General features: G+C 37.2%; 1 non-coding gene across 1 annotated transcript; it reads right to left on the bottom strand.

The window, feature by feature from the left end:
* On the bottom strand, positions 284,156-284,227 carry TRNAS-GGA. Its single transcript has one exon. It is a non-coding gene; the product is annotated as a tRNA-Ser (tRNA).

Genomic DNA, 288,358 nt, shown 5'->3' with positions numbered 1-288,358 from the left:
CTCAGCAATCAGTGCAAAGAAATAGAGGAAAACAATAGAATCTGAAAGACTAGAGATACCTTCAAGAAAATTAGAGATACCAAGGGAATATTTCATGCAAAGTGAAAGTGAAGTCGCTCAGTCGTGTCCAACTCTTTGTGACCCCATAGACTGTAGCCTATCAGGCTCCTCCGTCCATGGGATTTTCCAGGCAAGAGTGCTGGAGTGGATTGCCATTTCTTTCTCCAGGGTATCTTCCTGACCCAGGAATTGAACCTGGGTCTCCTGCATTACAGGCAGATGCTTTACCGTCTGAGCCACCAGGGAAGCCCATTTCATGCAAAAATGGGCTCAATAAAGGACAGAAATGGTAGAGACCTAACAGAAGCAGAAGATATTAAGAAAAGGTGGCAAGAATACATGGAAGAACTGTACAAAAGAGATCTTCACAAAACAGGTAATCATGATGATGTCATCACTCACCTAGAGCCAGACATCCTGGAATGTGAAGTCAAGTGGACCTTAGGAAGCATCACTATGAACAAAGCTAGTTCAGGTGATGGAATCACAGTTGAGCTATTTCAAATCCTGAAAGATGACACTGTGAAGGTTCTGCACTCAATATGCCAGCAAATTTGGAAATCTGAGCAGTGGCCACAAGACTGGAAAAGGTCAGTTTTCATTCCAGTCCCAAAGAAAGACAATGCCAAAGAATGCTAAAACTACTGCACAATTGAACTCATCTCACACACTAGTAAAGTAATGCTTAAAATTCTCCAAGCCAGGCTTCAACAATGCATGAACTGTGAACTTTCAGATAGATGCTCAAGCTGGCTTTAGAAAAGGCAGAGGAACCACTGATCAAATTGCCAACATCCACTGGATCATCGAAAAAGCAAGAAAGTTCCATAAAAACATCTATTTCTGCTTTATTGACTATGCCAAAGCCTTTGACTGTGTGGATCACAACAAACTGTGGAAAATTCTGAAAAAAATGAGAATACCAGACACCTGAGCTGCCTCTTGAGAAACTTATATGAAGATCAGGAAACAACAGTTAGACCTGGACATAGAACAACAGACTGGTTCTAAATTGGGAAAGGAGCACGTCAAGGCTGTGTATTGTCACCCTGCTTATTTAACTTATATTCAGAGTGTATCATGAAAAACCCTGGGCTAGAAGAAGCACAAGCTGGAATCAAGATTGCTGGGAGAAATATCAGTAACCTCAGGTATGCAGATGACACCGCCCTTGTGGCAGAAAGTGAAGAAGTACTAAACAGCCTGTTGATGAAAGTGAAAGAGGGGAGTGAAAAAGTTGGCTTAAAGCTCAACATCAGAAAACTAAGATCATGGCATCTGGTCCCATCACTTCATGGCAGATAGATGGGGAAACAGTGGAAACAGTGGCTGACTTTATTTTTCTGGGCTCAAAAATCACTGCAGATGGTGTTTGCAGCCATGTAATTAAAAGACACTTACTCCTCAGAAAGAAAGTTATGACCAACCCAGACAAAATATTAAAAAGCAGAGACATTACTTTGCTAACAAATGTCCATCTAGTCAAGGTTATGGTTTTTCCAGTGGTCAGGTATGGATGTGAGAGTTGGACTATAAAGAAAGCTGAGCACTGAAGAATTGATGCTTTTGAACTGTGGTATTGGAGAAGACTCTCAAGAGTCTTTGAACTGCAAGAGATCCAATCAATCCATCCTAAAGGAGATCAGTCCTGGGTGTTCATTGGAAGGACTGATGTTGAAGCTGAAACTCCAATACTTTAGCCACCTGATGCGAAGAGCTGACTCATTTGAAAAGAATGTGATGCTGGGAAGGACTAGGGGCAGGAGGAGAAGGGGATGACAGAGAATGAGATGGTTGGATGGCATCCCTGACTCGATGGACATGGGTTTGAGTAGATTCCAGAAGTTGGTGATGGACAGGGAGCCTGGCGTGCTGCAGTTCATGGTGTCGCAAAGAGTAGGAGACAACTGAGCGACTGAACTGAACTGACTTATGTCATAGCAATATGGTTTGCTAATACCTCTCAAGTAAGTTTTTAATAAGCCATGGGAAAAGGTTTATGCCTTACTGTGATAAAGTATGTCTACAGAAACTAGGAGGATGTCCATCAAAATAAAGCATGATACTATAATCATTGCAGAAACTAGAAAAGTCAAAAGAACCAATTAGAAAATTAGAATTGATTAAATATGTAACATCCAGAGAAATAACTATGAAAATCTTTAAATCTTTAGACATAGCATACTCATGACTACAAAGAAAATAATATAAAAATATTTATCTTTAAAATTATAGTTTTATATTTCTTACAATTCCTAATTATAAAAACAGGTACACAATTCCTAATTATAAAGGTACAAAATAATTTTAATTATGTTTAGAACTAGGAGGGATTGGAGGCAGGAGGAGAAGGGAACAAGAGAGGATGAAATGGCTGGATGGCATCACTGACTCGGTGGACGTGAGTCTGAGTGAACTCCGGGAGTTGGTGATGGACAGGGAGGCCTGGTGTGCTGCGATTCATGGGGTTGCAAAGAGTCGGACACGACTGAGCAACTGAACTGAACTGAACTGAAGAAGGATATTATGGGAAGATTAATTTAGATTTGGACACATTCAAGTTGTGTCATCACTGCAACTATAAGTGCAATGACATAATTTACATATGGGTTTTTCCACGTGTAAAATTGTTTTATTAAGCCACAGAAAATATGAAGCACAGATTTTTAAATAAATCAGATAGCTCTTTGATGTATTTATGATACATAAATATATAGCAATCTCGGTTTATACATATATTTAAAATCTGCTTATATATAAATGGATATAAATTGATATCAGTTCAGTTCAGTTCAGTTCAGTTCAGTCGCTCACTCGTGTCGGACTCTTTGCAATCCCATGAATCGCAGCACGCCAGGCCTCCCTGTCCATCACCAACTCCCGGAGTTCACTCAGATTCACTTCCATTGAGTCAGTGATGCCATTCAGCCATCTCATCCTCTGTCGTCCCCTTCTTCTCCTGCCCCCAATCCCTCCCAGCATCAGAGTCTTTTCCAATGAGTCAACTCTTCGCCTGAGGTGGCCAAAGTACTGGAGTTTCAGCTTTAGCATCATTCCTTCCAAAGAAATCCCAGGGCTGATCTCCTTCAGAATGGACTGGTTGAATCTCCTTGCAGTCCAAGGGACTCTCAAGAGTCTTCTCCAACACCACAGTTCAAAAGCATCAATTCTTCGGCACTCAGCCTTCTTCACAGTCCAACTCTCACATCCATACATGACTACTGGAAAAACCATAGCCTTGACTAGACGGACCTTAGTCGACAAAGTAATGTCTCTGCTTTTGAATATACTTTCTAGGTTGCTCATAACTTTTCTTCCAAGGAGTAAATGTCTTTTAATTACATGGCTGCAATCACCATCTGCAGTGATTTTGTGGATATAAATTATTTTTTACAAATTATCATATGTAACCATAGAATAAAAATAAAACTTAAAATAAAAATGATTACTAAAAAACTAAAAAGTTTATCAGATTCAGTTCTTACTTACTCCTGAATGCTAGTTATGTGAATACAAAATTATTTCCTCTTGCACAATGTCAAAAATTATAAGTATTTTTATATGTAAATATTAAATGTGATTTCTTAGACAAAACTTCTATGTTTACAAATAAAGAAAACAATTTAGTTAATTGATAATTTTGCATTATTGCAAATATAGTTGATTTCCAATATAATAAATAGACATTAGGTGGTGGCTGAAATTTCTCTTCTTTGATTAATTGTTTTATTTTGATTGTATCCTGTTATGAGTAAACACACATAGATTATGAGGGGTCACAACACTATTTTAAAAAGAAAAATCATTTAAAATGATCATTTTAACTAAAAATGTAATATTCAATGAATAATTTTATCAAATGTAGCAAATGTTACTGAAAAGAATATCTACATTTTGTTGCAAGATTTTATCTTGACAGATATATTTCTAATATATTCATGATTCAGATTTATTTTTCAAAATTCTACCTGACAGCATCATTCTCATGACTTTAAATAAAAGGAAATTATGGACCTACTAAAGGGACTTATTTGTATTTATAAAGCTGTCAATATTATCCTCTTTATTTAAATGGTTTGCTTGAGTGCTTCAGCTTTTAAAAGTGTATGCTTCATCTGAAGTCACTTCTGGTCATGGATCCTGTCATCTAAATCTTTATATCGAAGAGTATTCAGAAAGGGCCCTGAACAACAAGAAATAAAGCTACTTTTTAGTCAGATAAACACTAGCTTCAAGAGAGCTTTTTTGGGGGCGGGGGAGAGGAGGGTAAGATTAAACAGTGGCAAAATGAGATGCATTGAATAGTTACTGAATCATTGTCTCCCTAGGTAATCACTCCCAGAGGGCTTTATTAAGTTGAATTGAGGGGCTGAAAAAGACTCAGCCTCATTTTTTATATCTTCATAATCCCCAGCTTCCTTTCTCCTAGCAAATATTTCTCTAAACACATGTCCATTATTTTATAGATGGAAATTAGAGACATTAAACAGGTATTCAGGGCTTCACTCCCAGTTCAGTCAATAAAGAACCCACCTGCAGTGCAGGAGATCTAGGTTCGATTCCTGGGTCCAAAAGATCCCCTGGAAGAGGAAATGGCAACCCACTTGAGTATTCTAAAATGGAAAATCCCATCAACAGAGAAGCCTGGCAGGCTACAATCCATGGGGTCACAAGAGGTGGGAACGACTTAGCGACCAAACCACCAAACAGATATTCCGCAGTAAAAAATAATAACACCTAAGTTTAATGATAATAAAATTGAGTGAAACTATGAATGAGTTTCTCACTGGTCACTAAATAACTTTTAATAAACTTGTAATCTATGTGTGGTGTGAAACTATCAAAGTTCTTGAGATGAAATATCCCTTTGCTCTTCCAATTGATTTGCTCTGCACAACTCTTTGTAAATATAGTATATCTTCCGTGGTGGATTCATGTTGATGTATGGCAAAACCAATACAATATTGCAAAGTAATTAACCTCCAATTAAGATAAATGGATTTATACTAAAGAAAGAAAATATTAAAAAAATAAATAAATATAGCATATCTTTCAATAAGTGATTTGTAACTATTTCTGTTTTAAAAGTAAAGCTAAAAGGCAAAGAATGCTGTATTGTAACTTGAAATGAATGCATGGTGTGAAGTTATGATCAGTTCAGTTCAGTTTGGTCACTCAGTCATGTCCGACTCTGCAACACCATGAACTGCATGCAGCACGCCAGGCCTCCCTGTCCATCACCAACTCCTGGAGTCTACTCAAACCCATGTCCTTTGAGTCTGTGGTACCATCCAACCATCTTATCCTCTGTCGTCCCCTTCTCCTCCTGCCCTCAATCTTTCCCAACATTAGAGTCTTTTCCAGTGAGTCAGCTCTTTGCTTCAGGTGGCCAGAGTATTGGAGTTTCAGCTTCAACATCAGTCCTTCCAATGAACACCCAGGACTGATCTCCTTTAGGATGGACTGGTTGGATCTCCTTGCAGTCCAGAAATTTTTCAAGAGTCTTCTCCAACACCACAGTTCAAAAGCATCAATTCTTCAGTGCTCAGCTTTCTTTATAGTCCAACTCTCACATCCATACCTGACCACTAGAAAAACGACAGCCGTGATTAGACACATGGCAAAGGAATGTCTCTGCTTTTTAATATTCTGTCTAGGTTGGTCATAACTTTCCTTCCAAGGAGTGCCTTTTAATTACATGTCTGCAATCACAATCTGTAGTGATTTTTGAGCCCAGAAACATAAAGTCAACCACTGTTTCCACTATTTCCCCATTTATTTGCCATGAAGTGATGGGACCAGATGCCATGATCTTAGTTTTCTTTTTTTTTTTTTTTCATTTTATTTTATTTTATTTTTTTTAAGAACGTTGAGCTTTAAGCCAACTTTTTCACTCCCCTCTTTCACTTTCATCAACAGGCTGTTTAGTACTTCTTCACTTTCTGGCATAAGGGTGGTGTCATCTCATATCTGAGGTTATTGATATTTTTTCCCAGTAATCTTGATTCCAACGTGTGCTTCCTCCAGCCCAGCATGAACTCTGCATATAAGTTAAATAAGCAGGGTGACAATATACAGCCTTGACGTACTCCTTTTCCTATTTGGAACCAGCCTGTTGTTCCATGTCCAGTTCTAACTGTTGCTTCCTGACCTGCATATAGGTTTTTCCAGAGGCAGGTCAGGTGGTCTGGTATTCCCATCTCTTTCAGAATTTTCCACAGTTTATTGTGATCCACACAGTCAAAGGCTTTGGCATAGTCAATAAAGCAGAAAAAGATGTTTTCTGGAACTCTCTTGCTTTTTCCATGATCCAGCAGATGTTGGCAATTTGATCTCTGGTTCCTCTACTTTTTCTAAAACCAGCTTGAACATCTATCTGGAAGTTCACAGTTCATGCATTGTTGAAGCCTGGCTTGGAGAACCATAAACATTACTTTTCTAGCATGTGAGATGAGTGCAATTGTGCAGTAGTTTGAGCATTCTTTGGCATTGCTTTTCTTTGGGACTGGAATGAAAACTGACCTTTTCCAGTCCTGTGGCCACCGCTGAGTTTTCCAAATTTGCTGGCATATTGAGTGCAGCACCATCACAGTGTCATCTTTCTGGATTTGAATTAGCTCAACTGGTATTCCATCACCTCCACTAGCTTTGTTCGTAGTGATGTTTCCTAAGGCCCACTTGACTTCACATTCGAGGATGTCTGGCTCTAGGTGAGTGATCACACCATCATGATTATCTGTTTTGTGAAGATCTTTTTTGTACAGTTCTTCTGTGTATTCTTGCCACCTCTTCTTAATATCTTCTGCTTCTGTTAGGTCCCTACCATTTCTGTCCTTTATTGTGCCCATCTTTGTATGAAATGTTCCCATGGTATCTCTAATTTTCTTGAAAAGAACATTTGTCTTTCTCATTCTATTGTTTTCCTCTATTTCTTTGCACTGATCGCTGAGGAAGGCTTTCTTATCTCTCCTTTCTATTCTTTGGAACTCTGCATTCAAATGGGTTTATCTTTCCTTTTCTCCTTTGATTTTCACTTCTTTTCACAGCTATTTGTAAGGCCTCCTTAGACAGCCATTTTCATTTTTGCATTTCTTTTTCTTGTGGATGGTCTTGATTCCTGTCTCCTATACAATGTCACAAACCTCCATCCATAGTTCATCAGGTACTCTATCAGATCTAGTCTTTAAATCTATTTCTCACTTTCACTGTATATTCATGAGGGATTAGATTTAGGTCATACCTGAATGGTCTAACAGTTTTTTCCACTTTCTTCAATTTCAGTCTGAATTTGGCATTAAGGAGTTCATGATCTGAGCCATAGTCTCCCAGTCTTATTTTTTCTGACTGTATAGAGCTTCTCCTTCTTTGGCTGCAAAGAATATAATCAGTCTGATTTCAGTGCTGACCATCTGGTGATGTCCATGTGTAGAGTTTTCTCTTGTGTTGTTGGAAGAGGGTGTTTGCTATGACCAGTGCACTCTCTTGGCAGAACTCTATTAGCCTTTGCCCTGCTTCATTCTGTATTCCAAGGCCAAGTTTGCCTGTTACTCCAGGTGTTTCTTGTCTTCCTACTTTTGCATTCCAGTCCCCTATAATGAAAAGGGCATCTTTTTTGGGTGTTAGTTTTAGAAGGTCTTGTAGGTCTTCATAGAACTATTCAACTTCAGCTTCTTCAGTGTTACTGGTCAGGTCATAGACTTGGATTACAGTGATATTGAATGGTTTATCTTGGAAATGAACAGAGTTCACTCTGCCGTTTTTGAGTTTGTATCCAAGTACTGCATTTTGGACTCTTTTGTTGACTATGATGGCTACTCCATTTCTTCTATGGGATTCCTGCCCACAGTAGTAGATATAATGGTCATCTGAGTTAAATTCACCCATTCCAGTCCATCTTAGTTCACTGATTCCTAGAATGTTGATATTCACTCTTGTCATCTCCTTTTGACCACTTCATGATGGACATGGTGAGCCTGCCACCAGGCAGCTGGTTAGTTATGCCAGAGGTTGGTTCCATATGAGGTCTTGTCACTGTTCTTTGATGCTCTCAGGCTGATTGACGTTTGTGAACTCAAGTCCATGCTGTTGAGCTCATGAGTAACCTACCTCCCTGCTGTCAGGGCCACCTTGTTCAGGAGCTCTGGAAAATGACAAGGGAGACTGGGGGAAGTAACTGCTATTACAGAACTGGCCAACTGGCCAATATATTTTGATGTATTTGATCATCAAAATCTTCCTCTTCTTAGGTCACCCACGGAGAGGCCTGTATACGGAATACAAATATCTTCACTTTTTTGCCAGTCAGAGATGTCAAATACATACTTTTTCCCTAAATATTTCTGTCACCAATTTTTCAATCATGTTCCTTTTAAATCCCTGATAGTTCAGCCATCCCATGGGCCACAGCCCATAAATCAGTGGACAGTCACATTTCTGGCCATTTCTCCTGCAGAGCAAAGTGGCTAATCAAATGCACTGCTTTGAGAAGATTTCCCTTCACCAAGTCCTTCAGGGATGTTCCAAAATGGGGCTGTGGTGCTACAGATGTCAGCTTCATTTCTACAGAACCATCTGCAAACCATCTGCAAATCCTGGTGTCTCTTCTGCTCTGTTAACTGATCTTAGTTACTGCCTATGAAGCCATAACTGCAAGCTGGCAGGGAGAAGACGGTGCAGCAGGAGTAGAGATCATGGGTATTTGGGCCACTCTTGATGTAACATACTCATACCTTCAGGGCCTTTTCAGGCTCTGTTACATATACACCACTTCAATTTGATGATGGAATGTTGCTATGCACGTGCAACTTTATGACTTGGTAAGTCAGATAATGCCCAGTTCCTATGAGAGGACCAGGTCACATGGAAACCTAGTGGCCCATCAATCAGCATTCAGTCTCTGAGGCTCAATTACAGGTCAAGAGCTGTTTCTCAAAAGGAGGATACATATCTGCAGAGAATGGCAAGGGTTTGCAGTAAAATCCTAAGGTTTGCATTACTCTACAGCTGAGGGGCCAAGATAGAACCCACACATTATTTCTATGTTCTGCTGACACCACTGAGTCTGCTGAGCCATTATCCTGATGTGGTGAGCAACTTGCACAGCAGCTTGGACCTGCTACAGAGTCCTCTCTTGTTCTAGAAGCTTTTCTGTTCACTTGGTGAAAGGGCTGGAATAAGATAACCAGCTAGACTCCATTGCCTCCAAAGACCCAGAGGCCCACTAGGCACTGTGCCTCATTTTTGGCTGTTGGGTGGCCCAGATGCCACAACTTCTAGGAACACTAGCATTTCCAATCTTTCTAAGTCTTTGAATTCCTTCCTCTACATTAAACCAAGATGGGTTGGGCATTTCCAACTCTCTCACTGTGGGACACCTTGTTTCATCCACACAACTAAACAAACTGTTAGAGCCCTTCCTGACTTCTTGAGCTGAAACACTGAACATAGAATCTCTGTGTAGTGAGCCTGTGTTATTCATTATATCCCACCTTGTATTTCTAACATTAGTGTCCCGTACCCTAATTATCCATTCACACATACGGTCTTTGATTTTTGTCTGTGTAAGTTAGAAGCCAAGTAGTTCTTTGAAGTGTAACATGTCTACTCATAAGTCTTATAGTGTACCTCAACTTTAGGGAACTGCAGTGACTTGTGTCCAGCTATTGGTCTTGAGGCAAAGTGGGATGCTGACCATGAGTTCTGAGAAGAATCAACAGTGTCTTGCATGGCAACTGTCCCAGAGGCCAGTAGAGTCTGTTCCCTTGCCCCTCAGATAGAAATGGAAAGAAATATATGACTGTGGATAAAGAGGTCAGTACCACTGGGGGTAGGTAACCCACTTCTGTAGATGGGGAAACTACTACTGCTGGGGATGAAGGACCTTCTTCCACTGACAGAGAAAATTCACGAGAATTCAAAGGTCATTGTGCCCAGTTTCACCAGGGTCCTCCCGTTTAGTTCTATGTCAACATACAAGATTCCATGCTAAGAACTGCTTTTCCATTTCTACCCCAATTTATGTGGCTACTGGATATTTCTTTAATTAATTTCTACATGAATCAGCAGAAGTCACCTTTTATTTCTTACAAGTAATATGTATCTGATATCTTGTTTTATTTCTATATTTGATATAGATTGATATAGATATATCAATACCAGGCTCATATATTCTAAACTGTTCTATAAGTGGAAATGTTACAAAATTCATCATGTAAATAGACCACAGTTTCTTATTTATACATTATTTTTCTTTTTCTAATTAAGAAGTAGTATGTGTCTGGAACATTGGCTTAAATTTAATCAGTAGCCATTTGTTTTTTGACAATTCTGAACAAATCAGATCTCAAACAAATCAGATCTCTAAGAGCTACAACCATGTATACCCTGCAGTAATAAATTTCTCCACATAGTTAATACTGTGTAGGCAGCCACAGAACTCCTAATATGCAATGGAAAATTGTGTGTGTCTTGAAAACACATGCTCAGCATAATTAAAGACATTGGTAAAATATTTGAATATTCGTGATTTTTTAACATCAGTACCAATGATACAGATGCTACCTCATAATTTACTTTGGCCATATTGTGGATTATGTAGAAAGGGAAAACTTATATTTAAGTCAAATGTGCAAAATGATTTGCAAAACACAGGTATTGATAGTTACAAAGCCTTAACCATATGTTTTATTTTTTTCATATTTTATTTTTTATTATTATTATTTTTTAACTTTACAATATTGTATTGGTTTTGCCCTACATCAACATGAATCCGCCACGGGTGTACACGTGTTCCCCATCCTGAACCCCCCTCCCTCCTCTCTCCCCATACCATCTCTCTGGGTCATCCCAGTGCACCAGCCCCAAGCATCCTGCATCCTGCATCGAACCTAGACTGGCGATTCATTTCTTATATAATATTACACATGTTTCAATGCCATTCTCCCAAATCATCCCACCCTCTCCCTCTCCCACAGAGTCCAAAAGACTGTTCCATACATCTGTGTCTCTTTTGCTGTCTCACATACAGGGTTATCGTTACCATCTTTCTAAATTCCGTATATATGCGTTAGTATACTATATTGGTGTTTTTCTTTCTGGCTTACTTTACTCTGTGTAATTGGCTCCAGTTTCTAGAAGAGCAACTTCCCCAGATGCCAAACTGTAAACTACCGTGAATTCATTTCTTCAAAAATCACTGGGTGAGTGACTATTATGTGCCAAGCACCATGCTATCCATTGGAAATACAGCAGTGAACAAAAGAGGTACAATCTGTCATGCAACTCATATTCTAGTAAGGTGTGACAGATAGTATAAAACAAATTTCATAATAGATAAGAGTGGTGATTATGAATATATACAATAGTTAGCCTATCTATTGGCCTATCTATGATAAAACATGAATATCAGTAAAGTTGTTCCTGTAAAGGTGAGATTAAAGGAGATAGATAAATAAAATCAGAAACTGAGCCATATGGAGATCTGGGAAAAGAGCATTATGTAGACATAGAATGTATGATATTTTGAATCAGGAAAAAAATAATGTATATAAGGAAAGATATTACTGTGACTAAAATACAGTAAATTAAGAAAAATGTAATAGGAGATGAAAGTAGTCAAATGGGGATTCATATGCTTCAAGTGTAGTGGGCCATGGATGGAACTTGGATTTTATTTTGATTACTGCATGCTCAGTTGCTCAGTTGTGTCCTATTCTTTGTGAACCTTTTGACTGTAGCCTGCAAGGGTCCTCTGTCCATAGGATTTTTTAAAGCAAGAATACTGGAGTGGGTTGCCATTTCCTTCTTCAGGAGATCTTTCCTACCCAGGGATTGAACCTGTGTCTCTTGCATCTCCTGAATTGCCAGTAGATTCTTTACCTGCTGAGCCATCAGAGAAGTCGATGATTGCTGAGCAAGTCATTAATTGAATTTATGACTTATGTTCTATAGTGCTCATCATGAAGGAATAGATTTCTAGTCCTCTGAATTTCTTTCTTAATGGCCACTATGTTGCCCTTTATCTTATTGGCCTATTTACTAATTTATTACTTTTCCTTAAATCCCACTAAGAATATATGAGGATGTTGGTTATCCCTCATTCTCTATAATATTTAATGTTTCAACCTTTGTTAATTTTAGTCATTCTTTGATGGGAATAATTGTATATTATTATAATTTTAATTCATATTTCCTTGTTGACTAGGGGGGCTGAGAAAGTTTTTGTGTGTTTTTTGGCTATTTGTGTATCTTTATTGTGAAGTATATATCCAAGGTTTTTTTTTCCCCATTCTTATATTTATTATTATTGATTGTTACTGCTATTCAGTTGCTAAGTTGTATCCAACTCTTTGCCACCACGTAAAGTGCAGCACACCAGGCTTCCCTGTCCCTCACTATCTCCCTGAGTTTGCTCAAACTCATGTCCTCAAACTGAGTCAGTGATGCCATCCAGTTATCTCATCCTCTGCTGCCCCCTCCTCCTCTTGCTCGCAATGTTTCCCAATATCACAGTCTTTTCCAATGGGTTGGCTCTTCACATCAAGTGGCCAAAGTATTGACTGGAAGGGTTAATTACATATTTTAGATACATATCTCTAATATCTGTATTCATCTAATCTATCATATTATACATATGTTAATATGTGGGAATTCTGCTAGATTTCAATGTATCATATTTAATTATTTATGTTTAATACTTTAGTGTTTCTTCATAAAGTCTTTGCCTACATTCAGGTTGCAAAGATATATTTTCTTTTAGAAATCTTATATTTTAAGCTTTATGTTGATGCATATCTTGAATTAATTTCTGTGACTGGTATAATGTAGAGACTGCCGTGCATTTATTTTTCTAAAGTTATCTAGCTTTTTCAGCTCCATTAGTTGCAAAGACTTTTAATTCTCCATTGAATAGGTTTCCTATGTCTGTTAAATTTAATACTAAGTGTTTTTGGTGCTTTTGTAAATGGAATTGTTGGTACCTTTTAAACTGAAAATCAATAGCTTACTTGAAATTCCAGAGCTGTGGACATCTATTTCCACTTAACTGGGAAAAGTATGTCATGCACAGCTACCCACAAAGACAGGAGAGCTTCAACATGCACTTTTTGTTTTTTTTCAGAAATGCTCACTCTGAATCAAATTGTGATTTTTACTTTAAAGAATATGAGATTAGCGTGTAGTAGATAGATGACTGTCAAGATGTGGCACCATCTCTCAAAGTCACCTTCGATTCCTGTTTTCTTCCCAAGACCATTCAATTGGAGTAATTTTCCACCATTCCTCCCTCTCCTATGGCACAACAACACCAAAATGCCTTTCTTGAAGAAATGCTTTGCTAGTTCTCTTTAAAGGAAAAGCATCTTGCTGTAATAAATATCCTAAATCACACAATATCTACGGTAACTTAAACATATTTTTAAACACAGAATTGAATTAGTTTGTTGTGTACATTAATGTTAGTATCTTTATAATTATTTTGATCGTATGCTAAAGTAATTATTCTTCATTACTTGCATCAGAGCTATTATTTCTTAATCACGATAGTATCTTCATGTGTTTCATGTCCTGTACTTTTAATTTACAAGTGGATTTTTAACCAAACTATCATAATTTTATTTATCTATCCTCTTTGATTATGCCTTCATGTATTGACCATGAGCTTAGACATGTGACTTGCTTTGGCCGGTGGGACAAAACAAATATAATTCAGGTAGCATCTTCAAAAAAGCACTTGCATACTTTAATTTCTTCACTTGCTCCTCTGCCTTTGCTATGAAAATATACTCAGGCTAGCCTGGTGATGAAATACCAGAAATGTTAGTAGAGCCAAGTTTCCCCAGTTGAAGCCATGTCATCACAGCCAAACAAGAATAAATTCTTCAGCTGATTGCAGATGTGTAAGCAAACTCAGATAAGATTAAACAAACCTGGATCTTATCATCAGAAATGTTTAAATGTCTGGTTGTTGTCTGAAGCACAACATTGACCACACAATTTTTGAGGCAGAAAAAAAAGAAAAGCCTGATTGACTTTTCTCAGAAGGCAAATGAAGTCGTTATTCAAATACCCCAAAATCCGTTAATATTCACTTATGAACATAGGTGTAAAATGTAAAAAAATATCTATGTAAAAGTTGAATTCAGCAGTCAAGTAATTCAAGGATGGCTTGCTATAACACATTAAGAGAAAACTGAAGGAAATCACATGACTGATTCAATACATGCCAATGAAAATGTTTATTTGAACTGAATTTTCAATCATGAAAACAAATACCACTTAGAAATATGTGAAGCCTACTGAAAGCATATTAATTAACACCCCCAATGAAGTCAAGAAGAAAAACAAAAGTGTTCCCTAGAATTGTTCTCATTAAATGTCATATTAGGGATTGTAGCTAATCCATTCAGATGAAAATGATTGCACAGTGGAATAAGTGACATATGAATCAATAAAGAAAGTAAAAATGTCCTTATTTGAAAATATAAAATTTTGTCACAAAAATCTAACTCTTTACGACCCCATGGACTGTAGTTTGGCAGGTTCTTCTGTTCCTGGGATTCTCCAAGCAAGAATAATGGAGTGGGTAGCCATTTCATTCCCTAGGGGATCTTTCTGACCCAGGGATCACATCAGCTCTCCTGCATTGCAGGCAGATTCTTTACCCCCTGAGGTACCAAGGAAGCCCCACAAAAATGTGAATGAATAAAGTTTAGTAATTAATAAAATAAAATTTCATCTGTTAGCTGCTTAAAAATCATCATGAAATAATCTATGATGCTATGATACATCCTTAACACTCAAAGATTATTCACAACAGAAGGAATAATCATAACAACCTTAACATTCTAATTCAACATTGACTCATCACAATGACATCAGCTAAGCCACTTTAGTGTTTTGTTTTGTCCACTTAGCATGTGGACACATTTTGTGAAAAAACAGGCGTTTAGAGATTGAAAAGCAAAGTGAAGTGAAAGTCGCTCAGTCATGTCTGACTCTTTGCGACCCCATGAACTATATCCTGCCAGGCTCCTCTATCCATGGAATTCTCCAGGCCAGAATACTGGAATGGGTAGCCATTCCCTGGGGGCTCAGATGGTAAAGGATCCTTCTGCAATGTGGTAGACCTGGGTTCAAACCCTGGGTTGGGAAGATCCCTCGAGAAGGGAACAGCTAACCACTATGGTATTCTGGCCTAGAGAATTTTATGGACAGAGGAGCCTGGCAGGCTGTAATAGTCCATGGGGTAGCAAAGAGTTGAACATGACTGAGTGACTTTCACTTCATTTCACTTTCTGTTTGGAGGTTGAAGTGGTGGTATTTACAAGTTCACCAGAGAAGATTATTTTCAACCATTTGACAAGTAGTCAACCGATTTTTGTTTTAAAGCTAGTACAAATGTATCAGTTCCTACCATCTGAATGTCAACATTGAGGTATAATAGTTAATAATTGTTGAGTGTAATGATATTCTAAGCATTTTATAATTATTACCTCATTTAATTATTATAATAAGCTTATGAGTAGACATTTTATTTCTATTTTATAAAGAAGCAATCAGTTTTTCAGTGATTCTTTTTTCCAAGGTTAAACATAAAGTAAGGATTTGGACAGACATATTCTGGATGAACTCAGTTTCTTTACTCTTGACTTTGACATTTATATAAACTTAAAATTTAAAGTTGAAACGTCTATGAGGAAAATTATATTACTTTACCCAAATATTTTTAGAGGCACAAAAATATGTTGTTATTATGGGATAAACTTGTTAGTATTTTAAAGACTTTAGTTATATATAAAGACAAATCTAGGGAGCATATTAAAAAGCAGAGACATCATTTTGCTGACAAAGGATGGAATAGTCAAAGCTATGGTTTTTCCATGGTCATGTCTGGATGTGAGAGCAGACCAAAAAGAATGCTGAGCACTGAAGAATTGATGCTTTCAAATTATGATGCTGGAGAAGACTACTGAGAGCCCCTTGGACAGTAAGGAGATCAAACCAGTCAATCCTCTAGGTAATCAGTCCTGAATATTCACTGGAAGAACTGATGCTGAAGCTCCAATACTTTGGGCAACTGATTTGAAGAGCTGACTCACTGAGAAAGGACTTCTTGCAGGAAAAGACTGAGGGAAAGAGGAGGAGGGGGCAACAGAGGATGAAATGTTTGGATGGCATCACTGACTCAATGGACATGAATGGGAGCAAATTCTGGGATATATTAACGGACAAGGAAGGCTGGTGTACTCCATAGCAGTCCATGGAGTCACAAAGAGTCGGACATGGCTTAGTGACTGAAAAGCAATAACAAAAACAAATTAAATGGACTCTTACAAAACTTTTACAAGCTACCTGAATGAATAATGATAAAAAATATAGCCAGGATAACTTTTGAGATGGAGGAGAAAATGATAGAATTTGATCCATTGAAGAATACAATAAAGTTATAACATTTAAATCTAGTAATACTAACATAGGGATACATACTCCAACTAGTGACATTTGATTCATTTTTAAAGCAGCATTACAAATCAGTAGGTTATTTGGGACTATTCCTTAAATCACTAAGTTTTGCTGAAAGAACTATTTGCCTATATTAAAAAAAAATAAGCTAGTTTCCTACTTCATACCAAACCTTACTAAACATTGCAGTTATATTGAAGAAACACTAAAATTACAGAAAAATAATATGGGCATATCTTCTGACTATGACATAAGCAAGGATTTCTTAGATATATCACAATCCCCCCAGACTTCCAAATTTTATATAGTCATAATAATAATTATTCAGCATGGCAAAAGGTACTATAAAGAAAATTAAAGAACAAGACACAGTTCAGAGTAACTGCTTTTAATGTCTATCACCAATAAAGGAATATCCAGAATACTAAGGCCTCTTAAAATGATCAAAGCAAGCATTCCCTCTAGGATAGAAACAAGACAAAGATACTACTTTTTCCACTTTTATTCAACATAGTTTTGGAAATCATAGCCCTATCAATCAAAGAAGCGAGAGAAATAAATCCAAATTAGAAAGGAAGACATGAAATTGTCGCTATTTGCACACGACATGACACTATGCTTAGAAAATCCTAAGACATTACCAGGAAGCTACTGGGGTTCATCAATGAATTCAGGACACAAAAAAGTTTCAGGATACAAAATTAATATACAGAAATCAGTTGCATTTGCATACCCTAACAGCAAAATATTGGAAAGAGAAATTAAGGAAATAATCCCATATACTATTGCATCAAAAAGAATAACATATCCAGGAATAAGTCTAGGAACAAGGCAAAGGAGCTGTACTCTGAAAACTAAACAGTGCTGATTAAAGAAATTGAGAATGACACAAAACAGATGCTAAGATATACCATGTTCTTCAATTGGAAGAATGAATATTGTTAAAATGACCACATTACCAGGTAACCTGCATATTCAGTGCAATACCTGTCAAGTTACTAGTGGCATTTATCACAGAACTAAACCAATTGTTTTTTCTTAATGTGTATAGAAATACAAAAGGCCCTGAAGAGCCAGAGCAGTCTTGATAAAGGAGAATGGAGCTGGAAGAATGAGCCTCTCTGACTTCAGGCTATACTAACAAAGCTATAGTAATTAAAACACTATAGTACTGGCACAAAACTAGACATTAGGAAGCTAAGAAATAGACCCACACACCTATGGTCAGTTAATCTACAATAAAGGAAGCAAGAGTATACAGTGGAGAAAAGACAGTTTTGTCAGTATGTGGTGCTGGGAAAACTGGACAGTTAAGTGTAAAAGAATTAAATGAATGAACTCAGGTAACAACATATACAAAAATCAACTCAAAATGGATTAAAGACCTAAAGGTAAGACCAGATGCTATAAAACCCCCAGAAAAAAACACAGAACAGTCTTTGACATATATTGGAACAGTATTTTTTTGGATTTATTTTGTGAGTACTGGAAGCAAAAATAAACAAATTGAACTTAGTCAGATTTAAAAGCTTTTATACAGCAAATGAAACCATAACACAACAAAAAGACAACCTATGGAATGGGAGAAAATATTTGTAAATGATGTGACTGACAATGGATTAATATTCAAAATGTAAAATCGTTCATAAAATTCAATATCTAAAAAGCAAACAACCCAATCAAAAAATGGGCAGTAGACCTAAATATACATTTTTTCAAAGAAGGCATACAGTTCAAAGTCAAATCTACAATGAGTTTTCACCTCACTCTGATCAGAATGACTATCATCAGAAAGTCTATAAACAGCATGCTGGGGAGGGTGTGGATAAAAAGAACTCTCCTATCCTTCTGGTGGGAATGCAAATTGTTGCAATCACTAGGCACCATGGTATGGAGGTTCCTTAAAAACTAAAAATACTGTCACCATATGATCTTACTCCTGGGCAAGTATTTGGAGAAACCTATAATTCAAAAAGATACATTTACCCCAATGTTCACAGCAGTACTATTTACAATAGCCAAGACATGGAAGAAACTTAAATGTCCATTGAAAGATGAATGGATAAGAACATGATACAAACATACAGATGAGGATGTACTCACAAAATGGAATTTTACTCAGTTATAAAAAAATGCAATAACAATTTTCAGCAACATGGATGGACCTAGAGATTATCATACTAAGTGAAGTAAGTCAGAGTCAAATATCATATATCACTTAAATGTGGAATCTAAAAATGATACAAATAAGCTTACTTAAAAATAGAGGAAGTAAGCCAGAAAGAAAAACACCAATACAGTATACTAACACATATATATGGAATTTAGGAAGAGGGCAATGATGACCCTGTATGCAAGACAGGAAAAAAGACACAGATGTGTATAACGGACTTTTGGACTCAGAGGGAGAGGGAGAGGGTGGGATGATTTGGGAGAATGGGAATTCTAACATGTATACTGTCATGTAAGAATTGAATCGCCAGTCTATGTCTGACGCAGGATACAGCATACTTGGGGCTGGTGCATGGGGATGACCCAGAGAGATGTTATGGGGAGGGAGGTGGGAGGGGGGTTCATGTTTGGGAACGCATGTAAGAATTAAAGATTTTAAAATTTAAAAAATAAAAAACTAAAAAAAATTAAAAAAAATAGAGGAATAAAATACAGAAATAGACCCATAGACATAGAAATAGAAAACAGACATTGTTATCAAAGGGGAACAGGGGAGAGAGATAAATTGAATTTGGGCCTAACAGATATACACCACGATATACAAAACGCATAAACAACAAAAGACCTACTCTGTAACACAGGGAGCTGTATTCACTATCTTTTAATAACTTACAACAGAGAAAGAGAATACAAATATATGTTTGTGTGTGTGTTTGTGTGTGCATAACTGATACGCTTTGCTATACATCTGAAGCTAACAAAAAACTGTAAATCAACTATGGTGGTGGTTTAGTTGCTAAGTCGTGTCTGACTCTTGCAACCCCCATGGACTGTAGCCCACTAGGCTCCTCTGTCCATGGGATTTTCCTGGCAAGAATACTGGAGTGGGTTGCCATTTCCTTCTCTAGGGGATCTTGCCCACCCAGGAATTGAACCTGGGTCTCCTGTACTGCAGGAAGATTCTTTACCAACTGAGCTATGAGGGAAGCCCCCATAGCTCAACTATACTTCAATTTTAAGAAAAGATCAGCATATAGCTGATTTAGAATTATATCTTACAAAAAATGTAATATAAGTTAAATAATAACATAAAGATTCACCTCACTTAGTAATCAGAGAAATGTAAACTTAAGAAGCAAAAATTGCCATTTTACAACTCATACAGGCAATATTAAAATCCAATTATAAGATGAGGAACAAAAGAAACTGATAGTGCTATGAACGAGTACAACCGTTTTCAAAAATAATCTGATAAAGTCTAAAACTCTTTAAGGGAGAATGCAATTACGAGGAAGAAAACAAAGACATGGGCCACATGTGTCTCTCTATAACATCGAAACCATGCAAGAGGGGTCTACTCATTGCATGGGTGCAGAAATATGTATTAAACTCATAAACACATACACAGAAGGACAAACATAAACTTAACGTTGGTGCCTTACACTGAGGAAGCTGGAGGTAAATGCCAGTGGACACCAACAGCCTAACACCATCTATAATACTGATAAGAAAATCTAATAATATGATGGCTATGCATACATTTGTTATCTTCATCTTTAAACACATATTCATGGTAAAATCTTTAAATATAATCACATGTTGTTTTAAATAGCCATTACATTTTTGACTGAACAAAAATAATTGAGCCCCTCATTTGTCTCAGTTAGACTTTCAGTTCACTTTGCCCAAAGGGTAGTGTGTATGGTTCAGCCAGTAGGGAAGATGGGTGGAGAAGGGTAAGAAGATAAGCTGTAAAAACATAAAAACATATGTTAGGTGCTAAGTGGAAAAATGTATAAAACAGAGATAAGGAGCCAGAGCTTAATAAAGAATATTGTCTGTTCGGAGAGAACCTTTGCGGTAAAAATTTCATTTTTATAAATGAAGAAGTGTGTGAGGGGAAAGTTTTGGGGAGATGGTTTGGATAAAGAGAACAGCAAGCACAAGGGTTCTGAAGAGGAAATGCTTGTCATTTTCAAGAAACAGGACTCTGAAAAAGGCCAATGTGGCAGAAATGATTACATGCCACCTCTTAGAGATCGTTTCCAAAATTTAAAATTGTCATTAATAATGAAAAACAGACCACATTTAAAGTTCTTTAAAAAATAATAATAGAAACATAAAATATGCGGCTTATTGTAACCACAGGAATTTCATTTTGTGAAACAATTTGGTATTTTATTTTCCCCTAAACAAATAAGAAGGATCTTACTATGTTTTCACTGTATTTTTATGTGATATATAAGAAAAAGACTTTACCAAAAATTTACTGTTTAAAGTCAGTATGTTAGCTGTCCATTCAAATTTGTTGTAAAAATACAACTAGTAGGTGTTAAAAAAGCACTAATGAAAATTCACCCCAAATCAGTTTGTATGCATGTATTTTAATGAAATTAAGTGGGAATTAATTAATTTTGCTTCTCTTTTCCATGTAAATATATTCAAATTCATATTTGTGCTGCAGAATTTGAAGTGTGCTTCAAGTACATTCAGAAGTGTCAAGAATGACGTATGGGAGAGATAACATTGAGATGTAAACAAACAGAACTCTTTTGATCTCTTAGGGATTTGGAGAGCTGCACATTTTGATGCAAGTCAAAACTATAATTTGAACACTGAGAAACAAAGATGGGATGGAATAAAACAGAAGATTTAAAACCTAAAGGAACAACAGCGGGACATCAAAGTAGCTTACAGACAAACTAAATTAGCATGAGGCCAAGGCAGAAAACTTCTTTCCCTGAAATATTTCTTCTCTATTAAAAAAAAAAAAAAGAATAACTAGGAACTCTTTATCAGAAACAACAATGTTTCTTAAAATTATATATTATATAGACATTATAATACATACAAAATATAAATTCCATCTAGTCATTTTATATATATATATATATGTATATATATATATATATATATATAAAACGAATTATCCTGCAATGTGGGAGAACTGGATTTGGTCCCTGGGTTAGGAAGATCCCCTGGAGAATGAAATGGCTACCCACTCCAGTATTCTTGCCTGGAGAATGCCATGCACAGAGGAGTGTGGAAGGCTACAGGCCATGGGATTGCCGAGAGGCAGATACGACACCACAACTTTCACTTTGTGTATTATATGTATACAAATGTACAGATAGATCATGGTATATAAATAGAGATGAATATGATAATGATAGAGACAGAGAGAAAGAGGAAGGAAGAAAGGAAGAGAAAAAGAAAGGAAGGAAAAAAAAGAAACTTTTAAACACTATTCGGCCCTGTTGTCTGTATTCTGTATCTTTCGACTGATGAATTTTGGAGCACAGTCCTTGGTGTTAGATAGACCTGTGTTTGATTCTTGACTCTGTATTAATTAGAAATGATTTATTTGTATTGTATTCTTGTTCCAGCCAACAAATTAGCAGACATTTTGAAACAGAAATCTAGTGTCTCAGATTTCTGAAGGACAGACATCTGAAGACAGTATCACTAGGCCACAGTCAAGGTGTCTGCAGGTGTCCACGTTCTCTCCAAAGGCCCTAGGGGACCATCCAACCCCTGCATCTTGCAGGTTCTGTTGGCTGCATGCAATCTGGCTTCTGGGTGTATCATTTTCATCTCTTTGTCTCTGTTTTTCACTTTACTTTCTCTTCTAGCAAATTTCTTCTGCCTGTCATAGGACATTGTGATTGCATTTAGGACCTGCCTGGATAATCTAAAATAACCTTTCCATCTCAAGATCCTTGATTTAATCATATTTTCAAAGCTCTTTTTCCTTGTGATGTATTTATAGGTACCAGAAATTGGGACCAGCTATCTTTATGGGGCCATTATTCTGACAAAATTGTAAAACAAGACCAAAAAAGGCACAATACATTTCAAACAAAAATTAAGAAAGGAAACTTTGAATCTCCTATGAATACAAAGGAAGGCTGGCTCCTGACTAAGGGATTTAGAGGCCAGTGGTGTCATTAGAGTGGCAGCTTTGTGTAGAGGTGATTCTTCCATTCTGCTTTGCCAGATAAGAGAACTCTATCCTCAGGTTTCCTTCCTCATTAAATAAATAAATAATTAAGTAAAAATAAAAACAGTAAGTTTGCTGCAACAGTTACCAACTATATAGCATAGCCATGTCATTCAACTCCAATCTCTTTGGCTTAAACCAGGAAATACACCCAGATCAGAATAAAACATTATGATCAATGGAAACTTGGTTTAAGTCACTAGGATTTCACCTGTGATCAGAGCTACCATTTAATTAATCATACCTAAATCACAGCACAAATAGGACAGATTAATTTGGCTCAAAGTAAAAGTGGCCCAGATGATAAAGAATCTGTCTGCAAAGCAGGAGACCTGGGTTGGATCCCTGGGTCTGGAAGATCCACTGGAGAAGGGAATGGTTACCTACCCTAGTGCTCTAGCTGGGAAATCCTGTGGACAGAGGAGCAGCCATGGGCTACAGTCCACGGAGTTGCAAACAGTTGGACAGAACTGAGCAACTAATATACACACGCATGGAAATCCTTTGTGTTTTCAGTTGGAGAAGGGAAAGAATGATGCTAGGATGTAATCATTAGAGTAGGGTTCCCCAATTCCTGGGCCACTGACTGCTACCAGTCCATGGCCTGTTAGGAACCAGGCTGCACAGCAGGAGGTGAGTGCAGGCCAGTGAGCAAAGCTTCATCTGAATTTACAGTCAACCCCCAAGCCTTGCATCACCACCTGAGCTCTGCCACCTGTCAAATCAGTGGCAGCTTAATAAATATAATGTGTTTTAATGATCATAAAGCCACCCCTACCCCACCACCCTGGTCCATGGAAAAATTGTCTGCCATGAAACTGGTCCCTGGCGCCAAAAGGTTGGGGACTGCTGGATTAGACTAACTGAGTAATCTAATCATTTAACCACTAAGCCTTACTTTCCTCTTCCACAGAGTGCTGTGTTAAGTCATTGACCCATGTGTGTGTGCCGCCTTGCTCAGTTCTGTCCAACTCTTTGTGACCTCATGAACTGTGGCTTGCCAAGTTCCTCTGTCCAGGGAATTTTCAAGGCAGGAATATTAGAGTGGCTAGTCATTTCCTCCTTCAGGGGATCGTTCCAGCCAGGGATGGAACCCATGTCTCTTGTGTCTCCTGCACTGGCGGGCAGATTCCTTATGACTGACCCTTAACCAGTCATTGACCCATCCTCAGCGGTAATTAATCTGTCAGCTATAGCATTATTGCTGTCTTACATGAGAACAACTGTTCCTAGAAATAATTGACAAAGGTTCCTCAACAAACTGATAAGAAACATGCTTTATATACAGTTACAATAAGCAACATTTTGTATTAAATGTTACTGTTCAATATTAATAAATATCTGAAATTAAATGCACTTTTCTGACTCAAAAAGAACTGAAGTCTTTTCCAGCTGACCAGTCGACTTGGAATGGCTTGTGACTACCTTTCCAGGTAGCTTTTGGAAATGTATGTTTAATTCAGTAAACTGAGTTTCTAGAGATATCTTCAGGCTAGAAATAAAAATATAATTTTCCTGCTTGGTTTCAGAAGCAATATCAATAAGCCTTGTGCTTTTCGTATCTGTGCTACAGAATCTGAAGTGCGCTCAAGCCATTCCTGAGGCATAGACAAACTGATATACCAATCTCTATAGACATAGACATAAACAAAGACTGGACTCTTTTTGTCAGTTAGGACAATGAGTAATGATAATTAAACTTTATTTTTAAAAAGCATTTCTTTTACTAGTTCCACAATTTTTCATAAATATAAAATAAAAAATATAATTGCAAAATTTTAAATATTATAATCTTTATTTTTAAAAGTGTTGAATGCCTACTGTGTGCTACACAATACCCTTGCTGCTACTGTAGCTAAGTCGCTTCAGTCGCGTCATTTCCTTCTCCAGTCCATGAAAGTGAAAAGTGAAAGTGAAGTAGCTCTTAGTGCCAGAGAAAGAGAAGGTTTTCTGATTAGGGGATAGATAAACAATTTAGCTCAAATGGTTCGCTCTCTCCCCCAAATGCTACTAAAAATAAATAACAATATAAAATTACAGGGGTCAATATTCATTGGACTTGGAAATGAGGATTTTGACACATTTATATTATACCAACACTAGGAAGGCAATGGCAATCCACTCCAGTACTCTTGCCCTGAAAATCCCATGGATGGAGGACCCTGCATGGATGGTAGGCTGCAGTCCATGGGGTTGCTAAGAGTTGGATGCAACTGAGCGACTTCACTTTCACTTTTCACTTTCATGCATTGGAGAAGTAAATGGAAACACACTCCAGTGTTCTTGCCTGGAGAATCCCAGGGATGACAGAGCCTGGTGGGCTGCCGTCTATGGGGTCGCACAGAGTCGGACACGACTGAAGCGACTTAGCAATAGCAGTAGCAGTAGCAACACTAGGAAAATGTTAACAAATTAGATGAAAGCAGCAAGGATGAGTTCATTTTTCCCCTTTCTCAAACATTATAATTTGATGAAAAGTAACAGTAATAACTTTTGCCGGTTACATTTTAAATACTTAAACATTAACTGATACAACAGGCTCTATGGCTGTAATATTGTCATCCCTACCTTCTCAATGCAAAAATTGGGGTCCAGAGAGGCTGAAGAACTAGTCTATGGTCAGGATCAGGAAGAGGCTGAGCTTCAAATACAAACTCAAAAAGCTGAATCTTAGTCTTCACTCAGTCTGCGGTATATGCTTTCCTGTGGAAGTCAGAGTTTGAGCAAGGAAGCGGGATGATGAAGAGTGATACAGAAGAAGAGACTTAATGTAAGAAGTGATTACACTTCAGGTGACTGTGAAAGCCGTTAAAATGAACAAATGCTCTATTGAAGATTTTAACATCTGGGCCTGATGCTGGGCCTAGTGTCTCTACAGGTCAGTAGAAGTCATTAGATGAAATGAAAATTTGGATGTGAAGAAGAGTATGATGAGCCCTTGAGAACACAATGGAATCCATATCATTGTCCCTCTGCCTCCAACCTTGACTATGAGAGGGCCAGCAGAAGGAGCTGGCACCCTTTACTGTGGAGCTCCTCGTGTTTCTGGCTTAAGACTCAATGCAGCTGAAGCAGGAGATCCACAGAGTTGAGGGGCCAGCAGCTTCCCCAAGCCTGCAAGACAAGTCTGCTGTTTCATGACAATGTGTGCAAGTCACAGCTTTGCCTGGCATCCAACATCAATCTTGAAAATATAACTGTTGCTACTTCACCTACTTCTCTTAAATTTCATGCAAATATCCTTGTGGCCCATGCTAACCTAGAACTATGCAAAAAAGGGAACTTACGAGAAATGTAGTCCAATCTTAGCTAAGCGATAACGGTACAAAGTCATCATACCACATATAAGACAGAGAGATTCTGTCACAAACCCAATAATAAGACTTAATTTGAAGAAATATGCATAAACTTACAGGTAATGTTTGGAGCATTTCCTTTGGAATCCTTTCACCAAAGCAGCATGTTAGACTTTGAAATCTACTACCTTGGGAGGTTACAGGCAAGAGCAACCTACTACCCTTGGGAAGAAAATAGTGATAGAGTGACTCAATCCCCCCACTCCATCTGGAAGGGTTCTTTTATTGTTTGCCAAGGTCTTGGAATAAGACCAGAAGAAAACCATGTGGTCATATCCAAATTTGGAAGTTAGTCAAAATGAAAATTTCATTAAGAAAAATGACCCAACATTGAGTAGCTTTACTAAAGAGATAATATTGTGAGGGAAATGTTCCATAGCACTGAGAGTTGAGATCACAGAACTGGTAGCTGATTGGCCAGACTTCAATTTTAAATATGAAAGGAACAGACTAACATTAACAAGGACATTTAGGAAAGTAAAAATTACTATCAGTTTTGAAGCAAATTAAATTTTCTTTGTTTTAACCAGTTTTAAATAAGTCAATTTTAAAATAAATCATTCGAGAAATGCAAGAGACACAAGGACAGAAGATTTGAAAAGCTAGTTTATGGTTAGCAACTTTCAAGGAGCATTGGAAGGGTCTTACAAATATGGAGTATTATTTTAAAATTGTCACTTTTTCCTGAACCTCCAGAAACATTTATCACACTGTGTTTCCAGTTTTCTCCAAACCCACCCACTGCCTTCTATCCTGTGCTTGTTGCCAAGCTGCAAAGTCAAAGTCAGGTTTTTTTTATGGCAACATACCTGTTCTATGTGGTAATTTGTATGTCAGTTACATATTGGTGAATATCAAACCACCACAACACTTAGTGGCTTAAAACAATGATTTGCTATTTTCCATATTTCTTTGTGTTAGCTGGTCTCAACTGGGCAGTTTTTCTGCTGCACGTGATACTGGCTGGGGTCATTCACATGTTTATATTCATCTGGAAGATCACCTATATTGACTATTAGCTGAAACATCTGGCTTCTACTCCAAATGGCCTCATAACAGAATAATCAAGAATTCTTTGTGTGTCCAAAATCTAAAAGGTAAAAGCAAAAACTGTCGGTCTTTCTTAATGCCCACTGTCAAACCGTCACTTTCACCATATTTTACTAGTTAATGAAATTCACAATAAAATTCCTACAAAGTTGAAATCGACTGATCTTGAAAGGAAAAAAGCAGTACATACCTACAAAGATGGGAAGTGCAATTGGCAAGCATTTCTATAGGCTAGAGTCAACAATGCTTTTCCTAAAGGACCAGATGGTAAACATTTTAGGTTTGCAGACATCTGGTTTCTATCACTCAACTATTTAATGCTGTTTTCATGATGCAAAAGCAGTCATAGATAATACATAGATGAATGGATGTGGCTGTGTCCCAGTAAAACTTTGTTCACAGAAACAGGTGGTGTGCCTCTGACTGTGGATACCTACCATGATACTCTCCATGAAAGGAAGAGTTCTCATATTTAAGTAGTTTATCTTCAAGAAATATGGATATATAGAAATGTTTACCTGTTTGTTTATAGGAATGAGAAAACAGAATAATCCTAACTATTTATGAACAAATGCAACTTATGTAAAATCATACAATGTTATATATTTAGATTTTTAAGTAAATATTCTTCCCACCCCTACTCTGTGGTCAGAATACAAGTCCACACCCAACTGATGCTGGACATGGATATAATAAACATTTGAATTGAAGGAATGAATTTGAGAGTGACACTGTGTCCAATTTGAGCAGAGATTTAAAAGACAACTCATATTTTTCTTTCCTTTTTTGAGTAGCTTTGAACTACAAGGGAAACCTAAAAGGTAGTGGTTTCCCTGACTGTGTTCTACAGTGAGGAGACATGAGGAACAGAATGTACCAGAACTGACCTACAGCCTAGGGCTGAGCCTAGCCAAGCGCAGATGGTCCACAAACCTCAGCACCCAAAAGAAATGTTTGTGCCTATAAGCTACTGAATTTTTAGAAGTCTTTTAGACAAAGTTATTAGAAAAGATCTTATAAATATGCAAGGGGCCTATTAAAATTTCTGTTTTGGATTATATATTGATTGAAAGCAAATTATGACTGAAAATTAGATTTGAAAAGCTATTTTGTGATTAAATGTATAAATAATCTTTGTATTATGATGGCCATCATGGCTGTCACTGGTTAGGAGAGATAATATGTGCTTCATATAATTTTTTGAGAATTTTCTTTCTAGATTATTCTAAATTAAGCATTGCTTCATTGATTAAAAAATGATTTCAATACCTCTTCTTTTCCTTTCTAATTCTCACTTTAAAATTTACCCAAGAAAGGTAAGGAAGATAATGAAACTATAGTAGAAGCATCAATGCATAACAGAATGAAAATCCTCTCTATAATAACACTGATGAATATTATAATTATATGAATATTATACCACATGGAAGTTCAATAAATCACCTTAAAATATCAAATAATAATATTCTATTTGGAGTCTTCTAATAAATTGAAGGAATACTGTCTGAAAAGCATATGCTTTGCTATTAAAGTCCTAATTTGTACTGTTTCTATAGAAAGCACCATATTATTTTGGACAAAAATCTTTATCAGAGCTAAATCAAGTTTATACCATTGTAGTCTTACAAATTAAAAGTCTGACAGACATCTATGACATGATACAGCTTTGGTTTCCTTACTGTTGTATATATCCATATATGCTAACATTGCCATCCCACCATAAGGAACTGATGTAACCTTAAGACATAACTTCAAGCTTCTGAGTATGTAATAATGTTCAGATACTAATAAGCATCATCCCTAATATGCATAAAACCTTGACATATTTGCATCATTCTCCATAATTGATACAAAATTAATGGTTTCAAAGATGAGCTACTCTGTCCAAATAAATCCAAGTAGAGATTCAAAACCAGCTATGAATTAAAGATTTTAAAATTTAAAAAAAAATAAAAAAATTAAAAAAAAAACAAAAAAAAAATCCAGCTATGTCTGATTCTGTAGTTCATGCTTCTAGTAATATAATACTTAATTCCTAAAATATTACTTAATTGTACAAGGTAAAACATATAATAAAGTTTTTTGACTTGTTTAAAGCAAAAACTAATGGAAAATTTGACATGCATTATGAATATTCTGTTAAAGTGTGTGCTTTGATGGTTCTAATTAATAGTTTCTCTGTTTCCACATCCCTTGTCTGACAACTTTGAAGTCTCTACACACTCTAATTCTGGAATGAACTTGGAATTTATTTTGGCCAATAGAATGCTATGGAAATGATGCTGCGATATTTCTGAGTCTAGACCTCAAGATATTCTGTTTTTCTGCTTGAAGTAGCTCTCTCTGTCATGGTCAACTTGCCTCTCCCATGATAACCTTGCCTCTGCCATCCTTGCCCTCAGATGCTTGGGCTACCTTGTTGAGATGAGTCAACATGTGGAGGAGAGCCAAAACTTCCCTCAAAATAGCCAGCTAACCTTGAATAGCATAGTTACCTACCCCCATCTCTTCAGGAAAAGGGGAAACATCATTGGTGCATTCTGCCCAAAGATGGGCACAGAAAAGAATAAAAATGGTAGAGACCTAGTAGACACTGGAGAGATCAAGAAGAGATAGAAATAAGATGAGGAAGAACTGTATAATATAGATCTTAATGAGCCAGATTACTATGACGGTGTCACCCAGAGCCAGACATCTCAAAGTGCAGTCAAGTGGAGCTTAAGAAGCACCGTTGTTAATAAAGCTAGTGGATGTGACGGAATTCCAGCAGAACTATTCAAATCCCTAAAGGATGATGCCATCAAGTTTTGTATTCATTATGTCAGCAAATCTGGAAGACCCAGCAGTGGCCATGGAACTGGAAAAGATCAATCCTCATCCCAATCCCCAAGAAGGGTAGCACCAAAGAATACGCTAACCATTGGACAATTGCACTCATTTCCTATGCTAATAAGGTCATGCTTAAAAACTTGTATGCTAGGCTTCAGCATTATGGGAACCAAAAACTTCCAGATGTCTAAGCTAGGTTTAGAAAAGGAAGAGGAACTAGATATCAAATTGCCAACATCCACTGGATTATAGAGAAAGCAAGAGAATTTCAGAAAAAAAAATCTATGTCTGTTTCATCAACTACACTAAAGTCTTTGACTGTTTGATCATGACAAACTGTGGAAAGCTCTTAGAGAGATGGGAACATCATACCATCTTACCTGTTTCCTGAGAAACCTGTATGCAGGTCAAGAAGCTATAGTTAGAACCCTGTATGGAACAACTGATTGGTTCAAGATCTAGAAAAGAATATGTCAGGGCTGTCTGCTGTCACCCTGTTTATCTATACACTGAGCACATCATAAGAAATATCTGCCTGAATGAGTTGCAATCTGGAATCAGGATAGGTGGGAGAAACATCAACAACCTCAGATGTGTGGATAATACTACTCTAATGGCAGAAAGCGAAGAGGAACTGAAGAACCTCTTGATGAGGGTGAAGGAGGAGAGTGAAAGAGCCTGCTTATGACTAAATATTAAAAAACAAAAACAAAATTATGGCATCCGGACCCATTACTGCATGGCAAATAGAAGGGTAAAGGGTGGAAGTTGTGACAGTTTTCCTCTTCTTGGGCTCCCAAATCACTGCGGATGGTGACTATAGCCATGAAATAAGAAGAGGATTACTTCTTGATGGGAAAGCAATGACAAAACTAGACAGTGTGTTGAAAAGCAGAGACATTACTCTGCTGACAAAAATCCATAGTCAAAGCTATGGTCTTCCCAGTGGTCATGTTTAGTTGTGAGAGCTGGACCATAAAGAAGGAAGAGTGCCAAAGAATTGATGCCTTTGTATTGTGGTGCCAAGAAGACTCCTGAAAGTCCCTTGGACAGCAAGGAGATAAAACCAGTCACTCTTAAGGGAGATTAACTGGAAGGACTGATGCTGAAGCTGAAGCTCCAGTATTTTGGTCATCTGATGTGGATGAATAACTCACTGGAAAAGTCTCTGATGCTGTGGAAGACTGTAGGCAGAAAGAGGAGAGGGCATCAGAGGATGAGATGGCTGGACAGCATCACTGATGCAATGAACATGAACTTGAGCAAACTCCAGGAGATAGTGAGGGACAGGGAGGCCTGGCAAGCTGCAGTCCATGGGGTCGTGAAGAGTCAGACATGGCTGGATGACTCAACAACAACAACAACAACAACAACAATCTACCCCCACCCCCCACAGCTGTGGGAGCAGAGTGTCAAAACCAAATGATCTCTAATTGGAATTTCTATCATAATTGGTGATGTTGAACATCCTTTCTTATGCCTGTTAGTCATCTGTATATCTTTATACAAGAAGCTATAGGATAGTCTTTTTTTTTTTTTTTCCTTAAGGTTGTTTTGGCAATTTGGGGTCTTTTGTGGCTTATTTTTGGATTATTTGCTCTAATTCTGTGGAAAATGCCATGTGCTTTTTTTTTTTTTTTAAGTAGGGGTTTGCATTACATCTGTAGATTGCTTTGGGAAATATGGCTATTTTAGCTATATTAATTCTTCTAATCTGAAAGCATCAGATATCTTTCCATTTACTTGTATGAACAATGAGATAGCACCTCACATCTGTCAGAATGGCCACCATCAAAATGTGGCCAAATAACAAATGTTGAAGAAGATGTATAGAAAAGGGAACCCTTGTACACTGTCAGTGGGAATATAAATTGGTGCAGCCACTGTGGAAAACTGTATGGAGACTCCTCAAAAAAAAAAAAAAAACTGAAAACATAATTATCATGCGTGTGTGCTAAGTTGCTTCAGTTGTGTCCAATTCTGTGAAATCCTATGGACTATAGCCTTCCAGCCTCCTTTATCCATGGGATTCTCCAGGCAAGAATACTGGAGTGGGTTGTCATGCCCTCCTCCAGAGGATCTTCCTGACCCAGGGACTGAAATTCGTCTCTTATATCTCCAGCCTTGGCAGACGGGTTCTTCACCACTAGCGCCAGCTGGATCCAGTAATTCCACTTCTGGGTAAACACCCAGAAAATATGAGGGCACTATCCATGCTTAAGGATATTTGCAATAGCCAAGACATGGAAGCAACCCAAGTGCCCATCCACAGATGATTGTATTAAGATGTTACAAACACCAGAATATCACTCAGCCAGAGAAAGAATAAAGTTCTACCATTTGCAGCAACGTGGATGGATGGACCTAAAAAATATTATGCTTAATGAAATGTCAGAGGAAGGCAAAGTTGTATGATATCACTTATATATGGAATCTGAATTCTCTCTCTCTCTTTATATATATATATATATATATATATATATTAATATGTATATGTAATGGATATATATGTAAAGCAGAAAGACTCACAAATATAGATAGAAAAAGCATGTGGTTACCAGAGAGGAGAGGGAAGGAAGGAGGGATAAATTTGGGGTATGGGATTAACATATATAAATTACAATGTATAAAATATTATGTGACAAGGATATGCTGAATAACACAAGGAATTATAGCTATTATCCTATAATAACTTAAAATGAAGTATAATATACAAAAATACTGAGTCACTACAGTTCAATTCAGTCCCTCAGCTGTGTCCAACTCTTTGCGACCCCATGAACTGCAGCATGCCAGGCCTCCTTGTCCATCACCAGCTCCTGGAATTTACCCAAACTCATGTCCATTGAGTTGGTGATGCCATCCAACCATCTCATCCTTTGTTGTCCCCTTATCCTCCTGCCCTCAATCTTTCCCAGCATCAGGGGCTTTTCAAATGAGTCACTACACTCCATAGCTAAAGCTTATACAATATTGAAAATCAACTGTATTTCAATGAAAAAATAATCAGATGAATTGTCCTGCCAAGTCCATTCTAAATGCAAACCTGCTAGCACTGGTATGACAAGATCAAGATGGCAAAGTAGTTGTTCCTGACTTTTAGTTCCCTTCACCAAAAGATCAGCTATCAAATATCCATAGCCAAAACATCAATATGAAAATCCTGGAACACAGGAGTAAAGCTGAGGCACCCCCTTGATCCAGAGACTGACATAGGCAAGAAGAATGTCATTAGAAGCACAAGAGACAGGCACAGTGCCAACCAAGGATTTCTCCAGTAGGAAATAGAGAGCCCAAGGTTGATGTTCAGCATTCCAGCACTGTGGGTCACTTCCTAGGAGGCCCACTCAGGTCTTGCCCTATGGGAATAGAGGGTGGATTTGAGAGACTTGACCACTGGAGATCAGATTGAGATCAGATTGATGATCTCAGCAGGTTGCCTTTCTCTGTTCAGCTGCTCCAGAATGGACATCCCAGGCAGTAGTCTGCAGGATTGTAGAGCTGAGCTGATGAATCAATCTGGCCAAGCATCTCGAGATACAGTTATGCTTGATTTGCATCCGCAACCAAAGAACCATAGATGCCCTAGAGCCTTTTCTATCACCTTGCCTGGGCAAGATAGCAAATTTGCAGTCTTTCCTACTGCTGAATATAGTCTTAAGTTTTATCCAATCAGCAGCCTAACCAAAGGACCTGAGAAGTGGCCTAGCTCATCCAACAACCATGGTTAAAATGGCACCAGAGCAGAGAGCCCAACCAGTGGATCTATCAATGTGCAGAGCCAAGATGGTGGCCCTGTCTGGCCAGAGAGACCAATGAGAAGATTTGCCTGATTCAAGCCTCAACCAACAAGCCAAACCAGCCTTGGAGCCAGTCCTGCAGCCCCAACAGGACAGAGGAGCAAATTCAAAGTCCAGTCACTGGGTGATGTATGACCCTCAGTACAGTCTGGCTTGGAGACTTGCTGGAGCAACTGGAAGCACCATGTTCCATCCTCCAGCCCCATTTAGGCAGTGTCAGAGCAGTTCTGCTTGTTTTGGGTCCCCAGCCAATCAGCCAAACCAATTTAGAACCTGTTCCACCCAATCAGGCAAAGTTTGTAGCCCAGCCTTGTCTTGAGTATTGCTTTTAGTATCATTCAACCAGGAATGATGACTAGAGCATATGGGAGGCTTGCTGCAGTGCCCAAGCAGAGAGCCCTGTTAGCAGTTCTGCTCCTCTGCAGAGCCCAGCTGATGGTCCTAGCTGGCCAAGGAGTTCAGTGGGCAGATATGCCTGATTTGGGTCCACATCCAACAAGCCCTGCAAGCTATGATGCCTAATTACCTAGCCCATGATTGCAATCAAATTCAAAGGCCCATCTAAGGCTAAATATACCTTCCAGCCCTGTCTATCAAGGAGGCCTAACCACAGCATCTAGAAAGCTGTGAATTTTTTTTTCTATATCTCTCCCAACAATGGCACACCCAAGTGGAAAATTCTATCCATCTACATTGGACATGGCTGGCCCAAGAGCTTCATGGAAATTCTGCCTGATTTGGATCCCAAGATATTCAGAAGTAATAGTCATGGAGCCTCTTCTATAGCCCCACTCAGGTAGGAAAGCAAATTCACAGCCTTGTTCAACTACTGAGGGTAGCATCTAGTCTCATCCAACTAGGAAGCCTGAGTAGAGAATCCACACATTTACAGAGACTATCATAGCCACTCTTGAGCAGGAAACCCAGCCAGCAGTCCTATCCAAGAGCTGTTAGCAAGGAGCATGCACCCAAACTCATAGTTCAGGCTGTGATGTCACCAAATAGAGATCCCAATAGCAAGTTGTACCTGCTCAAAGATGCTACCAGCAGACTAATCCAAAACTGCAAGCTGAATTGACTGGTCAAGGACTGTCTCTGTTGAAAGCAAACTGTAAAGTGTGGAAGAGGAGACTGCTTACCCAAATGCATACATACCAAGTCAAGGAATCATGAGTCATGAAAGATTGGGTAAATATGACACCACAGAAGAAAAATAAGTTCTAATAACTGACCCTAAAGAAATGAAGATTTATGAACTTCTTTGTCAGAGACAAAGAATTTAGAATAATCCTCTTAAATAAACTGTAAGCTAAACAAGGACAAACAAACAAAATTAAGAAAACAATGCATTGTCAAAATGAGAAGTTAAATAAAGTAACAGAAACCATTAAAAAAGAAACCCTAGAGTTTAAGAAGTCAATAATTAAACTGAAGAAGTCGACAGAGAGCAACTCAACCAAGAAAAACCAGTGAACTCAAAAATAAGTCATTTGAAATTGTTAAGTTAGAGAAGTAAACAAACAAACAAAAGATCAAGAAAAGAAAAAAGAAAAATGTGAAGTTTACTGAATTTATGGGACACAAATAAAGGGAACAACATACAAAGCTTGGGAATCTCAAAAGGGAAAGAGCTAAAGAGATGGACAGAAAGTATATTTAAAGCAATAATAGCTGAAAACTTCCCAAATCTAGGGAGAGAAATGGACACTGAGATTCATGAAGCTCCAAAGACTCCAACTAGGTTAAACCAAAGGAGCTACACCAAGATACATTAAAATTAAATTGTCAAGAGTCACAGGAAAAGAGAGGGCATCACGCTAAGTAAAATAAATCAGACAAAGACTTACACTGCATGATCACATTTATATGTAGAATCTGAAAAACAAAACAAAAACATAATAAAGGGAACAAACTTCATCAATCAGTTTGGTGATCACCAGAAGTGAGAGACAGGGGATGGGGTAAATGGATAAAGGAGAGCAGATTCCCAGCTACAAGATCAATACATTCTGAAAATATAATGTGTAGTATGGTGAACTATGTATATAATGTATGTGTGTACTAAGTAACTTCAGTCATTGCTTCATTCTGACTCTTTGCAACCCCATGGACTGTAGGCCACCAGGCCCCTCTATCCATGGGATTCTCCAGGCAAGAATACTAGAGTGGGTTGCTGTGCCCTCCTCCAGGGGACCTGGAGGTTCAATCCCAACCCAGGGATTGAACTTGCATCTCTTACGTCTCTTGCATTGGTAGAGGGGATCGTTATGACTAGTGCCACCTCAGAAGCCCTATGTAGTGTATAGTATGATGAACTCCAGGAGATAGTGAAGGACAAGGACACCCGGCGTGCTGCAGTCTATGGGACTGCAAAGAGTCAGACATGACTTAGGAACTTAACAACAAAATGGTAAACTAGAGTTAGCAACACTGCACTGTATGTTTGAAAGTTGCCAACAGAGTGGACCTTAAAAGTTATCACCACAAGAAACAAGAATTTTAAGTATGTGAGGTGATGGATATTAACATTGCAGCAATCAATTTCCAACATACACATATATCAAATCATTATGTTATACACTAAATTATATCTAAGTATAACCAGAAAAAAATCCTCATGAATCATGAGCTTGGTAAACAATTGTTTGAAGTCACTTTTTGGGGGAAGGATATTAATGAAAAAGATGTGTTGAAGAGGAAAATTCTGGAAATGTATTTTCCTACTAACAAATAATGAAAATTATTCTTTTAAGAAATGGTCACAAATTCAAAGTATATTTACAAAGCTGTTTTTATTCTGATAATATTTTGTACTATTTTTTGAAGTCAAATAAGATCTATCAAAGGACATAAAAATCCTGAGACTGCTACAGAATGTATGTATATGTCTGCGTGTTTTGAGAATGCACAAATTATTAAAGAAAGAAAGATGAAAAAAATTTTTAATTAAGTATAGCCATGAAATAGAATTAAAAATAAAACATAAAACCTTCTGAAGTCTTCTGGGAATTTCAAATAATGTAATTTTTATTTATTTTCCAAAAGCTATATATTAAAGAAAAGAGCAACTCTTGTATATATATACATATATATATATATATACACACATACATATATACACACACACACACACAAATTTTAAGTAATACTATTTTTATTAAAAAGAGTTTCACATATTTCAATTACTTAGGTCTGGCGTATACATAAGTATGCAATAAAATGTATATTGCTTTGCATTCTGACTTTAGCTTTTATTCTTTCTTTACTTGTTATTTTCTTGGTCAGACTTGCTGCTTTTTTACTTTGGGCGAATCCCATACTGTAAGGAAAGCTACTGGTTTCAAATGGCACCACCAAGCATCCCTTAGATACAATACAGCTGAGATCAGCTAAGTATAGGCAGGATTGCCTGACTTCAAACACAGAATCTATGATCCTATGATAGTAATTTTTAAAATATTTTTAAGCCACTAAGTTTAATGTTTTTGTTTTTCTTTTAAAAATCAATAGCTACTTGATGAAAAATTTTTTAGACTTACCAACTAAAATTTTTGGTAAAGATTTAATTACAAGTAAATAAGTTTCGCTCTTTAAAATTATTTTTACAGTTTTCACACTCTCAGTTAATGTTACCATCATCCACTAAGACTTCTTGAATTTACTGGTACTTACCCTTGCAGCTCTCCTCTATCATAACTACAAACCCTATTTGCTCTATACTTGGTATACGTGACACACAATTTTACCTCTCAGGATCTGAAATGCTGCCACATGCCATATCTAATCTCTTAGAAATCCATTTTTTCTTCAAAATATATGCATAGTCTTATTACTGTTCATCACCCCCCATACTGTTAAACTCTTCAAGGGACTGTCATCTCCTGCCTGCATTGTTGATGTAGATTGGCAATGGTTTTCCATGCTTCTACAACTGATACTCAGTATTCTACTCATAGGAAAGTTGCAAAAATAATATTTTATACCATAAGTCAGAGTATGTCTGTTTCTCAAAATGCTCCTTGGCTTCCCACATCATGTTATTGGTAACAGAAGCATATTCATCACACACATACACAGAGGAATTATGTCTCTGTAATTAATAAACTAAGGCTAAACTATGTTTATAACCAGGCATACGGTTGTGGATTATACTACTATATACTATATATTCTACTCGAATATACTACTAGTTGGAATATATATTTCAAACTCATACCCAGTTGGTATGCATCTGCGTTTATATGTTTTTATTCACTGTATAGTCTTCCTTTTATATGGAAATGCTATATGTAAATCAGATCAAAATGGATTTATTCTGGTTGATAGGAGGGGAATGTGATGGAATGGAATAAAATTCTCCTTCCTCTCATCCACCAGAAACTTCTGATATAATTCTATTGAGCCCTTAGTCTTTGCCTTCTGAGAAACACCTTAGAGATCCACTAATTTAAAGAACAATAAATAAATATACTATGTGATGAATACATCTGATAGAGAATAAAATTATAGCATCTAACGTGCAAAAGACATAATTCTAAGGTGCCTTAAAAGTCATAGTACCAGCTTTTGCATTACCCCATCATCACTGCAGTGGAGAACAAACCAGAATCCTTATGAATTTGCTTTTTAAAATATTCTCAAATACAGAATCGCTTCACAAGTTTATTCTATCTTTATAAATACACTGGGCTGTGGAGGCTGAAGATAATGGCCTGCAAAGGAGTGCATCCTTGGCTTCTATCTTTCTAAAGAATAGCTCTAGTTCTTAACTTTTTATACTAGCGAATCATTGGAAATATTTTAATAGCTGCATTTTTACAGTCTCTTCCATACCACTTTGCAAATACAGTCTCTTAGTATTAGGTTGAAAGAAGTAGAATGTAACAAGGGCAGGAAGATGCCTGAATTAGCCCTGTGGTGACTGTTCTCTGATCATTTACAAATCTTGGCCCAGGGAGTTAAAAATTTAACGAGTAGTAAATATAGATGATTGCTTTGAAAAATGAAATCCCTGTAGAGCAGGGTTTGTAAGAATCTGAAGGAGATTTACATTTCAACACATTGTTCATTTCTACTTCCTATGGAGGACTCTCACAGAACAATTGCACTTTTCAGAGTTCTTTTCAGAGTTGTTTGAGTCAATGGCAAAAGTCCTGCTGCTAAGCCACTTTATCAGAACATTTTGAAGGGACATTCACATAGTCCAAAGTCATTTTGTTAAATAACACCCTTTATAAATTGGTGCTGTGAGAAAAAATTAAAAACTCCGGATTTTGTTAATCATGGTTCAATACCCTCAAAGGATTTCAGCTTTTATTTACGTAATTTATAAGATCATTTAGGGACATTGTTTTTTTCTTTCCTTAATACGGAAAACTGATAAATGATCTCTTTATATGCGCTTCATCAGTTGTATGCTAAAATTCTGTGAGGAATTGTATATATGCAGATGGTCTGTGAAACTTGCAAAAGGTAGTCTTCAAGGTTAAAATTTTGTCAATCTCTAAAAATTAGACTACCATATTCACTGAAGTAGAGTATCAATTATCATTCCATGCCATTTCCTTACAGGAAAAAGATACCTGAACATTGTAAAGAGTTATTCTCTGTGTAAAATCTTATGCATATTAATTTGTATGTAGCAGTCATTATGTTCAGTGATGTAGTATAAATTTCTCTTGGTATGTTTAACATTCAGTTGTATTCTTTAACTATTTTCATGTCTCCCTTTACTTGCCAATAAAACTTATAATTTGCATTAGAGCAATTACCTGTTTCAAAATTCCAAGTGAGAGTATTAAATCTACTAAATGTACCATAGCATAGTCTTACCACTTTAGAATATTAGAATTGGAAGAATAAAGAAATGGTAACTAGACTACTTCCATAAAAGTGGAATTATCTTCCAACATTTCAGATATTTATTCAGCTTCTATTTGAATCTTTTCAATGATGCATAAATATCTGGATGATGATATATTTTATTACTTTTTGGAATAACTGTGGTTATATCCAAAAATCTTTATATATATATTAGAGTGAAAACTTCTTGTGCTTTTCACTATTGCTCCTAGATGTCTCTGCTGCTGCTGCTAAGTCGCTTCAGTTGTGTCCGACTCTGTGCCACCCCATAGATGGCAGCCCACTAGGTTCCTCTGTCCCTGGGATTCTCCAGGCAAGAATACTGGAGTGGGTTGCCATTTCCTTCTCCAATGCATGCATGCATGCTAAGTCACTTCAGTCGTGTCCGACTCTGTGCAGCCCCATGGATAGCAGCCCACCAGGCTCCTTTGTCCACAGAATTCTCTAGGCAAGAATACTGGAGTGGGTTGCCACGTCCTTCTCGTCCTAGATGTCTCTAGAATCATGTAATTCTTCAAATGTGATAAAAATCTGTGTCTTCAAAGAGCATTATACAAAATATTTGTGACATCTTAATTCATAATAGATAAACTCTGCTGCTGCTGCTAAGTCGCGTCAGTCGTGTCTGACTCTGTGCGACCCCATGGACTGCAGCCGACCAGGCTCCCCCATCCATGGGATTTTCCAGGCAAGAGAACTAGAGTGGGCTGCCATTGCCTCCTCTGAGATAAACTCTAGAAACAGCCTAAATGCCCACAACAAATAAATGGATGAATGATATATGCATTATTTATATAATGAGAAACAAATAATCAGCAATAAAATAAATGAATTACTCATACAAAGAATGATATAAATGATTTCAAATACATTGTGTTGAATAATAGAAACAGGATACAGAAGTACATAATATAAAGTACCTTGGGTATGAAATATAAAAACTTCATATCCTTATGCTGATAGAAGTAAGAAAATGATTGCCTCAGGGACTGTGGAGAAAAATGCCTAGAAAGGACACACATAAAAACTTTCTAGAAATCTATTTGTTTCAGGTCAACAATAATCTGTGTGAGGTATTAAAAAAAATCATCAGTGATTTCAGTAAAACATAATGAGCAGTGAATGTTTAACAATGTCTCAAAAGTCATGAATCTTTAAGGAAATATGCTGCAGTTGGAAGTTGGCAATATTTCATCACACTTGATTCTCAGTCTAAACTACCTCATTTATGCACACAAACAACAACAAAAAAACTTGGATGAAAGATTAACTTTCAGCACGACGCTTAAAATAATCAAATGCAACGTGGTGACTCATTTCTCACAATCTGAATCTGAGAGTAATAGCTTTGTACCAACATTAAAATTAAAAGTAGTCCAATATTAACTCATATACCTCCAAAAGGAATATATTTTCGCCTTAACTCAGCTATTCTTAAAATGACACAAAAAGATTAGATTCTAATCCAATTTAGTGTTTTATTTTTGTGAAATGTCTCATTTAAGCACCAGGCAAACACAATATTATTTGGAATTATTTGTAAATAGATGCTTTATGCCATCTGTTAAATACAACATTCTATATTTGGAAGGAAAGATCTGGGGGCATAGCTGCTTTTTCCCGTGGAAGTTTGATTATCAAACTTTGGTATCAAAGTTTGATTATCAATGTTTGATAACCAAAACTTAATTTTCTAGAAGGAGCAATTTAAAATTTATGAAAATAAACCCCCAAAATATATTATGAGACCTCTTGTCCTTCATGAAGTGGTTTTCATCTTTGGGCAAGAAAGGCTTGCGCTTGCAACTGCAGTATTTAAGATGTTTTAATGCAAATATGTTGTCAAGATACTTTTTATTTCATGATTGTGACATTTGATTTTAAAGCTATAGGTTTGTGTGTGCACATTTTTGTTTAGTTTTTCTGAGATTAGTATTCATTTAAATATACAATATCTATTTCTACTTCAATGAATTTTCTTATTTTTTTTAATAAAACAAGTCCCAGTACATTTATTTATTGTTTTAAAATATAAATTTATTTATTTTAATTGGAGGTTAATTACTTTACAATATTGTATTGGTTTTGCCATACATCAATATGTATCTGCCACAGATATACACATGTTCCCCATCTTGAACCCCCCTCCCTCCTCCCTGCCCATAACATCCCTCTGGGGTGTCCCAGTACACCAGCCCCAAGCATCCAGTATCATGGTCAAACTTGGACTGGTGATTCGTTTCATAGATGATAGTATACATGTCTCAATGCCATTCTCCCAAATCATCCCAACCTCTCCCTCTCCCACGGAGTCCAGAAGACTGTTCTGTACATCTGTGTCTCTTTTGCTGTCTCACATACAGGGTTATTATTACCATCTTTCTAAATTCCATATATATGCATTAGAATACTGTATTGGTCTTTTTCTTTCTGTCTTACTTCACGCTGTATAATAGGCTCCAGTTTCATCCACCTCATTAGAACTGATTCAAATGTATTATTTTTAATGGCTGAGTAATACTTCATTGTGTATATGTACAAAGCTTTCTTATCCATTCATCTGCTGATGGACATCTAGGTTGCTTCCATGTCCTGGCTATTAGAAACAGTGCTGAGATGAACATTGGGGTACACGTGCCTCTTTCATTTCTGGTTTTCTCAGTGTGTATACCCAGCAGTGGGATTGCTCGGTCATAAGGCAGCTCTATTTGCAGTTTTTTAAGGAATCTCCACACTGTTCTCCATAGTGGCTGCACTAGTTGCATTCCCACCAACAGTGTAAGAGGGTTGCCTTTTCTCCACACCCTCTCCAGCATTTATTGCTTATAGACTTTCAGATCGCAGCCATTCTGACTGGCGGGAAATGGTACCTCATTGTGTTTTTGATTTGCATTTTTCTGATAATGAGTGATATTGAGCATCTTTTCACATGTCTGTTAGCCATCTGTATGTCTTCTTTGAAGAAATATCTATTTAGTTCTTTGGCCCATTTTTTTGATTAGGTCATTTATTTTTCTGGAATTGAGCTGAAGGAGTTGTTTGCATATTTTTGAGATTAGTTGTTTGTCAGTTGCTTCAATTGCTATTGTTTTCTCCCATTCTGAAGGCTGTCTTTTCACCTTCCTTATAGTTTTCTTTGTTGTGGAGAAGCTTTTAATTTTAATTAGGTCCCATTTATTTATTTTTGCTTTTATTTCCAATATTCTGGGAGGTGTGTCATAGAGGATCCTGCTGTGATTTATGTCGGAGAGTGTTTTGCCTATGTTCTCCTCTAGGAGTTTTATAGTTTCTGGTCTTACGTTTAGATCTTTAATCCATTTTGAGTTTATTTTTGTGTAGATATACTTTTGTATGAAGTCTGTGAATTAAAGGGTGATTTTAAGCCATTCATATAGTGTGTATATCTTTATTATTAATAGTTCAAGAGGATCAATTAGAATTGGTAGGACTGACTTTCAGGTATTAACGGAAAACATTTCTAAATTATTTTCACTGTGTGACAGTGGTTCAAGTTAAGACTTTAGACACAGTTTTAAAAGTTTTTATTTAAAAAGAGGAAAAAGACTGTTCCATACATTTGTGTCTCTTTTGCTGTCTCCCATACAGGGTTATTGTCACCATCTTTCTGAATTCCATATATATATATATATATAATAGTCTTTTGGACTCTGTGGGAGAGGGCGAGGGTGGGATGATTCAGGAGAATGGCATTGAAATATGTATATTATTATATGTGAAACAAATCGCCAGTCCAGGTTTGATGCATGAGACAGGGTGCTCGGGGCTGGTGCACTGTGATGACCCAGAGGGATGGTATGGGGAGGGAGGTGGGAAGGGGGTTCAAGATGGGGAACACATGTACACCCATGGCATATTCATGTCAATGTATGGCAAAACCAATACAATATTGTAAAGCAATTAGCTTCCAATTAAAATAAATAAATTTACATTCAAAAAAGAGCAAAATGAAAAAGAAATACTGTCCAGTGAACCAATCAACTGATGACTTTCAAAAACTCATATAGTATTGAAACAGTGGCCCACATATGCACTGATTGTTATCATATTTGTAATATTTTAACTTACCTTTTTCAAATTCTAAAATAATACCATGGTATGACTCTGAAATTTCTATGATAATTGAAACATTACAGAGATCATTATTCTAAATATCATCATATTTTTCACATCAGCCATAAGAGAAGGTCAATAGGAGAACTTGATATGTGGCCATATAAAGGAACACATTAATATTGTGCACACTGGACCCATCAGAAATTTTCTTGATGTAAAGGTGGATCCTACGCATAGTCTTTCAATCTAGATTTGCCCTGCTTATAGTTCAGTAGCTAAGTCATATCTGACTCTTGTGATCCCATGCTCTTCTGTCCATATAGTTCTCCAGGCAAGAATACTGCAGTGGGTTGCCATTCCCTTCTCCAGGGGATCTTCCAGACCCAGGGATTGAACTTGAATTTCTGGCATGCAGACAGTGTCTGAGCCACCAATAAAAGATGAAATTTATTTTTTAAAAGTTTTCAGAGAAATTATTGTAAAATTATGTATCTAACTTGAACAAGTTAAGTGTTTCTCTTTAAAAATCTTTTTGTCCTTTTGCAAGAAAGTTACATGTACTAATCTTTTGAAATGTACTAACTTTTTAGGCTTCTGTGTATTTATACTTCTTGTGTACTTATGGAAGAATCATTTAAAGATTTGTTATTAGTTTTAGTATAAATAAGTTGTTTATATTGAGAAAATATAACCAAATTAGGTCACCTTTGCATAAAACATGAAGAAATGAGATATGTTATAATTATTAATACGGTAAAACTAACCAAATTCTATGATACTTTACTAAATAATTGTTTTCTATCTAAATCTTTACTATCACCAAGGCCAACTCCACTAATCATTAAAGATACATTTTTATCTCAGAGTTACTTATGATGGTATAACTAGGATGGAATATTACAAGTAAATTTTGAGAAGCTTTAGCAATTTCTTGGGCTACTTTATACATACATCATGCTCCTGAAATATAAACATAATTCAGCCTACTGAAGTTGTTGCCTATGATCATATTTTGCAATATAAAACTTGTTCTGGGTTTTTATGATAATATTATTGAATTACTGTTATTGACCAAGGGACGCTTACACAGAAAATTAAAATTACGAAATCTTATATGTATGTCAGCAAAACTAATTTGAAATTACATACAGAAAATTATAGGGTATAAACCATAGATATCAAACAAAAATAAGAGAACTTAGAACATTTGAAAACACATAAATAATAAAAAAACCACATAAATTTAAAAGAAACATATCCACAGTGTTTTATAGAGAATATAAGGCTAAATATCTGTGGCAAGAAGTAAAATTTAAAAGAAAAGAATTTGAACACTCTATCTTAATTGTTTGTATCACAAATGTGTACAGGAGATCAATATTATTAGATTGCATTTAAAATGCTATTATTCACACTGCATGAGAGATAAAGATAAAATCATGCCTTTATAACAAATGATATCATCAATTTGTTGGTGCCTTTCAGATCTTCTGATGTGAGATTCTGATGAACATAATAGGAAACCTTCTAAACCACACTTGTGCCTGCCATCCTTCATTACAAAAGTACTAACTAGGCAAATCTCAATTTCTGCACTGTCCTTCAAAGAACTAATCACACACACAAAATCTGGCACACTGTGTCTTTCAGAAAATGGTATCTATTTGTTCCCAAAGGGTAGACTTGAGTACTAAATGTTTTGTCAACTCAGGAAACATTCTGTTGCACTCAAGAGTTTTTATGTACAAAATTGAATATATGCATGCAACATTAAAAATATCATTTTATCATTTTGGACATTTTTATTAGTAATGTCAGAAATATTCTTATTAAATCTAAGATTAAGAACTCTTTAAAATGTTTCGGGTTTCTGCAACATGCTTATGTTCTACTTTACATATTGAAAATTAAGTTGTGTTTTTAGGTACACATTAGGATCCAATGAGGTGTGAATGTGTCAGTCACTCAGTCCTTTCAGACTCTTTGCAACCCCATAGACTGTAGCTCTTGAGGATCCCCTGTCCATGGAATTTTCCAGGCAAGAATACTGGAGGGGGTAACCATTCCCTTCTCCAAGGGCTTTTCCCAACCCAGGGATCCAACCCAGGTCTCCTGCCTTGCAGACAGTTTCTTTACCATCTGCACCACCAGGGAAGCCCAGTTATATCTAAGTTCACAGCAATTAGTAATAACAAATAAGTATGTAGCCATGATTCTGAGAGCATGTACCATTATCCTTATTTTTAAGGATTGCTATTTGGTGTGAAAGATTAGCTTTAGATATTAGTTTACTATTTATATGCTTGAATATGACACAAGAGGTGCTAGAGAAAGAATGGAAGTCTGAAATTTCACAAATCATTGAGTAGTAGCAAAATTGAATAAAATGTTAAATAAATCAATTTGTGACTTACTAGTGGTTATCTGACAGTGTAAATTGATGTGAATATCAGGATTAGATAACTTATATCACCATATAGATATAATTTGCATTTTTATAACTGATATAGAGGCTGGCTCCTTGGAAGAAAATCTGTGACAAACCTAGACAGTGTATTAAAAAGCAGAGACATTACTTTGCCAACAAAGGTATGTATAGTCAAAGCTATGACTTTTCAGTCGTCGTATATGGATGTGAGAGTTGGACCATAAAGAAGGCTGAGTGCCAAAGAATTGATTGTTTCAAACTGTGGTGTTGGAGAAGACTCTTGAGAGTCCCTTGTACATCAAGGAAATTAAACCAGTCAAGCTTAAAGGAAATCAAACCTGAATATTCATTGGAAGGAAGGACTGATGTGGAGCTGTAGCCTTAATAATTTGGCCACCTGTTGCAAAGAATCAACTCATTGGAATAGACTGTGATTTTGGGAAAGACTGTGGGAAGAAGAAGAGGACAGCAGAGGATAAGATGTTTAAATAAGATAATTGACTCAACAGACAGGAGTTTGAGCAAACTCAGGGAGATAGTTTTAAAGACAGGGAAGCCTGGTGTGCTGCAGTCTGGGGGATTGCAAAACTTGACATAACTTAATGACTCAACAATAACCAAAAGAGTTTTGTAAGATCTATTAATAGAGTTTTTAAAGTCATTTTGCACCTTAAAAATTAGAAAAAAATATACAGTTGACAAATACATCCTATATTTCAGTCACTCAAAAAAAAAGTTTCAACCCTATAGTTGAAAAGTTATTTTTATATATGATAATATGCTAAAAGTGTTACTAGAATATAGTGTATATTGATGCTGCAAATGTCAGGATAAGTGGGGTCACCTTAGAGAAGACCAACATATAACCTACCTAATGATTTTATAAGTTTTTTGACTATGTTATATGTAAATAAATACTTCAAAATTTTTTACATGTAAAGTGAGGAATATATTTCTAACACAAACATATATCTCTATATGCATGAACATATATATAATAAAAGAACTTTAATATTATCATATTATATAATATGGAAAGTATAATTTGTCCTTTATTGTATATTATATACCATATATCATATTTCAAATGGTGTATGTCATAAATTATACAATCTCATTACATATTTACATATATCCTTTGTCTATACATTGTACTGATGTTAGCAAGCATTTGAATTTCATGTGAATAACATTCAATTAAAATCAAATTAGCTTTCAATAACTAAATAAAGAACAGATAATCAGAGGCTGATTGAACATGGAATACACAGAGACAAACGTACAAATTTATCCAAACACTAGCCAGGTCAGAGTGAGTCTTAGCCAATGACTGATTATGTAGTCCCATTAGCAATTAACATTCCTAACACTGTGATAAAGATGAGTATAGCATAGTTTAGCCTGATGCAGTTCAACATTCAAATATTGTAATGATCCCACACTCATCAAGTCAACTATGCTTATTATTCAACTCCCTACAGTTTTTTACTTTAAAAGAGTATGCTAATTATCCTGCTTAGTTTTCTGGTCTGTCAAACAAATACAGTTCTTAAAACAAAGAAATAAATTGATATGGGAATTTTATACATCAGTATTCTGAGCCTGCATGAAGTGAGAACCCTTGTGAGAAACAGGTCCTCTTTTATCCTAAATCATATTGAGAATTAGAGATGGTATAATCAAAGAGTAACTGAAGTAATTTTCCTGCAAAAACTCTTCAGACATGATCTGTTAAACTTTTCACAGTACCAGCTCTCTGCATTAGTGATCCTGCCTTGCCCTGTATTTAGCACTTCAGTATAGTGTTATAAACAGAATAATATAAAAGTATCTGTGCAAAAATAAACAAAAAGCCTCAATTATATAGAGTTCAGGAAACAAGAGGAAGTCTCACGCCTTGGGGCAATAGCAGAGCCCAATAGAAAGATGAGATTCTCTTCTTCCGTGACAAAGACTCAGCCAATAAAAAACCATGGACTCTGTTCACATAGTCTTCTCAACTTCTTTTTCTTCTCCAAGTGGTGGAACCTCAATTTACATTTTCTGCTAATCCTCAAGAAAACCATCTTTGCTAGAGAGATATCTGGGAGTCTCTTTGTTTAGGTCAACATTGTGGTATGTTCTACAGGGGCCAAAGAGGATCTCTGAAGGCTCTGGTCCTGCTGGACACTCAGGTGTAGTACCTACACTGAGTGCATTGTCACTCACTGCTTTCTCACTATCCTGGAGTTGATATGTCCCTGAATTTCTTCCTCCTGGAACAAAGCTCAGTTTTGGAGCTCTCCAGGCATTATTCAGTATCTATTTTAAGGTTGTTCCTTTCTGGTTAAGGCCTTGTTCTCCATGTGAGAACTCATTGGACATTTCAGTTTGATTTTGAGAGCAGACTGTTTCAACTGAAGCTGGCTGTGAAGCCATCGGCCCATTTCTCTGGCAACAGGGGCTACTTCACCGAAACTGTGCCAGTTCAGCCATTGGCCCATTCCTTTGGACTAGGGTGTGCTTACTGAAAGCAGAATAAAAAGACCTTTGGCCTAGATCCTCTAGGACTGAGCTTTTTTTTTTTTTTTTTAACTGGCTGGTTTTACCTTGTGAGCTATTTGAATTGAGCTGTTTGTGCTATAAGCTAACTACCTTGTTTGAAAATTATTTTCCTTTCTAGAGGAAAATCTCAGAAATGGTATACAAATTATCTAAATATTTTGAAGGTGATCCCCTTACAGAGGCTCTAGTTGGTTTTATATTTAAAAATCATAACCCTTCCTCATGTGTTATTCTCACTGGCTCAACCAAAGAAAATTTAGAGTACCAGTTGCCATTAAAGGAAACTTTCAAAATGCCCAAACTGAATTTTCTTAATAGCAAGTAGGACTACAGTAGCTCAAAAATTTCCAGAACTGAAGTGTATGCCTTTTTGGATTAGAGTTTTGAGGTTCCCAAATATTATCAGGAGCCTAAAAGTACCTCTCTGCAAGATAAGATTTTAGGATTAAATCAAACAAACCAATGACTGATAAAAGAAAATGACTCCTGGATCCTGAAGCTCTTCTTCCTTAGCTTCTCTGTGTCAGGCTTTGTCTCTGTTGCCATCTTATCTCACTTCCTCAGCTCCTGTGGTCAGACTCCATATGCAGCACCATAGCCCTCCTTCCCTTCTATGCCTCCTCTGCTCTCTCAGCTCCCCTATGCAGGCAGACCCCATAGATTGCAGGTTGGATGCAAATCACCACAATTATGCAAATCTTGCAATAAAGTGTGTCACATGAGTTTTTGGCTTCTCAGTGCATATAAAACTTACGTTTACAATATACTATGTCTATTAAGTGTGCAATAGCATTATATCTAGAAAGAACCATATATAGAGACCTTAATTAGAAATACAAAAGAAAATTAAACAATTACAGTATAACATCAAAGATCACTGATTACAGGCCACAAATTAAACATGATAATAATGTTTGAAATATTATGAAAATTACCAAAATATGGGAGACACGAAGTGAGCAAATGTTATTAGCAAAATGATGCTGATAGAGCTGCTCACTGCAGGGTTGCCACAAAGCTTCAACTTGGGGGAAAAAATGCAATATCTGTAAAGCATTAATAAAGTGAAGCACAATAAAATATATTCATATATTGATATATTATTTTCTCCAAAATCCTGTCTTTTCTCTCACTGTCTCTGAATAGAGTGAGGTAGACACACACACATGCATATACATATAAGAAGAGAGAGAGGGAAAGAAGATGATCTAGAGATCAAGAGAACCAAATATGTCCCTTATGTTAGCTTTGATCTTATCAGTCAGAATCAAATTTGCTGCTCATATGCTTAGACAACAAATTTGAATAATACTGTCAGATTCAATTTGCTCTGCTAGCTGATCAAGAACCTAGCTAGTGGTCACCTTAGGTTATTATTATTATTTAATTAACTGATATGGTAGTGCTTTCAACTCATTATCTTTGAAACTTAGATGAATGCCCTGAATGTATCATATAGTTTACTTTAAAGATTTTAACCTTCTTGTATAATATCTTCCCCAAAGACAAATATATTTTGATAATATATTCAATATCAAAATGTCATTTTCCTCATAGAAATCAAGAAGTCTTTGAAATATTTACAATTCCTAAAGACTTCAAAGAACAATCAAGAGTTATAGAATATGATCCATTAATGCAGATAAAGCTGAGAAATCTGAATTTTTCTCACTGTAGTGGAGAAGATACTCTACTCCCCAAATTGGTAATAATATTGAATTGCCATTTTTCATGTATTTCTAGGTATCCTAATGTGAAAATCTTCCTGGAAATGTCTCTCTGGTACAACACATTTGCACTCCATACTAATCTATAATTCCATTTATTTTTAAGATACAATTTGCTTGTTTACTAGCGTAAAGTATGGATTTCATTCTGACCCTCTAAACAATGCAGAATACTCTCCTATTTTCTGTGAATGCATAAGGTACTAGGGAGCTATTTCAATCAGGTTGACTTTTTTTTGAAGTAACATTTTCCATTCTGCTAAAGTTCAACCGACATTGACTTCACTGAATGGCTGTTGGAAAATTGCCCTCGGAGCTTTATTTGGCACGGCTACCATCTTCTTAATGGAATGTTGTATTGTGAAAGTCACGCTCAGAGTGTTGATTCTGCTCCTAAGTGGCAGTTGGAGCATAACACACATTTAGTTACCTACCTGACAAGTTGTCTATTTAACAGAGAAAAAATGATCTGACTATGATTGATGGCACAGCTGCCCTTTCTCAGTGATGGGTAAAATCAGCTGAGTCAAACCAGATCTGGCTACAGCGGAATGCCTGTCTGCGACCCTGTTCCCTCATTTCTCTTCATTTGGATAAGAAGGCTTTCCTTTGAGTGCAAATTCCCACAGTCTCCAATCTACCAACCGCTGTGCTTATTGCTTTCTTCTTTCCACTTTGAAATTACTTTAGAGACATTATTTGCTCTGCTCCGCATTAGAGCAAAGCTTTTCATACATTTTTAGCTTCTTGCTCTTTAGGTCAAGGACAACAGTGCTGAAAATTAGAGTCCTTGGTCAAAAGTATTTAGTAAATTATTTACTTTTTGGCCATAAGTTTCCTCTGCTGACACTCTGACTTGAGGTTTTCTTCCTGCGTCGCTGAAGTAAGTTGCCTTTAGATACCGACTTGATAATTGTTGTGATTTACAGTAAAATTGAAATCAAGATCCAATGAGTAATCTGTTGCTCTCTTTTGCCTCCCTTTATTTATTTATTTTTTCATTTGGGGTTGATAGTTCAGCATGTCCAGTGGCAGAGACTGAAATGAAAAGACATATTGCAAAAATCAAAGCCAGTCATTGAAGTTTATACTCATTCCTCACAAGGACAATGTTCAGGGTCTAAGTGTCACTGCAGCAATGCAAACAACTGATTTGTAGGGATTAGAAACATATAATCCAAACAGCCACACTGGGTATAAATACTGGATATTAAAATAGGCACTCCTTGGTGAAAGAGGAAAATTTATACTGAAAAGTCATATATATCACAGCTCTGTTTCCTTTTTACTTCAATTCATTTAAATTCAAGTGCAATAATCAGAAGACTTGGAATTTATATCAGACTCCAGGGAAGTATACATTGTATTCAAGCACACACACATAAAACTAGGCTGTGATGAGTCTGGAAAAGTAAGATGCAAGTGATAACAACATGCATGGAGTTTAAAATCAATTTTGGAAATGATATATAGTAATACCAAATAAAAAAATCAGAAAAAACCCATAAACTAAGATATGATGATACCGATTCTTACATGGAATCCTCAGCTTAGCTATACCAGGGGAGCATCCATGAAGGAATACTTACCAAAACATCCATATTTGCAAAAATCACAATGTCTTTTTGTGAACCTCACTAAAGTAGAATCTTTAAACATATTTCTAAACTGTGGTTTTAATTAGATTGTTTTTTTACAAATGAGAGATAATCAGACTACAATTCCTTATGTTTTCTTGCATAACTGATGCAGAAAACCTAGCCAGAATAGCAGTCTCTGTAAACCAAAAACAGGATTAATAAGGGAGGAAGTGGAATTTATTGCTTTTGATTTGTAAAAATGTCCCAAGCAATATTGCCATAGAGGGAAATTTATTTTTTCATTCAAAATGGAAAATGGAAATGCTTTTTTCTTTCTATGTATCCTAGAATAAACAAAAATGTAGGTGCATGGGGATGACCCAGAGAGATGTTATGGGGAGGGAGGTGGAAGGGGGGTTCATGTTTGGGAACGCATGTAAGAATTAAAGATTTTAAAATTTAAAAAATAAATTAAAAAAAAATAAAATAAAATGAACAAAAAAAAAGCATTACAGTGAAAAAATATAATATAAAAAAGACTATTAAAATATATTAATGTTGTTAATGTATAATTTGTTGTATTTTAGTTGCTAAGTTGTGTTCAACTCTTTTGTGATCCTGTGGACTTGTATGTAACCCACTGGGCTCCTCTGTCCATGTGATTCTCCAGGCAAGAATACTGGAGTGGATAGTGTTGCAATGGACACTGGGATACATGTGTCTTTTAGAATTGTGGGTTTCTCAAGGTATATGTCCAATAGTGTGGAAAGACAGAGTGGGATGAGTGGAGAAGGTAGCGTCAACATGTATACACTATCATGTGTGAAATAGATAACTGGTAAGAAGTTGTTATATAATACAAGGAGCCAAGCCTGGTGCTGTGTGATGACCTGGATGAGTGGGATGGTGGGTGGGGGGAGTCTCAAGAGAGAGAGGTATATGTATAATTATGGCTGATTTGTGTTGCTGTATGGCAGAAACCAATACACTATCATATTAATCAAGCAATTTTCCTCAAATTAAAAAATAAATTCCAACAAAAGAAAAATACTGGAATGGGTTGCCATTTCCTTCTCCAGGGGATCTTCCCATCAGGAACTGAACCTCTGTCTCCTACATTGACAGGCAGATTCTGTACCATTGATCCACCTGGGAAGCCCAGATTTCCTTGGACCACTTAGAAAACTGAGGTGGTTGGGAAAGCTGCCAATCTAAACTCTGGAGACTTAGGTGTATACACAGAGTCACGATCAAGATATTCTTAACTGGAGCAAAACCCATAAATAGGTAGGAAGACTCAAGCAACAATGTGGACAGACTTCCAGAGGCTGAACGTATACTAGCATGAGGATAAGAACCCCCTAAGTGATACAGTCTGAGGCAAAGGCAACACATTAGCAGACATTATCTCTAGGACCACACCGTGTATCCTTAGTGATGATCTGAAGGTGACCCTCTCATGTCTCTGATAGGAGAGGAGAAGTAGTAATCATTTTGAATCATATTAAGTGATTCCCTCACAGCAAAAGTCTGCTTTCCTAGAAAAGTCTATGATAAGTCTTATTCAGTTGGAGGAAGGACATGCCTCCCACTAAAACACCCCTAGCCATTCTGTATCACCTAACAAGAGGAGAATAATCAACAAGTATTAGGGCTTCAAGGAAACATGTCAAGAGTGTGGCAGCTACAAGAGGGTGAGAGGGTTGGTAACAAAAAAAGCCATATCACCGGAGAAATACCTGAAGATCTCAGTACCAAGGCACAGATCCACTAATAGATGGCTTTTTGTTTGAAGATTACAGAATATACCCATTACTTCATTTCTGTCACATGAACCAGCTCCAATATAATAACAAGGATCAAAGCTGAAAGAGTGGCTATATAATAATACTACCTTCTTTGCGGAGGAAAACTTAGGGAAACTCAAAGTCAAGAGGGGAAGCAAAAACAATGATAGTAGAGGAATCTGATGCTTCTGACACATAAAGTTATAGGAAACATTAAACATAGACTAACTCATAACCAACATAGTTGAATAGTAATGGTGAGAGTTAGTACCCTTGTCTTATTTCTGATTTTAGAGGAAATGCTTTCAATGTTTCACCCTTGAGGATAATTTTTGCTGTGGGTTTGCCATATATGGCTTTATTATGTTGAGGTATGTTCCTTCTATGCCTACTTTCTGGAGAGTTCTTATCATAAACGGGTGTTTAATTTTGTCAAAGGCTTTCTCTACATCTACTGAAATAATCATATGACTTTTATGTTTTAATTTTTTAATATGGTGTATCACATTGACCAATTTGTGAATATTAAAGAATTCTTGCATCCCTGAAATAAAACTTACTTGATTATGTTAATCCATGATCATTATGCTGATATATGATCTTCTTAATATGTTCTTGGATTTTGTTTACTAGAATTTTGTTGAGGATTTTTGCATCTATGTTCATCAATGATATTGGCCTGTAATTGACTTTTCTGTGTGTATGGCATCTTTTTCTGGTTTCTGTATCAGGGTGATGGTGGCCTTGTAGAATGAGTTTGGGAGTTTTCTTTCCTCTGAAGTTTTCTGGAAAAGTTTGAGTAAAATGGGTGTTAGGTCTTCTCTAACTTTTTTGTAGAATTCACCTGTGAAGCCATCTATTCCTGGGCTTTTGTTTATTGGAAGATTTTTGATTACAGTTTCTATTTCCAAGCTTGTGATTGTACTCAGTGGGAGAAGGCAAGGGTGGGGTGATTTGAGAGAATAGTATTGAAACAAATACATTACCATATGTAAAATAGATGGCCAGTGCAAGTTTAATGCATGAAGCAAGGCACCCAAAGCCAGTGCTCTGGGAAAACTGAGAGGGGTAGGGTGATGAGGGAAGTGGGATGGGGCTTCAGGATAGGGGGGCACATATATGCTACTGCTGCTAAGTCAATTCAGTTGTGTCTGACTCTGTGTGACACCATAGACGGCAGCCCACCAGGCTCCCTCCCCTGTCCCTGGGATTCTCCAGGCAAGAACACTGGAGTGGGTTGCCATTTCCTTCTCCAATGCATGAAAGTGAAAAGTGAAAGTGAAGTCGGTCAGTCGTTTCAGACTCCTAGTCACCCCATGGATTGCAGCCTACCAGGCTCCTCGTCCATGGGATTTTCCAGGCGAGAGTACTGGAGTGGGTTGCCATTGCCTTCTCCGGGACATATATATACCTGTGGCCAATTCATGTTGATGTATGGGAAAAACCATCACAATATTGTAAATTATCCTCCAATTAAAATAAATAAAATAATGTTTACATCTTCACAAAAGGGCCTATTTTATTTTCAATTCCTATTAATAGATACATGTACAATTTTCAGCAAGAACTTATAAGGCACACCAAAAGGCAAGTAAAACTAGTGTGTAACACATTTTGGAATATCATAAAGGAAATTTAAAGTAACTATGATAAATATATGAGTTCTAATGGAAGAAGTAGACAGCATGCAAAAACAAATATGTAATGTAAGCAGAGAGATAGAAACACTAAGAAGAAATCAAAAGGATATGTATGCAATTAAAAGCTATGAGAAGTAAAAATATACTTGAAAGCCCACCAGTAGACTCAGCACAAATGAGGAAAGATCAATGTGCTTGAAGACAGGCACTTTTTAAAATAAAATGCAAGCAATATCAATAATAGAACATCCAAACATTGGAGCCAATTCTAACACATGCAGTTAAGAAACAACAGACATAGGAAGCTCAGAGAACTAAAAGAATAATCAGTAAGCAAAGCAAAGAAATAAGGAAATAAAACAGGTAAACTCCCAAATAAAGCTAAGCAAATGTGTTAACTTGATAAAGTTACCATTACGAAGTACTAACATGGGATGGTGTGAATACCAGATTTATTTTTCTCACATTCATCAGGAAAAGCATGAGGTAAAGAGATGGTGCATATAGACCCATAGAAGGCTGCTTCCTTCTTGTGTCTTCATCTCACCTTCCCTTTATGATGTCTGTGACCAAATCCCCTCACTCTTATTAGGACACCATTCTTATTGAATTTGGATCAATCCTCATGACTTCACTTGAACTTGATTAGCTCTATAAAAATTCTCCAAAGAAGATCACAACCTGAATACTAAGGGTAGGACTTCAGCATGTGAATTGTGGGGAAGGGAGTTGCAGTTTCAGTTCAGTTCAGTTCAGCCGCTAAGTCGTGTCTGACTCTTTGCAACCCCGTGGACTGAAGCATGCCAGGCCTTGCTGTCCATCACCAGCTCCCAGAGTTTACTCAAATTCATGTCCATTGAGTCGGTGATGACATCCAGCTGTCTCATCCTCTCTTTTCGCCTTCTCCTCCTGCCATCAACCTTTCCCAGCATCAGGGTATTTTCCAAAGAGTCAGTTCTTCACATTAGGTGGCCAAAGTTGTGGAGTTTCAGTTTCAACGTCAGTTCTTCCAATGAATATTCAGGACTGATTTCCTTTAGGATGGACTGGTGGGATTTCCTTGCAGTCCAAAGGACTCTCAAGAGTCTTCTCCAAAACCACAGTTCAAAAGCATCATTTCTTCAGTGCTCAGATTTCTTTATAGTCTAAATCTCACATCCATGCATGACTGCTGGAAAAATCATACCCTTGACTAGGCTTGACTATTTTGTTGGCAAAATAATGTCTCTGCTTTTTAATATGCTACCTAGGTTGGTCATAACTTTTCTTTCAAGCAGCAAGTATCTTTTAATTTCATGGCTACAGTCACCATCTGCAGTGATTTTGAAGCCCCCCAAAATAAAGTCTGTCACTGTTTCCATTGTTTCTGCATCTATTTGCCATGATATTCATTTTCTAAATGTTGAGTTTTAAGCCAACTTTTTCACTCTCCTCTTTCACTTTCACCAAGAGGCTCTTTAGTTCTTCTTCACTTTCTGCCATGAGGGTGGTGTCATCTGCATATCTGAGGTGATTGATATTTCTCCTGTCAACGTTGATTCCAGCTTTTGCTTCATCCAGCCCAGCGTTTCTCATGATGTACTCTGCATAGAAGTTAAATAAGCAGGTTGACAATATACAGCCTTGATGTATTCCTTTCCCTATTTGAAACCAGTCTGTTGTTCCATGTCCAGTTGTAACTGTTCCTTCCTGACCTGAATACAGATTTCTCAAGAGGCAGGTCAGGTGGTTTGGTATTCCCATCCCTTTCAGAATTTTCCAGTTTGTTGTGATCCACACAGTCAAAGATTTTGGCATAGTCAATAAAGTAGAAACAGATGTTTTTCTGGAACTCTCTTGCTTTTTCAATGATCCACCAGATGCTGGCAATTTGATCTCTGGTTCCTCTGCCTTTTCTAAATCCAGCTTGAACATCTGAGAGTTCACCATTCATGTACTATTGAAGCCTGGCTTGGAGAATTTTGAGCATTACTTTGCTTGCCTGTGAGATGAGTGCAATTGTGCAGTAGTTTCAGCATGTTCCTCCAGGGACAGAGAGACAGAGTGCAGTTTAACTCATTGCAATATACCACATTCAAGTTGCAGAAAACCAAAGGCAAAGACAAAATATGGGGACAAGGCACATGGGGTTAAGGGAATATCTTTCTATAGGAGAACAAGAATTTCAGTAGAAGTCTTATAAGAAACTATGCAGATATGAATATAATGGAATAAAATAATGAATGATTTGAAAATATATGAAACCAACCTAGAATTCTCTCTCTCCAGCAACATTACTCTTTGAAAACGAAGGGATATAAAGACTTTCTTAGACAAACAAAAAGTGAGGGACTTCACCATCAGCAGATCTGCCACACACACACACAAATGTTTTAACAATTCTTAAGCCAAAAGAAAATAAGATAGACCTGAAACTAGAAACTACATAGAGAAAGGTAGAGGTAAAGAGAAGGAAAAAATGAAGGTCAAATAATAGTTTTCTTGTTCTTAATTCTGGTTGCTGTTTGTTAAAACAATAATAGAAACATTTTGGATGATTCTAGCAAAGGATGCATGAAATAAATGACAACAATTGTATAAGGGACAGGAAGAAGGACCTGGAGAACACTTAGTCATATCTGTATTACTTGTGATGTACTACAGTATTATTTGAAGATGGACCTAAGTTACTTAAAACCTATTTATTACAAACTTTAGGTCAACCAATAAAATACATTTTTTAATAAATCATGATTTGTTATCTAAGAGAGAAGTGCATTCACGTAAAATAATTAAAATCCACAGAAGCAAAAAACATAATGAGAGAAAATAAGAAAGAAAGAACAAAAGCAATTAATGGTAAAAAGTCACAAACACTGCAATTATTAATCCAACTTTGTCAAATATCACTTTAAGTGTGAACAGTCTATCAGTTAAATGATAGATTGTCATGCATTTTTTAAAAAAAGCCCAAATATAAGTTGATTAAAATAAATCAGCTTTAAACACAAATATTCAGAGAGGTTAGAGTAAAAAGATAGAAGAAGATATACCATGTTAACACTAATGAAAAGAATGTGAGGACGGGCATATTAATTTCAAAAAACAAGAGGGGCATTCATAATGATAAAATATTCAGTTATCCAGTAAGAGATAACAATTCTGACACTATATACGTATAACTGCTGCTGCTGCTACTAAGTCGCGTCAGTAGTGTTCGACTCTGTGCGACCCCATAGATGGCAGCCCACCAGGCTCCTCTGTCCCTGGGATTCTCCAGGCAAGAATACTTGAGTGGGTTGCCATTTCCTTCTCCAGTGCATGAAAGTGAAAAGTGAAAGTGAAGTCGCCTAGTCGTGTCCGACTCTTTGCAACCCCCATGGACTGTAGCCCACCAGGCTCCTCCGTCCATGGGATTTCCCAGGCAAGAGTCCTGGAGTGGGTTGCCATTGCGTTCTCCTATATACATATAACAACAGAACATAAAAATACATGAGACAAAAACTACTAGACTTGAAAGAAGAGGTATCTAGTCATTGTTAGAGACATCAGTGCTTCTTTCTCGGTAATTGATAGATCAAGCAGGTGGAATTTTCTTAAAGATATTCTTTCCACATAAATGCAAGTTTCAGAAATAAAACATCCTTCAAAAAAGTATTATTCAAGAATCCTAATCCAAGAGGTTTTTCTCATTTAAATCCAAACAGTTCAGTGTAGTCACTCAGTTGTGTCCGACTGTTTGCAACCCCATGGACTGCAGCAGGCCAGGCCTCCCTGTTGATCACCAACTCCCAGAGCTTACTCAAACTCATGTCCATTGAGTCAGTGATGCCATCCAACCATCTCATCTTCTGTCGTCCCCTTCTCCTCCCACCTTTAATCTTTTTCAGCATCAGGGTCTTTTCAAAGGAGTCAGTTTTTCTCATCAGGTAGTCAAAGTATTGGAGTTTCAGCTTCAACATCAGTCCTTCCAGTGAATATTCAGGACTGATTTCCTTTAGGATGGGCAAATCCAAACAAATATACCATAATTATACAGCAATATCTATTTATTACATGCTTAAACTATGTATCTTTGTTCATCTGCTTTAAATCACTTTGATAACACTGATTTACCTACTTGTTTTTTAATCATCTGGTCATGTACAACTCTTTTGCCACCTCATGAACTGCAGCTGGCCAGGCTCCTCTGTTCATGGGATTTCCCAGGCAAGAATACTGGAATGAGTTGCCACTTCTTTCCCCGGGGGATCTTCCCAAACCAGGTATTGAACCCTCATCTCCTGCCTTGCAGGCAGATTCTTTACTACTGAGTCACCAGGGAGCCCCTTAAAAACTTAGGTACTATAAATATTAGAAAGAAAAGACACAAAAATATGTCAATATTAAATATTAATGGGAAATTTTAACAAATTAAATAGTAAAGAAAATAAAATAAACTATATCATACTGGAGGAAAAGAGCAGTTTATGAAATGAATTTACACATATAAAATTAAGAGAATTTACTAGGAAAAATTAGATGTTAAAAGGAAATATGATAGAAAAACAGACAAAAATATTTTTATGCATGCTATTACATGGATCTCAAAGCAGAAATAAGGAAATATAACACACTGACATTGACAATGGAAATATCACATATCCAAAAATAAATGTAACAAAGAATTTTCAAGGATCATATGATAATTTTTTTGGACTTAAAATAACACCTAAAATAGAAGATGTACTACATTCTTGTTTGTACTTCCAGAGGAAAATTTATTACCATAAAATAACTATTTTTGCAAAATTATTTTTTCTTTTAATTAATTAAATTGGAAGCTAATTTTCTTGTTAGAGAAAAGCTGACTTTAAATCAAAAAGAATTAATGAGACTAGAAAAAATGATTTTCTATAAAATCATTTTATCTGTCATTGATATATGCACATTGACCAGGGAAAAATGAAAGTGTAAGTTGCTCAGTTACATCCAACTGTGACCCCATGGACTAGTCCATGGAATTCTCCAAGCCAGAATACTGGCCTTTCCCTTCTCCAGGGGATCTTCCCAACCCAGGAATCAAATCCAGATCTCCCACATTACAGGTGAATTCTTTACCAGCTGAGCCACAAGGGAAGCCCATTAATTAACCAGTAGAATAGAGTAAAAGAGCACAAAAATTAATATTGGTAAACATAAGGATTTTGTATATACTAAGATAGTTACTTAAACTTAGCACAATCATCCATATAAATGGTGCTTGCAAAATCTAATTGCAATCTTCAGGGAAAAAAAAAATTGGATTCCTACTTCACACCATATGGAAATACCTAAAAAATATTAGAATAAAAATAAAACAGGAATATACAGGTTTGGAGTGGATATTTTCATGGTGATATATTCCTAAAAGCTTATGGGGGAAAAATATGTATTTAATATATGAAGATTAAAATCTTTTTAAACAAGTCTACTATGCATATATTATAAATGAAAAAGTACCCTAGGATAAGGAAATTGATGTCTCATTATAAAAATCATAGGAAATCTAAACTTTCTGAAATTTCAAGAAGATAAATTATAGGAAAAAGAACCAAAAATATTAGCTTGTTTAGAGGAAAAATATGTAGAAATCTGGTTTTAATATGAAAAAAACAGTCTCAAATATAAATATAAATAAACAGTCTCAAATTCCAGAAAAAGGCAATGTCATTGTTTAGTCACTAAGTCATGTCCAACTCTTTGAGATTAATGGACTGTAGCCCATCAGGCTCCTTTGTCCATGGTATTCTCTAGACAAGAAGACTGGAGTGGATTGCCATTCCCTTCTCCAGGGGATTTTCCCAACCTAGGGAGCAAACCCATATCTCCTGCTTAGAGGGTGGATTCTTTACAACTGAGTCACCAGGGAATCTCAAATTGATGTGTATCTATAAAGTTAACAAAATATAAAAAGAAATAATATGCATTGCTAAACATTTTGTGGAGAAAAGGAGATTGTCATAAATTAATGATAGATATATAATTTTCAAGGCCTCTTTAGAAGGCAGTCTGGTAATATTTAATTAAACACACCTACAGTTTCAACAATATCTATCAATGTCATTCCTCAAAATCATTTCCACAAAGTAAATGCAGCTGAAAGTGAAAGTGTTAGTCAGTCAGTCATGTCCAACTCTTTGGGACCCCATGGACTGGAGCCTGGCAGGCTCCTTTGTCCATTCCATTCTCCAGGCAAGAATGCTGGTGTGGGTTGACATTCCCTTCTCTAGGGGATCTTTCTGACCAGGAAATTAACCTGAATCTCCTGCATTGTAGGCAGATTCTTGACTGTCTGAGCTACCAGGGAAGCAATAATTACTTAAATGTATTGTAGTAAAGATAATCATTGAACCTAGACAGCATATTTTTTAAAAAATCATTGAACCTGGGCAGCATATTAAAAAGCAGAGATGTTACTTTACCAACAAAGATCTGTCTAGTTAAAGCTTTGGTTTTTCCAGTAGTCATGTATGGATTTGAGAGTTGGACTATAAAGAAAGCTGAGTGCTGAAGAATTGATGCTTTTGAACTGTGGTGTTGGAGAAGACTCTTGTTCACTTGGACTGCAAGGAGATCAAACCATTCAATCCTAAAGGAAATCAGTCCTGAATATTCTTTGGAAGGACTGATGCTGAAGATGAAACTAATAGTTTGGCCACCTGATATGAAGAACTGACTCATTGGAAAAGACCCTGATGCTGGGAAAGACTGAAAGCCAAAGAAGGAGATGACAGGATGAGATGACTGGATGGATCACCAATTCAATGGACATGAGTTTGAGCAAGCTATGATAGTTGGTAATGGAGAGGGAAGCCTGGCATGCTGCAGTCCATGGGGTCGCAAAGCATTGAACATGAGTAACTGAAATGAACTGAACTGAATCATTGAGCCAGTACATATAGTGGCAAAAGGGTGGCTGCAAAATGAATGTTCATCCACAAGTGATTGAATAAATTATGCTTCCTACATACTCTTTTACATGGCCGTTGGATGAATAGCGGCTTTGAGATGCATTATCATTCAGTTTTGAACAAAATAAGATTCAGAGAAGTACATATAAAGAAATAAGGTAAACAACCATATATTATCAAACTGTAATTTATTTCTAAACAGCATAACAATTCAAATCAGTTAATCCTAAAGGAAATTAACCACGAATATTCATTGAAAGAACTGATGCTGAAGCTGAAACTCCAGTACTTTTACCACCTGATTCACATCAATGGAAAAAAAGTAACCAAGAAATTTTAGAGTCAACTCATTGGAAAAGACCCTGATACTGGGAAAGATTGAGGGCAGGAACAGAATAGGGTGACAGAGGATGAGATGGTTCGATGGCATCCCTGGCTCAATGAACATGAGTTTGAGCAAACTCCAGGGCCTAGTGAAGGATAAGGAAGCCTGGCTTGCTACAGTCCATGGGGTTGCAAACAGTCAGATAGAACCGACTGAGTAACAGCAAAAATAATTTATTTCTAAACAACATAACAATTTTATAAAAAGTTAATGTGCCTAGATTTTACAAATTTACTTGAGTATTAATATTAAAACTTTACTTTCTATTTAATATGAACATTTCAATGATTTTTAACTGTTTAACTTACATAATTCATTTCATGTGTTAGGTCATTTTTACATCTATGTGTTTTTCAATGGCTGAATCAGAAATGGCCCAGTAATTAAAATTATTTTCCCCAATGCATTAGTTTCATTTACAAATGATGGTATATTATGAATGAGCATCAAAAGGGAAAGCTGAGAAAATATTAAATTCAGGTACCTGTACTCTATGTCAAAGAACTTATTTTTCTTTGATACGGCTTCAAAAGTCTTTCATCCTCATGCTTCACTGACACTTAAAACAGTGTCATGGTGGGAGTAGAAATATAAGCGACAGGTCTAATAAATTAGCAATATCCTGCTCACTACACTCCCCCTCATTATTGCTTGAAATTTCACTTCTTATTAAAATTTGTATTCTTCAAAGTTGAATGGGAGTTCTCTGAGTTTTATCTGCTTTAAAGATGAGCTAGGCTCAAAATCCTATGGCTGAAAAATGTCATTGGTCTTTCTCTTGGAGTAGCATAGAGCTTTCAATATTTCCAGGAGGCTGGGTAAAGTCTCTAATGGTTAAATAAATTGCCTTTCAAATGCCACTGTTACCACAGTCTGGACTATTGTATGATTGATAGTCTTCCCTACAAATATTAAGGCATTTGTACTTCCTGTTTTCTTAAATATGAACATATTAGAATATACATTTTAAAATAATCATAATTGACACTAGAGGCAGTGATGGCAGTGATGTTTCAATAACTAGACCTCTTGATCAATGGTTCTAGATTATTGCTTTTTTTAAACTGGTTCCTGTGAATCTGTTTGGTGTGCCTCAACCAGCATTAGAAAATGAAAAATAAAAACTGATAGAAAAGAACTGCATGTAATAGAATAAAATTTAAACAGTGTGTTCACATGTATTAGTACCTCTTAAAAACTCTGTTTATACATGCACACATATTTATAATGCTGTATATACTCTGTGTCCTGATGCTTCCCTTGTGGTTCAGTGGGCAAATAATCCACCTGCAATACAGGAGATGCAGGTTTGATTTCTGCGCCATTAAAATCCCATGCCGGAGGCCGTGGAACCCACTCCAATATTCTTGCCTGGAGAATTCTATGGACCGAGGAGCCTGGCAGGCTATACTGCATAGGATTGCAAAGGGTTGGCCATGACTAAAGAGACCAACCACTCATGCAAACTCTCTGTACTAATGCAGAACCATGTTCTGATCATGAATTGTATGAACTGTACAAGAAAAAAAAAAAGTCATTGCTTTATGTATTGTGCTATAATTAGAACCTTTGTCCATCCATTAGGCTTAAAACAAATCAGAAAGAGCACTCTGCATCAGATTAGATATATTAAAACAATATATCAGTTCATTTCAGTTCAGTTGCTCAGTCGTGTCCGATTCTTTGCAACCCCATTAATGGTAGCAAGCCAGGACTCCCTGTCCATCACCAACTCCCAGAGTTCACTCAAACTCACATCCATCGAGTCCGTGATGCCATCCAGCCATCTCATCCTCTGTCGTCCCCTTCTCCTCCTGCCCCCAATCCCTCCCAGCATCAGAGTCTTTTCCAATGAGTCAACTCTTCACATGAGGTGGCTAAAGTACTGGAGTTTCGGCTTTAGCGTCATTCCTTCCAAAGAACACCCAGGACTGACCTCCTTTAGAATGGACTGGTTGTATATCCTTGTAGTCCAAGGGACTCTCAAGAATCTTCTCCAACATCACAGTTCAAAAGCATCAATTCTTCGGCGCTCAGCTTTCTTCATAGTCCAGCTTGCACATCCACCATGACTACTGGAAAAACCATAGCCTTTACTAGACAGAACTTTGATGGCAAAGTAATGTCTCTGCTTTTGAATATGCTATCTAGGTTGGTCATAACTTTCCTTCCAAGGAGTAAGCATCTTCTAATTTCATGGCTGCAATCACCATCTGCAGTGATTTTGGAGCCCCCAAAAATAAAGTCTGACACTGTCTCCACTGTTTCCCCATCTATTTCCCATGAAGTGATGGTACCAGATGCCATGACCTTCGTTTTCTGAATGTTGAGCTTTAAGCCAACTTTTTCACTCTCCTCTTTCACTTTCACCAAGAGGCTCTTCAGTTTTTCTTCACTTTCTGTCATAAGGGTGGTATCATCTGCATATCTGAGGTTATTGATATTTCTCCCGGCAATCTTGGTTCCAGTTTGTGCTTCCTCCAGCCCAGCATTTCTCCTGATGTACTCTGCATATAAGTGAAATAAGCAGGGTGACAATATACAGCCTTGACGCACTCCTTTTCCTATTTGGAATCAGTCTATTGTTCCATGTCCAGTTCTAACTGTTGCTTCCTGACCTGCATATAGGTTTCTCAAGAGCAGGTCAGGTGGTCTGGTATTTCCATCTCTTTCAGAATTTTCCACGTTTATTGTGATCCACACATTCAAAGGCTTTGGCATAGTTAATAAAGCAGAAATAGATGTTTTTCTGGAACTCTCTTGCTTTTTCCGTGATCCAGCGGATGTTGGCCATTTGATCTCTCGTTCCTCTGCCTTTTCTAAAACCAGCTTGAACATGTGGAAGTTCATGGTTCACATATTGCTGAAGCCTGGCTTGGAGAATTTTGAGTATTACTTTACTAGCATGTGAGATGAATGCAATTGTACAAGTCCCAATTTCTTCATCAAGTTTGTTTTCTGAGAACTCCTTCTGTTTACTATAGTGAGAGAAAAAAATTAAAATGATAATACCCAAGGTTTAAAAACACTTGCATGAATAGCACAAAGTATAAAAAATAAAGTTTTTTCATTTGTATAATGTCCCATGAAAGTATACTTATCTGTCTGAATTAGAAAGTATAAAACTGCCTAGGGAACTATGTCTCCTCTTGCTTGCTGCATAAGAAATTCTTTAGATATTTAAAATAACAATATTGAATCACACTACATAAAAATTTTAAATATATATATTTCATTACATTTGTATATGTGTGTATGCACAATTTATTAAGAGTAAGCATCATGATGGTTATGTTGTAAACATCTTTTGGTACACACCTCCTTAATAGGTAATCGTGCTATCCAGAAAGGCAGATAATTCCTCCACAGTGCTCACACATCTTTCTGTCAAAATAAGTCAAACTCCAATCTGTCCCTGGAATGAAGTTTGGTAAGGGAAGTGTTAAACTCACAGGAATGAAACTGACAGAATTGCATGCAGTTCCAGAATTGAAATAAATCATTCAAGCTAATGTAAATATAAGAAAGAGATTAATTTGATTCTAAAAGTGAAAAAAATAACTTTGGAATAGTAACAAAATCAAGGTTAAATACACTTGGTTTGCAAACTAGATGCTTAATTTAAATTTTATAACATTTTCTTAATTTGTCATGCTATGCATGCAAAGTTTCAAAAAAGCATGATTTTAGGAGGACTTTCAACTGTTATCCATACTGGATATCAATTTTAATATTATTCAGAACTTTACAGTGTTGCCCATTCATTTTGAATTAAATTAGACTGAGGAAACAAAAATGTCAAACTAAATCCATTAGTCTTCTCTTCACATATCCAATAATAATTTTTATTATACTATTGCATGTGGAAATTAAAGTCTGGCCTCTAATCACTTTTAACAGAATATTTATATTTTGAGAAACTGTGTATTATAATAATATTACATAAATATTTTAGAAACCAATGCTTATCATAAGTAACTTCAAATATGTATTTGATGGATTTTCATTCTTCCTAGTTTTCATCCTGTGAGGTAGATTAGTAGGGATGGAAGCAGGCTATTATTTTCATACAATGCCATTTAAAGCGGTGTGACCTCATTCAAGCTACTGAACTTAACTAACTCTGATGATTCTTCTGGGTAAAATGCTGGTTACAATATTATTTACCACATAAGATTGGAAGATTAGATAAGATAATGCAAGAGAAGAATTTGAAACAAAATACTTGTTTGTTTGTTTTTTTCCCTTCCACCTCCCTCCCCACAACATCTCTCTGGGTCATCCCCATGCACCAGCCCCAAGCTAGCTGCACCCTACGTCAGACATGGACTGGCGATTCAATTCTTACATGACAGTATACATGTTATAATTCCCATTCTCCCAAATCATCCCACCCTCTCCCTCTCCCTCTGAGTCCAAAAGTCTGGTATACACATCTGTGTCTTTTTTCCTGTCTTGCATACAGGGTCGTCATTGAATAATACTTTACAAAATACAAAATGAGACTAATACGTATTATATACCATTACTATTTCTGCCATGATTATTTTTTGTAGTTACTCATAGATTAAAAAAAAAAAAAGTGTGCTTCTGCTTTGACCAAGTGTACTTTGGTTATAATCTTGTCTGCTCAATTTTATGAAAGAAAAAGTGTTCAAGTTATTTCAAAAATAATCTAATATCTTTATCATATCTATTACTTTTACATATATGTTGTTTCTGACATTACATTCATTGTTACCTTAGTATACTGGAATGCCTCCTTCCATATGAACAGTGATATGTCAGATAGGAAAGTTAAGGCCAGCCATGTTTCTGCAAAATGACCACCTTCCTTAAACATGGTTTTCAGGAGGCAACTTGACTAAATTTGGCCCAATCAATAACGTTCTCAGGATTTAGGATTGGGACAAAGAATCAATCTACATTTCAAGTTTGACCAGTAATGCAAGATTTTAGGAGCTTGATACAGAAGTACAGGTTTATGTGGGGTGTGGAACATGGGGTAAGTGTCTATAGATGTAAGAAACATCTATGTTTACTGAAGAAGCAGAAGAGTCTTTTCTAAATAGAGAAAAAGAAATGGAAGAGATGAGAAGGGAGTTAGAAATATAAAGTATTAAAATGGCTGTTTAAGCTGAGATCCCAGTGCTTTTTTGAAGTACAACTCCATTTTTATTTTATGAATCATCCTTGTACCCTTATAATGTATTCTCATTTTAGCTTGGTGAAATTTGATTCTGTTTTTGTTTTTTTCTCAAACCAAAGGGAAAGTGCGAGAGGAACAGTCGTCTCTATATGCCGAAGTAAGAGTCAACACACTTTTCAAATAAATGGGGAAGTAAACAATTAGAATTTGCAGGCAGAGATTCTCTATCACAACTACACGGCCTTGCCATTGGAACACAAACATAGCCATTGATTATAACTGGAAGATATATGTGGCTGTGTTTCAATGAAACTTAATTTGTGGGTATTGGCATATGAATTTAAAATTGTACCTGTCATAAAACATTATTCTTTCAGTTTTTAGAGGGAGGGAATATATGTACACCTATGGCTGATTTATGCTGATGTTTGACAGAAAGCAACAAAATTCTGTAAAGCAATTATGCTTCAATTAAAAAATAGATAAATTAGAAAAGTGTAAAATATTAAGAAAAAACATTGTAATATGTGGACCATACAAAAATAGGTGACAGGATACACAGCAAGTCTAATAAGCTGGGGAATCACTCTGAAATTTGTAACAAAGTTTAAATGTGTCCTAACCAGTTTCTTTTGCAAAACACATCTCAAATTCTTTCTTCTTTTTAGGAACCACACTACTGGTTATCCACTCTACTATACTCTTCTGTTCTACATTCCTCTCTACCATAAGTAAATATTTCTGGTTATGGCAAGATAATTTATATTTTTAAATTTCTTTACTCAAGATAATTTTAGTTTATAAATGAAATCATACAACTTATTTCTTTCTAAAATTTCATTATTTGAATTTTGTAAAAGTAACTGGAAATGATAGAAACATAAAAACATAGAATCAATAGCAGATCACATTAAAAGCATTTGAAAACAAAAGGTAACTCTTCAAATCAACAAAGCTGCTTATTGGTGCATAACAATTATATGTACAAAGATGGAAAACATTTAATGTGGGTTTCATTATCAATTAAATTAAAAATTATCCTAGAATGAGACTATAAATGCTATTAGACTACTACCAAAAGAAAGAAAAGTTATATTGCACACCTCAATATATACCATTTCCAATTAGATGGAGATAAATATTCTTTTCAATATAGTTCTTTGGTGTCACAAAAATAAGACTGTCAAATATGTTTGATAAAATAAATAGCTTATCAAAAATAGTGTAGCAGGGACTAATGGTGTCAAGATAAACTTGTTAGGAAGTATGGCAGGATTTGAAGTCAATGTATTTTAAATTCACTTTAGTGCAGCAGGCTTTTTAGGGAGTCTAGAAAGATATTAGGCCAATTTTGCATGCCAAGTACATAAATGTCAATAGCAGTTTAGAACAAGAGTGCATGTGAGAATGTTTCCAGTTCAATATTTTGCTCTAAAGGCAAATAATCAGTATGAGTTTTTGCAACAGAAATCTAACAGAAAATACACTGAGGAGAAGAACAAATAAGCATACTAAACAGAGATGTTTTGGAATAATGAGATTCCACTGGTTATTTGATTCACAAACAGTTCCCATAGGGCTTTTTATGAATGTTATGTTTTCCTAGAAGGTCACAAATTTGAGACTTTCCCCCATGTCCTCAACAATGGCATTCAGAACACCTTTTCAGTGTTCTGCTGTGCTCACAATGCATTATGGTATTTATTTTGAAACTTGAGCAGAACTTTTATTGGGTAGTGCTCTACAAGTGACCACTATTTCCTGAGTATGGAATTTCCAATCCAATTTCACACAGAATTTCAAAGGCCAAGTTTTCAATGGAAGGTACCAACATCAATGTTTTTCCAAAACCTACCAGAAGACTTGACAAACACATAATTAGTATCCAGTTAATATCTATTGGATGAATACTGTTATACCTAATGCTATTTACTTGTGTTGCAAAGGTATTTGAAAATCTAGTTTGAAGAGTTATGGTATTAATAAATAAAGTATGAAAATACCTCCTCTGTGAAACTGTCATTATATCAGAATGTGTAATGTAGGTAACTATAGATTTTTTATAATAAGAGTCCCTGATTTCAGACTATACTACAATGCTACAGTAATCACATCAATATGACACCGGCATAAAAAACGATACATAGATTAATGGAACAGGATACAGAATCCAGAGATAAATCCATATCCTTATGGTCAATTAATCTACAACAAAGGAGGCAAAAATATATGACTGAAAAGACAGTCTCTTCAATAAGTGGTGCTGGAAAATCTGGACAACTACATGTAAAAGACTGAAATTACAACATTCTCTAACACCATATACAGAAGTAAACTCAAGACAGATAAAGACCTAAATGTAAGACTAGATACTGTAAAATTTCTAGAGGAAAACAGAGGAAGCTCTGACATAAGCTGCAGCAATATCTTTTCACATCCATTTCCTAAAGTAAGAAAATAAAAGCAAAAATAAAGAAAAAGGATCTAATTAAACTAAAAGTTTTGGCACAGCAAAGAAAATCATTAACAAATGAAAAGAAAATTTCTCCTACTGAATGGGAGAAGATAGTTTCTAATGATGTGATCAATAGGGATTAATATACAACATATATAAATAGCCTATACAACTCCACATCAAGAAAATAAACCACCTGATTGAAAGTGGAAAGAAAAACCGAACAGACATTTTTCCAAAGGGGAAATGCAGATGGCCAAGGTTCTCAACACTGCTAATCATTAGGGAAAAGCAAATCAAAACCACAATGAGATATCAATTCACACCTATCAGAGAATCGCCAGTCCATGTCTGACATAGGGTGCAGCTTGCTTGGGGCTGGTGCATGGGGATGACCCAGAGAGATGTTGTGGGGAGGGAGGTGGGAGGGGGGTTCATGTTTGGGAACGCATGTAAGAATTAAAGATTTTAAAATTAAAAAAAAATAAAAAATTAAAATAAAAAAAAAAAGAACACAAATAACAAATGTTGGTGTGAATGTGGAGAAAGGGAGCATTTGTACACTGTTGGTGGGAATGTAGATAAGCGTAACCACTGAGGAAAACAGTATGAAGTTTCTTAAAAAATTAAAACTAGAACTACCATATGACATGGCAATTCCACTACTGGCTGTATATATGGAAAAGAATTAAAACGCCAATTCAAAAAGCTATGCTCCAGTGTTCATAGCAGCATTGTTTACAATTGTGAAGACATGGGAGCAACTTAAAAGTCCATCAATAGATGAATGGATAGAGAATACTTGTTCAGTCACTAACTCTGATATTTGTGATCCCATAAACTACAGCACACCAGGCTTTCCTATTCTTCACTAACTCCCTAAGTTTGCTCAGACTCATGTCCATTGAGTCAGGGATGCCATCCAATCATCTCATCCTCTGTCCTCCCCTCTTCCTCTTGTTCTCAATCTTTCCCAGCATCACGGTCTTTTAAATGAATCAACTCTTCACATCAGGTGGCCAAAGTATTGGAGTTTCAGCTTCAGCACGAGTCCTTCCAATGAATAATCAGGGTTAGGATTTGATTGGCTTGATTTCCTTTGTCCAAGGGACTCCCAGGAGTCTTCTCTAGCACCACAGTTTGAAAGCATTAACTGTTCAGGACTCAGCCTTCCTTATGGTCTAACTCTCACATTTGTACATGACTACTGAAAAACCCATAGCTTTGACTATAAGTACGTTTGTCAGCAAAGTGATGTCTCTGCTTTTTAACACACTGTCTAGGTTTGTTGTAGCTTTTTTGCCAGTGAGCAAGCATTTTTTAATTTCATGGATGCACTCACCATCTGCATTGAATTTGAAGCCCAAGAAAAATGAAATTTGTCACTGTTTCCTTTGTTTCTCCATCTATTTCCTATGGAGTGATAGGGCCAGGTGCCATGATCTTCATTTTCTGAATGTTGAGTTTTAAGCCAGCTTTTTCACTCTCCTCTTTCAACTTCATCAAGAGGCTCATTTATCTCCACTTGCTGCCTTTAGGATTGTATCATCTGCATATCTGAGGTTGCTGACAATTCTCTTGGCAGTCTTGATCCCAACTTGTGAGTCATCTGCTCAGCATTTTGTATGATGTACTCTGCATATAGGTTAAATAAGCAGGGGGACAATATATAGCTTAGGCATACTTCTTCTCCGATTTTGAAGTATTCTCTTATTCCGTGTCCAATTCCACCTGTTGCTTCTTGACCTGCATACAGATTTCTCCGGAGGAGGTAATGTTGTATTATTCTAACCTCTTCAAGAATATTCCCGTGGTGGATTCATGTCAATGTATGACAAAACCAATACAGTATTGTAAAGTAAAATTTTAAAAAAAATTAAAAATTAAAAAAAAAGAATATTCCGAAATTTGCTGATATTCACACTGTCAAGGGCTTTAGTATAGTAAATGAAGCAAATTCTTTATTGGATTCCCCTTGCTTTTTCTATGATCCAGCATATGTTTGCAATTTGATCTCTGGTTTCTCTGCCTTTTCTAAATCCTCTTTCTACATCCGGAAGTTCTCGGTTCATGTACTGCTGATGCCTAGTTTGAAGGATTTTGAGTATAAGCTTGCTAGATGTGAATGGCTGCAATTGTAGGGTAATTTGAACATTCTTTGGCATTGCCTTTTTTTGGGATTGGAATGAAAACTGAACTTTTCTAGCCCTATGAGCACTTTTGTGTTTTCAAAATTTGCTGGGATAATGAATGTAGCACTTTAACAGCATCATCTTTTTAAGATGTGAAAAGCTCAGCTGGAATTCCATTCCCTCCATTAGCTTTGTTCATAATAATGCTTCCTAAGGCCCAGTTTGACTACACACTCCAGGATGTTTGGCTCTTGGTGAGTGACCATACCATTGTGATTATCCTGGTCATGAAGACCTTTTTTTGTACAGTTTCTCTGTGTATATTTGCCACCTCTACTTAATACCTTGTGCTTCTTTTAGGTCCTTGCTCTTTTTGTCCTTTATAGTGCCTATCTTTGCATGAAATGCTCCCTTGGTATCTCTAATTTTCTTAAAGTGATCTCTATTCTTTCACATTCTGTTGTTTTCTCTATTTCTTTGCATTGTTCACATAAGAAGGCATTCATGTCTCTCCTTGCTATTCTCTGAAACTCTGCATTCGGTTGGCTATATCTTACCCTTTCTTCCTTGCCTTTTGCTTCTCTTCTTTTCTCAGTTGTGTGAGGCCTCCTCAGGCAACCACTTTGCCTTCTTGCATTTCTTTTTCTTGGGGATGGTTTTGTTCATCACCTCCTGTACAATGTTATGAACCTCTGTTCATAGTTTTCAAGCACTCTATTTACCAGATGTAGTCTCTTGAATCTATTTGCCACTTCCACTGTATAATAAGGGATTTGATCTAGATCATACCTGAATGGCCTAGTGGTTTTTCCCTACTTTCTTCAATTTAAGCATGAATTTTGCAATAAAGAGCTGATAATGTGGGCCATAGTCAGCTTCAGCTATTGTTTTTGCTGACTGTATAGAGCTTCTCCATCTTTGGCTGCAAAGAATAAAATCAGTCTGATTTTAGTACGGATCATCTAGTGATTTCCATATGTAGAGTTATCTCTTGTGTTGTTGGAAGAGGGTATTTGTTATGACAGTGTGTTCTCTTGGCAAAACTCTGTTAGCCTTTGCCCTGTTTCATTTTGTACTCCAACGCCAAACTTATCTATTACTCCAGGTATCTCTTAACTTCCTACTTTTGCATTCCAGCCCCCTATGATGAAAATGAAATACTTTTTCCTTTTGGTTTTAGTTCTAAGAGGTCTTGCTGGTCTTCATAGAATTGTTCAACTTCAGCTTCTTCAGCAGTACTGGCTGGGGCATAGACTTGGATTACTATGATGTTGAATGGCTTGACTTGGAAATGAACCAAGGTCATTCTGTCATTTTTGAGATTGCAACCAAGTGCTGCATTTTAGGCTCTTGTTGAATATGAAGGCTATTCCACTCCTTCTAAATGATTCTGTCCAGAGAAGTAGATATAATGGTCATCTGAATACTACTCAGCTATAAAAATAAAATGAAAATTTCCTATTTCCAACAACATGGATGGACTTCTAGGGTATTATACTAAGTGAAATATATCAGACAAAAGTGAATACTTTATGATATCACTTATATATAGCATATAAAAAATACAACAAACTATATAACAAAGAATATAAGCAGACCAAGAGATAAAGAGAACAAACTTGTGGTTACCAATGGCACCCCACTCCAGTACTCTTGCCTGGAAAATTCCATGGCAATGTGGGATCTCAAAGAGTCAGGCACGACTGAGCGACTTCATTTTCACTTTTCACTTTCATGCATTGTAGAAGGAAATAGCAACCCACTCCAGTGTTCTTGCCTGGAGAATACCAGGGACAGGGGAGCCTGGTAGGATGCCATCTCTAGGGTCGCACAGAGTCAGACACGACTGAAGCGACTTAGCAGTAGCAGCAGCAGCAGTGGTTACCAGTGTGTAGAGTGATATTATGGGGGTGGGGGGATGAAAGGCACAAATAATTGGGTGTGAGATAGGCTATAAGGATGCAATATGAGATATATAGTCAATGAAATGCGACTTTTAAAATTTCTTTAATATTTAAAAAAATAATAACTAAAAAAGCACATACACAAAAAATGAAACACATAGGCCTAATAAAATATTCCCATTTCCAATCATTTTTTAAGTTATTATAGGCAGAAGCTAAATCTGTTCATATCTGTTGAAAAGTAGAAAAAAAGCAATGCAATTTTCAGATGTTACTTACATGACATGTAAATATTTCTATATGAATGTTTTCTATGCATGTGTGCTAAGTCACTTCAAACATGTCCGACTCTTTGCGACCCTATGGACTATATCCTGCCAGGCTCTTCTGTCCATGGGATTCTCGAGGCAAGGATACTGGAATGAGTTGCCATGACCTCCTCCAAGGGATCTTCCCAACCCAGGGATTGGACCAAAGTATATAGTGTTCATCTAATGTGAATAAACACAGTGTAAGAATCTGGTATAAGAATTAAGAGAATTCAAACAAACTGACACTTATTTTTCAGTATTTTGCGTTTAGGTAAACATATTTCTATTTACTTTTAGGTCAACTCTGAATGTGACTTACTCTCTGTTTTTATAAGTGAATTCTTCTTCAGGATAAAGTTTCTCAAAATAGCTCATTCATAAAATACATAGAATGCTTTTCCTCAAACAGAACACATATAAATTAGTGCAAACCATATCAGGTTTTGAAAAAATAAATCTCATGGATGTAGCTATCCTGGATTACATAGGACAATATTCATGTGGATTTCTGAATCACTGTTGTTCAGTTATTCAGCCCTGTCTGACTCTATGTGACCCCATGGATTGGTTATTGCATCAGTGAAGTCATCCAGCCATCTCATCCTCTGACTCCCTCTTCTCCTTCTGCCCTCAATCCTTACCAGCATCAGGATCTTTTCCAATGTGAATCACTCAGTTCAGTTCAGTTCAGTTCAGTCACTCAGTCATGTTTGCCTTTTTGTGACTCCATGAATCGCAGCACGCCAGGCCTCCCTGTCCATCACCAACTCACGGAGTTCACTCAAACTCACGTCCATCGAGTCAGTGATGCCATCCAGCCATCTCATCCTCTGTCAACCCCTTCTCCTCCTGCCCCCAATCCTTCCCAGCATCAGGGTCTTTTCCAATGAGTCAACTCTTCACATCAGGTGGCCAAAGCATTAGGGTTTCAGTTTCAACATCAGTCCTTCCAATGAACACCCAGGACTGATCTCCTTTAGGATGGACTGGTTGGATCTCCTTGCAGTCCAAAGGACTCTCAAGAGTCTTCTCCAACACCACAGTTCAAAAGCATCAGTTCTTCGGCACTCAGCTTTCTTCACAGTCCAACTCTCACATCCATACATGACCACTGGAAAAAACATAGCCTTGACTAGACGGACCTTGGTTGGCAAAGTAATGTCTCTGCTTTTGAATATGCTGTTTAGGTTGGTCATAACTTTCCCTCCAAGGAGTAAGCGTCTTTTAATTTCATGGCTGCAATCACCATCTGCAGTGATTTTGGAGCCCCCCAAAATAAAGTCTGACACTGTTTCCCTATCTGTCTGCCATGAAGTGATGGGACAAGATGCCATGATCTTAATTTTCTGAAGGCTGAGCTTTAAGCCAACTCTTTCACTCTCCTCTTTCACTTTCATCAAGAGGCTTTTTAGTTCCCCTTCACTTTCTGCCATAAGGGTGGTGTTATCTGCATATCTGGGGTTATTGATATTTCTCCCTGCAATCTTGATTCCAGCTTGTGCTTCTTCCAGCCCACTAGACAATCATTTTGGGGGCTACTCTGGTAAATCAGTGGCAAAGAATCCACCTGCCAAAGTAGGAGTTGAGGGCTTGATCCCTGGATTGAGAAGATCCCCTGAAGGAAATGACAACCCATTCCAGTATTCTTGCTTAGAAAATCCCATGGACAGAGGAGACTGCCAGGCTACAGTTCATGGGCTTGCAAAAGAGTTGGACATGACTGAGTGACTAAACAGCAACAACAAAGACAGCTCTTTACAAAAAATTACAATAAAGTGGTCTCGGACTTGGCGTATGTGGAACTACAGACTGTGTATTCTGGTCTACTTATCGCTGAGACATTGAAAGAAGCACTGGATACTGGCTTTATCTACTTGTTGACATCTTACTGAAGAAAAGGCAGCAACAACATTTTTTAGCGAACACAATCCCATCACAAAGGACAGGGATGTTGATTCTGCTTTCATGGTTTCCAAGTATACGAAGAGAAATATGCAAGATATATGCTAATTTTCATGGAAAAGGGTCTCAATTTTGAGGCTGGAATATTATGTAGGTAGAGGTCCTGTCCTGCAAGAAAAGAAGATTTGGAGAGGCATAAACTTAAGACCCCTGTTCCTCCAAAAGGTCTGTGGTGAATCACAAAAATTGTCCTTCAAGTCCTCAAAGTCAGAGATAAAACTCCCTTTCTAAAATGTGTTAACTTGCTTCCTTCATTACTCCTCTCACCAACAAGTGTTGCTTTTGAGAAAAAAAAAATGAATGTTTAGAATACACATTTTACTTTAATGTAGATATTATTATTATTGCAGATGTTTTCTGTCTCCATTTTTACATTTGTAAGTATGAAAACATTTTCTGTTATTCTTTATAAAATATATAGTTTAATACCAAACTAAGCCCTATACTTTATATGCAAATCATTAAGATTTTCTAATACAAAATATACTGAATTATTTGCATAATCCTTAAAAGAACTTTGATTTTTTCATCCTTACTCATGAAAATCCATTAATGGAAAATCTTTTTCAGCTTCTACTGTTAAAAGTATTGGGCTCTGAATGCAATCTAGGTATAAAATATGAAAAAAATGGATATATGAATATTACAAGTGTGTATTATGCTAAAATAACCATCTGAATACCTAAATTTGGATGATATATAATATGCACTGAAAAGCAACAGAAAGTACAATTTTTGTCAAAAAAACAGGCACTCATGACAGTGTACATTCATTTTTATTGAAATACTAAAGGATGTCTAAGCCAAGCCCTGTGAAAGTACGAGGTGCACAGAGTGTAAAGAACTGTCATAGTTTGCAATTATCAAGAATATAAGAAGATTAAATGGCTCAGTTCCTTTTTTCTTATAAATTCTTATAAACTGAGTTTATCGCCTTGCACAGAATTGCCACAGAACAGTGTGGACAAACTACAAAGACAAATGTAACTAGGTTTTGAAGTTTTTCTTTTGAGCATTATGTTACAAATTAACATGATGATTGTCCCTGCCAAACAGAGTATAAAAATTCAGGAAATAGTTCAATTCAAAGACTTGAATTAAAGATATATCAGCATGTCATTAACCGTGTGATTATTAAAAGTATATTTTGAAGAAATGATAAAGCTATTTATAATTTGGAAAAGTAAATAAGTTCAGTTGATATCAGACACTAAATATTACTGAAAGGAGTAATCTTTGTCTCTGCATGTGTCAGAACAACTGTTCTTGCTTCCTACTTGGTCTCAGTTCAGTTCAGTTCAGTCGCTCAGTCATGTCCGACTCTTTGCGACCCCATGAATCACAGCACGCCAGGCCTCCCTGTCCATCACCAACTCCAAGAGTTCACTCAGACTTGCGTCCATTGAGTCAGTGATGCCATCCAGCCATCTCATCCTCTGTCATCCCCTTCTCCTCCTGCCCCCAATCCTTCCCACCATCAGAGTCTTTTCCAAAGAGTCAACTCTTCGCATGAGGTGGTCATAAGTACTGGAGTTTCAGCTTTAGCATCATTCCTTCCAAAGAAATCCCAGGGCTGATCTCCTTTAGAATGGACTGGTTGGATCTCCTTGCAGTCCAAAGGACTCTCAAGAGTCTTCTCCAACACCACAGTTCAAAAGCATCAATTCTTCAGCACTCAGCCTCCTTCACAGTCCAACTCTCACATCCATACATGACCACTGAGAAAACCATAGCCTGGACTAGACGGACCTTGGTTGGCAAAGTAATGTCTCTGCTTTTGAATATGCTGTCTAGGTTGGTCGTAACTTTAATTCCAAGGAGTAAACATCTTTTCATTTCAAGGATGCAGTCTCCATCTACAGCGATTTTGGAGCCCCAAAAAATAAAGTCTGACACTGTTTCCACTGTTTCCCCATCTATTTGCCATGAAGTGATGGCACCAGATGCCATGATCTTAGTTTTCTGAACGTTGAGCTTTAAGCCAACTTTTTCATTCTCCTCTTTCACTTTCATCAAGAGGCTTTTTAGTTCCTCTTCACTTTCTGCCATAACGGTGGTGTCATCTGCATATCTGAGGTTATTGATATTTCTCCCTGTAATCTTGGTTCCAGCTTGTGCTTCTTCCAGCCCAGCATTTCTCATGATGAACTCTGCATATAAGTTAAATAAGCAAGGTGACAATATACAGCCTTGACGTACTCCTTTTCCTATTTGGAACCAGTCTGTTCCATGTCCAGTTCTAACGATTGCTTCCTGACCTGCATATAGGTTTCTTAGGAGGCAGGTTAGGTGGTCTGGTATTCCCATCTCTTTCAGAATTTTCCACAGTTTATTGTGGTCCACAATAAAGGTCCACAAGTTAAAGGCTTTGGCATAGTCAATAAAGCAGAAATAGATGTTTTTTCTGGAACTCTTTTGCTTTTTCCATGATCCAGCGGATGTTGGCAATTTGATCTCTGGCCTCTGCCTTTTCTAAAACCAGCTTGAACATCTGGAAGTTCATGGTTCATGTACTATTGAAGCCTGGCTTGCAGAATTTTGAGCATTACTTTACTAGTGTGTGAAATGAGTGCAATTGTGTGGTAGTTTGAGCATTCTTTGGCATTGTCTTTCTTTGGGATTGGAATGAAAACTGACGTTTTCCAGTCCTGTGGCCACTGCTGAGTTTTCCAAATTTCCTGGCATATTGAGTGTAGCACTTTCACAACATCATCTTTCAGGATTTGAAACAGCTCAACTGGAATTCTATCACTTCCACTAGCTTTGTTTGAGGTGATGCTTTCTCACCAGCATCTATTTCCCATTTTATTTATGTTTTCAAATGATTTTTAAGTATATTTATTATTTCATCTCTGTGGTCAAAATGATTTCCCTAAATAACTGTAGGGTGATATTTTTAAATAACTGCACTGATTATGTCATTTTTCTGGTCAGGTACTTTAATGCATTCCCAAAAGCCTATAAGGAAAAGCTTAAATTCACGTGCAAGATCCTACTGTTCTACCCCGCTATGGCGTCATTCTACTTTGGTTCTTTATATGGAAGAATAATGCATCATATGTTTCCCCGGTGGCACATTGGTAAAGAATCTGCCTGCCATTGTAGGAGATGCAAAAGATGCAGGTTCGACCCCTGGGTTGGGAAGATCTTCTGAAGAAGGAAATGGTAATCTGCTTCAGTATTATTGCCTGGGAAATCCCATGAACGGGGAGCTTGGCAGGCTATGGTCAATGGGATCACAAAGAGTCAGACATGACTGAGCACATAAGCAGGCACACAAGCTTTTATTTTGCTACACAAAGTAGATCCTTTGACCCTTGGTGTTTTATAATGTTTTTCATGATTTTTAAAAACCAAGAGAATTCTTTAAGATTAATAGCAAATCTTATTTATTTTTAATGACAATATTTTAAATTCTTGAATTTTCAGTTAATTCAATCAACTTGCCAAGACTTATATTCCAATCATTTTCAAATTTAGCTATAAAGTATAATACTGCATTTATTATTTCTGTATATATATTCATCTAAAATATCATTATTTTAAAAACTATTGCCTAATTGTTTTTAGATTGAGTCCTAACACTTTACTTTCTCATTAACCATGTAGATCCATTTTTTTCTACCCTTATTATCACCAAATATCATCTCCTTCTTTGTTTCTCCATGTCTGATAGTCAAAAACAACATTTTAATCCTTTGTATTTCTTAAGAAATAGTAGGATAAAATATTTATTCCCGGACTAGTATTTGTTTTTTTTTTTTTTTCTTCTGTGTTTCATTTATATATCTTTTACACATTTGTTTATTTGTAATTTATTGCTTTCAATTTCTAGAGATGAGAGATACTGAATGCTAAAATGAACAACTGGACTATTGTAGTGTGCTTAAATATATTTCAGAGTTCACTTCTGAGCACTACCTCTTACTAACTGTGGCTGTGGGCTGGTTCCTCAATTATACAATTACAGTAAAATTAGTAACTATCCCAGGTGTGTCTCATTAGCATTGAATACAGAATAAGTTTTAAAACGTTCAGAACTTTCCTCAGTTCAGTTCAGTAGCTCAGATGTGTCTAACTCTTTGTGACTCCATGAACCGCAGTACGGCAGGCCTCCCTGTCCATCACCAACTCACGGAGTCCACCTAAACCCATGTCCATTGAGTCCGTGATGCCATCCAACCATCTCATCCTCCATCATCCCCTTCTCCTCTTGCCTTCAATCCTTCACAGCATCAGGGTCTTTTCAAATGAGTCAGCTCTTCGCATCAGGTAGCCAAAGTATTGGAGTTGCAGCTTCAACATCAGTCCTACCAATGAACATCCAGGACTAATCTCCTTTAGGATGGACTTGTTAGATCTCCTTGCAGTCCAAGGGAAATCTCAAGAGTCTTCTCCAACACCACAGTTCAAAAGCATCAATTCTTTGGTGCTCAGCTTTCTTTATAGTCCAACTCTTACATTCATATATGACCACTGGAAAAACCATAGCCTTGACTAGATGGACCTTTGTGGACAATGTCTCTGCTTTTGAATATGCTGTATAGGTTGGTCATAACTTTCCTTCCAAGGAGTAAGCATCTTTTAATTTCATGGATGCAATTACCATCTGCAGTGATTTTTGGAGCCCTGAAAAATAAAGGCAGCCACTGTTTCCCCATCCATTTGCTGTGAGTGATGGGACTAGATGTCATGATCTTGGGTTTTGAATGTTGAATTTTAAGCCAGCTTTTCCACTCTCCCCTTTCACTTTCATCAAGAGGCTCTTTAGTTCCTTTCTTCTTCACTTTCTGCCATAAGGGTGGTGTCATCTGCATATCTGAGGTTATTGCTATTTCTCCCAGCAATCTTGATTCCAGCTTGTGCTTCCTCCAGCCCAGCATTTGTCATGATGTACTCTGCATGTAAGTTAAATAAGCAGGATGACAATATAGAGCCTTGATGCACTTCTTTTCCTATTTGAACCAGTCTGTTGTTCCATGTCATTTCTGACTGTTGCATCCTGACCTGCGTACAGGTTTCTCAAGAGGCAGGTCACGTGGTCTGGTATTCCCATCTCTTTCAGAATTTTCCATGGTTTATTGTGACCCACACAGTTAGAACTTTCCTAGACACAGTATTATTAACAGTTGTTATTGTTGTTTGATTTTCTGTCATATGTCTTGTAAATACTTTTCCCCAATCTCTCTTATTAAACGTGTGTGTTTATGTGTGCTTCTGTCTAAAAACACAAACACATGAACACTCACATTATTTTCAAAATACTTTTATCATTCAGTTTTTATTGTAACTTTTTATATACAAATTCACATCTTTTTACTCTGGTTCCAAATTGGGAAAGGAGTACATCAAGGCTCTATATTGTCACCCTGCTTATTTAACTTCTATACAGGGTACATCATGAAAAATGAAGGGCTGGATGAAGCATAAACTGGAATCAAGACTGCAGGGAGAAATATCAATAAACTCAGATATGCAGATGAAACCACCCTTATGGCAGAAAGCAAAGAGGAAAGGAACTAAAGAGCCTCTTGATGAAAGTGAAAGAGGAGAGTGGAAAAGCTGGCTTCAAACTCAACATTCAAAAAACTAACATAATGGCATCTAGTCCCATAACTCCATAGCAAACAAATGGAGAAACAACGGAAACAGTGACATTTTATTTTCTTGGGCTTCAAAATCAGCACAGATAATAACTGCAGCCATTAAATTAAAAGACGGTTGCCCCTTGAAAGAAAAGCTATGACCAATGTAGACAGCATATTAAAAAGCAGAGACATTACTTTGCCAACAAAGGTCCATGTAGTCAAAACTATGGTTTTTCCAATAGGCATGTATGGATGTGAGAGTTGGACTATAAAGAAAGCTGAGCAACAAAGAATTGTTTTTGAACTGCAGTGCTGGAGAAGACTCTTGGGAGTCCCTTGGACTGCAAGGAGATCAAACCATTCAATCTTAAAGGATATCACTCCTGAATATTCGGTGGAAGGACTGATGTTGAAGCTAAAACTCCAATAGTTTGGCCACCTGATGTGAAGAACTGACTCATTGGAAAAGACCCTGATGCTGGGAAAGGTTGAAGGTGGGAGGAGAAGGGGATGACAGAGGATGAGATGGTTGGATGTCATCACCAACTCAATGGACCTGAGTTGAGAAAACTCTGGGAGCTGGTGATGGATGGGGAAGCCTGGCATTCTGCAATCAATAGGGTCGCAAATAGTTGGACACGACTGAGTGACTGAACTGAACTGAACCGAAGTTACTCTTATTAGCTCCTCATTCCCCAATATATATATTTATTATCATTAATGTAGTTATTATTGTACTTTGAATGTAAAATTGTATTACTATGATATATCTATATGTATGCACATAATCTCAAAAATAAAAAGATTGATGTCTTGTTTAACTGGCTCTCCACTACTTCTTGACAATGCCCTTAAACAACTTTGGATAGTTTTCTTTCTCTAATGTCAGAACAACTTTTGCAAATCTTCAAATTTTATAAAGTGCTCCATGATCTTACCCCTGGTCTTTCATAGAAAATACTGAGACTATCAGTCACTTTTTTGCAAAGTTATATTGGTTCTATGATAACTCATATTTTTCTGTACTATACATACACCTTTTCTTCACTTTTATTTTTTGTTATTTTTCTTTTTTCTTCTATGAGATAGGTACTCTTTTATTTTATTTTTTTATTGAAGTTTAGTTAATTTACAATGTTTCAGGTACACAGCAAAGTGATTCAGTTTATATATATATATATATATGATTTTTCAGAATCTTTTCTATTATCCATTCAGTTCAGTTGCTCAGTTGTGTCTGACTTTGTGGCCCCATGGACTCCAACATGCCAGGCTTCCTTGTCCATCAACAAATCACAAAGCCTGCTGAAACTCATGTCCATTGAGTTGGTGATGACATCCAACCATCTCATCCTCCATTATCCGCTTCTCCTCCTGCCTAGACTCTTTCCCAGCATCAGGGTCTTTTCCAGTGAGTCAGCTCTTCACATCAGGTGGCCAAAGGATTGGAGTTTTAGCTTTAGCATCAGTCCTTCCAATGAATATTCAGGACTGATTTCCTTTAGGACTGACTGGTTTGATCTTGCAGTCCTAGGGACTCTCAAGAGTATTCTCCAACACCACAGTTCAAAAGCATCAATTCTTTGGTGCTTAGGTTTCTTTATTATAGTTCAACGCTCACATCTGTACATGACTACTGGGAAAACTATAGCTTTGACTAGACAGACCTATGTTGGCAAAGTAATGTCTCTGCTTTTTAATATGCTCTCTATGTTGGTTTTAGCTTTTCTACCAAGGAGCAAGCATCTTTTAACTTCATGGCTGCTGTCACCATCTGCAGTGACTTTGGAGCCAAATAAAATAAAATAAATAAAGTCTATTACTGCTTCCACTGTTTCTTCATCTATCTGTCATGAAGTGATGGGACCAGATGCCATGATCTTAGTTTTCTGAATGTTGAGTTTTAAGCCAACTTTTCACTCTCCTCTTTCACTTTGATTAAGAGGCTCTTTAGTTCTTCGCTTTCTGCCATAAGGGTGGTGTCATCTGCGTATCTGACGTTATTGATATTTCTCCTGGCAATCTTGATTCCAGCTTGTGCTTAATCCAGCACGGGATTTTTCATGATGTACTCTACATATAAATTAAATAAGAAGGGTGACAATATAAAGCCTCGACATACTCCTTTCCCCATTTGGAACCAATCTGTTGTTCCATGTCCAGTTCTAACTGTTGCTTCCTGACCTGCATACAGATTTCTCAGGAAGCAGGTCAGGTAGTCTGGTATTCCCATCTCTTTCAGAATTTTTCACGGTTTGCTGTGATCCATACAGTCAAACGCTTTGATGTAGTCAATAATGCAGTAGATCTTTGTCTTGGAACTCTTGCTTTTTCCATGATCCAGCGGATGTTGGCAATTTGATCTCTGGCCTCTGCCTTTTCTAAAACCAGCTTGAACATCTGGAATTTCACAGTTCATGTACTGTTGAAGCCAAGCTTGGAGAATTTTGAGCATTACTTTACTAGTGTGTGAGATGAGTGCAATTGTGTGATAGTTTGAACATTCTTTGGCATTTCCTTTCTTTGGGATTGGAATGAAAACTGATCTTTTCTAGTCCTGTGACCACTGCTGAGTTTTCCAAATTTGGTGGCATATTGAGTGCAGCACTTTAACAGCCTCATCTTTTAAGATTTGAAATAGTTCAACTGGAATTGCATCACCTCCACTAGCTTTGTACGTTGTGATGCTTCCTAAGGCCCATTGACTTCACATTCCAGGATGTCTGGCTCTAGGTGAGTGATCACACCACCATGTTTATCTGGGTCATGAAAATCTTTTTTGTATAGTTCTTCTGTCTATTCTTGCCACCTCTTCTTACTATCTTCTGCTTCTGTTAGGTCCATACCATTTCTGTCCTTTATTGTACCCATTTAGGTTATTACATTTTGCATTATAGTTTATTACAAATTGAAACACATTTCAACTGTCCTCTAAAAGATCTGTTTTCTAAGGAAAAATATATATGTTATATATATTATCTCATGTGGGTCGTCTTTGCTTAGTAACTCAGTTGTGTCAACTCTTTGAGACCCCATGGAAAGGTTGCCATGCCCTCTTCCAGGGGATCTTTCCAACCCAGGGATTGAACCCAGGTTTCCCTCATTGAAGGCAACTCTTCAGGCAAACCCAAGAATATTGGAGTGGATAGCCTGTCCCTTCTTCAGAGGATCTTCCCAACCCAGGTTTAGAACTAGGATCTCCTGCTTTGTAGGTGGATATTATCTTGTACTGCTTTATAAATTTTGGTGTTCACTGGTGGCTCAGCAATAAAGAATCAGCCTGTGAGGCAGGAGACAAGGGTTCAATCCCCCTGGAAGAGGGCATGGCAACCCACTCCAGTATTCTTGCCTGGAAGATCTCATGCACAGAGGAACCTGGCGGGCTACTGTCTATGGGGTTGCAAAGAGTGGGACACAACTGAAGCAACAGCATACACATGATTTACATATTCTCTTAAGACTTTGTTTCAACAATGAATCACGTTTCATCTTATCTCTAATCACCTTCCCTTCTCTCATTTTATATTTATGTTCAAGTTTTTCCAGTATTAAAAGTAATAGAAAATTTCACATAAAATTTTAATCACTTTCTAACTCTCATTTTATTCACTTCCTGATTGAACACAATGAATAAGGAATCTGAATTTACTGCTCTAACTAAGTATTTTTGTTTTGCATCTATTTATACATCATTTTTGTTTTTCACTCAAGTGACATCTTTTGTTAAGGCTAAAAATATCCCTTTAAATTAATTCATAAACTCCCTGAGATCAATAAGTTTTCCCTACTATCTTCTTACTCCAAACAACCCGTGTTGAAGTATTCCTCTGCCAATGTAGGAGACGCAGGAGACATGAGTTCATACACTGAATTGGGAAGATACCCTGGAGGAGTACATGGCAACCCACTCCAGTATTCTTGTCAGGATAATTCCATGGACAGAAGAGATTAACATCTATAGTCCATGGGGTCTCACAAAGTTGGACACAACTGAGCAGCTGAGCAGCAACAGCAAGTATGTGACAGTGTTAGCCACTCAGATATGTCCGACTGTTTGCAAGCCCATGACTGTAACCCATCAGGCAACTCTGTCCATGAAGTTCTCCAGGCAAGAATACTGGAGTGGGTTGCCATGCCCTTCTCCAGTGGATCTTCCCAATCCAAGGATCAAATCTGTGTTTCCTGAATTGCAGACAGATTGTTTAGCATCTTAGCCACCAGGGGATCTTCCTGACCCAGGGATCAAACCTGGGTCTCCCACATTGGAGGCAGACGCTTTAACCTCTGAGCCACCAGGGAAGATAGGGAAGGCCTATATACATACATACATACATACATACATACATATATATATATAACTTGTGCTACCACAGAAATATTGGACATAAATAATTTCACATTTCCTTTATATGTTGGTTATTCAAATTCATTCAGCTATTTTTACAATTCAACTATTTCAAAAGACAATGTTTTCAGATAGGTAAGTAGATTTATTTTTAATTGTAGAAGAAATGTTAAAAGTACTGATATCTTAAATGATCCAGTTAGTAGAACACAGAACATTATTTTCTCGAATAAAACTCCTCCAGCTCCTTCAATTTACTGTTTTTTTCCTATCAGTCCCACACTTAGGCCTGATATGGGAACAAATTGAGATCAAAATCTGAAGGCAGTGAATTTGACCAGAAACTTTTGATCTCTATTTCTCTTGCTATGTCTCAGAATTTTTCTCAATTGGATTTTCCAGCTAGCCATAATGGATTGATCAAAATAAACCCTAACCCTAACACAGACAGTAATTTCCTTGACAGTGGTCTCAGTGATGTTTTATGGATCTCATTCCAAAAACAAGGACAAGAAAAGAAAAATAAGCACATTGGACTTCATCCCACTAAAAATCGTATGCACAGCACCTCCCCCCGCCCAAAAAAAAAATCAATAAAAGTTAACCTACTGAATAGGAGAAGATGCTTCCAAACCACATATCCCATTAAAAGCTATATTAATATAAAGTACTCATACAGCTTAAGGGCAAAAAAAAAAAAAAACACAAATTTAAAAATGGGCAGAGGATATGAATAGACATATTTCCAATGAAGATATTCATATGATCATTAGGTATAGTAAATGATCACAACATCATAATCACCAAGGATACACCAACCAAAACCACAAGGGCATTATATCACAGCTGACAGAACTGCTGTTCAGTCACTCAGTCCCATGTCTTAGTGTTTGTGACCCCATAGATGCTGACAAGAATCGCTAGTATCAAGAAGACATGAAACAAAAACAAAAACAAAAAAGACATGAAACAGCAGATGTTGTTTAGGATGTAGAGAAAAGGAAACACTCATGCTCTGTTGGTGGGAATATAAACCTCCATACTCTGAAAAAAAAAAAAAACGAGATTTATATGATCTAGCAACTCTACCTGTAGATATCTATGTGAGGAAAAGTAAAACATGTTTTGAAGAAGATATATGTACCCCTCATGGCCATTACAGTATTATTTTTACAATAGACAAGATATGGAAAAAATGGTGTGCCGGGGTCCAGCCCCGGTGGATCCAGGGTGATTTGAAGGTGGGGACGGAGTCGGCGTCCTGGAAAAAACTTATTTAATTACAGACATATAGAGAGATTAGAAACGGATAGTGTAGTAGGAGAATTAGTGGAGAAAAGAGGCTGAATAACTGGTTTACGTGGAATCCCAATCACCACCTATGTAGGCCACAGGCGTCTTTCCATTCTCCCAAAGGAGAGGAGGCACTGAGGCCTCCCCGGTCCGACCTCAGATGCCCAGGCAGAATTAGCAGGTTTGGTGAGTACCCACATTTCAGATGGGAATTCAGCCAGGAAAACGGGTAGCGAGAAAGAAACGACACGGGGGAATCAGTCTTTCCAGAAACTGATCCGATTTCTTTATTTTTCAGGTTTATATACCTTTTTGCTATACATAGGGATGAATACAGAGTCACGCGGGGGTCAGCAGACCTGACCCTTGTCACAATCAGGTGCTTCATATAAAATTATACAAAGGTCTTGTGAGTTATATCATCTTTTAGCCATGAGGTCTGCTGACATTTTATGGCCCTTTCTGATACTGGTCAGTTAACCAGAAAACTTATTTTTCCAGGGGTGATTTTTTTCTTAAATCAGGCGCCACCCTCCAAATAAAGTTGCATTCCTATAGGGTGAGGGTGTAGTGAGTTACAATCAAGAAAGGAATTTACTTTATCTAAGGTTTAACATGATTAATCTTAAAGGTTAATACTTATTTCTCCTATATGCTAGTTATATTCATTATAAGGGCAGGAATATGGAGATTTAGCAGCAAATATTGGTTCAACAAATGTAAACCTTTCACCAATGTTCCCCTTAAGATCTATTTTGTCTTAAGATAGTGATAAAGTTACATTTTTACATAGCATAGTGATTTATAACAAAGTACAGCGGTCTATAATAAAAGAGAGAATTCATTAACTCAAAAAGTCTAGTATTGCTAACATCAAAAACTACTATATTTCCTTTTCGATATTCCAAATACATTGATTAATATATTCCCAGGTGACTAAGGATATGGAGGCCTGATGGCAATCATTGATTCATCAATGAAAAAAGCCCTATGCTAATACTCCAAACTCTCTGTGCTGTTTATGGTTGAGAGGTTGTCACACACACAAGCTAGTCTGTCAGCAGAGAGGTTTGACCTGAGACATCCTTGTCACACCCAGGGCAGGGAGTTAGCAGTAATTATTGGCAGGACAAATGAAAAACACCCTTCACCAATATAATTCCTAATCAACCTACTAATGCTATACTAATAATCTTCTAACTTCTCAAAAAAGTCTGTATTTAGAAAGTTTTAAAACATCCTGTGCCTCTCACAGTTGGGAGGCTGTAAACAATCACATGCGACCGGACGAGCCTGATCAGGCAGGCCAGAGAACCTCCAGAGTTCGTAAGTTGAAACACTCTTGTCAAGCCCAGGAATTTTTATTAACTGAAGCTGCAAGTTAACTCCTTCTCTGAGAGAAATGGTTATGGGGGAGAGCTCCCCGTAAAGTACTCTGGTTTTGGGGGTAGATGCTCAGGAACAGGGGGTTTCCAGAGGCTTGATCACGCCTTTGCGTATGCCAAGCTTCCTTCCTCATGACTTTTGCCATGGGCAGAGTTCCTCACGCTGGCTCCCAAAAATGGTGCCTATTGATGAATGAACAAAGAAAATGTGGTGTATACAAATACAATGAAATACTACTCAGACCATTAAAAAGAGACAAATCTTACTATTTGCAGAAACATGGATGGACCTTGAGAGTATTATGCTAAGTAAAATAAGTCAGACAGAGAAAGACAATTACTACATGATTTTACTTGTATGCGGAATCTAAAAAGTAAAACAAAATAAAACTCATACTCATAGTAGAGTGCAAGGTGATCGTTGGGTCAGGGGGCAAAATGTGTGAATGAGATCAAGAGGAACAAAGTTCTAGTTATAAATTAAATAAGCCATGGGACATAATGTACAGCATGGGTTAGTAGTCAGTAATACATTAACTTTGTATGGTGACATATGGTAACTAAACTTATTGTAGTGATCATTTCATAATGTATATAATTTTGAATCACTATGTTGTACATATAAAACTAATATAAATTGAGGTAAATATACTCCATATAATATATAAAAGGAACATGCTCTACTATTTTAGACATCTTGCCTTATTACTGATGCTTTATGGGTTTCAACTCTAAAACTTTGAAAAACAGAAAAGCTTGCCAACCATCTCATAGTAATTCCATGATTAATTTCCACTACACATTTATTAAAAGTCTTATCAGTGCCCAAGTACTCTTTTCTTACAGATTCTTTTTGTGTAATACTAATTTTAAAGTACTCTATATTCTGTCACACAGGTCATTATTATTTTTTTTCTTTTTTCAAATTAATCACACATAGGTAGCATATGTTTCATTAGGCTACTTTCTTTCTTTAGATAGATGTGAATTGTGTTTTGGTAAGAAAAGTTTTTAAGATTGTTCATTTAGAATGAAATCACATAAAAACCTGCATTCTTCCTGTGTTTCTAATAGCATTCAGGGCTTTCAGGTACAAAGATTAGCTTTTTCTCTCTTGAATGAGACCACCTATTCTTTAAGGTTAATTACTTACTGACAAAAAGTACTGTACTCTTTACAAGAGTACTTTTAAGAGCTGTAAAATTGAAAAATGAGTCAGAGAATCATTCAGTTCATCAGTCTGATAAGGATGTAGTCTTTCATATATGTCATCTCTTACTGACTTTGCTAGTACCTTTGATTTAGAGCTTCCAAAAGTAATAATCACATCTTTGAAAGGATTAATCTGTAAGCCTCTTTGCCTGATATGTACTGTGTTAAAAATCACAAATCTCTGACTTTTCTCTCACTTGACCCATTTTTTTAAGAGTATACACTTTATACTCCACTCTATTTAATCAGATACAGTACAAATCTTCCACAAGAATTAAGGCACTTTGCCATTAATGGGAAAAGAATACATATGTACACAAAATCGTATTTAAATATTTTTGAGTACGTTTTTTATTTAGCATTTAGCTGAATATGCATAATAATATTTTGCTATGTTTGAAACCTTTATATTTTCCTATAAAATAGAGGAAAAATACTTGAGTATCAGTCTTCCAAATAACTAAAATTTCCCCTTAATTCCTTATGAATATTTAGCTAAGAAACATGATTCAAACATGATTTAAATGTGCAAACACAAACTTGATTGACTCAATATCAATGAATTATTTCAATAAAGAAAACCTTTTAATAGTCATGTATGTTTCTAAGTTATTTAAAAAGAAAGCTATAGACCATGTTGGGAAAATATGCATTCAGCATTATTAGAATATTCATCTTTTAATAAATAGCAGATCATTGAAACAAATTTGTTACTCTTTGTATGACTATCTATATGAAATACAACAAAAGTTCTCTGCACAATTTCCACTACTGAAGGGAGAAAATCAGGTATAATATAATCTAAATGCATTCCATGTAAACATTAGCAAATAATGTTTTATCATGTATTAGATTAATTGGTGACATTTATGAATACACAAATCTTCTCCAAAATGCTTCAATTTCTATAAAATTATTTCTATTGAAATGTAAATGAAATTTAGCACAATACTTTCATTCTGTTTACAGATTCTAAACTATAACATATATGTCTACCCATAGATGCTTTCACTTGGATAAAATTTTAAATTATTAAGAAAATGAAATCAACTTTGAGTCTTTTTTCTAGGAAAGTCAACTATTAAGTTATTTTAATGCACAATCAAGATTCATGTACTTTTCAGTAGAAAGTTTATATCAGCATATTGGAAGAAAGGTAAATATTGGGTTTCCAAAGGGTGTTTCCGTAACATCTTACAGAAAAATCAAACAAACCTTAGGCTAACCCAATACTTTTCAAAGGCAACTGTGTTGATTCACTATAAGATCTGTATTTTTTATTTAAACATAATTGAAAATGAAGAAGATATATTATTCATGATAATGTATAATCCTAGATTAGATAGGACTCTTCTACTCTGCTGCTGCTGCTGCTAAGTCGCTTCAGTCGTGTCCGACTCTGTGCGATCCCATAGACGGCAGCCCACCAGGCTCCCCCATCCCTGGGATTCTCCAGGCGAGAATACTGGAGTGGGTTGCCATTTCCCTTTCCAATGCAGGAAAGTGAAAAGTGAAAGTGAAGTCACTCATTTGTGTCTGACTCTTAGCGACCCCATGGACTGCAGCCTACCAGGCTCCTCCGTCCATGGGATTTTCCAGGCAAGAGTACTGGAGTGGGTTGCCATTGCCTTCTCCTTCTACTCTAAATTGCAGAAAAACAACTAAAATTAAATTAGCCAAAATAAAATAAATTGATTGGTTGGTAAAACTGTAAAATCATGCCATGCATTCTTTTTGGAAAAGAGTATATTTACATAATAAACCTTGATGGTCTGGACTGAATCGAGTAATCAATACTGAGTCAGTGATTTTACCTAGGGAAGTGGAATGTTCTGGTTGGCCAGAGCTAAGTTAGGAAGAAGTAACTAGGATACCATAGGATGAGAGTTAGAGAGAAGTAATTTCCTTTTTTTAAAACTTTATTTTATTTGGAGGTTAATTACTTTAAAATATTGTATTGGTTTTGCCATACATCAACATGAATCCACCACAGGTATACACATGTTCCTCCCCGTCCCTCCTTCCACCCCATACCATCCTTCTGGGTCGTCTCAGTGCACCAGCCCCAAGCATCCAGTATCATGCATCAAACCTGGCCTGGCGATTCATTGATATGATAGTATACATGTTTCAATGCCATTCTCCCAAATCATCCCACCCTCTCCCTCTCCCTCTCCCTCAGAGTCCAAAAGACTGTTCTATACATCTGTGTCTCTTTGCTGCCTTGCATACAGGGTTATAGTTACCATCTTTCAAAATTCCATATATATGCGTTAGTATACTGTATTGGTGTTTTTCTTTCTGGGTTGCTTCACTCTGTATAATAGGCTCCACTTTCATCCACCTCATTAGAACTGATTCAACTGTATTCTTTTAATGGCTGAGTAATACTCCATTGTGTATATGTACCAAGTTTTCTTATCCATTCATCTGCTGATGGATATCTAGGTTGCTTCCATGTCCTGGCTATTATAAAAACTGCTGTGATGAACATTGGGGTATACGTGTCTCTTTCAATTCTGGTTTCCTCGGTGTGTATGCCCAGCAGTGGGATTTCTAGGTCATAAGTCAGTTCTATTTCCAGTTTTTTAAGGAATCTCCACACTGCTCTCCATAGTGGCTGTACTAGTTTGCATTCCCACCAACAGTGTAAGAAGGGTTCCCTTTTCTCCACACCCTCTCCAGCATTTATCGCTTGCAGACTTTTGGATTGCAGCCATTCTAACTGGCGTGAAATGGTACCTCATTGTGGTTTTGATTTGCATTTCTCTGATAATGAGTGATGTTGAGGATCTTTTCATGTGTTTGTTAGCCATCTGTATGTCTTCTTTGGAGAAATGTGTATTTAGTTCTTTGGCCCATTTTTTGATTGGGTCGTTTATTTTTCTGGAATTGAGCTGCAGGAGTTGTTTGTATATTTTTGAGATTAGTTGTTTGTCAGCAAAGAGGACACTAACAGATGGAGAAATATGCCATGTTCATAGATCAAAAGAATCAATATAGTGAAAATGAGTATACTACCCAAAGCAATCTACAGATTCAATGCAATCCCTACCAAGCTACCAGCGGTATTTTTCACAGAGCTAGAACAAATAATTTCACAATTTGTATGGAAATACCAAAAAAGTCAAATTTCTAAAGCAATCTTGAGAAAGAAGAATGGAACTGGAGGAATCAACCTGCCCGATTTCAGCCTCTACTACAAAGCCACAGTCATCAAGACAGTATGGTACTGGCACAAAGACAGACATATAGATCAATGGAACAAAATAGAAGGCCCAGAGATAAATCCATGCACCTATGGACACCTTATCTTTGACAAAGGAGGCAAGAATATACAATGGAGTAAAGACAATTTCTTTAACAAGCGGTGCTGGGAAAACTGGTCAACCACTTGTAAAAGAATGAAACTAGAACACTTTCTAACACCATACACAAAAATAAACTCAAAATGGATTAAAGATCTAAATGTAAGAACAGAAACTATAAAACTCCTAGAGGAGAACATAGGCAAAACATTCTCCGACATACATCACAGCAGGATCCTCTATGATCCACCTCCCAGAATATTGGAAACAAAACCAAAAATAAACAAATGGGACCTAATTAAACTTATAAGCTTCTGCACAACAAAAGAAACTATAAGCAAGGTGAAAAGACAGCCTTCAGAATGGGAAAAAATAATAGCAAATGAAGCAACTGAGAAGTAATTTCTAAAGGGAAAATTATCATTCTAGAAAAATTGAAAAGAACAGATGCCCTCTATATCTATTATGATTTAGGGACCCTGGGGGAAAAAATTAATGAAGCATTATCCCTGTCTTTCATGGTTTCATATTAGAAAGACAGCAGAGTAAATGCACAACTAAAACTTAGTAATTATTGTATGTCTTATGAAATATTATCATGAGTGAAGTCACTCAGTCGTGTCCCACTCTTTGAGACACCATGGACTGTAACCTACTAGGCTCCTCTGTCCATGGGATTCTCCAGGCAAGAATACTGGAATGGGTTGCCATTTCCTTCTCCAGGGGATCTTCCCAACCCAGGGATTGAACCCGGGTCTCCCACCTTGCAGGCAGATGCTTTAACCTCTGAGCCACCAGGAGCATTATCATAGATTCACTTGAAAATAAGTGTCTAGGATTTTGGATGACGGAAATTTAAAATAGAGTTGAAATAGCATGGTATTATGAAGAAATCTTTTTTAGAGTGATTAATTCATCCTCCAAAAGGAGATTATAATTTGTTTCTATATATACATTCAGCAATAAACAATGATCAGGATCTAAGGAACACAACTAGGCTAGAAAAAAAAATAGAGTTAAACACAAAGAAGAAAGTTTTTTTTTTTTTAATTGTTATCATGCTAAATATAAACAGTAAGACATTTTACAGGATGACATTTTCCAGTAAAGTCACACAAAATGAAGTCTGAGCAATTTCAAATACAAATACCTACTAAAATAAGGTACTTAAACATACATTTCTCAAAATATGGCAAATAGGGGAAAGGATACTGCAGGATAAGAGAAGGATCAGCAGAAGAAAGAACACAGAAGGAAGAGTGAAGACTGCTTGAACGGTCAGGAGCCATACATTCAACAACCCAAGCAGAGGACATAATACTGCTAGTTTAACAGTCATAACACAGTGTTTTAATTCCTCTTGTCTAAATACCTTGGAATGGAACTGCTCGTCTAGGTTACTGATTCACTACAAGGATCAAATGATAGACCAGAGTCAAATAAACCAGATTTCATACCTAATATCGTGACACTAATAATTTCATAAACACAAATAAATCAGGAAGAAGGGGTCTGAAACATCAGTGGCAACTCCACCAAGCCCTTCCTTTCTAAACAGGCACCCCTGTCCCCCAAAAACAGATGCAGACACAAAGTGATTTTTATGTAGGCTTTGCAGGAGAGATTTTAACCTCGAAACATCTCCATTTTATACTTCAGTTCACATGAAATCTTTCAGTTCAGTTCAGTCGCTCAGTCATGTCCAACTCTTTGCAACCCCATGAATCAGAGCACGCCAGGCCACCCTGTCCATCACCAACTCCTGGAGTTCACTCAAACTCACGTCCATCTAGTCTGTGATGCCATCCAGCCATCTCATCCTCTGCCATCCCCTTCTCCTCCTGCCCCCAATCCCTCCCAGCATCCAGGTCTTTTCCAATGAGTCAACTCTTTACATGAGGTGGCCAAAGTACTGGAGTTTCAGCTTTAGCATCATTCCTACCAAAGAACACCCAGGGCTGATGTGCTTTAGAATGGACTGGTTAGATCTCCTTGCAGTCCAAGGGACTTTCAAGACTCTTCTCCAACACCACAGATCAAAAGCATCAATTCTTCAGCACTCAGCTTTCTTCAAAGTCCAACTCTCACATCCATACATGACCACAAGAAAAACCATAGCCTTGACTAGACGGACCTTAGTCGGCAAAGTAATGTTGCTGCTTTTCAATAAGCTATCTAGGTTGGTCATAACTTTTCTTCCAAGGAGTAAACGTCTTTTAATTTCATGGCTGCAGTCACCATCTGCAGTGATTTTGGAACCCCCAAAAATAAAGTCTGACACTGTTTCCACTGTTTCCCCATCTATTTCCCATGAAGTGATGGGACCGGATGCCATGATCTTTGTTTTCTGAATGTTGAGCTTTAAGCCAACTTTTTCACTCTCCTCTTTCATTTTCATCAAGAGGCTTTTTAGCTCCTCTTCACTTTCTGCCATAAGGGTGGTGTCATCTGCATATCTGAGGTTGTTGATATTTCTCCTGGCAATCTTGATTCCAGCTTGTGCTTCTTCCAGCCCAACATTTCTCATGATGTACTCTGCATATAAGGTAAATAAGCAAGGTGACAATATACAGCCTTGACGTACTCCTTTTCCTATTTGGAACCAGTCTGTTGTTCCATGTCCAGTTCTAACTGTTGACATCTTTAAGGAGCCAAATTTTAAGAATCCATAGATTCTGGATATATTTGCATAAATGGGAATATCCTTTTAAAAACAATCCATGGATTAAGACCATCCATCTAGCAAAATTTTGTTTCAAGTCCTGTGGGCCCAGTTATAATATTGAAAGGAATTTGACTGGGTTAGTTTCCTTCTTTTCTACACCTGCAGGCATCTTTCGAACCCCTGTTGCTTTATCTCCTCCCTCCACAGGCAGCTGTATGTTTTAATGTATTAGAAACTGCCAAAATATTTACAAAATTAGTTGAATAATTACCCTTATGCACCCACAATGAGTTATGGTTACAATTGTTCCACAACCTCATAAACACAGTATATCGGCCTTTTAAAATTTCAGCTATTTTAATGGATAGGAAGTATATCTCACTGTGATTCTAATTTGCATTACCTTGCTGATTAGTGATAATTATCACATTTCTACATTTTTATTGACCATTCCTACAGAGACATTACTTTGCCAACAAAGGTCCATCTAGTCAAGGCTATGGTTTTTCCAGTGGTCATGTATGGATGTGAGAGTTGGACTGTGAAGAAAGCTGAGCACCGAAGAATTGATGCTTTTGAACTGTGGTGTTGGAGAAGACTCTTGAGAGTCCCTTGGACTGCAAGGAGATCCAACCAGTCCATTCTAAAGGAGATCAGTCCTGGGTGTTCATTGGAAGGACTGATGCTAAAGCTGAAAGTCCAATACTTTGGCCACCTCATGAGAAGAGTTGATTCATTGGAAAAGACCCTGATGCTGGGAGGGATTGGGGGAAGGAGGAGAAGGGGACAACAGATGATGAGATGGCTGGATGGCATCACCAGCTTGATGGGTATGAGTTTGAGTAAACTCTGGGAGTTGGTGATGGACAGGGAAGCCTGGTGTGCTGCAATTCATGGGTTCGCAAAGAGTCAGACACGACTGAGAGACTGAACTGAACTGAATCTTATGTTGCTCAACGTTCAAAAAAACAAAGATCATGGCATGAAGTCCCATCACTTTAGGGCAAATAGATGGGGAAACAATGGAAACAGTGACAGACTTAATTTTGGGGGGCTCCAAAATCTCTGCAGATGGTGGCTGCAGCCATGAAATTAAGACACTTGCTCCTTGGAAGAAAACCTATGTCAAACCTAGACAGAGTATTAAAAAGTAGAGACATTACTTTGCCAACAAAGGTCCGTTTAGTCAAAGCTATCGTTTTTCCAGTAGTCATGTATGAATATGAGAGTTGGACCATAACGAAGGCTGACCGCAGAACTGATGAGTTTTAATTCGGGTGTTAGAGAAGATTCGTGAGAGTCCCTTGGACTGCTACTGCTGCTAAGTTGCTTCAGTCGTGTCCGACTCTGTGCGACCCAATAGATGGCAGCCCACCAGGCTCCCCTGTCTCTGGGATTCTCCATGCAAGAACACTGGAGTGGGTTGCCATTTCCTTCTCCAATGCATGCAAAAGTGAAAGTGAAGTCGCTGAGTCGTGTCCGACTCCTAGCGACCCCATGGACTGCAGCTTACCAGGCTCCTCCGTCCATGGAATTTTCCAGGCAAGAGTACTGGAGTGGGGTGCCATTGCCTTCTCCAGTCCCGTGGATGCAAGGAGATCAAACCAGTAAAACCTAAACGAAGTCAAACCTGAATATGTATTGGAAGGACTGATGCTGAAGCTGAAGCTGCAATACTTTGGTCACCTGATGTGAAGAACTGACTCATTGGAAAACACCCTAATGCTGGGAAAGATTGAAGGCAGGAGGAGAAGAGGACGACAGAGGATGAGATGGTTGGATGGAATCACTGACTCAATGGACATGAGTTTGAGCAAACTCTGGGAGTTGGTGGACCGGGAAGCCTGGCGTGTTGCAGTCCATGGAGTTGCAAACTGTCAGACATGACTGAGCAACTGAACAATGATGAATCTTATGTTAAGAAATATATGTCTATGTCTCTTGCCTATTTTATTGGTATTTTTTCAGTTCAGTTCACTTCAGTCACGCATTCATGTCCAACTCTTTGCGACCCCATGAATCGCAGCATGCCAGGCCTCCTTGTCCATTACCAACTCCTGGAGTTCACCCAAACCCGTGTCCATTGTGTGGGTGATGCCATCCAACCATCTTATCCTCTGTTGTCCCCTTCTCCTCCTGCCCTCAATCTTTCCCAGAATCAGGGTCTTTTCCAATGAGTCAGCTCTTTGCATGAGGTGGCCAAAGTATTGGACTTTCAGCTTCAGCATCAGTCCTTCCAATGAACACCCAGGACTGATCTCCTTTAGAATGGACTGGTTGGATCTCCTTGCAGTCCAAGGGACTCTCAAGAGTCTTCTCCAACACCACAGTTCAAAAGCATCAATTCTTCGGTGCTCAGCTTTCTTCATAGTCCAACACTCACATGCATACATGACTACTGGAAACATTTTTTTTCCCCATATTTTTTTTCCAAATTTTTTTTTCCACACCCATACATGACTACTGTTATTTTTTACTTGCCCGTAATTGATTTCAAGAAGTCACTTACAAATTCTGGATCTTAGTGTTTTGCTACATGTATGTATGTAGTTATATCTATAATATATGTATATAATATTGTATATAATCTTATATGATTATATATACATGATTCTGTATATGTTTGTACAGTTTTATGTATATAATTTTGAAAAGTTGTTCATTTAAAATCTTATAATTAGTGCTTTTTGTGTCCTAAGAAATTTCTGCCTACTTCAAGTTCACAAAGATATTCTCCTATGTCTCTTTTTAGTGTATTTCTTATACCCACATTTTTATGTTTTATCTCAAATTCATCTTCTCAGGCAGTATGGGCTTAGCATTTTAATTAGTGTTTTATTATACATATATTCAGTCTATCTAAGAATATATGTTGAGAATTCCCTCCTTTACTTTATAAAACCTCTTGGCACTTTTGCCAAATTTATATTGAAAATGTCTAGGGGTTCTGTTGCTGAACCCCCTAATTGTTTCACTAATCTGTATCACTATCCTCTCTGTCATAACTTTGACTTTCAGAAATATATTAGTGTTGTATGTATTTAACATAATAAAGTTAAATCAACAAGAATGGGGGAATATCCATAAGTGAATATAAATAGAAAATTTAAAATAACTATATTTCAGATACAATTCAAATTGCATTTCAAATTTGTTAAACAAATTTTCCAAGCTATAATATAAGTATGTATATTAGATCTTTAGAAAAAAAAAATCACCCCATTGCCTAAAATTGATAGACTATTTAACATTTTATGTATTACAAAGCATTCAATATTACTCTAATATTGCTGTTTTTTCTTTGTCTCAAGGGAATATATGTCTTTGTGTTGTGAAGAAAACTTTTATATTCAAAAAAAATTATGCATTTTCCTCAGGCTTTTGCACTGTGGCTTGACCCCCCAAGAATTACTTCATGCTTGAGAGGTAACCCAGTATCCCTAGCTTCACGGCAGACACTGGAGTAAGTATTATAAGAATCTACATTCAAAGTAAACATTAAATTCCTTTTTGCACTAGTATTTAAAATGTACATTTTTAGTATCATTATTCTACATGAAAAATAATTTTCCTATTTAGAATATTGCTTTAATGAAGCAAGAAATAACTTAGCATCTACATCAATGAAACATTTAAATTATATGGCTTTTATTCAAGGAACCATAGGAAAAGTGCAATGCCACCAAATAATATTTCTAGGTAAAAAAGAAATATCACATATACTGGCCTGACCAGACATAAACTGAAGTATAAGAGAAATGTTATCATTCACAACAGTCTCTATAGACAGTGGAAAATAATTGCCATTAGGAATGCACTCGGCCTGGCATGCTGCAGTCCATAAAGAGTCAGCCACGGCTGGGCAACTGAACAACAACAATGCAATACAATGAGGTTCAGCATGTCCTGTTCATAATATCAGGCTGGCTGTCAATCACAAACTTGGGGGGTTATATAGTATTATTTCTAGAGCAGTGACATTTTCAATAGAGAGAGAAAAGGAAGGTGTCCTCTTTCTCTAGGTGTTTTTGCAGCTACTCTAAACAGCTTCTGGTCATTTTCTACCACTTAATACCAAATCATATCCACCAAAATCATCCATCTGTCTATAATGTCCATGTAAAAATTGTGCCATGGTACATGAAACCACAAAATAAAGAATTTTAGCAAATTAAAGAAACAATTCTAAAGAGCTATTTTTAAAAAGTTTTAAGGTCTTTAAATACTAATTTTGTCCCTCTCCCCCAATATTTTCTCTCTCCTTTTTCATCAGTTTGAAGCATACATAAATTCTAAATGAAAATTAGATTTTCTAAAGTCCAGGCTTTTCCTTTGCTTTCAAAACACGCTGAGAATCAAAACAAGAGGTTTTAAAGAGCAGAAGAGGAGATCCTGGCTTAAAAATCAGGACAGTAGGGGAAGAAGATTACCCTATCCTCAAAGGACTAGACAATATTTATGAATTAGCAGAAAAAAAATTTTTGAGTTTTTGAGTTTGAAGAATGTCAGAGGCTCGAGAATAAGACTTCTGATTTTGGAAGATCATCATGAGAGAAAGGAATCAGAGTCAGTATTTATCTATTAGGGCTGCCACAACCAAGTACCACAGACCATGGTTTTCTTGCTATCACCTGCATCCCAAAGTCCTCTGGTCAACCTGTCCTCTCATTAACGTGCTCAATTGTTCACCTGCATGTGCCTCTTTACAACCCCATGGACTGTAGCCTGCCAGGCTACCCTATCCATGGGAATCCTCCAGGCAAGAATACTGGAATGGGTTGCCATTTCCTTCTGAAGAAGATCTGCCTGACCCAGGTTCAAACCCATGTCTCCTGCATTGGCAGGTCGTTCTTTACTACTGAGTCACCTTACTAGTAGCCTCTTTATTAACAGTCTAAAACTATGGGAGACTTTAAGAAGCAAACTCTTGAAAACATTGGTAACTCTTTTCTCAAAATGAACAGTGTCATTGTGAAAGGACAGGCTCCATTTCTGGTACTGAACATGACAGAATGGTGTAAAAACAGTCCTTTCACGACAGTCAGAATGGCTGTGATCCAAAAGTCTACAAGCAATAAATGCTGGAGAAGGTGTGGAGAAAAGGGAATCCTCTTACATTGTTGGTGAGAATGCAAACTAGTATAGCCACTATGGAGAACAGTGTGGAGATTCCTTAAAAAACTGAAAATAGAACTGCCATAAGACCCAGCAATCCCCCTACTGGGAATAACCACTGAGGAAACCAGAATTGAAAGACTCGTGTACCCCAATATTCATCACAGCACTGTTTATAAGAGCCAGGACATGGAAGCAACCTAGATGCCCATCAGCAGATGAATGGATAAGAAAGCTGGGGTACATATACACAATGGAATATTACTCAGCCATTAAAAAGAATACATTTGAATCAGTTCTAATGAGGTGGATGAAACTGGAGCCTATTATACAGAGTGAAATAAGCCAGAAAGAAAACAGCAATACAGTATACTAACACATATATATGGAATTTAGAAAGATGGTAATGATAACCTTATATGTGAGACAGCAAAAGATACACAGATGTATAGAATAGTCTTTTGGATGCTATGGGAGAGGGCTAGGGTGGGATCATTTAGGAGAATGGCATTGAAACATGTATATTATCATATCAGAAACAAATCGCCAGTCCAGGTTCAATGCATGAAACGGGGTGCTCAGGGCTGGTGCACTGGGATGACCCAGAGGGATGGGATGGGGAGGGAGGTGGGAGGGGGATTCAGGATGGAGAACACATGTACACCCATGGCAGATTCATGTTAATGTATGGCAAAACCACTACAATATTGTAAAGCAATTAGCCTTAAATTAAAATAAATAACATATTTAAAAAAATATAAGTAAATAATTTCCATAGTTTGTCTATTTGAAGAAATAGATTTTTTTAAACTTCATATTTCTGGGTTTTAAGCTCTAGTTTAAATGGTTAGGAATCACTGCTTTCAGACAATCTTTCTGAATTTAAAGAGGCTAATGCCATTTGGTGATAGGGGCATATGCTTTTGATGTCAATTACACATTACATCACTTTACTCGAGAGCTCTCAGTTTAATGCATTTCTTTAGACTCTACAGCTGATGATACAAGAGATTAAATGTCTCTTATCTTGTGACTGGATGACTGTTAGTGTCCATCAAAACATTTCTCTTCCTAAGACCTAATGAATCTGGTCCTATGCCTAGTACTGTGGCCATTAACCAATTACTGAACCCCAATCCTCTTCTCTTACTCATTTACTTTAACACCAATCAGTTTGGTATTATTAACTGTCTACCTTGAAACCAGACTTTGAGATATGCTCAATTTACCATAAATTGCACATTACCACTTGCCCTGAGGTACATAAAGGAGAACTGCTGAATAGCAAAATCCCCCTGTTCTTAAATCTGCCAGACACCAACAAAATTTCTAAAAATAGGCTACTTAAATTCTAATTGTATATTTGCAGCCTGTAGTACTACTCTTATTCAGGATATTTTCTAGTATGTCAGAGTTATGTCCATTCCTGTGACACACAAATGAAGAAAAACAGAAGAATCTGCTTCATTTCTGAAATACAGAATTACAAACAAGATAGGGATGATCTCTGTCCCAGGGATAATGTTGACATTTATTTCATCTGACACAGCTAACTTCACAGAAATTTCTTATAATAGAATACTATATGAAGACAAACCCTGTTTGGCATGTGCAATTTTGAGGTATATTAAGGTGGTCATTGGAATCATCACATTCCTATTCTTGTGTCCTTTCCCAAACCATAGATATTCTTAATTAAAACCAATATGAAAAGACTACATACATTTTTAAAAGCTATAAAAATTATACCATTTAATCAAAAGTATGCTTATTTTTCATGTACATATTCTTTTTAATTTGGTCATTTTAAGTTATAGGCAATTTATCATAGTGTATATAATATTAATGGCCTTTAGTATTTCTCAGTATCAATAGCAATACTAATAATTTATTTTACACTTACTATGTGGAAGTGTTACTGTGCTAAGTGTTTTAGATTTGTAATGCTGCTGCTGCTGCTGCTAAGTCACTTCAGTCGTGTCCGACTCTGTGCGACCCCATGGATGGCAGCCCACCAGGCTCCGCCGTCCCTGGGATTCTCCAGGCAAGAATACTGGAGTGGGTCTCCATTTCTTTCTCCAATACATGAAAGTGAAAAGTTAAAGGGAAGTAGCTCAGTTGTGTCTGACTCTTCGCGACCCCATGGACTGCAGCCCGCCAGGCTCCTCCATCCATGGGACTTTCCAGGCAAGAGTACTGGAGTGGGGTGCCATTGCCTTCGCCAATCTTAATTCTAGGATGAGACATGAGAAAACTGATTCTTACACAAGAGCATGGCAAAGTTGATGCCTATTGCAAATTCTGTCAGACAGCAGAAGCCTTTAACCTAATCGTGCCTCTTGGTAACAAATTTCTGTTAACTTTTTCTTATTTTTTCATTCCCAAACTTGGCATACATCAGTTAGTTGTATAATTCACTAGTATTTTTAAAATGGTATTTGTAGAGACAATTTAATGAACAATAAACTTAAAATTAAACTGATCATAAGAATTTTTTATAGTTCTACTACATGTAAGGTTAACCAAATATTTGGCAAGAGAAGCTTGTTTAAACTTTATGTGAAAAATTTAAACATCATAGGTAAAGCAGTATTCCTCCTTGACCTTTGCAATTCCAGTCCTCAGATGTAACTACTGCTATGAATTCAACTTAACTGTGTATATATTTTTGTTTTGTCTATATTCCTAGATCACTCAGATTACAATAAAATAGGTGGACTTGGACATATTCATTTTGCCTCAAGGATTTTTTTTATAAGACCAACAGCAAACTTTACTATGACTGTCATTTCTAAAAGCCAGTCCTATTAAAAAGAGCCAGAGTTTATAGAAATAAGATAATATATCAGGTCTAGGGCAGGACATCTACATAAGATACTTTCAGAATATTTCACAGTAAAAGAAAATTATCAAAAACTTTCACCTCATGTGAAAAAACTCCGGAGTCAACTTGAGGAGACTCCCATCAGTCAAAGATGAAAATTTTAGAGCATCCAGAAAAGGTAATACCTGTATTTTATTCAAAAGTATCACATACATTTAAATCCTTATTTAAATAATAATAATACAGAAAGCATTTCATTGGTCACTTTGAGGAATGCTGAAAAATAAAATATTATTTTGCAAATGGTAAGAAAAGGGAAAAAATAAAACATGTATACCTGCCTCTTCCCCAATTATCTGTAACTGAGCTAAAGGCAAACAGAAGCTTGTATTTACAGAACACTTCCATATAATAATAGAAGTAAGAATGCTATTACAGTTCCATTTTTTCTAAACCTAATGACTTAATTAATCCAGACAATGGTCACCAATGTCTAATAATATCACAAAAAGTAAACATACACAGATTACATATCACTCCCACAATGGAAGTTTGCACTATAACCTAGGAAGTAATTTTATTAAATAAAGGGAGTCAATATGAAGCATATCAAGCCTCCAGAATAGAGACGCACAATAAAAATTTGTTTAGCAGGAAATATTCTGTATGTGCACTATCCACTAAAGGAGACATTAGTCACATGAGGCTACTAAATAGATGAGCACAGCTAGTATAACAGAGAACCTGGAATTTTAATTGTAAAAGGTAAAAGAGGAGCGCTGGCTTAAAATTACGCAGTTAAAAGACTAAGATTGTGGCATCTGGTCCTACCACTTCACGGCAAATAGATGGGGAAAATGTGGAAACAGTATCAGATTTCATTTTCTTGAGCTCCAAAATCAATGTGGATGATGACTGAGCCACAAAATTAAAAGACGCTTGTTCCTTGGAAGAAAACCTATGTCAAATCTAGACAATGTATTAAAAAGCAGAGCTATCACTTTGCTGACAATGGTCCATATAGTCAAAGCTATGGTTTTTCTGGTAGTCATGTATGGATGTGAGAGTTGGACCATAAAGAAGACTGAATGCTAAAGAATTGATGCCTTCAAACTGTGGTGGTGGAGAAGACTCTTGAGAGTCCCTTGGACTGCAAGGAGATCAAATCAGTCAATCTTGAAGGAAACTAACCTTGCATATTCATTGGGAGGACTGGCGTTGAAGCTGAAACTCCAATAACTTGGCCACATGATATGAAGAGCTGACTCATTAGAAAAGACCTCGGTGCTGGGAAAAATTGAGGGTGAGAGGAGAAGGGGGCTACAGAAGATGAGACAGTTGGATGACATCACTGACTCAATGGACATGAGTTTGTGCAAACTCAGGAAGATAGTGATGGATAGAGAAGCCTGGCAGTGCAGTTCATGGGGTCTCAAAGATTTGGATATGACTTAGAGAATGAACAATAATAACAGAATGCTAATCAACCTAAATTTAGCAATTCAGATTGTTTCTACTGACAAACTGGCCAACAGAACTCTGGGTCAAGGTATCAAATTACAATTAATACACATATTAAAGAATGTATTAAACTACAGAAATGCAAGCTGAAATACGCAGATGAGAAATTATATAATAAAAGTGATCCAGTTTTGTTAACAAAATCTTGTAAGAAAAAAATAAGAGACGGAAGTGAAAATGTATTGAAGGACTTCCAAGAAGTAAGTGATGATGTAAGACTTCAAAATGTATTGAAGTCCATTGTCCACAGAAAAGTTGTGACCTGCAGACCTTTCTATGCCAGTACTCCTCAGAGAAGTAATGCCTTAGAGGAAATAGCTACACTGGATTTGTTAGAGCGCCTAAAACTTAGGAAGTGGTTTCTCAGACTTTTCAAGGATTGTGGACCCATGAAACAGGTGATGGAAATAAAAGAATTACTGGACTTCAAAGGACTATTCAGGCTTAATCAGTAATCACCTCAATAGGAGCCAGACTGGTTAGATTCTTTCCACATTAAAGTAAAACTTGAGTGAATATTTTATTGTTTGGACTGAATGGAGAAAATCCTAAAAATATTAATATTCAAAAGGTCAATAACTAATAATGGCAAAAAATATATTTGAATATATCCTAATAATTTCTCTTGATGCTAAGTTAATATTGCCAAACTCTCACAACTATAATTTTGTTTGTTATAAATTAGAAATTGTAGTCAGTTCAGTTCAGTCACTCAGTCGTGTCCAACTCTTTGTGACCCTATGAACCGCAGCACGCCAGGCATCCCTGTCCATCACCAACTCCCAGAGTCCACCCAAACCCATGTCCATTGTGTCGGTGATGCCATCCAACCATCTCATCCTCTGTCGTCCCCTTCTCCTCCTGCCCTCAATCTTTCCCAGCATCAGGGTCTTTTCAAATGAGTCAGCTCTTAGAATCAGGTGGCCAAAGTATTGGAGCTTCAGCTTCAACATTAGTCCTTCCAATGAACACCCAGGACTGATCTAGTTAGGATGAACTGGTTGGATTTCCTCGCAGTCCAAGGGACTCTCAAGAGTCTTCTCCAACACCACAGTTCAAAAGCACCAATTCTTCGGTGCTCAGCTTTCTTTATAGTCCAACTCTCACATCCATACATGACCAGTGGAAAATCCATAGACTAGACTAGACTGGACCTTTGTTGTCTCTGCTTTTTAATATTCTGTCTAGGTTGGTCATAACTTTTCTTCCAAGGAGTAAGTATCTTTTAATTTCATGGCTGCAATCACCATCTGCAGTGATTTTGGAGCCCAGAAAAATAAAGTCAACCATTGTTTCCACTGTTTGCCCATCTATTTGCCATGAGGTGATGGGACCGGATGCTATGATCTTAGTTTTCTGAATGCTGAGCTTTAAGCCAACTTTTTCACTCTCCTCTTTCAAGAGGCTCTTTAGTTCTTCTTCACTTTCTGCCATAAGGGTGGTGTCATCTCCATATCTGAGGTTATTGGTATTTATCCTGGCAATCTTGATTCCAGCTTGTGCTTCCTCCAGCCCAGCATTTCTTATGATGTACTCTGAATATAAGTTAAATAAGCAGGGTGACAAGCCTTGTCGTACTCCTTTTCTTATTTGGAACCAGTCTGTTGTTCCATGTCCAGTTCTAATTGTTGCTTCCTTACCTGCATATAGGTTTCTCAAAAGGCAGGTCAGGTGGTCTGGTATTCCCATCTCTTTCAGAATTTTCCACAAAAATTGTAGTACCAAAAGACTAACTAATATCCACAGTTTACAAGGCTAAATACTTTAGCATTATTTTGGTCACTGGATGGAAGAGCCAAATCATTGGAAAAGACCCTGATGCTAGAAAAGACTGAGGGCAGGAGGAGAAGTGGGTCATAGGGGATGAGATGTTTGGATGACATCACCGACTCAACAGACCTGTGTCAGAGCAAACTCCAGGAGACAGTGAAGGACAGGAAATTCTGGCATGCTGTATTCCATGGAGTTGCAATGAATCAAAGACGACTTAGCAACTGAAGAACACCACATGGTTAAATAGTAGCTGAATAGACTTCTGATCCTAAGATCATAGTCATTTAAATGACTGACTCCATATCCCATCAAGGTGACATGTAAGCCGTAATCACTTGAAATGAATCACTTCAGAATAAACATACTCTAAATATTTTTATCATGTATGGCAAAAATGTACGTTAACTGTATGTAAACATTTATATACATGCATTTATAAATTATAAATAAATTTTTGTATAAGTATACATATACAAAATATAAATTATATGTTTTTGTATAAGTAAATGTTTATGTATATATGAACATGTTTGTATATGTGTGTATATATACAAATGCTTATAGAGTTAATATAAATGCTTGCCTTACATAATAAGAATATTGAGAATATCTCTATGTTTACTCTGAAGTTATTCACTTCAAGTGATTACCACTTACATTTCACCCTGACGGGATACAGACTCAGCACTGCGGGCCACACCTCCTTGTTCCGCGTTGAGCCTCGGGGCAGACTGGATGGAAGCTGGATCTGCCGAGGTCGGACAGATGGGATGAGTGGACGCGGGCCCTCAGCGGCACACGCTGGGACTGGGTCATGGGAGGCTCCGGGCGTGGCCGGGGCCAGCCGGCATCCCAGGCGTCACGGGACTGCCCTCGAGTGTGTGGCGGTGGGACCTCGAGCTTGTTTTCCTGGTGGTCCGGCTGTGCCCCGGTTTTCTCTGTTCCCTGGACTGCCCGCGACCCTGTCCCGAGGCTCTCGCTGCGTCTGCTTGTCGCCCCTCCCCGGCCTTTCCCCCGGCCGGCGCCGGTGACCGTCCGCGCCCGCTTCCAGTGTCTGGGAACGAGCCGGCCTCGCCTCATGTGGGTGTCGTCACCCGGCCTCCGCTGGCCGCTGGGGTCCCCGAGAAGCAGGGAGGCTGGCTGGGCACGGCGGGGTGCACGTGAGGGCCGTGGGGGCGCCGGGCCCCGGCGGGAGAGCGTTCTCCCGGGCCGGCTGTGGCTCTGGGCGTGGGCTGCGGTGGGCGCGAGCCCCGCGAGGGCGGCCAGCCGGGGGCCGTGGAGGCCAGTCGGCGTCCTGGGTGCCGCGGGACGGCCCGTGTGCTGCAGGCCTCTGAGGTTAGACCCCCAGGAGCGCTCCGGAGGCCGACTCGCTTCCGGGTCGTTTTGAAGCTGCCCCGGGGCCCCTCGCGGTGGCGCGCGGCCACCCGACCTCCACCGCCGGTTCTGTGCCGCCGCTGCGTCTTCCGCTACGCCGGCCTACGTGGCCGCACGCCGTCGGTGCCCCGTGTCCGTCCGCCACGTCCGTCCCGCCTGGCGGATCCCCGGCGCTCTGCCCTGGTTCTTCTCGCTTGCCCGGTCGCCGCGGCCCCGTTCCGCTGCCCGGCACCGCCGTCTGTCCGCCGACGTCGTGCGTGCCGGAAGAGGCGGGAGCGCCGTGTCCCTTTGGGCGGGTCGACGCGAAGGCGCGTCAGCCGTCTCCGACGTGCCGGGCCTGTGTCCCCGACGCCGGGCGCCCTCTCGTCCCTCCGCGCCGTCGCCGTGGTGCGTTGCGCCCCTCGTGGGCTGGCCCTGGGCGGTCGGGCAGTCCTAGCCGTGAGCGGGGCGGGGCGTGGCGGGTCGGTCCGGCCCTTGGTGCGCGCCTTCGTGCCCCCATCCTTACCTCGTGGGTTTCAGGCTTGCCGCCGCGCCCCGCGCCCGGCACGCCCGGCTCCTTATTCTCGCTTCCCTGGAGAAGGAAATGACAACCCATTACTCCAGTTTTCTTGCCTGGAAAAGCCCATGGATGGAGGAGCCTTGTGGGCTACAGTCCATGAAACCGCAAACGTGGATGCGACTGAGCGACCTCACTTAACTCTTAATGCATACATACATATATATTGCTATTTTTGTATCTATTTTTTCATAAAGTAAAAGATCCTGTATCTGTCCTTCCATATGCATTTTCATTTCACAATATATTTTTGAGATTTAGCCTTGCCATTTCACTTTCTCATTTTAATGATTAAATATCATTGCATAATATGAACATGTCATAATTAATTTAAAATTATCCAAACATTGACTGGCGAACCGATATAGTATTGTAAAGTAAAATAAAGTAAAAATAAAAATTTAAAAAAAAGATTATCCGTAATAAACAGTTATTATTTCCAACAGTTTTCTTTTACAAGTAGTATTGCAACGATCACTGACATATGGCTAGTGATTATACAGAGACATAGGCTTGCTGAGTCAGTGAGTATACTTGTAATTTAAACTGATTTTGAAAACTCTACTACATTAGTTTATGTCTGTAATAGTTTATATAAAATGCCTCTATCCTTAACATTTCAGTAAGCTTTGATGTTACTCTCTATCACATCTGCCAGTCTGATGCACAAAAACATGTTATTCTGCTATAACTCCCATTTCCTTTATATTAGGGTTTGTTTTGTTTTGTTTTTCTTTTGTTATAACCCATATACATTTCTTCAGTAAAGAGAATATATGCATTATTTCTTTTTTATAATTTAGTGTGATGAAAGGTTGTCTTACTGATTTAAATAAGTTTAATTTTATATAATATGTATATCAAGAAAAAAACCTCTCACTGGTGTTTAATGTGTTTATTAACAATTTCCTTTATGCTTTTTGTTTTGATTACAGTCTTGCTTGGTTTGTTCTTGCAAACATATTCTTTCATTTTTTTCAATATTATTTTTCAAGTTCAGATGTTTAACACTGTCTTATCTTTTTGCTTCATTCTAACTACTTGAGTGAGTGAATCTGTGTGATGCAAAATTCGAAGTGAATGTTTAGTCTTTAATAAATCCAGGTCTGTTTTATACCTGGCAATCTGTGGTGGCACAGAAATTGGTAAGCTTTACTGATTATTACATCATACTACTATTTATATTTTAATATTTGTAATTTTGGCACTTGAGAACACAAAACTAACAGGGAAGAAATGAAGGAGAGTTAATAACAGGTATGTTTGTGTTGAAATGAACTAAAATCCCCCTTTAAAATATTTATGAGTTAAATAATTCATATGAAATGTGTGGATATTACTTTGTAATCACTGTTATAAGACTATAAGAGAAATGCTTAATACTTAATTGAAATGACAGTTAAATGTATACTTTAGCTGGTTTCATGAGCCATTAGATTATAAACTCTGTTGATACATAGGATGTCTTTCTACTTTCCTAAGAAGTCCTCATCCTCTGAATATTTGGGATCATTTATTCAATAATTAATTTTGAATGGACTTTTAAATGAGACTTTATTCACAGCGTACACTGAGGATTCTAATAATCTAAATGAGAGAAGTATGTGTATAACGTGAAATACTAACATTTGTCTATTTTGCATCCAAAAATTCTTGTTTTCATATGTCTAAGCCATTCTCTTAGTATATTTTCAAAATTAAACCAAGGTCCAAATTAGTCTTCAGAGAAATATGCAACAGTTTGAAATCAAGTGCTAAATTCTGTATGTGTGATAAGATATAATCTTATTCATTTTTATGTAATTATTCATTTTGAGAGAGAGAATATTAAATGAGTTCGCTTTCTAACCTGTTTAATCGAACCAGTTATTAGATTGTCAAAGAAGTTTTCCTAACACAGTTACCAACATTGATAATAATAAATATAACACCAATAAGAATTAATAACAATATAATGATGGTGCTTCGAATTTATTCTTTACGTTCCTTGGCCTCCGTAGGTAGACTTGTCTCTTAGTAAATTTACTAAATAGTTGTTGCTGCTGCTGGTGCTGCTGCTAAGTTGCTTCAGTCGTGTCCGACTCTGTGCGACCCCATAGATGGCAGCCTACCAGGCTCCCACGTCCCTGGGATTCTCCAGGCAAGAGTACTGGAGTGGGGTGCCATTGCCTTCTCCAAAATAGTCATTATCTATTATTAAATAATAAATGTCCTTATTTATAAATTACTCTAAACATTTTGGATCATTACTATGTAGAGACTCATTCTTAACCTTGAGATATATCATAGTTGATTATTTCAATGACTTCTGATTAAAAGTAACTTTAATAAAGTGATAACAATTATCAAATATATTATTATTATTTATATTAAGTACAACAAAACTAAACTAGATTCCATCATATATGGAAACTTAAAATACAATGGAAAAGTTTAGAGCAATTCTCAGGACTATTTGAAGGTGTTAATACCTGTTCAGAGACCTAATTAAATGAGCATACCTAAAAATAAGCCCAAACTCCAAAATATTTTTAAACTAAGTGTTTATAAAAGATTATGTTTGTGAATTAAAATGAAAACAATATTTTTTCAAGAAATTTCAAAATATTTTGCTGAACATATACCCAACTTGGACAGACAGACAAAGACTTATGTAGGATAATGTTTTTTTAATTTACTATTATTATTATTTTTTTTTTTTACTTTACAATATTGTATTGGTTTTGCCACACATCAACATGAGTCTGCCATGGGATAATTTTTATATTACATTCTTTGTAAATTCCTAGGTAAACCAATCACTTTAAGTTGACTTAAAAGTAGGACACAAAATATCCTTTTTTCCTAAAATCTTTAGTAATATTACTACATGCACTAGTAGTTTGTTAAATGCTGATCTAATCACATTGTTTTGTGTGCACCATTCAGTTCAGCTCAATTAAGTCACTCAGTCATGTTTGACTCTTTGTGACCCCATAGACTACAGGACACCAGGCTTCCCTGTCCATCACCAACTTGTGAAGCCTGCTCAAACTCATGTCCATTTAGTCAGTTATGCCATCCAACCATTGCATCCACCATTGTCCCTTTCCCCTCCTGACTTTAATCTTTCCCAGCATCAGGGACTTTTCCAATGAGCAAGTTCTTCCTATCAGGTGGCCAGAGTATTGGAGTTTCAGCTTCAGCATCAGTCCTTCCAATGAATATTCAGGACTGATTCCCTTTAGGATGGACTGGTTTGATCTTGCTGTCCAAGGAACTCTCAAGAGTCTTCTCCAACACCACAGTTCAAAAGCATCAATTCTTTGGCTCTCAGCTTTCTTTATAGTCTATTCTCACATCCATACGTGACCACTGGAAAAACCATAGCCTTGACTAGACCAGACCTTTGTTGGCAAAGTAATGTCTCTGCTTTTTAATATGCTGTCTAGGTTGATCATAGCTTTTCTTCCAAGGAGCAAAGGTCTTTTAATTCCATGGCTGAAGTCACCATCTGCAGTGATTTTGGAGCCCAAAAAATAACATTTCTCACTGTTTCCACTGTTTCCCTGTCTATTTGCCATGAAGTGATGGGACCAGATTCTATGATCTTAGTTTTCTGAATGTTGAGTTTTAAGCCAACTTTTTCACTCCCCTCTATCACTTTCACGAGGCTCTTTCGTTCTTCTTCGCTTTCTGCCATAGAGTGGTATGATCTGTGTATCTGAGGTTATTGATATTTCTCCCAGCAGTCTTGATTGCAGCTTATTCTTCATCCAGCCTGGCATTTTGCATGATATACTCTGCATAGAAGTTAAATAGGCAGGGTGACAATATGCAGCCTTGATATACTCTTTTTCCTATTTGGAACCAGTCTGCTGTTCCAAGTCCAGTGCTAATTGTTGCTTCTTGATCTGCATACAGATTTCTCAGGAGGCAGGTCAGGTGGTCTGGTATTCCCATCTCTTGAAGAATTTTCTAGTTTATTGTGATCCAGATAGTCAAAGGCTTTGGTGTAGTCAATAAAGCAGAAGTAGATGTTTTCCATTAGCTTAGTCTTTATGAAAGATTTATGCTTCAACATAATCTACTATAATATAGGAACAAAATATAGAAAATAAGTTAAAAAAAGAATGTCTCTCTGTTTTACAGTATTATTTCCCTTGATTCAATATGTAGTTGCAATTTTTATGTTTCCAAAAACAATACGAAATCATCAACAATTTTCTAACCCATTTTTAAATAGGGAAAAAATGTGAGAAATATGTGTGGCTATTGATCAGATAAAGAAAGGGCAGGAATAATTCTCTAAGTGTTTAACTTAAAGCAAGCATGTACCTTATGACAGGAAGGGTCAAGTGGAAATCTCTTAAATATCCTCAAATCCTTGATCAAGATAATAAATCCAAAGCTCTAGCAAACCCTGGGAAGATTTGTAGAGTTTAGTGTCACTATCAAAGATTTAAAGGATGAAGACCTAGACTCTTATCAAATCCCTTTTCAACTTACCCTCCTTGGCTTCTGCATAAGTCAGATGGAACTGTCGCAGCTAAGAGGAGTCTAGGGGGATACAACATCTAAATGTAATTATGCTATCATGGATAACATCCCGGAATGGCAAAAGGGCAGTCAGTAAAAACAATGTTTTGTGAAGCAACCATTCATTCCTATTGTTAAAGTAGAGCAGTCTAATAGAGATAACACCAGGCTTTTTCAGGGAAAAATATTTGGGATATTCTGTGACATTCTCAGGACATGACATAATTTTAGGGAAGCAAGCCCCAATCTGTGAAAATCAACTACTGAGCTTTGCTTAATAGGATCTGATATTTCTAATTGCAGAAAAAAAAAAAAGCAATAAGTTTAGAGTCTACATTTTCAAATTCTTAAGTTTCAGAAAGGGATACACATTTATTTTAAATGGCCATGTATAGCTGGTGGCTACCATACTGGACAAGACAAAAATAATCTGGCATGGAAGAAGTACAAGGCATCCAAGAAGGTTTGAGATGTGTCTAATCAAAGTTTGAGATTATTTTAAGGTGTGTCTCTTTGGGATCCCACTCTAAAATCTGCCTTGTTGATCAGAAATGCTTCTCCTTTGCAAGTCCTGAACAAATCTTGTCCTCTATAGCCTTATGGTTCTATCAAAATTCCTCAGCTTCTCAGCAGCATATGATAGATTCAGAGAAATCTTCAATAGAAGAGATGAGAAGGACCCAAAAATAGCCTCATGTCTATACTTTCTGTCTCTTCTAGATGGTGGGCCTATAAATTCTTCATTGTTGTGGAGAATCTCCATATTTACATTTAAATAAATTCAAATTAAATAAATAGTCTTTTACATTCAATATTGTGATGAAAAAACACATAGTATCAAATTTAGGTCTTGATAATATCTTCTATTACCCAGAAATAAATGTTCTAAAATGCTAATAACACAAATTATAGATAATTAGAGCATTTACTGGAGAAGGCAATGGCAACCCACTCCAGTACTCTTGCCTGGAAAATCCAATGGGCGGAGGAGCCTAGTAGGCTGCAGTCCATGAGGTCGCGAAAAGTCACTTTCACTTCAGTTTCACTTTTCACTTCCATGCGTTGGAGAAGGAAATGACAACCCACTCCAGTGTTCCTGCCTGGAGAATCCCAGGGACAGGGAGCCTGGTGGGCTGCCGTCTCTGGGGTCACACAGAGTCGGACACGACTGAAGGGACTTAGCAGCAGCAGCAGCAGCAGAGCATTTACTTGATATATTTAGGTAATTTCCTTAGTCCATTAACAAATATAGGCCAGGAAAATGTTAAAAATGGTTCATTGTTTTGCTAACACTTTAAAGTTGTTCTTTTATTTTTGTCCTTTTAAAAAGCTCTTTACTCATTTATCATCTAGGCTGTGACTATTCAACTCTGACAAATTCTGAGGATTCAGTTCATATGGAACATTTACTATATTTAACCGTATTTTAAAACCTTAGCAATAGCAAATTCATTTCTGTTAATTGAAAATCAGAAAAATCAGAATTTGTATTCCTAATGTACTTTTCATTGAATAATATATATTAGCCATTATGCTGTAATTCCCACAACCCCATTATTAAAAACAAAACAAAACACAGAATTGAAAGCAATTACTTTCAATGAGCTTAAATTTTGAGAAACATATAAGAAAAAAATTTGAAAAATCCTATGGCATGGATTGTCAATTAGTGTAAAGGCAATTACAAATGTTTTTAAAAGTTCAGTTTTGTTTTTAAGTTAATCAAATTCATAAAATGTATTTATATTTGTTCTAACAGGAATTTCTAAAGAAAAATAACAGTAAATGACTCTATTTGAGCAAATAAAGCTAACAATTATTAAAATGGTCAAGGGGCAGGAAAAGTAAGCCAGGAGACAGAGTGAGAACAAAAGCATCTTAGTTGAGCAGACAGTAGACATACATTTTCTTGCATATCATCACTGGAATACAAGGTTTTCAACATGTTTTAGTTTGAGTTGCCTTTATTCACTCTTTTGTGGCTCTATTTATAGAATAAAATATTTAGATTATTCTCGTTTCAATCACTCCTCTAGCCTGTGAAAGTACCACTAAGACGTAAATGGAGGAATGGTCATTTCTCCTAAAGAAGATGTGCTATTTGGAATAAGCAGTGGAAGAAGACAAGAAAAATCACAAATGTTTGTTACAGCAATCAGCTGGATGACATTTTATATCATAATATTTACCTGAGAAGGTAGACTGAAAACAGGTTTTGTTGTCCCATTTCTTGTTGGCTTGCAATCTCCTTACAATATTAGGAAAATAATACATCTCTAACTATAAAGAGGCAACAATTCAACACAACAAAGGTAAATAATTAATATGCCTGACTTTAAGACTTAAATCAAATAAATTAAGGTAGTATGGTATTGATGAAAGAATAGATAAATCGATGGAAAAAAACAGAGAGCCCAGAAATAGTTCCACACAAATATAGTAAACTGATCTTTGAACCATTTCATGAAAGAAAGCACTGATACACTGAAATTCCTTAAAAACAAAAATTTCTGCTTTGCAAAGACATCATCAGGAAAAAAAGACAAACCACAGACTAGAAGAAAATATTTGCAAAATGTCTATATGAAAAAGGTTTCTCAGCTAAAGTTAATTTAAAAATTGCTTAAAACTCACAAACACGTGAAAAGATGCTCAACATCACTCATTATTAGAGAAATGCAAATCAAAACCACAATGAGGTACCACTTCACACCAGTCAGAATGGCTGCGATCCAAAAATCTGCAAGCAATAAGTGCTGGAGAGGGTGTGGAGAAAAGGGAACCCTCCTACACTGTTGGTGGGAATGCAAACTAGTACAGCCACTATGGAGAACAGTGTGGAGATTCCTTAAAAAATTGCAAATAGAACTACCTTATGACCCAGCAATCCCACTGCTGGGCATATACACCAAGGAAACCAGAATGGAAAGAGACACATGTACCCCAATGTTCATCGCAGCACTGTTTATAATAGCCAGGACATGGAAACAACCTAGATGTCCATCAGCAGATGAATGGATAAGAAAGCAGTGGTACATATACACAATGGAGTATTACTCAGCCGTTAAAAAGAATTCATTTGAATCAGTTCTGATGAGATGGATGAAACTGGAGCCGATTATACAGAGTGAAGTAAGCCAGAAAGAAAAACACCAATACAGTATACTAACACATATATATGGAATTTAGGAAGATGGCAATGACGACCCTGTATGCAGGACAGCAAAGGAGACACAGATGTGTGTAACGGACTTTTGGACTCAGAGGGAGAGGGAGAGGGTGGGATGATTTGGGAGAATGGCATTGTAACAGGTATGCTATCATGTAAGAATTGAATCGCCAGTCTATGTCCGACGCAGGATACAGCATGCTTGGGGCTGGTGCACGGTGATGACCCAGAGAGATGTTGTGGGGAGGGAGGTGGGAGGGGAGTTCATGTTTGGGAACGCATGTACACCCGTGGTGGATTCATGTCAATGTATGGCAAAACCAATACAGTATTGTAAAGTAAAATAAAGTAAAAATAAAAATTAAAAAAAAAACTCAACTAGATAAAAACAAATAAAAACCTAATTAGAAGATCACGAGACCTGAACAACCATCTCATCAAAGAAGATACACAGATGTAAAAGAAGCGTATAAAAAAGTGAGTCATCTTCTATCACTGTACACTTTCAAATTATAACAGTGAGATACTATTATATGTCTACTGAAATATCTTAAATCTAGAACACTCACATCAAATGCTAATGATGTGAAGCAACAGGAAGGTTCATTCATTGCTGATGGGAATCCAAAATAATATAGTCACTTTGGAAGACCATTTGGTGGTTTCTTACAAAAGGAAACTTACTCTCACCATGTAATCCACCAACTGCAATCCTTGGTATTTACCCAAGTAAATAAATTTAAAACTTATGTCTATGCAAAAGCCTGCACAGAGATATTTAAAACAGCCAGAACTTTATTTATAACTTCCAATACATGGAAGCAATCAAAATGCCCTTCCGTAGGTGAATGGGTAAACAAATTTCAGTACATACAGATATTACATTATCAAGACACAAACATACATGAGTGAAACTTAATTGTGTATTAGTAAGTGGGAAAAAAAAAGCAATTTAAAAAGCTACATACTATATAATTCCATCTATAGGATATTTTGGAAAAGCTGAAACTATGAAGAGAGTAAAACAAAATAAAATCAGTGTTTCCCAGGGGTTGGGAGTTGGTGAATAGGTGGAGCACAGAGGACTTTTCAGCAGTGAAACTATTCCGTATGATACAGGGTATATGTCACTATACATTTGTCAAAATTGCAGAATAGATGACACCAAGGTGAACTATGGACTCTGGCTGATAATAATACGTCAATATTTGCTCATTGATATAACAAATGTTCTGCTTTGGTGTGGGGTGTGATGAAGAGTTTGTGAGATGAAGGGAATGAGGACTGAATAGGGGGCACATGGAAAGCCTTCTTCAGTACTCACTGCAAAGAAATAGAGGAAAACAATAGAATGGGAAAGACTAGAGATCTCTTCAAGAAAATTAGAGATATCAAGGGAACATTTCATGCAAAGATGGGCTCAATAAAGGACAGAAATGGTATGGACCTAACAGAACCAGAAGATATTAAGAAGAGATGGGAAGAATACACAGAAAAACTACAAAAAGAATCTTCATGACTCAGATAATCACGATGGTGTGCTCACTCATCTAGAACCAGACATCTTAGAATGAGAAGTCAAGTGGGCCTTAGAAAGCATCAATACGAACAAACCTAGTGGAGGTGATGGGATTCCGGTAGAGGTATTTCAAATCCTGAAAGATGATGCTGTCAAAGTGCTGCACGCAATATGCCAGCAAATTTGGAAAACTCAGCAGTGGCCACAGGACTGGAAAAGGTCAGTTTTCATTCCAATCCCAAAGAAAGGCAATGCTAAGGAATGCTCAAACTACCACACAATTGCACTCATCTCACATGCTAGTAAAGTCATGCTCAAAATTCTCCAAGCTAGACTTCAGCAATACGTGAACCGTGAACTTCCTGATGTTCAAGCTGGTTTTAGAAAAGGCAGAGGAACCAGAGATCAAATTGCCAGCATCCGCTGGATCATGGAAAAAGCAAGAGAGTTCCAGAAAAACATCTATTTCTGCTTTCTTGACTATGCCAAAGCCTTTGACTGTGTGGATCACAATAAACTGTGTAAAATTCTGAAAGAGATAGGAATACCAGGTCACCTAACCTGCCTCTTGAGAAATCTGTATGCAGGCCAGGAAGCAACAGTTAGAACTGGACATGGAACAATAGACTGGTTCCAACTAGGAAAAGGAGTATGTCAAGGCTGTATATTGTCACCCTGCTTATTTAACTTATATGCAGAGTACATCATGAGAAACGCTGGACTGGAAGAAACACAAGCTGGAATCAAGATTGCCGGGAGAAATATCAATAACCTCAGATATGCAGAAGACACCACCCTTATGGCAGAAAGTGAAGAGGAACTAAAAAGCCTCTTGATGAAAGTGAAAGAGGAGAGTGAAAAAGTTGACTTAAAGCTCAACATTCAGAAAACGAAGGTCATGGCATCCGGTCCCATCACTTCATGGGAAATAGATGGGGAAATAGTGGAAACAGTGTCAGTTTCTGGGCTCCAAAATCAATGCAGATGGTGATTGCAGCCATGAAATTAAAAGTCGCATACTCCTTGGTAGAAAAGTTATGACCAATCTAGATAGCATATTCAAAAGCAGAAACATTACTTTGCCGACTAAGGTCCGTCTAGTCAAGGCTATGGTTTTTCCAGTAGTCATGTATGGATGTGAGAGTTGGACTGTGAAGAAAGCTGAGCACCGAAGAATTGATGCTTTTGAACTGTGGTGTTGGAGAAGACTCTTGAGAGTCCCTTGGACTGCAAGGAGATCCAACCAGTCCATTCTGATGGAGATCAGCCCTGGGATTCCTCTGGAGGGAATGATGCTAAAGCTGAAACTCCAGTACTTTGGCCACCTCATGCGAAGAGTTGACTCATTGGAAAACACTCTGATGCTAGGAAGGATTGGGGGCAGGAGGAGAAGGGGATGACAGAGGATGAGATGGCTGGATGGCATCACTGACTCGATGGACCTGAGTTTGTGTGAACTCCAGGAGTTGGTGATGGACAGGGAGACCTGGCGTGCTGCGATTCATGGGGTTGCAAAGAGTCGGACATGACTGAGCGACTGAACTGAACTGAACTGAACTGGGTGCTCTTTGTACTTTGCAGTCAGTTTTGCTGTGAACCTGAAACTGCTCGGAAAGAGCTTCTACAAGAATACTTTAGGAACTCAGAAACTGCTTTTTAGCCAGAGCTTTATAATCCATTTTATTCATGACAATCTCCGAGCTGTCCCAGATTTGGCTAGTGACCACTTCTCCGACTGTCTTCTATGTTTCTACATATTTTTAGTGCTTTATCATTTTCTGACTCCAAGATTACCTTGAGATTTCTTAGTCTCAGTCCAGAAATCATCTATGTTCTAATAATACATGATTCCTTTTCTGTGGAAAATGGTACATGCTCTACATGTCCCTATTGCAGCTAGAGAAACTGGCATGCCATTGATACTCATGGAAAATATCTCAGAAAGTACTTTAAATCACAAGATCCAATCAAGCATCACTGGATATCTTTCCATCCAGTATTATCATTTATATTAATTCACAGAAGACTGCTCTCAACAACAATAGTGTCCTGATAATTACTCATATACTAAATCTTACTTTGCAGATAAAAATGACATCACTCCCACACATAAAACTATTAATAAAACTCAATATAACTTTTCAGTTATAAGAGGACTGTGGTCAAATTCATTTGTATGTGGATAATGATATCAACAAGATAATATCAGTTTCCCTAATCTCCATTTCTATTCACTTGCATTATATTTCTTATCTTGATTATATTAATTGCTTTTAAAATCTGTGAGTATATTCCTGTTTCATTTCTCTTGATTCTATATATATGTTAATGTACAATATTTGTTTTTCTTATTCTGACTTTTGTAATGCAATTATCCTCCAATTAAAAATTAAATATTTAAAATTAATATGTTTACTCAGAATACTCCCATGCCTTTCCCTATTTTTATACCTAATCCCCTCTCAACTCCTATAGGTCTCTGCTTTCCTTAAATTCTGTTATATATTTGTGGGTTTCAAAAATCTGTGCATTCTTATTTCTTCATATTTCTTAATCAGATATAGCATATAATATACATAAAGCAAAAAAGTGTTCCCTTTTTTGCTCTCTTGATACAGTATGAAAATGTCTATATAAAAGTCCATAGAGTTCTTTGTTATTTTTATCAGAGATCTATTGAATTCACATGCCATAGAATTCACCCACCTAAAAATGTATAGTGCAATAACTTTTAGCATAACCACAGAGTTTTGCTACCTACGCTACCATCTATTACAGAACATTTTCATCAACTCAAGAAGAAATTCCAGAGCTTTTAGATATAACCAGTCAATCCACAATGACCTTCAGGCTTCAGTTCAGTTGAGTCACTCAGTCGTGTCCGACTTATTGCGACCCCATGAACGCAGCACACCCTGTCCATCACCATCTCCCGGAGTTCTCTCAGACTCGTGTCCATCGAGTCAGTGATGCCATCCAGCCATCTCATCCTCTGTCATCCCCTTCTCCTCCTGCCCCCAATCCCTCCCAGCATCAGAGTCTTTTCCAATGAGTCAACTCTTCGCATGAGGTGGCCAGAATACTGGAGTTTCAGCTTCAGCATCGTTCCCTCCAAAGAAATCCCAGGGCTGATCTCCTTCAGAATGGACTGGTTGGATCTCCTTGCAGTCCAAGGGACTCTCAAGAGTCTTCTCCAACACCACAGTTCAAAAGCATCAATTCTTTGGCACTCAGCTTTCTTCACAGTCCAACTCTCACATCCATACATGACTACTGGAAAAACCATAGCCTTGACTAGACGGACCTCAGTCAGCAAAGTAATGTCTCTGCTTTTGAATATGCTATCTAGATTGGTCATAACTTTTCTTCCAAGGAATAAGCCTAGAGAACCACTAATCTTTCTATCTCTACGTACTACTACTCTGGAACTTTCACATAAACAGAATAATATATGTGTGTGTTTATGACTCTTTTCACTTAGCACAGTATCTTCAAAGTTCGTCATATGTGGTGGTGTTATTCATTCTTTTTTATGGTCAAATAATGTTTCATTGTAGGTATGTGTACATAGTTTGCTTGTGTTATGTATATTACATTTTATTTATCTGTTCATTACTTGATAGATATTCAGTTGTCTATCCTTCATTTCATTTATGTATACATGTGTGTGTGGAATTGCTGCATTAAATGGCAGCTTTATGTTTAACTTTTAGAAAATTTAACAGAACAATTTACAAAGAACCTGTAAAATTTTACATTCTTACCAATAATACATGAGGATGTCAACTTCTACCCATCCACATAAAAAACGTATTGTCTGAACTTTAATTATAACATATTCTAGTACATTTAAATTGGTGTCTTGTGGTTTTGATTTTCTAGTCTCTATATCATTTATATTCACTCTAATTATTCCCTTGTTATTCCCTTCTTTCTGCTTGCTTTAATTTGATATTTTTGTTGTGGTAGTTTTCAAAGGTGGAACAGCAAGTCACTGATGTGATCTATGAGCTATCTCTTCTTTTTTAATGTAGGCATTTAGAATTACAAATAGTCTGCTGTGCCCTCACATACAGACACCTTGCCACAAGTGGTGGCTGAGAGGAGGAAGGAATTTTCAACTTCTTTTCCCCAATTATATCAAAATTAATGTCTGCACAAGGTAGCTGAGGAAAGGATGAAAACTGCTGATGCTCTGCCCATCCAGATCAGGTGTCATTGTCCCAAACTGGGACCTTGGGAGAAAGGAAGCCTATGTCCTTAGATGCACCCATCTGGAGATTGGAGGTTCCATTACTCTGGGCCAGCAGAATGAAAGGGGCAGGTCATAAAGCAAACACCACAGCTTCTCTCTGTTCTTGTGGAATTTCAGTAGACATTCTTGACTAAATGTTCCATCATTTGCTGTGCTTTTAGGTCTATTCCCAAAGACTTCATATGTTTTTATTCTTAAATGACTTTTATTCTTTTCACTGAGAATTGGGTACATGGAGTTCCTTAAATGGTCATACCAGAATTCAATCTCTTCATTTTTAACATTGTATTATAGTTTAATATATAGATAAAATATCATCTAAGCAATAAATAAAGAGCCTCTTGATGAAAGTGAAAGAGGAGACTTAAAAAGCAGGCTTAAAACTCAACATTCAAAAAACAAAGATCATGGCATCTGGTCCTATCACTTCTTGGCAAATAGATGGGGAAACAGTGACAGAACTTATTTTCTTGGGCTCCAAAATCACTGCAGACAGTGACTTCAGTGATGAAATGAAAGGACTATTGCTTCTAGGAGAAAAGGTATGACAAACCTAGACAGTGTATTAGAAAGCAGAGATATCACTTTTCCAACAAAGGTCCCTCTAGTCAAAGCTATTGTTTTTTCAGTATTCATGTATGGATGTGAGAGTTGGACTATAGAGAAAGCTGAGCATCAAAGAGTTGATACTTTTGAACTGCGGTATTGGAGGAGACTCTTGAGAGTCCCTTGGACTGCAAGGAGTTCAAACCAGTCCATCCTAAAGGAAGTCAACCCTAAATATTCATTGAAAGGCCTGATGCTGAAGCTGAAGCTCCAATACTTTGGCCACCTGATACGAAGAGTTGACTCATGGGAAAAGACTCTAATGCTGGGGAAGATTGGAGGCAGGAGGAGAAGGGGCCGACAGAGGATGAGATGGTTGGATGGCATCACTGACTCCATGCACATGAGTCTGAGCAAACTCTGGGAGACAGTGAAGGACAGGGATGCCTGGTGTCTTACCGTTCCTGTGGTTGCAAAGAGTTGGACACCATTGAGCAACTGGACAACAGCAAGGTATGCCCATTTAGGTGTGTCCTATAGCTTGTTATCAGGAATAATACCAGAAAAAGTACATATTTCCATGTTGGGAATATTTTTAGAGATGAATATTTAGAGTTACTTTATCAAAGTGTGATGGTTGATCCAATGGGTTAATGCATATATATATATATGAGAAGGAAATGGCAACCCACTCCAGTGTTCTTGCCTGGAGAATCCCAGGGACAGGGGAGCCTGGTGGGCTGCTGTCTATGGGGTCACACAGAGTCGGACACGACTGAAATGACTTAGCAGCATATATGTATGTGTATATATAGATAGATAGATGGATAGATAGATAGATAGATAGATAGATAGATTTTTTTTTTTTTTTTTGCAAACATGCTCAGTCATGTCCAAATCTTTGTGACTCTATGGACTGTAGCCCACCAGGCTCCTCTTTTCATGGAATTTCCTGGGCAATATATATTTTTATAGTTACTGTGAAATACATTTACACTAGGGTGGTTGCTGCTGTTTAGTCACTAAGTCATGTCCAACTCTTTTGCGACCCCATGGACTATAGCCCACCAGGATTCTCTGTCTATGGGATTTTCCAGGCAAGATTATTGAAGTGGGTTGTCATTTGCTTCTCCAGGGAATCTTCCTAACCCAGGAATCGAACTCATATCTCAGGCATTGGCATGTAGGTTATATCACTTTTAATTCTACAAGAAATATAGGAGATTGCCTGTTTCTCCACAGACTGACTGAAAGAGTGTGTGATCAAACTTCTGAATATTGACAATACTGATCGATGAGAAATGGTGACTTTGGAATAATTTGAAATTGCATTTTTGCTTATTAGTGAGGTTAGCAATTTGTCTTATGTTTAAGAGCTTTGGTGACCTGTCTGTGTATATATTCTGCTCCATTTTCACTGCAGTTTGATCTTTTCCCTTGATGTTTTTAAAGTTCTATTACAGATTTTAGAATTTTTCTGTAGCATGTATTACAAATATTTTCCCCCTGTTTGTCTTTTGTCTTTCCTTTTATTCCTCATGGAAAAGTTTATTTAATGTTTTAATATTCTCAAATGTGTCAATATATTCTTTCATTATATGTGGATTTGAATCATATTTAGAGAAATTTTCCCCAGACCCATTACTAAGAAATTCAACTCTGATTATTGGGTTTGTGAAAGGCTGTTTAAAACTTTTTACCTCATAGGAGGGGTCACAGCTGGCTCTGCACCTTAATACTTTCTCCTGCACTGAATATGCTTAAAACACTTGGAGCTTTAGAAACTATTTACTATCATAAAGAGAAGATAAGATAATCATAGAAGAGTTGGTTTTCACGGTTTTAAATCACTGGCAAAAGCAGCATATCCACAGTTTTCTGTTACTCAAAAATAACACTCCTGTTTATTTCATTGAAGATTAAACAGGCAAGTTAATGATTTTTTGCAGATTAAAGAACTTTTCGGTGATACACTTGGAGAAGGAAATGGCAACCTACTCCAGTATTCTTGCCTGGAGAATGCCAGGGACAGAGGAACCTAGTGGGCTGCCATCTATGGGGTCGCACAGAGTCGGACAAAACTGAAGTGACTTAGCAGCAGGTGATACACTAAGCCCCACATGTAAGCTTATATGTGTCACTTATTCATCTCCTTATGTGTTGTCGACCATTCAACTTTCATTTTTCATACTATTGAATAGAGTGTTTACTTCCTTTAATCATAAAAAATCACTTTTATTCTCCATATCCTTTAGCTATTTACTGTGAATCTTATGCATTTAGTTTTGAGCTCAAATATTAGCATATTTATAAATTTAATGGGACTTCTTTATAGAATTAACAGAAATACACTTGAATTCTAAATCTTAATAATGTAGCTATATGGCAATGAAACAGAACATGCCTCCTAGACTAATGAAGACCAGAAAATAAAAGTTATTTTTGGTGAAGTTTGTAAGCCAAGGAGACAATGAATTATTTGTGTATGCTGATTTTCATAATGCCACACTTCAGTTTCCCTTGGATTTAATTTTAATTAGCTGACTAATGAGTTAATTAATGTTCAGTAAACGCCAAACATAAGATCAGAGATATATGGACAGTTTAAACATTTATAAAGCAGAAGTTCTAAATGGTGAAGATTTATGGACATTCAGGTCAAGTCTCAAACAATAAAAATGTTCTAATAAGGAAAGAAAATAATTTATGTCACATAAAGAAAGAATGAACCTTGTGAAAGAAGACTATAATATAAGGTAGCAAAATTTTACTAAACATCATGTATAGTCCACCTTTGTTGGAAATCTGTTCACAAAAATTCCTGGAAGAATCTTTAAATCAAAATAAAAACTGCTTGATTTACATTTAGTTAATAGTCAATTATCATGCAATTTTCCTAACAACTGTGTATACTATACAATTCTTTCAAATAATAAACTAAGTGTTCAATAGGAATTATTAAAGCCCTTATCCATGTCAAATTAAGAAAACTATATGGGTTTTGAAATTGGCCCTCTCCCTCTTTCTTCCTGCCCTCTCCCTGTCTCTTACTCACTATCCTCTTCTTTCTTTCTCTCTTTTCTCAACCTCATATGGTTTTTCTTGTGTGTTCTTAACTAATGATTTCTTTTACCCCTTACTTTTTATACTGGGCTTGCTGTTCCCATGAACTGTGTTTTGTTTTTGTTTTTGTTTTTTTCTTTCCTTCAACCACTCTGTTTCTAAACTCCAGCTACTAGTCAGACCGATGTACAGTGACATTTGTGAAGCTGCATTTTCCTTCAATGTATTCTGCTAGAGTATTCATGTATTCAACTTATGTTTTTGAGAACCAACCACGTGTTCAGGGTAGATGAAACAAACACACAGACTCTTAAGAAGCTTACAATAGAGTGTTAAAGACAGAAAAGTGGTGCTGTCGATTATTAGCTGAAATCATAATCATATGGAGTCATACATACCAGAAGAAATGAAACTGCGTTTGCTTATTCTCTAAGAAAAGCTGCTATACTTCTGTGTGGAAGTGCTTTGCTTAGAAAGGTGCCTGTCATTCTGCTCAGAGTTGGATCTTGGCATGACAGCTCTGGGTCTCTCTCAGCAGCTCTGCTGAGTTTTTCAAAAGGTTTATTTCTTAATTCTTCCATTTTAAGACAAAAATTGACTCTTCATTTTAATACAACCAGGAAAAAACTTAATTGCTCAAATTCATGAACCTATAATACATCATGTATTAATTGTATCAGTTTGATCAGTAACTTTACTATATGCAATATCCATTAAGGAATTTGTTGTAGGGATTAAACTTAGCAGAATCCTGTAACCTTGTTGCTTCTGCAGCTAGTATTGTGAACAGGGTCATTAGGGCCAGCACTTGGGAAGAGAAGGTTGGCAAGAAATGAGGGAGAGTAAGCCCAAACTGGAACCCACAAGAATAAAATGAAACTCACAATTTAAAACTGAACCCCACTCCATCTCTTGTAAACAACACCGTTGATAATGTCAATAACCGGCAGGATGCAGCCTTTTAGTTCAGACATGTATTTGCATCTGGTACCTCGTTTGGAAAATGTGGAGGATCAGATGAGAGTGGGAAGAATGAAGGAACTGATTGCTGGAAGACACCAGCCATGTGAGCCAGCTGTTGAGTAAAATATACATGAGATTCAAAGTGTGCATTGACTACAAGCACCTTCAAGGTGGAGAAGTGCCAGCTCACTTCTGTTTAACAAATGACATGTGAATTTCTTAGGCCAACACTGCTGCTGGTAAGTCACTTCAGTCGTGTCCGACTTTGTGAGACCCCATAGACGACAGCCCACCAGGCTCCCCCGCCTAAAGAAGATGAAATTCTGGGAAATCCAGTTTAGCTAAGGTGACATATTAAAAAAGCTCTACACTATTCTTTATAAACACACAAAAGCATAGCAGTCCAAAAGATTTATACTTTGCAATCTAAAGCTCATTTTTGAATAAGATAGATAATCTATTTTCTCTCATTCTAAAACTCAAAACCAAGAAGTCCATCTAGTGAGTCAATTAAAATTGTAAAGAACTTGGAGTCATGAATAGAAATCCAACTGAGTGTGTAGCTAGTTAGTGATTAAGAATAAACTGGAAAGAATGATATTGACTTCCCCTACAGGAAACAATGGTTAAACCTCAATATGACAAGACTGTTATTCATTCATCTATCCATATTCCTTGACTTCATTATTCCTTAACTTGTCTATTCATATGATAAATATTTATTTATTTCCTATAAACTAGGTAGTATCCAAATCTGCAAGGCCACAAAAATACAAAGATTTTCCTGCCATTTAAAAACTGATATTTAAGTGAGGAAGCAAGACATTATAATATATCACAAAGCAATGTTAGGAAAACTGTAACAGTAAGTATACCCTAAGTATAGTATTATTATCTGAGAAGGAACAGATATAATGCAGGTACAGATAAACAGTATCAGATAAACAGTACAGATAATAGTATCAGTACAGATAAACCATATGCAGTATTGGTACATGTTTCTGTGTTTCAACTCACATGAAAATAGTAAGCAAGCACTGTAGAAAAATAATTCAATGCAATATTTATTTGGCTCCTTTGGTTGGGTATTATGGTTGGTTGATTTTTTTTTCTGTTGTTTGCAATTTTGCGAGGTTGAATATGCAAAAAATATAAAGTATGAAAAGGCAAAATGATAGGATACTGAAAGAGGAACTCCCCAGGTCAGTAGGTACCCAATATGCTACTGGAGATCAGTGGAGAAATAACTCCAGAAAGAATGAAGGGATGGAGCCAAAGCAAAAATAATACCCAGCTGTGGCTGTGACTGGTGATAGAAGCAAGATCCGATGCTGTAAAGAGCAATATTGTATAGGAACCTGGAATGTCAGGTCCATGAATCAAGGCAAATTGGAAGTGGTCAAACAAGAGATGGCAAGGGTGATCGTCGACATTCTAGGAATCAGCAAACTAAAATGGACTGGAATGGGTGAATTTAACTCAGATGACCGTTACATCTACTACTGCGGGCAGGAATCCCTCAGAAGAAATGGAGTAGCCATCATGGTCAACAAAAGAGTCTGAAATGCAGTACTTGGATGCAATCTCAAAAACGACAGAATGATCTCTGTTCGTCTCCAAGGCAAACCACTCAATATCACAGTTATCCAAGTCTATGCCCCAACCACTAACGCTGAAGAAACTGAAGTTGAACTGTTTTATGAAGAACTACAAGACCTTTTAGAACTAACACCCCAAAAAGATGTCCTTTTCATTATAAGGGACTGGAATGCAAAAGTAGGAAATCAAGAAACACCTGGAGTAACAGGAAAATTTGGCCTTGGAATGCGGAATGAAGCAGAGCAAAGACTAATAGAGTTTTGCCAAGAAAATGCACTGGTCATAGAAACACCCTCTTCCAACAACACAAGAGAAGACTCTACACATGGACATCACCAGATGGTCAACACTGAAATCAGATTGATTATATTCTTTTCAGCCAAAGATGGAGAAGCTCTATACAGTCAACAAAAACAAAACCAGGAGCTGACTGTGGCTCAGATCATGAACTCCTTATTACCAAATTCAGACTCAAATTGAAGAAAGTATGGAAAACCGCTAGACCATTCAGGTATGATCTAAATCAAATCCCTTATGATACAGTGGAAGTGAGAAATAGATTTAAGGGCCTAGATCTGATAAATAGAGTGCCTGATGAACTATGGAATGAGGTTCATGACATTGTACAGGAGACAGGGATCAAGACCATCCCCATGGAAAAGAAATGCAAAAAAGCAAAATGGCTGTCTGGGGAGGCCTTACAAATAGCTGTGGAAAGAAGAGAGGCAAAAGCAAAAGAGAAAAGGAAGGATATAAGCATCTGAACGCAGAGTTCCAAAGAATAGCAAGAAGAGATAAGAAAGCCTTCTTCAGCTATCAATGCAAAGAAATAGAGGAAAACAATAGAATGGGAAAGACTAGAGATCTCTTTAAGAAAATTAGAGATACCAAGGGAAGATTTCATGCAAAGATGGGCTCAATAAAGGACAGAAATGGTATGGACCTAACAGAACCAAAAGATATTAAGAAGAGGTGGCAAGAATACATGGAAGAACTGTACAAAAAAGATCTCCACAATCCAGAAAATCATGATGATGTGATCACTAATCTAGAGCCAGACATCTTGGAAAGTGAAGTCAAGTGGGCCTTAGAAAGCATCACTATGAACAAAGATAGTGGAGGTTATGGAATTCCAGTTGAGCTGTTTCAAATCCTGAAAGATGATGCTGTGAATGTGCTGCACTCAATATGCCAGCAAATTTGGAAAACTCAGCAGTGGCCACAGGACTGGAAAAGGTCAGTTTTCATTCTAATCCCAAAGAAAGGCAATGCCAAGGAATGATCAAACTACTGCACAATTGCACTTATCCCACATGCGAGTAAAGTAATGCTCAAAATTCTCCAAGCCAGGCTTCAGCAATACATGAACCATGAACTCCCTGATGTTTAAGCTGGTTTCAGAAAAAGCAGAGGAACCAGAGATCAAATGGCCAACATCCGCTGGATCATCGAAAAAGCAAGAGAGATCCAGAAAAATATCTATTTCTGCTTTATTGACTATGCCAAAGCCTTTGACTGTGTGGATCACTATAAACTGTGGAAAATTCTGAAAGAAATGGGAGTACCAGACCACCTGACCTGCCTCTTGAGAAATCTGTATGCAGGTCAGGAAGCAACAGTTAGAACTGGACATGGAACAACAGAATGGTTCCAAATAGGAAAAGGAGTGTGTCAAGGCTGTATATTGTCATCCTGCTTATTTAACTTCTATGCAAAGTACATCATGAGAAACGCTGGCTGGAAGAAGCACAAGCTGGAATCAAGATTGCCGGGAGAAATATCAATAACCTCAGATATGCAGATGACACCACCCTCATGGCAGAAAGTGAAGAGGAGCTAAAAAGCCTCTTGATGAAAGTGAAAGTGGAGAGCGAAAAAGTTGGCTTAAAGCTCAACACTCAGAAAACGAAGGTCATGGCATCAAGTCTCATCAATTCATGGGAAATAGTTGGGGAAACAGTGGAAACAGTGTCAGACTTTATTTTTTTGGGCTCCAAAATCACTGCAGATGGTGACTGCAGCTGTGAAATTAAAAGACGCTTACTCCTTGGAAGAAAAGTCATGACCAACCTAGGTAGTATGTTCAAAAGCAGAGACATTACTTTGCCGACTGAGGTCTGTCTAGTCAAAGCTATGGTTTTTCCTAGTGGTCATGTATGGATGTGAGAGTTGGACTGTGAAGAAGGCTGAGTGCCAAAGAATTGATGCTTTTGTACTGTGGTGTTGGAGAAGACTTTGAGAGTCCCTTGGACTGTAAGGAGATCCAACCAGTCCATTCTGAAGGAGATCAGTCCTGGGTGTTCTTTGGAAGGAATGATGCTAAAGCTGAACTCCAGTACTTTGGCCACCTCATGCGAAGAGTTGACTCATTGGAAAAGACTCTGATGCTGGGAGGGATTGAGGGCAGGAGGAGAAGGGGACTACTGAGGATGAGATGGCTGGATGGCATCACGGACTCGATGGGTGTGAGTCTGAGTGAACTCGGGAGATGGTGATGGACAGGGAGGCCTGGCGTGCTGCGATTCATCGGGTCGCAAAGAGTCGGACACAACTGAGCGACTGAACTGAACTGAACTGAACTGAACTGAACTGATAAAGCTAAAGTGATAACACAGGTGTTTCAGCTTTAATCATGGGTTTTACACTGTGGCAGTATGGTTAGTTTTGTATCTACCAGACATTTCTTATTCTTACTTATACTTTTGACAGCAATGTGCACTTGGAGGTGAGAAATGATGACTTTAAATTGGTTTAAAATTATCTGTTTTCCTTTGCCAGTTGGGCGTTTAAACCAACCCTGGCCAATGATGTGTCTGGGAAATTTTGTTCAAGGGTTTTCAAGGAAGACTTTTGCTCTCTTTTTGGAAGAAGAAATAGGACCCTTTTGTTTCCTTTGATCTTCTGCACTCTTTTGTTCTGGTCACTGTAGCCTGAGGATGTGAGCCTGTGGCCCCTGCATGGTTTCCCTATGACCTTGCAGACAGTGAGAAGGCTAAGGAGCCAGAAGGCAGTCCAGTCAAAGCCAGGGTATTGATAAGCTGTCTCACCCAATACTAAAATGCCTAACTCTAGGTCTCTTTAAATGCTAAAGAGTCTTCCTGCAATGTGGGACACCAGAGTTTGATCCCTGGGTAGGAAAGATCCCCTGGAGAAGTAAATGGCAACCCCCTCCAGTATTCTCGCCTGAGAAATCCCATGGACGGAGGAGCCCGGCAGGCTACAGTCCATGGGATTACAAAGAGTCAGACACAACTGAGTAACTTCACTTTCAGCTCTCTTCTTAAGTGGATTTTCTTTCCTTTCTTTTTGGCCTGTGCAGCTTTTGGGATCTTACTTGCCTGACTACCAATCAAACCCACACCCTCTGCGGGGGAAGCATGCAGTCTTAATCACTGGACTGCCAGGGGAGTCCATTATGTGGAATTTTATGAGCAATTTTAAGGTGGTAGGTATTATGGTACTTGACATCCCTAAGATGATGAGCCTTCCATTAGCTAAGAAATATTTGCCTAAATTTAGATATGCTCAAGCTTTTTTAATTCAACAGAGATATGCTGGTACAATTAAAAGGTAATTGAGAAGAAATTATGGCTCATATGACTTATTATTTGAAAGTGTTTATATTCTTATGCCTTTATTCAACAAACATTTATGAAGAGATTTCATATACAATGTACTAGAAACTAAAATATGAAAACATGAAAAATGATGCTCACAATGTGCACTGCATTTGTGTAATGGGAAAAGATATTTGGGGGACAAATGCAGAAAACTGGGTAGAAGGTGGCAAGTGTCTTAAGAGAGACTCTGAATAAATTTCCAAGGAGTTTAAAAGAACAAGCCTTGTTTTCTTACAGCATCAGTGCAAATATTATGAAGAGACTGACATATTTTTCTTTGAAAGTTGGGTGAAATTTGTATAGGAAGATACGATGCAGAAGGATATTCATTTGAAAGAAGAATAATTCATAAAATATGTTAAGGCAGAAAAGGTAGGTGATGTTCTGAAGCATAAATAAAAGGCAGCAGTGGTACATGAAATGGATTTTATGTGCGGGTGAGGATGGCAGAATTAAGAAAGCTTTCTATCTCACATCACATTTCATTCCTACAAGCATTTGAAATGCAAAGAAATGTTTTGGATGAGATTATCACTATGACCAAAGCCTGCTTCTCTGGAGAAAGATCTGGTTCTAGTGTGTGGAACTGATGGGAAAAGAGAAAAATTTGACCCCAAAAGAATATTAGATAACTTTCAGAATAGATACTGTGAGTGCTAAATTATAGAAGTATCTGTGTGCTAGTCGCACTAGTATTGATAAAAAATTGTAATTTAGTGGGAAGCAGATAATATTGTCTCATCTTTAACCTTATCAGTAGGAAACCCTATTGTTAAGTCTATCACATATATATCACTACATTTTTAAGGTCAGATCAGTTCAGTTCAGTTGCTCAGTCGTGTTCGACTCTTTGCGACCCCATAGACTGCAGCACGCCAGGCTTTCCCTGTCCATCACCAACTCCTGGAGCTTACTCAAACTCATGTTCATCATGTTGGTGAGGCCATTCAACCATCTCATCCTCTGTCATCCCCTTCTCCTGCCTTCAATCTTCCCCAGCATCAGGGTCTTTTCCAAGGAGTTAGCTCTTCACATCAGGTGACCAAAATATTGAAGTTTCAGCTTCAACATCAGTCCTTCCAATGAACATCCAGGACTGATCTCCTTTAGAATCGACTGGTTAGATCTCCTTGCAGTCCAAGGGACTCTCAAGAGTCTTCTCCAACACCACAGTTCAAAAGCATCAAGTCTTCAGTGCTCAGCTTTCTTTACAGTCCAACTCTCACATCCATACATGGTAACTGGAAAAACCATAGCTTTCATCACACTGACCTTTGCTGAGAAAGTAATGTCTCTGCTTTTTAATATGCTGTCTAGGTTGGTCATAACTTTTCTTCCAAGGAGCAAGCGTCTTTTAATTTCATGGCTGCAGTCACATCTGCAGTGATTTTGGAGCCCCCAAAATAACATCTCTCACTGTTTCCATTGTTTCCCCATCTATTTGCCAAGAAGTGATGGGAGTGGATGCCATGATCTTAATTTTCTGAATGTTGATCTTTAAGCCAACTTTTTCACTCTCCTCTTTCACTTTCATCAAGAGGCTTTTGAGTTCCTCTTCACTTTCTGCCATAAGGGTGGTGTCATCTGCACATCTGAGGTTATTGATATTTCTCCTGGCAATCTTGATTCCAGCTTGTGCTTCATCCAGCCCTGCACTTTTCATGATGTACTCTGCATATAAGTTAAATAAGCAGGGTGACAATATATAGATTTGACGCACTCTATTCCTGATTTGCAACGAGTCTGTTGTTCCATGTCCAGTCAGATTACAAAATTTCATCATATAACACATAAATAACAAGAACATTAATTTCCAAAATAATTTAAGCAGGAATAACTACCATGAGTACTTTCCAAAACTTTTTATGGAGGTTTAAGTGTATCTATTCTTGTATGCATGGAGAGTATTGTGTGAGAAGAATTTAATAAGCTTTTTGAATTAAATATTCCCTTGGGAAATTTAATTTTTCTAATGTATGGATTCTGAAATTAATGCTCTTATATTTTCTTTATAAATTTCATGATATTACATCAGAATTTCCTCTTTTGCAAAAATATATCATTTCAGGAAAGTTAATAAATTTTTAACTCTGTAAGTATATAAGTATTAACAGTTTTCAGGAAATTAGATACTAACCATTCATTAAAACATTATTGGCCTATTTAACCTCTTCAGCTTTGGAACTGATGTTAGGTAGAGAGCTTGAAGAACACTGATAAGGTCAAATTTTTTTCTGGTTAACTAACAGTATGGCAAAAGACATAGGACTTTTCTATACATATCTATGTGGCAATTATAAAAGTCCTTAGATGAAATGATTGTCTATACTTCCCAAGGTATTCAACAGATGACAAAACACACCGATGCAGTTGGATTTTGAAATAAAGTCCCAAAGAAAAATAAAATTTTAAAAAATTCTGGAGATGTACATCATAGTGACTATAGGTAATCACATTGTATTATATATTTGAAAGCTGTTAAAGAGAGTAGATCTTAAAAGTTCTTATCATAAGAAAAAAATTTAAACTATATGTGGTGGTGAATGTTATCTAGACATTGCCATGATCATTTTGCAATACACACAAATACTGAATTATTACGTTGTTCAGATCAGTTCAGTTCAGCTCAGTTCATTCACTCAGTCGTGTCCGACTCTTTGCGACCCCATGAATCACAGCACGCCAAGCCTCCCTGTCCATCACCAACTCCGGAGTTCACTCAGATTCACGTCCATCGAGTCGGTGATGCCATCCAGCCATCTCATCCGCGGTCATCCCCTTCTCCTCCTCCCCCCAATCCCTCCCAGCATCAGAGTCTTTTCCAATGAGTCAACTCTTCCCATGAGGTGGCTAAAGTACTGGAGTTTCAGCTTTAGCATCGTTCCCTCCAAAGAAATCCCAGGGTTGATCTCCTTCAGAATGGACTGGTTGGATCTCCTTGCAGTCCAAGGGACTCTCAAGAGTCTTCTCCAACACCACAGTTCAAAAGCATCAATTCTTTGGCGCTCAGCCTTCTTCACAGTCCAACTCTCACATCCATACATGACCACAGGAAAAACCGTAGCCTTGACTAGACGCACCTTAGTCGGCAAAGTAATGTCTCTGCTTTTGAGTACGCTATCTAGATTGGTCATAACTTTTCTTCCAAGGAGTAAGTGTCTTTTAATTTCATGGCTGCAATCACCATCTGCAGTGATTTTGGAGCCCAAAAAAAATTAAGTCTGACACTGTTTCCACTGTTTCCCCATCTATTTCCCATGAAGTGGTGGGACCAGATGCCATGATCTTCATTTTCTGAATGTTGAGCTTTAAGCCAACGTTTTCACTCTCCTCTTTCACTTTCATCAAAAGGCTTTTTAGTTCCTCTTCACTTTCTGCCATAAGGGTGGTGTCATCTGCATATCTGAGGTTCTTGATATTTCTCCCGGCAATCTTGATTATAGCTTGTGTTTCTTCCAGTCCAGCGTTTCTCATGATGTACTCTGCATATAAGTTAAATAAGCAGGGTGACAATATACAGCCTTGACATACTCCTTTTCCTATTTGGAACCAATCTGTTGTTCCATGTCCAGTTCTAACTGTTGCTTTCTGACCTGCATACAGATTTCTCAAAAGGCAGGTCAGGTGGTCTGGTATAATGTTGTACACCTAAAATTAACATAGTGATATATATTAATTATATTTTAGTAAAACAGAAAAGAATAAATAAGCAAATTGGCCAAGGGGTAAGATGTATTTTCATTAATTTTTTTTAAATTTTAGTTTCAGAGAGAGAGAATTGAAGAAGATGATTAGGGAGTTCTGTTGTGGTTCTATTGTATCAAGGGTATTTCAATTATTGTAAGATTTTTTAAATTTTTTCCTCCCTTTTGTTACAACAATGAGAAGACATATTTTATTGGTTAATAGAAGATGTAAATATAACTCATAGACAAAAATATTATGGGAAAATAAATGAGAAAAAACTTATCTGTAATAATGATAAATAACTTTATAATATACATTGTATTTGGGATTGGCACAAGAGAATAGGTCAGATTTATGCAGACAGATGGAAGAAAACCATCTTCAACATAGAAAATGCTCATAGGAAATACACAAAACCTAGAAAATTTGTTTGAGAGTGGAACTCAATAAAAGTTCTAGTTGACCTTGGCATTTTCATAAATTTAGATGTCATAAGATATATGATATTTGTTCATGATTTAGTGAAAAGGCAGTGCTTTTACTTCATTTCTTTTATTTTAAAAAGTAGATGGAAGGTTATAGAAAAGTTCATTTGAGAGGGAGGTATTGAAACCTCAAAAATATAAGAGTGAGAGAGATAGAGAATTCCCCTAAGAAAAGGAATTAATAGTCCCAGTGAACAGATACAACAGAAGAAAGGATCACCGTAGCTGTCACTGATTTCCTTATTCATACTTCTAGGCATTCAACAAGCATATCTGCCAAACTTCGCATTAGTTTTCAGGGCACATGGGTGTGCACAAGAAACATAACTTACTTCCATGAAGCATTGGTAGAAAAAGATGCAAATCCATAAAAGATACCTAGATATATGATTACTTATTTTAATAGGAGCTATAAAGTAGACAGTACTGTGAGAGAATAATGGTTTAGGCAAAACTGGACGGCAGTCATTGCTGAAGGATATCAGTCAAGGTGAAGGAATTTCTAGGTGATGAATTCTGTGAGCACAAACTTGATTTGGGGAGGTCTTCAGTGCTAGAGGAATTGTAAGAAGAGGAGAGCTCCTGGAAGCATTCTGACCTAGGGGAAGCATGGCACATGATGAAGTCAGGGAGGAAGGCAGGAGAATGATTCATCACTTCCAGCATCACAGATGTGATTTTAAGTACAACTGAAAGACATTATAATGCTTAAGATAATAAATTAATTTTTTTTAATGATTCACAAATCTGGGTGCAGGACATATGAGAAAAAAAGAGGAGGGGTGAAATTCTCTCATCTGGGAAGAAATGATAATAGGGACTAATGTAGAGGCAGTGGAATTTATAAGAGTTGAGAGATTTGAGATATTATTTAGAATAGAAACAAGAAGACATTTTAGAGTCTTTTACAAGTGTATTTGAGTCTGTGTGACATTAAAAGTTTGATTTTTAAAAGGTGCATTTTTTAATGGTCAAAATGAATTTGGAAGATAATAGAAATTAATAATATTAACACCTATATGACACATATTTCCCAATTAGATTCTAGAGGTATATATAAACTAAAAGTGATATTTTAGATAAATAAAATTCCAAACACTTTAGCTGATATATTATTTAAAAGGGCTTCCCAGGTGGCACCAGTGGTAAAAGATACCTCCTGCCAGTGCAGGAAATGCAAGAGATGTAGGCTTAACCCCTGGGTAGGGAAGATCCCCTAACATAGAAGATGGCAACCCATTCCAGTATTTTTCCCTTGAAAATTCCATGGACAGAGGAGACTGGTGGGCTATAGTCCATGAGATCACAAAGAACTGGAAATGACTGAGCATGCATGCACCCACACACACACAAACACACACATGCACAGACACACAAGCACATCATTCAAAAATATATACCCAACCAATGTTTTCTTAAACCAAATGGTAGAAAATATTTCCAATAAGGTATTCAATTATATCACTCAAGTTAAGAATGACACACTATGAGCTATGAAATTGTTAATTACTCCCTTGAAAATAGTATTACAATATGAAAAAAAATGGACTGGGATATGTGTCCCCTACCTATTTCTTATAAAACAATAAACTTCACTGAGCACAAATTATCAAAAACTGCTGGAAATCCTGGCAGTATAAGTCCTTTGTTTAAAATAATTAAAAAGAAAAAGGAACAAGTTAAGATGCTTATTATTGAAAATGGAAAAGGAGAATTAAGAGTTGTTAAAATGACCTCTAATATTAAGAATCAAGTACTGCTATATGCAAATATGATTGTTTCACCTGATCATTTTAGATTGTTCAGCACTAACTTAGAATGCAGACTGTGAGAACTGCCATTCTTACTGCATTTTCTTTTACTGCACGCTGTTTACTGATTTTTGCATACTGGCTACAGATAATGCAAGTCTCTAAATCGTGACCTCTCAAAATAATCAGAAGGTAAGAAGAAAAAGCAATTACTGTGTGTCAGTTAAGTGTTACAAGAAATTGAATATTCTTTTAGTTGAATTTTATAACAGACATTAGTAATATTCATTCCTCTTATAGGCAGAAAGCCCCAAATTTAAATAAACATTGAAACAACATGCTTATATTTTGTTGAGAGTTTATAGGACAAGAACTAAAGTTTGATCTTGAAGAGAATTTTCCTAAGATTCCTGGCTGTGAAACAATAGAAGACATTTTGGAACAGAGATAAAATAGTCAATACAGTTTACTTAGAACATGGGCAAATCAACAATGATGATTAATTTAATACTCATGTGATAACAAACATAATGCTTATCAGTTTTATTATCAATATATTTAGGACAATAAATTTTGTTAGTGATTACTATATTTTCACGGGAATACGAAACTGCCATGCATTTCAATTTCTAGCCATTAACACAAGTCAGTTAACACAAGCTGAAAGTTTTTACCAGAGTTCAGTTATATGTTTTTAATCTTAACATAGGAGAAAGCAATGGCACCCCACTCCAGTACTCTTGCCTGGAAAATCCCATGGATGGAAGAGCCTGGTGGGCTGCAGTCCATGGGGTTGTGAAGAGTGGGACACGACTGAGCGACTTCACTTTCACTTTTCACTTTCATGCATTGGAGAAGGAAATGGCAACCCACTCCAGTGTTCTTGCCTGGAGAATCCCAGGGACAGCAGAGCCTGGTGGGCTGCCATCTATAGGGTCACACAGAGTTGGACACTACTGAAGCGACTTAGCAGCTAGGCTTTCCAGGTGGTTCCAGTGGTAAAGAATCTGCCTGACAGTGCAGGAGATACAAGAGACATATACTCAACCCCTGGGCCTGAAAGATTCCCTGTAGGGGAAAACGGTAACCCAGGTATTCTTGCCTGAGAAATCCCACAGACAGAGGAGTCTGGCACGCTACAGTCCATGGGGTCGCAGAGAGTCAGACACAGCTGAGTGTACACACACAGAGAGACACAATGTTAACATTCCTCTTTACTGGGTATTTTTACATGATATTATATTCCTTTTTTTTTTCATAACATTGCTTAATAACACTATGGAGACTCAAGTATTTCATGCATTTTTAAAGCAATTTTCTGTTAGAAACTATATTGTACACAATTCCTATTAACAAAAAATTCCTATTAAGTTGTGCCTTGTAAATTCAAAACATGATTTGAAAAATATTAAATATTACTTAGTGTTAACTATTAAGATATGGTATAATTAAGTCATTTATTTACAGATTTCATAAATCATTATCATGTAACACTTTTCCAGCAATGAGTGTTTATCAGTGGGTAAAGAGCTAAACTAACTGCCCTCAAGAACTTTATTATCTAATTTTCTATATAGCAAGTGCAGATACTTTTTTTTATGGGATCAGATTATGATAATGCTATAAATGAAACAAACAAGGAAAAGATAGTGGTAATGAGAGGTATTTACAACTATCAACTGTAAATTTGAAAGACTGCATAAAAAAGAGTGAAATTTTTGTATATCTGAAAAAATTGAATATAAAGATATGTTTCTACAAATATTTTCTATAAAAATAACTCTAGGGCAGAGGATATTAGATACTCTTGTCATGAAAAGAAAAGTAAAAGTATTAGTTGTTCAGTTGTGTTTGATTCTGCAACCCCATGGACTAAAGCCTACCAAGGATTTATATTTGTTTATGGGATTCTCCAGGCAAGAATACTGGAGTGGATAGCCATTCCCTTTTCCAGAGGAATCTCCCCAATCCAGTGACTGAACCCAGCTCTCCTGCATTGCAGACAGATTCTTTACTGTCTAAGCCACCAGGGAAGAGCATATTCCCACTCAATGTGTACACATACACACACAAGCACACACTCACTATTGCCAGGGATCTTGTTGCATTACCTTGCATGTGAATGTATCCCTTCTTAAGCCTGAAATATACTTGTCTGGAAGTTTATCACTGAAAAAAAATTGCATAATAATATCACTCTCAGTATGATTTAAATGATATAATATTAAATATAGACATCATATTTTTATCCTAGAATCAACAGTTATATAGTAGAATTAATAGCTCTCCATTACTTTCTGACAAAGCTACTCTTGCACAATTGTCCAGAAATCTGAGCCCTGGAAACCCCCTGAACATCTCTATGATTCCAATCCCGATTTCTCAAGTAGTTAGGCTTTTCAACTTAGTCTCTTTCATTCATTCTTTCACTTACTAACATAACTTTCCTCATAGAAAATTTCATGGCAGATAGATGAGGAAAAAATGGGAATAGTGGAGGATTTTATATTCTTGGGCTCCAAAATCACTGATGACAGTGACTGCAGTCATGAAATTAAAAGACATTTCAGTTCAGTTCAGTTACTCAGTTGTGTCCTACTCTACAGTCCCGTGGATTGCAGCACACCAGGTTTCCCTGTCCTTCAAAAACCCCAAACCTTGCTCAAACTCATGTCCATTGAGTCGGTGATGCCATGCAACTATCTCGCCCTCTGTCGTGCCCTTCTCCTCCCGCCTTCAATCTTTCCCAGCATCAGGGTCTTTTCCAATGTGTCAGTTCTTTCCAAGTTGGCCAAAGTATTGGAGTTTCAGCTTCAGCATCACTCCTTCCAAAGAATATTCAGGACTGATTTACTTTAGGATGGACTGGTTTGATCTCTTTGCAGTCCAAGGGACTCTCAAGAGTCTTCTCCAACACTACAGTTCAAAAACATCAATTCTTTGATGCCCAGCTTTCTTTATAGTCCAACTCTCACATCCATACATGACTACTGGAAAGACCATAGTTTTGACTAGACAGATCTTTGTTGGCAAACTAATGTCTCTGCTTTTAATATGCTGTCTCAGTTTGTCATAGCTTTTCTTCCAAGGAGTAAGTGTCTTTTAGTTTCATGGATGCAGTCATCATCTGCAGTGATTTTGGAGCACAAGAAAATAGTCTCTCACTGTATTCATTGTTTCCCCAAATATTTGCCATGAAGTGATGAGACCAGCAGAGAAGGAAATGGCACCCCACTCCAGTACTTTTGCCTGGAGAATCCCAGCGATGGGGGAGCCTGGTGGACTGCCATCTATGGGGTTGCACAGAGTCAGGCACGACTGAAGCACCTTAGCAGCAGCAGCAGCAGCAGCAGATGTGACCAGATGCCATGATCTTCGTTTTAAGCCAACTTTTTCATCTCCTCTTTCACTCTCAGCAAGAAGCTCTTTAATTCTTCTTTGCTTTCTACCATAAGGGTGGTGTCATCTGCATATCTGAGGTTATTGATATTTCTCCCAGCAATCTTGATTCCAGCTTGTGCTTCATCCAGCTTGGCATTTTGCATGATGCACTCTGCATATAACTTAAATAATCAGGGTAACAATATACAACATTGATGTACTCCTTTTCCAATTCTGAACCAGTCCCTTTTCTCATATTCTAACTGCTGCTTTTTGACCTGCCTACAGATTTCTCAGGAGGCAGATAAGGTGATCTTATATACCCATCTCTTTAAGAATTTTCCACAATTTATTGTGATTCCCACGGTCAAAGGCTTTGGCAAGGTAAATAAGACAGAAATAATTTTTTTTTTTTTTGGAACTCTCTTGCTTTCTCAATGATCCAATGGATGTTGGCAAGTTGATCTCTGGTTCCTCTGCCTTTTTAAATCCAGCTTGAACATCTGCAAGTTACTGGTTCACATTCTGTTGAAGCCTCCTTGGAGAAATTTGAGCATTACTTCACTAGTGTGCACTGCTGCTGCTTCAGTCATGTCTGACTCTGTGTGACCCTATAGATGGCAGCCCACCAGGCTCCCCGACCCTGGGATGAGTGCAATTGTGCAGTAGTTTGAACATTCTTTGGCATTGCCTTGCTGAGTTTTCCAAATTTGCTGGCATATTGAGTGCAGCACTTTCACAGCATCATCTTTTTTTTTCTTTTTTTTTAAATAATTTTTTAAATTTTAAAATCTTTAATTCTTACATGCGTTCCCAAACATGAACCCCCCTCCCCCCTCCCTCCCCACAACATCTCTCTGGGTCATCCCCATGCATCAGCCCCAAGCAAGCTGCACCCTACGTCAGACATGGACTGGCGATTCAATTCTTACATGACAGTATACATGTTAGAATTCCCATTCTCCCAAATCATCCCACCCTCTCCCTCTGCCTCTGAGTCCAAAAGTCCGTTATACACATCTGTGTCTTTTTTCCTGTCTTGCATACAGGGTCGTCATTGCCATCTTCCTAAATTCCATATATATGTGTTAGTATACTGTATTCGTGTTTTTCTTTCTGGCTTACTTCACTCTGTATAATCGGCTCCAGTTTCATCCATCTCATCAGAACTGATTCAAATGAATTCTTTTTAACGGCTGAGTAATACTCCATTGTGTATATGTACCACTGCTTTCTTATCCATTCATCTGCTGATGGACATCTAGGTTGTTTTCCATGTCCTGGCTATTATAAACAGTGCTGCGATGAACATTGGGGTACATGTGTCTCTTTCAATTCTGGTTTCCTCAGTGTGTATGCCCAGAAGTGGGATTGCTGGGTCATAAGGTAGTTCTATTTGCAATTTTTTAAGGAATCTCCACACTGTTCTCCATAGTGGCTGTACTAGTTTGCATTCCCACCAACAGTGTAGGAGGGTTCCCTTTTCTCCACACCCTCTCCAGCATTTATTGCTTGCAGATTTTTGGATCGCAGCCATTCTGACTGGTGTGAAGTGGTACTTCATTGTGGTTTTGATTTGCATTTCTCTAATAATGAGTGATGTTGAGCATCTTTTCATGTGTTTGTTAGCCATCTGTATGTCTTCTTTGGAGAAATGTCTATTTAGTTCTTTGGCCCATTTTTTGATTGGGTCATTTATTTTTCTGGAATTGAGCTGCATAAGTTGCTTGTATATTTTTGAGATTAGTTGTTTGTCAGTTGCTTCATTTGCTATTATTTTCTCCCATTCCGAAGGCTGTCTTTTCACCTTGCTTATAGTTTCCTTTGTTGTGCAGAAGCTTTTAATTTTAATTAGATCCCATTTGTTTATTTTTGCTTTTATTTCCAGAATGCTGGGAGGTGGATCATAGAGGATCCTGCTGTGATTTATGTCGGAGAGTGTTTTGCCTATGTTCTCCTCTAGGAGTTTTATAGTTTCTGATCTTACATTTAGATCTTTAATCCATTTTGAGTTTATTTTTGTGTACGGTGTTAGAAAGTGATCTAGTTTCATTCTTTTACAAGTGGTTGACCAGTTTTCCCAGCACCACTTGTTAAAGAGATTGTCTTTACTCCATTGTATATTCTTGCCTCCTTTGTCAAAGATAAGGTGTCCATATGTGTGTGGATTTATCTCTGGGCTTTCTATTTTGTTCCATTGATCTATATGTCTGTCTTTGTGCCAGTACCATACTGTCTTGATGACTGTGGCTTTGTAGTAGAACCTGAAGTCAGGCAAGTTGATTCCTCCAGTTCCATTCTTCTTTCTCAAGATTGCTTTGGCTATTCGAGGTTTTTTGTATTTCCATACAAATCTTGAAATTATTTGTTCTAGTTCTGTGAGAAATGTGGCTGGTAGCTTGACAGGGATTGCATTGAATTTGTAAATTGCTTTGGGTAGTATACTCATTTTCACTATATTGAATCTTCCGATCCATGAACATGGTATATTTCTCCATCTATTAGTGTCCTCTTTGATTTCTTTCATCAGTGTTTTATAGTTTTCTATATATAGGTCTTTAGTTTCTTTAGGTAGATATATTCCTAAGTATTTTATTCTTTTCGTTGCAATGGTGAATGAAATTGTTTCCTTAATTTCTTTTTCTACTTTCTCATTATTCATGTATAGGAATGCAAGGGATTTCTGTGTGTTGATTTTATATCCTGCAACTTTACTATATTCATTGATGAGCTCTAGTAATTTTCTGGTGGAGTCTTTAGGGTTTTCCATGTAGAGGATCATGTCATCTGCAAACAGTGAGAGTTTTACTTCTTCTTTTCCAATTTGGATTCCTTTTAATCTTTTTCTGCTCTGATTGCTGTGGCCAAAACTTCCAGAACTATGTTGAATAGTAGCGGTGAAAGTGGACACCCTTGTCTTGTTCCTGACTTTAGGGGAAATGCTTTCAATTTTTCACCATTGAGGATAATGTTTGCTGTGGGTTTGTCTTAGATAGCTTTTATTATGTTGAGGTATGTTCCTTCTATTCCTGCTTTCTGGACAGTTTTTTATCATAAATGGATGTTGAATTTTGTCCAAGGCCTTCTCTACATCTATTGAGATAATCATATGGTTTTTATTTTTCAATTTGTTAATGTGGTGAATTACATTGATTGATTTGCGGATATTGAAGAATCCTTGCATCCCTGGGATAAAGCCCACTTGGTCATGGTGTATGATCTTTTTAATGTGTTGTTGGATTCTGATTGCTAGAATTTTGTTGAGGATTTTTGCATCTATGTTCATCAGTGATATTGGCCTGTAGTTTTCCTTTTTTGTGACATCTTTGTCAGGTTTTGGTATTAGGGTGATGGTGGCCTCATAGAATGAGTTTGGAAGTTTACCTTCCTCTGCAATTTTCTGGAAGAGTTTGAGGAGGATAGGTGTTAGCTCTTCTCGAAATTTTTGGTAGAATTCAGCTGTGAAGCCATCTGGACCTGGGCTTTTGTTTGCTGGAAGATTTCTGATTACCGTTTCAATTTCCGTGCTTGTGATGGGTCGAATTATATTTTCCTTTTTTTTTTCATCATAACATTGCTTAATAACACTATGGAGACTCAAGTATTTCATGCATTTTTAAAGCAATTTTTGTTAGAAACTATATTGTACACAATTCCTATTAACAAAAATTCCTATTAAGTTGTGCCTTGTAAATTCAAAACATGATTTGAAAAATAATTAAATATTACTTAGTGTTAACTATTAAGATATGGTATAATTAAGTCATTTATTTACAGATTTCATAAATCATTATCATGTAACACTTTTCCAGCAATGAGTGTTTATCAGTGGGTAAAGAGCTAAACTAACTGCCCTCAAGAACTTTATTATCTAATTTTCTATATAGCAAGTGCAGATACTTTTTTTATGGGATCAGATTATGATAATGCTATAAATGAAACAAACAGGAAAAGATAGTGGTAATGAGAGGTATTTACAACTATCAACTGTAAATTTGAAAGACTGCATAAAAAAGAGTGAAATTTTTGTATATCTGAAAAAATTGAATATAAAGATATGTTTCTACAAATATTTTCTATAAAAATAACTCTAGGGCAGAGGATATTAGATACTCTTGTCATGAAAAGAAAGTAAAAGTATTAGTTGTTCAGTTGTGTTTGATTCTGCAACCCATGGACTAAAGCCTACCAAGGATTTATATTTGTTTATGGGATCTCCAGGCAAGAATACTGGAGTGGATAGCCATTCCCTTTTCCAGAGGAATCTCCCCAATCCAGTGACTGAACCCAGCTCTCCTGCATTGCAGACAGATTCTTTACTGTCTAAGCCACCAGGGAAGAGCATATTCCCACTCAATGTGTACACATACACACACAAGCACACACTCACTATTGCCAGGGATCTTGTTGCATTACCTTGCATGTGAATGTATCCCTTCTTAAGCCTGAAATATACTTGTCTGGAAGTTTATCACTGAAAAAAAATTGCATAATAATATCACTCTCAGTATGATTTAAATGATATAATATTAAATATAGACATCATATTTTTATCCTAGAATCAACAGTTATATAGTAGAATTAATAGCTCTCCATTACTTTCTGACAAAGCTACTCTTGCACAATTGTCCAGAAATCTGAGCCCTGGAAACCCCCTGAACATCTCTATGATTCCAATCCCGATTTCTCAAGTAGTTAGGCTTTTCAACTTAGTCTCTTTCATTCATTCTTTCACTTACTAACATAACTTTCCTCATAGAAAATTTCATGGCAGTATAGATGAGGAAAAAATGGGAATAGTGGAGGATTTTATATTCTTGGGCTCCAAAATCACTGATGACAGTGACTGCAGTCATAAATTAAAAGACATTTCAGTTCAGTTAGTTACTCAGTTGTGTCCTACTCTACAGTCCCGTGGATTGCAGCACACCAGGTTTCCCTGTCCTTCAAAAACCCAAACCTTGCTCAAACTCATGTCCATTGAGTGGTGATGCCATGCAACTATCTCGCCCTCTGTCGTGCCCTTCTCCTCCCGCCTTCAATCTTTCCCAGCATCAGGGTCTTTTCCAATGTGTCAGTTCTTTCCAATTGGCCAAAGTATTGGAGTTTCAGCTTCAGCATCACTCCTTCCAAAGAATATTCAGGACTGATTTACTTTAGGATGGACTGGTTTGATCTCTTTGCAGTCCAAGGGACTCTCAAGAGTCTTCTCCAACACTACAGTTCAAAAACATCAATTCTTTGATGCCCAGCTTTCTTTATAGTCCAACTCTCACATCCATACATGACTACTGGAAAGACCATAGTTTTGACTAGACAGATCTTTGTTGGCAAACTAATGTCTCTGCTTTTAATATGCTGTCTCAGTTTGTCATAGCTTTTCTTCCAAGGAGTAAGTGTCTTTTAGTTTCATGGATGCAGTCATCATCTGCAGTGATTTTGGAGCACAAGAAAATAGTCTCTCACTGTATTCATTGTTTCCCCAAATATTTGCCATGAAGTGATGAGACCAGCAGAGAAGGAAATGGCACCCCACTCCAGTACTTTTGCCTGGAGAATCCCAGCGATGGGGAGCCTGGTGGACTGCATCTATGGGGTTGCACAGAGTCAGGCACGACTGAAGCACCTTAGCAGCAGCAGCAGCAGCAGCAGATGTGACCAGATGCCATGATCTTCGTTTTAAGCCAACTTTTTCATCTCCTCTTTCACTCTCAGCAAGAAGCTCTTTAATTCTTCTTTGCTTCTACCATAAGGGTGGTGTCATCTGCATATCTGAGGTTATTGATATTTCTCCCAGCAATCTTGATTCCAGCTTGTGCTTCATCCAGCTTGGCATTTTGCATGATGCACTCTGCATATAACTTAAATAATCAGGGTAACAATATACAACATTGATGTCTCCTTTTCCAATTCTGAACCAGTCCCTTTTCTCATATTCTAACTGCTGCTTTTTGACCTGCCTACAGATTTCTCAGGAGGCAGATAAGGTGATCTTATATACCATCTCTTTAAGAATTTTCCACAATTTATTGTGATTCCACGGTCAAAGGCTTTGGCAAGGTAAATAAGACAGAAATAATTTTTTTTTTTTTTGGAACTCTCTTGCTTTCTCAATGATCAATGGATGTTGGCAAGTTGATCTCTGGTTCCTCTGCCTTTTTAAATCCAGCTTGAACATCTGCAAGTTACTGGTTCACATTCTGTTGAAGCCTCCTTGGAGAAATTTGAGCATTACTTCACTAGTGTGCACTGCTGCTGCTTCAGTCATGTCTGACTCTGTGTGACCCTATAGATGGCAGCCCACCAGGCTCCCCGACCCTGGGATGAGTGCAATTGTGCAGTAGTTTGAACATTCTTTGGCATTGCCTTGCTGAGTTTCCAAATTTGCTGGCATATTGAGTGCAGCACTTTCACAGCATCATCTTTTTTTTTCTTTTTTTTTAAATAATTTTTTAATTTTAAAATCTTTAATTCTACATGCGTTCCAAACATGAACCCCCCTCCCCCCTCCCTCCCCACAACATCTCTCTGGGTCATCCCATGCATCAGCCCCAAGCAAGCTGCACCACCCTAGCGTCAGACATGGACTGGCGATTCAATTCTTACATGAAGTATACATGTTAGAATTCCCATTCTCCCAAATCATCCCACCCTCTCCCTCTGCCTCTGAGTAGGTGAAGGAATTTCTAGGTGATGAATTCTGTGAGCACAAACTTGATTTGGGGAGGTCTTCAGTGCTAGAGGAATTGTAAGAAGAGGAGAGCTCCTGGAAGCATTCTGACCTAGGGGAAGCATGGCACATGATGAAGTCAGGGAGGAAGGCAGGAGAATGATTCATCACTTCCAGCATCACAGATGTGATTTTAAGTACAACTGAAAGACATTATAATGCTTAAGATAATAAATTAATTTTTTTTAATGATTCACAAATCTGGGTGCAGGACATATGAGAAAAAAGAGGAGGGGTGAAATTCTCTCATCTGGGAAGAAATGATAATAGGGACTAATGTAGAGGCAGTGGAATTTATAAGAGTTGAGAGATTTGAGATATTATTTAGAATAGAAACAAGAGACATTTTAGAGTCTTTTACAAGTGTATTTGAGTCTGTGTGACATTAAAAGTTTAATTTTTAAAAGGTGCATTTTCTAATGGTCAAAATGAATTTGGAAGATAATAGAAATTAATAATATTAACACCTACATGACACATATTTCCCAATTAGATTCTAGAGGTATATATAAACTAAAAGTGATATTTTAGATAAATAAAATTCCAAACACTTTAGCTGATATATTATTTAAAAGGGCTTCCCAGGTGGCACCAGTGGTAAAAGATACCTCCTGCCAGTGCAGGAAATGCAAGAGATGTAGGCTTAACCCCTGGGTAGGGAAGATCCCCTAACATAGAAGATGGCAACCCACTCCAGTATTTTTCCCTTGAAAATTCCATGGACAGAGGAGACTGGTGGGCTATAGTCCATGAGATCACAAAGAACTGGAAATGACTGAGCATGCATACACCCACACACACACAAACACACACATGCACAGACACACAAGCACATCATTCAAAAATATATACCCAACCAATGTTTTCTTAAACCAAATGGTAGAAAATATTTCCAATAAGGTATTCAATTATATCACTCAAGTTAAGAATGACACACTATGAGCTATGAAATTGTTAATTACTCCCTTGAAAATAGTATTACAATATGAAAAAAAAATGGACTGGGATATGTGTCCCCTACCTATTTCTTATAAAACAATAAACTTCACTGAGCACAATTATCAAAAACTGCTGGAAATCCTGGCAGTATAAGTCCTTTGTTTAAAATAATTAAAAAGAAAAAGGAACAAGTTAAGATGCTTATTATTGAAAATGGAAAAGGAGAATTAAGAGTTGTTAAAATGACCTCTAATATAAGAATCAAGTACTGCTATATGCAAATATGATTGTTTCACCTGATCATTTTAGATTGTTCAGCACTAACTTAGAATGCAGACTGTGAGAACTGCCATTCTTACTGCATTTTCTTTTACTGCACGCTGTTTACTGATTTTTGCATACTGGCTACAGATAATGCAAGTCTCTAAATCGTGACCTCTCAAAATAATCAGAAGGTAAGAAGAAAAAGCAATTACTGTGTGTCAGTTAAGTGTTACAAGAAATTGAATATTCTTTTAGTTGAATTTTATAACAGACATTAGTAATATTCATTCCTCTTATAGGCAGAAAGCCCCAAATTTAAATAAACATTGAAACAACATGCTTATATTTTGTTGAGAGTTTATAGGACAAGAACTAAAGTTTGATCTTGAAGAGAATTTTCCTAAGATTCCTGGCTGTGAAACAATAGAAGACATTTTGGAACAGAGATAAAATAGTCAATACAGTTTACTTAGAACATGGGCAAATCAACAATGATGATTAATTTAATACTCATGTGATAACAAACATAATGCTTATCAGTTTTATTATCAATATATTTAGGACAATAAATTTTGTTAGTGATTACTATATTTTCACGGGAATACGAAACTGCCATGCATTTCAATTTCTAGCCATTAACACAAGTCAGTTAACACAAGCTGAAAGTTTTTACCAGAGTTCAGTTATATGTTTTTAATCTTAACATAGGAGAAAGCAATGGCACCCCACTCCAGTACTCTTGCCTGGAAAATCCCATGGATGGAAGAGCTGGTGGGCTGCAGTCCATGGGGTTGTGAAGAGTTGGACACGACTGAGCGACTTCACTTTCACTTTTCACTTTCATGCATTGGAGAAGGAAATGGCAACCCACTCCAGTGTTCTTGCCTGGAGAATCCCAGGGACAGCAGAGCCTGGTGGGCTGCCGTCTATAGGGTCACACAGAGTTGGACACTACTGAAGCGACTTAGCAGCTAGGCTTTCCAGGTGGTTCCAGTGGTAAAGAATCTGCCTGACAGTGCAGGAGATACAAGAGACATATACTCAACCCCTGGGCCTGGAAGATTCCCTGTAGGGGAAAACGGTAACCCAGGTATTCTTGCCTGAGAAATCCCACAGACAGAGGAGTCTGGCACGCTACAGTCCATGGGGTCGCAGAGAGTCAGACACAGCTGAGTGTACACACACAGAGAGACACAATGTTAACATTCCTCTTTACTGGGTATTTTTACATGATATTATATTCCTTTTTTTTTTTCATAACATTGCTTAATAACACTATGGAGACTCAAGTATTTCATGCATTTTTAAAGCAATTTTCTGTTAGAAACTATATTGTACACAATTCCTATTAACAAAAAATTCCTATTAAGTTGTGCCTTGTAAATTCAAAACATGATTTGAAAAATATTAAATATTACTTAGTGTTAACTATTAAGATATGGTATAATTAAGTCATTTATTTACAGATTTCATAAATCATTATCATGTAACACTTTTCCAGCAATGAGTGTTTATCAGTGGGTAAAGAGCTAAACTAACTGCCCTCAAGAACTTTATTATCTAATTTTCTATATAGCAAGTGCAGATACTTTTTTTTATGGGATCAGATTATGATAATGCTATAAATGAAACAAACAAGGAAAAGATAGTGGTAATGAGAGGTATTTACAACTATCAACTGTAAATTTGAAAGACTGCATAAAAAAGAGTGAAATTTTTGTATATCTGAAAAAATTGAATATAAAGATATGTTTCTACAAATATTTTCTATAAAAATAACTCTAGGGCAGAGGATATTAGATACTCTTGTCATGAAAAGAAAAGTAAAAGTATTAGTTGTTCAGTTGTGTTTGATTCTGCAACCCCATGGACTAAAGCCTACCAAGGATTTATATTTGTTTATGGGATTCTCCAGGCAAGAATACTGGAGTGGATAGCCATTCCCTTTTCCAGAGGAATCTCCCCAATCCAGTGACTGAACCCAGCTCTCCTGCATTGCAGACAGATTCTTTACTGTCTAAGCCACCAGGGAAGAGCATATTCCCACTCAATGTGTACACATACACACACAAGCACACACTCACTATTGCCAGGGATCTTGCTGCATTACCTTGCATGTGAATGTATCCCTTCTAAAGCCTGAAATATACTTGTCTGGAAGTTTATCACTGAAAAAAAATTGCATAATAATATCACTCTCAGTATGATTTAAATGATATAATATTAAATATAGACATCATATTTTTATCCTAGAATCAACAGTTATATAGTAGAATTAATAGCTCTCCATTACTTTCTGACAAAGCTACTCTTGAACAATTGTCCAGAAATCTGAGCCCTGGAAACCCCCTGAACATCTCTATGATTCCAATCCCTATTTCTCAAGTAGTTAGGCTTTTCAACTTAGTCTCTTTCATTCATTCTTTCACTTACTAACATAACTTTCCTCATAGAAAATTTCATGGCAGATAGATGAGGAAAAAATGGGAATAGTGGAGGATTTTATATTCTTGGGCTCCAAAATCACTGATGACAGTGACTGCAGTCATGAAATTAAAAGACATTTCAGTTCAGTTCAGTTACTCAGTTGTGTCCTACTCTACAGTCCCGTGGACTGCAGCACACCAGGTTTCCCTGTCCTTCAAAAACCCCAAACCTTGCTCAAACTCATGTCCATTGAGTCGGTGATGCCATGCAACTATCTCGCCCTCTGTCGTGCCCTTCTCCTCCCACCTTCAATCTTTCCCAGCATCAGGGTCTTTTCCAATGAGTCAGTTCTTTCCATGTTGGCCAAAGTATTGGAGTTTCAGCTTCAGCATCACTCCTTCCAATGAATATTCAGGACTGATTTACTTTAGGATGGACTGGTTTGATCTCTTTGCAGTCCAAGGGACTCTCAAGAGTCTTCTCCAACACTACAGTTCAAAAACATCAATTCTTTGATGCCCAGGTTTCTTTATAGTCCAACTCTCACATCCATACATGACTACTGGAAAGACCATAGTTTTGACTAGACAGATCTTTGTTGGCAAAGTAATGTCTCTGCTTTTAATATGCTGTCTCAGTTTGTCATAGCTTTTCTTCCAAGGAGTAAGTGTCTTTTAGTTTCATGGATGCAGTCATCATCTGCAGTGATTTTGGAGCACAAGAAAATAGTCTCTCACTGTTTTCATTGTTTCCCCAAATATTTGCCATGAAGTGATGAGACCAGCAGAGAAGGAAATGGCACCCCACTCCAGTACTTTTGCCTGGAGAATCCCAGCGATGGGGGAGCCTGGTGGACTGCCATCTATGGGGCTGCACAGAGTCAGGCACAACTGAAGCACCTTAGCAGCAGCAGCAGCAGCAGATGTGACCAGATGCCATGATCTTCATTTTCTGAATGTTGAGTTTTAAGCCAACTTTTTCATCTCCTCTTTCACTCTCAGCAAGAAGCTCTTTAATTCTTCTTTGCTTTCTACCATAAGGGTGGTGTCATCTGCATATCTGAGGTTATTGATATTTCTCCCAGCAATCTTGATTCCAGCTTGTGCTTCATCCAGCTTGGCATTTTGCATGATGTACTCTGCATATAACTTAAATAATCAGGGTAACAATATACAACCTTGATGTACTCCTTTTCCAATTTTGAACCAGTCTCTTTTCTCATATTCTAACTGCTGCTTTTTGACCTGCCTACAGATTTCTCAGGAGGCAGATAAGGTGATCTTGTATACCCATCTGTTTAAGAATTTTCCACAATTTATTGTGATCCCCACGGTCAAAGGCTTTGGCAAGGTAAATAAGACAGAAATAATTTTTTTTTTTTTGGAACTCTCTTGCTTTCTCAATGATCCAACGGATGTTGGCAAGTTGAGCTCTGGTTCCTCTGCCTTTTTAAATCCAGCTTGAACATCTGCAAGTTACTGGTTCACATTCTGTTGAAGCCTCCTTGGAGAAATTTGAGCATTACTTCACTAGTGTGCGCTGCTGCTGCTTCAGTCATGTCTGACTCTGTGTGACCCTATAGATGGCAGCCCACCAGGCTCCCCGACCCTGGGATGAGTGCAATTGTGCAGTAGTTTGAACATTCTTTGGCATTGCCTTGCTGAGTTTTCCAAATTTGCTGGCATATTGAGTGCAGCACTTTCACAGCATCATCTTTTAGGGTTTGAAATAGCTCAAATGGAATTCCAACACCTCCACTAGCTTTGTTTGTAGTGATGCTTCCTAAGGCCCACTTGACCTCACATTTGAGGATGTCTGACTCTAGGTGAGTGATCACACCATATTCATTATCTGGGTCATGAAGACTTTTTTTTGTTTAGCTTTTCTGTGTATTCTTGTCACCTCTTCTTAATATCTTCTGCTTCTGTTAGGTCTGTACCATTTCTGTCCTTTATTGTGCCCATTTTTGCATGAAATGTTCCCGTGGTATCTTGAGTTTTCTTGAAGAGATCTCTAGTCTTTCCCATTCTATTGTTTTCCTCTATTTCTTTGCATTGATCTCCGAGGAATGCTTTCTTATCTCTCCTTTCTATTCTTTGGAACTCTGCATTCAAATGGGTATATCTTTTCTTTTCTCCTTGCCTTTCACTTCTCTTTTCTCAGCTATTTGTAAGGCCTCTTCAGACAACCATTTTCCCTTTTTGTACTTATTTTTCTTGGTGATGTTCTGGATCACTGCCTCCTGTACAATTTCATGAGCCTCCATCCATAGTTCTTCAGGGACTCTGTCTATCAGATCTAATCCCCTGAATCTATTTGTCATTTCCCCTGTATAATCGCAAGGAATTTGATCTAGGTCATGCCTGAATGGTTGAGTGGTTTTCCTACTTTCTTCAATTAAAGTCTGCATTTGGCAATAAGAAAGAAATGATGTTTTCAAACTGTGGTACTGAAAAAGTCTTGAGAGTTTTTGGACTACAAAAAGATCAAACCAGTTATTCCTAAAGGAAATCAGTCCTAAATACTCATTGAAAGGACTGATGCTGAAGCTGAAACTCTAATACTTAGGCCACCTGATCCTAAGAGCTGACTCATGGGGAAAGACCCTAATGCTGGAAAGATTGAGGGCAGGAGGAGAAGGAGAACAAAGATGATATGGTTGGACGGCATCACTGACTCAATGGACATGAGTTTGATTAATCTGGGTGATTATGAAGGACAGGGAAGCATGATATGCTGCAGCCCATGGGGTCACAAAGGGTCAAATAAGACTGAGAGACTTAACAACAACAACCTCATTGATAATGGGTCTTCTCCAACTTATAAACTTCCTTCTTTGAAAGAGCCAGTATCCCATATACTAAGTACTTGAATATAGCAAATAATATGGACTGAATTAAAAGTGTGTATCATGACTACAATAGAAGAATCTATCACATAATGTACATCTCAGACTGGAAAAATTTCCACCTAGTAAGTTCAAGTAGTGAAGTGAAGAGAATTCACTCAGTCATGTCTGACTCTTTGCTAACCCATGGACTTGAGCCCTACCAGGATCCTCTGTCCAAGAGATTTTCCAGGCAAGAATACTGGCATGGGTTGCCATTTCCTACTCCAGGTGATAACTAGACGCAGGAATAGAACCCATGTCTCTTGTGTCTCCAGTATTGGCAGCAGATTCCTTACCAATGCACCACTTGGAATGCCCTTTTCTGTGTATGGGAAGATGCAAGTGTCTAGGCTCATTGAAATCATTCCTGAGATATGCGTCTCAGCTATGTTGGGCCAGAATCCCAAGTTTTCACATCCTAAGTTTTCCTCAGGGCTCATTGTAGGGAGTGGCTGCAGTCTGGAGATAGATAGATATTTACTATCAGTATTTAATACTGGAAATATCAGATATTCTTTCCTTCTTGAGTTCCCTCAGGGCTGACCAGCTCACCATCCATGGTGGCTGCAATTGCTGCTGACTGTAACATCCTGGTATATGGATCCAGCAGGAAAGGATTCCATTTCTCAGTTGCCTCAATGTAAAATTATCCCCAAAACTTAGAATTTGAATACAGCATATCAGTCTACAAGGTAAAGTAAATGAGTAGGACTAGGTCAAATTACCAACATTCACTGGATTGTAGAAAAAGCAAGGGAATTCCAGAAAACACCTACTTCTGCTTCATTGAGTACACTAAAGTCTTTGACTGTACGGATCACAAAATACTATGGAAAATTCTTAAAGATATAGGAATACCAGACCACCTTACCTATTTTCTGAGTAACCTGTATGCAGATCAAGGAGCAACAGTTAGAATCAGACATGGAACAGTGGACTGGTTCCAAATTGGGAAAGGAGTATTTCTAGGCTGTACATTGTCACTCTGCTCGTTTAACTTATATGCAGAGTACATCAGGAGAAATGCCAGGCTGAATGAAGCTCAAGCTGGAATCAAGATTTCCAGGAGAAATATCAATAACCTCAGATATGCAGATGACACCACCCTATGAAGAGGAACTAAAACGCCTCTTGATGAAAGTGAAAGAGGAGAGTGAAAAAGCCAGTTTAAACATTCAAAATACTAAGATCTGGCATTTGGTCCCATCACTTCATGGCAAATAGATGGGAAAACAATGGAAACTGTGATAAACTTTCTTTTCTTGGGCTCCAAAATCCATGTGGACAGTGACTGCAGACATGAAATAAAGAGACACTGATACTTGGAAGAAAAGCTATGTCAAACCTGGTGCTGCTGCTGCTAAGTCACTTCAGTCGTGTCCCACTCTGTTTGACTCCATAGAGGGCAGCCCACTAGAAGCCCCCATCCCTGGGATTCTCCAGGCAAGAACACCGGAGTGGGTTGCCATTTCCTTCTCCAATGCATGAAAGTGAAAAGTGAAAGTGAAGTCACTTAGTCGTGTTCTACTCTGTGCGACCCCATGGACTACAGCCTACCAGGCTCCTCCGTCCCTGGGATTTTCCAGGCAAGAGTGTCAAACCTAGAGAGTATGTTAAAAAGTAGAGACATCACTTTGCTGTCAAAGATCCATGTTGTCAAAGCTATGGTTTTTCCAGTAGTCATGTATGGATGTAAGAGTTGGACCATGAAGAAGACTGAGTGCCAAAGAATTAATGCTTTTGAACTGTGGTTCTGAAGACTCTTCAGAGTCCCTTTGGCAACAAGCAGATCAAACCAGTTGGAGATCAATGTAAGAGACGCAAGAGACACAGCTTTGATCCATGGGTTGGGAAGGTCCTCCGGAGGAAGGCATGGCAGCCCACTCCAGTATTCTTGCTTGGAAAATCCCATGGATGGAGGAGACTGCTTGACTATAGTCCATAGGGTTGCAGAGTCAGACACAACTGAAGTGACTTGCACATATGTCCATATTATGTGTGATCTTTAGTTGACCTAAAACAAAAGTTCCCTATGAACATACAGAAAAATGAAATGAATGGGGAGAAGAAAGTACAGTACGAAGCTGAGTTACTTAGTGACTCATGGGCTTCCCTGGTGACTCAAACAGTAAAGAATCTGCCTGCAATACAGAAGATCTGCGTTTAATCCCTGGATTGGGAAGATCCCTGGAGAAGGAAATTTGGGAACCCACTCCATTATTCTTGCCTGGGAATCCCCTGGACAGAGGAGCCTGGCAGGGTACAGTCCATGGGGTTGCAAAGAGTCGGAAACAACTGAGTGACTATCACTTACTCATACCATGTAATAATCTCGTTAGCACTTTCCTGCAGATACTGGATTTGACAAATTGGCTATTCACAGAAGAGAGAAAACTTGGTAACATTTGATAAAATGAAAAATATAGAAGCTGTAGGGCCCAGTATTCCATGAAAAATTATAAAAGGAACCTACACTTCATCACTAAAAGATAGACATTGCAAACATAAAGCTTGATCTGAAAATATTTTGGAATATTTACTTCATGTCTGCCCCTTAATCAATGCTGCTGCTGCCGCTGCTGCTGCTAAGTCACTTCAGTCATGCCCGACTCTGTGTGACCCCATAGATGGCAGCCCACCAGGCTCCCCCGTCCCTGGGATTCTCCAGGCAAGAACGCTGGAGTGGGTTGCCATTTCCTTCTCCAGTGCATTAAAGTGAAATGTGAAAGTGAAGTTGCTCAGTCGTGTCCGACCCTCAGCAACCCCATGGACTGCAGCCCACCAGGCTCCTCCGTCCATGGGGTTTTCCAGGAAAGAGTACTGGAGTGGGGTGCCATCGCCTTCTCCGTTCTTAATCAATGGTAGCCAATTAAAGAGTGTATTTTTAGTATAGAAATTACAAAGACTACTACAATATTATTAAATTGAGTAATACTAATATTAATGACATTTCCCAAGACTGTGTATATTGCTTTTGGTTGCTTATTGCCCAGAGGCAAGTAAAATAACTCAATAAATTCATGCCAATACTGAAATTTTTTTTTCTAAATACCATTCTTCATTGTGATCTCTTCTATGAATCTACTTAAATGAGAATGAGTTCATTTAGATTCTATAATATTATTTTAAATATCTCCATAAAACTTTTAAAGAATACTGCATACTGTGTAAGAATACTTAAAATAAATCTCTGATTAACCAGGTAGCATAAGAAATAATGGGAATATATTTAAGATGCAGTTCTTTTAAGGTAAGAAATACGTCCTGGACTTCCCTGACATTCCAGTGGAAAGACCATGCTGCCAATGCAAGGGGCACAGGTTTGATCCTTGGTTAGGCAGCTAAGATCCCATATAATGTGCAGCATAGCAAAAAAAAAAAAAAAAAAAAAACGGTCCCAGTCAAGATATCAGACAACAGAGGAAATAGAGACAGTGATTTATGTTGTAGGAATAGATGATCTTCTAATTAAATATAAATATGCATTATTTATTATCTTGAAACCTAATTTGATAAAGATCCCTAAAATAACTTGACATTTCCCATATACAAGAGCTTTTGTAAACCCTGATCCCTTATGAATGTTGTGAAAATGTTTAGTGGAGTATCATACCAAGTAACAGAGAAACACGTTAAAGCATCACATTTTCTCTCACATTTTGAAACACAAGCTTTTTCCTTTTCTATTTTTCTTGATTTTTATTTTGCTAGGATATTCTAGATAAAAATTTTGGGCAATCAAAGAATAATTTCTAGAATAATTTTTAGTTATACATCTGAAGCACTCATTTACCATGTCATATTGTATTACCACCAACAATTACTGCTTTTAATGAAAAACTCTTTTATTGTGACAAGCAGCAGGCCTCATACTCCACAATATTTCTACATATGCAAATATGTTCTTGAAATAAATACAATAGCAGCATCCATTTCTTTGTTTAGTGGTGGTTGCCGAAACTTTAAACTGAGGCATATATTTCTCTTCCTTTGACATTCATGATCAATGGTATGCATTAGAAAACAGTGCATTTGTGTTGTTACAGAAATATTTGATCGTAGGGTGAGTAGAGTTAAGATCCAGAAATAGTTAAAGGTCTTTAAAGTCTTTTGATTTGTGTCACATGTGTCAGGAAGAAATAATTTATTCTTCCCCTCGAATGTGATTTCAGTATCAAATATTATAATTAAATATCCCTTCTAGCTATTTGGGGGAGAGTTCATTTTCATGAACACATTAGCCATTGTTGTTACACATTTTCAACACAGATTCTCCTGCATCCTCTCTTGTTGCTATGATAAGATATCTGTATTCCCTTGACTTTTTATCTTTTATTATCTTTGCTAGCTAATATTTAACAAAATGACCATGTTATTTTTAGTAAATTTAAAGCAGCTATTCTCATGTCAAAGCTAAATTTGATATTGCTGTTTATATTATAAAAATTAACTTATCCAATAATAAATGCTTATAATATCAGAAAATATGCTGTGTGGTGCATGAAGTTAAACTCTAGATATTTAGCTGCAATATTAACATGCAGGGATTGGATCATCTTCTTAATTGCAAAACTGAATATTTTCATTGCTTTCTGATATCTTGGAAATGTGTGACTCTTTGATTGAAATTCAGGCTTCCCTTGTGGCTCAGCTGGTAAAGAATCTTCCTGCAATGTTGGGAGACCTGGGTTTGATCCCTGGGTTGGGAAGATCCCCTGGAGAAGGGAAAGGCTACCCACTCCAGTGTTCTGGCCTAGAGAATTCCATGGACTAATAGTTCATGGGGTGGCAAAGAGTTGGACACGACTGAGTGATTTTCACTTTCACTTTCTTCCACTTCATACATACTCATACATACATACATATATTATACATACACACATACACACACACAGGCTTCCCTGGTGGCTCAGATTGTAAAGAATCCGCCTGCCATGAAGGAGACCCAGGTCCCATCTCTGGGTCAGGAAGATCCCCTGGAGAAGGGAATGCAATCCACTCCAGTATTCTCACCTGGAGATTCCATGGACAGAGGAGTCTGGCTGTCTACCATTCATGGGGTCACAAAGAGACAGACACGACTGAGTGACTAACACTTTCACTTTCATACGCAGACACACATATATATATGTATATATATATAATATATATATATATGTAAGTATGTATGTATGCATGCATGCTAAGTTGCTCCAGTCATGTCCGACTCTTCATGACCTCATGGACTATAGCCCGCCAGGCTTCTCTGTCCATGGGATTCTCCAGGCAAGGAGAGGTTGCCATGCCCTCCTTCAGGGGATCTGTCCGACCCAGGGATGGAACCCACATCTCTTGTCTCCTGAATTTGCATGTGGGTTTTTCACCACTAGCACCACCTGAGAAGCCCATATATATGTATATATGACTCTAGTAACTTAATCTGATATTTGGTAACAAAAACTGCAATATGGAATTTTAGGATTAATTAACATATACCACTGAAGAGAGAAAAAATTACAAGATTGGCTTTCAGTTATTAGTATTGTCAATTTTAGTACTTATTAAAAAGTAAATTATATTTATGATAATTATAATAGTTACATAACATTCTACTTTTTAAAGGAAATGGGATTAGATTTCTGAAAGTCTATCTCAAAGTCATTATGTCTAAGAATATAAACAAAGGTGATAGAATTTATACCTGCTCTCCTCTTTTGGACAGTTCAGTTTCTGTTGGGAATGAGTGGAAGGTCCTTCTAATGTGTTAAATAATGTTTTTCAGTAAAAGTTAATCAAGAAAGATGTGTTTATGAGATCTAGAGTCAAATGCCCAATTGCAAATCTTGGCTCAGCCAATTACTGTTATAATGCTGGGAAATTTATTTAGTATCTTTGAAAAAGTATCCTCAACTAAAAGATGAGGAATAAAAGCATTTAATTTAAAGGATTGCTATGAGGATTTATGAAATCATATAAAGCATCTAGGGTTTAACATATATTTTCCCAATACATTATTATTATTATTATACCACACTCTAAGCAGTATGAACTTTTGAGGGACTATTTTGAGGAAAAAAAAATACACAGGAATCTGTGTGTTAGATTCCTATTGCTGCAATAGCAAATGACTACACACAAGGGGTTACAACACATGCAATTATTATCTTAAATTTTTGTAGGTCAGAAATCTGATGCAATTCTGACTGGGCTAAAACCAAGCTGTCATCAGGGCTGACTTCTTTATTGAGGTTCTGGAGTGGAATTTATTTCCTTGCCTTTCTAGCTAGTGGCCCCCATCTATCTTCACAGCCCTTAGCGCTGGTAGAGTCTTTCTCACCCAGCATCACTCTGGCATTTTCTTGGTTTTGTATACCTCTTTTACATTTAAGAATCCTTGTGATTGCACTGAGTCCACCTGGATAATCCAGAGTAATTCCTATTTTAAGGACAGATGATTAGCAAACTTTAATTTCATCTGCAACTTTAATTCCCCCCAACATGTAACCTAGCATATTAATAGGTTTCAAGGATTAGAATGTGGAAATTGGGGGTGGACATTATTGTGCCTACTACAATCTGTGTAATATATATTTTGTTTCTTAAAGTGTAGTCTAAGTCAATTAGCATTTCACAAACTGTTTCACAAAATACAAAGAAAAGTGTTGTATGTGGGCAGTTTGTCACATACAAAAATTACAAGATGTATTCAGTGATCTCCACTAGGAGAGATCACACTTTGGATATACAGGGGGTCAACAAACACATGAAAAGATGCTCAACATCATTAATTATTAGAGGAATACAAGTCAAAACTACAGTGAGCTATCACTTCACATCAGATGACCATCATCAAAAAGTATATGAAACATAAATGCTGAACAGGGTGTGAAGAAAAGGGAACCCTCCTACACTGTTGATGGGGATTAGTGCAACCACTATGGAGAATCCTTATAAAACTAAAAATATAGCTACTATATGATCCAGGAATCCCACTCCAAAACCATAATTTGAAAAGATACATGCGCCCCAATGTTCATTGCAGTACTATTTACAATTGTCAGTACATAAAAGAAACCTAAATGCCCATTTACAGAGGAATAGATAAAGCAGATGTGGTACCTAAATATAATGGAACTTTACTCAGCCATGAAAAAGGATGAACAAATATCATTTGCAGCAACAAGGATGATCTAGAGATTATTATATTAAGTGAAGTAAGTCAGTCAGAGTAAGAAAAATATCACAATATCACTTGTATGTGGAATTTTGAAAAATGATACAAACAACTTATTTACAAAACAAAAATAGACTCACAGACAAAGAAAACAAACTTATGGTCATCAAAGATGAAAGGTGCAGGTAGAGAGAGATAAATGAAAAGTTTGGGATTAGCATATACATGCTATTATATATAAAATAAAATAATCAGTAAGTAGCTACTGTATAGCACAGAGAACTCTACTCAATATTCTGTAATAATCTAGAAGGGAAGGGAATCTGAAAAAAAAAGACATACATATAACTAATTTTGCTGTACACATGAAACTAGCACAGCATTGTAAATCCATTATATTCTAATATAAAATAAAAATTAAAGGGTAAAAAAGCACAGAATTATAGAAAGGATTCCAATTCACTATTTCAGCACGAGTTTTGGTAGAGGGGAAAAGCTTCATTTTGTGAATCAGGACTCAAACTCAATCCTTTCTTTATACCTACTAAATTACCATGTAAATTAAAGACTCTAAGATGCACTTATGCCCCACACTTCAACATCTTTGAATCACGATGCATCTTATAATTATTGAAATAACTTTAATGAGGAGTTTAAAAAAAACAGCGGTACAGAAAATAATGTTATGTCTTATAATCTTCCAGCAATTTTGATTTGATAATATGTGATAATGACTCTCATCAAACTGTGTCTTTCCTAATTTCTTATTTAAAAGTAAGATACTAAGAAAATAAGAAATGTAAGTCATACTCTATTATATTTCTATTTCATTTGAATACATGGAATTTTTGCTCTGCTATCTGAATTATTTAATTTGGCATAGAAAAATTGTAAACTTTATACTGAAGACTTATGGTCTTATAAGTTTTCATCTTTAGTTTGGTATCAAATAATACCAATTTTATTAACAATTGATGCTTAAATGAGCTCCACATTTTACCAACTAATAAAATAATTATGTTCGTGACCAAGATAATTTGTTATTCACAAAGAGGTTTCATTTCCAGATGATTTTCCAAGGCTAGTTTCCTACCTCAAGTTTTTTTATTCACATTTATGAGTTTTTGCATAATAAGGAACATAAGAACTTTAACATACTCTGATGAACTTAGTACATTAGTAAAAGTAATTGGTGCAGCCACCATACGAAACAGTACCTAGGTTCCTCAAAAAGGTTAAAAATAGAATTACGATAAAATCCAGTATTCCACTTCTGGGTATTCATTCAAAGAATACAAAAACAGCAACTTGAAAAGATATCTGCACTTCCATATTCATTGCAGCATTATTTATAATAGCCAAGATATGGTAAAAACCTAAGTGAGAACTGACAAATGAATAGATTTAAAAAATATGACACACACACAGAAATATTACTCAGCCATAAAAGAGAAGGACATTTTGTCATTTGTGACAACACAGATAGACTATGATGACATTATGCTAAGTGAAAAAAGTCAGAAAAAGACACTTCCCATACAATACAATAGGACGCTGTTTATTTCATATATAGTAGTTTGTATCTGCTAATCCTAAACTCCTAATTCATCCCTCCTTTAGGGTGCTGCAGTCCATGGGATTGCAGAATCAGACATGACTTAGATTATCTACAACAACAACACCCCCTTTCTCCTTTAGTAACCATATATTTGTTTTCTGTAAGTCTACTTCTATTTTGTAAATACATTCGTTTGTATCACATTTTGGATTCTACATATAAATGATAACATGGCATTTGAATTATTCTTTCTTACTTCACTCAGTATGATAATCTTTGAGTGAGTGAGTGAGTGAAGTCGCTCAGTCTTGTCTGACTCTTTGCAACCCCATGAACTGTAGCCCACCAGGCTCCTCCCCCATGGGATTCTCCAAGCAAGAGTACTGGAGTGGGCTGCCATTTCCTTAGATCCACCCATATTGCTGCAAATGGCATTTTGTGACAAACCAACAGACAACATAATACTCAATGGTGCAAAGCTGAAAGATTAGTAGATTTAGTAGATTCTTACTAAAATCTGTGATGAGACAAAAATACACACTCTCACCATTTATATTCAATATTGTATTGGAAATCTTATCCAGAGAATTGATGAGGGAAAAAAAAAAAAAACAAAAAACAAAGTATCCAACTTGGAAGAGAAGAGGTAAAATTGTCATTATATGCAAATGACATGACTACATATAGAAAACTCTAAAGACTCAACACAAAAACTACTGGAACTGATAAATGAATTCAGCAAAGTAGCAGGATCTAAGAGTAGCTGACAGAAATCAGTTGCAATGAAATATCAAGAAAGGAAAGTAAAAGACAATCCCTTTTAAAATTGCATTAAAAATAAAGTATTGACTACTTGGGGATATATCTGACCAGAGATGAAAGACATAAGCAGACAGCTATAACACATTGGTAAAGAAAATTAAAGGTAATCAAAGAAATGGAAAAAGATCTCATAATCTGGAATTCAAAGAATTAATATTGATAAAATGTTCACACTACCCAAAGCAATCTACATATTTAATGTGATCCCTATCAAAGTTAAAAAGTTTACAAATAACAAATGCTTGAAAGGGTGTAGAGAGAGGAGAACACTACTATACTGTTTGTGGCAATGTAAATTGGTATAGCCATTATTGGAAAAACAAAAACAAAAACATGGAGGTTCCTTAAAAAAGAAATAAAAATAGTGCTGCCATATGATCCAACAATCACACTGCTGGGCATTGTTGTTGTTTTTCATTCCTCAGTCAGGTCCTACTCTTTGCAACCCCATGGACTGCAACAAGCTTCCCTGACTTTCACCACCTCCTGCAGCTTGTTCAAACTCATGTCCATTGAACTGGTGACGCCATCCAACCAACTCATCCTCTGTCATTTCCTTTTCCTCCTGCCTTCAATCTTTCCCAGCATCAGGGTCTTTTCTAATGAGTCAGCTCTTCACATCAGATAGCCAAAGTATTGAAGCTTTAGTTTCAGCATTAGTCCTTCCAATGAACATTCAGGACTGATTTCCTTTAGGATGGACTGGTTTGATCTCCTTGCAGCCCAAGGGACTCTCAAGAGTCTTCTCTAACACCACAGTTCAAAAGCATCAATTCTTCAGTGCTTAGATTTCTTTATGGTCCAACTTTCACATCCATATGTGACTACTGGAAAAACCATAGCTTTGACTAGACAGACATTTGTTGATAAACTAATGTCTCTGCTTTTTAATATGCTGTCTAGGTTGGTTATAGCTTTTCCTTCATGGAGCAAGCCTCTTTTAATTTCATGGCTGCAGTCTCCATCTGCTGGGATTTTGTAGTTCAAGAAAATAGTCTGTCAATATTTTCATTGTTTCCCCATCTCTTTGCCATGAAGTAATGGGACCAAATGCCATGATCTTAGTTTTTTGAATGTTGAGTTTTAAGACAACTTTTTTACTCTCCTCTTTCCTTTCATCAAGAGGCTCTTTAGTTCCTCTTCACTTTCTGCCATAAGAGTTGTGTCATCTGCATATCTGAAATTATTGATATTTCTCCCAGCAACCTTGATTCCAGCTTATGCTTCATCCAGCCCAGCATTTCACATGATGTACTCCACATGTAAATTAAATAAACAGGGTGATAATATGCACCCTTGCCATACTCCTTTCCTAGTTTGGAAAGGTCTGTTTGGAAATGGAACTGGTCTGTTGTTCCATTCCCAGTTCTGACTCTTGCTTCTTGACCTGCAAACAGATTTCTCAGGAGGCAGTTCAGGTGGTCTGGTATTCCCATCTCTTTAAGAATTTTCCACAGTTTCTTGTCATCCATACAGTCAAAGGCTTTGACATAATCAAAAAAGCAGAAATAGATGTTTTTCTGGAACTCTTGCTTTTCTATATTCCAATGCTGCTGCTGCTGCTAAGTCACTTCAGTCGTGTCTGACTGTGTGTGACCCCATAGATGGCAGCCCACCAGGCTCCCCCATCCCTGGGATTCTCCAGGCAAGAACACTGAAGTGGGTTGTTATATTCCTATGGACGTTAGCAATTTGATCTCTGGTCCTCTGCCTTTTTAAATCCAGCTTGAACGTCTGGAGATTCTTGGTTCATGTACTGTTGAAGCCTTGCTTGGAGAATTTTGAGCATTTCTTTGCTAGCATGTTAGATGAGTGCAATTGTGTGGTAGTTTGAACATTCTATGGCATTGCCTTTCTTTGGGATTGGAATGAAAACTGACATTTTTCAGTCCTGTGGCCACTGCTGAGTTTTCCAAATTTGCTGGCATATTGAGTGCATCACTTTAACAGCATTGTCTTTTATAATTTGAAATAATTCAGCTGGACTTCCATCACCTCCACTAGCTTTGTTCAGAGTGATGCTTCCTAAGGTCCACTTAACTTTGTACTCCAGGATGTCTAGCTCTAGGTGAGTAATCACACCATCATGGTTATATGCATCATGCTCCAGAGAAAACTCTAATTCAAAAAGACACATGCACCCCAGTGTTTAAAGCAATATTATTTTTTATAGCTAAGACATTGAAGTAACCCAAACATCCATCTACAGATGAATGGATAAAGATGTGTCAGATACACACACTCACAATAGAACACTACCCATTTTTAAATGCTAAATAATATTCCATTGTTTACCAAAGTTTATGTATCCATTCACAGACTGAAATATATAATTTGGTTGCTTCCAAGTCATGGTGATTATGAATAAAACTGTTACAAGAACACACATGTGGGTTTTTGTACATACAAGTTTTCAAATACTGTGCATAGACTACAGGAGCATAATTGCTGAATCGTATGTTGAAAGAATGTTCAGCTTTGTAAGAAATCTTAAAACAGTCTTTCAGTCTAGCTGTACCCTTTTACATTCCTACGAATATGAATGAGGATTCTTATTGTTTCACATCTCTGCCGGAATTTGGTGTCATCAGAGTTCCAAGTTTTCTCTATTCTAATAGGTGTGTAGTGATATCTTGGTTTAATTTGCATTTTCCTGATGACACAATGTGGAGCATCTTTTCATATATCTGTGTATTTTCTTCAGTAAAGTGTCTCTTAAGCACTTTAGCATATTTTTAAACTCTGTTTTAAGAGCTTCTGTATATTTTGTGTCTATGTTTTAAGAGTTCTTTGTGTTTTTAGAGTCCTTATTCAGGTATGTTATTGCTAGTAGTTCTCCGAGTCTGTGGCCTGTTTTCTTATTTCCTTGACATAAGTTTTCACAGAGAAGAAACTTTTCATTTTGATGATGGCCAACTTATCAATTTTTTCTTTCATAGAGCCTGTGTTTGGTGTTGTAGCTAAAGTGTAACTGCCATTCCCAAAGTCATCTAGGCTTTCTACTATGTTATCTTCTAAAATCTATAAGCTTTCCTTTCAAACTTCACATCAGCCCATTCTTGAAAAATATCCTTTCTTCTCTTCTCTTGCCTATTTGTAAAAGTCGAGTGAACTATCAAAACAATTGTATTACACAAAATCTGAATAGTTAAAGACTGTATTTTAGTGCATACAATACTGGATAGACAGTGATGACAAAAATACTAGCTAACATTTTAGTATTTACTATGTTAGGAGTTGTAGTAAGTTCTTATCATTGGTGAATTCATTAGGAGAGCAAATCAACTATATGAAATGTTATTTTATTATCTATATTTTATAGATAAGGAATCTAGAACATGAGAGATTAATTCAGCAAAGGTCGCATTGTTAGTAAGTAAGGGAGCTAGTGGACTAACAGGGCACATGATTCCAGACTGTGTACCTGTCAGAAAAAGTCTGTTCTGCTCTATAGTGTGCACTTCTTTGTGCACATATATTTGGGAGAGGATCATTATTACTTCAAGTACAAACTTATTTCTAACTGAATTCACATTCATATTTCCACCTTTCAAAAGTATTCTCAACAAGCAGTAAAGACCTAATTAATTTATTGGCATTGGTTTTATGACGTAAATGGTATCTCATTTTCTTATTCTCTGATTTATGATCCATTGGTAACCAACAATAGCATAACTAATGTAAAAATTAAGACAGCTTTTTTAATGTTTTTCTATCAATATAATATATATATATATTTTTTTTTTTACTTTATTTTACTTTACAATACTGTATTGGTTTTGCCATACATTGACATGAATCCACCACGGGTGTATACAAGCTCCCAATCCTGAATCCCCTTCCCACCTCCTACCCCATATCATCTCTCTGGATATGTCTGTATGTATTCTAGCACAATAGATGTGAATTAATTTTACTTCTCCAATTTTAATATCAAAAAATTTACATATCCTTGTCTACTTTTACTTCTTACCCTGCCCTTGAGGTATTTTCTCTTTAGCAAAGTGACTTAAGTTGGAATTAAATGTGATCCATGGTTTCAAGTTGATAAGTTTCCCTTCTATATCATATCACTCAATGCTGGTGACTGTGCATGTGCTTACGCACTGTGTACATATATAATTATTTGGATCATTTTATTTATTTTAAAGACTATTATTAAAATGTTTGTTTCATTAATATTCCAGCTAAAGTATATAAAGGGTTCATGAAATGTGGGCCTAAAATGTTGGTAATTTGCAGTCTTTCATGATTCAATCAGCATTTATCGAATGTCTGGTACATACCATATAGAAAATTGTGTGTTGAGCTAAATCACCTGTGCCTTTGTCGAACATAGAATGGGGAATAAAAGACTGAAAAATAAAATCATCACTAAAAGTACTGAATTGCAATAAACACAATTTCTTTCAAGAGAAAATGCATTATGCCCTGAGAGCATAAACAGGGATGACATTACCTAAGGAGCTATAGAAGACTTCTCTGAGGACCCAACATTAAAGCTGTAATCTGAATGATGTGTTGCAGTTAGTTAGGTGACAAAGTCAGAGGAGAGCATTCTGGTCACCAGGAAAAAGAACATGCCACATTTCAGGGTAGTGAAAGTATCCTGAAATGGGGAAGGGTGGAAAGGGATGATGGCTGGGACAAACCAAGTGGTCACTGCACTTCCTGTTATGTTTTCAGAAAGCAATAGGTATCATTGACAGATTGTAAACTGGGGGATGATATGATCAGAATTTAATTCTTGAAAAGATATCTTATTACTTTGTGGATAATGATGTTAAGAATGTTCAGAATGAAGGCAAGATCAGTGAGAGAATGTACCTACGCAGTTAGACCACCCGGAAACCAAAGATATTCATCATTTACAACTCAAGTCCATCATCAACACCTTTTAAAAACCAAAGGTGATTGTTCTTCCTTTTGGAAGAAGTAATCTAACCTTTTTCTTTTATTATACAGATATCTATCATTGCGACTGTATTATTTTATATTAAAACATTTCTTTCTATAAACCATAAGCTTAGTGGAAGAAGGAACTATATCTTAATTCATCTTTCTACCTTCTCTGCCTAACACACTGCTTCATATATAACAGGCATTGAATAGACAATAGTTGAAAAAGTTAATGCACTAATCAAGGAAACATGGAAGATGGGTCTTGAATTAATCTACCCATGAAGTGACATGAATGCAAGAAAAAGATCACAAAGGGATTGGTCTGAGAACAGTAGATAGATAAGATTTTAACTGAGAAGGACAGGTGAAAGAAAAGAATCCCTTGCAAATGAAGGCAGGCGAACCCCTCATAGAATAAGCAGAAAACCAAGAAACAATGTGCAATTAATGAAGTTAAAGGACTGGACATTCAAAAATAGAAATGTTGACATATTTTCATAAAGCACAGTGCTACAGAAAGTGTAGGGTATAAAAGCTAAGGATGGACAAATCAGAGCCTGCTGCTGCATTTAGGACTGGCACTCTCAATAGAGGGCTAGGGGAGTGATGTCAGATTGCACCGAACTGAGGAGTGGATGGAGAGGAATAAGAAAATACACAGAGAGATAAAAGAGAAAAGGAGCAATACTTAAAAAAAAAAAAAAAGTGCATATTTTTTGTTTGTTTTTTCAGGTTTTAAGAAGGCACATGTGTGCATGGTTTTATTTCCAGGGGAAAACAGAAGAGCGATTGAAGGAAATACTTGTATTTGTTGCCTCGTATATTGTTTTTTTCTTTTTTGAAGTTGTTACCCTCCGTTAGATCTAATGAGCCTTCACCTATAAAGTGACACCAAATCTGCCCTTTCTCCAATGGCTGAAGGCTTTTGTTTCACAGGGAAAATGAGAAGAATGATTCCGGTTTGCGCATCTCCTGGTATGTCTTATCTTTCCCTCCCCCATGCCTGCATGACTGTGGAAGCTTTCCCCTGTCTCTCACCCTTCCCTCTCTGATGGGATTGAGGAAGGTTGTGAATTTTTTAGATTGTCTGCTTTTGCTTAAAGGTGGGCACTGCTCTTTGTAGATTTATACAATTCAAGCACAAGCTGAAACCTGAGGGCAGTTTCTATATACAAATAAAAAATTTTTAGAAGTTACTAGAGTCTTATGAATGTACCATCAGTTCAGTCAGGATATATGTTTGAAATCCATGTCCTTTATAAGTCTTTTAAGTTCGGTTTCTAAGTATTATTTTTCTATTTATAAATCCAGTAAATATTTGCGACTCCTTTTAGGAGTATTTGCATTAGTGTTCAATCTATTTATTGAATTGGTTTATACTGTTAATTACTTTAAGTGCACTGAAAGTTGCTATAGATAATTTCCTTAACAAATATGTTTCTGTTTTAATGATTTATCATAACTTTAGAAAGATGGATAGGTTATAATAAATTAAAATTTTAACAAGATATTTCTTAATTATATGCATACGAGTGTGCCGAAGGGATATATTTGTAAAAATATACCAAAAATTATATAATTATATAAGCAAAATGTCACTTTAAACACATATAATTCAGTTGCACAATATGATATCATAAAGGGAATTAAAAGACTGAACTATTATCCAATAGTTTAAATTCTCTTAATCACAAAAATGACAAATAATTGAAAATCACATATTTTTTTGATTCTTTAAGGAAAAATTATTGAAGGTAATTTTATTGTCTTAAATATTTATATAGTTAATACTGAAATTGTCTAGAGTCAGAAGATTTGTTGTTTTTTGTTTTAGTTGTTAAGTCTTGTCTGACTCTTTTGCAACCCCATCGATTGTGGCCCACAGGGCTCCTCTGTCCATGGGATTTCCCAGGCAAGAATACTGGAGTAGTTTGCCATTTCCTTCTCCAGGGGATCTTCCCTCCTCAGGGATCAGGGGACTCTTTACCACTGAGCTACCAGGCAAGCCCAGCGTCAGAAGATGCTTATACCACTGAGGAATCAATCTGGATTGTATTTCTGGGTTAAGTAAAGAGAAAGGACAATAGGAACTAACATCAGAGTGATGATATGGTCCATTTTATTTAAAGTTACTTTTTAAAATTTGGCTTTTACTTTGAGCAGAATGGAGATCCTCTGGAAGGTTTTGAGCAGAGGAGTAATAGATGAAAGGATATGTTTTTGAACCTGTGACTGTTTTGCAGAGAAGACCTTGTAAATGAACAATGGCAGAAGCAAGAATGCCTGTTGGGAGACTATAATCCAGGCACACATGACAGTGGTTCAATTTTGCATGGCAGTAATAGTAGCAGTCAGGGTCCACAGAGGAAACAAATCGCACTCTTAAAGTAATAAATATTAATTTACAAATAATTAAATGTAATGTAATAAAGAAAACTTTTATAAAATTGCCTCCTTGTTTAAAGGGAAAAATAAAAAGAAACAAGGCATGATGGATCAAGAAGAAAACACCTACCACACACATAAAAGATCAGGTAATGAGTAGTGAACAGAACTTGGTGAAACTTTTAGCTGTAGAAAAAGTCACCTTACAGGAGCTGTGCCCTTTAGTAGAGAAACATAATCAATTCTCAACTTCTGAGGTACAAGACAGGGGTCTCTGAGCCGGACACCCAGTATTTATCAAGGGAAGTAAAATTTAAGCTTTGTTCTCACCACGATTCTCCAAGGACAAAGTTAGTGGTAAAAGCTGAGCTCTGCTAAAACAGAGAGATAAGGTGTCCACTTCTGAGGTCAAGGAAGAAGTGCACACGCACAGGAAGTCTTCTTCGGGGTCACAGAGAGAGGGACCCCACCCCATAATAAGTGTGGACATACACCCATAGGCTTCTGCGGTGGGATCTACCTTAGAAAAATTTGCTCATTCATCTTGGGGAGGATCCTTGAACCAAACAGGTATAAAGAAAGAAGAAAGATAATTGGACAAAGGTAAACAAAGATCCTTAGTGCCGAAGAATTGATGCTTTTGAGCTGCGGTGTTGGAGACTCTTGAGAGTCTCTTGGACTGCAAGGAGATCCAACTAGTCCATCCTAAAGGAGATCAGTCCTGAGTGTTCATTGGAAGGACTGAGGCTGAAGCTGAAACTCCAATACTTGGGCCACCTGATGCAAAGAAGTGACTCATTTGAAAAGACCCTGATGCTGCGAGGAAAAGGGGACAACAGAGGATGAGATGGTTAGATGGCATCACTGACTCAATGGACATGAGGTTGGGTGGACTCTGGGAGTTGGTAATGGACAGGGAGGCCTGGCATGCTGTGTTCCATGGGGTCACAAAGAGTCGGACACAACTGAGTGACTGAACTGAACTGAAACAAAGATCCAGAAGGACCGTCCTATATAAGTTATTGGCATCGCCTCTGCACTGTGTTCCTCCTCATTCAGGATGCCCACACATGTCTCTGCCTAGTTTCTGATGTACTGTGCTCCTTGTCACTCAGGATGCTCGCACTCCTCTCTGAGTGTGTGTCTCTGCCTAGTGCTTGACTTACTGCCCTCCCCTTCATTTGAGAGGATGCCTATACCCTTTCTCTCTGGGTGTGCATCTCTGCCCTGCTTCTGAGTTGGATAAAAAAACTGTTTTCCTCTGTGCTCTCCCATACATTGTTCTGTGTCTCTAATAATAAACTCTGTACCTGTTTTTACCATTTTTGCTTCCTTGAAACATTCTTGCTTTCAAATAGGGGCAGGAGCCAGGGCCACTTTGCTTCTTGCCTCTAGCCCCTGGCATTCTAGTGGCTAAGACTCTTGATTTTCATCCAGGTCACACAGGTTTAATTCCTGGACTGGGAACTAAGATTTCTCTTCAGGACTGATCACTGCTCTCCCTCCAAAATCACTTTCACCAAAGAAGAAACTGCGGAATGAATGCTCCAACCAATTTCTTTCCTCATCTGCTGTTCTGTAAGTTTCTCCATTTTGAAGAAAGTAAGAAGAATTCAGAAGGCAAAGTGCTTTTTGAGATTTAAAGGTTCTTTGATGTAGGACACAATATATGTCACCTGAATAGATGAAAAACTGAACTCTTGATTACACTTCTGAACAAACGAAGTATGTCAAGCAGAGCTACAGAGATGGCTATATTGGGGAGAGGATAACAAGCTGGAGTTATGGGGGAAGCTTCTCTGTGGTAACTGGGGTACAGTTGGCTGTTTCTTGGGCTTCTTGTTGATTAGCTAATTTGAATAATTTCCCTAGAATCAAGACAAAGAACTGTCCCCAGCTATCTGGTGCTGGGCCCCAGGGCAATGAAGGCAACTGCATAGTGGCCCAGAGTGGGAGAACCCAACCAGGGATTGTGGTTGGACTGTGACCTTCACTTACTACTCAAAAAGGGAACTGGCCAGTTTCTAATCAAGGCCTTAGACCTGAGTCAAGACACCATTAAACACACACATATACACAGAGCTATCCTACACAACGTTTTTAATATAACCTTTAAACTTCAAGTTTGCAAATTATAAAACCAAAGTGGAAAATGTGATGATGAGAATAGGAATTGAGATGTGGCAAAATTCTAATATATGAAGATAGGGACAGATTTTCTGGTACATTAGATGTTGTCGATGTTCAGTAGCTAAGCTGTCTTTGACTCTTTTGAGATCCCATGGATGAGAACCCACCAGGCTCCTCTGTCCATGGCATTTGTTAAGCAAGAATACTGGAGTGGTTTGCCATTTCCTTCTTCAGGGGATCTTCCTCACCCAGGGATGGAACTCACATCTCCTCCATTGGCAGATGGATTATTTATCACTGAGCCACCACGGAGGCCCACATTAAATACAGAATGTGAAATAAAGCAAGAGGTCAGTGATTAACTCAATAATTTGCCCCAAATAAAAGCTGCCATCAAGATGAGGCATGTATGTGTATGTGTTTGTAAGGAGCAGGAGGAAATATATGTTTGATGGCTCAGATTAAGTTATCTTTGAAATACAGATTTTGAGATATCTGTGAAGTATAAAACGTCAACCATCCACTGTACAAGTTAAAGCAAAGATCTGGAATTAGGGTGAGATACCTGTGCTGATATTAGTTCTGGAATTAGGGTGAAATAACTGTTCTGTATTTCATGGGAAATAGATGGGGAAACAGTGGAAACAGTGTCAGACTTTATTTTTGGGGGGCTCCAAAATCACTGCAGATGATGATTGCAGCCATGAAATTAAAAGATGCTTACTCCTTGGTAGGACTTCCCTGGTGGCTCAGATGGTAAACATCTGTCTACAATGTGAGAGACCTGGGTTCGATCCCTGGGTTGGGAGATTCCCTGGAGAAGGAAATGGCAACCCACTCCAGTACTCTTGCCTTGAAAATCCCATGGACAGAGGAACTTGGGGCAGGCTACTATCCATGGGGTCGCAAAGAGTTGGGCACGACTGAGCGACTTCACTTTCACTTCACTCCTTGGAAGGAAAATTATGACCAACCTAGACAGCATATTCAAAAGCAGAGACATTGATTTGCCAACAAAGGTCCATCTAGTCAAGGCTATGGTTTTTCCAGTGGTCATGTAGGGATGTGAGATTTGGACTGTGAAGAAAGCTGAGCACCGAAGAAGTGACGCTTTTGAACTGTGGCATTGGAGAAGACTCTTGAGAGTCCCTTGGACTGCAAAGAGATCCAACCAGTCCATTCTAAAGGAGATCACCCCTGGGTGTTCTTTGGAAGGAATGATGCTAAAGCTGAAACTCCAGTACTTTGGCCACCTCATGCGAAGAGTTGACTCACTGGAAAAGACTCTGATGCTTGGAGGGATTGGGGTCAGGAGGAGAAGGGGACAACAGAGGATGAGATGGCTGGATGGCATCACCGACTCGATAGACATGAGTCTGAGTGAACTCCGGGAGTTGGTGATGGACAGGGAGGCCTGGAGTGCTGCAATTCAGGGGGTTGCAAAGAGTTGGACATGGCTGAGCGACTGAACTGAACCCGTGCTGAAATTGTTAATTATTGGCATATAGATGATATTTAATCTCATAGACCAAGTGGGATAACAAAAAGCAAGGGTATAAAGAAGAAAATCAACAATTAAGACCTAGGAGTGTGCACTGGGGTGGAGGAGGGTGGAAGGGTTCATGATGATGGAGCAGGAAGAGGCAAGGGACTTGATAGAGACTACAGAGCACTGAGAGCAGAAGCACAAATGTGAGCGATTGGAAAGCAGATGGGACAAAGCACATCAAGGAGGAAGGTATACATTAGCTGAAATAAAAACCGATAACCGGTTGCTGGGATTAGCAAAGTGAAAATCATTTTAAACTTTGTAAGAACAATGACATTAACTGGTGAAGCATATGAATCTTGATTTGGAAAGAGATCATAAAAGAGAAGAAGAACTGGAGAAAGGCTGTAGATAATCCTTTTGTTTTAATTTGTTTTTGAAAAGAAGAACCAAAGGGAGGGGGAAAAGAAAAGAGGCATTGTCTAGTTGCTTATTTGTTTGTTGGTTGGTTTTAAGATGAGAGAAACACCGGCATGAAATTACACTGATGAAAATAATTAATTAATGAGAAAAAAAGTTGATTCAAAGAAAGGCAAAATCCTTTATATGCATCCACACTGAAATGACAAAAAAACTAAGACAGATTAGTATTCAAGCTAAAATGAACCGTGAGCCAAAATACTTTTGAAATGAGGAGGAATGACCCAATATAGATGGATTATGAAATTAATTACAATTTGAGGAAATGTCAAAGATATTGACAAATGGCAAATCAAGGATAATATATATAAACAGAATGCTTTGTCTGGCATTTAGAATTGACACATTTTACACAAGGAGAGGGAATATTTAGTAATGCTTTTAACATGCAAAGGATTTAGATAGATGAGAAAGAATAAGTTCTCACTTCAGGTTAAAACAAAACCGTCAGAACGCTTAAAATCTCTGATGGTTTGCATACTACAAAAAATTTACAGTAAAGGAAACCACCTTTCAGAAAGCATAATGGGATGGCTTGAAAATCAGTGCTCATATGGTTTTGGTGGGGAAGAACAAAGCAGGACAGATACAGGAATATGTTGAAGAAACAGAACAACACAGGCTTGTGTTGCACATAGTCTAGAGGTAAATAAAAATTATATTTACAAATTCTGTTGTATAATTGGAATTTTGAAAATACCTCATTCCAAGTATGCTGTATTAAGTGAAATGTTTTCTGAAGCTAAAAAAAAAAATCTTTGAAGGTGAAAGTGATGAGAGAGAGAGAGAGAAACAAAGAGAGAAGGGGGGAGGGAGATACCCTAAGTTCTATTTATAAGCCATTTAATTATCATGACAAAGTTGAGAGGCAGATTTTATTATCTTTTTATAACAAAGAGAAAGAAGAGATTGACATTATCCAAAAGGAGAAAGCTCTAAATAGATTTTTATTTTAGATTATTTATTTGTTGGTTGGTTGATGAAAACTGAGTTTTAAGCAGTATAGGTGAATGAGATATAGTAAAAGAAATTTAGTAAGACCATCGTTCATTTTCTTTAGTGATGACATTTAAGAACTATGGGAAAATTAACTGAAGTAAAAGAAATTGGGATGAAATGATACACGTATGCTTTTGGTCTCTATGTTTTAGTTTTTAATTAGTTTTATCAATTGATATTAAGAATATGTGCATATGGCTTCTTTTCCCTGTATTTCTTTTGCTACAGAAATTTATGCTCTGGTCAAAAGTCCATTCTCACTAATATTCACTAAATATATAGGCAAAAATGAATTAAATAGCCACATATAACACTTAGAGAGCCACTGAGAAACTCTCAGCCTGAGCAAAACAGCACCTCTAAGCCTTCTGGTGTTCACAATTATTTCAACAAGACTAGGTTACATAGTTTTCATAAATTTCCCTAAATAGGACTGTTTGGAAGAGTTGAAAAAGCATATAAAATAAGTCAATATTTATATTAACTCAAAGCAATTTATTGATTTAAGCAGTCCCTATCAAATCACCCATTATATTTTTTAACTGAACTAGAACAAACAATCTTAAAATTGTATGAAACCACAAAAGACCAGAATTTCCCGAAAAAGGACAAAAGGAACAAAAAGCAAAGCAGGAAGCATAACCCCTCCCCACAGATTTCAAACAATACTACAAAGTTATAGTAATCAAAATAGTGAGGTATTGGCACAGAAACGAACATGATCAATGGAGCAGAATAGGGAGCCTAGAAATAAACCCATACACATATGGTCAATTAATCTTCCATGAAGGCAATCACTTTAGCAAATGATGTTGGGAAAACTGGACAGTCACATGTAAGTCAGTGAAGTTAGAACACACTCTCACAACACACACACACAAATAAACTCAAAATGGCTTAAAGACAAGTATAAGACATAATATCATAAAACTCCTAAAGAGAAAATAAGGAAAACAATCTCTGACGTATATAATACCAATATATTTTCTTAGGTTAGCCTCCCAAGGAAAATCAAACTTATAAGCTTTTGCATAGCAAAGGAGATAATAAACAAACAAACAAAAATAGATAAGGTAAGGATTGAAAGAAAACATTTGCAAACAATGTGACCAACAAAAGCTCAATTTCAAAAATAACCAAACAGCTCACATAACTCAATAACAATAGAAAAATCCAACTGAATAATGGGGCAGAAGGAAATAGGTATCTCTCCAAAAAAGACATGCAGATGGCCAATAGGCACATGAAAAAATGCTACTGTTGCTAATTATTAGAGAAATCCAAGTCAAAACTACAATGAGGTACTGCCTGACCCTGGTCATAATGACAATCATTAAAAACTGTACAAATGAGAAATGCTGGAGAGGGTGTGGAGAAAAGGGTAACTTTCTGACATTGTTGGTGTAAATATAAACTGGTGCAGCCACTATGGAAAACAGTCCGGAGGTTCCTCAAAAAAGTAAAAATTGAGTTGCCATATGATCCAGCAATTCCACTCCTGGTCATATACTGGGACAAAACTATAATTCAAAAAGATATATGCACCCCTATTGTCATAGCAGTACTGTTCACAATAGTCAAGACATGGAAACCACCTAAATGTCCATCAATAGATGAACAGAAAAAGATGTGGTGCATATATACAATGGAATACTACTCAGCCACAAAAAGGAACAAAATAATGTCATTTGCAGCAACATGGATGGACCTAGGTCACCATACTAAGCAAAGTCAGGAAGAGAAAGACAAATACCATATAATAGATTATAATTAGATTCCAGTTATATGTGGGTTATAAAATATGACATAAATAACTTTATCTTCAAAACAGAAACAGGCTCTCAGATATAGAAAACAGACTTGTGGTTGCTAAGTAGGTGGAGGGAGGGATGGAATGGGAGTTTGGGTTCAGCAGATGCAAACTCTTATATATTGAATAGATAAACAACAAGGTATAGATAGGGAGCTCAATTCAATGTTCTGTGATAAACCACAATGGAAAATATTTAAAAATAATTATACATATATAAACAATTTATAAAACATATAAATTATATATATATATAAAATCAGACACAACTAAGCGACTGAACAATCATAAACTATATATATACTATATATAATTTATATATATGTATATAAACTGAACCACTTTGCTGTACAGCAGAATGTAATTCATCATTGTAAATCAGCTATACTTCAATAGAAAAATAAATATAAAATTATTCTTACTCCATTTCCTGTTAATAAGATGTGACTTCGAACAAATGTTGCAATAATCTCTATTTTTTCATTTTCTGTCTCATAGAATAAAGGGAATAGGACTATTTTAAGTCTAAGGTCTTTCTCAGTTCTATGATATAGAATATATGGCCTTATGTTATTTTAGAAAGAAGCCTAATAGAAAATTATTTTTCCTATGTACAATTATTACTGACATGTTGAGTGTCATTGGTGCCATACAATGAAATGAATGATGCTGAATGAAACCCAATAGAATATATCAGTTTCTACAACAGTTATTATAAGTATCATTTTATATTTACCATAACAGAGACTTCCAGGCAATTTGAGAATTTCTTCCCCCTCCAAATTTCATCACATGGTGAATTTTGAAAAGCTGTTCATTCAATCAGTAAGAAAATGAAGATTTAAAGAAAAAAATTTTTTCATGTTATGGATAAAAGGGATGGAGAAAACACAATCACTTATAAACAGTTTTATGTGTTTAAAAGGAAAAACACAGAAACCACAACAGTAACAATAAGATTTCCATAAAGTTCTCAATCACATGGCAGAGACAGCTTCAAGTTATTTAAAAATTAGGTGTGTGTCAATCTATGTGTTGGCACAAATCATTCCATGTAGTGGATAATCTACTAACTACCTCAGAAAATGCAAGTTTTCAGAATAGCAGCAGGGATTTAAGTACTATATGACCATAGGTATCACAGAGAGAAACTGAAAAGTAATCTTTCAGAGTACACTGTAATGCTTTTATGAGTAACTCCGCAGGGAAGTGGAAAATCTGAATCCATATAAGTGTGCATACATCACAACAATTATGAAGGGGACCTTTTGTTTCGTTTTATATTTTCCTCAGACTTATTGACATAATCATATCTTCTCCAAAGTAACAAATATAAGCACTTTGTACTGCATTCATTTCAAAAAAGGTTTATTGGCTTAAGAGCTTTTTCCATCTCTACCATAATTGTCACAGTTTTAAAAGATTTAAATTAGCAGTGATCACATTGGATATCGTATCTTGCAGAGTGACTTAATCCATACAGCCTCAGACTTGAATTCATAAAACTTGGCTTTTTTATTACCTCCGTTATTTGTAAGCACTGTGAACTCGGCAAGGAAAGGAAACTCTCAGTCTTAGGTTTTTTATCTATAAAATGTGGACACATGTATACATTGTAATAGCTTTGTTGTTTTGGATGGAAAACATCAAACAAAGAAAATGTCTTTGTAAATAGTCAGATGCAGGATATAAGCATGTATAGAAATGTAGGATATGAGGCTATAACATCTGTCACCCAATTTATTTCCAGATTGAAATAATTTGGCTGTCTAGGAGCTGTCTTTCACTACTCCATAACCATTCCCTTCTACCCAGTCAAAAAAAAAAAACAATTTTCTTTTTTTTAAGGTGGCTCAGCAGTAAAGAATCTGCCTGCAATGCAGGAGACACACAGGGGTTCAATCTCTGGTCTGGGAAGATCCCACATGCAGTAGAGCAATTGACCTATGCCCTGCAACAACTGAGCCTGTGTGCTAGGGCTGGGGGCTGCAACTGTTGAGCTCATGTGACACAGCTATGAAGCCTGCACACCCTACAGCCCATGATCCACATCAGGAGAAGCCACTGCAATGAGAAGCCCGTGTAACACAATGAAGAGTACAAAGACCCAGCAGAGCCAAAAATAAGTACAATTATTTTTAAAACAGGTAAATGCTCCTTGCCCAAACCTATAAACTCCCAAACAAATTTATAGAAGAAGTATTTGTATTATCAGCAGTAATGTCCTCATCATTAACTCCAATAATAAAGAAAGCAGTTTACAATTTTGGATGCCTCTGAAATCAATTTTAATTTGGCCTATCAAATTATTTAACTTGGTTAATCAAAAAGATATGCATTTTTACAAGATTATCCTTTTTTCCTGACATTTAAAGTTACTTAATGGAAGAACAAGAGAAACAAAACAAAATAGGATATTATGCTCTGCTTTACTTAAAACTAATTTATGAGAAAACATAATAGAGATAATCCTCCCTAAATTTTTGCATGGATATTTGTTATTTCTTCCCTTTAAAGGAAAAAAAAAACAAGCAAGGTATTAGTATAAATAGAAAATTTCTCCTTTAATATATACTGATATAGCCCATAAGATCTCTGAGGACAGAGGCTATAAGCTTTTACTTGTTTATGACAGTCTCAGAGGTGAAATATTTCCTGGCTTGCAGTAAAATTAATGAATGAAATAATACTAAATACAATGAAGCAAACATGAAAAGCAAAGTGAGCCACTTAATGTAGCTTGATTTTCTTATGATTTTGCATTATAAGACATAACAGTGATGACCTGGCAAGAACCATGAATTTGTCCTCATTTCATGACCTTTTACCTACACATTGTCTACCTCTTATTGTATTAAAATATTAGAGTCTTGTTTCGGTGCATTTAAAAAACTGGAAGCAACCATAAACCTCATTCTTCATCCAGATTCCTTGCTGGTACATTTTATGGCAGCATACATTTTTCTAACTATGGCCACCATGATAAAATTGTCTGGGTCGATTACAGCAATTATGTGCTCTTCAACATTTCCAAGCATTTCAGTTTCACTGATCATCTGATCAATGTGTGTCTCCACACTAAATTCTGTGCTTCATGAGGATAACACAACTTTATTCACAGTTTTATTCTTGGCATCTTGAGAGAATCGGAGAGTATGAGAACATCAGTAAATATCATATATGTGACTCAATGATCACCTTTAACAATGAATAAACGAAGTTAACTTATTACAAAGTGCTACGAGAGCTTTCCAACAAATAGAAAAATTAAAAAATGTGATCTCCCTTTCAACAGGAATAAAACAGTAGGTGTACTTGTTTTGAAATAGACTAAGGAACAAATATTGTCTAGCCCAGCAAACAACAGTTCCAGGGGTATTCAAGTGCCACATTCCTAAAGTAAAACATACGCTGCAAGTCAGCATAGTTTGTTGAGGAAAGAGGCTAATTATAAAATAGCAGCTGAAAGGCAGCTCTGTGTTGCTACATTTGCCCTGACAGAAGGTATTGAAGTATTTACTTGGGTCTGCTGTTTCAAGCAGTCTGTCCTTGGCCTCAAAGAGAAAATGTGCTTAAAAAAGAGAAGTGTAAGTTAAATATCTTTAAATGTGTATGCCACTATCATTACCAGTCCTAGTAATAATATTTCTCTTGTTCTTGGCAGATGAGTTTTTTTTTTTCTCTTTTTTACATTAAAGGACAATAACATTTACCTGTGATTGCAACTGAATGCTTAAGGTTGATTTTTTTTTTCTTTAACTGAAAACAATGAATTTTTTTCTACAGTGCATCAATATCTACTACTCTGAAACTATCCACAAAGAATGCACAAGAAAGTCATGGTGAGCTCTGAATGATGGCCACCTGCAAAGAAATGATAAGACTGAGCCTTTCTCTCTTTTCTTGGCAGGATCCCTTTGCTGTGTTCTGACTTATGCCAGGTAATTGGAGTCAGTCAACTAGACAACCAGCTAATTTCCATTTTCTCTCTCTGCTGTATGTATCAATAATAGCCTCACATTCTTCACAAGGAAATGTAACAATGTGTCTGTCATTTAAATAATTCACCAACTGATGTACAAAAACATTACAAGAGAAAGCTGGAATTAATTTCAGAGTGATACAGGTTCATATATCCATCCTAATTTATACTTTCCTAAGATCATTTTGGATTTAGTTAATTATTTTGAATGGAGAGGAGGCAAACAATTTGTTGCCATCATGGAGCTTAATTTGAGTGGGTGTTAGTCACTCAGTCATGTCTGACTCTTTGCAATCCCATGGACTGTAGCCCACCAGGCTCCTCTGTCCATGGAATCTCCAGGCAAGAATACTAGAGTAGGTTGCCATTCCCTTCTCCAGGAGATTTTCCCAACCCAGGGACTGAACCCAGGTCTGCTGTATTGCAAGCAGATTTTTTATCATCTGAGCCACCAGGGGTCTTCAAATTTGAGTGGGTAGAGATGAACAAAAAATAAGCTGTGAAAAAGTAAATAAGGTCATTTCTAGTTGGGTCACAATCTGTAAAATAACTTATTGTGACATGATAATGTTTAACTAAGGAATGGGGAGTTGCTACCTAAAATAAAGGATTAAACTTAGTGAGCATTTGGTACAGTAGAACAGAAGGGAAGCTAGGAGAGCTGATCTAGACTGCAAGGAAGGGAGAATTAAAGGGCACAGTGATGAAGAAGTGGGCAAGAGCTAGACCAAATTGAAACTTACTGGCCAGTGGATGTTAAACTTCAAAAGCGTATAAGTGGGGTAAGGCTATGATCCAAACTACGATTTGTGATTGCTATGTGTGGAAATAATTTTAGGTGAACAAGACCAAAAGTAGGAGACAAGAGGCTACTGTGTTAAAACAGCCTGGAGATGACAGGGACGAAAGTTAGAGAAATAGGAGTCAAAATGGAGAAGAAAGTCGAGAAGCATTGTAAGGGCAAACTGGGTAATGAAGGCAGCAGGAAACAAAGTGTTTAGAATTGAACTATTGGGGGTTGGTGATGGACAGGGAGGCCTGGTGTGCTGTGATTCATGGGGTTGCAAAGAGTCGGACACGACTGAGCGACTGAACTGAACTGAACTGGACTGATTGGGTGTGTAGTAGTGCTATTTATTGAGAAGAAAATAATTGTGGAAGGATAAGTTTTTGATCAAAATTTAAGAGTTGAAAATAGTGTTTATTATGATTATTTACCCTAAGATATTTATTCTTTATTTAAATATACCAGCAGAATGAGGGCAGTGCCAAGATAAAATTTTTAAAAAGTACCAGTGTACTTTCTACCATAAAAATGGTTGAGATCACCCTGGGAGAAGGATTGGATTGAGAAGAAGAAACAACGATTAAAAACTTGACATTTTAAATTTTTCTTTCAAAACAATTTTAAACTTATGAAATATAGCAAATGAGGTATAATTCATAAGGTATAATTCCTTCTTCCATGCTCTTACTCACTTTATTCTGCCTTATTATTTCCTTTTTACCTTAAGAACTTATTTTGACATTTTTGCAAATGTGGGTGTACTGGCAAAAAATTATCCGAATATTTCTTCCTGAGAAACATTACAGGCAGAAGAAATATTATTTCTTCTTCGTTTTTTAGGACAATTTCACTGGGAACAGAATTTTCTAGGCTGGTAGTTTTTTCTCCCAACACTATTTCGCTTTACTCTCTTCTTGCTTGCATGGTCTCTGAGAAGCTGGATATAATGTTATCTTTTTTCCTCTACAGATAAGGTGCTTTATTTTCCTCTGGCTTCTTTCAGTATATCTTTCCTTTGATTTTATATTTTATATTATATTTTATCTTTGATTTCTCTGTAGTTTTAAAGTGATATACCTAGGCATGGAGTTTTTTTTGGGAGGGGGGTTATATTCTGAGTTTGCTGGATATGTTGTTTGGTGTCTGACATGAATTTTGGGAAGTTCTCAGCCTTTATTGCTTCAAATATTTCTTCTGTTCCTTTTTTTATCTCTTCTCTCTCTTCTTTTTCTTCCGCTATTCCCATTACACATCTGTGATACCTTTCGTAGTTGTCCCACAATCCTAGAATATTACTTTGCTTTTTTCAGCCTGTTTCTTTCCATTTCGTTTTTCCAGATTTCTATCAATTATATTCTCTGCCTCAAAGATCCTTTCCTTAACCACGTCCAGTCCACTAATAAGCGCATTCAAGACATTCTTCATTTCTGTTGCAACAGCCTGGAAATCTAGCATTTCTTTTTAGTTCTTAGAACTTCCATCTGTCTGCTTACATTGCCTGTCTGTTCTTGAATGCTGTCACCTCATCCTTTGGCATCCTCAGCATTTAGAGACAAAGTATTTAATCACAGCTTTAGTATTTTAATCATGCTGCTGCTGCCAAGTCGCTTCAGTCGTGTCCGACTCTGTGTGACCCCATAGACGGCAGCCCTCCAGGCTCCGCGGTCCCTGGGATTCTCCAGGCAAGAATACTGGAGTGGGTTGCCATTTCCTTCTCCAAAGCATGAAAGTGAAAAGTGAAAATGAAGTCGCTCAGTCGTGTCCTACTCTTAGCGACCCCATGGACTGCAGCCCACCAGGCTCTTCCATCCATGGGATTTTCCAGGCAAGAGTACTGGAGTGGGGTGCCACTACCAGAAGCCTGAGGGTATGTTTTCCTTTTTTTTTTTTTTTTTCTGTGATACTGTCGGAGTGTGGTTGATGTTCTGGAGATCAATGTTGCAATACTGTGGGGTCCCCATCCCCATGACTCAGCCTCCCTGTAGCGTTTTCTCTCCAAGTAGTCCACACTGGACTGCCAACCATTCATCAAGTCAAGTTCAGGGCTTGCTCACTTCACACAAGGCTTATTCTCCTAGTGGTTTCTGCTCATAAATCTCTGTTCAAATAAACTGGGGCTCCCTGTATTCACTCCTTAGTTTCTCCAAATTGTCAGTCTCTGCAACCTCGGGGGCAGTGGTTTTCCCTGTAATCTCACTGTCTCAAGGAGCCAATAAGCCGTTCAGATTTTCACTTGTAGTGATTTCCTGGTAGTGACTTCTGAGTTCCTTACATGTGCAGATGTGCAGCCTGCTGGTTATTACTATTTTTTAAGATGATTTTCATTTTTTCTGGGAGGGTGATATACAGATGGCAGAACTTGCTAGTGCGGACTCATTTAAACTATTCTGAAGTAAGGATGCCTGTGTTCCTCAAGGTGAAAAGAGATAAGTTCTTATCACACTATGAAATGCAATACTAGTAGAGCTGATAATGGATTGTAACAAAACTGTCTGCCCATAGAATGCAGCATAGGCGCTAGTACATTAGCTCACTTTCATTAAGAGACAAATTTACATTAGCTTGGTAAATTTTGTCAACATTCTATACTTTTTTCTAATTTCCAGATATTATTTTCTGTATTAACGTGCTCATTCCACTCAAAAGGCAGCAAGCCTTACCTTGAAAGAGTTACCCATGCATTTAAATCTGTTCTGTTGATTACCTAACCATAATTCTGAGCAATTATCTAACTCTACTAGACATAATTATACACATATGTCATTTTCACTTTTTTCAGCAACTATTTCATACTAGGGTTATATAGGAAGTCAGTCTGTATGTATCTCTATATCCATCTTGGTTTGAATACCAACTTATTGCTTTATTGCTAAAGACTATATATATCTTTGGGCAATTTGTTTAACTTCTATAAGCTTCTATAAGCTTTAATTCCACTATCTTTATAATGGCAACTATAATAACAACATATACTTCATTGGCTATTATGATGTTCAATGAGATAATGCAATTAAAATATTAAAGTGTTTAGCAATGTTCCTGTCACATGGGAAAGACTTGATAAAGTAATTGCATTTAAAAACATATAGAAACAATATAATAAAATGTCATTAATAAATGCACATGCATTTGATAGTAATATATCACTAAAGACTTTTTTTGTTGTTTCTTACTCAAGGAAATAGGAAATTATAATCATTTATTCAAGTGGTTGAAATAGTAAACATATTTACATTTTAAGATAACTTTGAGATATTTGAGAATTGATGATATTGAGAATATCAATTAGACCAGTGAGAAACAGAAGTACATAAACACAGAAGAGTAATGATTAAAAAAAAGAAGAGGAAGAAGAGGCATATAGATGTAATAGGGATAAAGTTGATTTTCTCCAAAAGCAAGAGCTGTATTTAAAGTAAGGCTGCTTGGTATTCTTTGTAGTACATAGCATGCATCTCTTAGTTTAAAAAAAAAAAAGTTGAGAGAATTCTGTATTATTACACAGTGTCAGAAGGTAAATTTGTTATTACCCAACATTATGTTTCTGTATCCTGTAGAGCTTCACTGTCATTAATTAAAATCTCCCCCAAATTAATTAAAAGTGTTATTCGCTCAGTCCCATTGGACTCTTTTCAACTCCATGGACTATAGCCTGGCAAGCTCCTGTGTTCATGGGATTGTCCAGACAGGACTACTGGAGTGGATTGCCATGTCTTCCTCCAGAGGATCTTCCCAACCCAGGTCTCCCACATTGCAGGCCAACTTTTAACCATCTGAGCTGTCAGGAAAGCTGCAAAATACTTGAAATGCCTCTCTAAATCCTAGTGGTTGCTATCAGTAAATTTTAGAAATGCTTAAGTTATAATTACTCTTTTCCTCGGGCTTAATGTGAAACTTGGGGCTTCCCTGGTGGTGCTAGTGGTAAAGAATCTGCTTGCCAATGCAGGAGACTGAAGACATGTGGGTTCAATCCCTGAATTGGGGAGATCCTGGGAAGAGGGCATGGCAACCCATTCCAGTATTCTTACTGGAGAATCTCATGGGCAGAGGAGCTTGGCAGGCTATAGTCCATGGGGTCATAAAGAGTCAGACACGACTGAAGTGACTTAGTATGCATGCACGCAAAGAGAAATTTAGGAAGAGTTTATTATGTAACATTATACAAAATCTGTTTTATGTCAGATGTCGTGAAGAACTTTCCCACCATAAATACTACACAGCAGAGCATCTAAATTCATGCACTTGTTACAGAGGTTATTCAAATAGAAACTAAAAGATAAGTTGTTAGAGGTGTTATTAAAATAAAATTAAAATAATTCATCTTCCATACAATAAAGATGCATTTTAAATTGTTAAAGAAATAAATAATAACTAACAGGCTATTAGTCTGATAATATTTACTGATTCAAATGTATCAACATAATATGATTTTGTTTAAAAATATGTTGTTTAAAAATAATTTTTTGTATATTGTTTTTAATCTATTAAAAAAGCTCTGAAATCTAAATAAAGAAATTAAAAATTCAATGGAGACAATTTAAGAAGAAGCTTAAAAAGAAAGAAAAGAAAGAGAACTATTGATTATATGGTTTTGACAGTTGCTATGCTAACTATTTTTTTAAACTTTTTCTCAATCCTCAAAATATGTCATGTAGGAATCATTATTCAAATTGGTTTTGTAACACAAGTTGTAAATGACAGAGCCAAGATTTAAATTCAGTTATCTCTGATTCCACAACCTATGCAAAAAAAAAAAAAAATAGAAATGATGGGTAAAGGTAGGGATTATTATTTTTTCTATATGTTATGTACTAGTAGACATGTATACATGGTATTGGAATAATAAAAAGAAAAAGTAACTTGTGAGAGATCAAAAATATATTACAAATACTAAATCCCACTACCAATGTCATAGGACCATGTGTATATTAGCTTTAAATCATTTTACAAATTTGTTTTGATTGACAGAGCCTATAGACATTATGCAGGAGCTACATTAAAAGTGTAATTATCTTAATGTGACTTTTTCAATCTCAGTGTGATTTATGCATGAAAATACCCAACCCTAGTAACCTTTTCTTTTCTATATTCATATTTATGTATGTCTTTGAAAAATAAGGCATCAGATATGTAATCATTATATTGGTTTAGCTGCTAAGTCGTGTCCGATTCTTGTGACCCCGTGGACTGTAGCCCACTAAGTTCCTATGTCCATGGGATTTTCCAGGAAAGAATACTGAAGTGGGTTGCCATTTCCTTCTCCAGGATTCCTGCACTGCAAGCAGATTCTTTACTGACTGAGCTATGAGAGAAACTCATAAAAATATAAGAAAGAGGGTAAAACATCCAGGTCAGGAGAAAGAAGATTAAATTATGTTTAAGATAATAGGTTTTTGAATCAGATATACTTGTCCTTTACTTATAGTTGGACTTCCCTGGTGGCTCAGATGGTCAAGTGTCTGTCTACAGTGCGAGAGACCCGGGTTCAATCCCTGGGTTGGGAAGATCCCCTGGAGAAGGAAATGTCAATCCACTCCAGTATATTGCCTAGAAAATCCCATGGACAGAGGAGCCTGGAAGGCTACAGTCCATGGGGTTGCAAAGAGTCGGACACGACTGAGCGACTTCACGACTTCACTCACTTACTTATAGTTCTGCTGAGATTAAGTGTGATCCACTGAATTGACTTTCCTGTCTTGTTTGCTTATCTGTATAATACAGTAGTATTATTGGCACTTTAAGTTTGTTATGAGGATTAAATGAAGGAAAAGAACACAACCCAGTAATGGATAAATTAGTAAATACACAGAACCTATTTTTTGGATGTTTGACTGCTGACAGCTTTTATGCTTCATCCCTCCTTCATCCCCTTCTGTTTATTATCTGGCTCAGTTTATAAGAAAGCAGGATGCTCCCCTTTTGGGCTCTAACCTAAGTACCAAAGAACACAATCTCTTGCTCAGACACAAAATCCTGCCCCCTAGTCCTACACTCTAACCACAAGCCAGTCTCCTTTCTTTCACAAGTCATTTCAGGACAGCTTGGGAAGTATGCCAGCTCTCCTTGGAAACTTCCTTATGTAACTAATATATTACAAATACCCTATTGTGTGTGTGGCTCCATCAGCCTCAAACTTCAAATTAAATTTTGGGTGGAGGTCTCTCTCACCTCTGCAGAATGGCAATAACACAGGTGTACATTTGTATGTATTTCTACTAAATTTCAGTTATATCTCCTCCATTTGTTTATTCATACACTCCACCAATCTTACGAAGAACCTACTCTTTGTAGACACTGACCTAACACTCTGTTTGCCATGACTGAGAAAGAAAAAAAGAAGCAGCACATCTTTTGCCCTCAAGGGATGCACAGGTTAATAAGTAGATAAAATAAATCACAAAATTACAGAAAATTATTTAATTAGAGACCACAAGATGAGCTAGCAAAAACATAAGAGGTTGGAAGGAGGGATAAATTAGGAGTATGGGGTTAACAGATAAAATATACTATATATAAAATAGGCAAGCAACAAGGATTTGCTGTATAACACAGAGAACTATATTGAGTATCTTTCAATAACCTATAGTGGAAAATAATCTATATATATATATATATATATGCCTCATATATATATGAGGCTTCCCTAGTGGCTCAGAGGTTAAAGCGTCTGCCTGCAATGTAGGAGACCTGGGTTCGATCCCTGGGTTGGGAAGATCCCCTGGAAAAGGAAATGGCAACCCACTCCAGTATTCCTCCCTGGAGAATCCCATGGACTGAGGAACCTGTGGGCTACCGTCCACAGGGTCGCAAAGAGTCAGACACGACTGAGCGACTTCACTCACTCACTCACTCTCTCTCTCTATATATATATTTGCTGTACATGTGAAACTAATACAATATTGTAAATTAACTTACTTCAACAAAAAGATATATATATATATACATGTATATGATGTTACTAGCTTTTATTATTAAAGGTAATTTGCTGGTCTAAGTATGTCAAAGAGTAATTTCCTTGGCAAGGAAACATTTAATTGAAGATATGAATGATTAGTAGCAGTTAGTTTCACAAGGTCTGTGGATCTATGGTTAGTGACAGGAGAAGGAGAAAATTCATTTACAATGGAAAGGGAAGTAGAAATTAAGTTCTGGATTGGGGCTGGTGTGGGTAAGACAATTAACTTTAAGATTTCATGTAAAGACTCTTAAAAATCTAGTGTGGTTTTGATGCAGTGTGCAGATATACAACCAGCACAAAGAAAACAGGAACACAAGAGACACATATGCGTCTGATCAGGAGGGTCCTCTCAGTAATCATACACCTAATTACTTATTTTAAAAGTGTGCATATTTAGGAAGACATGTGAAATTGGCAATGAACTGTCATGTAGCCATACACCATGAAGACAAATATATAAGGTTCAAGTTAGTTTTGATTTATTGGTTTGTTTTCTTTTTTCTTAAATTTTCTTCTCAGAAATGCTCAAAAAATTTATTTTTATTTTAGAAAAGTAGCTCTGATTTCTTTGCATTCCTTATCATGAAAAATTATCCTTTATGTGAGAAAAAGAAAAAATTTTTTAAACTTCCAATTTAATTAAGATTTGAAATTTTATGTTTTTATGGAAGTGACATATTGAGGAATAAATAAACAATGAATTCCAGAAGCAGTGGGAAAAAGGGAAATGGAAGCTGATGTGATATAAATGTCTGCTCCACTTGACAGTAATTCAAGTTCAGATCAAAATGAAACTAAGGAGACACTTCATCTCCTTAGTTTCATTAAATGAAACTAAGCTTCATCTAATACCCACTAGAAGACAAGATGTACAAGAGAGTGTGCACAGCAAGAGTGTGGTCAAGTTCTCATCACTCCCAGGAATATCATCCAATATTCCCACTTGATAATTTGGAATTACATGGACATGAGACTAGAAACTGAATGGCCTCAGCTACTTTTACGCTGAGAAGGTAGGTAGACAATAGGAAAGCAGACAGATAGCAAATGATCAAGTGGTAGGCAGCCTCTAAAATGCCTTTCAGTGACCACTACCTCCTGTTCATGTCAGTGTGTCATCTCCCCCTTGCATGTGAAAACTGACTCACTTGAAGGAATAAATTATAAGAAATAATCATAATAAAAAGATGAAATTCTGTTATCCTCTCTCTCTTTTGCTCTTACTTGCTGTGATGGAATCCACCTTCCACGTTTAGCTTCTGAAAAGAGTGAAGACTTGAATTCTTCCAACAACAATATGTTTGATTTGGGAAGCAAATTTTCCTTTACTTGAATCTTGAAATATGTACATTCACAGTCAACACCCAAACTGCATACTTGTGGGAGATAGCAAGCCTAAAGTTTAAGCTGAGCATTACCTAAATTTCTGACCCACAGAAACAGAGATTGTAAAAATGTTTATTGTTTTAAGACACTAAATTGTAGGGTACTATATTGCATAACTTCCCTGGTGGCTTGGATGGTAAAAGCGTATGCCTGCAATCGTGAGAGACCTGGGTTTGATCCCTGGGTCAGGAAGATCCCCTGGAGAAGTAAATGACAACCCACTCCAGTACTCTTGCCTGGAAAATCCCATGGACCAAGGAGCCTCGTAGGCTACAGTCCTTGGGGTCACAAAAAGTTGGACATGACTGAGTGACTTCACTTTCTTTATTTTCATATTACATGGTAATAGAGAAAGCAAGGGAATTTCAAGAAAACATCTACTTCTGCTTCATTGACTACACTAAAGCCTTTGACTGTTTGGATCAGAACAAAATGTTGAAAATTCTTAAACAGATGGAAATACCAGACTGCCTTACCTATCTCCTGAGAAACCTGTATGTAAGACAAGGAGCAACAGTTAGAACCGGATATGAAACTACAAACTGGTTCAAAATTGGGAAAGGAGTATGACAAGCTATATATCATTGCCTTGCATATGTAATTTTATGCAGAATATATTATGAGAAATGCCAGGCTGGATGAATCACAAGTTGGAATCAAGATCAGCAGGAAAAATATCAACAACCTCAGATATGCAGATGATACCACTCTGATGGCAGAAAGTAAAGAAAAATCAAAGAGCATCTTGATGGTGAAAGAGGAGAGTGAAAAGGCTGGCTTAAAACTCAACATTCAAAAAACTAATATCATGCATCCAGTTCCATCATTCATGACAAATAGAAGAGGAAAAAGTGGAAGCAGTGACAGATTTTATTTTCTTGTACTCCAAAATTACTGTGGACTGTGACTGCAGTAATGAAATTAAAAGACACTTGCTCCTTGGAAGGGAAGCTATGATAAACCTAAACAGCCTGTTAAAAAGCAGAGACATCACTTGCAGACAAGTCTGTATAGTCAAAGCTGTGGTTTCTCCAGTAGTCATGTGCAGGTGTGAGAAGTGAACCATAAAGAAGGCTGAGCACCAAAGAATTGATGCTTTTGAATTGCGGTGCTGGAGAAGACTCTCAAGAGTCCCTCCAACAGCAAGGAGATCAAACCAATCAATCCTAAAAGAAATCAAGCCTGAATATTGATTGGAAGGACTGATGCTGGCGCTGAAGCTCCTATGGCCACCTGATGCAGAGAGCTGACTCATTAGAAAAGATCCTGATGCTGGGAAACATTGAGGGCAGGAGGAAAAGTGGCTGCCAGAAGATGAGATGGTTGGATGGAATCACTGCCTCCATGGACACGAGTCTGAGCAAACTCTGGGAGATAGCAAAGGACAGGGAAGCCTGCTTGCTGCAGTCTCTGAGTGAGGGGCGAAGAGTTGTACATGACTTAATGACGGAACAACAGACAGCATATTAAAAAGCAGACATTACTTTGCCTATACAGGTCCATATAGTCAAAACATGGTTTTTGCAGTAGTCATGTATGGATGTGAGAATTGGACCATAAGGAAGGCTGAGCATGGAAGAATTTATGCTTTTTAACTGGTGCTGGAGAAGACTCTTGAGAGTCCCTTGGACAGTAAGGAAATCAAGCCAGTCAGTTCTAAAGAAATCAACCCTGAATATTCTTTGGAAGGTCTGATGCTGAAACTGAAGCTACAATACTTAGGCCACTTCCCTCATAGCTCAGTTGGTAAAGAATCTGCCTGCAATGCAGGAGACCCGGGTTTGATTCCTGGGTCAGGAAAATCCTCTGGAGAAGGAAATGGCAACCCACTCCAGTATTCTTGCCTGGAGAATCCCATGGACAGAAGAGTCCAGTCCATGGGGTCAGAAGAGTCCATGGGGTCGCAAGAGTCAGACACAACTCAGCGAATTAACTACTACTACTACTACATGATTCCAACAGCTGAATCACTGGGAAAGCTTGAAGGCAAAAGGAGAAGGGGCCAGCAGAGGATGAGATTGTTAGATAACATCACTGACTCAATGGACATAAGTTTGAGCAAACTCTGGGAGATAGTGAACGATAGTGAAACCTAGCATATTACAGTCTATGGGGTCACAAAGAGCTGCTCTCCTGGGTTTCCTCACCCTACTGCTCTCCACCCAGGTGCCTTTCCCAATAAAGTCTCTTTCTTTGTCAGCGCATGTGTCTCCTTGGACATTCATGTCCAAGTGTTAGACAAGAGCCCAGTTTCAGGCCCTGGAAGGGGTCTGTCTTCCTGCAACAAATGGCGACTCTGGCGGGGATTCTTCTTCGCTGAGACTGACATCCTGAGCACTCGGGGTACTCAGGGGCCAGCTTGCCTGCCAATGGACCAGACCCAGAGGCTACAACTGGGACCCTTTCGTCCCTGGTCTCCTCCTGACGTGGACAACTGCCAGAGTGCCCCAACCGGTAAGGAACAAGAGACTTTATTGACCTCTCTCCCCTTCCCTCTCTCTTTCCTCTCCTTATCCCTTCCTGTCCTTCCCTGTTTTTCTAGTCCCCCAGTCCTGGACACAGGAATCTGGTTGAAGGGCCCTCAGCCTGAACTGAGGATTGGAGACTGATCACCTCCTCTTGGCAGAGAACTTGAATTCTGGTTCTGATCTGGTCTGATTTCTTATATGGCTGAGTTCCAGTCCTCCCTTCTCTGGAGGCCCAGTGAAAAGTCCCGTAATGCCTGGATATCTGTAGGTAGAAGGAGACGTCTGTAAGGCTACCCCTTTTGCTCCCCATTTCCCACCTCCTCCCCCTTCTTTCAACCTGGCTTCCTTTTCTCCCTTGAAATCTTTGATGTTAGTACTTGGATCTGAAGTTCTGTGTCTCTATAGGAGGTTTTCTGAGAGACCGTATTCTTGTATTTAAGGGCTTCCCTGGTGGTGCAGAGGTTAAAGCATCTGCCTGCAATGTGGGAGACCTGGGTCCGATCCCTGGGTCAGGAAGATCCCCTGGAGAAGGAAATGCCAACCCACTCCCGTATTATTGCCTGGAGAATCCTATGGATGGAGGAGCTTGGTGGGCTACAGTCCACGGGTCACAAAGAGTCAGACATGACTGAGCGACTTCACTTTAGCAACCAAACAACAACAAATAGAAAAATAATTCATAACATAGTTTTGATAGAAGCCAGGTCATTGGAATAAATGCTTACAGGTAAAGAGATTAGACATAAAAACATCCCATACTATTACTTTCCATGGACGGAATTATCTAGTAGGTATTTATTCTTAACAATACAGATTTATATTGTTCTATTTTTTCTGTTATATCTTTTTAGCAGTGGGGAGAAAGAAAAGTGTTCTGCTCACTTGTCTGTATTGTTTTCTGAGATTTTACCATTTTTATCTGTTATTTTAAGAATTTTAGATATTTCTAGGCTATATAGTGGGACTTTCTAGATGGCTCACTGCTAACGTCTGCCTGCCAATGCAGGAGCTATAGGTTTGATACCTGGGTCAGGAAGATCCCCTGGAAGAGGGCATGGCAACGCACTCCAGTAATCTTGACTGGAAATCCCATGGACAAGACCAATAAGACTGGCCACAGTCCATGGGTTTGCAGAGTCTGACATGACTGAGTGACTGAACACACGGACACAAGTTATATATGGATGTGAATTTGATATTTTTTTAGACTGGAGCTAAAATCTCATGCCATTCTTCAATTGCGGAAATTTCTCACCACTTACAATATTAATTAGCTGATCTTAGTTTTTACTTATTCATTGACTATGAAAATACTTATCTGTATTTTTGGTTTTTAAAAACTATGCTTCATGTATATTAACTTCTCTTCCATAATTTTATCTCATTAGAGTTAATTCTAAGTGATTTTCTCAGAACTGTCCATTCACTAACTCTGTCTCCAGCTGTATATACCATATTTTTAAAGTTTATCTAGTTATAATTTACATATAAAATTAACTTCTTTAAAGAATACAGTTCAATGTTTTTTAATATATTTGCAGAGTTCTGTAACCATCACCATGACTAATGCTAAAACATTTACATCTCCATAAAAATGAAACCTCATGTCCACCAGAGTTCACTTTATATCACAACCACTAACCTTAAGCAACTAAAATATCTACTGTCCCTTTAGATTTATCTAGTGTTTAAATTTCATGTAAATAGTATATTATGTGGTCTTCTTTCTTTTACATACTGTGCTCAAGATTCTTCCATATTGTAGCATGTTCCAGCATTCTTTTTTATTGCCAAGTAACATTTCTTTGCAGAAATATACAATATTTTCCTACTAATTCACCAGTCTGATTGACATATAGACTACTATGAATAATGCTGATATACATATTTATGTTCTTGTTTTTTTTGTGGACATATTCTCATTTGTCTTGGGTATGTCCCTAGGAATGGAAAGGCTGGGTCATGTGATTAATTTATGTTTAATGTATCTTCCTAAGTGGCTGTATCTTTTTATATTTCCACCAGCAATGAATTAGGGTTCCAGTTTTCCTGCATACACACCAATACTTGTTTTAAAAAATTATAGGAAAAAAAAAATAAATGTGAGTGTGAAGTGGTATTTCATTTTGTTTTTGCTTTGCATTCCCTTAATAACAAATAATGTTGAGATCTTTTCATAAGTTTTTACTGGATATTTGTATAAATAAATTTTGGGTGAAAGAATTCAAAATTTTTGCTCATTTTCAATTAAGTTATTTTACTATTTATTTGAAAGTGTTCTTTAAATACTATGGATATGTGTCTCTTCTGAGAAATATGGATACATATTTTCCTATTCTCTAGGTTGAAATTGTTTGCAGCACAAAAGATTTAAATTTGATGAAACTTACTTTTTTTTTTTTTTAATATTTTCACCTAGGCTTTTGCAGTCTTGTCTAAGAAACCACTACCTAACTCCGGGTCACAAAAATTTACTCCTATGTTGTGCCCAAGAGTTTTAAAGTTTGGTATTTTAAATTTGGATCTATGATCTGTTTTGCAGTTTGTGTGTGTGTATAAAATGCATGTTTGTGTATCTGGTTGTCATAGAACAATTTGTGAAAACGCCTTCTCTCTTCCAACTGAACTGTGGTCAGCACTGTCAAAATTCAACAACCAAAAATGTGAGAATTTGTTTGTAAACTCCCAAGATGTTGTGCAACACATATCAATGACCATAGTTTTTAGTAAGATTTGAAATCTCTACCATACTGTTTAACTTCCATGCTAAAATGTGCCATTATTATACTAAATATATTTTATTTAAATTATAATTTTATTTTTAGTATTTTTCACATATACCTCTTATTTTAAGAACAAATTTGCTCCATTTTTCTATATGTTCATTAGTATATTTTCTCTTTCATTTAGTAGGTTTCATTTCTTTCCTGAATTGTTCTTCAAGCTGATTTTAGAAAAGTCAGAGGAACCAGAGATTAAATTGCCAACATCTGCTGGATCTTCAAAAGAGCAAGAGAGTTCCAGGAAAACATCTATTTCTGCTTTAATGACAATGCCAAAGCCTTTGACTGTGTGGATCACAATAAACTGTGGAAAATTCTGAAAGGGTTGGGAATACCAGACCACCTGACCTTCCACTTGAGAATCCTGTATGCAGGTCAGGAAGCAACAGTTAGAACTGGACATGGAACAACAGACTGCTTCCAAGTAGGAAAAGGAGAACATCAAGGCTGTATATTGTCACCCTGCTTATTTAACTTATATGCAGAGTACATCATGAGAAACACTGGACTGGAAGAAGCACAAGCTGGAATCAAGATTGCCAGGAGAAATATCAATAACCTCAGATATGCAGATGACACCACCCTTATGGAAGAAAGTGAAGAGGAAGTAAAGCACATCGTGATGAAAGTGAAAGAGGAGAGTGAAAGTTGGCTTAAAGCTCAACATTCAGAAAACTAAGATCATGGCATCCGGTCTTGTCACTTCATGGCAAATAGATGGGGAAACAGTAGAAACAGTGGCTGAATTTACTTTTTTGGGTTCCAAAATAACAAAATATGGTGATTGCAGCCATGAAATTAGAAGATGCTTACTCCTTGGAAGGAAAGTTATGACCAACCTAGACAGCATATTAAAAAGCAGATACATCACTTTTCCAAAGGTCCATCTAGTCAAAGCTATGGTTTTTCTAGTGGTCATGTATGGATGTGAGAGTTGGACTATAAAGAAAACTGAGTGCAGAATTGATGCTTTTGAACTGTGGTGTTGGAGAAGACTCTTGAGAGTCCCTTGGACTGCAAAGAGATCCAACCAGCCTGTCCTAAAAGAGATTAGTCCTGGGTGTTCATTGGAAGAACTGATGCTGAAGCTGAAACTCCAATGCTTTGGCCACCTGATGCGAAGAGCTGACTCATTGGAAAAGTCCCTGGATGCTGGGAAAGATTGAGGTCAGGAGGAGAAGGGGACAACAGAGGATGAGATGTTTGGATGGCATCACCAGCTCAATGTACATGAGTTTGAGTAGCCTCTGGGAGTTGGTGATGGACAGGGAGTCCTGGCGTACTGAAGTTCATGGGGCCAAAAGAGTCGGACATGACTGAGTGACTGAACTGAACTAAATTGTTCTTCAACAAATGCCTACTTTTTTTTTTCTGTATACTTATATATGTGTAATTTATATTGTAGTTTATATTGTATGGATTCCTTAATCATGCTTGGTTTGTGAAAGACTCCTTATTTGGCAGCTGGTTTTACTATGACCTTACTGAAATCTCTGATTCCAGTCTTTACCACCTTGCTATTATAAATGTGGGCACTTTTTCCAGAATGTGGAGTATAGCAAGATGTGCATGGTTCTCTTTCAGGTTATGATTCTCAACAGTTGAGGAGAGACTGTTCAGTACTTCATCATCAACATGTCATCATTTTCTGTCTTTTATATGCAGTTTCAGAGGCACAGGTAGCTGCTTTGCATGTTGCCTTGATTCATTAAAATAAAAAAGGTTATCAAATCCCAAGGCATACATCATGTGTGTTTCCCCAGCCCTTACATTTAATTCACTTTTTCATTTCTGACATAATATTTGATTTCAATATTAGCAATGGATTACTGTGATTTGTGTTTGTTAAAATTATTTAGAAAATTTGTTATTATAGTTTAAGTTTATCAGAATTAACCAACATTCATATAATTAAAGAATACCTTCAATAAAAGTTTAAATAAATGGGTATTATTTACACACCATTATTTGTTAAAGATGAAAAATGAGTTAACTGAGTAACATTTTCTCTGGTTAGTGGAATTATTTTAGACATGAAATAAGCAGTCACTGGCTTTTTTTCATCCTTTCTATTCTTTTGTCTAATTAATGAAATGTGAAAATGGACCTCTTAACTATCAGGATAAGTGTGTGTGTGTGTGTTTTATTTTTTTTTTAATTTTTATTTATTTTTTTATTTTTTAAATTTTAAAATCTTTAATTTTTACATGCGTTCCCAAACATGAACCCCCCTGTGTGTGTGTTTTAAACTGCCTTCTAAATATAGTTCTCATTACTTCAGGAATCCAAGAAAGAATAGGAATGATTATGGGGCATAATTTCTTCTGTGAGAGACATATCAATCTTGTCCTTTAAGTGGAAAAATCAGATGTAAAGATAGCTTGGCAGTACAAGAAACCTTGCGAATTATTTTAAAGTTAGTAACAGGTAATGTAGATAAATTAGAGTGGGTGCTTACTTTTGATAAAATATTCTCAATTGGATACATAATCCATCCAGTTTTCTTTCCTTGTTCACAATATTTTTTTTCTTTTATGGAAATGGGAGGATATAGATTAAATTGTAGCACAGGTATAGGCCACAAGGATCATCAGTTACCTCAAGTAGCCGAGCTATCAAGCTCAAATATCTAACACTAAGCCAAGGGAGGATAATTTAACTTCACAAAGAAGAAGAAACCACTGAAGAGAAAGACAGAGATTTTGCTGAGAAAGCAAAATCACATAAGATTATGTCGTCATTGTTGTTTAGTCACTCAGTTGTGCCTGACTCTGCGACCCCATGGACTGCAGCACTCCAGGCTTCCCTACCCTTTACTATCTCCTGGAGTTTGCTCAAACTCATATCTGCTGAGTTGGTGATGCCATCCAACCATCTTACCTTCTGTCATCCCCTTTTCCTCCTGTCTTCAACCTTTCCCAACATCAGGGTCTTTTCCAATGAGTCGGCTCTTCACATCAGGTGGCCAAAGTACTGGGGTTTTAGCTTCAGCGTAAGTCCTTCCAATGAATAGTCAGGGTTGATTTCCTTTAGGATTGACTGGTTTGATCTCCCTGATGTCTAAGGGAGTCTGATGTCTCAAGACTCTTCTCCAGCACCACAGTTCAAAAGCATCAATTCTTCGGCACTCAGCCTTCCTTGTGGTCCAACTCACATCGGTACATGACTATTGGAAAAACCATAGATTTGACTATGTGGACATTTGTTGGCAAAGTGATGTCTCTGCTTTTTAGTATGCTGTCTAGGTTTGTAATACTTTTTCTTCCAAGGAGGAAGCAGCTTTTAATAAGGTTATAGATGACCATTTAATCAAACTGGTTCATAAAACCAAGTAGCTTTTACCTAGTTAGTGGGACAATAACTTACACCTGTTTTACAGAATGTACCTCATCTAATGCTCCAGTAATTCTCCCCACTCTCCCTCCAAACTGCTCTGATTAACTGGTCTCACACCATCATGACCCCTAAGATTTAATCTTCTTAGCAAGGGCCACCAATAACCTCACATAGAGCCCTACAGCTTCTGCTGCCTCAGGGAATTAATGGCACAATGATGCCACTTCCTACCCGTCATAGATCATTACATGTGTCTTAGCTCACTGAAGCAAATTCCCTAGGGCATGAAATTACAAGCAATTAAGTTTTGCACCTCTCAGGAACTAATGCAGTGATTTACAAATACAAGATATTTCATCAAATAGTTGACAATTGAGTTAATCTTCCTCTCAGAGAAAACAGTTTAAGACGGCTATGCAGAATCTAAAGAGGTAATAGCTATTTTTTACCCATGTGGATTAAGTACATTTTCAAACAGACATTAAATAATCAATTTTTTTGTGTGTATTTAATTTCATTTTCCAATTTTTGATGTCAGAATATAGAAATAAGGCTGCTTTTTAAAAACAGACCACAGGACATTCCTGGCAGGACATGGTTAAGACTCCATGCTCTCACTATGAGGGGTACAAGTTGATTACAAGTTGGGGAATAACGATCTCTCATGCCCCATGGTGCAGCCAAAAAAATAGACCACAAATTATATAACCTTGTTACAAATGCTAGTTTTAATAGATATTTTGTAGACTTCTTAGGATGTCTACAAATGTGTTTGTTTCATCTGTGAGTATCGCTCTCAAACACATATGGCTTTTTTGTGTGTGAGTTATTGTATTGCCTGGATCCTTTTGAAACATGTTGAATAGAAATGAAGAGAGGAGACATTTTTGCCTTTTTTTTTTTTTTTTTTTGCACTAAGGGACACAATTTCACTTTTTCATCATTAAGAAGGAGTTGGGTTGCAGGACTTGCACAGAAAAACATTTTTTTCCAGTTGAAGAAACTGTATTCTATTCTATTTTTGAAAATGGTTGGGTTTTTGAACATGAAAATGTGTGGAATTTTTAAATGACTTGCCTTCATCGATTAGCATGGTTATACAGTTATTTTTTATATATTACCCGTTAAATTGCACTCATCACATAGGTTATGCTTAAAATTCTCCAAGTCAGGCTTCAGCAGTACATGAACCATGAATGTCTAGATGTTCAAGCTGGTTTTAGAAAAGGCAGAGGAACCAGAGATCAAATTGCCAGCATCTGATAGATCATGGAAAAAGCAAGAGTTCCAGAAAAACATCTATTTCTGCTTTATTGACTATGAAAAAGCCTTTGACTGTGTGGATCACAATAAACTGTGGAAAATTCTGAAAGAGATGGGAATACCAGACCACCTGACCTGCCTCTTGAGAAATCTGTATGCAGGGCAGGAAGCAACAGTTAGAACTGGACATGGAACAACAGACTGCTTTCAACTAGGAAAAGGAGTACGTCAAGGCTGTATATTGTCACCCTACTTATTTAACTTGTATGCAGAGTACATCATGAGAAACGCTGGACTGGAAGAAGCACAAGCTGGAATCAAGATTGCTGGGAGAAATATCAATAACCTCAGATACGCAGATGACACCACCCTTATGGCAGGAAGTGAAGAGGAACTAAAAAGCCTCTTGATGAAAGTGAAAGAGGAGAGTGAAAAAGTTGGCTTAAAGCTCAACATTCAGAAAATGAAGATCATGGCATCTGGTGCCATCACTTCATGGGAAATAGATGGGGAAACAGTGGAAAGAGTGTCAGACTTTTTGCGGGGGGGCTCCAAAATCACTGCAGATGGTGAATGCAGCCATGAAATTAAAAGACACTTACTCCATGGAAGGAAAGTTATGACCAACCTAGATAGTATATTGAAAAGCAGAGATATTACTTTGCCAACAAACGTCCATCTAGTCAAGGCTATGGTTTTTCCTGTGGTCATGTATGGATGTGAGAGTTGGACTGTGAAATCTGAGCACTGAAGAATTGATGCTTTTGAACTATGGTGTTGGAGAAGACTTGAGAGTTCCTTGGACTGCAAGGAGATCCAATTAGTCCATTCTAAAGTAGATCAGTCCTGGGTGTTCTTTGGAAGGAATGATGCTGAAGCTGAAACTCCAATACTTTGGCCACCTCATGTGAAGAGTTGACTCATTGGAAAAGACCCTGATGCTGGGAGGGATTGAGAGCAGGAGGAGTGGGGACGACAGAGGATGAGATGGCTGGATAGCATCACCAACTAGATGTACATGAGTTTGAGTGAACTCCAGGAGTTGGTGATGGACAGGGAGGCCTGGCGTGCTGTGATTTATGGGGTCCCTAAACGTAGGACACGACTGAACGACTGAACTGAACTGACACGTTGAATTATTTTGATTGACTTTAAAATGTGAAAACAAGCTTGTATTTTTGCATAAGTGTATTGGTCATGAGGTATTGCTAGTTTCTGTACTGCTGCAATCAGTGTGACAGCATTGTATGTCATTTTTGTGTCTATGTTAATGTGGCACAGTGATATAAATTTTATTTTTCTTTTAATGTCATTCTTTGTTTTTGGAAGCTAGAAAATGCTCTGCACATGAAATGAATATGGAAGTCCTTTCTCCTTTACATCCAAAAGAATGTATGTAGCATTGAAAATACATCTTTAAATGTTTGTCAGAATTCAACACTGAAGATACCTTCACCTACACTTTTCTTTGGGGAACATTTAAAATTCTATTTCTTTAAAATTTGAAATGTCCTAACAGCTGTCTTCAGCTGGAGGCTTAGTTAGGACAGATTGATATATTATATCTCACTCACATATTTGTGGCTGTACAGCTATGGCTGTATGTTTGAAAAGACTGGGCTCTTTCTTCAAGTGGTCTGTCATCCAGGGTTTCTTCATAGCATAATGATCTCAGGGTTTCAATAGAATGACAGCAAAAGCTTTCAAGTTTTTTGATGTTTAGAATCAAGTCATACAAACCCATATCTGTGCATTCAATGGGGGGAAAGCATGCACAAGATCTAACCACATTTAAGGAGAGGAAAAATAGACTCTCAACCTTGATGGGGTGTGAGGGGATTCTGCAAAGTAAGTACTCAGTCACTTCAGTCCTGTCGACTTTTTGCTACCTCATGGACTACCACAGGTCTACCAGGATCCTGTGTTCATGGAATTTTCCAGGCAAGAATTCTGGAATGGGTTGCCATTTCCTTCTCCAAGAGATCTTCCTGACCCAGGGATTAAACCTGGGTCTCCTGCATTGCAGGCAGATTCTTTACCATCTGAGCTACCAGGGAAGTGGGTGTATTTATGTTTATTACTGTATCCTCTTTGATCACAATTTTTAATTTATATACATAATTCATTCAAATTTTACCAAGACTCACACAAAACTTTATTCATTATGGTATCTGGCTCAAAGCTAGGATCTTATGATTTGCATTGAGCTTCCCTGATGGTTCAGTGGGTAAAGAATCTTCTTGCATTGCAGGAGACTCAGGATACATGGGTTTGATCCCTAGGTTGGGAAGATCCCCTGGAGGAGAAAAATGGCAAGCCACTCCACTATTCTTGCCTGAAAAATCCCATGGGCAGGGGAGCCTGGGAAGCCATAGTCTAAAGGGTCACAAAGAATCAGACACAACTGAACAGCTAAGCACTGCATGGAATACAGATAAGACCCTCTTAATGGCTCATCTTGGCTCCTAGTCTTAATGGGTCATCTTGATTCTTAGTCTTAAAAAACATAGTAGAAAAATAATTTATATCCCTCTTCCTTCCCCATAGTCATTTCCATGATGAGAAGAAAAAAAGCATACAACACCCACTGGATGATATTAATAAGCAGCCCTGGAATCCAATCAGTCAAATGCCACCAGACCGCTCATTCTAGGTGTAACAACTATCTTGTGATTGGGTCCAATTCTGTTCTCTGAGTGTGGTTTCATAACAATTTTTTTTTCTCTGCTCTCAATTCCACCTTGGAAATGTCTTTCCTATATCATGAAAAATGACCCAGGTTTGCATTTGAAAATCTAAATAAGACTGCTTCCTGTCTATAGAAAATAGGAGATCTTTAAGTTAAACTTGATTCAAGTCTCTTAATAAGATGTGTTTTTCTAAAAAAAAAAAAAAAAAGATGTGTTTTTCTTAGAAATGTGACTGTTTACTGCATGACCTTTAAAGTTACATTTATTTATTTTTTAAATATAAATTTATTTATTTTAATTGGAGGCTAATTACTTTACAATATTGTATTGGTTTTGCCATACATCAACATGAATACACCATAGGTGTACACATGTTCCCCATCCTGAACCCCCCTCCCACCTCCCTCCCCGTACCATCCCTCTGGGTCATCCCAGTGCACCAGCCCCAAGCATCCTGTATCCTGCATTGAACCTGGACTGGTGATTCATTTAATATATGATATTATACATGTTTCAATGCCATTCTCCCAAATCATCCCAACCTCTCCCTCTCCCACAAAGTCCAAAAGACTGTGCTATACAGCTGTGTCTCTTTTGCTGTCTCGCATACAGGGTTATCATTATCATCTTTCTAAATTCCATATATATGCATTAGTATACTGTATTGGTCTTTTTCTTTCTGTCTTACTTCACTCTTTATAATAGGCTCCAGTTTCATCCACCTCATTAGAACTAATTCAAATGTATGCTTTTTAATGGCTGAGTAATACTCCATTGTGTATATGTACCACAACTTTCTTATCCATTCATCTGCTGATGGACATCGAGTTTGCTTCCATGTCCTGGCTATTATAAACAGTGCTGTGATGAACACTGGGGGTACACGTGTCTCTTTCAATTCTGGTTTCCTCAGTGTGTATTCCCAGTAGAGGGATTGCTGGGTCATAAGGCATTTCTATTTCCAGTTTTTTAAGGAATCTCCACACTGTTCTCCATAGTGGCTGTACTAGTTTGCATTCCCACCAACAGTGTGAGAGGGTTCCCTTTTCTCCACACCCTCTCCAGGATTTATTGCTTGTAGACTTTTGGATAGCAGCCATTCTGACTGGTGTGAAATGGTAAAGTCACATTTATAATTCTTCTCAGCACAGACTGGCTGCTTTGGGTGGAATGTCAGATTGTTATGAAATGCCCTTATGAGTCTTGAAATCATTCGCGTTTAACTGAGAGAGGGTCCTAGGCATCATCTTAAAGTTTTCTGAGATATTAACAAACATCTTACAACCATAACCTTAATTTGATCTGAACTTTTAATGTGTTTTAATACTTGAATCTTTGCTAGGCTGAGAGACTGGAAATTAGAATAGCTTGATTTTACAGCAGATTATGCCCCGTTAAGTGTGTTAGTCACTCAGTTGTGTCTGACTCTTTGTGACCCCATCGACTATAGCCTACTAGGCTCCTCTGTCCATGGGATTCTCCAGGCAAGAATCCTGGAGTGGGTGGCCATGACTTCCTCCAGGGGGTCTTCCTGGCCCAGGGATCAAACCCAGGTGTCCTGTACTGCAGTAGATTCTTTACTGTCTGAGTCACCAGGGAAGCCCTGAATATTTTTCTGGCTCAAGAACTTGGGTATTAGGATAGCTTGATTTTACAACAGATCATGCTCTAGTCTCTCAACATATTTTCTAAATTCTGCTTGTTAACAAAACACATTTTTTGTTTGGGACTGGTGCACTGGGATGACCCAGAGGGATGGTATGGGGAGGGAGTTTCAGGACTGGGAACACATGTACACCTGTAGCAGATTCATGTTGATGTATGGCAAAACCAATTCAATATTGTAAAGTAATTAGCCTCCAATTAAAATAAATTTAAATTTAAAAAATATGAAACCTATTGCAGAATTAGAAAACCTATATCACATTTAGCTTTATATTAATGAATCTTATTTACAAAAATCATATAGAAAAGAATATACAGGACAAGTGAGTGCTGTCAATTATAATAAAGTTTTTTAGTTGTGACAGAATGAAGAAAGTTAATTTAGAAAAATAATGAGGACAATCTAATATTGCTTTCTTCCATGTTGTTATCTTAGAAAATCAAAGCATTTTAGAATGTAATCTTATAGCAGAATCCAAACTCTCACCAAAAGCACTCAATAAATTTTAATTATTCCTTTAAAAAAAAAATTGGCTCCATAGGATCTTAGTTGCAACACATAGGACCTTAACTGCCATTGACAAGACCCTTAGTTGCAGCACATGGGATTTAGTTCCCTAACCAAGACTCCTGCCTTTCTTGGTTCAAATCTTTCCATATTTTATCAACATCAGTTTGGTGCCAACATCAGTTTGATTATTTATTTCTAATGGCAGCTTGTTGTGTACCATACCTGATGGCTCGAAACAGCAATATGTTGTAATTTATTGCAATTTAGTAGACAGGCCAATCAGTTCTTCTGATGTTTCTTCTTATTGTGCACTGAAGGCATTTATCTAGCTCATTGAGTCTCTTCAGCTTGGAAATGCTCACCATTACTTTGAATATTCCTTCTGATCACTTCTCTCTATCCTCTTGTGGTACTAAAATTTCTCACATATTAGATATTTTGACCAGATACTGCCTGTCTCCTTCAGTGTTTTTTCCTCCCCCCTGCTATTCTTTTTCTGTTGTACTCTGTTCTCTACCTTCAGTGTCTCAAATTCGGTATTCCGTTGTATTCTGAGTGTTGTTCATCTAATTAATTGGTAATATTGCCCTTCAGATATAAAGAGCTCATTTTATATTTTAAAGATTTAAATTAAGTGTTAAAATTCTACATTTTTGCCTCTAATATTTTCTTTATCTTTTTAAAATATTAATCAGAATTATGTTGTTGACTTTGATGATGTCTGTGTATGTTTTTCTTGCTGAATGTTTTTATACTAAGGTCAGATCTACCTTTTTTTCACATTAGGTTGTTATTGTATCTTGGCTCTTGAAGATTATCACTGTAGTTTTTCTTTCTTAAATTATGTCACATTACTCTAAAACTTGTTTTTTAGAAAGTAGGGAAGTTGCTTATAGATTACCTTGACACTGTCAAGTTTTGGTGGTGTTCAGTTCAGTTGCTCAGTTGTGTCCAACTCTTTGTGACCCCATGGACTGCAGCATGCCAGGCTTCCCTGTCCATCACCAACAGTGGGAGCTTGCTCAAACTCATGCCCTCAAGTAGGTGATGTCATCCAACCATCTCATCCTTCATCATTCTCTTCTCCTCCTGTCTTCAATCTTTCCCAGCATCAGGGTCTTTCTTCCCAGTATTCACTGATCTTCAGTAGCATATTGGGCACCTACTGATCTGGGGAGTTCATCTTTCAATGTCATAACTTTTTGCTTTTTCATACTGTTCACGGGGTTCTCAAGTGGTGTTAGTCTTGGTTAATGTAGGTCTGTTTTAGTTTTCCCCTCACTCACAGGATGCAGTCCTTGTTGCTGAAATATGCTTCTTGTTTTGGTTAATCTGTGAGTCAATTTGATTAAGCCTTGGGGTATCTCTGGTTCCTCTGCCTTTTCTAAAACCAGCTAGAACATCTGGAAGTTCATGGTTTTACATACTGTTGAAGCCTGGCTTGGAGAATTTTGAGCATTACTTTACTAGCTGTGAGATGAGTGCAATTGTGCAGTAGTTTGATCATTCTTTGGCATTGTCTTTCTTTGGGATTGGAGTGGAAACTGACCTTTTCCAGTCATGTGGCCACTGCTGAGTTTTCCAAATTTGCTGGCATATTGAGTGCAGCACTTTCACAGCATCATCTTTCAGGATTTGAAATACATAAGCTGGATTTCCATCACCTCCACTAGCTTTGTTTGTAGCGATGCTTTCTAAGGCCCACCTGACTTCACATTCCAGGATATTTGGCTCTAGGTGAGTGATCACATTATTGTGATTATCTTGGTTATGAGGATCTATTTTGTATGGTTCTTCTGTGTATTCTTGCCACCTCTTCTTAATATCTTCTGTTTCTGTTAGGTCCATACAATTTCTGTTCTTTATTGAGCCCATCTTTGCATGAAATGTTCCCTTGGTATCTCTAATTTTCTTGAAGAAATCTCTAGTCTTCCCCATTCTATTGTTTTCCTCTATTTCTTTGCATTGATCACTGAGAAAGGCTTTCTTATCACTTTTTGCTATTCTTTGGAGCTCTGCGTTCAGATGCTTATATATTTCCTTTTCTCCTTTGCTTTTAACTTCTCTTCTTTTCACAGCTATTTGTAAGGCCTCCCTAGATAGCCATTTTGCTTTTTTGCATTTATTTTCCATGGGGATGGTCTTGATCCCTGTCTCCTGTACAATGTTACAAACCTCCATCCATAGTAGGCAAAGGAACCAGAGATCAAATTGTCAATATCTGCAGGATCATGCAAAAAGGAAGAGAGTTCCAGAAAAACATCTATTTCTGCTTTATTGACAATGCCAAAGTCTTTGACTGTGTGGAACACAATAAACTATGGAAAATTCTGAAAGAGATGGGAATACCAGACCATCTAACCTGCCTCTTGAGAAATCTGTATGCAGGTCAAGAAGCAACAGTTAGAACTGGACATGGAATAACAGACTGGTTCCAAATAGGAAAAGGAGTATGTCAAGGCTGTATATTGTCACCTTGCTTATTTAACTTATATGCAGAGTACATCATGAGAAACACTGGACAGGAAGAAACACAAGCTGGAATCAAGATTGCCGGGAGAAATATTAATAATCTCAGATATGCAGATGACACCACCCTTATGGCAGAAAGTGAAGAGGAGCTAAAAAGCCTCCTGATGAAAGTGAAAGAGGAGAGTGAAAAAGTTGACTTAAAGCTCAACATTCAGAAAACGAAGATCATGGCATCCAGTCCCATCACTACATGGGAAATAGACGGGGAAACAGCGGAAACAGTGGCAGACTTTATATTTTGGGGCTCCAAAATCACCGCAGATGGTGACTGCAGCCATGAAATTAAAAGACGCTTACTCCTTGGAAGAAAAGTTATGACCAACCTAGAGAGCATATTCAAAAGCAGAGACATTACTTTGCTGACTAAGGTCCATCTAGTCAAGGCTATGGTTTTTCCTGTGGTCATGTATGGATGTGAGAGTTGGACTGTGAAGAAGGTTGAGCACCAAAGAATTGATGCTTTTGAACTGTGGTGTTGGAGAAGACTCTTGAGGGTCCCTTGGACTGCAAGGAGATCCAACCAGTCCATTCTGAAGGAGCTCAACCTTGGGATTTCTTTGGAGGGAATGATACTGAAGCTGAAACTCCAGTACTTTGGCTACCTCATGCAAAGAGTTGACTCATTGGAAAAGACTCTGATGCTGGGAGGGATTGGGGGCAGTAGGAGAAAGGGATGATAGAGGATAAGATGGCTGGATGGCATCATGGATTCGATGGACATGAGTCTGAGTGAACTCCGGGAGATGTTGATGAACAGGGAGGCCTGGCATGCTGCGATTCATGGGGTTGCAAAGAGTTGGACACGACTGAGTGACTGAACTGAACTGAACTGAACTGAACATCATGAGAAACGCTGGGCTCGAAGAGCACAAGCTGGAATCAAGATTGCTGGGAGAAATATCGATAACTTCAGATATGCAGATGACACCACCCTTATAGCAGGAAGTGAAGAGGAACTAAAAAGCCTCTTGATGAAAGTGAAAGAGGAGAGTGAAAAGGTTGGCTTCAAGCTCAACATTCAGAAAACGAAGATCATGGCATCTGGTCCCATCACTTCATGGGAAATAGATGGGGAAACAGTGGAAACAGTGTCAGACTTTATTTTTAGGGGGCTCCAAAATCACTGTAGATGGTGATTGCAGCCATGAAATTAAAAGACGCTTACTCCTTGGAAGGAAAGTTATGACCAATCTAGATAGCATATTGAAAAGCAGAGATATTACTTTGCCAACAAAGGTCCATGGTTTTTCCAGTGGTCATGTATGGATGTGAGAGTTCCACTGTGAAGAAAGCTGAGCATCGAAGAATTGATGCTTTGAACTGTGGTGTTGGAGAAGACTCCTGAGAGTCCCTTGGCCTGCAAGGAGATTCAACCGTCCATTCTAAAGGAGATCAGTCCTGGGTATTCTTTGGAAGAACTGATGCTAAAGCTGAAATTTCAATACTTTGGCCATCTCATGTGAAGAGTTGACTCATTGGAAAAGACTCGATGCTGGGAGGCATTGGAGGCAGGAACAGAAGGGGATAAGAGGATAAAATGGCTGGATGTTATTACTAACTCGATTAACATGAGTTTGAGTGAACTCCAGGAATTGGTGATGGACAGAGAGACCTGGCGTGCTGCAATACATGGGGTCGCAAAGAGTCGGACATGACTGAGCGACTGAACTGAACTGCACTGAGATATCTGGATTTGGTTAAACATCATTTCTGGGTGTGTCCTTCAGGATGTCTCTGGATAAGATTAATATTTGAATCAGCAGATTGGGTGAAGCAGAGTGCTCTCTCCTATGTGAATGAGCCTCAACCAATCTACAGAAGGCCTGAATATTACAGGCTGAGTAAACAAGAATTCTTTCTCTCTGTGTGTTTTCAACTTGGGTATTTGTATTCTCCTGGCTTCTGACTTAGACTGAAATTTATATCATTTGTTTTCCTGATTCTCAGGTGTTTGATTCAGACTGGAACTAAACTGTCAGCTCCTCTGGGTTTACAACTTACTGACTGCAGATGCTGAGACATCCTACCCTGTATAATCACATGAGCCAATTTCTTACATTACATCTCTTAATACTTATTTTCTATCCTACCAGTCCTGTTTATTTGGAGAACTCAGATAAATAGAGAATTTATATCCCAGACATGTCATTTTAGTGCCTAAACTAAAGACACATTGCTCTCATTTTGTACACTTCATGTTGGTTGAGTTCAAAGTCCAATTTTCTCTCTCAGTCACCATGAGGGTTCTATAATCTCTTATTAGATCTCTAGCTTCACAAACAAGTATTCTGAAATAGTTTTTGGAGCACTGAACATGTATGGAACTAATAGAAATAACAGTGTAGATTTTGAAGTATTTTTGTGCTATATGCTCTCTAGAAATTTGCCCTCAGTAATTCAAACCACAGCTATATTCTCCTCCACCCAGGGAGAACTGCCTTCTGCTTTTTCACTACTTCCCTGTGCCACAGTTTGGAAATATATCCAAAAAATAGGATTTCCAAGTTGAAAGTGATTACTAGTTAACTAGCTTATTAAGCAGATATATTCATCTTTTTATACTTTGCACTTATTTGTCGATAATCAAACTAACCAAATTGAGAAGCCTGTGAAGACATTTTGTTGTGAATAATTTGGTCTCAACAAAAAAGGAAAGGTTTACCCTTGGTCCCAGGTCCTGGGAGGTAACCTCTAAACCTTTAGAGTATCCCCACTGATATGAGTCTCTCTCATTTTTGGATCATACCTGATAGTGACAGGAGGTAGCTCAAGGTAGATTCTCCAGTTATTTATAGTTGTTTCTATAGTTGGGGAGATTGAGTTCAATCACATGGCAAATGAACCAATTAACCATGGCTTTGTACAGAAAATTCAATAAAAACTCAGAACCTCAAAGACTGGATGAACTGCCATGGTTGGCAATAATCTGTGTATGTAGTCCCATAGTATGTCTAGACGTAATAATGCTGTCCATGACTCCATGGAAGAGGATGACCAGAAACTCCATGTTTGGTCCTTTTTTAATCTCTTCCCTTTGCATTTCTTTTTTTGGCACATTCTAATTTGTACTCTTTCTCTGTAATGAATGCATCCATAAAAATAGTGTTTCAGTAAGTACTATGAATCTTTATAGCAAATTATGAAATCTGAATGTGGTTTTGAGAAACCTCTGAATTTTTTTTTGCTGTGAAAATCTTGAGTAGACGTAGTAGTTTGACTAATGCCAGGTAATGAGTCAGAATAATGTGGAAGCAAAATATTACTGCTTATAGAACCCGAATTCTACATGCAGAGAAATCACCCTATGAACAGGAAGGAAAAATAATCTCTAAGACATTAAAAAAAAAAAAAACAGAAATAACCAACAGACCTACTTGCAAAAATGTTAAAAGAAGTTCTTTAGGGAAAAGAAAAATAATCCAGGTCAGAAACTTGAATCTACATAGGGAAAGAAAGAACACTGGAGAAGGAAAAAATGAAGGTAAAATAGAATATTTTATTTCCCTTATTTTTAATGGATCACAAAGGACATGAGGAAGGTGTTAGGTATATTTTGCTACAAGGGTCTGGGCTAAACATAAAGTGGTTTAGTAGAAACGTAAACAGATTAGTTATAAATGTAGATTTCACACTCAAAGATAACCACTATTTTTTAAAATGTATAATTGATATCCTAAGAGAGGAGAAAAAAGATCAAATAAAAGGCTCATTTAAATCCAAAGAAGAAAGACAAGAGAAAAAAATTACTGCAATGATTAGAACAGATTTAAAAACATGGTAGAAATTAATCAAAATGTATTTTAAATCTTTTCATGTTAAGATCTATATACACCAATAAAATATAGCAATTTTTAGAAAACATAAAGACACTAATATATATTTTCTATAATATTTCAAATATAAAGGTACAAACAAGTTATAAGTAACAGACAGAGGAACATATGCCATGCTAATGCTTATGAAAAGAGATCTGGAAAAGCTATATTAAACTCACACTAAGCTAGCTTCAGAAAAAGGAGAAAATTTTAAAGATAAAGAAGACACTACATGAAGATGTAAGAGTCAATTCTTCAAGAAGATGTAACAGTTGTTAAGTTATATGCACATGAGAATATCAAATGCATGGAACAAAAATGGGTAAAACTGAAAATAGAAATAAACAAAACTACTATTACAGTTGGAGACCCCTCTCCACACATATGACAAATTAACAGTCAGTGAATTAGTAAGAACTTAGTTGATTTGAATTACACTATCAGTCAGGTTAATCTAATAGAAATTTATAGAATGCTCCACACGATCACAACTGAAAGCACATTTGTCTGAGGCTTACATGGGGTTTTCTGCAAGACAGACCATCTTGCGGGCCATAAAATATACACAATTGACCAAATTAAAAGAGTAGAAGTTGACAAGGCTGAATTCTTCTAAGCCCTGTGCTATCAGAAAATAGTGACAATTAATAAATCCCTCCCACTACTTCTGTCATTTTCTGTTGCAGGAAATAGCATATTGGAAATATCCCTTACTATAAAAAATAGCATTACCCATATGACTCAGATAAGATTGATGGATGCCCCTTGTCCCTTTTATTTATTTATGACAAAGCCAGAAAATGACCCTTCAAATTTTCATCTTTGCCACATAATTACCTGGACCTATTATACCCACTCATCAATCTGAACAAAATGCTTCTTAATCAAAATTTAGTTGTTTTTCTCCACTCACCAGGCTCCTAAACTTTGACCCACTGTCAAGCTGAGCCAGCATAAAGACATTCCTAATGACTCCTAAGCATTAGTTGACCTCTCTCTGATCTTACATCCTTGGTCATACCACTTCCTCATATCAGGCTCTTTCTAGCCTTGTTTACTGACTCACTATATAGGAGAATTTCCTGCTTGACTTTGAAACTTTTACATATTTCAGTCTGAATCATCCTACTGCAGTTATCCCATTTATCCCTGTTACATTTCTCTTGGTTTTCCTTTTTTACAATAATCAGTTCCATTCAGTTCAGTCACTCAAGCATGTCCGACTCTTTGTAACCCCATGAACTGCAGCACACCTGGCCTCCCTGTCCATCACCAACTCCTGGAGTTTACCGGAACTCATGTCCATTGAGTTGGTGATGCCATCCAACCATCTCATCCTCTGTTGTCCCCTTCTCTTTCCACCCTCAATCTTTCCCAGCATCAGGGTCTTTTCCAATACTTTCAAATAAAATGTTCCCTTACCTAAGTCCAGATGTGTTTCCCATTTGACAAATCATATTGTGTGTTGCCAAATCATTATGAAATTAAACATAAATCAATAACAAAAAGATAGCTGGATATCAAACTTAAAAATTCTAAATAACATGTGTCAATATATAAATTTTAAGTTTTTTGAAAAAAACATTTTGAACATAGTGAAAATTAAATTATAACATAACAAAACTTGTGCAATATAGAGAAAGCAGTGCTTAGAGGAAAAACTATGACATTAAATATATATAACTGAAAACAGGAAAAATCTAAAGTCAGTAATCTAAACTTCAAAAAAAAAAGCATTTTAAGTCTAAAGCAAGCAGACTAAAAGAAATAATAAAAATTAGAACAGAAATCAATGTAAATAAACATAGGAAAATAAAGGAAAATCAATGAAACTGAAAGATCAATAAATCTGATAAAGCTCTAGCCAGATTAACCAATAGAAGAAGACACAAATTACCAATATTGTAAGTTAAAAAGAGGTCATTACTACAGAGTCCATTATCATGAAAAGAATACAAACAGAATACTGCAAACATTATATCACCTACCAACCTCAAGAAAATTTTCATGCAATGAGGTTACATCATACCATTTTCAATCTAATGGCACATCCTTTTTATGTATTAGTTTGGCTTTGAGAGACCCAAAGGCTTATCTCAAATTGATCAATCAATAATAACATTAATAATAATAATAAATGAGATCCTTAAAATTCAAAGAGTGAAATGCCATCTTCTGGCAAACCTGCCTATTTTCTGTCTGAGAACTGTAATTCCAAAACCTGTAGCTCTATACAAAGATCACAAAAGTCTTATACACAATCTAGAATTACAATAGCCATTATGAGAAACCTTTTAGACAATATCATTCATTTAAGTGCACTTGAAAGTAGGTATCACACAAGCAGAATGAGATACCTATTTTTATTGATACACAGGAACTTCCAAAAGGCTCAAAAATTCCAAAATGGCTTTATTTAAAAACTTATTGAAAAATTTTAATGACAATTTAAAGACACAAGATCAAAATCAAAGTCTGCCAATTAGCCTTGCAGCTACAACAGCTTCAAGGCCAGATACCTCAAAACAACACCAAAGCCTCCTCCGTTACACCCTCCAAACAATCCATCATCAAAAGTCTGATCCAGAAATTGATGTCTCATTTGTAATCAACAGGGACTCTAGAAAAGAAATTATCTTCAAATGGCCTATGCAAATTTTTCAACATCAACTCAAACATCTCCATTTCTTCCTTCAAAGGAGGGTCTCCTAATGGGTTCCTCCCAGAACTGATTAACCTCTGAGAGATTTTCTGGTAAATGGCTGCATTATTCCACTTACTAGCCAAGGAGAAACTAAAAGTAAAATTATTAATAATAATAATAAAATAAAATCTTGTCAAGTTTTGATAAATATCAGAGCTATTCTCTACATTTCAGACCTCACTCAGAGCCAGTAGGTGGGATCCTAGAACTAGAAGAAGTCTGCAAAGTATAAGAACTCTTACCAGAATTAGGCTTTCTGAATCTTTGTCTGTAGTGCCCTGTTGAGAGAAAAAAATAAAATGTAATATTGCTCCTTCCTTTCCAAATCCAAGCCAATTTGTTATTATTTATTTCTCTCCCAGAGATAGCTATTGCCTTCTTGAGTGCTTTGGTTTGTGTCATAAGAGTATGGTTTGGTTTTGGTTATTTCTTTTGGCTCTCATTGGGAATGACTCTGGATCTTGTGAGGGAAATAATTCTGCACCCTCTCTGAGGACACCTGTTGAGTCCATGGAGTTGCATAATATTGCCAGAATATTTACTGCTTGTCTTGGCTGAAATTTGATACTTTGAAATATGAAAAGATTTATTAAATCCTTTCATAAATATATATGAAATAAATATGAAGATTAATGAATAAGTAAATATGATTTATTTATTAGTAATAATATAAATAAATAAGTATTAAATGATTTAATAACTTTATAATCAGAAATGTGCTCAAACTGGAAGCTGATACTCAGAGTCTAATAAAAAATATAAAGCTTAGCCTTTCTCCTCTAAGCTACATGAAGTCAGAGGAAAAGAAACAATCCAACATGGGTGGATGGGTATGCCAGTATTTTATCTTCAAGGCTATAATCCAAATCCTTGAGGAGTTAAAAACAACTATCTTTTCTGATAAATCTGTTTCAAATTAGAAATACAGCTCTAGAAGCAATTCCTTTACTAATCTTCAAACTTTCCTTATTTATCATAAAGAAGCATATAACTTGCATTCTTTCTCAGTGCCTTTGAGATACAAAAGCTAAAGTACAAATTTTAGGGAGAACTTTCTTATCAGAAGAACAACAAACAAGGGGAAGGGTCATTTGAAACTTGAGCAAATGGAAACTATTTTAAGAGCTTCTTCCCAGATATTAGTGAAGGACTTCAGCTATTTAAGCAGGTAACCTTAACTGATTCCATCCATCAGAAAAACCACTGAGATCAAACTTCTTCACTAGTGAGTTTTATGTAATTGTACCTGTCTCATGGCTTCCAGTGCTAATTCACTTCAGTCATGTCTGACTCTTTGGGATCCTATGGACCAGGGCCCGCCAGGCTCCTTGCCCATAGGATTCTACAGGCAAGGATACTGGAGTGGGTTGCCATTTCCTTCTCCAGGGGATCTTCCCGACCCAGGGATCCAAACTGCGTCTCCTACATCTCTGGCATTGGCAGCCAGGTTATTTACCACTAGTGCCACCTGGAAAGCCCTCATGGCTACTAATTTAATGCAAAACTGTAAGGTCTCTGGTTTCATCAGTTCACATGTATGTCTATATATACATTGTAGATATGTGATATGCAGTATTTTTCTACCTTCAAATAGTACTGCCAAAAATAATTTGTAAAATTGTTCTATTTCATTGGCTTAAGAAATAAGTGCTTATATGAACTGAAGAAATATAAGAGAAAACTAAGAGGGTAACCTCTGTAATTTGGAACAATTCTTTATTTCAGGCTAGGAAGATTTACTTCTCAGTTCAGTTCAGTTCAGTCACTCAATCATGTCCGATTCTTTGTGACTCCATGAACTGCAGCATGCCAGGCTCCCTGTCCATCACCAACTTCTGGAGTTTACCCAAACTCATGTCCATTGAGTCAGTTATGCCATCCAACCATCTCATCCTCTATTGTCTCCTTCTCCTCCCACCCTCAATCTTTCCCAGCATCACAGTCTTTTCAGATGAGTCAGCTCTTCTCATCAGGTGGCCAAAGTATTGGAGTTTCAGCTTCAACATCAGTCCTTCCAATGAACATTAAGGACTGATTTCCTTTAGGATGGACTGGTTGGATCTCCTTGCAGTCCAAGGGGTTCTCAAAGAGTCTTCTCCAACACCACAGTTCAAAAGCATCAATTTTTCAGTGCTCAGCTTTCTTTATAGTCCAACTCTCATATCCATACATGACCACTGGAAAAACCATAGCCTTGACTAGACAAAACTTTGTTGACTAAGTTATGTCTCTGCTTTTCAATATGCTGTCTAGGTTGGTCATAACTTTCCTTCCAAGGTGTAAGCATCTTTTAAATTCATGGGTGCAATCACCATCTACAGTGATTTTGGAGCCCAGAAAAATAAAGGCAGCCACTGTTGCCACTGTTTCCCCATCTATGTGCCATGAAGTGATGGGACCAGATGCCGTAATCTTTGTTTTCTGAATGTTGAGCTTTAAGCCAACTTTTTCACTCTCCTCTTCCATTTTCATCAAGAGACTATTTAGTTCTTCACTTTCTGCTATAAGGGTGGTGTCATCTGCATATCTGAGGTTATTGATATTTCTCCCAGCAATCTTGATTCCAGCTTGTGCTTCCTTCAGCCCAGCATTTCTCATGATGTACTCTGCATATAAGTTAAATAAGCAGGGTGACAATATACAGCCTTGATGTACTCCTTTTCCTATTTGGAACCAGTCTGTTGTTCTTTGTCCAGTTCTAACATTGCTTCCTGACCTGCATATAGGTTTCTCAAGTGGCAGGTCAGGTGGTCAGGTATTCCCATCTCTTTCAGAATTTTCCACAGTTTATTGTGATCCACACAGTATGTACTGAAAACCTAACTGACCCCAAGCCTTGAATGGACAAATATAACAGTTCCTATGAATGACTCCATTAGCAGGGCCCCATTAATGGAAATGTGTTTTGCCCTGACAGGATTTGTCTTTGCAGTGGTTATCATTCCCTCTGGAACAATGAGTGTTGAGATACGTGATGAATAACTGGACAATACCCTTTGGTTATCTTACTGTACTCCTAACTTCTCCCCAACAAACTGAAACCCCTCACTAGTTTACTCACCTGAATGTCTTTCCTTGGGTGAGAAAGAAATGACTAGGAGGCAATTGTAACTCTGAATCACTTCCTCTGGCAAGGCTATATTTCCCTAGTTAGGAATAAAGGTAAATGAGAATATGATCAGAAACCTTTCTTTAACTCTCAAAAATACTGTGAACCCTTTGTTAAGACAATAGTTAACACAAAAAACCCTTAGACTCTCTGGTCAAAGTCATTCTTAATAATAGGAGAGACTTCAATTATCTGAGCAAAGAGCAAAGAGGTATCTGTGCTGTGGTCAATACCACCTGCTACCCCTGGAAGAACACTCCTGGGGAAATTGAAAAGATTACTGAGCAAACCACTTGCCTTAAGGAACAAGTGACTCCAGGAGGGGCCTTTCTTTAACATGTGTAATTTTAGTTGGTTTGGATCTTAAGAAGCATGGCTCTGACTTATGTGCATTCCAACATTTGGGATTATCCTGCTTATAATAACTGTAATAATCTCCTTGGCATGTTGTATTCTCTCAACAGTTTCAAGTATGTGGCCACAACCCTTAGTCATGCTCCCCATGTGGCCCTAGTGGTAAGGAACTCACCCGTCAATACAGGAAATGTTAAAGACTTGGATTCAATCCCTGGGTCAGGAAGATTCCCTGGGGAAGAGAATGGTAACCCACTCCAGGATTCTTGCCTGGAGAATCCCATGGACACAGTAGCTTGGCAGGCTATTGTCCATAGGATTGTTGCAAAGAATCTTACATGACTGAAGTGACTTAGCCTGCATGCCCTTAACCACCTGGCAAATGATCTCCCCAAGACTGGAATGTCAGAAAGGAATGAAGGGAATGATCTACTTAAAGATTATGAACTTGAAAAAAAGACCTGAGAAGGTCACAGAGATTAAGCAGAAACATCTTAAAAGGATCCACAGAAATTGTAAAAATTTCAGAGATAGCTGAGAGTGGTGCTAATGCCTTAAACTTTGATCACATCTCTCATGTTAGGCTAAGAGACTAATCAAAAGGGGCAATTAGTTTTTAAAAAGAGCCAATAGGCCCAAAATGGAGTTACCTGTACTAACCCCCAGGTCCAGGAACCAAGATTTAATACCAAACTAACTGCAAGTCTCAACCCTCTAAGAATGGAACCTTCAACCAGTCAGCCTGGAATTACCTTGCCAGCACCAGTTGTCCTTAAAAGGGCAACTTTGCCTGAAAGAATTCATTCTTTACTAATAGCTTCCTTTTTTCCAATCCTTTTTCCCTCTTTAAAAACCTTTTCTTCTCTACAGTGCAAGATGGGCTGCTGCCTGATTTATGAATTGTTTAATAAAGCCAATTAGATCTTTAAATTTCCTTGGTTGAAAATTTTTTAACAGATAGCGTATTTGGCCATGTAAAAAAAATCTCCCAACACATGAACTCCTTGAAATAGTGAGAGAATATAGCAAGTTCACAGAAATCAAGATTAATAAGCAAAAAGTAATTCTTTTTTTTATACCAGTAATGGACAATTGAATTTTAAATTTAAAAAGAGAGGAAAAAAAAATTGTAGTAAGACAAAAAATGGTACAATATGGGCCTGGGGCATCTGGGAGTCCCAGAAAGTAAGGGGATGGTAAATACAAAATGGAGGTGTTTCAGTAAGACATAGTAGCCAATGGAAAGAGCTACAATACTGATACTTTTAAAATGCTGAATAAATAAATCAGTGTGGGAAACAGGCAAATATTCTATGCAGAAGATTTTCAAATAACCACAAGTAGACACTCCACTTTTAAGGAGCAGAAACAAAAATTCCTACTCTATGGATAAGGGCTGGGCAAAGTATCTTCTTTCCAAAGTGTATGATACACAAAAGAAGAAAAAAGAGAGAACTTTGCCATGGACAAACAACAAATTCTCAGTCAGCAGATCAAATATAACAACAGTGATGTCACACTGAAATTAAGGATCTATGTAATGAGAAATATATCTGGTCTTTCTCCTGGCTCCTGACATATCACTCCTAAAACACTTAAAATTTTCTAGGCTATAAGACTATTTTTTTATATTCATATGGATCAATTTTTTTTTTTAATCACACTGGACTTTATGCTAAGGGTAGAACCAATGAAAATGGTCACCAGAAAGACTAAGTGATTAGGGGATTGAAATTTTGAGTCTTGCCCACTGACCTCTGGGGAGGGATTAAGCTCTATAAAAAAACAAACAAACAAAAAAAAAACCAAACAAACAAACAAAAAAACTCTTGAACAAGATCTGATGAGTTTCCAGGTGGTAAATGAACCCTTTTGCCAGGAAGGTGACATACCCCAACTCTAAGGGAACAGAGGCCTCTCTAATGGACCTCACGTTATGCATCTCTTCATGTGACTCTTCATCTGGAGCATTTATAATATACTTTACAATAAACTAGCAAACATCTAAGTGTTTCCCTGGATCCCGTGAGATGTTCCAGCAAATTATCAAACCTGAGGAGGGAGATGTGTAGTGAAATTAGACGCAAGAGTGTAGGGAACCTAGGGATCCCTTGAAACTGATGTCTGCAGTTGAGGGTAGTCTTACCATCGAGCCCTTAACTTGTGCAGTCTGAGCTAACTCCAAGTTCTTAGTTGTCCAACTGAACTGTAAACACTTTGCGTCCTTAATGAAGGAAAGACTAGCTCAGTGTGGAAGACTATCACATATTTATTGTCAGAAGTGTGGGTGTAAGTAGAAACAGCACTTACAAGTATCCTTGAAATAATTAAATGAGACTGGAACGTGACCTTTCTGATCTCCTTATAAAAAATTCAAAACCCCATTCTAATTAGAGAGAAAATATAAAATTCCAATTGTGCGCCATTAAATAAAAAATCTGACCAGTAATCCTCAAAACTGTCAAAAAAAAAAAAAAAAAGTCTGAGAAGCTGCCATAGCCAAGAGGAACCTAAAGAAACATGACAGTTAAGTGTAATGTGGTATAGTAGATAGGATCCTGGAGGAGAAACAGTACATCAGCTAGAAACTAAGGAAATCTTTGTCCATAGGTTGCAAAGTATCAGACACAACTGAACACGCAGGTCTTCAGGAAGTATAAGATATGGATACTAGTTGATCATAATGTATGGATACTGCTTGATTGTCACAGATGTATCATGGTAAGACAAAAGAGTAATAATAGAGAAAAGCGAGTACATGGAAACTCTCTGCACTATTTTTGCAATTGTTTATACGTCCGAATCTTCCTTTTTTTCTTTTTTTTTACACTGTAATGTTTCATCATAACAGGTGACTATATTTCCTTTCTTCTCTTCAGCTATTTTCACCACCAAATATTTTACTGTGATTTCTTACATACAAGGTGGAAAAAGAAGAGAGAGGAAAGATCACCAGGTATATTGATATTGGGTGTTTCAAGCTACATAGAGTGTGATAAAATATATTCATTTAAGAATTATATCAAGTATTTAAATGCTATCTCACAATAGCAATAGGTATAAATAATCAGATCATTTGTTTCCTTTATAAATTTTTTTCTTGGCTTTTTATTTTGTATTGGGGTACAGCCAATTAACAAACAGTGTTGTAATAGTTTCAGGTGAACAGTGAAGGGACTCAGCCATACATATACACATATCCGTACAACTAATATTTTCTATGTGTTCATTCATCTATATAACTTCAATATTCATCTCTAAATTTGTTACAGATAATATATATATATATATATATATATATATATATATATATATATATGTGCTGTGCTGTGCTTAGTGGCTCAGTCATCTCCCACTCTTTGTGACTCCATGGACTGTAGCCCGCAGGCTTCTCTGTCCATGGAGATTCTCCAAGCAAGGATACTGGAGTGGGTTGCCATGCCATCATCCAGGGGATCTTCCCAGCCCAGTGGTCAAACCCAGGTCTCCCACATTGCAGGCAATTCTTTACCAAATGGGCCAACAGGGAAGGGCAAATATATAAGTAAGTAAATGATAGTCACTCAGTTCTGTCCCACTCTTTGCAATTCCAAGGACTATAGGGCCGGAGGCTCCTCTGTCCATGGAATTCTCCAGGCAAGAATACTGGAGTGGATTCACTTCTCTAGAGGGTCTTCCTGACCCAGGGATCGAACCTAGGTCTCCTGAATTGCAGGCAGATTCTTTACCACCTGAAACACCAGGAAAGATAGATGCATAGAGATATGGATATATCAATATATTCTTCCAGAACCTAGAACAATGTTTTTCATATAAATACTTTTGAATGAACAAATAACATTGTTTTTGTACTAATTATTATTACATTTTATTACTTTCATTACATTTAAACATATACCTATTAACATTTCTAAAGATTCTATTGATAGATGTAAGGCCTTTTATCATCTAGCTTTTATCATCCTCATCATAATTAATTCACAATGTTTTGTTCAATTGTCTTATAATGACACAAATAGAGTTCAAAGAGGAAATGATATACTAGAAACATTAACGATTCTTGTAGAAACAAACTTGGAACGGAAGTCCTCTCTGTGAGAAGATATGCTCTTTAAATTGCTACAAGAATTTCTATGAGGAGTCCAAGGTGATTTTCTCAAGAGGAGACAAATGCTTTTATTCTTTTAGTGACTGCTTGATATTTTCACAGAGGGTTATAATGATCATAGGTAATGCATCACCAGGCTCTTATATGCTGTAAAATTTATGAGAGAGATGTATTTGTCAAACCCTGTGAAGGCACTCTGTGGTTGCTTATGCAGGATTAGTTTTGCTGGAAGTCCAGCAGACAGAGGCCATTTAATCAACTCTTTGCTGCTAGTCAAAATGATATCCTACTGAGACCATCTGGATGTCGGCTGGAATCAAGCTTAGCTCTACCGGTAGGAGCCAGAGTTGAGTCAGTCAATAGCTTCCTGAATAGTTATGTTTAAACAAAAGTTTAATCAGCATGCTTGTTGACCGATTATATTATAAACTTATGTTTTCATAGGATAAGGTCTTTAGATATAGAGACAAAAGATTTTTAACAATTTATTTTTTTAAACTCTTGCAAAGTAACATATGTATTTTAAACTTTTCCATTTTACCTAATACACAGTCTTCCTAACAATTACCATTCTTGTTCTGCATAGAGTACAGTCCTATATAATTTCATCAATTTAAATCCACAGGCACAGGGTCATTTGTACAATCATTCAGTCTTTGTTTCCTAGGAAACAGACCAGTCAAGAGATGAAAGATGGCCACCCACTTTCTTTACCACCATTATTTGACCCTTTGCTAATCCATGTAATTCATAAGTTTCTTTTTCATACTGCTCAAATTCTGCTATGGTTTTAAAGTCATTTTAGAACCTAATTTTTATTTAATATTTTTAAAAATCCTAAAATAGAGTTGTTAGCAACATTCAAAATGGTAAAATTCTTCACTAGTACAATTCATATGAATTTCTAAATCCTATGCTAACTGAAATGAACAATTCTTTCACATACTTTGTGAAAAATGATCTGAGGAGATATATATATATATACACACACACACATATATATATACCTACATATAGCTATAGAATAAATATATAGAATAATGCATGATCTCAATATACTGCTTTTCATACTGTCTATAATTTAGTCTTTACAGATACTCTTGAATATCTTATTTTTTTGGCTGTGGTATCTGGGGATCTTAGTCCCCGACCAGGGATTGAATCCATGCCCCTCATAGTGGAAGCGTGGAGTCTTAACCATTGGACCAAGGGAAGTTCAGATACTCTTTGATAATCTTGGAAAGCCAATTTGTGTATAAATGAATTGCATGTTAGTAACTGTAGCACTTTCACTTTCATCAAGAGGCTCTTTAGTTCCTCTTCACTTTCTGGCGTAAGGGTGGTGTCATCTGCATATCTGAGGTTATTGATATTTCTCCTGGCAAACTTGATTCCAGCTTGTGCTTCTTCTAGCCCAGCATTTCTCATGATGTACTCTGCATATAAGTTAAATAAGCAAGGTGAAAGAGAAGAGTGAAAAAGTTGGCTCAAAGCTTAACATTCAGAAAACAAAGGTCATGGCATCTGGTCCCATTACTACATGGGAAATAGATAGGAAAACAGTGGAAACAGTGTCAGACTTTCTTTTTTTGGGCTCCAAAATCACTGCAGATGGTGACTGCAGCCATGAAATTAAAAGACACTTACTCCTTGGAAGAAAAGTTATGACCAACCTAGACAGCATATTGAAAAGCAGAGACATTACTTTGTCAACAAAGGTCTGTCTAGTCAAGGCTATGGTTTTTCCTGTGGTCATGTATGGATGCGAGAGTTGGACTGTGAAGAAAGCTGAGTGCCGAAGAATTGATGCTTTTGAACTGTGGTGTTGGAGAAGACTCTTGAGAGTCTCTTGGACTGCAAGGAGATCCAACCAGCTCATTCTAAGGGAGATCAGCCCTGGGTGTTCACTGGAAGGAATGATGCTAAAGCTGAAACTCCAGTACTTTGGCCACCTCATGTGAAGAGTTGGTTTATTGGAAAAGACTCTGATTCTGGGAGAGATTTGGGGCAGGAGGAAAAGGGGATGACAGAGGATGAGATGGTTGGATGGCATCACTGACTTGATAGACGTGAGTCTCTTGTGGGATCACTGCTCCTTTCTCCTGGGTCCTATATGTATAACGTTTTGTTGTACCCTTCATGAGTCTATTTCCATGTGGGTTCTCAGTCCTTTTGCCTCATCCCCAGGTTGTGAAATCTGTTGTGGGCCCTAGAATTTTGCAACAGTGCAAGAACTTCTTTGGTATAATTGTTCTCCAGTTTGTGGGTCGTCTGCTCAGTGGCTCTGTAGTGGAGCTAATGGTGACCTCCTCCAAGAGGACTTATGCTGCATCTTCCAAGTCTGTTGCAGCCAGAACCCCTGTCCCTGTGGCATGACCCATGCCTCCACAGGAGACATTCAAACACTCAAAGGCAGGTCTGGCTCAGTCTCTTATGCGGGTCATTGCTCTTTTTCCTCAGTCCTGTTATGCACAAGGTTTTGTTTGTACCCTCCAAGAGTCTCTAGCCAGTCTGAGATATGATACTAAATGCAATTTTTCTCCTCCTACCATCTTCTTGGGGTTTCTCCTTTGCCCTTGGATGTTGGGTATCTTTTGCAGCAGGCGGGGGTGGGAGTGGAATCCAACATTTTCCTGTCTATGGCTGTTCAGCAGTTAGTTGTGATCCTGGTGTTCTCACAGGAGATGAGCACAGATCCTTCTACTCTGACATCTTTGTTCTTGGTTCTGGGCTTCTGAATGATTATAAATCAGAGGTTCTCATGACATCCTACTTGGGTTAAGTTTGCTAGAGTGGCACACAACTCAGAAAAACTTTTTACTTACTAGATTACCAGTTCATTACAAAAAGTTATAACTTGGGAATAGCCAGATGGAAGGGATGCAAAGGGCAAGTTATGAGGAAAGGACTCAGAACATCCATGTCCTCTCCAAACATGCCTCTCTCCCCAGAACTCCCCAGAGCCACTGAGCAGACGACCCACAAACTGGAGAACAATTATACCAAAGAAGTTCTTGCACTGTTGCAAAATTCTAGGGCCCGCAGCAGATTTCACAACCTGGGGGTGAGGCAAAAGGACTGAGAACCCACAAGGAAACAGACTCATGAAGGGTACAACTAAACCTTGTACATACAGGACCCAAACATGCCTCTCTCCCCAGAACTCCATGGTATGGAAAAATCTTCATACCATGTCCTTTGGGTCTTATGGAGGCTTCATTGTGCAGGCATAGTCAATAAATCTCTTGCCAATAGCCAATGACCTAACTCCCACCTTCTTCCCCAGTCTTCTCCCCAGATGGTGGGGGGGATGGGACTAAAATTTCCAATCCTCTAATTAAGTTATGAGTTTGGTTCCAGCAGCAACCAGCACCCACTTAAAATGCTTTCTCAAAGTCACCTCACGAATGTAACAAAAGACAGCTTCGTCACTCTCAGCTCTGAGGAAATCCCAAGAGTTTTGGGAGCCCTGAGTCAGAAACCATGAACAAAAACTAAATATATATTTATTATAAATCACAGTATCACAAGAGTGTTATATACATATATATACATGTATATATTACACACACATATATATACACACACATACATACAGTATATATATATATATATATATTTGTATATATATATCCATTTGAAAAGTAAGGTTTGAACAGAACTTAATTCAGTCATTTCTTTTAAGGAAAAACCAAACCAAATCAAGGGATTCCCATCAAGAAGGTGGAATAGGAGAACTTGGGTCTCACCTCCCCCAGGAACACATCGAAAACACATCTTCATATGGAGAGACTCCTGCTGAAAACTACCTGCAGACTGGCAGAAAAACTTTCATACAAGTAGGACTGTAAGAAATATTCACACAGAATATGGTACGATGAGAAGAGAAACATGGTGTCAGAATCTGTGTCCATGGGAGGGGCTACGGAATAGGAGGGTTACACCAGTGGAGATTCTCCCCGGGGAGTGATCAGTTTGAAACATACGCTGGGCACTCCAGCCCTAGGGTCCAACAACAGGAAGATGATTCCCTTAGCTGGCTAGAAAACCAGTGGGACTAATAGGATGACTATAAGTAACCTAGACTCTGTTTGTGAAAGATACACACACACATGCTTACTCCTGAAACAAGGCAGAGAAAATAGACTGAAACTGAGCAGGACTCAAGGCTGTTTCCCAAGACCTCTCTGATGTGTATTTCTGTTTGGTCAGTCCCCTGCTCCAGCTTCTTTTGTTTCTCAAGCAGCATATCAGAAGTGGTCTTGGACTCTGAGGCTGAACCCATCACAGCCTACTCAGACCCACCGAGTGCCTGCAACAGCCCTCCTTGCTCTGTGATGCAGCTCCCCACTACTAGCAAGGAATGTTACTATGCAAGACTGAATCAGGCAGAAATAGACAATCTGAACATACTGATCACTGGTGGAGGAATTGGGTTAGGAATAAAACAACTTCCAACAAACAAAAGTCCAGGACCAGATAGCTTCCTAGAGGATGTCTACCAAACATATAAAAAAGTTAAAAACTGTACTTCTCAAACTATTTCAAAAAGTTGAAGTGTATGGAATCGAGTTGACTCTACAGGGCCAGCATTACCCTGATAGTTAAGCCAGACAAAGATACTATAACAAAAGAAAATTACAGACAGATACCTCTGATGAAAATAGACACAGTAACCCTAAATAAAATATTAACAGACTGAACTCATGATCATGTGGAATCTACCAGGGATGCAAGTATTGTTCAGTTTCCATAGATCAATGTGATATACCTCATTCATAAAAAAGAATTAAAAGCACATAATCATTTCAATAGACAAAGAAAAAGCATTTGACAAAAATCCAACATTGATTCAATAAAATCTCTGATCAAAATTAGTATAGAGGAAACATATCTCAACATGGTAAAGGTGGTTTATAGCAAACCTACAGCTAACATCATACTCAGCCATGGAAAAAATTCAGCTTTTCTTGACAAATCAGGAATAAGACCATTCTCCCAGCACTTCTATCTGACTTAGTGTTGCAAATCCTAGTCACTGCATTCAGTCAAGAAAAATAAGTAAAAGCCATCCAAATCATAAGGGAAGAATTAAATATCACTGTACGTAGATGTCATTATACTATTTAAAGGTAACTCTAACATCTCTACCAAGAAAATTCTCAGAATTGATAAATTCACTCAAGTTGCAGGATATACAATTAATATAAAGAAATGTATTGCTTTTTTCTATACACTAATCGTGAACTATCAAAAAGAAGGCAAGAAAACAATCCAGATGAAAACTGCATGGAATAGAATAGAATTCTTAGAAATAAACTTAACCAAGAAGGTAAAAACCTATACTCTGAAAATTATAAAACACTGATGAGGGAGTTCAAAGATGAAACAAAGAAATAGAACAATATCTTAAGTTCATGAATTGGAAGAATTATTGTTAAAATGTCTATGCTACCCAAAACAATCTACAGATTTAGTGCAGTCTGTTTTTTGATAGGGATTGAATTAAATGCCATTACCCATGACATTTTACACAGAACTAGAATAAATAATCCTAAAATTTGCATGGAACCACAAAAGACTCAGAATTGCTAAATCAATCTTGAGAAAAAAATAAAACAAAAAACAAAAACCAAAAACTGGAGATATCACAGTCCTTGACATCACAGAATATTACAATGCTACAGTAATCAAAACAGTGTCATACCATCACAAATATTGGACATAAATCAGTGAAACAGAACAGAGAGCCTAGGAATAAACCCCTGCATTTATGGTCAATTAACCTGCCAATAAGTAGTCAAGAATATAAAACAGAGAAAAGGCAGTAAACTCAATAAGTGTTGCTGGGTAAATTGAAAAAACTACATGTAAAAGAATGACATTCGGACATTGTATCACACTGTATACAATGAGCTCAAATTAGATTAAAGACTTGAATGTAAGATCTGAAATCATAAAAATAACAGTCAGAACACTTTCATATAAATCATAGCAATATATATTTTACATCTGTTCCCAAAGCAAAAGAAACAAAAGCAAACAAACCAAAACAAAAGCCAAATGGGACCTAATTAAACAAAAGTTTTCACACAGCAAAGGGAAATGTTTCCAAAATGAAACGACAGCTTAGTGAATAGGAGACAATGTTTGCAAATGATACAACCAATGAGGGGTTAATACACAAAATATATAATCAGCTAGTACAGCTCAATATCAGAACAAACAAACCCCGATTTTTAAAAATGGGCAAAGAATCTGAATAAACATTTTTTTTCAGACAAGGTATATAGATGACCAACAGGCACATAAATATATTCTCAAAATTGCTAGCCATCAGAGAAATGAAATCAAAACCACAATAAGACATAATCTCATGCCTACCATAATGACTGCTATCATAAAGTCTGAAAGTATCAAATGTTGAAGAGGATGTGGAGGAAAGGGAACTTAGCACAGTGTTAGTGGAAATGTAAGTTGGTATAGTATGGCGGTTCCTCGTAAAATTAAAAAATAGAGCTACCATATTATCTAGCAGTTCCACATCTGGGTATATATTGGAAGAAAATGAAAACATTAGCTTAAACATGGACCCCAATGTTAATAGCAGCATTACTTACGGCAGCCAGTATAAGGAAGCAACCTAAGTAACCACAAATAAATGAATGGATGGATAAAGACTGTATGATATATATGTACATATATCCATATATATGATGCTATTTTGATTCCTGAGCTTTGTAGAATCTTGTGAAGTCAAGGAATGTGATACCTATAGTTGTGTTCTTTTTTCTCGAGCGCTGTGGCAATTCTGGGTGTTTTGTATACATCTATATATACATGCACATACACAAAACAGAATATTACTCAGCTATAAAAGAAGAATGAAATTTTGCCATTTAAAACAACATCAATGGACTCAGACGGTACTGTGTTTAATAAAAGAAATCAGAAAGAGAAAGGCAAATACTCAGTGTTATCACTTATAGGTAGAATCTAAAAATTAAACAGATGAATATAACAAAAATAGACATAAATTTTATGTCTATTTAAATTTTATGTCTGTGTCTATGTCTACATAGATACAGGGAACACACTAGTGGTTACCAGTGGGAAGCGGGGTGGGGGCAAGACAGAGGAAGGGGATTAAGAGGTATAAGCTACTTATTTATTATAAAATAAATAAGCTACAAAGATATGTTGTACATCACAAGAATACAGTCATTATTTGATAATAAATTTAAATGAATATTTCATTTATTTATAGGTTGTATTAATCAATAATATTGGAGGACTATGTTGTACACTTTAAATATTTTAAATCAACTATCTTCAATACAAACAGTAAACAAAAGAAGAAAAAGATTTTCTGAACCATCTACAAATACATGGTACTAAAAAACTATTGAATATAATCATCATTTGAAGATGTGCGATCTTTTTTTTTTTTTGGTCTCTATGTCCTCTATAATACTCTTAGTTGTAGCTACTGCCTTCCTAAAAATGGCAACCCACTCCAGTATCCTTGCCTGGAAAATCTCATGGACAGAGGAGCCTGGAGGGCTGCAGTCCATGGGGTCGCAAAGAGTCGGGCACGACTGAGCGACAAACACTTACTAAGTGATCACTAAAATACAAACAAAAAGCTAATGAATGAAACTGAAGAAGTAAAGAGATTTTTTATAGTATTAGAGACATGACTACATACAGTTTCAGCCCATTTATTCTTAAACTTGTAGGGAAATTTTCTAGTGACATATTCACTTGGATTAGCTTGTAAACTGGTCAGTACTTCCTGGATATTAATAAGGAGCTACTCATATTTTCATAAATTAAACTTTAAGTTACTTCTGGAGCTACTCAGTGATGTTTGTATTACCTAAACCATGAGCCATGGGTAGGCGGCAAGCTATGTTATAATTAAGGACCTGTTAAAGAAGCATTTCTGCAGAGTGAACTAAAAAGGTGAGGAGCAGGGGTTGGGGAGGGGGGAGAGAGGAGTGAGAGAATAGTAGTTAAAAGTGAAGATTCTGAGGCCTAAATGCGTAATTTCAAATTCCAGTTTTGCTAACATGCAGCTGAGTGACCTTGGGCCAGGGACAAGATCTTTGGTCTTCAGTTCACTCATCTTCCTATGGGGGCTATTGTAATTAGTTTCTATCTTGAATGATTATCACTAGAATTATAGGAGTTAATATATGTCAGGTACTTAGAGTGCTTGGTATATATTGTAAATATGTTTGTTTTTATTATATACCTTGTGTGCAATTTTTTCAATGTAATACATGAACATAAACCTCTGATGTTTTTCAATGAAGATAAATTATTATACACTACAATGTATTAATAAATAGGGTATATTTTATAACAATGAGAAAAAAATTAGAGACAGTTAAAAAGAATTTAACATTTTAATTAAACCATTTATTTTTGCCATTAGAATAAAAACCTAAAATTAGCAAATTCATTTAAAAAACACAAACATACAATAAGGACACTAAAAAAACAAATGGCTTATTACTCAAAAGTAATTTACAGGCATTTTTCTTAATTAAGTAATTAGAGGAAATATTGTCTTTACAATTCAAACACTGCTTTCTTAAACTTTGGAATCACATACACTTTATTTAGTGAAAACTCCCAAAGAAAATCTATTTCACAAAGATACTAAAGAAATCAAATATTTGAAATAATCACAAGTATTACTTATTTTGATTGCCATGAACAGATATGCGACATAATGATAGTTCAAAAGAAGAGAAATTTTTATTTCAACATAAGATTAATTCCAAGGATGAAAATCAAGGACTGATTTTTACACTCCTTTGTTTGTCCTTCCTTAGCAAGAGGCATGAATCTATAAACCATTCCATTATGGCAGAGAATGGCTGGAGTTTTATCCAGTTATGGCTGATCCAAGTGGAGACAGGTCAAAAGGCTCATACAATATATGAGTTCTAATGAGGAGCTTTTCCATATCTTCTAAACCAAAACTTCACATTCATTTCATCGTGCTCCTTTAGTTGTTAGCCTGGAAAGTCGTCATTTGGAAAGGCCTACTTCCATACATCAACATGAAAAGACCTCAACAACCTAAGATATGTGGATGATACCACTCTAATTGCAGAAAGCAAAGAGGAACTAAAGACTCTTGATGAGAGTGAAGGAGGAGAGTGAAAGTGCTGGCTTACGACTTAATATTTAAAAAACTAAGATCATGGCATCCGGCCCCATTACTGCATGCAAATAGAAGGGGAAAAGGTGAAAGTAATGACAGATTTCCTCTTCTTGTGTGCCAAAGTCACTGCGGATGGTGACTGCAGCCATGAAATTAGAAGATGATTGCTTCTTGGCAGGAAAGCGATGACAAACCTAGACAGTGTGTTGAAAAAACAGACACTATTCTGCCGACAAAAGTCTGTTGAGTCAAGGCTTTGGTTTTCCCAGTGGTCATGTATGGTTGTGAGAGCTGGACTGTAAAGAAGTCAGAATGCCAAAGAATTGATGCCTTCGAACTGTGGTGCTGGAGAAGACTCCTGAAAGTCCCTTGGACAGCAAGGAGATCAAACCAGTCCATCTTAAGGGAGATCAACCCTGAATATTCACTGCAAGGACTGATGCTAAAGGAGAAGCTTCAGTGTTTAGATAATCAGATGTGAATAGACGACTCACTGGAAACGTCCCTGATGCTGGGAAAGATTGAGGGCAGAAGGTGAAGAGGTGTCAGAGGATGAGATGCCTGGACATCATCACTGATGCAATGAATATGAACTTTGGCAAACTCCAGGAGATGGTGAGGGACAGGGAAGCCTGGTGTGCTGTAGTCCATGAGGTCTCAAGGAGTTGGACATGACTGGGAGACTGAACAACAACAAAACTTCCATTCATTACAGAAATCAATTATATGGCTTTTTGTCCACATGGTTACCACTGTCTTGAAACAAATGTCCCCCATAACATCTACTCTCCTGAAACTATGCACCACCTATGTGCTGTGTGCTTAGTCACCCAGTTGTGTCTAACTCTTTGCCCCCCATGGACTGCAGCTTGCCAGGCTCCTCTGTCCTTAGGGATTCTCCAGGCACAAAAACTGAGTGGGTTTCTATCCCCTCCTACAGGGGATCTTCCCAACCCAGGGGTTAAACCCAGGTATCCCACATTGCAGGCAGATGCTTCACTGTCTGAGCCACCAGGGAAGCCCATGCACCACCTATGGTAAATGTGATTTTAATTTCCTCTAAGTAATTATTACTTTTCTCTTTTTGATATCTTCCCTTAATTTTTTAAAGTTTTTTTTTTTTTTTTCAAAATTAAAGGAATCACTTTCCCTGACTTCAGACTGTACTATAAAGCTACAGTAATCAAAACTGTATGGTACTGGCACAAAAAGAAGAAATCTAGATCAACAGAATAGGATAGAAAGCCCAGAAGTAAAACCATGAACCTATGGTCACTTAATCTATAAAAAGGAGGAAAGAATATTCAATGGAGAAAAGACACTGCCTTCAGTAAGTGGTGGTGCTAGGAAAATTGGACAGCTACATATAAAGAATGAAATCAGAACACCATGTGAAATTCACTCAGTCATATCCAGATCTGCAGTCCTGTGGATTATACAGTCAATGGAATTCTCTAAGCCAGAATACTGGAGTCGGTAGCCTTTCCCTTCTCAGGGGACCTTTCCAACCTAGGGATCGAACCCATATCTCCTGCATTGCAGGCAGATTCTTTACCACTGAGCCACGACAGAAGCTTGAACACCATACACAAAAATAAAGTGAATTAAAGACTGAAACATAGGATGCGGTACTATAAAGCTCTTAAAGGAAAACATAGGAAGAAGTCCTCTGACATAAATTTTAACAAGATCTTTTTTTATCCACCTCCTAGCGTAAAGAAATGGCAACCGACTCCAGTGTTCTTGCCTGGAGAATCCCAGGGACGGGGGAGCCTGCTGGGCTGCCGTCTATGGGGTCACATAGAGTCGGACACGACTGAAGTGATGCAGCAGCAGCAGAGTAAAGAAAATGAAACAAAAATAAACCAATGGGACCTAATTATACTTAAAAACTCTGGCACAGCAAAGGAAGTCATAAATAAAATGAAAAGACAGCCACAAGAATGGGAGAAAATACTTGCAACAATGTAACCAACTGACAAGGTATTCATCTCCAAAATATATAAATGCCTCATGCAGTTCAATAACAACAACCAAATCCCTTTAAAACACTGGAAGATCTAAATAGACCTTTCTCCAAAGAAGATATATAAATGACTAAAAGCCACATAAAAAGACTCCCAACTCCACAAATTATTAGAGAAATGCAAATTAAAACTACAATGAGGTATCACTTCACATCAGTCAGAATGGTGATTATCAAAAAGTTTTTTTGCTTTTTTTTTTTCTTATTCTCCAGCAAACAATCAATGCTGGAGAGGAAGTGAAGAAAAGTGAACCTTCCTACAATGTTGGTGGGGATGTAAATTGGTACAGCCACTATGATATTTTTAATACACAAATTAGGTAATATCACATGTCACAGTGGTATAGCCACTATGGAGAACATTACTGAGCTTCCTTAAAAAACTAAAACAAGAGCTCCCATATGATACTACAATCCCAATCCTGGGAATATAGCCAGAGAAAACCATAATTTGAAAAGATACATGCACCCCAATGCAGTACTATTTGCAATAGCCACCTAAATGTCCATCAACAGAGGAATGGATAAAAAAAAGATGTGGACATATATACAGTGGAGTATTACTAAGTCATGGAAAAGGAGGAAATACTGCCCTTCACAGGGACATGGATGGAATCAGAGATTGTCATAATGAGTGAAGTGAGATAGAGAAGAACAAATATATGATATCACATACATGTGAAATCTAAAAAAAATGTACAAATGAGAACTTATTTATGAAAAAAAGTGACAAATGTAGAAAAAAACAAAACAAAAACTTACGATTATAAGGAGGAAGGGCTTCCCTGGTTGCTCAGATGGTAAAGTCTGCCTGCAGTGCAGGAGACGGGTTCAATCCCTGGGTCAAGAATATCCCCTGGAGAAGGAAATGGTAACCAACCCCAGTATTCTTGCCTGGAAAATCCCATGGATGGAGGAGCCTGGTGTGCCACACTCCCTGGGATTGCAAAGAATCAGACACAACTGAGTGACTAACACACATAAGGAAGAAAAAGGAGAATGGATAAATTAGGAGATTAGGATTAAAACACACACTACTATACATAAAATAGATAACTAATAAGAACCATCTGTATAGAACAAGGAATGATACTTAATATTCTGTAAAGGTTTATATAGGAAAAGAATCTAAAAGAGTAGGTATAGATATATGTGTAAGTGATTCATCTTGTTGTACAACAGAAACTAACACGCTACTGTAAATCAACTATACTCCAATGGTTGTTCAACGGTTGTGTCTGACTCTTTGGGACCCCATGGACTGTAGAGATTCATGTTTCCCTGACCTTCAGTACTCCCAGAGTTTGCTCAAACTCATGTCCATTGATGCCATGAGTCAGTGATACCATCCAACCATCTCATCCTCTATTACCTCCTTCTCCTCTGGTCCTTAATCTTTCCCAGCATCAGGGCATTCTCCAATCAGTCAACACTTTGCATCAGGTGGCCAAATTATTGGAGCTTCATCATCAGTTCTCTCAATGAATATTCGGGGTTGATTTCCTTTAGGATTGATTGGTTTAATTTCTCTGCAATCCAAAGGACTTTCAAGAGTCTTCTCCAGCACCAGTTCTTCGGCATCAATTCTTTGGTGCTCAGGCTTCTTTATGGTCCAACTTTCACATCCATACATGATGACTGGAAAAACTACAGCTGTGACTGTATAGACCTTTGTCAGCAAAGTGAAGGCTCTGCTTTTTAATACCCTAAGTTTGCCATAGCTTTCCTTCCAAAAAACAAGATCTTTTCATTTTGTGGTTGCAGTAACTGTCTGTAGTGATTTTGGAAGCCAAGGAAATAAAATCTGTCACTGTTTCCCCTTTTTTCTCTTCTATTTGCCATGGAGTTATGAGACTGGATGCTATAATACACTAATAAAATTAATTTTAAAAATATATAAAACAAATAGCCAACAAAGACCTACTGTATAGCATAGGGGACTCTGCTCAATATTCTGTAATAAGCTAAAAGGGATAAGAATTTGAAAAAGAATAGATACATAATACATGTATAACTAAATCACTTTGCTGTACACCTGAAACTAACACAACATTGTTAATTAACTATACTGCAATATAAAATAAAAACATTTTAAAAATAATTAAAAATTAAAAAATAAAGTTCTTGATGTACACTTCTTAGTTTACATACTATTGCATATTATTAGAAAATGTCTTATATGATAGTCTAAATACTGCAGGTAAAATAATAAAAGAACTTTTCCACGAAGAAGTAAATATTAAAGAAGTTAGTAAGTACATAATTATTGGAATTAAATTAATCCATCTATGTTAATGCTTTATATTTATAAAACTGAAGTTTTGGGTTTTTAAAAAATTTCTTATTTCTTACATGTCAGGAGCATACATTCATTTCTAAATTTATACTGAGTATGTGGGACATTTTTTCTACCTAAACAAATTTCCAAGCATATATTAACCAATTAGCCAGTTTTGTCCAATTCCCTTTTTTTGGTGATTGAATTGTATTCGAGTTCATGTTTTGAGCTCCTTTTAAATATGGATTAAGTAAAGAGTCTGAAGCTAAACAGAGAGCATTCTTCAAAACAAGGACCCATTTAGAATGTCCTTTACAATGATGGATATCTTTAAAAAAACATTTGTCATAAGTGGACTAAATTATTATATTCTATCTTAGAGAAATGTCATGCTGAGGTGATGTTTTAAAAATGAAGTCATTCCTTAGCTATCTTTGCTGAACTCATTTTCAATGACTAAAAGTTAAAAAGTATTCATTCCAGGAATGAGCAGAATTCCTTCAAATAAAATTACTGAACTCTCTCTAGCTGGGAACATGCATTTATTTCAAAATCGATCATAAACGTGTGAGGCAGTTTTCTACCTGACAGGAGATAAAAATAGAATAGTGAGCAGAGAACAAATCACACAGGGCATTGCAAGCAGTATTCAGGACTTTTTACTTTCAGCCAGAAGAGAACGGGAAGCTTCTAAAGAACTTAGTAAGGAGAAAGGACATAATCATATATTCATTTAAAAAATGTGTAAGTCAAGGGGCAGTTTGAAGAACACATCATAAACAGAAAGAGTAGATTGGGGATTAACCAGGAGGAACCAATTTGCAGTAATCCAAAAAATAGATGATTGTGTAAAGGACCAGCAGAGTAGCAGTGGAATGGAAAGTGGTTTACAGAAAGAGATAAAGTAAATATGACTTAATAATAATTAGCAGTAGGAGGCAACAAAACAACTCTCAGATTTCTGGCTTGAGAAAATGAGTATTGGTTGTTACTGTTTTACGAGATACACAGAACTAAAAGAGAAGCAGCTTGGAAGGTATGATGATGGCTCTATTTTAGATACCCTAAATTTGATTTGTTTGCACATATCAAGTGAAAATATCCACTATGGTGGTTTGAATTTCTATAATTCAAGAAGAAAGACTGGGAAAACACAGATCTAATGTTGTCTGTACAGCTTTGACATGGAGAACAGACTTGCATAACTCAATAAAGCCATGATCCATGCTGTGCAGGGCTACCCAAGATGGACAGGTCATAGTGACGAGTTCTGACAAAACGTGGTCCATTGGAGAGAAGAATGGTAAACCACTCCAGTATTCCTCCCATGAGAACCCGCATAAACAGCATGAAAAGGCAAAAAGATATGACACTGGAAGATAAGCCCCCCAGGTCAGAAGGTGTTCAACGTATACTGGGGCAGAGTAGAGGGCAATTAGTAATAACTCTAGAAAGAATGAAGTGGCTGGGCCAAACGGAAACAATATTCACTTGTGGACGTGCCTGATGGTGAAAGTAAAGTCCGATGCTGTAAAGAACACTATTGCAAATTGTCAGCATTCCCTGGATCATGGAGAAAGCAGAAGCAAAGGTTTACTGATTCATCAGTTAGTCTAAAATGTCCCTGAGGGGGAGAAATTACAAGATTAGGGAAGTAGGGGAAATAATACAATGAAGCTAAGCCCTGAATTTGAAGTTAGGAAGATTTAGAAGAATGAGGAACCCAACTTAGAGGTTTCAGTGAAAAGTATATTTTGTAGAAGAGACAAACTCTCCTATGTAACTTTATAAGGTCTGTTTATAAGGCCTTTCACAACTATTTTGTTCCTAAGGACCAACACATATTGCTACCTTGTACAGTCTCTTCTGCCTGCAAGAGACTATGTAATATGAATTTAAAACATTCGACTTCAGGAGAATGAGAGTGCTTAAAGCCCAGAGGAGAAGGAAATGGCAAACCCACTCCAGTATTCTTGCCTGGAGAACCCCAGGGACAGAAGAGCCTGATAGGCTGCCGTCTATGGGTTCATGCAGAGCCGGACATGACCGACACTACTTAGCAGCAGCAGCAAAGCCCAAAGGAAGCCTCTGCATGGGGGGAAAAAAAAAAAAAAAAAAGGAAAAACAAGCAAACAAATCCAAACAAAAACCCCAGAATCTAATTACACAACAATCCATGAGGTGGTTTGTTTTTTTTTTTTTTTTTACAATTTTTTCCACCTGGAATGCTTTCACAATGACTCTCTTACCATTCTTACATGGTTTAACTGTTATCATACATGAAATTAAAAGATGCTTAAACCTAGACAGTGTATTAATAAGCAGAGACATCACTTTGCCAACAAAGGCCCATATAATCAAAGCCATGGTTTTTCCAGTAGTTGTGTATGGAAATGAAAGTTAGACCATGAAGCAAGTTGAGCATCAAAGAATTGATGCTTTTGAACTATGGTGGTGGCGAAGACGTTTGAGAGTCTTTTTAGCAGCAAATAGATCAAACCAGTCAATCCTAAAGGAAATCAAGCCTGAATATTCATTGGAAGGACTGATGCGGAAACTCCAAAACTTTGGCCCCTTGATGCAAAGGGCCAACTCATTCGAAAAGACCTTGATGATGGAAAAGACTGAGGGCAGAAGGAGAAGGGGGCAACAGAAGATGAGATGTCTGGATGGCATCGCGACTCAGTGCACATGAATTTGGGCAAACTCCAGGAGACAGTGAAGGACAGGAAAGCCTGATGAGCTGCAGTCAACTGGGCTGCAAAGAGTCAGACTGAGTGACTGAACACCGACAGTACATGTGAAGTTTTTCTAAACCACTTATTTTTCAGTTGAAAAATCACTATATCTTTAAAATCTATTTCTGGATTTATTGATCTACCCCTCAATCATCGGACACTTAGCACACACTCCTTAGTGTTCTCATTTGTATCTTTGTCTGTGTCTATAGTTATCCCAGACACCCCAGACACATTATTCCACTGTGTAAATACAGAGAATATGTTTTCTTTTAATCTTCTTTTTAAATCTTCCAACACTGGAAGCACTGAAATTGTTTACTTAGATTAATGTATGTACTACTATCATTTTATTCTCAGTGGTTTGGTAATATAGTTGTTGGGCTGCACCCTTACAGGCCTACAAGGCTGCACTTACCCAGATTCAGCAACAGAGATATCAGTCATTTAATGCAGGGGTCCCCAAACTCTGGGCTGGGGACCTTGTACCTTCTGTCAGATCAGCAGTAGCTATATGTTAGAAACAAAGGGCACAATAAATAAAATGTGATTGAATCATCCAGAAACCACCCCTCGCCCCCACCCATGAAAAAATTGTCTTCCATGAAACAGGTCCCTTGTGCCAAAAAGTTTGGGGCCTGCTGATTAATGGATGGGGGGAGCTTACACATCTGAGTGGGGTCCTGGAGTGATGCCCCACTGTATGCTGTGGGCAGTGGGTGGGACAGGATGGCCATCTTCACTACCTGGGGGCAGGGGAGATTACAGTTATAGGGAATTGATGTCAGGTGGGCTCACTAGTTACCAGGGGAACCAGCAGAAGGTCATACTTCTCACTGCCTGTTTGATAAGAACAATCACCAGCCAGGGTCTTCCCAGGCGGTGCTAGTGGTAAAGAATCCACCTGCCCCAAGCATGATGTATGGCAAACCCAAAACAATATTGTAAAGTAATTAACCTCCAATTAAAATAAATAAATTCATATTAAAAATAAAAAGAATCGACCTGCCCATGCAGGAGACTCAGGAGACACCGGTTCGATCCCTGGGTTTAGAGGATCCCCTGGAGGAGGAAACGGCAACCCACTCTAGTATTCTAGAATGGAGAACTCCATGGACAGAGGAGCCTGGTGGGATGCAATCCATGGGGCCACAAAAAATCAGACGCGACTGAACTACTGAGCCCACACATATCACCGGCTGGGGCCTGGGGCTAATACGTAGGAAGATCAGTCATGTGCTCGGGGTTTAGGTGAAGCAGGCGCTGGTCAGGCAGGAAACGTACAGAGAAGCTGAGGACAGCCATGTTGAGTGGCCTGATCATACACCCCACCCCTACATACCCTGCACAACCCTGACAACTTCGGTCCGCCCCTCCTGCATACCCCTGGGGTCAGGTGAAAGGGGGCAGTGCAAGCAGATACCTCAGATACAATACAGAGAACAGCAGCCAAAGGGTATCAAGGGTAAGACACACAGTTTGCTCAGAACAGTTATTTGCCAGGATGTTGGCAAATTTTAGAGCCAAGCACTTGCTGGGTGAGTGGAAAGGGAATCAATAGCAGCAGTGCCCTGTCCATTTTAAGGAAGGTAAGGCCACTCCAGGTTTTCACAAACCCAGAGTTACTCCTGCTGGGTGAGGGAGGCTTGGCTTTAAAAGAAGCATTCTTGTGTCCTAGCCAGGAGTCAGCAGTCACAGTACAGGTCTGCCACCCCACGTTATGTTGGGTGCCTTTAGGGGTGGACCCATTAGGTCTTTCCCAACAAACAGACAAAAAAAAGTTAATTCCATGAGCTGGACTTGTGTGTTGGGAAGCCAGCCTATTCCACTCCACACAGCAGAGCCCGGGGGGCTCAGTGGCAGTCAGTTATATAATAATGTTTACTGACAGATATGGTAAAGGGTGATACACTATAGGCCACACATTTATCTCTTATACCCAATTGTCACCCAAGCATTGTACATGTGCTTTTAGTAGCAACTTAAAGCAAGCAATGTCACATACCATGAGTAGTTATACTCTGTGATAACTTCTCTAGGTAATTTTCTTTTCCTGGAAAAAGTATCGCTAACAAAAGAACTTTCATACATATAGACCTCAATTAATGAACTAGAATTTAACACCCATCGAAACATAATATTGTTCTCTTGAATCCACCAAACACAGCCAATCAAAACTAATTTGCTTGCAAAACAGGTCCAGTGGATTGACCATGTATGTGCCTCCAAACTAGCTGAGGGGTAAGTCCTCAGGAGTCTCAGACTGAATACCCGAAAGGCCTCAAGGCCAGGAAAGCCAGGCCAAAGGCATGCCATAAGGCTCTGCCTTGGTGGTTTTTCTCTTCTAGAAGTCCCCAAAATATTGAGATGCCGGCATATGCCAGGAGACAATCTTTTCCAATCCCCTGATAAAGTTGCTCAGAACCCAAGAGTCTCCAATTTCTAGAGGGACCAGACAAAAAGAAAAAGGACATGCTTTAATTCTACTCACAGGTAAGAGTTTACCAAACTGCCATAAATCAAACCAACTTAAGAGGATGGGTTTCTCTATACCTGGAGAACACAGATCAAAACCAGTAGCATTTCAGACGAAACCCATAAAGATGACAACCATAGTCACTGGTTCACTCAGTAACTAATCCTTTTGTTAACATTTTTTGTTATTGTCAAAATGTCCTTGCTAAGAATCTTCTTGTAGAGGAAGCCCTTTTGTAAAAGCCTCTGAGTACAATGCTGTGCTGCGCTGTGCTTAGTTGCTTAGTCATGCCAGAATCTTTGTGACCCTATGGACTGTAGCCCACCAGGCTCCTCTGTCTATGGGGATTGTCCAAGCAAGAATACTAGAGTGAGTTGCCATGCCCTCCTCCAGGGGATCTTCCCAACCCAGAAACTGAACAGGGGTCTCCTGCATTGCTGGAGGATTCTTTACCACCTGAGCTACCAGGGAAGCTCCTGAATATGATAGTTTTCTTTCAATGACAGAAAGACTTAAAAAGCCATGGTTAAACATCAGATCACAACATAATTGATTAAAAAAAAAACTTGGTTACAAGAACTATGATGTATTAAAATCTTAACTCTTGAAAACCTTAATCCTAGGCAAAACCCAAGGAGCAAGCAGTTGTGCATTTTCTGATTGAAAAACATAATGCTTCAGGCTTGTTCTCTCCTAAGCAGGTGTAGGCAGGTAAAGTGAGACCCCGCTCAGCAATTAATATTTCAGCAAGTGTGTGAGCTTAGTTCTCAGTCATGTCTGACTATTTTTAGCCCCATGGACTGTAGCCCTTCAGGCTCCTATGTCCATGGAATTCTTCAAGCAAGAAGTGGGTTTCCATTTCCTTCTCCAGGGGGAACTTCCCAATCCTTTGTCTTCAGCATTGCAGGTGGATGCTTTACCACTGAACCATTGAAGAAGCCTCAACATTTCAGTATTGTATCCTATTTGAAATGACCCAGATAGTCATGCATTCTCTTCATTTAACTTCAAGTTACCAAAATCTGGACAGACTCTTTTAAATAGACATAATTATTTCTATCAAGTTTATTTAAAAGGTCCTTTTTTTTTTCTGCTTTATACTTAGAAATCACAGATTAAAGTCCCAGAGAAGCCAGATTATTCACATCTCAAAGGCACAAAAGAAATACCAATTCTTTCTAGAAAGCTAGCTTAGCCACTTGACAGAAGGCTCTCTTTGACACAATAGCAGAGCCATTAGAAGCCACTGTTCTCCAGATCTCCTGGCAACCTCCGTTAACCAAGGCCAGCCACCACAGGGCACCCCAGACTTCCCACACTTGTAGATAGCCATCCCAGGATTTCCCCTGCAACTTTCAGGATCACTCCTGAAATTTTTGGGCCCCACTCACTAGCGGACAGAACCTACAATTTTCCATTCCCACCCTATATTTCCCCACCTCTCCACACTCATGGAGCTTCCCTTGGCATCCTAACTGCTACGCCAGTTGTTAGGTTGCACCCTGCAGACCTACAAGGCCTGTGTTGGCCCTGATTTGAGACTGAAAAAGAGCCTCGGAGTCAGCAACACAGACATCAGTGGTTTAAAATATAGGGGAACTTACACATCTGAAGTTTCCCTGATAGCTCAGTTGGTAAATAATCCGCCTGCAATGAGGGAGAACTTGGTTGGATTCCTGGGTCGGGAAGATCCGCTGGAGAAGGGATAGGCTACCCACTCCAGTATTCTTGGGCTTCCCTGGTGGCTCAGCTGGTAAAAAAATCTGCCTGTAATGAGGGAGATCTGGGTTCGATCCCTTGGTTAGGAAGATCCCCTGGCAAAGGGAAAGGCTACCCACTCCAGTATTCTGGCCTGGAGTGGACTGTATAGTCCATGGGGTCACAGAGAGTCGGACACGACTGAGCGACTTTCACTTTCACATATCTGAAACAGAGTCTTAGAGCAACACCTGACTGTGCCCCGTGGACTGCAGCCAGGAGGCAGTAGCCACCTTCACTCCTCGGTCAGTGGGTAGGGGTAGGTTACCAGTTAGAGGGATATTGAAGTCACGTGAGCTCTTTAGTTACCAGGGAAACCAGCAGAGGATAGGGCAGCTCACTGCCCCTTACATCAGAATAAGCACCAGCCCAGGCCTGGGGCAATTGTGCAGGAAGGTCCGTCTTGTGCTTAGCATTTAGCTGAAGTGGGCACTGGTTGGGAAGGGGATAGAGCAAGAGAGCTGGAGAACAGCCATCTTGAGTGGCCTGACTACACAGAAGGGATGAAATCAAAACACATGGTGTCTGGTGTGATGACGTGATGTAAACAATTGTGTGAGCACACCACCACTGAGAATAGTAGCGATAAGGTTTTCTTATGCGGATCATCTAAATTCCAAGAGGTGGGTAGAGCGTGTGAAGCATAACAAAATTATTTTTAAACTGAAGTCATCATCTGAAAAATATATACTAATCTATCACCAGATACTGGTGTTCAGGGAAATACAGGTTGAAAATGTTTGATGAGGAATCTGGAAAAGAAAATTCTAAATAAAAGCCAGGATTGTTAAGGGTTTAAAGATTATCCAATCCAGTATTTCCCACCACAGTGCTCTCAGTTTAGTCCAGTTCAGTCGCTCAGTCATGTCTGACTCTTTGCGACCCCATGAATCGCAGCACGCCAGGCCTCCCTGTCCATCACCAACTCCCAGAGTTCTCTCAAACTTGCATCCCTGCAGTCGGTGATGCCATCCATCCAACCGTCTCATCCTCTGTCGTCCCCTTCTCCTCCTGCCCCCAATCCCTCCCAGCATCAGAGTCTTTTCCAATGAGTCAACTCTTCGCATGAGGTGGCCAAAGTACTGGAGTTTCAGCTTTAGCATCATTCCTTCCAAAGAACACCCAGGGGTGATCTCCTTCAGAATGGATTGGTTGGATCTCCTTGCAGTCCAAGAGACTCAAGAGTCTTCTCCAACATCACAGTTCAAACGCGTCAATTCTTCGGCGCTCAGCCTTCTTCACAGGCCAACTCTCACATCCATACATGACCACAGGAAAAACCATAGACTTGACTAAACAGACCTTTGTTGGCAAAGTAATGTCTCTGCTTTTGAAAATGCTACCTAGGTTGGTCATTACTTTCCTTCCAAGGAGTAAGCGGCTTTTAATTTCATGGCTGCAGTCACCATCTGCAGTGATTTTGGAGCCCCCAAAATAAAGTCTGACACTGTTTCCACTGTTTCCCCATCTATTTCCCATGAAGTGGTGGGACCAGATGCCATGATCTTCGTTTTCTGAATGTTGAGTTTTAAGCCAACTTTTTCACTCTCCTCTTTCACTGTCATCAAGAGGCACTAATGCAAACATCTTCCATTTAGTATTAATATGTTTCATTGCCCACAGGGATTCACCAGTATTTATTTGAATAAGAATCACTGATCTTTCTAAACCTCATTTTATAGAGGCTGGAAAGTTAAGTGACTTGCCCAAGGTCACATACTTTTGTTACAGAGCTTAGAATAAAACACAGGAATCCTGAGTTATAATTCATAGTTCTTAATATTGCATGTGCTTTCTTTCTGGCATTTATTATAACTACTTTACAGTTTGAGTCCTTTAACCTTATCTGATAACTTACTTGTTCCTTACCAATGTAATTCCTATTACTGCTTCTGATGGGGACTTGGGAGTGGGTAAATAAACAGGTGAATGTTAACACTTTCTATATAGACTTAGATAATTTATGATAGGAAGAAAATAGTCTTACTCTCTCTAAGAACATGCAAATCCATGGATATATGTTTAAATTACAGATGCAGCAACTTTTCTTAGAGAAAAACTGAAATCTATTCAGAGTAGTATATCCAGAATGGAAAAGAGATTTTAAAATAGCAGTTGAAAGATCTAAGGATATCTAACCTGAGGAAGAAATAATTTGGAAGGACTGTAATAAAAAGGCTTAAAATTATCAAGACTTTTACAGGATCCTCAGAATTCCCACATTTTGATGAGTTTTGATACCGAGGGTGTGGGTTTGAAATTAGCCTTCATTTACTTAGAGGGCAGAATTAAGATCATAAAGTGGAAGCTACAAGGGAAAAAAAAAATAGCAGATTCCCTTGGATCATATCTTTATAGAACTGCCTCCAAAATACAATGGTTTAACTTTAGAAAGAGATTTTTCCATCACTGAAATATAAAACTAATTCAAAGTAAGAGATGAATTACTTTGGGATCCTAATGATTCATAACCTAGAACATCACCACAAATTTCTGGGAATCTACTATCCCATCCTTAATGAGAGATGATTTGGCATATCAATCTATTTAAAGATCTCCTTAAATTGATTTCTAAGCTGAATGGTTTGATTTCCAAGCTACTAACTTTGAAGTCTATCTTTTAATATTTTCACACAATAATTTCCCGGTATGCTTCTTCCAATATCATGAGCTCTCATTTCACTGGGAATTATTCTTTTTATTTGGAAAGCTTTAGTGAATGAAATTCTTACCAAGCAATAACACAAATTATCTTTATTTTGTAGCTATAATTAACATTAAACATTTTCTCTGCTACTTTCTGCTCATCAAGTTACCTAATTCCACTCTGAAAATATGTAGTATAAAATTATTATTCACTTTTGGTTATTTCCTTCTTAAATATTTTCCAGCAATAATAGAATGTGATAGGAAACTCATATGTAATACCTATTAATATAAATACCTGTGGTGGAAATACACCTTAAATCAATATGACTCTAAATCTCCTATATTTGTACTAACATTGACAAGTCCAAATCAGCTGATTGAAATGAAATATATTGGAAAATTCACTGACTTTAGACTCAGGGAACATTTTTTTTGATAGTTACTATTTCATGGTGTGCTGATCATTCTGTCTAAATTTAGGCTTGATATACACAAAATAAATTTGATATGTGTTATTTCAATATTCAAAAAAGTATTTTCTGTAATAGCTAATAAATGCTAATTCTTCCCTAGAGACTTCTGGAAACAAGAAATTGGTAGAAGCAAATGCTAGATTTAATATCATGTATTTACAATGAGCTTTGCTTTTAAATGTAGTTTCTTTTTAATTTCAGAAATTTTATTATCTACAAATAAAGAGAGAAAACAATTTTGAATTGTATCCAACTCTTTGCAACCCCATGGAGTGTAGCCCACCAGGCTCTTCTGTCCATGGGGATTCTCCAGGCAAGAATACTGGAGTGGGTTGCCATTTCTTTCTCCAGCGAGGTCTTCCCAACTCAGGGATCAAAACCAGGTCTCCTGCATTGCAGGCAAATTCTTTACCACCTGAGCTACCTGGGAAGCCCATCAATAAAGAGGGTAAACAAATTTTGAGTAGAAAGTTGGGGTTTTACTACATCATTATATTTTCTTAGTTATTAACTATAAAGGGAAAATGAGGATTATAAAAAGAAATGTAGTTCAAGAAAATCAGAAAGCTGTTAACTGACAACTTGCTGAGAAAATATCTTTTGGTAAAGTGTGCAGATCATAACTCATACATTAAAATAAAATGTGGCAAATTAGCGGAATGTTCCCACGAAATGAAAAAGGTGTAAGAGAATGTAACTGGCTACCTTGATAATGGTATGAGTGGCCATTTTAAAAACTATAACATGATGCTGTGTCATCACGATAGAAAGAGATCAGAACAAACACGCAATTGCAAACATCAGCTAGACTTTTTGAGAAGGGAATATTATTGCTGTTGGAATCTTTGTGTCTCAGAAGAACTGTGTTATACTGGTATTGTTAACGAAATAGTCAATAACTGACTTCTTCAATAGTCAACTATTGACTTCTGAACAGAGAGCAGCCAGACCTGAGTTCAGTTAACACACCCAGCACAAAATTTTATGTCACCAGTTGCGCTTTCACACCTCTCACAGAACCTAATGAAGACTTCTCTCCTCTTTCATAAAACACTAGAAGAGATATTTCCAGAACCCAAGTTTCATAACAATTTTTTAAAAAAATCACCCAGTAGGCATATCCATCTGCAGAGTACATTCAAAAAGGTTTTAACAAAATATCAAACTCTTCTACACTAGTCACTTCAGAGTAATCACTTTGAAATCTCACCACCCACTCATTTCTTTCTCCCTACAAACCCATCATTGTGACCTATTATAGATCAAAAATGTGCCACCATACATTTAAGATGCTTGTTATAAAACATATTCCTCTACCTTCAACATTGTCAGTCAATATAACATTTCTACAGCCCTCCACTACACACATGGCTTAGACATGTAACACTCAGTGCTTTAGACATTTTGCAGCTCTATTCTCTAGTAGACTGAATTCCCTAAGGGGGTACCATAGCTTGTTAACTATGCCCTCCTAATACCTGTCACAACATCTCTTACATAGTAGATATGTAATCAAGTGTTATTAGACAGATAAAGAAATGATGAATGAATATATTTGATACTCAAAAGAGGGAAAAACTTAAAATTCTCACTTTAACCAAATAAGTAGAGATGCACCCCATCGCTTTCCCATTACCACTCAGTGATGAGAACCTCTGAAGAAGATTTGCTTAGTGAAGATGTTTTTAACATTGTTTCAGTAATTTGCTCAAATACTTCAAAAAATGCACTGAGAGATTGGTAAACAAGGGTATATAAATAGGTAGGATAACAATATTTGAATAGTAAATAATATTTTTATCAGGACTATTAGAAAATTGGAGTTTGCATGTCTTTACTAACAAGGCATGCACACTTCTCTGATAGTTCAGTTGGTAAGGAATCTGCCTGCAATGCAGGAGACCCTGGTTTGATTCCTGGGTCAGGAAGATCTGCTGGAGAAGGGATAGGCTACCCACTTCAGTATTCTTGGGCTTCCCTTGTGGCTCAGCTGATAAAGAATATGCCTGCAATGAGGGAGGCCTGGGTTTGATCCTGAGTTGGGAAGATCCCCTGGAGAAGAGAAAGGTTACTCACTTCTGTCCTGGGGTCACAACAGTCCAACACAACTGAGTGACTTTCACTTTCAACAAGGCATGCAGAGCCATCCATGGGATATTAGAAAGTGATTTTATGTCATTTTATCAATTTATTTTAGATTACAAAAATTTCATTAGAATTGCCAGAAATGCCAATAACTTGTACCAAATTTCAGCCAGTGAGAACCTGAATTCCAATGATAATTTACTGTATAGCCATTTTTCCATTTGTAGATTCCTGAACCACTTACAAAAATAGTTCTTTAAACAGACTCACAGCAAATTTAATAGTGCTAAATGGTGTCCCATAAGACTATATAGCAAAAGAATTATGCTTAACCTATCTAATTCTGGGTCAGAATAATTTACCTTTAATATTCAGTTTTTATATGCTTTAGCCTGAAACAAAGAGAGGAAAATTTCATATATACAAGTACGTATGATTATTTTCTTTCTGCTATTTTGCTTTTTCAGTTTTTCTATAAAGAACATCCAAAACTTTGTGTTTACAAAAGAAAAAAACCATGTAGAAAACTAATCCCCAAATACAAAAAGGCCAAATCATTTTTCAACTTGTTTGTAACTAATCAGTTGATAATGTCTTTCTCAAAATCAACCATGTTGATGTTTGTTCAGAAGTGTGTCGACTGGCACACTTGGCATAAGATTTAGGGTGTTCAGAAAAGACTTTTCCAGTTTCTTCCAGAAGGTAAAAATATTCTATTGAATTAATCCGATCCTTTGTATAGACATTCCTAGTTTTTCTGGTATGGAAACTAAGACTGACCTTTCTCTAACTGAGAATTGCCAAAATTTTTTAAGCATTTTATAAACATATTTTGTAGTCAGTGCATTGTTTATATATGTTTGTGAAGGAAAGTTTTCTTGGTCAAACATAAAGAATATTGAACAGTTCACAGGTTAATAGACTATGAAGCAGTATATAATATATTTGATTGAAAATGTATTACTGCATATAGTCCAAAGAAAAATTAGCCAAGTATTAATTTATATCAAGCTCTTCCTCTTACTGATTAGTTTATTGTCACAATACACAACATCCTGCTGGACATCTGACATAAAATTAATATTTTACATTATGTCCTTCTTCCTTTGTAATGCATCTGTCAGACATTAAATGTGAATAATATATACATGTATCTTAAGCAACCTATATAATGTCTGTTCTATTCAACTATGACTATGCAAATTAAAATTAAATTAAGTAAAAATTCACTTTTTCAGTTGTACAAATAACATTTTGCATACACATGTACTGCTGGCATATATTATAGAAATGTCAACTAGAGAAAGTTTTATTAGACAACATCACTCTAAGACATAATTCTTTAGCAAATGGATTTCAAAATTCCTTAGAAAAATGTATTACCACAATACTAAAAAAATTATCCTATTTCCTAATGCTTAAAAAACGGGCTAAATATTTTACATTACATAAGTTTATTTCACAAATTGGGAAGAATTTTAAAACAGCAGTCAATATTTTAAATTAAAAAAAAATCCCCCATACCTACCTGCTTGAGGAAATAGTCCTTTTATATTAAAAATGCACATATGCACATTTGCAAAGATGTATTATATTAAATTAGCTACTTTTGAAAGAAAAGGAAAGAAAGTAGATGGAAGAAACGAAGTCTTAGAGCTGAATAAGGGCAAAATTGAGCTTACCAATAGCAGTCCATCAGAAACCTAGGAATTTAATTAACTCAATCACTCTGTTAAAAGTTAAAATAACAAACATGATTTCCCAGAAATACAGGGAAATTAGAGGTCTAAGGCAATATTTCTTATGCTATCCAACATATCAGAATTCTTATATCCTTACTAAAACTACTATTAAAAATTCTGTTACTCAGGTAAAAGTACTTGCTTATTTTTTTCAAATAACTACTTTACAAACATTGGGTTCTGTATAAAGGACAAACACCCAAAGGAAAAATAAAGTAAATAAAAAATCTCAACTTTACCTCTCCAAATTTAATTTATGCAGCATTTATTTTCATCCAAACACCTAATATTTTCAGAATAAGAAACATATCTTAATTCTGTGACAGCATTTTCTCCTTACTTAAATGTATACATAAAATATAGATAGTAATATATTCATTTAAACATTAATAACAGATTAAACATATAATTACTAAAAATATCACAAATTCTGGACCAAATGATTTATTCTGTGCCCACTTTAAGACTCTGAATTCTTTCTAGTTATTTTAAGACTGTAAACCTGTAAACCTGCAGAAACTTGAAATGATTACTTATACTGAGTCAACTAAATCTGAAAACTAGTAAAACTCACACATATCTGTGGTTCATTATTTCAGCCATATCATTAAAAGATTGCAATAGGTTTTGAATTAATAAAAAAGTGTGTAATCAATCAATGAGTGTAAAAATATTTATATATTAAAACTTTTCCCCCAAATCACCAATTTGTATTATGGGTACAATTTTAAAGACTTAAAACCCAACATGCAAAAAATGAAGATCATAGCATCTGGTCCCACCACTTCATGGCAAATAGATGGGGAAATGATGGAAACAGTGACAGACTTTATTTTCTTGGGACCCAAAATTACTGCTGATGGTGACTGTAGCCATGAAATTAAAAGATGCTTGCTCCTTTGAAGAAAGCTATGATCAATCTATACAGCATATTAAAAAGCAAAGACAAGGTCCCTAAAGTCAAAGCTATGGTTTTTCCAATAGTCACATATGATGTGAGAGCTGGACCATAAAGAAAGTTGAGCACCAAAAAATTGATGTTTTTGAGCTGTGGTGTTGGAGAAACCTCTTGAGAATCCTCAGACAGAAAGGAGATCAAACCAGTCAATCCTAAAGTCTTGAATATTCATTGGAAGGACTGATGCTGAAGCTGAAGCTCCAATACCTTGGGCACCTGATTTAAAATTAGCCATTTACATTCTTTGTATACCATAAACATTGATTTCTTATTAGTTTACATCTTCATTTAGAATATTTAATCTTTTTATTTTTCTTTAGGAAAACCAAGGAGGCATACAGTAAAAACATAAAGAAAAATTCCATGATATATGTAAACGAATAAAACAAAAATATAGATGAAACAGTTATTACAGTTAATCTTCAAATTTAATTTTGATCTGTTATCCAAAGTGAAGATTTATTTCTGATAAAGCAATCTATATTTGGGGGAATTTTCTATTTTGAAAACAAAGACATTATTAATAAAGGAGTCTGTTAATATATAATGCAAAAAATACATGAAATGTTTTAACAGTTGGTAGTGCTCAATATATACTTATACTAGTAGGATGTGCAGAAGAGCTGACATAGACTATTTCGAAAAATGCACAGCATCTTGATTAATTTTCAGTTAATAATACATAACTAGTAATTGGAAAATCTTCAAATGTTTACTAATGAAACAATTTACAGAATCTCCACATATTTGTTTAGCATCCTTGGATTTTATGAACATGAAAAAATTAAACATACCACAATATTTAGTTCTATTCCATAATACTGAAAGATAGCTATTGTATATTAAATTCTTCCACTGGACAGAGAATACAGGTGCATGGACAAAAATGATTTTTACTGAAACAAAGCAATAGGGTGGTTACTGAGTGAAATAAGGGAAACTTTTTGTAATAAAAACCACATAGTATGTGAAAGCTTAAAAAACTCTAAGGTGCAAAAAATTATATTTAATCACAGTTAAAACATAAACATCATTACTGTTATGCCCTTTTATTTAATTTCTTTGTTTCTTAGGTTTCTTTTTGTAAAATGAGAATAATAGAAGTAGTTTGGAATTCAGTAGAGAAAATGGTTTTTAAATAAAAAGTAAAATCAAAATACTTTTAAAACATCAAAAATTAAGCCAAACAGAAAAATATAGTTTGATGAAATTAATGATGATATTCATTTATGATGAAATTCATATATATATATGCTTTCTGTATTCCATGCTAGTCATAAGGGCCAGTTCTTATTATGAAGCATGGTTATTACAGATTTGAAAATAAGTTTTTATAATATTGTCAGTATAATTTTTAAACTATTAAGCTGAAGCTGCTTTCCAATGTTCTAATTTGATTTAGGAGGGGATGAAATTAGGTCTCAGTTCCACTACTGATTATCTTCATATGAGGCCTATATGTAGTTTTGTTTCCAAGTTGTTTGTTTGGTTCAGTTAAGCTGCTCAGTCATGTCCAGCTTTTTGCAAACCCATGGACCACAGCACGCCAGGCCTCCCTGTCCAACTTCCAGAGTTTACTCAAACTCCTGTCCGTTGAGTCTGTGGTGCCATCCAACCATTTCATCCTCTGTAGTTCCCTTCTCCTCCTGCTGTCAATCTTTCCCAGCATCAGAGTCTTTTCCATTGAGCCAACTCTTCACATCAGGTGGCCAAAGTATTGGAATTTCAGCTTTAACATCAGTCCTTCCAATGAACACCCAGGACTGATCTCCTTTAGGATGGACTGGTTGGATCTCCTTGCAGTCCAAGGGACTCAAGAGTCTCCTCCAACACCATGGTTCAAAAGCATCAATTTTTTAGCACTCAGCTTTTTTATAGTTCAACTCTCACATGCATACATGACTACTGGAAAAAACACAGCCTTGACTAGACAGACCTTTCTTGGTAAAGTAATGTCTCTGCTTTTTAATACACTGTGAGTGTTGGTTATAACTTTTTCCAAGGAGTAAGTATCTTTTAATTTCATGGCTGCAGTCACCATCTGCAGTGATTTTGGAGCTCCAAAAAATAAAGTCTGACACTGTTTCCACTGTTTCTCCATCTATTTGCCACAAAGTGGTGGGACCGGATGCCATTTTCTTGGTTTTCTGAATGCTGAGCTTTAAGCCAAAATTTTCACTCACCTCTTTCACTTTCATCAAGAGGCTCTTCAGTTTGTCTTCACTTTCTGCCATAAGGGTTGTGTGTGTCATCTGCATATCTGAGGTTATTGATATTTCTCCTGGCAATCCTTCATCCAGCCCAGCATTTCTCATGATGTACTCTGCATATAAGTTAAGTAAGCAGGGTGACAATATATAGCCTTGACGCACTCCTTTTCCTATTTGGAACTAGTTTGTTGTTTCATGTCCAGTCCTAACTGTTGCTTCCTGACCTGCATACAGATTTCTCAAGAGGCAGGTCAGGTGGTCTGGTATTCTCATCTCTTGAATAATTTTCCCAGTCTACTGTGATCCACACAGTCAAAGGCTTTGGCATAGTCAATAAATCAAAAATAGATGTTTTTCTGGAACTCTCTTTTTTTTTTTTTGATGATCCAGTGGATGCTGGCAATGTGATCTCTGATTTCTCTGCCTTTTCTAAAACCATCTTGAACATCTGGAAATTCACAGTTCACGTACTCACATACATGTTGTACTCATACATGTTGTCAAGTTGGTTGTACTCACATATATTGTCAAGTATTTGTTTATCATATTTTTTGCTTATGAGTTATGCCACACTTTTTAAATTTAATGGTAAAGATTTTTCAATCTTTTTAAAAATATAAATTTATTTAATTGGAGGTTAATTACTTTATAAAATCTGCTTATTAAACCATTCAAAAAAGAATGAAGACCAAGAAAACATACTTAATTTTAATATCGTGCATTTTTGAGCTAAAGAAACATAATTACTACGAACATTATGTTGTAATACTGGGCTTTATCAAGAATAAAATGCTTCATATCTTTGCTGTTAAAATATTTTTAAAGTTAAATGTTTTGTCACTCTAACAATATTTGAAGTAACTTACACAAGTACATACACAAAGCAATCAGTCAATTTAGAAATTATGGTGAGAAAATAATTTAAAAGTGCTGAATTCTCCTGCCACGCAGCAAGTAGTATAAGCTTGGACTCAGAAAATTTCTGCTATCAACAGATACTGCGGTAGACTATTTTAGGAATCAAAACCAAAATCCAAGTAGAAAAATAAAATGTGATTTGATCAAATTCATATGGTCTAGCTTGTTTTGTTGGCTTGTATCCCTGTGTTAGTTGTGAAGGGTCAGCTTAAGCTTTCTACTGTGGTAAACATTTTCAATATATTCTTTCACCTAAAAGTCTCCCCCTATACAAATTAAAATAAAACAAAACAAAAAACACTGATGATCAGAAAGTTTTAAGAACTTGCCTAGGATCACCTAATGGCAATCCTGGAAATTTAACTGAGATCTATCCAAACAATATAAATAACCTATACTTTTTTTCCCCCTAAGTGATACCAAATTATCCTGTATTAAAGTTACAAAATAGTTATTTTTCATCACATAGGCTTCTAATAAAGATACTTTTTGTCATTATGCTTCATCTTTTATTATTGCTAAAATATGATGACTTTCATAATTTCCTTGTGGATGTATTATAGGGACCATGATACAAAAGTACATTAAAACTACTTTCTCATGTCTCTGTGAGGCATGTAATGTTTACACAAAGCATGGGATATACCTAAATCACACCATGTCTTAAATTTCATAGATTGACATTTCAAGTAATATATGTGATACTAGTAAAATTATTAAATTTGTATACATGTAAAACATTTTTAGCTAACTAAAATCCTAAATTTATAATTAACATTATTTTAATATCCCAAAATACTCTAATCTTTTGCATAAAAGTATTTTTATGTGGCCCACTTAGTGTTTAATCAGCTTAATATAGAAATGAATTACTGCATGTAAAAATACTATAATACATGTACTCATTTCATTAAAAAATAATGATTTGGGTGGTGAAATGCAACTTAACCTTTACTCTAGGGGATATAAAAACAAATTTTCTTCATGTCAATTAATGTTTAAATTAAAAAAGTACAAAAACTCTGGATTTTTTTTTTTTAATTTTGGATTTTTTTTTAAATTTTCTTTTTATTTATTTATTTTTTTTAATTTTTTTTTTATTTTTTAAATTTTAAAATCTTTAATTCTTACATGCGTTCCCAAACATGAACCCCCCTCCCACCTCCCTCCCTACAACATCTCTCTGGGTCATCCCCATGCACCAGCCCCAAGCAAGCTGCACCCTACGTCAGACATGGACTGGCAATTCAATTCTTACATGACAGTATACATGTTAGAATTCCCATTCTCCCAAATCATCCCACCCTCTCCCTCTCCCTCTGAGTCCAAAAGTCCGTTATACACATCTGTGTCTTTTTTCCTGTCTTGCATACAGGGTCGTCATTGCCATCTTCCTAAATTCCATATATATGTGTTAGTATACTGTATTGGTGTTTTTCTTTCTGGCTTACTTCACTCTGTATAATTGGCTCCAGTTTCATCCATCTCATCAGAACTGATTCAAATGAATTCTTTTTAATGGCTGAGTAATACTCCATTGTGTATATGTACCACAGCTTTCTTATCCATTCATCTGCTGATGGACATCTAGGTTGTTTCCATGTCCTGGCTATTATAAACAGTGCTGTGATGAACACTGGGGTACGTGTGTCTCTTTCAATTCTGGTTTCCTCAGTGTGTATGGGTTTTTTAAAGCCATGATTAACCCATTTTATTGAGACTTTCTATTTGGTTAAGTGAAGTATTATGAGAAAAGTTTTAATTATAAATATTAAAGATTCATATAATTTATGTAGTTTATTTTTAATTTTCTAGTTCCTACAAATTATGTAGCTAAAGGTTTTACAGAGCTCTTATATAGATAACACTGTATACACACACATATATATACACACAGAGTAATATGTATCTATGTATCTCTCTACTTATCTCTATTTATATTGATTTAGAGCTAGATATATGATGTTCTTGAGAAAGACAATCACTCTAGATATATCCCATTGACTTGCTTTGGATGTCAGTGTATTAAAATAAATTTTATCTCAAACAGTGTGACAATGTTAACTGTTATAGTACTTTTATTATCTATAGTCCATAGGGTCACAAAGAATTGGATAAGACTGGGTGACTCACTTTCCCTTTGAATTAAATAGTGCTATCAATACAGCACTTTGCAAAGGAAATGGAAAATTTGGGGCCAATCTGTTTAAAAGAAACTGTAAAGGTACTTTGCAACACAACAGGATATTTACAGATGGAAAGGGAAAATGTGAGGAAGAACAATGATTATCTGCAAATCAAAAAATAACAGTGTAGGTTTATTAAAGGAAAGGAGAGATATGCAAATACTGTTTAAAAATAGAGGAGAGAGAGGTGTCAAGAATATAAGAGAATGAGATGACCCTGAGGGAAGGGATGGGGAGGGAGGTTAGAGGGGGGTTCAGGATGGGAAACACCTGTACACCTATGGCTGATTCATGTCAATGTATGGCAAAAACCACTACAATATTGTAAAGTGATTAGCATCCAATTAAAATAAATAGATTAATTAAAAAAGAAGAATGTGAGAGTGAGAGCTGTCAGAAGAATACTGAAGAGTGTATAAAGGGACAAGTCATGAAATGACTAGTAAACCATCATCGACTTGAAGAATATCTATATATATGAATTTTAAAGTCATATTGTTATGAGTATGTGTTGCCAAATTTGTTACTTATTAATTAAATATCCTTGAGCCAATTACTAGCATCTTTTAAAATATATATTTTCTCAAGTGTAAAAGTGAAATAAGAGTATCTCAACTTTCTATAGTTCCTGTGATGGTAGTGTGATATAGCATAGAAGTATACCAACACAATGCCAGGGACACTTTATTTATTTATTTTACTATTTTATTTATTTACTTATTTTTTATTTATTATTATTATTTTTTTACTTTATAATATTGTATTGGTTTTGCCACACATCAACATGAATCTGCCACGGGCGTACACGTGTTCTTAATCCTGAACCCCCCTTCCCTCCTCCCTCCCAGTACCATCCCTCTGGGTCATCCCAGTACACCAGCCCCAAGCATCCGACACCCTGCATCCGACCTGGACTGGCAATTCATTTCTTATATGATATTATACATGTTTTAAAGCCATTCTCCCAAATCATTCCACCCTCTCCCTCTCCCACAGAGTCCAAAAGACTGTTCTATACATATGTGTCTCTTTTTGCTATAACACATACAGTGTTATAGTTACCATCTTTCTAAATTCCATATATATGCGTTAGTATACTGTATTGGAATTTTTCTTTCTGGCTTACTTCACTCTGAATAATCGGCTCCAGTTTCATCCACCTCATTAGAACTGATTCAAATGTATTCTTTTTAATGGCTGAGTAATACTCCATAGTGTATATGTACCAAGCTTTCTTATCCATTCATCTGCTGATGGAAATCTAGGTTGCTTCCATGTCCTGGCTATTATAAACAGTGCTGCGATGAACATTGGGGTACATGTGTCTCTTTCAATTCTGATTTCCTCAGTGTGTATGACCAGCAGTGGGATTGCTGGTTCATAAGGCAGTTCTATTTCCAGTTTTTAAAGGAATCTCCACACTGTTCTCCATAGTGGCTGTACTAGTTTGCATTCCCACCAACAGTGTAAGAGGGCTCCTTTTCTCCACACCCTCTCCAGCACTTATTGCTTGTAGACTTTTGGATCACAGCCATTCTGACTGGCATGAAATGATACCTCATTGTGGTTTGATTTGCATTTCTCTGATAATGAGTGACGTTGAACATCTTTTCATGTGTTTGTTAGCCATCCATATGTCTTCTTTGGAGAAATGTGTATTTAGTTCTTTGGCCCATTTTTTGATTGGGTCATTTATTTTTCTGGAATTGAGCTGTAGGAGTTGCTCGTATATTTTCGAGATTAGTTGTTTGTCAGTCGCTTCATTTGCTATTATTTTCTCCCATTCAGAAGGCTGTCTTTTCACCTTGCTTATAGTTTCCTTTGTTGTGCAGAAGTTTTTAATTTTAATTAGATCCCATTTGTTTCTTTTTGCTTTTATTTCCAGTATTCTGGGAGGTGGGTCATAGAGGATCCTGCTGTGATTTATGTTGGAGAGTGTTTTGCCTATGTTCTCCTCTAGGAGCTTTATAGTTTCTGGTCTTATGTTTAGATCTTTAATCCATTTTGAGTTTATTTTTGTGTATGGTGTTAGAAAGTGATCTAGTTTCATTCTTTTACAAGTGGTTGACCAGTCTTCCCAGCACCACTTGTTAAAGAGATTGTCTGTAATCCATTGTATATTCTTGCCTCCTTTGTTGACCCTTTAAAACCTATGGGAGATGGGATGAAAACATTCTCCTCTATCCAAAACTCTGATCTTCAATTTAGAAGTGAGGAAGCATTGTTTCTACTCAGGGATTTTCCTCTATCTCATGGGCCAGAAAAGCACTACATTGCTATTTACCTGAGAAAGAGATGGCATCTTAAAGTTCAATAGCGCAGCTTCTCCAATAAAGACAAGCAAGGTAGTTGGAATATGTTTTGCATGATTCCATCCACAGCACATGCAACAATCCTATACCCATAAAGAGTCACAACTCAAGGATTTTAATCAGAGTCATTTACGTAATGATTTTTCAGTTTAGGACAACATCTCCAGCAGTAGGTTAGTGGAATGAAGTTTTAGGTACACAATATATCTGTTTTCTCTGTGAAATAGGAAGAAACATCGCTGATGAAGAAAAGGTAGAGAGAGAAGTGAGATAAGTTTTTAAGGAGATAGCCTGACTGTTTCCATGGAGAGAGTAAGTGGCTAGGGAAACAGAACTATTTCTAGAAGCTATTGATACTTGCAATCATGACAACATTCCTCCCAAATACATTACATAATAACTTTTGGAAAAACTTTATATGCTACTTAAATTTTAATTTTGAATTAAAAAAAAGATTTAACATACCATCTTAAATATGGGCTTCCTAGGTGGCTCAGTGGTAAAGAATCTGCCTGCAAACTCAAGAGATCATTTAATATCAGGGTCAATAAGATCCCTTGGAGAAGGAAATGGCAACCCACTACAGTATTCTTGCCTGGGAAATCCCATGGACAGAGGGCATGGCAGGCTACAATCCATGGGGTCATAAAGAGTCAAACACAACTTAGTGACTAAACAGCAACAATATTAAATATAGGAATATATATATATATATATATATATATATATATTCTATGTACCTAAAAATTCCTGAGATTATATATATATCTTTTATTTATTCCATGAGTTTAAAATCTTACTTCAGATAAAAAGGCTTAAAATTATTTAAACTAATTTTACATATCATATTAAAGGTAATGAGCAGGATATGTTGGAAATTTAGTATAGAAATCGACTTGACATAAGCAAATTGTTTTCATTCGATAACAGTAGGATATTTTCATAGAAACCAATTTTTTTAAGACTGTGTGACCAATCTAGCCTTTATCCTAAGGTCAATTTTAAAAAATAAAGATTATCACCACTCTCAAAGAAGGAATAGATCAATCAGGAAAAGTATTATTTCATCCAAAGTTTGTCACCTTGAAAATATCATATCCAGAGAACATTTTAATTCATAAGCATAACCAAAAGGCTTAAAAATAAAACATAGTAAGTCAACATATATACTAAAGGCAACTTATCTTTCAAGTTATTTGAGATGATTCTGATATGTATCAAATCAAGTAGCTACAACAATTTAATTTAGATCAGATTTACTGCAGAAAATATTGATTTTGCATCCACTGAAATAATAAGCTACACATTGGGGTGTATATTGCAGCTCCACTCAACTGTAAATAATTTCAAATGGAGGTAATGGAAATTGGCCAAATAGCATAGGTTCTAAGTTAATAGGCCTCTGAATTACAGTAAGCAATCAACATAAATGTTACTTAATTTAAAAAATGTCTGGTCCTATATTTGAATTCTGTTTGGGGCCTGCTGAAAAAAAAAAGTAAATTAAAAAACCATTAATAATGGCCATTCTGTCTGGTGAAGTGGTACCTCATTATAGTTTTGACTTACATTTCTCTAATAATCAGTGGTACTGAGCATCTTTCAGCCATCTGTATGTCTTCTTTATCCAATAGACATTGTCCGTTTAGGTCTTCTGCCCATTTTTTAATTGGGTTGTTTGTTTGCTTTTTTTTTTTTTTTTTTTTGGTTATTGAGCTGCATGAGCCATTAGTATATTTTGGAGATTAACTGCTTGTTGGTTTCTTCATTTGCAAATATCATGGAAGCAACCTAAATGTCCATCAACGGAGAAATGGATAAAGATGCAGTACATACATACAATGGAATATTAGCTGTAAAAAAAAAAAAGAGCAAATTAATGACATTTGCAGCAATATGGATGCATGAATGATTATCACACTGAAAAGTAAACCAGATGGAGAAAGATAATTATCACATGAATCTATTACATGTAGAATCTAAAAAAAAAAAAAAAAAGGATGTAAATGAACCTGTCTACAAGAGAAATAGTTACAAATGTAGAAAGCAAACTTATGACTACAAGAGCATGTCAGGAAGGGATAAATTGAAAGACTTGGAATGACATATACATGGACTCAGTTGCTCAGCTGTGTCCAACTCTTTGTAACCCCATGGACCATAGTCTACCAAGCTTCTCTTTGCATTGAATTTTCCAGGCAAGAATACTAGAGTGGGTTGTCATTTCCTACTCCAGGGATATATACGTACTGCTGCTGCTGCTGCTTGGTTGCTTCAGTTGTGTCCAACTCTGTGTGACCCCAGAGACGGCAGCCCACCAGGCTCCCCCGTCTCTGGGATTCTCCAGGCAAGTACACTGGAGTGGGTTGCCATTTCCTTCTCCAATGAATCAAATTGAAAAGTGAAAGTGAAGTCACTCAGTAGTGTCCAACTCTTAGCAACTCCATGGACTGCAGCCTACCAGGCTCCTCCATCCATGGGATTCTCCAGGCAAGAGTGCTAGAGTGGGGTGCCATTGCCTCCTCTGATATACATACTACTCTATAGAAAATGTTTAACTAATAAAGACTTACTGGAAAGCACAGGGAACTTTACTCAATACTCTAAAATGACCTATACAGGAAAAGAATCTAAAACAGAGTGGATATGGATGCATGTATGTGCTAACTCACTTCAGTTGTGTCCAACCATGTGGAGTGCAGCACCAGGCTCCCTGTCCATGGGATTGTCCAAACAAGAATACTGGAGTGGGTTCTCATGCCCTTCTCCAATTGATCTTCCCTTTCACAGGGATTGAATCCACCTCTTATTCTGCATTGGCAGGCAGGTTCTTTACCACTAGCACCACCTGGGAAGCCTGGATATATGTATATGTATAACTAATTCATCTTGCTGTACATCTGTTTTGCTGTACATCTAACATAACATTGTAAATAACTATACTCTGGTAAAAATTAAAAAAAAAAAAAAACAGTTAAAGAGAACATATGCCAAATGTAAATACTGGTATCAAACCTGTCCAATACCATGTGTCTCACTGAAAAGGAAAACAATGTGAACTGAGAAATACTCCATGTTTATTGATAGGAATATTCTATAATATCAAAGCATCAGTTCTTCCTAATTAGATCTATACATTCAATATACTCTCAGTGAAAATCTCAAAGCTATTTTTTGGATGTCAACAAACTGATTCTAAGATTTACATGGAGAGGCATAAGACAGAGAACAGTCAACATAATATTGAAGTAGAATGAATTTGGAGAACTGACACTGTTTGATTTTAAGACTTACTCTTAAGCCACAGTAATCATGACAGTATGACTTTGGGGGAAAAGGAGTCAAATAGACCAATGGAATAGAAAAAAATCACAGAAGCAGATCCACTGAAGAGAAAATAACAGTTCTGAGTCTCTTCTACTGTCAACTACTAAATATCTGACACTTCTGGACACCAAATGTGTTTGTAGGTAGTTTTCCACACAAGAAATTCTGCAACTCCAGCTAGCATCCTACCATTCAATTCAGTTCTGAAATTATTTACCTAGAGTTAGTATCAGATCTCAAGTGAAAGGCTCATTCCCTAAGATTGTACCGTCTGTACTTTAAATGCCAACTACAAGCCCAGGAGTTATTTGTGCTTCTAACCAATTGGTTATAAATCAGATTTTACTAAGACACCCTTCCTTGGATTAAATTGCTAATGTGGCTCAGATAACCCAAGTAACCATTTGCTTACTAGATTGCTGGCTTATTGTCAAAAGGATATGACCCAGGAACAGTCAGAGGGAAGAGATGCACAGGGGAAGGTAAGGGAGAAAGGACTAGCACTCTCACGATTTTGGGGGCATGTGATACTCTCCCTGCATCATATGTGTGCACCAACTTGGAAGATCTCTGAACATTATCTTTTTAGGTTTTTATGCAGGCTTCATTATGTTGACTCATGAAGAAAGCAAGGCAAAGACCCTTCAGAGTCCCTTGAACTGCAAGGAGATGAAACCAGTCAAACCATCCAATCTTAAAGGAAATAAACCCTGAATATTCATTGAAAGGACTGATGCTGAAGCTGAAGTTCCAATATTGTGGCCACCTGATGTAAAGAACTGACTCTTTGGAAAAGACCCTGATGCTGGGAAAGATTGAGGGTAGGAGGAGAAGGGGGCAACAGAAGATGAAATGATTAGATAGCACCACCAACACAATGGACATGAATCTGAGCGAACTCCAGGAGATAGTGGAGGACAGCCTGGTGTGCTGCTGTCTGTGGGGTTGCAGAGTCAGACATGATTTAGAGACAGAACATCAACAACAATATTACGCAGGCATGACTGATTAATCATTGGCCACTGGATGATTGATTCAACTCCCAGCCCCTATCCTCTCCCTGAGGTCTGAGATAGATTGAAAGTTCCAACCCTCTCATTACACAGTTGGCTCCCTGGCAACCAACTACCACACTACCATGCTAAGATTCTTTTTAAAAGTCACCTCGTGACATAAGCTCAGGTGTGGTTGAAAGGACTATGACTTTGGTGATGCTCTGCTGCTGCTGCTGCTGCTGAGTCGCTTCCATCGTGTCCGACTCTGTGCAACCCCACAGACGGCAGCCCACCAGGCTCCGCTGTCCCTGGGATTCTCCGGGCAAGAACATTGGAGTGGGTTGCCATTTCCTTCTCCAATGCATGAAAGTGAAAAGTGAAATTGAAGTCTCTCAGTCTAGGAACAGTGAATAAAACTAAATATAACAAAAGCTGTCCTTATGGCTTATATAGAAAACTACAAGAATTTTAAGAATTAAGGATCAGGGGAGTTAACAAGCAACAAATTTGTATTTCTTGTCATAAATCACAATATCACCCTAAGACAACAACACAAATATGATCAACAGATCTTTAACAAAAGACCAAAGGCCATACAATGAGACAAAGATAGCCTTTTCAAAAAATAGTGCTGAAACAATTCGGCATTCTCATGTAAAAATGAATCTGGTGTGGGAGGGGCAGGGAAGGACAAGAATAAAGGGAATATGTACACTTAGAGCTGATAAGGAAGGGAATATATGTATAGTTATAAGCTGTCATGCTGTAGTCCATGGGGTTGAGAAGAGTTGGACACAACTGAGCAACTGAACAACAACATAGCTGATTCACATAGCAGTACAGCAGAAACTAATACAATATTGCGAGCAATTATATTTCAATTAAAAAATAAATTAAACTAAAGATCTAATCTGAACATAGGCTTTACACCCTCCATAAAAATGAAATCAAAACAGATCACAGAACTAAGTGTAAAATGCAAAACTATGAAATTCCTAGAAGACAACAAAGATGACAAAGTAGAAAACCTAGATGACCTTGGGTATGTGATAGCTTTTTAGATACATCAAAAAGGCATGATTCATGGAAGAAATAATTGATAAGCTGGATTTCATTAAAATTTAAAACTCCTGTCAAGACAATGTCAATGGAATAAGAGATCACACCACAGAGTAGAACACCTTTTCAAAGCATATATCTGGTAAAATACAGCTATCAAAATATATACCTCTTCAAACTCAGCATTAAGAAATCAAACAACTCTATTGAAAAATGGACCAAAGACCTTAACATACACCTCACTAAAGAAGATATGCAGATAGATGCCCAGTAAGCATATAATAATATGTTCAATTATAGTTACTAGAAAAATACAAATTAAAGGGATGCCACTATTAGAATGGCCAAAAATCCAAAACACTGATAACAGCAAATGCTGGCAAGGATGTGGTACAACAGTAACTCTCACTGCTGATGGAAATGTAAAATTACAGCCATTTTGGAAGACAATTCAGAGGTTTCTTGAAAAATTAACATACTCTTCCATGTAATACAGAAATCATACCTTTATTTGAAAACTTATATCACAAAAACACCTGCACATGAATGCTTATAGCAACTGTATTCAAACTGACAAGAACTTGGAAATAATCAAGATATCCTTCAATAGGTGAGTGGATAAATTAACTGTGGTACATCTAAATAACAGAATCTTATCCAGAAGAAGAAAGAAATTAGTGATTAAACCGTGAAAAGATATAGAGGAAGATGAAGTGGATATTACTAAGTGAAAGAAGTCTAAATGAAAATTCTATAGTATATTCAAAAGCAGAGATATTACTTTGCCGACTAAGGTCCGTCTAGTCAAGGCTATGGTTTTTCCTGTGGTCATGCATGGATGTGAGAGTTGGACTGTGAAGAAGGCTTAGCACCAAAGAATTGATGCTTTTGAACTGTGGTGTTGGAGAAAACTCTTGAGAGTCCCTTGGACTGCAAGGAGATCCAACCAGTCCATTCTGAAGGAGATCAGCCCTGGGATTTCTTTGGAAGGAATGATGCTAAAGCTGAAACTCTAGTACTCTGGCCACCTCATGCGAGAAGTTGACTCATTGGAAAAGACTCTGATGCTGGGAGGGATTGGGGGCAGGAGGAGAAGGGGACGACAGAGGATGAGATGGCTGGATGGCATCACTGACTTGATGGAAGTGAGTCTGAGTGAACTCCGGGAGTTGGTGATGGACAGGGAGGCCTGGCGTGCTGCAATTCATGGGGTCACAAAGAGTCAGACACGACTGAGCGACTGAACTGAATTGAACTGATATACCATATGATTCCAACCATGAGATATTACTGGAAAAACAAAAGCATGGAGACAGTAAAGAGACTACTTGTTGCCATAGTTTCAGGGAGTGTGTGTGCATGTGGGGGGGTGATGAGTAAGTAGAGTACAGAACATATCTGGGGCAGTGAAAATGTTCTGTGTAATGCTATGGTAGATACATGCCCAGACCTATAGAATAGACAATACTAGAAGTAGACCTATGGTAAGCTATGGACTTTGAGTAATTATATATGTTAATGTTGTGAATAATGGATAATGTATCAATTGTAACAAAAGTACCCCCCTGATGGGAGATATAGGTAATGAGAGAGGCTATCCATAAGCTATTTGCATTGTAAGCTGAAAAGAATGAGAATCATAGAGTAGATTTGCAGCAGTCTGTTCTGAAAATAGCAAGAAAAATAGACATTTCTACTGTGACTTTAGATTCACAATCAGGTTGATGGGAACAAATAGCCCCAAGTCATTCACCTTAAAACCTAAATAAAGAAACAAACAATTGGCCAACCAGAGGTATAGAATTGGTATAGAATTTAAAGACTCAAGAGACAGTTTTCTGTAACAGGTGAACCTGGGGTATCCTCTAATGCTCATTAATGAAGTCTCCTTTATGTACAGTTGGGAAGGTCCCCTGGAGGAGGAAATGGCAACCCACTCCAGTATTTTTGCCTAGAGAATCCCATGGACAGAGGAGTGTCGCGGGCTACAGTCCACGGGGTCACAAAAAGTCGGACATGACCGAGCGACTAATACTATGCATGTGAGGGGGAAATGCTATATGGGAAATCACTGTAACTTCTTCCCAATCATTTTATCAACCTAAAACTCCTTTCAAAAAATAATCTCAATACATTTTTTTTTTAAGATTTAAAATGTTTTATTTTATTTTTTATTTTTTTTTAAATTTTAAAATCTTTAATTCTTACATGCGTTCCCAAACATGAATACATTTTTTTAATGGTCAAGATTATTTAGCTATACTCTAATAAAAACTTATAAGTTCATACAGTCTCTTAAAAATAATAAGTAAAATATTTTACTTCGTGTACCTGTTTGCAATGCCTGAATTGATTTTACCCATGGTATATCATTAGCCAACATATCTGCATTCAAACTCAGCTAATCCTTATAGTACTGTGAAGATGATGAACTCAAAGAACAGAGGCATTTTATTTCTTACTCAAAGTCATGGAATTGGTAAGCAGTTTAAATCATTTCTTCTTACCCTAAATCAATTATCTATTATTACAACACACTTGCATTTTTAATACTGATCTCATATATATGTGATATATATATATATGATATATGTATATATATACATATATCTCCAATTATCTATTGTTATGGGTGCTTACACTCATAGTTAGCTTCAGTTGTCATGGTTTTATTGAAAAGGTTAATTTTTAGAAAATGAGTGAAAAACCGCTAATGGCAGATACTTTGAATGTTATATGTAACTGTTATTTCGTTGTGACATCATAGAAAACTTCTCTTTCAAACACATTATATTTTATCAAAACAAAATGGTTATTAAGTATCAGAGACATCAAGAAAACCTTGTTTTGGGTGTTTGAATAACAAGCAAATGATACTTCTCTTTCCTCTATTTTTCTAAAACTTTCATTCTTAGTGATATAAAACTTTAGCAATTTTATTTTATATTCATCATTGCCTAACTCTTCCCAAGTTATGTTTAAAAATAATTTGTTAAAGAACATGGGATACAATTTTAAATTAGAGTTATAAGGCTCTAATAAGTTAGCTAGTTTCTTACCACTTTGAGCCCATCATATGAAAGCCCTTGATTTCTGTTAAGTATCATTAATTAGCATTTTAATGTCATTAAACTATTGTAAAATACTTTACATAATTTAGAGGAATATAAATCATATAAAAAATTTGTCCTTTAGAGAGTATTTGAAAAGTTTAAATGTATGCAAGGATTTATAAGTGCCTTTACAGCACATTGTAGCACATTTTTTGCATTAATTAATTAGGAAGATAATAGCTTCTACTAATTATTCCCAATGTAGTAACTGGTGAATGTTACAAAAATAATGCTTATGCACAGAATAAAGGACACTTTATCTTGCATGCTTCTAGGAAAGTAAAACAAATAACAAAGAACAATATAATAAATAGCCCCACAGGAATTTTTTCAGTTCTCCTGATTCATATATTTATGAAGATGAGTTTGTTTAATTTACTTGATAAACTACAGTTCCCTAAATAAATCCCCATTAGAAAACCAAATCCTTAGGGTTTCATTGGAGGTTATATGGTCATCTGAAATGCTCCTAGACACAAGTGACCAGGCTCTGGGAACTCCTTAGTATGCTTTTGAAGTTTGTTTGAATTGTAATGTGGAGATCTCCATAAGATGAATGGTTCTATGAAGACCTACAAGACCTTCTACAACTAACACCAAAGAAAGATGAGGTTTTCATCATAGGGGATTAGAATGCAAATGTAGGAAGTCAAGAGATACTTGGAATAACCGGCAAGTTTGATCTTGGAGTACAAAATGAAGCAGGGCCAAGCCTCACAGAATTTTACCGTGAGAATGCACCGATCATAGCAAACACTTACCTGCAACAGCACAAGAGGTGACTTTTCACATAGACATCACCAGATGGTCAATAATAAATTCAGACTGACTATACTCTTTTCAGCCAAAGATGGAGAGCTCTATCCAGTTGGCAAAAACAAGAATGGGAATTGACTGTGGCTCAGACTGTGAACTCCCTGTTGCAAAATTCAAACTTTAATTGTAGAAAGTAGTTCAGTTCAGTTCAGTCACTCAGTCGTGTCCGGCTGTTTGCAACCCTATGAATTGCAGCACACCAGGCCTCCCTGTCCATCACCAACTCCCGGAGTTCACTCAAACTCACACCCATTGAGTTGGATCTCATCCTCTGTCGTCCCCTTTTCCTCCTGCCCCCAACCACTCCCAGCATCAGAGTCTTTTCCAATGAGTCGACTCTTTGCATGAGGTGGCCAAAGTGTTGGAGTTTCAGCTTTAGCATCATTCCCTCCAAAGAACACCCAGGACTGATCTCCTTGGATGGACTGGTTGGATCTCCTTGCAGTCCAAGGGACTCTCAAGAGTCTTCTCCAACACCACAGTTCAAAAGCATCAAAGTATGGAAAACCTCAAAGCCATTTAGATATGACCTAAATCAAAGTTCTTATGATTTTGCAATGGAAATGATAAATAGATTGAAAAGATTAGATCTGATAGGCAGAATGCGTGAAGAATTACGGGCAGAGGTTCAGGACATTGTAGAGGAGGTGGTGAACAAAACTATCCACAAGAAAAAGAAAGGTAAATGATTGTCTGAGGAGGCCTTATAAGTGAAACTGAGAAAAGAGGAAAAGTGAAAAGCAAAAGAAAAATAGAAAGATATACCATCTGAATGCAGAGTTCTAAAGAATAGCAAGGAGAGATAAGAAAGCATTCTTAAGTGAAAATGCAAAAAAATAAAAAAAATAAAAATAGAGGAAAACAATAAAATGGGAAAGACTAGAGATCTCTTCAAGAAAATTAGAGATACCAAGGGAACATTTCATGCAAAGTTGGGTGCAATAAATAACAGAAATGGTATAGACCTAACAGAAGCAGAAGATACTAAGAAGCAGTGGCAATAATACACAGAAGGATTATACAAGAAAGATATTAATGAACCAGATAACCACAATGGTGTGATCACTCACCTAGAGCCAGACATACTGGAATGTGAAGTCAAATGGGCTTTAGGAAGCATCACTATAAACAAAGCTAGTGGAGGTGTTGGAATTCCAGCTGAGCTATTTCAAATGCTAAAAATGCTGTGAAAGTGCTGCACTCAATATGTTAGTGAATCTGGAAAATGCAGCAGTGGTCTCAGGACTGGCAAGGGTCAGTTTTCATTCCAATCAGAAAGAAGGGCAATGACAAAAATGTTCAAAATACTGCACAATTGCATTCATTTCACATGCTAGAAAGGAAATGCTCAAAATACTTCAAGCTAGGCTTCAACAGTGTGTTATGCAACAACTTCCAGATGTACAAACTGGGTTTAGAAAAGGTACAGGATTCAGAGATCAAATTGCCAACATCCACTGGATCACACAGAAAGCTAAAGGATTCCAGAAAAACATCTACTGCTTCATAGACTACATTAAGCCTTTGTGTGGATCACAACAAACTGGAAAATTCTTAAAGAGATGGGACTAGCATACCACCTTACCTGCCTCCTGAGGAACCTGTATGCAGGTCAAGAAGTGAGGATTAGAACTGGACATGGTACAACAGACTGGTTCCAAATAGGGAAAGGAGTACATCAAAGCTCTATATTTTCACCCTGCTTAGGTTTAACTTATATGCAAAGAACATCACGTGAAATGCTGGGCAGGATGAAGTTCAAGCTGGAATCAAGATTGCCAGGAGAAGTATCAATAATCTCAAATATGCAGTTGACATCACCTTTATGGCAGAAAGTGAAAAGGAACTAAAGAGCCTTTTGATGAAGGTATAAGAAGAGAGTGAAAAGTTGGCTTAACACTCAACATTCAGAAAACTAAGATCATAGCACCTGTCCCATCATCTCATGGCAAATAGATGGGAAAAAACAGAAACAATCACTGTGGATGGGGACTGCAGCCATGAAATTAAAAGACACTTGCTACTTGGAAGAAAAGCTATGACCAACCTAGACAGCATATTAAAAAGCAGATATGCTACTTTGCCAACAAAGGTCTGTTTAGTCAAAGCTGTGGTTTTCCCAGTTGTCACATATGGATGTGAGAGTTGGACCATAAAGAAGGGTGAGTTCTAAAGAATTGATTCTTTCTAACTGTGGTGCTGGAGAAGCCGCTTGAAATTACCTTGGATAGCAAGCAGATCAAATCAGTCAATCCTAAAGGAACTGACCCTGAATATTCATTGGAAAGAACAATGTTCACGCTTAAGCTTCAATTCCTTGGCCACCTGATGGGAACAGCCAACTCATTGAAAACATCCCTGATGCTGGGAAGATTGAGGGCAGGAGGAGAAAGGGGCAACAAAGGATGAGATGGTTGAGTGGCATCACTGACTCAGTGGACATGATTATGAGAAAACTCTGGGAAATAGTGAAAGGCAAGAAAGCTGTCATGTTCCAGTCCATGTGGTCGCAAAGAGTCAGACACGATTGAGTGACTGAACAACAACAACAACATGATATGTACCAGTTATTAATAAATTTAAAAGAATAGGAGAGATATATAGACATGATTTTTTATAGAGTTATGTACAAACTGTGCTTTTGTTTTTTCTCATGTGCATATTTGGTGTTAATCAAAATGTTGAACTATTTTATTTCATTATTCTTTACATCTTAAAACCAAAATTTAATTAGCATAAAGTAATTATAAATAGTAGATATAATGGTCATCTGAGTTAAATTCACCCATTTCAGTCCATTTTAATTTGCTGATTCTTAAAATGTCAATGTTCACTCTTGCCATCTCCTGTTTGATCACTTCCAATTTGCCTTGATTCATGGACCTAACATTCCAGGTTCCTATGCAATACTGTTCTTTACAGCATCGGACCTTGCTTCTATCACCAGTGACACTCACAACAGGGTATTGCTATTGCTTTGGCTCTGTCTCTTAATTCCTTCTGGAGTTATTTTTCCACTGATCTCTAGTAGCATATTTGGCACCTACCACACTGTGGAGTTCATCTTTCAGTGTCCTGTCTTTTTGCTTTTTCATACTGTTCATGGGGTTTTCAAGGCAGGAATACTGAAGTGGTTTTTCATTCCCTTCTCAAGTGGACCACATTTTGTTAGAACTCTCCATCATGACCCATCCATTTGGGTGGTCCTACATGGCATGGCTCATAGTTTCACTGAGTTAGACAAGGCTGTGGTCCATGTGATTAGCTTGGTTAGTTTTCTTTGATAGTCAACAAAAAAGTCTGAAATGCAGTACTTGGATGCAATCTCAAAAACAACAGAACGATCTCTGTTCATTTCCAGGGCAAATCATTCAATATCACTGTAATCCAAGTCTATTCCCCTGCCAGTAATGCTGAAGAAACAGAAGTTGAATGGTTCTATGAAGACCTATAAGACCTTCTAGAATTAACATCCCCAAAAGATGTCCTTTTCATTATAAGGCACTGGAATGCAAAAGTAGGAAGCCAAGAAATACCTGGAGTGACAGGCAAATTTGGCTTTGGAGTACAAAATGAAGCATGGCAAAGGCTAATAGTGTTCTGCTAAGAGAATGCACTGATCATAGCAAATACCCTCTTCCAACAACACAAGAGAAGACTCTACACATGGACATCACCAGATGGTCAACACCATAATCAGATTGATTATATTATTTGCAGCCAAAGATGGAGAAGCTCTATACAGTCAACAAAAACAAGACCAGGAGCTGACTGTGGCTCAGATCATGAACTCCTTATTACCAAATTCAGACTTAAATTGAAGAAAGTAGGGAAAACAGCTAGACCATTCAGGAATGACCTAAAACAAATCCCTTATGATTATACAGTAGAAGTGAGAAATAGATTTAAGGGACTAGATCTGATAGACAGAGTGCCTGATGAGCTATAGATGGAGGTTTGTGCCATTGTACAGGAGATAGGGAGCAAGACAATTCCCAAGAAAAAGAAATGCAAAAAAGCAAAATGGCTGTCTGAGGAGGCCTTACAAATAGCTGTGAAAAGAAGAGAAGCCAAAAGCAAAGGAGAAAAGGAAAGACATACTCATTTGAATGCAGAGTTCCAAAGAATAGCAAAGAGAGATAAGAAAGCCTTCCTCAGTGATCAGGGCAAAGAAATAGAGGAAAACAATAGAATGGGAAAGACTAGAGATATCTTCAAGAAACTTAGAGATACCAAGGGAACATTTCCTGCAAAGATGGACTCAATAAAGGACAGAAATGGTATGGACCTAACAGAAGCAGAAGATATTAAGAAGAGGCGAGAATACACAGAAGAACTTTACAGAAAAGATCTTCATGACCAAGAAAATCACGATAGTGTGATCACTCACCTAGAGCCAGACATCCTGGAATGTGAAGTCAAGTGGGCCTTAGGAAGTGTCACTATGAACAAAGCTAGTGCAGATGATGGAATTCCAGTGGAGCTATTTCAAATCCTGAAAGATGATGCTGTGAAAGTGCTGCACTCAATACGCTAGCAACTTTGGAAAACTCAGCAGTGGTCACAGGTCTGGAAAAATTCAGTTTTCATTCCAACCCCTAAGATAGGCAATGCCAAAGAATGCTCAAACTAACACACAATTGCACTCATCTCACACACTAGCAAAGTAATGCTCAAAATTCTCCAAGTCAGTCTTTAGCAATATGTGAACCATGAACTTGCAGATGTTCAAGCTGGTTTTAGAGAAGGCAGAGGAACTAGAGATCAAATTTCCAACAACTGTTGGATCATTGCAAAAGCAAGAGAGTTCCAGAAAAAATCAATATATGATTTATTGACTATGCCAAAGCCTTTGACTGTGTGAATCACCACAAACTATGGAAAATTTTTCAAGAGATGGGAATACCAGACCACCTGACCTGCCTCTTGATATATCTGTATGCAGGTCAGGAAGGAACAGTTAGATCTGGACATGAAACAATGGACTGGTTCCAAACAGGAAAAGGAGTAGATAAAGGCTGTATATTGACCCCCTGCTTATTTAACTTATATGCAGGGTACATCATGATAAACGCTGGGCTGGAAGAAGCACAAGCTGGAATCAAGATTGCTGGGAGAAATATCAATAACCTCAGATATGCAGATAGCACCAACCTTATGGCAGAAAGTGAAGAGGAACTAAAAAGCCTCTTGATGAAAGTGAAAGTGGAGAGTGAAAAAGTTGGCTTAATCCTCAACATTCAGAAAACTAAGTTCATGGCATCCGCTCCCATCACTTCATGGCAAATAGATGGAAAAACAGTGGAAGAAGTGAGAGACGTTATTTTGCGGGGCTCCAAAATAATTGCAGGTGGTGACTGCAGCCATGAAATAAAAAAATGCTTACCCCTTGGTAGGAAAGTTTTGACCAACCTAGACAGCATATTAAAAAGCAGAGACATTACTTTGTCAACAAAGGTCCGTCTAGTCAAGGCTATGGTTTTTCCAGTAGTCATGTATGGATGTGAGAGTTGGACTATAAAGAAAGCTGAGTGCTGAAGAATTGATGCTTTTCAACTGTAGTTTGGAGAAGACTCTTGAGAGTCCCTTGGACTGCAAGGAGATCCAACCAGTCCATCCTAAAGAAATCAGTTCATTGGAAGGACTGATGTTGAAGCTGAAACTCCAATACCTTGGCCAAGAGCTGACTCATTTGAAAAGACCCTGATGCTGGGAAAGATTGAGGGCAGGAGGAGAAGGGGGTAACAGAGGATGAGATGGTTGGATGACTTTACCAACTCAATGGATATGAGTTTGGGTAACCTCCAGGAGTTGGTGATGGACAGGGAGGTCTGGCATGCTTCAGTCCATGGGTTGCAAACAGTCGGACATGACTGTGTGACTGAACTGAACTGAATTATAAATAAATGAAAATATTCCATATTGTGTATTCTGAATGGAAGATTAACAATGTGAAAATTGAATAATTAAACTCTCATGAAATAATCATGATAGCATCTATCTTGAAGACTGCAAAATATGGATTTATAATGCATATTTGGGGGCTGCCATAGGTATTTGTTTTTTTGTTCAGTTGCTAAGTCATGTGTGACTCTTTTGCTGTTCCTTGGACCTTTGCCCTCCAGGCTCCTCTCTCCATGGGACTTCCTAGGCAAGAATTCTGAGTCAGTACCCATTTCCTTCTCCAGGAGATCTTCCCAACCCAGTGATCAAACCCACATCTCCTGAACTGGCTGTGGATTCTTTACCACTAGTCCACCAGAAAAACCCAAAAGACTGTTTCAGTTCCGTTAAGTTCAGTAGCTCAGTCATGTCCGATCTTTGTGACCCCATGAATTGGAGCATGCCAGGCCTCCCTGTCCATCACCAACTCCCAGATTTTACTCAAACTCATGTCCATCGAGTTGGTGATGCCATCCAGCTATCTCATCCTCTGTTGTCCCTTCTCCTGCCCCAATCCCTCCCAGCATCAGAGTCTTTGCCAATGAGTCAACTCTTCGCATCCTGTGGCCAAAATATTGGAGTTTCAGCTTTAGCACCATTCCTTCCAAAGAACACCGAGGACTGACCTCCTTTAGAATGGACTGGTTGGATCTCCTTGCAGTCCGAGGGACTCTCAAGAGTCTTCTCCAACATCACAGTTCAAAAGCATCAATTCTTCGGTGCTCAGCTTTCTTCACAGTCCTTTTTACCAGCCTCTATATCTAAGAAATTTCACATCACTTATATTCCAGGAAAACAAACAAAAATAACAAAAAGAATGATTAATTTTAAAGGCACAATCCTAAGCCCAAAGGGAAAAGATACAACAAATGATAAAATTTTCTAGGTATATGAACACAAAGCATAGGAAAAAGGGATACTCTAAATTCATTCATACACAATGAAAATACAGGATTAGATATACACACAATCATGTACACACGTAAGTGAATTAAGTCTGATGAAGAGAGGAAATAAAGAACAAGTACGTGACCAATGTTAGGATCTAGATCTGCAAACACATAAGCAAGAAAAATGAAAACTGATGTTGATAGTAGCATATTTACAATCAGCACAATATGGAAGCAACTTAAACTGCTAAATGTAAGCAACAAAGAAATGGATAAAGAGGTATGGCATGTGCCTGTGTGTGTGTGTATGCATGTTTGCATGCCAAGTGTTTCAGTCCTGTCCACTCTTTGAACCCTATGGACTGCAACCCACCAGACTCCTCTGTCCATGGGATTCTCCAGGCAGGAATACTGGAGTGGGTGGCCATTTCCTTCTCCAGGGTATCTTTCTGATCTAGGAATTGAACACACGTCTCTTGTGGCTTCAGAATTGCAAGCAGATTCTTTACCACTGAGCCACCAGGGAAGCCCATGTGTGTGTATATGTGTGTATGTATGTATAAACATATACACATCATACATATGTTTGTACATATACATATATATTTTATGTACATATATATATATACATGAATACTGGATTACTCCTCATTCATAAAAAAAGAAGGAAATACTGCCAGCTGCAGCCACATAGATTAAACGTGTAGAAGGAGAAGGCAATGGCACCCCACTCCAGTACTCCTGCCTGGAAAATCCCGTGGACAGGGGAGCCTGGTAGGCTGCAGTCCATGGGGTCGCTAAGAGTCAGACATGACTGAGTGACTTCACTTTCACTTTTCACTTTCATGCATTGGAGAAGGAAATAGCAAGCCACTCCAATGTTCGTGCCTGGAGAATCCCAGGGACAGGTGAGCCTGGTGGGTTGCCGTCTCTGGGGTTGCACAGAGTCGGACACGACTGAATTGACTTAGCAGCAGCAGCAGCCATATAGATAAACATGTAGGGTATTATGCTAAGTGAAATGAGGCACAGAAAGACAAATACTCAATGATAGCACTTACATATGGAGTCTACACAATACAACTAACCAGTGAATATAACAAGAAAAAGAAGCAGACTCAGATACAAAGAAGAAGCTAGTGGTTACCAGTGAGGAGGAGGAGCAGGGGAGGGTCAATACTGAGTTTTGGAGTATGAAGTTCAGTTCAGTTCAGTCTCTCTCTCAGTCGTGTCCAACTCTTTGCGACCCCATGAATCACAGCACGCCAGGCCTCCCTGTCCATCACCAACTCCCGGAGTTCACTCAGACTCACTTCCATCAAGTCAGTGATGCCATCCAGCCATCTCATCCTCAGTCATCCCCTTCTCCTCCTGCCCCCAATCCCTCCCAGCATCAGAGTCTTTTCCAGTGAGTCAACTCTTCACATGAGGTGGCCAAAGTACTGGAGTTTCAGCTTTAGCATCATTCCTTCCAAAAAATATCAGGGCTGATCTCCTTCAGAATGGACTGGTTGGATCTCCTTGCAGTCCAAGGGACTCTCAAGAGTCTTCTCCAACACCACTGTTCAAAAGCATCAATTCTTCAGTGCTCAGCCTTCTTCATAGTCCAACTCTCACATCCATACATGACTACTGGAAAAGCCATAGCCTTGACTAGATGGGCCTTAGTCAGAGTGTGAAAGGTACAAACAATTGGGTGTAAGACAGCCTACAAGAATGTATTGTACAACATGGGGACAAAGCCAATATTTTATAAAAACTGTAAATGGGCTGTAAACTTCAAAAAATTTACTTTACTAGAAGAAGAAAGCAAAAGAAACCAATATGCTGTCAAGGAACCTGACATTTGAACCAAGATATAGAGACTTTTACATCTAGGCAAGATAGTTTCAAAAGGCTCCAAGTTAAAAAGAGTTAGTACATAATATTTATTGAGAACCTCAAAAAAGCTTCATATATGAACTACTGCTTCACATATATAATAACACTTTTTAAAACTGGATTAGGAGAGAGCAGCATAAATTAAGCAAACCTGTCAGCAAAAGGAAAAGCATTGATGATACTGATTAAAAAACAAACCTGTAAAGGCCTAAAACCAAAGGAAGCTAGAGTCTGGGAATGTGTTACTCTAGGGAAATAATCTTCACAACCATCAAATTTGCTAAAAAAGACACACACACCGCACAAAAAAATCTTGTATGTTGCATGTTAGGCTTCTGGTGTGCAGACAGACCTGTATCTGCTGCAAACTCCCACAATGCAAAAAAAGAATGAGGTGGGCATTACAAAAGAACAAAATAAAAAGAAGAATGGAAAAGGGAGTGTTTTTGGAAGATGTGACCAAATCCTCACCCAAATAGGAAAGATTAAGAGCAGTAGCAATAATGCTGTGACATCTGACAACCAAGTTAGGAAAATTCCGAAAATTGCAAACCTCACTTTTCAGTTAAATCACTGTATCCTTTACCTATATTAAAGGAAATGGTGCCTTTTAACTGTTGGAAATTTTGTATTAACAATCAAAGTACATATGTCAATCATGGAATGCCAGTTGGAATGATCATAACATACAGAATTCCTATTTTTCAATTTCACTCTCTGTGTTTAAAAGTTGTTTTAATACCTTTAACAGTCCTAAATATAAATACATTCAGGAAAGCAGGAGGAGGCAGAAATTAGTAAAATGAGTCAGGAGGAAGGAAATAAAGAGAAGTAGGTACAACAGTGAACTAGAGAATGTATGCTGCTTCTGCTGCTGCTGCTAAGTCGCTTCACTCATGTCCGATTTTATGCGAACCCATAGACAGCAGCCCACTAGGCTCCGCTGTCCCTTGGATTCTCCAGGCAAGAGTACTGGAGTGGGTTCCCATTGCCTTCTTCAAGAGAATGCATGCTCTATATCAAAGTATTCGAGTTAATTCTAGTTTTAGTTTTTTAACAAATCTCCATACTGTTCTCCATAGTAACTGTATCAATTTACACTCCCATCAACAGTGTAAATTGTTTCCCTTTTCTCCACACTCTTTCCAGCACTTTTTGTTTATAGATTTTTTTCTTATGATGGCCATTCTGGCTAGAGTAAGATGATACCTTATTGTAATTTTGATTTGTATTTCTCTAATAATTAGTGATGTTGAGCATCTTTTCATGTATTTGTTTACCATCAGTATGTCTTTGGAAAAATGTCTATTTAGGCCTTCCACCCATTTTTTATTGGATTGTTTTCTTTTTATACTCTGCTTCATGATCTGTTTGTATATTTTGGACATTAGTCCCTAGTTAGTTACTTCATTTGCATTATTTTCTCCCATTCTTAGCGCTGTCTGTCTTTTTGTCTTCTTTATGATTTCCTTTGCTGTGCAAAACCTTTTAAGTTTAATTAGGTCCGATTTGCTTATTTTTGTTTTTATTTCATTACTCTAAAAATATCTTACTGCCATTGATGTCAAAGAGTATTCTGCCTAAGTTTTCCTCTAAAAGTTTAATAGTGTCTGGACTTTTCCAACAATCCCATTCCTGGGCATATACATAGAGGAAACCATAATTTAAAAAGATACATGCACATCAATGTTCATTGCAGCACTATTCGCAATAGCCAGGGCAAGCAAGCCATCCAAATGGCCATCAACAGAGAAATGGATAAAGAAGAGTGGTACACATATACAGTGGAATATTACTCAGCCATAAAAAGAATGGGATTGTGTAATTTGTGGAGATGTGGATGGATCTGGAGACTGTCATACAAAGTGAAGTCAGAAAGAGAAGAACAAATCATATATAAACAAAATAGAGGGGATATGTGTACATGTCTAGCTAATTCACTTTGCTGTTCAACAGAAATTGACACAGCAGTCTAAAAGAACTAAACTCCAATAAAAAATATTCAAGTTTAAACCTGTGCAGATGCTTTAAATTAAAAAAAAAAGGCTTTGAACCCCACACTGTAAATCCTAAACACATTTTACATTTTATTGTAAATATGTATGATGACTTTGTTCTTACACGTTAAAAAAAGCTGTGAGAGCAGTGAGGATGGTAGGATGGAAGGGATGGAGAAGCTTAAGGGTGTATCCACATCAAGAACATCATTCAGGATAATCTAGGAGAGGGGCCAAACTGAATATGGGATTAGTGAATGTTAAAAGCTGTTGAATATTACAAAAGAGGTCAAACTGTATCCTGAAGACATACCATGTCATTCATCAATTTTAAGCTTTCAAGAATGACAGGAATGTATTAATATACCTGAAAGGCTGCTGTGGTAACAATATGCTGAGCGAATTGCAAATCAAATCCATGTATTGCTATCTCTGACTCAAAATCACAGGATCTGATGAGTGACTCACCCAAGGGCAGGAAGCTGAAACAGTTTGGATAGAATCAGGATTCAAACACCAGTTCCTTGACTCCACATACTGTCATGTCTAATAAAACACAACTTTTCCTTTACAATAGTTCATTTAAACATCTGCAAATTGAAAAGACCGGTATTATATTTATGGAAAAAATCTGGACCAGCATAGTTTAAGCATGTGTTGTTCAAAAATCAACTGTATTTGAGTGAACACAAGTTTATCTTGACTCAAATAAAGGTGATGAAAAAAAGTGAATGATGTGTTTATATTTATTTAAAATGACTAAATTAGTTATACTCATTTGTCAAATACTCCATTCAATCAATCTTTATTTACAGCCTGTTATCTTTTAACTTCTGTTCAAGATACTGGTAATAATAAAGTAAATAAAACAAATTAATATCATTTCTTCATTAAAATTATATATTAATAGAAAAGCAGATGCTAAAAATAAATGGTATTTCATGCATTTACATGTAGTAGCAAGGTCAAAGCACAGAGATCAGACAATAGGAGTGGGGCCTTTGAGAAGCTAAAATTTGAGAAGAAACTTAAATGAAATGTGATGTGTGTGTGTTAGTCTCTTAGTCATGTCCAGCTCTTTGCAACCCCATGGATAGTAGCCTGCCACGCTCTTTTGTCCATGTAATTCTCCAGACAAGAATATTGGAGTGTGTTGCCTTTTAAAGTAAGACCATGTTTTTATTCAAAAACCTGGGGCAAAATATCCCAAGCAGAAGTTGCTATTAATGAAAATATTTTGAGGCAGGAAATAGCTTGTCATACTTAAGAAATAGGAAGAAAGCAGAAGTGGCTGGAGTAGAGTATGCAGTAGTTTACCTGCTAAGTCAGGTCCAACTCTGTGCAACCCCATACACTGTATCTAACCCACCAGGCTCCAATGTCCATGGGATTTTCCAGGCAAGAATATTGGAATGAGTTGTCATCCCCTCCTCCAGGGGATCTTTCCAACCCAGGGATCAAACCATCATCTCTTTCGGCAGGTGAGTTCTTTACCACTGAGCTATCAGGGAAGCCCTGGAGTACATAGTAGAGAGATTGGAACAAAAAAAAAAATATATTGAAATAATGGGTTAGGATGAAACAAGAGGTGTCTTGGAGGTCATGGGGACCGTGTATGTTTTACACTGTGTGACAGGAAGTCAGTGGACTAAAGGAGTAACCTGATCTGTCTCTGGTGTGGAGAATAGAATTTAGGATCAGGAATAAAACTGCAAGAAAGTATTACTCAGCCATTAAAAAGAATACATTTGAATCAGTTCTAATGAGGTAGATGAAACTGGAGCCGATTATACAGAGTGAAGTAAGCCAGAAAGAAAAACACCAATACAGTATACTAACACATATATATGGAATTTAGAAAGATGATAATGATAACCCTGTATTCGAGACAGCAAAAGAGACACAGATGTATAGAACAGTCTTTTGGACCCTGTGGGAGAGGGAGAGGGTGGGATGATTTGGGAGAATGGCATTGAAACATGTATAATATCATGTAAGAAATGAATCGCCAGTCTAGGTTCGATTCAGGATACAGGGTGCTTGGAGCTGGTGCACTGGATGACCCAGAGGGATGGTATGGGGAGGGAGGTGGGAGGGGGTTCAGGATTGGGAACTCATGTACACCCGCGGCGGATTCATGTTGATGTATGGCAAAACCAATACAGTATTGTAAAGTAAAATAAAGTAAAATTTTAAAAAATAAATAAATAAATAAAAATAAAAACATTTAAAAAAAAAAAAACTACAAGAAAGGAGACTTTGATAGCATGATGGTCTAGGTGGTAGCAGTACCGATGGTAAGTAGTAGCCAAATTTGGGATATAAGTTGAAATTTAAGCTGCCAGGACTACCATAAGGTAGGGAAGAGGAACGTGAGAAAGGGGATACATTGATTCCTAGATTTCTATTGTCATTTTTTTAAATCCTTTTTTTAAAACCTTTACTCACTGTATGATTGATAGCTTTATTATGCAATTTTGTAAAACAAGACAAGGATAGTATTGCGGTGAAAAACACTTTCAGTCTTAGATGAATTGACAGGGGCTATACATTTGAGAATTATCTATATGTAGGTGGTTTTAAAGCCATGGGTAACCTAGGAGCATTGCCTTGAGTACAAGCTACAAACTAAACTCTAGACACTCCCACATTTTGAAACAATGAAGAAGATCCAGAAAGAAACAGTTGAAAGCACTGACCAGTAAAATAGGGGGATGATCAGAAGAGTGGTGTCCTGAAACCAAGTGAAGTAAATTTTCAAAAGTGATAAGGTAATTTGATAACTCAAATCTAGAAAAAAAATGTTAATTAACTCCAAGACTTAAAATCAACTAATGTATCTACAAAGTGCAAAAAGTTGTTGATCATCAATAAGTGGAAATCATAAACCAGGGAAGGAATAAACCCTGAAAGAATGGGGAAAAGGAAAAGGAAACATTACATACAGAAACAGTTTTGAGTCTTTGATATACTGCAGAGAAGATAAGTGGTCCAGGAGCTAAAGGGATATATGAAATTTAGAGACTGGATCATTAAAGAAAATAGTTTTGTTACTTTATATGTGTTATCCATTGATTTACCAGCAGAGAGGGGCTGTGAAAAATAAAAACTGCTCAATGACGGACTATTGTATCAATCACTTAGTGAAAACATTTGTAAATTAAAAGCAGAGTGATAATGAAGGCAACATCTAAGAGAGTATGTGTAGTTTTTGAGAATACTTTTTTCAGAAATTTTTGGACCTTTATCTTTGTGTTTTACAAGTAAAGAGCTTCAGTTATTACTGAGACGTTGAACGTTACTTCAAATATTATTTTTTAAAAACATAAGATGTAAATTAATAAAATATTTTGCTGAGATGGATTTTAAAATTTGATTGCATGTCTTATTCAAAATTAATTTATATTTTACTGCATGTTAGAGTTTTCCTAAAGTGAATTTATCACTGTCCTCAAATTTATAAGGAAGGCAGTCATTTTATGAAATGGTGAATATATCAAATCCATTTTAACTAATGAATCAATTAGTCTAAAACTTAATACTGAAAGTTTTTATGTTTAGAAAACCTTCCCTTTAAAAGATAATAAATATACTCCCAGATATGTTAGGGAACTGCATATTTCAAATCTCCTAACATAATCAAGAGGAGAATTTGAATCAATTATCTATTAGACAGCAAAATGCTACTCTCTGACTTATACCTGAGAGTATGTTTATAACTGAGTACGATAAACTGCAGTGAAAGCAGGCTTCCCTGGTAGCTCAGTTGGTAAAGAATCTGCCTGCAATACAGGAGACCCGGTTTGATTCCTGGGTGGGGAAGATCCGCTGGAGAAGGGATAGGCTACCCACTCCAGTATTCTTGGGCTTCCCTGGTTCCTCAGCTGGTACAGAATCCTCCTGCAGTCTGGGAGACCTGGGCTTGATTCCTGGGTTGAGAAGATCCCTTGGGGAGCGGAAAGGCTGCACACTCCAGTATTCTGGCCTGGAGAATTCCATGGACTGTATAGTCCCTGGGGTCGCCAAGAGTCAGATGCAACTGAGTGACTTTCACTTTCACTTTCCCTTTCCGGGATCTAGATTCCACATGCTGCAACTAAGAGGTTTGAATGGCACTAAGAGTTCACATGCTGCAACTAAAAGATTCTGCATCTTCAGTGGAGATTGAAGATCCTGTGTGCCATAGCTAAGAACCAGCACAGCCAAATAAATAAATACATACTTAAAAAAATAAACTAGCCATGTTTCAAATACGAGAAAAACATTCAACATCCTAATTATTACAGAGAAATGCAAATCAAAACTACAATTAGGTACCACCTCACACGTGTCAAAATAGCCATCGTTAAAAAATCTACCAATAACAAATACTAGAAGGGGTATGGAGAAAAGGGAGCCCTCCTGCAGTATTGGTGGGAATGTAAATTGGTGCAGCCACTATGGAGAACAGGAAGAATGTTCCCCAAAACACGCTAAAAATAGATATGCCATGAGTGATTGAAGTCGCTCAGTTGTGTCTGACTCTTTGCGACCCCATGGACTGTACCCTACCAGGCTCCTCCATCCATGGGATTCTCCAGGCAAGAGTACTGGAGTGGGTTGCCATTTCCTTCCCCAGGGGATCTTCCCCACCCAGGGATCGAACCCAGGTCTCCTGCATTCCAGGCAGACGCTTTAACCTCTGAGCCACCAGGGAAGCCCTATATAATAAGATATGCCATATAATACAGCAATTCCATTCTTGGTTATATATGCAGAGACTATAATTCCAAACTATAATTCAGAAAGATACATGTACCCCAATGTTCACTACAGCACTATTCACAGTAGGTAAGACATGGAAACAACCTAATGTCCATCGATAGATGAATGGATAAAGAATATGCAATTCATACACACAGACACAGAAAATAGAACTGACTTGTTACAGTGGGGCCAAAGGGGTGGGGGAGGAATAGGGTGGGGGATTAGAATTAGCAGATGTAAGCTATTACATATAGAATGGATGATACTGCATAGAACAGGAAGCTATGTTCAATACACTGTAATACACCATAATGGAAAATATTTTTTAAAAGAATGTATATGTAATTGAACGAATCACTTTGTTGTATACCACAAACTCATACAACGTTGTAAAGAAACTATCCTGTAATTTAAAAAATAGAAAGAAGAGGGAAGTCAGGGGACTACAGTCAAGGGAATGCTAAAGAGTCTTGGTCAATATTTTTTCATTAATATTTTCTTTGATCTTTCTATGTCATTCTGTATCAAATTCTGTATGATTCCTTTAGCTGTCTCTTACACTGTGCACATTTCTTTTTAGTGTGTGCAGCCTCCTGGTTTATGTATTCACGTAACGTGATATCAAACATTACATTATTTTTCTCATTTTTATTCAGTAGATAATCCTTGTGTATCTCCTTTAAATAAGTTAAGACTAGTTACTCTATAATCTATATCTGAACATTTTAATATCTGCAGTCTTTGGGAGTTAACCATGTTAATGCCTCAACTGATTCTTTCTTAAGGTGGTTCCTAACAGCCATATGGCAATCTTTGACTGAAGCTCAGTATTTGATCTTCATCAATATCATATATTGAGAAAGAGTTGGTATTCCCAAGACAACCTCTTCCATTTCTTCTGGTAATGGTAGACTGACTCACTGTTCTGAAGTCTGGATCAAATTAGTCAACTTTTTTATATTTGCTTGTTTTTGGAGGAAGGGCAGGGTTTTTATTGTTTTCTTCTACCCAGGCTACTCTATTCAGTATTCCAGGTCTCTATTGCAGGAAGGTCTCTCAATGTACTTAGCTTATTAAAAAGACAGAAAGATAAATCCTGTCATTTTTCTGCAACCCTTTTTAATTAGATGGTTTATCATAAAGCTTTACTGAACGCATTCTTGTTAAACTCGTCATTTACGTCTTTGTTATATCCAAAGCCAATATGTAGTTAGCTTAGTTGAGCCACTTATAATATTTGATAAAGTATATCATTCCCTTTTCCTGAAAGATGCATGTGTGTGTGTGTGTGTGTGTGTGTGTGTGTGTGTGTCCATGTGTAAATGCAGAAAGAGAAAGAGAGAGAACGCGGGTGGGCTGGGAGGAGTGACTTTTGGGACACTACATACTCTCTTTAACTCATTTTTCCTAATTCATCGGCTTCCCCTTATCTTTCTCGCTTATGTTTTATCTTTCCTTATCTCTTTGTACTTCAAATGTTACAATCACCCAAGGCACAATTCTCAGAATTCTCTGCTTTAAATAATCTCCCCTTCCTGTATGATTTATTTATTTGTCTTCAGATGCAGGGATTAAGGATATCATCAATAGACTGAAAATTTCCAACTTTTATTTTTAGTCTGAAATCTAAAATTCCCTGAATGGTAGCCTGGATCTGCAATACCCTATTTAATATACCCATTTAGATACACAGCAGGCATCTCAAAATTAGCTTGTCTACATAAATGTCCTTACGGAGGAACCAACAATCTACTTACCTAACTTCTTTTTCTACCTGATTAATATGTAGTCACATCTGTACTCTATTCTTAAGGCAGCCACAGGGATGTTTAAAATACCTGTCTGGTTTCATTACTCCTTTATTCAATACAGTCCTTTCAGTTGCTATAAAGGCCAACTTGATGTGTTACCCACTTCCTGCTGACCTCATCCTTTACTACCCTGTTATCAGTTTATTCCATATCTGTAATGCTGAACTTCCTGATGCTCTCAAAGCCCATCAACTGTGCATCAGCATCAGACATTGTCACTAACCATTCTGTAATCTGGAGTTACTCCTCCAGATGGACACACACAAGTTGCTTCCCACATTCCTTCAGGTTTATGCTAAAAAGTCACTTGACACTGAAGCCTGGAGGGGTTTCCCAGGTGGTGCTGGTGGTGAGTGAATCCACTTGCCAAAACAGGAGAAGCAGGAAATGAATGTATAGTCCTTGGGTTTGGGAAGATCCCCTGGTAGAGAGCATGGGAGCCCAGTTCAGTATTCTTGCTTGGAGAATTCCATGGATAGAGGAGCCTGGCAAGCTACGGTTCATGGAGATGCCAAGAGTTGGACATGATTGACTTGGACACACACAGAACTTACCCTATATTTAAAAGAGAATGCTCATATGAGTGCAGGGACACACATACAAAACACGCAGACACAGAGAACCCAATAATGCATGCCCCACACCTTCCAATGTGTGTTTCTAGTTCACTAAGATTTTTATAAAAAGGAGCAGGATTTTTTTTTTTGTATTTTTTTTAATCTCAAATTTTTCTTCATGAAGTATAAACTATGTTACTTAATAGGTGCTCAATGAATAAATTTTTGAAATTGTTTGCAAATCACATGCCAAAAAACAAAAGTAAACTCTATATATAGTAATTAGACAAAACTGAATATATGGAAATGAACAGAAACATTAGGAAACATAATACAAAACTCAGAACGCTGGATACCTGTGGAAAACACATTGTCGTAGAGTATAATTTCTGCCAACTTTTTACATGTTTGTTTAGTTGGAATGTATTATAGGTGAAAACTAAAAATAAAATGAAAAATATGTAAATTATTTACGTCTATTTGAAGAAACTTGCAAAATGATATAAGGGAAAATTTGAAACGATAATCACCTGTAATAACATTACTCACAAATACCTCTTATTAGTCTCTTTTCTGTCCATCTTTTCAGTTTAACTAATTTTCCTCGTTCCTATATATATACACATTTCCATATCTATCATCATAGATAATAGGGTTTTTAATGGTCTTATATTATTATAAGTGTACTCTCACACTTTTAATCTTAGATACAATTCTGGATATTTTCATCCTTGTCAAATTATTACTTATCTAAAAAATAAACTTTAACCCGTTTTACATAAATATTTACTCACATGGCTTTTATTTTTCTTTAGTGTATATTTCCTAAAGTGATATTTTATCTACCATAGAAAATATGTTATTGATAATGCTTATAATCATTGTATGTATTGTTCCCACTGGCAGTCCCATTTCATTGCATGTTTTTCAGTACCCAATCATTTTGCAATTTTTTGATATTACAAAATTTTGCTTGCTATTGTGATTTACTTTGTCTGCAATTTCATATTGGTTTTATATTCCATTATGTGCTTATTCATGGTTTAGGTTTGTTCTTTGGTGATACCATTTCTTTCTCCATACTGCTAGAATACAACAAAGAGGTCTTTATGTAGATTCACCCTTTTAATTATTTAATGTCTTTATGTTTGGTAAGCTAATAAATATCCCATTTATATTTTTTGTCACATTATTATGAAGAAGTTTTAGGTTCTGAAGTCAGATATGCCCATTTAAAAATTATTTAAAATTTAGTATCATTTTAAATGAAAATAAACCCATCTTTTAACAAATCCTTCATAGTTTATTCCCTATGTTTTTTATTAGGTGTTTGCTTTTACATTTTAATCTATCTATATTTGTCTCCCAAGTGTTAGCCTATCTTCCCAAAATTGTTTCAAAAAAATAAAACCACGTTTATTTCTCACTGATTTTTAAATGCTTCATTTGTTATCTTGTTGTTGTTCAGTCACCCAGTTGAGTCTGACTCCTTGGGACTCCATGGACTGTAGCACACCTGGCCTCCCTGTCTCTTACCATCTCCCAGAGTTTGCTCAAGTACATGCTCATTGCATCAACGAGGCTGTCCATCCACCTCATCCTCTGATGACCTCTTCTCCTTCTGCCCTCAATCTTTCCCAGCATCAGGGACTTTCCCAATGACTCATCTATTCACAACAGATGACCAAAATAATGGAGCCTCACCTTCAGCAG

Source organism: Capra hircus, chromosome 16 (genome assembly GCF_001704415.2).
Source record: "Capra hircus breed San Clemente chromosome 16, ASM170441v1, whole genome shotgun sequence".
Lineage (NCBI taxonomy): Eukaryota > Metazoa > Chordata > Mammalia > Artiodactyla > Bovidae > Capra > Capra hircus.
The sequence above is the reverse complement of the archived record's forward strand: the minus strand, read 5'-3'. Positions and strand labels throughout refer to the sequence as shown.